This window comes from Anthonomus grandis, chromosome 4 (genome assembly GCF_022605725.1).
Source record: "Anthonomus grandis grandis chromosome 4, icAntGran1.3, whole genome shotgun sequence".
Lineage (NCBI taxonomy): Eukaryota > Metazoa > Arthropoda > Insecta > Coleoptera > Curculionidae > Anthonomus > Anthonomus grandis.
In genome coordinates this window covers 5,460,488-5,730,221 of record NC_065549.1, presented here as the reverse complement: position 1 = coordinate 5,730,221, position 269,734 = coordinate 5,460,488, and the positions used below count along the sequence as shown (strand labels likewise).

Here is a 269,734-nt window from a genome sequence, read left to right as displayed (position 1 = left end):
AGAGCTTTAGTCAGGTAGAGTTGGCTCTATAGGTGAGCATCGTTTAGATCTTTCTATAGCACTTAAAGGGGAATACCTTTTAAAGTTTTGCCTGAATCACTTTACACCTTATATGATTTTAAAAAAATATTTATTTGCCAATAAAATGCACTTTATTTCAACTTATTATCACTATTGGCTAAAAACATATAAGGGTTTTAGTCAGGTTAGGTTTCCTCTAAAGGTGAGCATTCCTGAGATGATAAATAATCCTTAAAGGCGAATAACTTGTAAAATTTTACTTAAAAAACTTTACGTCTTAAACAACTTTTAAAGAATATTTATTTTCTAATAAAACGCACTTTATTTAAAGTACTTATATTAAGCGGTTTTTGAGTTACATGGGTCGAAGAAAGTTAGCTTAGACGTGAATAACTTTAGAAATTGTGGTTGGATCGCAACTCACTCAAAACGACTTTTATAAGAAATTTAATTGTTAATCAAATGCACTTGGTTATGATAAAAATTTCAATTAACTACCTGCAACTTTTAACATTCTACTTGAATATTTCTTTTCTTCTTCACCTTATGATGAAGAACACAAGGTAGAATAAAATATGAATCAATCGGCTTCTAAATGGTCATAAAAGGCAAAAACTCGAAAAATTATTCCCGTACAAAATAATTGCGAAATGATCCTCATCTCGTACTTCCCCGGTCAACATTTTTATTTATATAGATGTCATTATTCCGGCCATTAATCTCCACGCGGTTGGAATTTATGTCGTTTTTCTCTTGACCTACACTCCGAACATCCCCACATCAACATCACCGTCATCATCATCATCATCATCATCATTGGAAAGCCGGTCTTCGTCTCTTAATGGTAATTTCGAAATGGTGTTTCTTTTTTCTCATTGGTGGCGGTGCACTTGTTATTGCTTTAAGCAAAAACTCCCGCGCAACGTAATAACTCTCGTCCGAAGCCGACATCTCTATACTACGCACGTCATATTTATGGCCGCCATTGAATCACCCAAGGATCATCCGCTCTACAAATTTAGCCGTTCGACCGTTTCTTTTTCAAGTATAAATCGCTCTATTTGTATACGTCTTTCAACAAATTAACAGTCGGATTTACGTTGTCGGTCCGTTATAATCACCGATACAATAAGATCGATCTTATGATGAAAAAAGGGATCGACCACCGGGTAGAATCGATTTATTACTTGATCGACCAAAGACCAAAGGCACAAACATGTATTGATCACTTTTTTTTATCAAATGTCCTAAAGAATAGCATTGACTCGTTTGTGTTCGAAGATCGGATTATCACCCAATAATATAATAACTAAATATTAGTCAAGAAATCATATTTCCTGGTTTCATTTTGTTCTTCTCTGTTTCTTTTTTTTTTTGCATATTTTGCCTTCTTTTTGGTACCTCTTTGATCTCAGTTTTCTTTTAAAGATTTTTAAATTGCTGCCAACATTAAGAAAAAAATTACATATTTTCTCTAGAAATAAGTGAACAAACTTATGGAAGTGCCCTTTTTTATTTTCCTCTAATTTTTCTTCTGTTTCTCCATAGTTCGATTTTATATTTTATTTTAAAATTGTAAAAAAAAATATTCTGGATTATAATTTATATAATTTAGAGATAGAATTTATATAATAGAATTTATATAATTTAGAGAGAACTAGCAACTTATTATAAGTTAATTTTTCGTTTTTTTTTTTAAATATTGATTAAGATTCTTCATATAGGTATTTTCCAAATTTTGGTTTTTTTTGAAAAAAAAATTCGAAAATTTCAAAATATTTGTTTTATATTTCTTTTCTCCTAATTTTTTATTCTTTGATTTTTATAATTGAGTTACAGAATTTTTTAAAACTTTCCTTTGGTTCTTTTTCTGCTTCTGTTTTTCTTTACTTTTTTCCCTTTTTGTTACTTTAAAAAAAATTGTTTAAAAAAATTTCGATTTTTTTGGCTTATTTTAATTAACAAATTAAGATAGAACCGGAAATTATAAATCCGGAAAATAATATGAAAAATAATAATGAAAAATAATAAATTCGGAACTTCTTTTTCTTCTTCTTTTATTTCCTTTTCACCCTCTTTTCATTTTCCGTTTCTTATATTATTTGATTTCGTTCTTGCATTTTTAGAAAAGTTATCGCTTACTCTTATTCATCATCTTCTTTTTCACCCTCTCTGTCAATAAATCAATAATTTCTAAATTTGGACTACTAGAACCCAAGATATTCACTTGTAAGTTACAGATAAAGTTTTTTACTTCTTACAGGCACTCCTGGACTAAGAACTTTAATATCTTGACTATTAGAGCATCGATTTTAATAATTTTTTTAGGAAGGACTAAAATGGTCTTTAGACTAGTCAATAAATCAATAATTTTTAAATTTGGACTACTAGAACCCAAGATATTCACTTGTCAATTGAAGACAAAATTTTTTTGGTTCTTACAGGCACTCCTGGACTAAGAATTCCAATATCTTGACCATTAGTGCATCGATTTTCGTCATTTTTTTTAAAGACTAAAATAGTCTTCAGACTAGTCAATAAATCAATAACTTCTAAATTTGGACTACTAGAACCCAAGATATTCACTTGTCAATTGAAGACAAAATTTTTTTGGTTCTTACAGGCACTCCTGGACTAAGAATTCCAATATCTTGACCATTAGTGCATCGATTTTCGTCATTTTTTTTAAAGACTAAAATAGTCTTCAGACTAGTCAATAAATCAATAACTTCTAAATTTGGACTACTAGAACCCAAGATATTCACTTGTCAATTGCAGACAAAATTTTTTTGGTTCTTACAGGCACTCCTGGACTAAGAATTCCAATATCTTGACTATTAGTGCATCGATTTTCGTCATTTTTTTAAAGACTGAAATAGTCTTCAGACTAGTCAATAAATCAATAATTTCTAAATTTGGATTACTAGAACCCAAGATATTCACTTGTCAATTGCAGACAAAATTTTTTTGGTTCTTACAGGCACTGGACTGGACTAAGAATTCCAATATCTTGACTATTAGTGCATCGATTTTCGTCATTTTTTTTAAATACTAAAATAGTCTTCAGACTAGTCAATAAATCAATAATTTCTAAATTTGGACTACTAGAACCCAAGATATTCACTTGTCAATTGCAGACAAAATTTTTTTGGTTCTTACAGGCACTCCTGGACTAAGAATTCCAATATCTTGACTATTAGTGCATCGATTTTCTTAATTTTTTTTAAAGACTAAAATAGTCTTCAGACTAGTCAATAAATTAATAATTTCTAAATTTGGACTACTAGAACCCAAGATATTCACTTGTAAGTTACAGACAAAATTTTTTTGGTTCTTACAGGCACTCCTGGACTAAGAATGACAATATCTTGACCATTAGTGCATCGATTTTCGTCATTTTTTTAAAGACTAAAATAGTCTTCAGACTAGTCAATAAATCAATAATTTCTAAATTTGAATTACTAGAACCCAAGATATTACTTGTCAATTGCAGACAAAATTTTTTTGGTTCTTACAGGCACTCCTGGACTAAGAATTCCAATATCTTGACTACTAGTGCATCGATTTTCGTCATTTTTTTTAAAGACTAAAATAGTCTTCAGACTAGTCAATAAATCAATAATTTCTAAATTTGGACTACTAGAACCCAATATATTCACTTGTCAACTACTTCGTTTTCAAATTCTCCTTTTTTTTCGTCGTCTTCTTCTTTTCGGTTTAGAAAATTCATAATTCTGTCCTTGTTGAATTTCTTCTTGGAGCTTCATCCTTTTTTTTCTTCTTCACTTTTTTCCATTTTCTCTTTATCATATTCTTTTTTTTCCACTTAATTTTTTTAATTTTTTTACTTATCTCTCGGAGCTTTGTCCTCTCCTCTGAATTTTTCTTTTTGTTATTTATCCTAAACGCATATTTTTGGATGTACTTCTTATATTTGTAGTCTCCTTGTCTTATTCATTATTCTCTTTTTCTTCTGTTTCAACCTTCCTTCTTCGTTTTTATATTTGTCCTCTGTTTCTTCTTCTTTTCTTTATTTTATTACTTTTAGTTTATTAATCGAACCAATATCGATATAAGGTAAAAGGGCAACGAAATAATTATTGTTTTTTATAATTACTAAGATTTGTTATAATCATCTGGTTCCTACATACTGAACCACTTTTCTAAAAGTTATTTACCAAGATGTAGGTGAAAACTTTGCTACAAGAGAAATGAATAAATAGAAATGAATAAATAGAGACACGTATTAGTTTGTTCTATGGATTTTTTGGTTTTATAAAGATTGGATTAATTGTCTTCTTTCTTCTTCTTCTTTGTTTGCTTTTTTCTCCTTGTCTTTTTCTATTATTTTTATTTTTTGTCTTGTATTGCTAGTAATATTTGAGTCAAAAAGTCACAGTTTCTTAAATTACCACTTTCAAGTATCTTAAGAAATTTTGTTCCGTTTATCCTCCTTTTTCTTTTCTAACATGCTTCCCAAATTGTCTTTTTCCATCTTCTTATTATTCATTGTTTTCCTTCATCTCCTTCTTATTACTTATTATTCCTATTATTTGTCTTCTTTCACAAATAAAATTTGAGTTAATCCAACAATCCCGAGTTTCTTGAATTCCCATTCCCGAAGATCTTTCAGTATTTTTTCTCTGTCTGTCCTTTTGTAAATTTGAATTGCACTTTCTTTTGGTAAATTTGCATAGGCAAGATTACTCGAATTTTCTACTAAAAGTCTTAATTTTTCTACTTTTTCTCCTTCTCTTTTCCTATTGTTCCTATTGCTTTGTCTTTTTTCTTCTATAAAATTTGAGTCAATTGAACAACCCACAATTTTTTAAATTCCCTTTTCGTTAAAATTTTTTATTGTTTTCTCTGTTTGTCCTCATTAAGATGTTCCTTCTTGTCCTTCTTCTTCTTCTTTTTTATTAGGTTTCACTTAGGTTTCCATTTTGCTATTTAACAATTTTTTATAGAAAACTGTAATCTTAAATGACACTCTACGACGAGCTTCGTCAACTCTCGGGCATCTTCACTCACCAAAACCAGGATTGCCCCATAATTGTACAAGACCTGCTTAACTTGCACCTCAGCAAAAACTGATAGAATCACCTTAAAGCCCCCCCTTGGGGTCTTTATCGACGGGGGCTAATGGGTCTCTCTCTTTCCCTCTCTATATTCCCTCCTCGTCGCACGCAACCAAATAACGTGTTGCAATTCATGACGACCGAAATAATACGTGTAGTGCATGAAGATGTACAAGATGGGATCACGTAATCTATTTGCGAGACTCCGCCGACTAGAGCGAAAAGTGACGTGCGTTGAAGTCCAATAATAAAATATTTTTATGTCGTACTCACAAAAACCAGATTAATAACTTATACGACATTTCAGGAACGTGACCACAGATGGAGAATTAGAGGCGCGGGTAATGCGAGACCGTGTTGTTACTCCGAGGGATTTAAAACGTTTCAATTATTTTTCAGCGGGGATAAACTCGCCGATCGGTTATGTGAGAACCTCTTTTTTTTTAATTTCATTATTGGTGTTCAAGGTACTAAATCTACATTATAAAGGAAGCAAACGTACGTTTGTGCTACAATAATTATATCTACTTACTTATTTTATTGGGTATTATGTAAAAGAAAGTTGACTATCAACCTCCTTTTCGACAGTAAAATTTATAGTAATTAAAATATGTTATGTATTTACATAGGAATAGGAAATTATAAGAAATGCTAAATTTTATTTCTGTATATATTTTTTTAAATTTTCTTTAGAATATTTGGCGCCCAACATAGTGCTAAGAAATGACGAATTTATTCACTCATGTTTCTTTTAATAGTAAGATCTTGGGATCAGTGGTGGTACAAAATAAATGATCGAGTTTTAAAAGTATTTCAGAAGTCTTCAATCAATGTAGACTGAAAATGACTTTTTAAATGCCAAAAGTGTATATTCTTGTTATAAAGTGACATTTCTTTAAGAAATTTGTCTTATTTTTAATTTCCAACGTAGGATTAATTTGTCGTAATCAACCCTAAAAGCCTTTTCATTATGTAAAAAAATTAATATTTTTAATATAATGTTGGTTTTTTTTTTGTTTTTCCAGAATTATGTGTACATTTATTTTTATAAATAGGATTTTTAACCGTTTCATTTGAGATTTTAGTTTATCTTCTAATCCGCTTTTAACTGTGTTCAAAGTATTTTGGAAAAAAAATAATTTGAAACTCTAAAGTTACTATTTTTTTTTAATTTATTAGAAAAATGTTACTAGACCTATTCTTACATACTTTTTGAATACTTGTAAAGCTGAAATATCAATCTGTCGCAAAAACTTCTAATAAAAAAATTGAATCAACTAAATTTGATTTTTAAAATATATGAATATCTGCTTTATGAGACGAAATGTGAAATTATACGTAATTCGATTATTTTAATTTTTTACGAATTTTTGGCGTCCAACCTCGTTAACTAACCCAGAAAAATTCACGTTTTTTAAATGCTTTTTACAATTTTTTGGCAAAAGAAAATTGGAAAAAAAATAATCATTTAACTAAATTAAAAAAAGGCGTTAGAATATTTTAATGGCGCCTCGAAATTTATCACAAATGTCGATTTTTTTTATTGTTTTTCCCAAAATTATGTGTAAATTTATTTTCAAAAATAGTATTTTTAACCCTTACAACTGAGGTTTTAGTTTTTCAATTGCCTGGAAAATATGAAAAATTATTTTAAATCTCTGGAAGCTCTTTAAATGCCTGGGAAAATTAAAATATTATTCCAGAAGTTTGAAACACTTGGAAAACCACTTTAGCTGCCTGGAAAAACTTGAAAACTGACTGTGGGTGCATGAGAAACAGAAAAATAACAGAAACTTTATCAAAAACTAGTCAAAGGAAAAACATGAAACATCTCTCTAAATGTTTGGAAAAATTTCCTTAATTGCCTGGAAATCCCTTCTACCTGGAAAATCAAAATATTTCATTCGAGAAATTTGAGACCCCAAAGAAGGAAAGACCTCAATTGTCTAGAATTAATTTCCTGAAAAAAATTAAAAAATTACCCTAATTGCTTGAAAGAATAGAAAAATTAGTCCAGGGGCTTGAATCACTTCAAATTGGTGAAAAAATGACCCCAATTGGATAAAAAAATTGAATAATTATATCAAAAAATTTAAAAATTTCAAAAAAATACAAAATGCCTGGAAAACATGAAAAATTATTCCAGATTTCTTGAAGCATAGATTAGGCATAGAAAATTAAAAAATATCTTTAAAAAGTGCCTGGAATAAAATATATCCAAAAAATTCCTTTAAGAACTGCCTGAAAGACATGAAAAATTATTCTAGATCTCTAGCATAGAAATTCATAATTAACCAGAAGTGAGAAATTACCTAAAATGCCTGAAAAACATAAAAAAATTATTCCAGATTTCTCGAAGAATAGATTAGTCATAAAAAAATAAAAAATATCTTTAAAAAATGCCTGGAATAAAATATATCCAAAAAATTGCCTAAAAGATATGAAAAACTATTCTAGATCTCTAGCATAGAAATTCATAATTAACCAGAAATGAGAAATTACCTAAAATGCCTGGAAAGCATAAAAAATTATTGATCTCTGGAAAAAATTTAAAAATGCTTCCAAAAAACCTGAAAAACATGGAAAGTTATTACAGGAAGATATGGAAACTCAAAAACTGTCTAAAATAAAATAAGAATAACCTCCGGTATGCCTGGTAGACATGAAACATTAAGTCAAATATTGCGTCAAGAGTGAACAATGCATGCAAAAGTGTGGAAAATTAAAAAAAAAATTCAAATCTCTGGAAGCTCTTCAAATACCTGAAAAGATGACCCCAAGTGCCTGGCAGAAATTAAAATATTATTCCAGAAGTTTGCAACACTTGGAAAACCACTTTAACTACCTGGAAAAACTTGAAAACTGACTGTAGGTGCATGAGAAACAGAAACTCCATCAAAAACTGGTCAGAGAAGAAATATGAAAAATCTCTCTAAATGTTTGGAAAAAATGACCTTAATTTCCTTAATTATCTTCTAATCCATTTTTAACTGGTTTTCAAAGTATTTTGGAAAAATATAATTCGAAACTCTAAGTTACTATTTTTTTTTTAACTTCTTAGAAAAATTTTACTAGACTTATTCTAACTAATTTTTCGCAGACACTTCTATTTAAAAAAATGGAATCAACTAAATTTGATTTTTAAAATATATGAATATCTGCTTTATGAGACGAAATGTAAAATTATATGTAATTCGAATTTTTTTATTTTTTACGAATTTTTGGCGCCCAACCTCGTTGCCGAACCCAGAAAAATGCACGTTTTTTAAATGCTTTTTACAATTTTTTGAACAAAGAAAATTAGAAAAAATACTCCTTTTACTAAGTTCAAAAAAGGCGTTAGAATATTAGTTTTTGGGGAAAAACGACTATTTTTTAAAGATATTCTTGAGGTCCATATAACGTCAAAAATAATTGTAAAATTATTTATGACGTTGACGTTTCCACTGCGGCGACGGTAAATTTAATTTAAAACCCAAAAGTTGTTTCTATATAATAACAAACGGACTCGACCAAATTTGAAGGAAGTTCTCATAAAAACGTTACGAACGTGGAATACTGATTCGTAGGCGCCACACCTTGGGAAACTTAACGAATTATTGATATAGACTAGCACGTGATATACATTCATGAAAACCCCGTTTTAGAAAGAGGGTTCTAGACGGATCACATTAAAACGAAAAAAGTAATTTCTCCCGACCTCTTATATATTTACAATAAATTCATATTGTGCCGTCTGCGGGCATAGCAGAAGAGGAATAACAGAGTAATATTAATCCGACGGGCGCACGAACCAAACGAAAACAAAGGGAAATTTTCGTTCTTCTTCGTGTTCCAGGCAACAGGGCCCGTTCGCTTCCAAAGGGCAATATTTCACAAAGTTGGAAAATGGAAAACCGTGTGGAAAACCGTGTGGGGGGGCTCCGCTGGGCCCATCCTTGCTTGCCTTGCTGCCATCGCATCGGGGACTGCCTATGACGTAGAGGGCCTATTGATTTTCCACGGTATGATGGTCTTTTTGCCAACTAACAAGGGACATCCGCCTCGAAAGCATTCTTTTTCGCTCGTTTATAGCATTTTTTTTTCGTCGGTTTTTAGAGGGTGGATGCTGAATTGCATTTTTATAACCCTCATGTTGAGCGCCCTAATTATTATATTATAAGTTTCGAGGACAAATTAATTTTTCAGCCTCACGTTGGGCGCCAAAAAGTGTTTAAAACAATGGAAAATTCCTGAATGAGTTACTGGTACAGTTTCGAATTGTACTGAAGTTCCAAAATATTTTGGAAAACAGTTAAAAATTGATTTTTTTTGATTTTCAGTAGCCTTTAAGGCCATGGATAAAAAATCAATTCTCTATCTTTATATAACAAATTTTTTTACAAGAAAAATACTCAATTCTCACTTTTTTAAAATTAAAATTAGCTATTCAATTTATCATTAAAATTATTTTTGACTTTCAAATTACCAAGACTTAAACATTTTTTTTTAATAAGTTGATAGGTCCACGTTGGGCACAAAATATATTAAAAAAAAAATAAGAATCTGGAATATCTTAAGAAAAAAATTCACCCTATAGTGAAAATATTCACGTTTCACGTTTTTAAATGAAATTTAGCTGCCAAGTACAAAAATTAAAATTAAGTTGAATTTTTTAAGTTGAATCAACATATTTTAAAAAATTGTTGAAAATCGATATTTTTGTTGAGATCTCGTAGTCATTGAGCTCACAGACTATAACCATAAAAGACGATAAGCTTAGTGGTTCTATCTTTATTATCTCTATGTTGGGCGCCAAGAATGTTCTGAAATTTATTATCATAAAAATACTCCCTTTTCATGTTTTTAAAATCAAATTCACTTTATTTTATGTGACACAAAAATACTTTTGTTGAATTTTAAAGATAGATATAATAACTACATAAATTAAAATAAGTTCCAAGTTGGGCGCCAAAAAACATTCAAAAAAATGCCTTAGAATTGCCTAAAAAAATCAATGAAATGAGTTTAGAACTAAAAAAACTTAAAATCAAATAGAAGTCAAAAAATATATTAATTATTAAAATTCTTAAGAAAAAACAGATAAAAATTGACAGAATTTTTAATTTCTATGGTCATTAAACTAAGAATTTATTCGGAAAGAAACAGTTTTATTTTTTCTTTAATTTTTATCCATTTTTAACAAACTGATGCCTTTTAATAAAAATATTCATTTTTTACATTTTGAAAAGGCTTTTAAAGCTGATTCATACAAATTAACCCCACGTTGGAAATCGAATACAAATTTCGCAATAAAATGTCGTTTAAAAAAAAATTTTCATAAATCATTTATTTTTAATGATAATTAATTATCTTTGTTTGGCCCATAAACAAAAATGCCTATATTTAAAAAAAAAACTTAAAATCTGGTTTCTGCGTTAATTAAATACTATTATAGACTTAATAACTTATTAAAGCACTAAAATTTTTAAATAGGCAGCCAGTTGAAATCCTTATTATGTAAGAGTGAATTTACACAATTAAAAATCAAAATTTTCCAGAAATTTTTAGGTGCAGTTGAAATATCCTCCATTTTAACTGACCCACAATGTTGGGCGCCAAGATACCTCTAACAAAAATTTTATTTTAAAAATATTCATCAAATTTTACAATTATTTAAATATTACAAAGAAATGTCACTTTATGACAAAAATATTCATATTCAGTTTTTTGTTTTTGATATTCAGATAAGTGTGATTCTTCAAAATATCTGAAAAAGGATTAATTTTTTTTTTTGACTATTAATGATCTTAAGACCCTGCCATTAGGAGAAACATGTTAATTTATCATTCCTTAATCGTATGTTGGGCGCCAAATATTGTAAAGAAATTTTATAACAAATATTGTATTAAATTATCTTAGTTTAGTCCCGAAAAAAAATCTTTTCTTGAATCTTCATAAGTCCTGCTTATAAGAAAAACTTTTAGTTGGATCAATTGAAACCAAATTTTTGAAAATAAATTTAACTGAAAAACAGTTAAAAATCAATATAGTTCATAAAATTCTATGGCTCATTAAGACATTTTCTATTTTAATTAGCCCACAATGTTGGGCACCGAAATACATCCCAGAAAAATGGTATCTTAAAAGTATTCACGGTTTATATTATGAAAAGGTTTATTTTTACGTACTGATTGAGACAAATGAAATCAAATTTATATGCACAATTTTACACCCTTAAAAACTCAATATGCATATTAGCAACATAGCATTAAATTCTTGGGTAAATTTATTACATTCATTTTTCTTTCTTTCTCTTAAATATTTTCCACTTAACAACTATCTCGCAGAACTAAAAAAAAATCTTAAATAAAGAGAAATTATGGATTCTTAATAATAAACGACCATAAGCGTTCTGCCTTTAATGGACTATAGAGAGTAATAACTTAACAAAAAAAAAAAGAGCGTCATGCAAAAGTAGGGCATAAACTGTGCCGCTTTGTTAAAATACATTCACGTCATTTAACGTTATTCAGGCCAATTATTATATCAATGAGTATATAAAGTTATTCCTCGTATGTATATCAATATCTGCAAATTGTTTTCGTAACAAGTTGGCGGGTCGCAATCACGGTCGTCAGTCCATCTTTAGAAGCGGATCGGATGTCAGGCGAGCCTTTGTGTTACCTTCGGCTAACTTTGATGTAATTAGCGGTCGTCGGCAAAAAACTGACAAACACTTTAAAAGTTGTCAGCCGGACAATCGGGAGACGCGAACTCGCCATGATGACCGAATAAAATATTGCCCAAGGGCCCCTTTTTAATTTAATTCAACCGTTTTTGTAGGTAAAGGTCAATTTAATTGAAAAAAATATCGATTTTAATCCTTAAGTTGCGGCGGTTTGAAGTTAAGATAGATTTCTGGGGCAACATTTTGGCGCCCAACACTGTGGGCTAATTAAAATGGAAAATGTTCCTAGAAATGCTCAACTGAACTGTGTTAAAAAATTAAAGTTCAGTTAATTTAGAATGTTTCGAAGTCGAAAAACTGTCAATGTCTAGTCAATTTTCAAATGTAGAAAGTGAATATTTTTAAGAGGGAATTTGTTAAAAAGTATTTTGGCGCCCAACACTGTGGGCTAATTAAAATAGAAAAAGTGCCAAGAAATTAAAAAAAAAAATCTGTGAAGAACTGTGACCATTATGTGAACAATTAATTTAAAACTCAAAAATTGTTGGATCTTCTCTTCACTCAACTGCTTTTTTGTGAGAATTTTTGTGCTTTTAATTTAAAACCCAAAATGTGATTCTAAGTAAATGGGCTAATGAAAATTAATTTTTTTTTTCAGTTTAAATTAAAAAATGATAATCTTGTTGGTTATATCTCTAGCCGACATTTGATTTTTTCAATGTAAAAAGTGAATATTTTTCGGTTGAGATTTGTACAGGTGATATTTTGGCGCCCAACATTGTGGGATAATTAAAATGGAAAATGTCGCAATGGCGCCTAGGAACTTATCGCAAAGATCGATTTTTAATTATTTGTAAATTTTATTTAAAACAAAAAGTGGTTCTATAACAAACAGGTGTCACTAGGTTTGAAGTTTTATTAAAATTTTAATTAAAATCACGAAAATTCTTTGATAAATCTTCCTGCAAAGAAGGCTACTTTTAACTAATTATTAAAAAAAATGCGTTTAATCCAAAAATCAGTGTTTCCTTCCAAACAAATCTCGAGCGTATAAAAATTTTGAAAATAGTTTTTTAGGGACCACACGAAAAATTGCAATAATTTTTTTTTAATATCAAGCTATTAAAATCTTAGAAAATAGACTGATTTAGCATTTATTAGAAATGTTAAGAGTGATTTTGTCTGTATCACTAAATTTTTAACTCAATGGCCATAGAAAGTCAACAGATTTTCAAAAACCCATATTCTTTTAAAACTCAAAAGTTTTATGACAACTAACGTCAATTAAATTTGATTTTAAACACGCAAAGAAGTGAATATTTTTTAAAATGGCATTTTTTCCAAGGTGTTTATTGGCGCCCAACATTGAGGGTTATGAAGCAAGGAATATGTGAATTAATATTTAACTTTAGCGAAACACGGAAAATCATATAATGTATTAAGTATTTGGAAGGCACAAAAATGTACTTCAAAAGCCTTGAAAATCTAAAATATTATTTAAAATTCCCGGAATATTTAAGCAATTAAGATAAATGTTATAAATAGATGCAAAATGACTGAAGGCCATCAAAGAATATTTTTTACGTCTGGAAGGTACCAAAAAGCGAACACCAAAAACCTGGAAAATATTAAATATAATTTCAAATTTCTGGAGTAAACTATGAAGAGACTACAAGACCTAAAAGATTATTTCCAATGTCTGGAAGATATATAACAAAAGGAGGTCAATATACCAATTGGCAATCTTCAAATTATTCCATGTAGTTCAGGTATAACCCTATTATTCAACGATCTATAATAACTAAGAAAATTACCGCAAATTAGATTTTTTCCAGTCAATTGGCATTTTTTAAATTATCTTGAGCAGTTGAGGTATGACTTGTTTTTCTTCAACTGTCTGTACGAATTATTTAGTAGCAAGAAAGTAGTTTTTCCTACAGAAAACCGAAATTCTTTAAATTATTCCAGGCAGTTGAGATAGGACCTTTTTCTTCAACTACCTAAAATACGCAAAAAAAAAACTTTAAATATCTGGAATATATGTAATTTTATATTAATTATTTTGACTACATAAAAAAAGGATGGTACGTGTTTGGAATATACAAAATAGAACTTCGGAAAAATGTGAAACATTCCTTCAAATTTCTAATATTTTCAACATATATGGCGATGAATGCCTGGAATGGAATCCAAGATATCTCAAAGACATAAAACAAGGAGTTCAATATATATAGGTTACAGAAAATGATTAAAAAAGCTTGAATAATCAATTATCTAGAAGAGACAAAAAAGTACTTAAAAATATAATTACTAATTCCTAAAATACAGAAAATCATGCCAAATAGTGCCTGGAAGACGTGAGAAAGAACACCATAAGCTGGGAATATGTGAAATATTATTTAAAACTCTTGGGTAAAACTTTTCATAATTTTTAATTTTCTTTAAGCCACAATGTTGGGCGCCAAAATACCATCTTAAAAATATTTACTTTTTACATTGAAAAAATCAAATGTCGGTTAGGGATAATGTCAAAAAAAGAAAGTGAGTATTTTTTAATTAAATTAACCTGACAATAAGCCATATTTTGCTGTAACGGTTTTTGAGCTCTAAAGAGTTAAAAGCCTTAATTTTTTTGAATTTTTAAGGTTATAGGGTCTAGAATGTAAAAGTGTGGTGAATCCAGTTTTGACTTTTTTATTTTGATCTAATCCAAGATCTGCATAAAAATACAAAAAAGAATAAAACTATACGTAGCAAAACTAAGGCAACTTAAAACACTCAAGAAAAGTATATCCCGGTGGGCTATTTAAAGCATAAAATTAATGTTTTAATATAACTTCAAATTTACAAATAATTTTCGAAAAACAGTATTTGTGATTAATTCCTAAGCGCCTATGAGTAAAATTTCAAACCATATTTATTATAAATCATTTTTAATTTAATTTAACCCACAATGTTGGGCGCCAAAATATCATTTATGTAAATTCCATTTTGAAAATATTTACATTGATAAAATCGAATGGCGCTTAGGGACAAAAACAAAAAATTAAAATTTCCTTTCTTTTTCATCAAATTTCACGTAGAACTCAAAAATAGGGTAATACACAAGGTATCCCATATAACATACACCAATTATTATAACTTTACATGAATCCATAGTATTGACCTCTAAAGCACCTCTTATTGAAAAAAAAACTATTACAATGGCATTCCTATATATTATTCTGATTACCCGTATATGACCGGCCCTTCCAAGTATCTTTTAATGTTCTTCTGTTCATACCAACCAACCGTTCGGCCAGAACGACCAGTAAATTACGTTCGTTGTACAACATGTGTACCAAATGGGTTTTCTTTCATTTTTTTTGGTATTTTACTGGTACGGCATGTGTCTAAGTGTGTTTTATTGATCCTACTTATCTGGTTCTACGTGAAAACTCACCCATGGCATCTGAAACAAAAAAAAAAACAAAATTAATAATTAAGAAAACGGGGCTAATCATTAGTTTTAAGTGCACGGCTTTTAATAACATTTCCGAACCAAAAAAAAACTGCGTGCCCAGCACACATACAAATAATAATTTAAGGTTGGAAAGACTTTATTACCCTGCCACACCCACTTTTGCCACAACTCATTTGTTTTTTTTACCCGCGGTCCATTTCGAAATCATTTCGGTTATCATTCTAAGGGTGGTTTCTTAATTACGTTTCGGAATGGCGTTTTGCTTTTTTTTTAATTAATTTAACGAACGGCGAAGACGAAACCGAGATGCGCCCTGTTTTTATCTTTATTAGCTTTGTCTCTGTCGCTCTCGTCTTGCACGCTGTTTACATTAAAATTTATCGTTTGTGGTTACGTTCACCGCAAGGAAGTACGAATGGAATTCGTTAATGGGGGGCGGTTTTAACCAAGAAACATCGATTTAACCTTTTAAAAGACACATAATGTCAAAGTGAGGTTTTTTTAGGGTGTTATCGTTGCCTTGCACTTTATAGCGAAATCCGGTGCAAATTTTTTTTTTTATAAAAAAATCGTTATTTGTGAAATGATTCTTTTTATTTTGTTTAAAATAATATTTTTTTCATAAAGATCAATTAAATTTTATAGCTAATGGCACTGATGATTTTGCATTGGCATTTTCTTTTTACATTGAAATCAATAAAAATGTAGGTACCTAATAAATCTTATTGACTAAATAAAGTTCGAATGTCATTTCCAACTAAATAGCCCCCTAACGATCGCATTAAGAAACTCTAAAACTGCAAGGCCGATTAAGCCGGAATAAACGAAAAGTCATTCCGACTTAAGGAAATGGGTTATTAAGGAATAAAAGACGTTTAGCTGCAGAGATCCGATATAAAATCAAAACAAGGCGTAGTTCTCAGCGCCCCGCCGGGTCCTTCACTCGATATATCTCAATCAAAACCGCACAAATCCGACAGTTTGTATATCTCCGTTGAGATTGAAGCGTAGATAGACAAAGGAAGAGCATCTTCTGCCCTTCCCCCGGTAAAGCACAAATGGAAACCGGCCATTTATTTATTGCCCTAAATCCATTCCGCAGGAGGAACGCCGGAGCGGCACTGAGCGGCTTTCGCAATAAATGATCCGAAAAATAAAAAAAAATAAAAATAATAAATCCTCCGGTTTTTCGTAATTTTCTATATATACGTCTTTCTCTTTTCAGGCCGGCTTATAAAACACACCACGTCACTTTCATTCTTATCAAAATAAGACATCTTCCAAAATGAAACCACCTTCTTTAGAAAAAGTGATTTTTATGAAATGGAAAATTTAGTTTAATAAAGTATATGAGTCAAGTTTCGAATTGTTTAATGGCACATTCCATATATTTGTTGGGCGCGATTGTTTCCATGTTGGGCGCCAAAGTTCCACCCACTTTAGTAAAATTAAAATTTTTGCCACGAAAGGAATATACTCATCACATATTCATTATTCCAGGATTAACCGGAAAAAATTGTTATCCCTCAAGGTATCAAGGAATATTCCTACAGAAATAAAAATACAGTTCACATGGAATTTTTGTTAAGCATGCAGCCACTGTATTTTTTAGGCTTATACTTTTTTTTTCTTATAGCCAATGGTTGTTGAGCATTCTCCAACTGCCTAAAGGAAATTTTAATAATTATATCCAAATACTTTATACTCCATCTAGTTAAAGTCAATTTTCTCTTTTCGAGGCAGTTAAATAGGAGGTGGGTAACTCTCATATACACTTTGAACAATTATCAATAATAAATAATTTAGGATATTACATTGTTAAAATTACTTATATCAGTGTCAAGGCCTATGACAGTATATTTTTGGTGTTTTGTGCAATATACGATGTTTAAATTAAATTATCTTTTTACTATATTTTTAGAATTATTAAAAATATTGTTATTTTTAGATAATTTAGATTAGTCCCATGCCTAGACAAACTGTAAAGAAAGGTGCCAAATAAAAAATCCAATAATTGTTAATGGCAAGTGACATACTCGTATTCAAAGATTCTTATTTAACCTAACCTAGATTGCGATCTTAAGTGAATTAAATAAAATTTACACAATATCTAAGCATAACTTAATGAGTGATGATGACCATTGTTATATTCCAATGTAAATAAACAGGAGTTTTAAATGTATAATAATTCTTTTTATGTTCATAATGTGAATGAACGCATTAAAGAGGCCAAATCTTTCAATCAATCAATTAAAAAAAATTGATTTTTCTTAATTTGGATTTCTTTATTGAAAAACGTCTATATCTAAAGGTTTGAAACCTAATTCAAAATTTCTAGATACATGCGTTAGGCAATAATTTAAAGGTAATACTTGGAATTTTTTGAAACACTAAATATATAAAACATTTTTTTATAATTAGTTTGGTCAGTCTCGATGTGTGTGTCTTAAGTAAGTATGTATTAAAAAGTGAGTCTTAAATATATATTATAAACATGAAAAATTACAGTAAGTCAGGTGTAAGTCAGTAAATATAAAACAAAAAATATCAAATCCCTTGAAGAAGAATTTTTAGCAGCAAAGTAAGAATTTTAAGTTCTACAATTTAAAGAAAAATAAAACATACCAAAATTTGCAAAATTTGCATTGCCCTAGTTTTTTTAGGGCTAAATAATTCAAAAAAGTAAATTTTGACATTGAGTATGACAGTTTTTTTGCTTTAATGTTATATTTTTAACGATTAACGCCAACGAACCTAAATTGCTATGGAATTGTGGAATAGTGAATCATTAAATGAAACAAAAAATTATAAAAAAATTATATTTTTTTATTTTGGTGTGATTTTCGATAGGATGTTAATAAGTAAAGATTCTTTAATAATTATTCGATCTTTTTACTTTCATCATCTAAATGCACATATTAAAAAAGGCAAATCTTTTCTAGTTTTATAAAGTTGAAATTTTTGAATTTAGTTGAAGTCAACGTCAAAAAAAATCAGGAAATCATTGTGAAGTAGAATTTTTATATTACTTTAAATATGTTAGTACTTATACCTTTTTTCAGTTTTTATTAGAAACAGGTCAAACCCCTTTCAGTTTCTAAAATATGGATTTTTTCAAACAAATTTTGATATAAAATTTAAGAAAGAAATAGTAGTTTAAATAACTGATGCCTTTACTATTATTTCAAATAAATCATTTATACTTCAGACGTCTTCAGGACATATTATTTTGCAACCATGGCAGTTTCCTTAAAATAATAAAACAACAGCAACGCAAGTTACGCAAATTCAGTAATTTCCACAGAATATTTTAATCTTTCAGTCTATCGCGAACCTCTAATATAATTGCCCCATTTAATCCTTATATAGTAAATTATTCCTCGAGTTATGCAAATAAAAGTTATTCGAAGAATTCCCTTGATAGACAGACGCTCCTTAATCGCACTAGCGGTAACAACATTTTCAAATAAGGCAAAAGACGGAAAGCGTCAAACCGCTTATATAGCGGCTTCTTTGACAATCCATGTTGGATCTTCTTCTTCTACTATTTCCTTGACGTGGTTGTTATCTGGTGCAAGACGTCCACCGTCACCTTCGCCTAATTAAACACCCTAAAGCCAACCGGAGTTATCAGATTTCTGACAAAAGACGTATAACCTGCGTCTCGAGGAGGATTTATAATATACCGAAACCGACGCGTCGCGACGCCAAGACGTTGTCAGGACGTCACACTACCGTTTTAATGATAAGGCGTCTTAAGCATAAGCAAGGGTTAGTGGATTGTGTGAGTTATTAGCTCGGAGGGTTTTATTACAAGGAGTTTGGTTTTCAGTTAACGATCTTTAAATTAAGGTTTGAAGAGGAGATGCATATGCGATAAGACAAGTGTCATCTTTGGTTTGTTATAATTGGAAAATCATTGTTTTCTTCCAGGCACATGGAAGAAAGGAGCACGAGGAGTAAAAATAATATATTAGACTTCACTGATTTCGTCTACACAGTGACATATATGTGCTAATGGGGGTGATTTTATCACATATTTGAGGTGTAGTGATCGAGTGTAAACTGTAAGTGTATGTAAGTCCCTTGTAAATTTTTTTAAATGCCGAAATTTTTACCTTTGTGTGAACAGAATCAAATATAATATTCGTATATTCTACAATTTAATAAATATACCTTAACCATATACGGTTGATAAATATACCAATAGTCTAAAAACTGAATTTTTTGAATCTTGATAATGAAAAGTTGTTTAGAACCACAAAAAATTGATTTTTTTCAAAACTTTTAAAAGACTTATTTTAAAAAAACTAAATTTCCATTTATTTGCGACAAAATGGTACAACTACTGAAATTTTCATAGCGAAACGCCTTGCTTTCGAACAATCAAATAGGGTTTTTTCATATTTTACTCGAAAACCTTAAGGTTATGTGAGAAAAGTATAGATACAAAAAATATAGATTTTTTTATCACTTCTACAAAAAAAAAACGATTTTCATTAACCCAAAGACATTGTTTTCAAAAATTATTGTTTTCCAAAATAATACGTATGAATAACAGCTGGTTTCATTCGTTAATATCTAATCTAAAAACACAGTTTGTTTATTTAAATTTGATATAATTATAAACATGTATATTCATAATTATTAAATACAGAAACAGTGCTATTAAATTGTATAATATAAACGAAAAACGGTGATTTTCAAAAGAATTTCTTATTGGGCCAATGTTTAGGGTGGGTGGGTGGCTAAGGATTATGTTGATGAAAAACAATGTTTTTGCAGAAAATATATATTCAATATTTAATTTAAAAATACTGTTTATTTAAATTTGATATAATTTTATATATAAATATTTAGTATAAAAACAGCGTTATTGGATTCGATAATATGGACGAAAAACAGTGATTTTTCAGAAGAATTGCATCAAATATTTGAGATGTAGTGATCGAGTTTAAAAACTAAATATGTAAATTCCTTGCAATTTTTTTCAAGTGCCGAAATTTTCTTTTTTTTGCAAACAGAATAGTATATGATATACGTATATTCTACAGTTTAATAAATATACCTTGAACATATACGGTTGATAAATATATCAAAACCAAAATTTACTTGGGTATGAACAATAGTTTGCACTGACTTGAATAAGTGCTTATGAACTTCCGCTTTATTGCCAAACAGAATTAGAATAAATAATATTACCGTTTCAATCCACTTTTCAATTTTACATTCTGCATTGGCACGTCATGTAAGTTAAATTAGCTTAGTGGACCCTGTGTACCACATATGCCTTACGGAAAAATTATGGTTTGTGTAAAAGAGCACTTTTTTTCAAAAATTTGTTGTGGTTATTAAAAAATTTGAGGAAATCGTTTCAAAAAAATTATTCAGAATACGCAAGTTAATTTTACTTAAAGATTTTATTTGATTATTAATTTTTTGTATTAATGTGAACGAAGATTAAAATTAAGTAGTTATATATTATTTCTTTTAAAAATTCGATAATTTAGATTCTTAATTTGAGAAAACCATTTTTCTGTGCAGTTCATTTTTAAGGCAGTTGGAAATGAGTCCGTCATTTCTGAGATACCTGTATTTAAAAAAAATTTTAAAGTGAATCATCTGAAAGAATAATCACATAATGTTCACTTTAATTATGCATTAAAAATACAGTAATTATTCATATTAAAATTAATCCTATTTAGAGTAAACTGCCCTCCCCCATAGTCAATCCATATGCAAATTAATTTAAGTACGTCATTATAGGATGACAAAAAAAAAGAGAGAAGGGAGTTCGGCCTCTAGAATCCGAAATTGTTATGTGTTGATCAAGGAAGAGACGATGGCCTATTACCTTGGTAATTGTGGGGATGGTATTGCTTTTTTAACCAAATACGCGGGGGTGATAATAGCCCCATGATTACATCGTTCTGAACTAGATTAATTCCGCGCCCCGTTTTTCCCGTCTCCCGCATTATCATAATGATCCCCAAACGACTTTAACGGCTCGCTTTTCACTAAAGTAAATTTTCCGTTACCGTAGGTGGGTTTCCTCGTTTTTCTTTTTTGGCACTCATACCGTTCTGAATTCAACTTTGGCACCGAAAACAATAAAATTAATTATGAATTAAATAGATGTTACAGATTCTTGGCTAAAACCGCCATAAAAAAATCACGATTTTCAACTTTTCACAACATGGAAACTGTCTCAATAAATTATAGTGCATGACTTATCAAATTATATGGAATCTAAAATAGTAAAAATATTTTTCTAGTTGGGTTTCTTGGCTCTATAACATACAGAAACCACAAAATAAAATACAATTTCCAACTGGTTATAGCTGATAAACTACTTCACTCAAATATATAATGCGACCTATCAAATTTCACGTAGCATTAATAAAATTTTAAAATTTGGTCCTGCTTCGTTAAATTTCTTAGGCATAATTATTTTTTTAGCTCCATAACCTATAAAGGTCAAAAAAATTGCAATTTTTAATTTTTTGTATCTCAAACATTACTTCACCAAAATATATCAAGCTTTAAGTTGAAAGGTCTTCATTAGTGAAAAGACTCTTTAAAGACTGATGTCTTAAAAACTCTCTTTTTATTCACTGTAAAGTTTTTATAGAAGTTGTACACGAATCTTTTCTTTGGGCAGAAAAATAAAGTGCGTTTTCTTTACAACTACCTAGAATAAGGGAAAATAATACCTTAGAATGGAGAAAAGCCGTCCAACTTGAAGAAAAAAGTTAAAATTGATGAAAAAAACAAAGACTGCCTAGAAAATCCTAACCAATTAGCTGGAGAAATTATAAAAGGACTTCAATTGCCTGGAACATGGGAATCACTTCCCATTTTTCCTGGAATAAAACAATTATTTCTTAAACATCAGTTTTTGATAAGAAAATATTAGAATTTTGGCTGTATCTTTATAACAATAATTGATAGTACACAAATGCAAAAATGTAAAGAAAAGTGATTTTGATGCAACAATTTTATATTTTCTTGACTTTATGGAACAAATTTCAGTTAAGTTATTTTATTTATGTTCCTTTACGTCCCCTAAAATAAAATCTTAAAAGCTTAAATATTCATCCATAAGCACCCTCATCTAAAAAATTCCATCTCAACCCTGATAATCCTCCCTCCCACTCACCCGCCGGCTGCATAATATTGATTCATAATGTTTATGAGGCAAGTCTTCTTCCCCAAAATATGCCGGTATTAGAACGCCCGCGTTCCCAAGCTTAAAATATGGGAAAACTTTTAAGTAAGTCTAATGCGGTCTGATAGATTGGTGAGCCGCGATCATTGAATCGGATGGAAAAGAAGAAAAGCCGAAGAAAACTTCGGGAAATCTACATATTCAGGTTGAATTTTTAGCAGAGTTATGGCCTACAGGCCGGATTTTTAGGTATGTAGTTTGGGTCAATTTTATTTTCAAATATAATCCAAAGAGACAATTGCATTTTAATTAAAAAAAAAATTAGTTCAGGGACATTTAACGGAATAAACTCGCCTAAAGTCTCTAATGAAATGTCCATTGGGATGTCACTAAGTTTATATTTTTCGGTGATTATTTCATAAATAGAAAGAGTTACAAAAAAAGTGTAAAAGACAGACATGTGGTAAATAATTTTCTCACAAAAATGGCATATGAGTCAAACTGCTAGGATACACATTTTTCGAGATATCGAGCTTTGACCTTTTTATAAATTGAATTTTTTACCTTGTCAAATTTTTAAAGATGTAGCCAGTTTATTTTTCTGATAAACATATATATGAAAAAATTATTTAGTCCGGTAAATCTCAGCGGTAATTTTAATTGTTTAGCAAAAATACAATTAACTGCGGGTAAGTTTTAAAGGGGCAAATTGGTTTCTTCTTTAATAGGTTTAGATTGATAACATATTTATTGCTACAGTAATTTTAGATTTTTTCAAAATTATGAAGGAAAAACTATAATCTTGCAAATAAAGTCCTTTTAAATATTGAATAAAAATGAGCATTTAACAGTATTTAGTGAATGTACTGCTGAGATTAAAATCAGTCAGTATCGTCATAATGAAAAAAAATCTTTTACTTCTCGTTTGATTACTGTAGGAATATTATTTTGTTTTATTAATTTTCACATGTTATAAAAGATAAACGAGTTAAAAAAATGTGGTAAATTTTTCATTGAAATTGTTTTATCATACAGTGTTTTGATAAGGCGCAATTCATTCTTTTTGTTTAAATATCTCATCGGACATTTTGATTACTTATGCATACCTCAGCGGTGATTTTTGGTGCTTGTTGACCTAAAGCCAGAAAAAAAATATTCACCTAATATAAAAATGTTTATCTTAAAATTTCGTTAACATTCTATTTTGATGTATTGTTTTGCATAATTTCCGTGAGCCATATACGTGTCACAGGTTAAATCTTGATTTTAAAGTAGTATATGCGACGCGAAGTGAAATGGCAACACGAGTACGATGTTTAAAAAATTATGCTGAAAAAACACCACATTTAACTTCAATGTGCTTTTTTAAGGCACTTTTCTTGCAGGTATATATTCTGGAAAAAAATAGAAAATATCTTCGACTGCCTGTAAGAGAAAAATGATTTCCCACTAAAACCTTTAGTATTTTCGTAATTTTTTTACGTCACAAATTCACAATAAAACTTAAATTTTTCTGCTTAATCAATTAATCAATTTTCAAGGAATACATCACGAACTAAGAAAAAATCAAAAATGTTCTCAATTGCCTGTAAGAGACAAATAATTCCCTAATAAAAACTTTACGATTGTGGTTTTCTTAACGTTACACATTCAAAAGAAAACTTCAATTTTTAAGAAAAATTTATGTAAATGTGCCTGGAGAAATTAACTTTTTTATTTTGGTTCAATATAATTGTCTGATTACATTTAATATATTCCAACTTTTTCAGCGACAAGCCTTAATAAGCGATAAGATAAGTTTTTCTCCGAAATAAATATGGCTTTATTATACGAATACTTTGACACGCAAAACGACATTCCACGGTGGTTATTCTATTAATAAATCCTTATTTATTAGCAGTTTTTTTTCTTATAGAAAACCCCTTCTGACACTCTATTTTTATGGCCTCCTGCTGCGGCATTTCTTTTTTTCTAATAGAACTAGATAATTAATAGTAGAATATTTAACCTAAAAAATGAATTTTATGGAATTTATTTGTCAAAGAAGTCCTCCTAGGTAAACCTAACAAGGGTTTTCTTTTTTTTATTTTTAAAACTTGGAAAAGATGGGAAATGTCTTCAACTACCTGGAAGAGAAAAATAATTTGCCAATTAAACGCTTATATATAGAGCTCACTCCTTAGGTTTTCTTGTCACAAAAAATTAAATTTTGCAGAAAAATTAAATAATTATGCTTAAATCAAGGAATTTAATGGTCAAGGAAGTCCTAGTGAAACCTAAAAAGGATTCTTTCTTCTGAATACCCTGGAAAACGTTTTTAACTGCCTGGAATAAGGAAATAATTTGTCAATTTAACCCTTATAGAGTCTGACTCATTTTCAAGGATGTGCCTGGCAGATACTTTCAAGATAATAATATACAATAATTATTGTTTCATAAAAATTAAACGGTGAAGTATGATATATTTTATACTAGTTAAAGACCTTTAATAGAATGAGATTTTTTTTTCAAATAAATTTACTACCAATGTAGATATAATTTTTTAATTTGCAGATGTGTTTTATGCATCAAGGGGCATTTTTCGACGTACAAAGAAAAAAATAAATTTTTACCAATAGCGTCTATATTATCACATATTTGAGATGTAGTGATCGAGTGTAAAGACTATATATGTAAATCCCTTGTCATTTTTTTCTCCCTTATGTAAATAGAATCGTATATGATATACATATATTCTACAGTTTAATAAATATACCTTGATCTAATAAAAAACTGTATAAAAACTATATAAAATTTTATCATCTATAATTTTCTTAAAAAAATTTATTTTTTTCTCAGGCAATTATTTTCTGCAATAAAAAACGTTTTTCATTAACTTTACCCTTACCCCCCCACCCACCCCACAAAACTTACCAGTAAGAAATTGTTTTAAAAAATCATTGTTTTTCAAAATAATACGCATGAATAATAGCTAGTTTCGTCGTTAATATCCAATCTAATAACACAGTTTGTTTATTTAAATTTGTGATAGTTATATATATGTGTATTATTAAATATTTAAACCAAAAACGTTAATTTTTTAAAAGAATTTCTTACTGGGCAAATGTTTGGGGTGGGTGGGGGGGTAAGGGTTGTGTTGATAAAAAATTATTGAAATAGATGTATTTAATAGTCAACAAATATGACTCAATATATTTCTATTATTGGAGAGGTTTATGATGTTTATATTTAGTTTAAGCCAATATCCACATCGTCATCTTTCTTTATGAAAACAGAAAGCAATGTAATATAAATGCGTTTGTATAATAACTGACGTAGTGTTTTTACTAATACAAAGACCGATTCATTAGGTCCGTATTAGTCTGTATTAAAAGGGATATATTTAATATTCATTTCTTTTTCGACTTTTGCTTCATTCGCTGCTTAAGTAATAAAAATAAAAGAATAGTTATTATAATTTGTGTTTTTGTTCTACCCATATTCTTAATAGGTTATGGGCCCAGAACGTTTGTTTGAATAAATTCGGTACGCGATAAAAAATTATAAACTTTCAAAGTGTAAATAAACTTCAGTGTTGTTAGTGCAAAAAAAAAAAAAAAAAAAAAAAAAAAAAAAAAAAAAAAAATATAGTGACAATGGAAAACAATAAAAAGGTGCGACGTAATATTACTTCGTTTAATGGAACTAATTATTCAATATGGAAGTTCCGCATAAAAGCTCTTATTGCCGAAGAGGGTGCATCACAAGTGTTACAAGAAAATCCACCTATTGACTTACCTGTCACCTGGCAACAATTGGAATTAATTGCTAAGGGTTGTATTATTGAATACTTAAGCGATGTAATGGTGGGCATGATTACTGAGGAGGACACTGCTCGTGCAATTTTACAAAAGCTGGACACCATTTATGAAAGAAAAAGTTTGGCCACCCAGCTTGCTGTTCAAAAGAAATTGCTAAGTTTTAAATTCAAGCAAGATACACTTTTAATCGAACATTTCATCAAGTTTGATGAAATGATTATTGAATTAACATCCGCAGGAGCTGTATTAAGCGAAATGAGTAGAGTAGCCCACTTACTCTTAACTCTGCCGCCTTCATATGATGGGATAGTGACTGCGATTGAAACTTTGTCGGAAGACACCATCAATTTAGGTTTTGTAAAAACACGTTTATTGGATCAGGAAACAAAATTGCAGCAGGAAAGTGGAGACACGACTAGCAAAGTTTTGCATGTCCAGGTAACAGATCCAAAAATAGCAAGGCCGTTTAAGAACCAAAAATTCCACTCTTTTAAAGGCAAAAATAAATTTGTCAATAAACGGAATTTTAAAACAAAATCAAAGTATAATAACAATAGTAACAGCTACCCGAAGAAGAGATATACTTTTACAAGGTGCGACTATTGTGGTAGGACAAATCACCTTAAATCAAACTGTTTCTACTACAAACGAGAACAGGAATCCAGGACATTACATACGATTCAAACCAATCAGGATGAATCAAGTTTTGCATTTATGATGTCTAGTAGCAATTTGCCAAAACCTGCTAACCATCAAAGCAATAATACTATTAAGTTTCTTCTGGATTCTGGAGCCACCGATCATATTATAAATCGGCACCAATATTTTACCCATTCTACGGAATTAACAAAACCAGTGGACATATCAGTTGCGAAAAACAATACTGCTGTAAAGGCTTATCAAAGAGGAGAAATCAATATTATTACCAACTTGGGTGTCCATGGAAAGTTGGAAAATGTGTTATTCACTCCCGAAGTTCCATACAACCTACTCTCGGTAAGACGCATGCAAGAGGCAGGTATGGATGTACTTTTTACATCAAATGGAGAAGTGACGATAAGCCATGAAAGTAAAACCATTATAACTGGTAAGGTGATTAATAATTTAATACCAATAATTTTTAAAATAAATAAAAGTCTGATTCAAAATATTGCAAATCAAATAAATGTGCATGAAACCAAAGCGCCATATGATAATTATATATTGTGGCATAAGCGCTTAGGTCATATAAGTAAGAATAAATTTTTAGAACTAAAAAGGCAGAAATATTATGAAAAATTAAATAATGTATATCCCAGTACTGGTTTATGTGAAGCTTGCATTTATGGAAAGCAAGCATGTTTGCCTTTTGCTAAAAGTAAAGATAAATCTCATATTCTAAGACCACTATATATTATTCACTCAGACATTTGTGGACCTATTTCTCCACCTACAATAGACAATAAAAATTATTTTATAACATTTATTGATGAATTTACTCACTATACGGTAACATATTTATTAGTCTATAAATCAGAAACATATAATGTTTTTCGAGATTTTGTACTAAAAAGTGAGGCCCATTTTTCTTTAAAAGTAGCATTTCTATATTGTGATAATGGGCGTGAGTATCTCTCTAACGAAATGAAATCATTTTGTAAAGATAAAGGTATTTCTTTTCATTTAACCGTTCCATATACTCCTCAACAAAATTCTGTTGCGGAGAGAATGAACAGAACTCTTACAGAAAAAGCTAGAACCATGATACATGGTGCAAATTTAAATACACGTTTTTGGGGTGAAGCTATTTTAAGTGCCACATATATTTTAAATTTAACCCCGACAAATGCACTACTTAAAAAGGAAACACCTTACGAATTATGGCATAATAAAAAGCCCAAAGTAGATCACTTAAAAGTTTTTGGCTCTACTGCTTTTGTACATAATAAATCTCGAAAAACAAAATTCGAGCAAAAATCTGTCAAGGGCATATTTGTTGGCTATGAACCGAATGGTTATAAAATTTTTAATTCCCAAAATAATAAATTCATTACAGCTCGGGACGTTATATTTGATGAAACCACTTTTAACACATCAAGACCTCAAATTGAACTTGATGAAAGGTTTCACACACAAAGCTCCGAAGGTATTAAAATATCTAAAACTGATAAAAACCCGGTACCGATTGTTTTCCCTTTACAATCGGAAATTAAAACAGTTAATAATAAAGCTGTCAATAAAACCGAGGATAAAAATCAGTTATGTAAACAAAATACCGACCAAAAATCTGGGACACCCGTTACGGAACCCAGACGGAGCGAAAGACTCATAAATCTTCCTAAAATTTCATATAACGAAAATGAAATTGGTACTTTTATGAGTGTACAAACACCCCACTTAAAAGTCCCTTCTTGTTTTCAAGATATAAATAAACGAGCTGATAAAAATGAATGGGAAAAGGCTATTAATGAGGAAATCGAGTCTTTGCTAATTAATAACACCTGGTCTTTAGTACCTAAACCAATAAATAAAAATATTGTAGACTGTAAATGGGTGTTTACTGTTAAAAACAATATACAGGGTAGTTTACCCAAGTATAAAGCTCGATTAGTAGCCAGAGGTTTTAGCCAACAATATCTCCTAGATTATAATGAAATTTTTGCCCCAGTTGCCCGAATATCGACTTTCAGAATATTTTTAGCAATTGCCAACCAATTTAATTTGCACATTCATCAAATGGATGTTAAAACGGCATATTTAAATAGTATATTAAAAGAGGAAATATATATGAAAATTCCCGAAGGTGTTAATGCAAAAGACGGCTATGTATGTAAATTAAATAAATCATTATATGGGTTAAAGCAATCAGCAAGATGCTGGTATGAGCATTTTGATAAAATTTTAAAACAGCACAATTTTCAAAATTCAAGCATTGACCACTGTTTATATTTCTTAAATAAAGGCCATATCACCGAAAATGTTTATGTAATTCTATATGTAGACGATTTAGCAATAGCTACTGGTAATATTAACACAATGTTGAGTTTTAAAACTTATTTAAAAAATAAATTTAAAATGGTTGATATGAATGATTTAAATTATTTTTTAGGAATCAGAATTGAAAGAAATCAAAATCAAATTTCTTTAGATCAAAGTAATTATTTAAAAAATGTGCTTAATAATTTTAATATGAGTGATTGCAAACCCGTAAAAACACCTCTGCCGTCTAAATTAAATTATTTAGCATTAAATGCCGATGAACGTTATGATGCCCCATGCCGAAATTTAATAGGTTCTTTAATGTATGCTGCTCTTTGTACTCGACCAGATTTGTGTACAGCCGTTAATCTATTAAGTCGTTATCAAAACAAAAATAATAAAGAGTTATGGCAATGCCTAAAAAGGGTTTTAAGGTATATAAAGGGTACTTATGATTTTAAACTAATTTATACCAGAAATAAATATACCGACATTTTAATTGGCTATGTAGATGCTGATTGGGGTAGTAATGAAATAGATCGAAAAAGTACGACAGGATTTTTGTTTAAATTATTTGAAACTTGTGTAATTTCATGGAACACAAGAAAACAAAATTCTGTCGCTACATCTTCGATGGAGGCAGAATATATGGCAATTTTTGAAGGGGTTCGAGAAGCTCTCTGGATTAAGTCCTTATTAACAAGTATTGAAATAAATATTTTTAAGCCAATAATTTTATTTGAAGATAATAATTGTTGTATTTCGGTTGCTAATAATCCTGTTGATTTTAAACGATCTAAGCATATAGATATTAAATATCATTTTAATAGAGAGCAGGTACAAAATAAAACCATATTAATAAAATATGTTCCCACAGGTCAACAGTTGGCTGACATTTTTACGAAGCAACTTCCAGCTCCAAAGTTCCACGAAGTCCTATTCAATTTGAGGCTACAAAAACTATCGAATAAATAAGATAGTATACTTTTAAGTGGAACTAAATGGTTTGATTTGGTTTTTCTTTTTGGGGTTTTTCCAAATCCTAGCAACGAATGTTGGACCATATAAATTATTTTCCCCAGATATGACTATTCTTTGAACGTTATTACTTAATTAGGTTATAACTTATACATTTTTATTTAAATATAATTGATTCATTTTTGAGAGGGTGTATTGAAATAGATGTATTTAATAGTCAACAAATATGACTCAATATATTTCTATTATTGGAGAGGTTTATGATGTTTATATTTAGTTTAAGCCAATATCCACATCGTCATCTTTCTTTATGAAAACAGAAAGCAATGTAATATAAATGCGTTTGTATAATAACTGACGTAGTGTTTTTACTAATACAAAGACCGATTCATTAGGTCCGTATTAGTCTGTATTAAAAGGGATATATTTAATATTCATTTCTTTTTCGACTTTTGCTTCATTCGCTGCTTAAGTAATAAAAATAAAAGAATAGTTATTATAATTTGTGTTTTTGTTCTACCCATATTCTTAATAAAAATAATGATTTTGCAGAAAATATATATTTAATTTAAAAACACTGTTTATTTAAATTTGAGATATAAATATTTAGTATAAAAACAGCATTATTAGTGTGGATAATATGGACGAAAAACAGTGATTTTTTAGAAGAATTTCCATCAAATATTCGAGGTGTAGTAATCGAGCTTAAAAACTAGATATGTAAATTCCGTATCAATTTTGTCAATATCGTCGAATAAATATATATTTAACGATAATAATATATCATGTGTTGCTTGAGAATTACAGTGTCTTTAACTGCCTATAAGAGACAAATATTTTTCCAAACATCAGTTTTTTTGTAAATGTCTGATCACAAAATAAATAAAAACCCTAAGGCTTCCTGTGATTTATTTTTTGATTTGCCAGTCATAAATTTACAAGAAAACTGAACTCAAGGATTAATAATTCTTTAGGATGTGCCTCAGTAATAATTTTTTTTTTAATACAAATAAATTCCATTTGACGCTCTATTTTTAGAGCCCATCCCGGTGCGGCATCTCTTTTTTTCTCTGATCGATCCAGATAATTAGTAAAAGTTTATCTAAAATGTTACAAAGGCCCATAAAGCCGGGGCAATCTCGGTTAAACGCAAAGAAAAGCAATTCTTTAAGGAGCAACCTGAAATAATACCGAACCGCCAATTAAATTTATCATAAAACTTAAACAAATATATACCGGGCCGTTTGATCTCTTTGTAGGCGCGACAATTTTATAGTTCGTAAAACGTGATGCTACACTATACACCAGGAAGGCAGCCTTGATGTTTATACGCAACCAGTAGGAGCGTTGTAAGTATATAGTACGAGAAGTTCTTTTAAAAAACAGACCAGGAAAAAAGTGTTTTTTCTGTGACGCGTTTCTGGTACACGCGATCAACTAAGAAAACTGAACAACAGGTATGGAAGTTAAAACTGGATAAGTACTCGATTGATAATGTGATAAGCTTCCTTATATTTTTCAGCAAAACTTCGCGTCTTTTACCACAAATTCGAAACATCAGACGCACAAAACCACTAAATCAAATTAACAAAAAAAAATCGTCGAAATGGCAACCGAGTCAGCAAATGTTGCGGAATAATTCCTCGTGCTTGTCTAGAAAGCATAATATTCTGCTCGGCGGCAAATTTAACAGAAAATTTTTATTATTTCCTCAGACGCGGAGGCATTTAAAATACATTAGGGCGAGATGCCTGCGCCACGTTACACTATACTTAAGGAATATTTATTATTTTAGGAAATTAAGTAGTTTGGCCGCCAAGCACTGAGGAAAACGACAACGCGATTACTTTATCTTAATTCTAAAGTAGAAATTAGTAAGAAAGTTTTCTTGAGAGGTATGCAATTCTTAAAATATCTTAGTGACAGCTGTCTTTATGACGTTACAACTATTGTAACTCATTGTCCAACTATGTCAGAAAACGTATGTCTTCTCCTTTGTCATAATTGTCAACTGTCTTTTAATATTGTCCGATATCAAGGTTGTCTAACGTCTAATTATTGTTGACATTTAATCTGTCACTGGTGTCGACTGTCTTTGATATTGTCACTTATCGACGCATCCTTGAGTTGCCTAACTTATTTTTACCATTTAATAACGACAGTTTAATAATCATTTGTCAGCTTGGCTTCGGTACTATTCAGAAATATTTTAAATTCCCTTGAAACTTAAATTTATCTCGATAGTGTGCCACATCCAGGTTGCCTAAATATTATTGATATTTAATCTGTCATTAGTGCCGACTGTCTTTGATATTGTCACTTGTCAACGCATCCTTGAGTTGCCTAACTTATTTCTATCATTCAATAACGACAGTTCAATAATCATTTGTCCGCTTGGCTTCAGTACTATTCAGAAATATTTTAAATACCTTAAAATCTAAATTTATCTCGATAGTGTGCCACAACCAGGTTGCCTAAATATTGTTGACATTTATTTTGTCATTAGTGTCGACTGTCTTTGACACTGTCACTTATCAACGCATCCATAGGTAGCCTATTTTATTTATACCATTTAATCATGACAGTCCAATAATCATTTGTCAGCTTGGCTTCGGTATTATTCAGAAATATTTTAATTTCCCATGAAACTTAAATTTATCTCGATAGTATGCCACAACCAGGTTGCCTAAATATTGTTGACTTTTAATCTGTCATTAGTGTCGACTGTCTTTGATATTGTCACTTGTCAATGCGGTAATATCAATGTTGCCTAACTTACAATGACCTTTTTGCCATGTCGAATAATAATTGTTGACATTTAATCTGTCATTAGTGTCAACTGTCTTTGATATTGTCACTTCTTGAAGTTTGATATTTTGATGATTTTCTTACCTAAAAATTGGCCCTGAGTTGCCTTGTTTTCCTAGACTTTTAAATTTTTGGATAGTAACATGCAAATTTTTAGGGAAAAATTAATTTTTCCTATGGATTTCAGAGCATAAATATCACTCTATAGAATAAAAAATTGCAGATTTGGATAAAATTTAACTCAAAAATCAATTGAACAAAAAGAAATTGCTTTTCTCTTACAGGCAGTTGAATATATTTTCTAAATATTTGAGGTTATAACGAAATTTGAAAACTTCTTGTAAGCACCTTTTGGAAATTTCTCAATTTCCCTTACTGGATATCGTTTTCAGGGAAAATCTTGACTCATATCCTAGAAATTCGTTAATTAAGAATAATTCCAGGTTTTGATTTAATTTGAGTAGATCATTAGGATTTAAGTACCTTTAAAAAAATTGTCCACTTCTAGACTTCAAATAAATTGAAATTTTCAAAATACCCTAAAAAAAAAAGGATTCAGAGGGTGCAGAAGGTCAAAATTATAAAAAAACCATTGGAATATTTAGGACTAAGACTTGAACTTTATTACTGGAATTATCACTTAATTTTTTTTTCGGGACTAAAAAGGTCCGAATTTTCCAAATCTAATTTAGTCAAAATAATCTTCTTTTAGGGACAAATTTGACTTTTTTGATGATTTTCACCTTGTTTTACTAGAGTAAATTTTCCTGATATTTTCATTCAAGTTTAAAAAAAAGTGTTATTTCTAAGGCTTTTAAACGGTTAACATCACTCTATATAATAAAAAATACCAGATAGAATATGACTCAAAAATCAAATCAGGAAAATCCTGAAGGTTTCATAAGGAAATCGTTTTTCTGTTACAGGCAGTTGAGGATATTTTTTATATATTTCGTAATGTAACGTAATTTGAAAATTCATCAATCATTCAATCACCTTCTGGAAATTTGTCACTTTTCCTTACTGGAAATCCTAAGAGGGGTGATCTCCATAAAGGTTTTCTGGCAAAATCTTGACTTTCTTGCGGGCAGTTCAGGTCTTTTTTAATATTTCCAGATTCTAAAGTATTTTGATTTTTTCCTAGGACTAATGGCCAGTACGGTTACTTAAATCCATTAAGACTTTTAAAATTTTATATCTTTATTTTTTTTACTCTTTATATCTTTTTATGGTTTCTCAGGACCCTAAATTTAATTTATATTTTCAAAATCTTCTAAAAATACGAATGTGGATTCTCATATAAAAAAATTATTGAAATCATCAGTATTGAGACTAACTAACTTTATTACTTAAAACTCGATTGCTGGAATTATAAAAAAAAATTTTTCGGGCCTAAAAGAAACCAAATTTTCAAAATTTCATTTTGTCAATATTACCCTTTTTCGGGGCCAATTTTTTTTATGTTTTTTAAACTCAAAATTGCCTCTAAATTACCTTGTTTTCCTATACTTTTGAATTTTTCCAATATTTCCTTGCAAAGTTTTTCAGAAAAAGAGATTTTTAATAATTATATTATTGTTTTAAAAAATAAATATAAAATTTAACAAAAAATTAGAAACACGACTCTGGCTTCCTTCTCCCTCTTTCTCTTCTCTTATTTTTAATAATTTTTTTCAAAGTAGGCTACGTCGGCATTTTTGAAAAGTGATGGATGACCCAAATGTCAACGGTCAAAAAATGACAGATGAGTTAAATCTTAACTGGCAACCGCTTTATTAACATATGTCACTTAAATCAGGATTATTTTACAGGAGATTGAATTTAGAGAAAACATAAATATGACATTAAAAAAATTTAGAAACACGGCTCCAATTACCTAATCTATCTTTATCTCTTCTTTTATATTTTTTTAAAATAATCGACCGTTTTGAAAAAGTGACAAATGGCATGCATGTCAATTATCAAAAATGACAGATAGTTAAAGGGCAACTGTCAATTGAGAATCATGATTATGTAGAAAAGAGTTTTAAGAAATAGATATGAAATTACAATAATTTGGAAACACGACCCTGGTTTCTGTTTTCTGTCTCTCTCACACCCTTCTTTAATTTCTTTGCATGTGGTCAACATCAGCCATTTTAAAAAAGTGACGCATGCCGTAAGTATCAGCTGTAAGAAAATGACAAATTTCAACTGTCAACTGTCAACTGTCAATTGTACTCTTACTATAAAAATCAGAGCCATACTATAAGTGATTAAAATTAAAAAATATTAAATTCAAATCAAAAATTCACTTAGACAGAGCAACTTTAAATAAGTTCACGTTTTACAGTCATTTCCATTTATTTCATCTTATAAAAGGTGTTTTTCCGGGACTAAAATAGTTCAATTTTAAGTAAATTTAGGATTGATCCAAAAACCCGTAAAAAAATTCTTTACTATATTGCAAAGGAATGGTAAAATATAATTCTGTTGCAGGGATTTATATTTCAATTTTTTTGGATTATTTCTGGAAGAAAATCAAGACGCGTGAAATTTTGCGAAGTACGCATTATACAAATCACAAAATCATTGAAATATCTATAGGAATTACATAAAACATTCATAATCGAACACGACATTTAATTAAGCACAAAACTAACCAAAAAAAAAACGTGAAATGACACATCGTAGATTTCTAATTAGTCTGAGTTGTCATGCAGCGAAAGGCCGACGATTATCGAAATTCCGATGTCAAACCGAAAATCGGATTTTCCGACCGCTCCTCTCCCTCTTTTCACCCTAATAAAATGTGATTAAAAGTGGAAATCGCGATATTATTATTTGTTAGTGGAGGTTTAATTCCGATTTAGCGAGTTTTCCGTGGGGGCGTCACCACCTAGTACGGATCATGATACCCCATACCTTTCGCCCCCTACCGCCCTCCCATCGCGTTTCGGAATCCATTTTTCGACGTAGTTTAACTGCATTCACTTTAAAAATCGACGAAACGTCTCGTGTAGACACAGTTAGTTTAAAGTCTGTTGAAAATGCAATCGTTTTCGAATATTAAGTGGCATTTCGTTTTCGATGTTCATGCATACCACCAAATCCATTTAAGTTATGCATTTTGAACTTACAATTTTATTCAAGCTTTGAGATCCTTAAAATTTAGGGGTTACCATATTGAACAATACCTTACAGGTAATAAAGTGAGTGGAGGAGTTATGGCATTAATAAGAAGCGATCCAAAAGTATGTTTTGTGTCTATCACTTGAAGTGTATTGTTTTGAATCTGCACCCTTGGTCTTTTATGCACAAAATAAATGCCAATCTTATTTTTGTTTCAGGGCTCTAGAATAGATAGATAAAAGTGATGTTTAACTTTTTTTTTTATTTTGTATAAATATTTGTTATAAAATAATAAGAATATAACTTAACATACAATGATAGCATGTAGGTCATAGAGTTTCAAGAAAAGGGAAAAAGAACTTTTAAAAACACTTATCGAAGAGAGGACTATGACTTCGGTAACTCGTAGTTAAACAAATATTTATAAAAAAAGGAAAAAATGGTAAACATCATTTCTTTCTATCTATTGTAGAGCCCTGAAGATGAATTAAATATAATTCAAAACGTTGGCTGGAAAAAAATAATTTTCAATACCAATTGTATTGGTCACCTATAAAATACCATTTTTAATACACAATCTTTAGTCAAAAATTCCCAAGAGTAATTGCCTAGAAAAATTTTTTCATTTTTACTTTCAATCACATTTCACAATTTTCAATCATATTTTTTCAAAATTTCGTTCATTACAACATTTTGAATATTTTTTAATCGTAAACAACTTGTTTTATTTATCTATGTTTTTGAGAAAATAAACTTTCCAGGACCAGGAATTGCTCTAGAAATCCCTATATATTTTGTGTAATTTTTCAACCAGGCAAGGCAGTAGGAAAACTCTGATAACTGAAAAACTCTCCTGGACAAATTTTTTTATTTCAAATAAAATTAATGGCTAAATATTTTCCTAATCTTCTACAGTTTGTTTCACTCATCTACGTTTATTCGTTTTCGAGAAAATGAGCTTTTTAGGATCACGAGTTGCTCCAGGAACCCCTATATATTTTATGTAACTTCTCAAGTAGACAAGGCACCAGGAAATCTCTTAAAACTAGGAAAATTTTCCAGACAAAAATTGTCACCTTAAATAAGATAAGTAGCTGAATAATTTCCTAATCATCTACAGTTTGTTTCATTCATCTACGTTTATTGGTTTTTGAGGAAATGAGCTTTTTAGAACCAGAAGTTGCGTTAGGAACCCCTATATATTCCATGTAATTTTTTAACTAGAGAAGGCCGCAGGAAAACTCTCAATATTGAAAAACCCTCTTGGGCACAAATTTTCTGTTTAAATAAAATAAGTAGCTGAATATTTTCTTAATCATCTACAGTTTGTTTCACTCATCTACGTTTATTGGTTTTTGAGAAAATGAGCTTTTTAGGACCAGAAGTTGCTTTAGGAACCCCTATATATTTTATTTCATTTTTCAACTAGACAAGGCACCAGGAAAACTCTTATAACTAGAAAACTTTCCTAAACAGAAATTTTTATCGTCAATAAAATTAGTAGCTGAATATTTTCTAAATCATTTTCAGTTTGTTTCACTCACCTACGTTTATTTGTTTTCCAGAAAATGAGCTTTTTAGAACCAGAAGTTGCGCTAGGAACCGCTATATATTCTATGTCATTTCTTAACTAGAGAAGGCAGCAGGAAAATACTCAATATTGGAAAACCCTCTTGGGCAGAAATTTTCTATTTAAATAAAATAAGTAGCTGAACATTTTCTTAATTATATACAGTTTGTTTCACTCATCTACGTTTATTGGTTTTTGAGAAAATGAGTTTTTTAGGACCAGAAGTTGCTCTAGGAACCCCTATATATTTTATTTAATTTTTTAACTAGACAGCAGTGAGAAAACTCTTATAACTGGAAAATCTTCTTGGGTAGAATTTTTTTTTAAATAGAATAAGTAGCTGAATAATTTCCTAATCATCTACAGTTTGTTTTACTCATCTACGTTTATTGGTTTTCGAGAAAATGAGCTTTTTAGTATCAGAAGTTACTCTAGGAACCCTACGAAATTTTCCTTTAAAAAAAACTTAGTAGCTAAATATTTTCAGCATGAAAAAGGCAAATATGTTATTACCAAATGAATTTAACCCTAATGGTCAAATGATTTCGAACGATTCAGACACAGTTGAATAAGTATTTTATAAAAAATATTAATAATATAAACAGTATTCCAAATTACTCTCTTTCCTATGACAGATTTGTAATTCCCTCTAGTACTCTATATTCTGCATTCGGAAGTTTTAAATAAATGTATTGGAAAGTGTCAACAATAACCCCTGTACCAAAAATACAAATTACTGTTACTGAGAATGCGTTTAGACCCATAAATACTGCTAAGGTTTATGAGAAGATGTTGGAACTTGTTATAAAAGAGCAACTGCGGAAACACTGTAATTTTCACGATATTTTCGTAATAAATCAATTAGGTTTACGTGAATGATGTACTTGTGTGAATTTGATGTAATTAATATAAGTGATACTTCATTAAAAAACTGGATAAGGACGACATTATTCTGGCTGTGTTTTTGGATTTTAAAAGAGTTAATTTGTGGGAAAAATTGGAAAAAATAGATATTAAGCATAAAGCCTAACAGTGGTTTAAATCTTATTTATAAAACAGCTTTGCAAAAAGTAACATTTAAAAACAGCGAGTACCACAGTAAATTGTCCTAGGTTCACTTCTATTTTGCTATATATTAATGACATTTTTAACAATATAAGTGATTGTAAAACAGGGCTTTTTGCTGACGACACTGATTTATTTAATCGGGAGGGATTTAAATGAAATGCAGCTTAAATAATTTATTTAAATATGTAAACACATCAAAATCTAAATTTTGTTTATTTTAGAACAAAAGCAAATTAATGGACATAAATGTAAAAATTGTGATTGTAACTTGAATTTTTATGGACATGCTGATAAGACTGGGCTAAAAAATCGTTTTTTTTTTTTTAAATATATCGAAAATATTGGTCAAGTGTCAAAAAAAATATCGTGTAAATTTGTACCTTTTTTAAAATTTTTCGCTAGATGAGGCATTTTCGAATAATCAAGCTTTAAACATTGATATATCTTTTTCAATAAAGAATAATACACATTCTTAAAGGGACTTTAATGCTCTATAAAAAAAGCCTCTAAATGTTTTTGCATAAAATCACGTTCGAAAGGTATTCACAATTTTAGTAATAGTAACTATTTAACTTCAACTTACTCAATTGTTATTCTTTGTATTGATTTTTCGGGAATTTATTAGTTTTTGCATGTAGCTATTAATGCTGAATAAAAATTATTATTATTATTAGACACCACTACCTAAATTTTTACATATCTTCAGAAACCTCCATCTTGTTTACTATAAGTAAAAAAAAAGAGAAAACTAACTCTGGTTTAGATGATCCTCGTATCAGATCGATATATACAAGGGAGAAGATATACTATACTGTCATCGCGATATATCTGAAGGAAGGACATCTCAACCGACGTGTCGTATACGGCCGATCGGGTGACAACATAAGGGGCCACTCGACACTGAGTGCACTTGACGGCGGAAGCACCTCGTTCCGAACCGATCCGTGTCGATCAAATTATCTTCTTACTGTTCGTCGACGTACTTTATTCCCGTGTTAACTAAAATATTGCCAAGAAAAACTGATTATTTCCTTGGCAAATCAAGTGTAAACGAAATTAACCACCCTCTACGTGAAAAGGTGTCGTGTCCCCCCCTAAAATACGTGAGGGGATGATGTGCTCTCTCTCTCTCTCCACTTTAATTAACGTTCAGCACCTTCGAGGTGTGAAACGTTTGTCTTGGTCAGCTGACGGTTCTCCCAGAGTGCATGTCTTACACCCATAATAATCACCACAACGGACCCTGTCCGGCCCTACGCTAAATGCAGGGCTGGCCGACGGACGTACGTTTACTTTACGGGATTTCGGGATAATTTATGCTCGCCGAGTGCATGTTTCAATTGTTCGGGACAAATGGCCGCTCTGTCTGTACCTGTCACACTGTACGGATGAATATTTTGGTTTTAAGGGAATTTCAAATATTTCTGTATGTATTGTACAAATCAGGATTACCTAAAACATCAGGTTCTTTAAGGGGATATCTGTTCTTCAAAAGAAATATTTAAATATTTTCAGATGAACCATTTTGTTGATAATGAAGGGCAAGTTGCAATTTCAGAGACTGTAGACACAAGTGAGTCCACTTCAACTATCTCATCAGTTAATAAATCTTGTTCTAATATTCCCCCATTTTTTTCTCTTAGAGAATAGAAAAGGCATACTTACGAGCAAGTTTTCTAATTTGAGAGGTTACCTCTGAATAATGAAAGCATATATTTCTTTATATACTTCTTTACATACTCGTATATACTTCTTTACAGACTATTTATAATAATGGAAGGTTTCAGTTTATAAAAGAGAATCTTAATGAAGCAGAAATCGTTCACCTTCGTCGCTGGTGGACAAAGCCTTTGCCCTCTCAATTCTTAAATCTTTTTTGATTTTGAATCTGTTTAATAGGATGATATGGGAAGAATCCTTGAGAAAAATTCCTTTTTTTCGAAAAACTTGCATAAAACATTTAAACCTCTGGAAAAACAAGGCAACTCATCAGACGTAATTTTGGGCTAGAAAAATCATAAGAAAGTGAGAATTACAAATACAAACTCAAAAAGATAGATCCACTTATAATACACTTTAAATGATCAAAAAATTCGTTTAGAAGAAGCATAAAAAGTAAAAAAAAAATCAAGTTTCTTAAATTTTAATCATTTAATTAAATTACATGAGAACCTGAAATTATTAGCAAATCCCTAGGACATGTCTGGAAAAAACCAAAATACTTTAGAACTCAGAAAAGATGGAAAATGGCCTCAACTATAAATTTCCAGTGAGACATTTATGGAGCTTTGTAAAAACTTTAGACTACAAAAATCATAAAAAAAGTGACAATTTAACAATTATACTCCAACTTTAATTACATAGAAACTCAACGAAAATCCATTTTTCCTGCAAAATTAGCCATAGATGAAATCCGAAAATAACTTTGCTAGTGGGGAAGTGTGTTTCGGATCAATATCCTCATTGACAACCATACTTTTGAGCATTCATCAATTCTGACTAGTAAGCCAGTTAAAGAAAACCTAAAAATAGCTGTAGTCAAATGGCTGTAGTTATGGGAGTTCCTCAGGGCAGTGTTCTTGATCCTCTTCTTTTTTTGATTTATACGTGCGTTTTGTTTAAATGTTTAAAGTATACTAAACATCATAGTTATGCTGATGATACTCAGTTGATGTTTGATTCGTCAAATCCGGGCAATGCTGGTGACCGTTTAAATGAAGACTTGTCAAGTCTATATAACTTATCTGTAAAACATGACTTACAGTTAAACCCTAAGAAATCTGTTGCTATGCTATTTACCAAACAAAATTTAAGGCAGCACCTATTGAAGAATTTAAAGATACAAATTAATAAAGGGCCTATCGTATTTCAAGATATCTGCAAAAATCTCGGTTTTTACATTGATGTAGGATTAAGATTCTCATATCATGTGAAATCAAAATTGCAGAGAGCCTATTCAATGTTGAAAACTTTATATCCGTAGCGCCATGAGTTAAACGTGGATACCAAGCGAATGTTGTGCAACTCTCTCATTCTTTCTTATTTTAACTTTTGTAATACTTTATATGGCCCTTGTTTAGACAGCAGAGATAAAAAGCATATACAAAAGTTGCAAAATGCATCTATAAGGTTTATTTTTGGTATTCGCAGGCCATGTGGGGTGTCGCTCAAGTTGAAAGATCTTGAGTGGCTTAATATGTCATCGAGGAGCGAGTTACATTATGTGGTATTTTGCTACAATACTCTTAAGATGAGGTGCCCACAATATCTTTTGGATCAAGTGGTATTCAGAGCTGATATTCATCATCAGGCTAATTTTAAAAATAGACAGCGTTTAGATATTCCACGACATCGAAAAGAAATTTCTAAACGATCATTTTCTTATAATATTGCATCTGTAGTAAATAAATATATTACTGATCTTTCGCTAACGACAAACGGCTTCCGAAAATGCATGAAATCTAAGCTCCAGAATATTATTTAAAAACATAGCAATGCATTTAAAAATATGAATTTTAGATTTGTTATAGGTTTTTATTTTTGTATATTCTCTTTTTCATTTTATTTTTTTTTTAACCGCATTTTGACTGTCATTTTTTGTGTTTTTTATGTCATTTCATGATGTTTTTCACTGCTATGTAAACATATGTATATGTGGATTAATAAACGTTATTATTATTATTATTATTATAAATATTTTAGGTATAGTCTTTGATCAGGAGCTCTTCTTACATGCCCGTTATCTCATGTCAGGACGTTTAGAAACGTCAATTTGCTTTACAGGTATTGGAATAATGTAATTATTTTCCGTTTAAAGTCAGCGTCGTAGTGGCAATAAACCAGAAGTTATTAGGGCCATGTAGTAACTAAAGTGAATTTTCTAGAGGAATATACAAAATGTGTCTATACCTTTTAAAAAATCTATAGGGTCATTGTCTGACAATCTGTAGCTCCATTGCTTGGAACAAAATAAAAAAAATCCATTTCCTTAATAAGGAAAATGGGAAAAAATCTATGGTTTAACTGCCTGGAATTCGGGAAGCAAGTAGAACTTTAATTAAATTCATGGCTTATTGCTTGATATGCGAATTAGATCTATTGAGCAACTGCCTGGAATTAAATAAGAAATTCCATAGCTTCATTGCCTGAAATGCAAAAAGTCTTAACTGTTTAAAAGCTCGAATTGTATAGCATTAAGTGTTTTGCAGGTATTTGTAATTGTGAACAAAAAAATAAGAAAGAATTGACATATTTTATGCTTTATAATTAAAAATACTGAGGTTTTATAAACCTACAAAAAGTACACTCTTGACCGCAGATAAGGTCTGTATATTTCTTATCATATTAGATTTTCAAAAATAATATGATTTAAGTGTATTAAAGGAAAAAGGTTAAAATGCAGAACTGCTTATACAAAAGAAATTATTTTTCAATGAAACCTTTATGGAGTACACCCCATGGCACTTTTATGATTTTCAAAGAGAGAAAATTAAAAAATTCTCTTTTAAAAAAATTTTTAAAACTGAAAAAATATAAATTTCCAGACAATTCTCCGTTTTTTCACATTTATGATTGTATTAAATTTACTCCAAATATTGTAAATCCAATGCAAATTTATTATATTTACCTTTAATAAAAAAGGAGAAAAAAAACTAACATCAAAACCCGTTTGTTCTATGCTAATACTTAGACTTTCTAGCTCTTTTCTTAATATTGAAGTAAACGAAATTTTCAGTTCATTTTTGTTTAGAAGTTTATCACAAAATTAAAAAATGCTTAAAAATCGGGTTTTTGTTCATTTTCAAGTCAAATCGGTCATAACATTTTCACGTACCCTTTAAAGTAGTAAAGGATGAAAAAATTGGAAATTTCCCATATTCAAAATTATATTAAATCTATTTCAAATATTCATAATAAATCCAATGCATAATTTAAATGGATTTGACACACGTTTTTCTAATATATTTGTAGTATATTAGGGCCTTATTAATTAGGTTCTATTGATAAGCAATCGTATAATAATAAGAATTTTTAAAAAGGGTATTTCAAAGCAGTTAATCTCCTACATTTACCTCGCATATATTTTATAATTAACGCACCTTAATGCATTAATTTTTGAGCCCCAACCGAGATCAACTTTCTTAAATTCAATTTACTTTTACCCCGAGTAATTTTAAGGTCCCTTAAAAGGGCTTTAGGTGGATGTCAACAATTGCCGTTACGGTAAAACAGCCTCGCTTATGTAAAACTAGCTGGATTCGGTTTAATTCGACGTCAAGTGGTCTGGAGGGACTGACGACGTCGTTTAGATCGTCGAAAGAGGTCATTTCGCCCCGTTATCTTATTGCCGGAGTGTCCTCCCCGTAAAATTCAAGATACCGTCAGCCTGGAGGGATTTGCGGTTTACGTCAACCGAACGATCAGATATAAACTTTATATTGCGACATTACACATTCGACACTACTTATTTTATTATCTTCTTATCCTTGTTTTTTTTATTACGATTGAGTGCAAATTATTGCATAAACGCAGCGTTATTTTGTTATAGCTTTTGATAGTAGGTGGTTCGTAAATGTTTGCTCTTGTAATGGAATTTCAACGATCGAAGACAGTTACAGAAAAGCACCACAAAAAAACGGATTTTTCCAGTTAAATTTCAGCAGAGTTTCCGGTTCATGACTTTTGATCTACGTTGATAATGTATCTAAGTCTAATAGAACTACATATATTACAAATTTAAGCCCCTTTAAAGATGTTGCGATATAAAAATTGCTTATAACTTCTTCACTAGTTGACCTACAGCCATAAATATAATAATATAATATTGAAAACTAAGGTAGCAAAATTTTCAACCAGAATCAATTAATTAAATTTGTTTTCACAATTAGTAATATTTTTACTTGATATATTAGGTAAAGTTTTAAGAACATCTGGCTTTACAGTTGATATGTGTATTTCATATTTTACATATAAAACCTACATTGTGAAGGTAAATTTTCCTGTAAAAACCATGTGAATAAATAATTCACACAACAAATAATGTATTAAAAATTATAGGCTATATTATGTACTTTTCTTTTCACATAATCTATAATGTAAATTCCACTGAAGAGGCTGTAAAATCAGAAAATATTATCACTAGAGTTCCCACAATTTTGAAATGACGTTTCTTCTTACCAGAAGGAAATTTTTATACGTGCATATATCCACATAAAAAATTGGTTAACAATTTATTGTCCTATATAGTATATATTGATTAAAAACATTAATAGCATTGAGGTCCCATGCAGGTAGAAAATATTTTACCTAAATAAAAAAATATTAAAATAATAAATAATAAATTGAAAAACAAAAACAACTTTATTCAGTTTGAAAATATTATTATACTATCTCAAGGTGCTTCAAGAAAGAACCTAAGGACTTAAGCTTAAAGTTATTATCCCATATGTATTTTTTATCAGTCTTATGAGAAAAATATCAATATTTTGATTTTTGATATATGGATTTCAATAAATTCTTAAAAAAATGCTAAATGAACTAGTATGGCAAAAACCAACAAATACAAAATTTTAGATACTAGAAATAAGATTACTAAGTTGCTAATGAGAGACAAAATTATTTTATTTCTTCCAGGCACTCCGATGAAAAAAATATTAATATCTTGATTTTTAGTGTATGGATTTTAGTAATTTTTTCAAAAATAGCTAAAAAGGTTCTTAGGGTATCCCAGAAATCAGTAATTGCAATATTCCAGCCACTAGAAATGAGGATATTAAGTTTCCAATAAGAGACAAATCATTTTATTTCTTCCAGGCACTCTTATGAGAAAAATATTAATATCTTGAATTTTAGTGTATAGATTTTAGTAATTTTTTTTTTAAAGTGCTAAAAGAGTTTTTAGATTTTTTCAATAAACCTATTCTTGCCGCCCCACCCACCCCACGCAACTTATCATTAAGACATTGTTTTAAAAATCATTGTTTTTCAAAATAATACGCATGCATAATAGCTGGTTACGTCGTTAACACCCAATCTAATAACACAGTTTGTTTATTTAATTTTGATATAATTATATATATGTTTATTATTAAATATTTAATACAAAAACAATGCTATTAGATTGGATAATATGAACGAAAAATAATGATTTTTCAAAAGAATTTCTTACTGGGTAAGTGTTTGGGGTGGGTGGGGGGGGTAAGGGTTTTGTTTATAAATAAAAATGTTTTTGCTTCAATTATTTATGCAATATTTAATTAAATAACACTAGTGATTTAAAATTGATATAATTTTACATATAAATATTTAGTATAAAAACAGCGTTATTAGATTGGATAATATGGACAAAAAACGGGAATTTTTCAGAAAAATTTTATCAAATATTTCAGATGTAGTAATCGAGCTTATAAACTAGATACGTAAATCCCGTATCAATGTTTTTAAATGCTGAAATTTTCTCCCTTTTGTAAGCACAATCGTATATAATAAACGTATATTATACAGTTCAATAATACCTTGACGATATACGGTTGATAAATATAGCAAAACTGAAAATGTACTAAAAATTCGTTGAATAAATATATGTTTAGCGATACTAATATTAAGGATTCTTCTTATTATTATTATTATCATTATTTTTACTCTAGTCAATCATAAGTAGAATCTAATTATTAACCCTTTAAATATACCAGAATAAAAAATTATCGAGAAAATGTGTGTATCAAGTCCATTTAAGTTATGCAATAAATCTACTGCAGCGTAACAAAAAATTATAATTTGCTAAAAATTTCTGTTTTCTAGAGATTTATGATTTCAGAAAATTGACATTGATAAGCCAAATGTCAACGTAATATTATGAAAATTTACAATGAGCTTCTTAACAGTTTAGCCAATAACTTTTGATCTACGTCAGCTAGAACCACGAAATGAACGTTCCTAAAATAACCACCTTAAGCCTTACCCTTAAAAAAATACCGTTGATCCCAAAATATAAATTCAAACAGAAGATATCTTAGAATTCCCTTGTACATAAATGTATTCTGTTTGCGGGTCGGTATATGTCATTCAAGCGAGCCCAATTCCCATCAAATGTGGTTTGGGTGAAAAGAATCGAAAAATAAAAGGCAATAATCTGGCTACTAGAAATTAAGATATGAAGTTGCCAATAAGAGACAAACTATTTTATTTCTTCCAGGCGCTCTTATAAGAAAAATATTAATATCTTAATTTTTAGTGTATGGATTTTAGTAATTTTTTCAAAAAATGCTAAAAAGGTCCTTAGAGTATCCCAGAAATTAATAATTACAACATTCAAGCCGCTAAAAATTGAGATATTAAGTTGTCAATAAGAGAAAAATTATTTTATTTTTACCAGGCAATCTTATGAGAAAAATATTAATATATTGAATTTTAGTATATGAATTTTAGTAATTTTTTTAAAAAGTGCTAAAAGAGCTATTAGAGTTTTTTAATAACTTTATTCTTACCCCCCACCCACCCCACGTAACTAACCATTAAGAAATTGTTTAAAAAATCATTGTTCTTCAAAATAATACGGATAAACAATAGCTGGTTTCGTCGTTAATATCCAATCTAATAACACAGTTTTTTTTATTTAATTTTGATATAATTATATATATGTTTATTATTAAATATTTAATACAAAAACAATGCTATTAGATTGGATATTATGAACGAAAAATAATGATTTTTCAAAAGAATTTCTTACTGGGTAAGTGTTTGGGGTGGGTGGGGGGGGTAAGGGTTTTGTTTATAAATAACAATGTTTTTGCTTAAATTATTTATGCAATATTTAATTAAATAACACTGGTGATTTAAAATTTATATAATTTTACACATAAATATTTCGTATAAAAACAGCGTTATTAGATTGGATAATATGGACGGAAAAGAGGAATTTTTCAAAAGCAAGAGACAAATCATTTTATTTCTTCCAGGCATTCTTATGAGAAAAATATTAATATCTTTTGTAGTGTATGGATTTTAACATTTTTTTTAAAAGTGCTAAAAGAGGTATTAGATTTTTCAATAAACCTATTCTTACCCCCCCACCCACCCCACGCAATTAACCGTTAGGAAATTGTTTAAAAATTCATTGTTTTTCAAAATAATACGCGTGAATAATAGCTGGTTTCATCGTTATTATCCAATCTAATAACACAGTTTGTTTATTTAATTTTGATATAATTATATATATGTATATTAATAAATATTTAATGCAAAAAAGTGCTATTAGATTGGATATTATTGACGAAAAATAATGATTTTTCAAAAGAATTTCTTACTGGGTAAGTGTTTGGGGTGGGTGGGGGGGGTAAGGGTTTTGTTTACAAATAAAAATGTTTTTGCTTCAATTATTTATGCAATATTTAATTAAATAACACTAGTGATTTAAAATTGATATAATTTTACATATAAATATTTAGTATAAAAACAGCGTTATTAGATTGGATAATATGGACAAAAAACGGGAATTTTTCAAAAAAATTTTATCAAATATTTCAGATGTAGTAATCGAGCCTATAAACTAGATACGTAAATCCCGTATCAATGTTTTTAAATGCTGAAATTTTCTCCCTTTTGTAAGCACAATCGTATATAATAAACGTATATTATACAGTTCAATAATACCTTGACGATATACGGTTGATAAATATAGCAAAACTGAAAATGTACTAAAAATTCATTGAATAAATATATGTTTAGCGATACTAATATTAAGGATTCTTCTTATTATTATTATAATTATTTTTACTCTAGTCAATCATAAGTAGAATCTAATTAATAACCCATTAAATAAACCAGAATAAAAAATTATCGAGAAAACGTGTGTATCAAGTCCATTTAAGTTATGCAATAAATCTAATGCAGCGTAACAAAAAATTCTAATTTGCTAAAAATTTCTGTTTTCTCTAAGATTTATGATTTCAGAAAATTGACATTGATAAGCCAAATGTCAACGTAATATTATGGAAATTTACAATGTGCTTCTTAACAGTTTAACCAATAACTTTTGATCTACGTCAGCTAGATCCACGAAATAAACGTTCCTAAAACAACCACCTTAAGCCTTACCCTTAAAAAAAAACCGTTGATCCCAAAATATAAATTCAAACATAAAATATCTTAGAATTCCCTTGTACATAAATGTATTCCGTTTGCGGGTCGGTATATATCATTCAAGCGAGCCCAATTCCCATCAAATGTGGTTTGGGTGAAAAGAATCGAAAAATGAAAGGCAATAATCTGGCTACTAGAAATTAAGTTGCCAACAAGAGACAAATCATTTTATTTCTTCCAGGCATTCCTATGAGAAAAATATTAATATCTTGATTTTTAGTGTATGGATTTTAATATTTTTTTCAAAAATAGCTAAGAAGATCCTTAGAGTATCCCAGAAATCAACAAATGCAATATTTTAGCTACTAAAAATTGAGATATTAAGTTGTCAATAAGAGAAAAATTATTTTATTTCTTCCAGGCACTCCTATGAGAAACATATTAATATCTTGAATTTTAGTGTATGGATTTTAACATTTTTTTTAAAAAGTGCTAAAAGAGCTATTAGATTTTTTCATTTAACCTATTCTTACCCCCCCACCCACCCCACGCAACATATCATTAAGACAATGTTTTAAAAATCATTGTTTTTCAAAATAATACGCATGCATTATAGCTGGTTACGTCGTTAATACCCAATCTAATAACACAGTTTGTTTATTTAATTTTGATATAATTATATATATGTTTATTAATAAATATTTAATACAAAAACAATGCTATTAGATTGGATATTATGAACGAAAAATAATGATTTTTCAAAAGAATTTCTTACTGGGTAGGTGTTTGGGGTGGGTGGGGGGGTAAGGGTTTTGTTTATAAATAACAATGTTTTTGCTTAAATTATTTATGCAATATTTAATTAAATAACACTGATGATTTAAAATTTATATAATTTTACACATAAATATTTCGTATAAAAACAGCGTTATTAGATTGGATAATATGGACGAAAAACGGGAATTTTTCAAAAAAATTTTATCAAATATTTCAGATGTAGTAATCGAGCTTATAAACTAGATACGTAAATCCCGTATCAATATTTTTAAATGCTAAAATTTTCTCCCTTTTGTAAGCACAATCGTATATAATAAACGTATATTATACAGTTCAATAATACCTTGACGATATACGGTTGATAGATATAGCAAAACTGAAAATGTACTAAAAATTCGTTGAATAAATATATGTTTAGCGATACTAATATTAAGGATTCTTCTTATTATTATTATTATCATTATTTTTACTCTAGTCAATCATAAGTAGAATCTAATTATTAACCCTGTAAATAAACCAGAATAAAAAATTAGTGGGAAAATGTGTGTATCAAGTCCATTTAAGTTATGCAATAAATCTACTATTATGCAGTGTAACAAAAAATTATAATTTGCTAAAAATTTCTGTTTTCTAGAGATTTATGATTTCAGAAAATTGACATTGATAAGCCAAATGTCAACGTAATACTATGGAAATTTACAATGTGCTTCTTAACAGTTTAACCAATAACTTTTGATCTACGTCACCTAGATCCACGAAATAAACGTTTCTAAAACAACCACCTTAAGCCTTACCCTTAAAAAAAAAAACCGTTGATCCCAAAATATAAATTCAAACATAAAATATCTTAGAATTCCCTTGTACATAAATGTATTCCGTTTGCGGGTCGGTATATATCATTCAAGCGAGCCCAATTCCCATCAAATGTGGTTTGGGTGAAAAGAAGCGAAAAATAAAAGGAACGAACGAACAAAAAAAAATAAGAAGAAGAACAGAGGCAGGGAAAATGTTTGGATCGTTTCGCCTCCGCCGGTAAAGTAGAGATTTGTTTCGATGTCCCTCGGGAGCGCTGATAAAAACAAATGACGCCGGTGACACCGTCATCCCGATGGAAATGACTTCGGTTCCGCCGGTATACTTACTTATTCATTTCACGAAACGAACTTTTAAATTGTGTAATTTAACGAACACGCTTTCTTTTATTTCCTTTTTTTGCTCTCTATCTTTGTCGGAGGAGGTCCGATAGTGAGGCAGACCATCCGAAGCAACCCAGTTTGGCCCTTATAACAATATAATATATAACTGAAGTTACATTTCATTTCGTCGCCGTTAGAAAAAGCGACTTCGCTCGGGGGAGGGAATAAATCGGCAAGTTTAATTAAGATATTGGGCAGCGAAGAGATATTCTTTTGTTTCGACGGAACTCCGGGGCTATTCATCATGGCCCTCCTTGAACAGCGATATCGTTAATGAACATTCTAAATTTGCTGTCCCAACTGATAACGTCGTACTTTTATCTGAATGCGACTCTTTTAAATTACCCCGGCGACTTTTATTTAAAAATAAATTTCCTCTCTTCTGCTTCTTTTGCTCCCTTTTCTTTTAATTTCCACTATGCGCTTACATACTTCGAGAGAAAGGGTTTCAAAGGGTTATTGTGGAAGTTTCGTTCTTTTAGGATTTTTTTCAAACATTTTCTTCTGCCAATAACATTCTAATCTATCCAAAATTATAGAAAAGTTTGACGCAATTTTCAAGCTTACTTCGGATTTATATCGGATGACACAGGGAAAAGGGAACACTTAATAACTTTTCTTCTTTTTCAGACAAACAATTGAAATTTGGTATAGTCAAAGTCAAAAAGTGCTTCATTGTTTAAAAAATATACATTTTTGTTAACCAAGCATGACATATGTACTGATACTCATAATATAGCTTAACAAGACGAATGAAAGTAATTGTACCTCATAAAGTAGTAAAATATAAAAAGTAGTAGTAAAACATGATTTAAGTTAAAAAGTTAATTATGAAATAGTAAAACTAAATAAAATATCAAAATCTGGCAAAACTTAAAGAACAAAAAAAAGGTATTAAAACTAATAGGTATATCATTAACTATAAAAGCAATTAAAAAACATATATAAATAAAACTTTAGCCTCATTCACAACAAGAAAGGAACCCATAAAACATTGCATTGAAAATTTTAATTTTTAATTCAAGTAATCACGGAAAAATATTATTCATTGTGTTTTATTATTTCAATCTTTTACACGCCTATTTAAAATTTGCAGTATTTTTTGCAGTGGCATTTACACTTCCAAAATGCAGTTTCTCAGGAATACATCGTTTCAGTAAACATTTCAAATTGTATTAGTAAACGCAAAATTTTTTTTAGAAATCTACGACAATTTATTTGAATGACAAATAATAATTGACATTGACAAGATGTCATGTATTATGGCAATTGAAAACTAATTCGAGAACGCGTCAAAACGCAGCCGCTTTTTCAAGAAAAGCCTTCTATACAATTCCCATTAATTAAATGCGCTTATTTATATGACTTAATTTTTTCTTCTTAAGGGCTTATTTATCAACCGATTTGAAATCTAATTATATTAAAATTATTGGGAAAAAAAAACCTTATTTCAAAAATAGTTCTTCTCAATAACGTGCTATTTAAAATTGTAAAACTACATCCCGAATTTAGACCTCATTGTTTTGTGTTTGTAATTTAGAACTTTTTATTGCCAAATGCCATTTTTAGTCAGTTTTATAAAAAAAAAAACATCACTAACAAGTTGCCAACGAGGACTTCTGTGATTTTTTTTTCGTTTATTTGTATAGGGTCTTTCCTCATATATTGACCCCTCCCCCTACAGGGGTAATGCGAAAAGTTAAAGAAAAAAAATTTAATACAAAACTTTTGGTTTTGAAAAAAAAAAGTGTTGTATTAAAAAAATTGAATACAACAATTTTTTTTTTCGTTTAGAAACGTCAAATTTTGACAGATGATCAGTTTTTTTTTATGGAACACCATGTATATGAATTCATAGTTAAAAAGAGCCGAATTTTCTGATTTCAAATATATATAGTTTAACTATGTTTTATTAAACCGTTTCGGAAATATCGGGCTCCAAACTTTAAAAAAATAATATATTGAAGATCTTGGTAAGCGCTGCATTGTTATTGTTTGGCGTTTTTTTTTTAAGATATATATAATTGAGTAGAAATAATAAAAATAGAAGATTTATTATTACTAAGGTGATATTTACCATCTTTTTGTTGACAAGGATACATAATTTTAACAATTGTTAAACTTTAATTTAGACGTAAATATAACTGCTCTATATGACCACCACCATTATCAATACAGTTTATATAATCCTGCTCAATTTTGTGTATTTTATTTCTTATAAATTGTCTATGATTTTGATTGATATCATCTATCGCGGTAATAATTTTTCTGCGGAGCTCCTCGACATTTTCAGTTCTCTGTTTGTAAACTTTATTTTGCAAGTAACCCCACAGAGTAACCCCTCTGAAATGAATCAAGAGGTGTCAGGTCTAGACATTTTGGTGGTCAACGAATTGGCCCAGTTCGTCCAATCCATAGGTTTTATCTTTCATTTAAAAATCTCAAAACAGGTAACACATTATGCGGTGGGGCACCATCTTGATGCCAAACTATTTGCTCGTATTGCCTTATGAGTAGATCTTCAAGTTTAGCTTCAATTTGATAAATAAGCATCTCTAGGTATCTCTCTCCCGTCAAGTTGCCGTTATAAAAAATAGGTCATACATGTAGAGATTGCCGCCCTTGAAACTTAATTTTCCTTGTTATTCGGGGGTTTGTTCTTGACCAAAAGCGAACATTGTTTCGATTGTAAATGCCCGCGGTTGTAAAGGTGCAGTCGTCGGTCCACAAATTTTTTTAAAAAAAAGTTATTATCTTCTTTTTTTAGCACTAGCATCTCTTGACAAAATTCCACCCGTTTACACTTAAAGTTTAAATAGGTAATATTCGATAAGTAAAATATTTATACTTTTTTAAAGTTGAATAAATTTTTTGACCGATCAATCAAAGTAAATTCTGGCATCTTCTATGGAATGATTTGGGTGTTCTAAAAAGAAATTCAACATTTTTGATGGGCAATTTGAGGGAGACAAAGGCCCGAACATGATAGCGTAGATCTAAATTTCTTCAAAAATTAGTAAAATCTTACCTACCTTCGAAATATAGCAAAATATGTAATTCTTCTTCTGGATCGACAAGAACTGTCCGACGTTTTCTTCGTAGAGTTTTCCTGATGCAAAATGCTCGTTCTATATTTTTAAACGTATTTTTTGCCGGAATGGCACGTTAAGGAAAGGTTAGACGATATTTCGCTATTCCTCTCTGGCGGCATTTGCGTTATTATTATATTTATAAAATATACAAACGATGTCACATTTTTCTTCATCACTGTACGGCATTTTTTAACATTTATGGGTCAACAAACAAAAAATGACAATATCATCTGAATGATTTATTTTTTAATAAATGTCATACAATAACAATGCAGCGCTTACCAAGATCTTCAATATATTATTTTTTTATTATATTTTTTTATATTAACTTTTCGCATTATGCCTGTAGGGGGGGGAGGTCAATATATAGGGAAAGACCCTGTACATAATTAATTGTGATGAATTGTATTATTATTTATTATTATTATTATTTTTAAATTTTAACTGTTTTTTTTTAAACTAAATTATATAATATTTTAAGTTCTTTTTGTTACCCAAAATTACCCAGTTTTAGTTATTTCTTAAAATATTTTCGTGTAAGTATTTCGAAAAAAAAACGTTTTTTTGGATATCATCCTATAATACGAAAAACACCAGATTCTGATGAATTTGATACAAAAATTTAAAACAAAATCAGGAGGGTCTTACTAGGAAATCATTTCGTCATATAATTCGTTGCATAAAAGATTCATAGGTGTTGTATTGTTCAATCAATTCTCTTACTCAATAATTAGATGGATGTTTTCGAACTTTTTTAGCTTGTAAACGTACACCGAACGTTTCTCTCGGGCATTTCTTGATAATTTTATCCCCAAAATTATCCCGAATTTGAGAAAATATGAGTGAATTTCATAAAGGTTTTATTGAATAATAATATCGTTCTTACAGGCAGTTGATACCTGTCCAGATCATAATGTATTTAACAGTTTCTTCCCCGCACGACTGAAAGTTTTAATAAGGAAAAAAAGTTAAAATTTTCTGGATATTTCTAAGATTTTCCAGATTGTTGCAAATTTAAAAAAAAAATGTTAAGGAACTTTCTGGTAATTTTTTTAATTTTTTCTGTGGAATATCTTATGAGTTGTACTTAAGAATTTCATTGGCAAATCATTTCCCTATTACAGGCAATTAATTTCTCCTAAAGATTTCTAAAGAATGGGTAGACTCATAAGGGTTTCATTAATAAATTATTTTAATTTTACAGGCATTTGAAAGTATTTTATATCTTTTCCAGGTTTTAAAATATCTTCAATTTTTTTGAGTTGTTGAGTGGAATATTGATTAAATGGACTTGTCGTACAGTTATTTATTTAATGGACTTATTTTCCAGTTCGTTAAACAATCCTCTGAGGCACTTCTTGTGATTTTTTCCATTTTTCTTTTTGAAAAATCCTGAAAAACTTTGTGTGGGTTTAATTGGGAAATCATTTTATTTTTACAGACAGTTAAGGATTTTTTCCATATTTTTTCCATTGGTTTACTTAAATTATATTATTTTAAAAATTAGCTGTAAGTAACTACAAAATTTATTATTTAGCAAGCAAATAAAACAATATGCCAAAATTTAAAAAAAAATGAAAATATATGTCAGATCCAGTTAAGTTATGCATTGCACTTACATAAATTTTTTTTGAATAATCCAAAATATTAAAAAATATGAGTGTTTGTACAGTTAATGAGATATTCAAATCTCCTTGGAACATAGGTTAGGGATTTTTATTATCTATTGTACATAACCTAATTAGATAAAGAAATAAGAAAATAAATTTCAAATCCATTCAATCCATCGAATTACAGAAATCAATTTTTAATTGCCAAGTAAGATTCAAAAAAATATGTGAAATAGAGAAATACATGTCACGTCTGTTTAAGTTATGCACTGGATTTGACTAAACCATGGTTTTAAAAATACATTGATTATCAAGTTTTCCAGGTTGTTGCAAATTTAAAACAAAAAAAAATTAAGGAACTTTCTGGAATTTTTTAAAATTTCTTCTCTGTAATATCTTATGAGGTGTACTTAAGAATTTCATTGGAAAATCATTTCTCTATTACAGGCAATTAATTTAATCTAAACATTTCTAAAGAATAGGTAGACTCATAAGGGTTTCATTGATGAATTATATCAATTTTACAGGCATTTGAGAGTATTTTATATCTTTTCCAGGTTTTCAAATTTTTTTTATTTTTTTGTGTTGTTAAGTTGAATATTCATTAAACCTATATTACATGAAACCTTTCTCTGAAGCACTTGTGATTTTTGCCATTTTTCTTATTGAAAAATCTCTAAAAAATTTGTGTGGGTTTAATTGGGAAATCATTTTATTTTTACAGACAGTTAAGGATATTTACCATATTTTTTCACTGGTTTACTTAAATTGTATTATTTGAAAATATCCAAATGTCACATATAAGAACAGAATTAAATTTTTTGTCTCAAAATATTTCTACAAGCATAAATAGATTTGAAACATCCTGTTAAAGAATTTCTAAAATTAATTATTTGGCAAGCAAATAAAACAATATACCAAAATTTTAAAAAAAATATATGTCACATCCAGTTAAGTTATGCATTGCACTTACATTATTTTTTTTGAATAATCCTAAATATTAAAAAATATAAAGAGTGTTTGTACAGTTAATGAGATATTTAAATCTCCTTGGAACATCTAGGTTAGAGATTTTATTATCTATTATACATAACCTAATGAGATAAAGAAATAAGAAAATTCAAATCAATTGAAATAGAGAAATCAATTTTCAATTGCCAAGTAGGATTCAAAAAACATATGAAATAGCGAAATATTTGTCACGTACGTTTAAGTTATGCACTGGATTTGACTAAACCATGGCTAAAGCCAAAATACATTGATTATCAAGTTTTAATCTTCAAATTGAATTAAGGAATCAATTTAGTTGCACAACGGCCCATATATCCACCAATACTTTATCAGAACACCATATCGAGATCAATTAATTTTTTCCCAATTTATACTGGACAAGTAATAAATAATTCAGAGCCATTCATTTAAATGTAGAAATCTTAATCGAGCATCTAACATTAAGCCAAACGTAGATAATTACGTTGAGAGTGCACTAAATCTCGACCTATTCAACATTATTATCATGGTAAGAAGCGGAGCCATTTCCTGTTAGATAACCGACGGCGGCACGGAATATTTACAGTTCTTCTTGCACTTTTGAGCAAAGAAGCGTATTAACATTCTAAACCAGGATGTTTAAATGTAATAGATACAATTATTATGGAAATACGGAATGCTGAATACTCAGGTGGTGATCTCTTCATTTTTTTATTTTCTTTAAACTTCCAAAGAATGTCAAAGTTGACAAATGTTTAACGAGGAACATAATGTGAGGTTATAACTGCAATTCTCAGTAAGATAACCGAGCTTGAGGTCCGTTAGGTTGATTTTTTTTAAAGATGATATCTGCATTGTACATGTGCAACGTCTTGTAAGAATGTTTTAATGTACCGTAAGTGGTTTCGTGATTTACGGAGAAATTAAAAAGTGCAAATCTTTAAAATTCGAATCACAGAGAGAATGGAAAAAAAAGAATAAGGTAAAAACCCCTAAGAGGGCAAGACCGAGGGCGTATAACTTAATTCGATCCCCGACGGAGTATACCTACATCAGTATTCCGACCAGCCAAAAACACTTGAGCCGTTTTAATATGGACCCCAACTGTTTCGAATGTCGTTAAGAACATATCTGGCTCCTACCAAAAAAATAATTGAATCTCTTTTAATATACCACTTCGGTTCGAAACTCTATCCGAAATTAGTTTTAACGGGGAGACGTGGGTGGTACACCGAAAACAAAGAAAAAAAAACCACCACGATTCTCTCTCATAATAAAAAATGCAAAACTCTCGAGTGGTTTAAACTCGAGCACGTCATATTTAAATGAGCATATAACTGTCTCGAGTGCATAATGATGCGTCATATACGACTTAGGAGCGTTAACTAACTGACAGTTGAACCGACCCCCGGGTAAACGTCAAATAAAACGACGTTGTTCATGTAACTGGACGGTCGTAAAGTTTCATTAGGCGACCGTGAATTTAACTAATGTCACCACAACGCGTAATTGCGTATAACACACATCTACTATATACGACCGGTATAATGTTTACCCCGACTTCAATATTCAAATATATATCGGGCTTCACAAATCTCAATTTATAACGTCCGCATTAGTTAGTGTCAGCGCGCCATCGTAACTAATGTTCTGTATTTTTTCTTTCTTTCTTTTTTTTGTTTGTTTTTAATCGATAAACCCATCTCGTTGTTCTCGGTCCTCGTCTATATCTTGATCAAAATTTAATTCTTTTTACCTGCTCTCTCTCTTTCTATCCCTAGCTAATTTTTTTCAATTGAAAAGGTTACAGTACAATTATTTTGGTAATATTTGATTAGTAAGATACCTACTTTTATGCTTTACTTTTCTACTTTGCAAAGCCTTGGCGCATGTAGGTCTTTTAGGCCTTAAACTATATTAATAATTAAAGAAAATTAAAAAAAAAAGTTCACAAGCTTCTAGGCTAAAACCACTGATTTTACTGAAAATCTCCTTAATTTCAAAGAAAATTCCTATAAAATAATTAAGTTTTAATGAAAATTGCTTTTCTAGAAGGTCGATCAAATAAGACATATAATAGCAAATAAATATACAATAAAATAAACAGTTATTCTGAGGTCAGACGAAGATGAGGCATTTAAAGTTGTTGCTTCAAAGTTTAAAGAGATGCTTACCAAATTCAAAAACTATGGCCCCACAGCTAAATTATGGACTCAGTATTTTAAGATGGTAACTTTAGTGAAGCACTTTATTGACGCTGAGCGAATGGGAAACTGGCAACTACATCTCGACACTATTTAAAGAATGTTGCCCTTCTTTCACGCAAGTGGGCCTTTTCATTATGCTAAATTTGCTCATTTATATTTCCAAGAAAAAATGGATCCTAGTGAATACCAAAAATTTACGACTGAAGGCTATTTTACGATTAGACTATTGAATAAGTTTTGGTCTGGAATTTGGTCTGACATGACCATTGAACAAATTTTGAAGAGGATGATGCATAGCAATGGGGGCCTTACTCGTAGTCGTGGTATTAGTGACAGCGTACTAGCTTTGTGGACTTTAGGAATGATTTCTTTGCACAATGTTTGTGACGGAATTGAAGAATATTGTGACGTTTATCTAGAGACATCTGAGCAACACGTCCATGCTAGGACTTCACGTGTTACTAGGGACAATGAAGACTTTAAAAAAACTATTGAATTGGTTTTCTCAGCATTACCCCTTTCCCGAAATGAATGCGCTTGTGTCCATAAGTACCAGCCTTGTTGGAGATGAAAACATAAACTGCTATTTATCTAGAGAAATAGGTACTGATCGAATGTGAAAATTTCGAGGCAACTAAATTCAAACGCAAGAATAAAATTACTCCATTAATAGCGGTTAATAGTAGCATAAAAGTCGGCGAGGAAACAGTTCCTATAAACCCACTAATATTATTCCAGAGAATGTGCATTACGAAGAAATCTGATGACGAGTTGAAGAATTACTTTAAATTTGAGCTTTCTCCATTTCCTCTGTCACTTTTCTCAGAAGACGGAATGCGTAAAGGTACGAAATCATCGTTATATTCTGCATGGGCTAACTCCTTCGAAATATGTATATCCCGAGGGAATTAAGTAAAACCCTTAAGTCATAGGTTTCACTGACTCAATATTCGAATTTAACCGGTAATCTAAACCTCTCACCTGCTGATTCGTAAACGTAGAGAGAGAGTAACTTAGTAAATAAAGTAACTTACCCTGGATATTTTGGGGATGGATTTAGTAGGTCACGTACCGAAAAATACGCGCGTAAAATAGTGTTGACACTTATCGATCAAATCGGTTTTCGGTCAATGCCAGAATTGCTGCTACTCAATTCACAGCTTAGCACAACCTTCTCCTTTTCTCCCACTCTTTTCGCATTCGTATTCAATATAAGGAAAGATATGTATAGTTCAGGAATATACAAAAGGTGGGAAAAGGAAAAGATGTAAGGCAAATTATGTAAAGGTAAATAAGTTATTAGCAAAACGCGTATTTTTGAATGCATAAATATTAAATACAAGTAAAGAATTAAATTAAAGTTAAAGTATCACTAAGTATTGATTAAGAGAAAATTAAAGTTAATAATTATAATTACTACAAGCATGTGATGGCGAAACACTGCATTTACGCAATGTACCGAAAGTGTTTAACTCGGACATAGCAAAATCAATGTTGTGGATGGAGGATATCTGTTACACAAAGTTCTATGGCATCGTAATGATTCTTTCAAGTCAATATGCGAAAAATATATTCAATATGTAAAAAATCACTATGGTTCCAATGCAGTCGTTGTTTTTGATGGATATCCGGAAGGTCGCCAAAAAAGTACAAAGGCAGCAGAACGACTACGCCGCCGCCGATCAAATAGGCAAACAACTGTCGATGTTATTTTTGACGAATCAATGTTGGTTCAAGTTTCGCAAGAATGATTTTTAGACAATGAAGGCAACAAACTACGCACGATTTCGATGTTGACAAAAAAATTTAAAGAAACTACTATTACAGTTAAGCAGGCTGAAGAAGATGCTGATGTTATGATTGTGAATACAGCGATTTCCTTAGGATCAACATTTGATGCAGTTTTCATCATCGGAGGAGACGTGGATCTTTTAGTTCTACTAACAGCGTTGATATCGCCACATCTAGACAACATTTAGTTTTGCAAACCTGGGAGAGGGAGCTGAGAACATTCTCTTCCTTCATGCGTTTAGTGGCTGTGACACAACATCGTCCCTTTTTAACCAAGGAAAACTAAAATTTTCATCAATTATTCAAAAATACCCCAAACTTTCTGGCATCATTCACGTCTTTAAACAACATGACGCCACACCAGCATGTATTGAGGAAAAAAGAGCACAGTTTCTTGTCGCTTTGTATGGCGATGACATAAAAAAGGAGACCCTAGAAGAACTTCGATACAATTTTTTTGTAAGATCATCCACAAAAAATAGATTTAACCTTGCCTCTCTCCCACCAACTAGGAACGCCGCACAGTATCATTCATTTAAAACATACCATCAAGTTCAACAATGGTATAGAATCCAAAAAAAGGCAGACGACTGGGGATGGAAACCTGGTGCAAATGGTTTTTCTCCCGTAACTATGACAGAGGAATCAGCTCCAGAAATATTATTAAAAATTATTTCATGTCATTGTAGAAAAGGGTGCGGAGGAGCATGTAGCTGCAAAAAAGCTGAACTGAATTGCTCTATTATGTGTAGATTCTGTAGTGGTCAGACATGCGACAATGCCATAGAGGTTCTCATCGACAGCGAGGACGAGGATGAGAAACTATTATCAATTGAGAACCCAATCAGGATGAAGACATAAATTAACCGTGACCATCTAAAAGAGAAACTGAAACGTAAATGAAATGTGAAATATGTGGAGTAGGCCTACAGGAGACACCACGGTAAAAAAAACGCGACGATTAGCTTTACCTCATGGTGGTGTGGAAATAAGCTTTCAGTTTGCATTGCAAACTGAGTATTGTTTCAATTTCGTGAGAAATATGTAATTAAATACGACATTTTACTATCAACGATAGCGAGAAAATATCACCTCTTTTAACAAGGGTAACAAAATTACTGAAATAGCTAAAAACATATTTTTTAAAACTAAAAAATGGTTGCTTGAAGTATTTTTTTATAGAACTTCATGTTTTTGTCCGTGTAAATCTTTGTATATTAGAGGTATAAAAAAAGTGTAAATACATAAAATGTGGAAAATTTTGTTTTCTTTAATTTTGTTTATGTCATACTTTGTCGTAAAATTAACCATTACGGACATAATGCCAAAAAACCTTTTTTTTTGTATGTGTAATCCAAGATGGCGACGCGCGCGGTCTTCCCCCAAGGTCGAAATTTTGTATTTTTGATCACAGTCCACCCGTAACTAACATATTCCAAAATAACTTTAACTTTATAATAACTAACCTTTTGCAAGGTAAAAAGCCCTACTGCCTGGACTAATAGCAAAAAAGACAGAAGAGAAGGTTTATAAGGAAGTAAATAGGTGTTTCTAAAGGAAATAATAAATTGCCTTTATAGCTTTATAAATAGAAGAGTTATAATAAATTTTATTAGATAGTATTCACAAACTCATTCGTCAGGTCTAACTTTAAAAAAATATTTCAAAAATTACAAGTTTCTCGAAAAATTTATGAAAACATAAAATGATCTCCTAACATTAGTTAAGTGAATATGTCTTAAATTACTTTTATAGCTATGTAAGCAAAAAAGTTACAGTAAATTTTATTAGACAGCAGTCGCAAACTCATTCGTCGGGTCTAACTTTTTAAAATATTTCAAAAACTACAAGTTTCTCAAAAAATGTATAAAAACACAAAATAATTCCTTGACTTTTCTTAAGCGAACACCTTTTAAATTATCTTTATAGGTTTATGAGCAAAAAAGTTATGCATTAAATAATGAAGCATATAAATATTGATAGAAGTTTCATTGCGTAATTCATGGTTAAACTTGTTAGGTAATTTCTAATTATTTATCGCTAAAAAAAAGGATTTCTATGAAGAAGACTGTATATGTAATACAGAACAGGAAAACAAACATTACAAATGTGCTTTTAGGGCATAATTCATAAAATGCCTTAATATCCATTTAAATTATGCATTAAATAACCAATTGACAAAAATTTCAATGCATAGTTTATGGTTGAATTTGTTTAATTATTTGTACCGAGTTTTTTGTTAAAAAAATTAATTAAATTTGAAAATATTAACTGTAGGTTAGAATTGACTTTAATGTATGCAAAGAATCAAGAATAAGGTCATCGTGTTTAAAGAAAATAATAAAATAAAAAATATATCATTCAGAAAATTGAAAATTGGCATAAAATGCCTGGAATAAAAATTGACAAAGAGATCAAATTTTAGTCAATGTTTTAATTATTTAATTTTTTAGAGCAATTTTCAATCTATTCACTTCAGTTATTTGAAGTAATTTTAATTGTTTTCCAATAATTTGAGATGAAGATGTTTTTATTTTATCCCACAATTTTTGCAGGCAATGAAAGCTATGGTAAAAATTGTTTTAGGATTTTTTTATTTAAAATATATTTCAGGAAGAATTTTTCCAGAAACTCCATTGAATCCAGAAACTCCATTTGAGGCTAATTTCCATTTTAATCCAAACATCTTACGTCCTTTTGTTTTTGGTCCCTAGCTATTTACGAAGAGTTCCTAGGATCATTTGAGGTAATTTCTTAATATTGTTAAATTATTAAAATGCTCAATAAATCCATCTTCATTACAGAAAAAAACACATTTACTTGTGCCTGCTTATTTCAAAATTGTTTTTTGACTGAGTCGAAAATTTTAAATTCCAAGTATTTATTTGTCTGTTTATTTTGTGCCTATTAGGATTATTGTAGAACAGACCGTAGATTAAAAGAAAAATTTTAATTTTTTTCAATACTTTCAAATTTCTATTTTTGGTGCATAACTTTACTGACTATGCGACGCATCTTTATATTTAGAATAAAACCCAATAATTGTGTCCTCAAAGGACTCTCCTCTACTCACTAAAATTATTTTTAACTTGAAAATCATGAAATTATTTGAATCTGATACCAAAATCATTCATAATTAATTACCCACTCTTTAATAGTCAAAGTTTTATAGATATTTATATTTAACGTAAGCTCTCTATAAAATTCAATTCAAAAATTCTTCTAAAAACTCTTTTATAAAATTCTAAAATCTTTTTCATTTTTAAAATCATTTTGGAGCTACCACTTTTTTTTCAATTTTTTTTTATTCGGCTTAGAATAAAGAGATTCAGAACCTAATTTTCCTAAAAAAAATTTAATTTTGGAATAAAAAAAGTTTTTTTTTTATAGAAAATTGTAAGAAATTTAAAGAATAAAATGATTATGCTCTATACTTAATTTATGTGTTTATAAAACCCCTTAAAATCGCACAATTTAACGCAATCCATAACATAAAGATATGATAATTTTATATGGATTTTCGAGACTAACCTCGAAATCCCAGGATTTAATCTCTAAATCCCTAACTAAAACCCACAAAGATTAAACTAAAAAGTTAATTTTTTTTTAAATATCTTTAAATATCGATAGTTCATGTATAACTTAAGCAGCTATGATGCGCATTTTCTTAATATTTAATAAACAATTTTGCAAAAAAAAAATCTACGCTTGCATTCTTTCCGAACATACCATGATTATTCGATAAAAAAAACACAAATATACAGAATGAAAAATATAACAGACCACTACCCTCTTATCAAGGTTAAATAATCAAGATTTTCCTCCAAATCCTGATTAATTACGACTGAAAAATAAAGCAAAAAGTGTAAAATTCCTAAAGCGCGAAACAAGAAAGCAAAAGGGAAGATTAGTTCTTAACATCTCGTGGCTTGACGAGCCGTTAAGAAATGAGAAGAGAGAGCCAGAAAGTCTTACCGGCACCATTGCGACGGACCCATTACCGAGTTAAGGAATTACGTCGTCTTTCCCACCCCTCACCCCCGTTTGCCTGTTCGACACCCTCCTTAAAACCCTCAACTTTACATTTAAAGACAAAAGGGCTCGAGTCGATTCTGTTTTAATCAATGTTATATAAAATAACGTGGTAATAAGCTGTCGTAATTTTTTTTGAATTATTTTTCGTGAACTCAGTTTGCTTGATATTTTTTGTGGGCTATAGATAAGAAGAAATTAGTTCAGACGCTTTATTTATGTATTTTGGGGACGTTTCAATTGGTTTCTAGGAGATCATCCTTAGGACTCAACAATTTTTGTTAATATATTTAAGACGGTATTTATTGCATAATTTAAAGGGATACTAAGGACACTTTCTTATTTTTATTAAGCTTCTAGGAAAAAATTCAATAAAAATCAACCAAATAACTTGCCTATAATATTTACAAGGCAATTTTTATTAATATTCGTTGCATTTAAATGGATACCAGAAACATTTTTTTTACTGACTTATGACTTATTCTTTTTTTCACTATCTCTCTAGACAGGGGTGTAGACAAGTCACGAAGGAATTAAACAGAAAAGGTAAAAGTCTTTTCAGACCACAACTCTTTTTTAAATATAAAAATGCGTTTCATAGTCATTAAAGTTATGCATCAAGAATCGAAATTTAAAAATATATAAAGAATTCATTTTTTTATGAAAACTTAAAACTTATGTAGGTTCTACTAACGATTATGTATTTATTTTTGGGTTTGTACTGAAGATACCAATAAAATATAAAATTTTTAAATGTAGATTGGAATCCATGAAGACAAGTCACAAAAGATAATTTTTGTTCGAAACAGGCTGAAGCCTTAACAGCATTTGTGAAGCGTACTTTTCTGAATATTATGCTTTTTGTTTCGTATAAATAATCCCAATAGCCTTAGAGATTTTGGACTTGTAATTCCTAAAAATGTTCTTTTAAAGAACATTCATCTTTCTCCTATAAAAAAATTACATATTTTCAAAAATTGAGCTAAAAAATAAAATGAATTTTTAGCAATTTTTATCGATCGTAGCTTTCTCTATATTATGCAATAATAGTTGGAGATATTGAACTTTAAAACGCTAAATATTCTCCAAATGAGTTTTCAACGAATGAGAATCTTCTCAGAAGAGTGCAACTGCCTGAAAGCACTACAAGAAAAATCCTATACCAGATTTTATGTATCTCATAATAATGCTTAACAAATACATATAATATTTTAAGGCATAAACACCAACTTCACCTACCGATTGGCCAACATAGGGCAAAGAAACACCATAATAGGTCGATTCAGCTGTGAGTCCTAACCTAGCAAAAACCAGAGAATATAAGATTTTTTAAATTATTTATAAATATGAAAGTACCATTTATAGTCATTATATACTGTAGATATGTTACATATAAATATTTTTTAACTTAGTCCCATATATTCGATATCATTTAGATCCAATAACTCATGACCAATTTACGTAAACCCAATTATATTATATCGATTTAATTATTAGTATGTTTTAGGTAAGCAAATCATGTGAGTGAGTAAGTAAATTAATAGACAGCGGACTCGGTTTTTTATCGTCGTAGGATCTCCTCGTTCCCCCGGTAATGTCCATTTAACGACTCGAATGTCCACCCAACTATTAATGCTGAGTTGTAATTTTGTGTAAAAGCAAATGAACAATTACTATCGATTTAGTCATTAGAAACATAGAAAAGTAATCGCTCGTTTACGTAATTATAGTAGGAGCATCAGGGGGAGAGGGCGTAAGTAGATGCTTATATTAATGAATTTTAAGGATATTAAGATTTCTAATAGTAATCTTTGAATAGTATTTTTATGTCATGTCTATATGAGTCAGACAAAAGTGTAAGTGAGTGAGAGCAAGAATAGTTCAAGGAGGTCAAGGCCCTCGACCGAACGCTAATGGAAGTTACTTAAATAGAAAAAAGCATCTTTCTTCATTTGACTGCGTTAATAGCTTTCGGGAACGGGAATGGAAAATAACTTTTATCGTTGGCCGATGACTGACTACGCGACCCTCGTTTTCGTCACAAGACAAGATAGGGCGAACCACCCCCATCGTTTGCCCTACCTTGTAGATTGCGTAAAGTTAATGGTTTTTATCGAAAAAAAATGTATTAGGAGTAGTATATGGGGTGTGACTGAAAAATTAACAACGTTCGTTCTACAGTTTTAAAGGGACATATATCTATTAACTTACTTTTATCAAAACTCTTTAGACTATTTAAAATTTAATGCATAACTTAAATGCCAATGAGACTTAAATGAATAAAAAATGACCTAAATTATCTTCCCTGTTTTTTCTTTTTTTTGTACTTCATCTACAATAAAAAAAAAACATTTTATACAAATTAGCTAATAAATTAATACACAAAGTATGAAATGAAGTTTTTATCAATGGTTTTAAATTTAAGTATTTAATGCCTAATATAAATGGATGTAAAAGATATTTTCTTAATTTGCATAAATTCTCGCTATTACCAATTATTAAGTATTGTCAATCTTTGAGAAAAAATGTAATAATAATTTACTAATGTACTCACCCAACATTGGTATATAGTATTTTGATGTTGTGTATTTTTATTTAATTAACATAGTTTTTTTTTTTATTGTTCTATTTCACTAAGGAAGGTGGAAATTTACTGAAATGTCGATTTTTACATCCTTTTAGATTTTAAGGTTATAGAATCGTTTTGCACCAATTTGCCTTCGTAATAATTTAGTGTATTATTCTATAATATCATTTTAACTATGTAATGTATTTTTTCTTCTTGGTCATATACAAACTTAAATGCACCAAAAGCATGTTTTTACATTTTTTATAAATTATACCCGAAAGGCATTTTTTTTTCCACTATTCTGTCTCTTCTCTACAGTAATCCCAATCTGTAGTTAAGAATTTTAAATCTTAATAAATATAAATTAACTGACAAGCTCACCCTTAAAGTATGTAATGAAATTTTCGTCAATGCTTTTAAATTTGATCATTTGATGCATAATTTAAATATATCTTAACAGTAATTCAAAAACCTCTCAGAATATCTTGTTTGGTAGTAGTCAAAATTGAAATTTTTGGTTTTTCGGGTTTTCTGAAGTTTTTTCGACTTCCTGAAGATATTTTTAAAATATCCTCTAAAAAAGTCAAAATTTTGAAATTTTTGGTTTTTTAAGATTTCTGGCGTTTTTTCAACTTTTCCTAAAGAAATTTTGAAAATGCACTTTTAAAAACACAAGATATTTAAATTTTAATATTACGGGTCCCTTTAAATAACCAACTAACTTTACTTTTAAAGAATAAATTCATAAATTTTTAGTCTTTCGAGTTTTCTGAAGTTTTTCCAACATTGTGTGAAAAAAAAAATGCCCCATTAAGAAAGTCAAAATATTTGAATTTTTAGTAAAGGTGCACCTTTAAGGAACAAACTAACTTCATTCTTAAAAAATATACATAGTAGTCAAAATTTAAAAATTAAAACAGTCAAAATATTCAAATTTTTATTCCAGGGGTACCTGTAAGGAATCAACTAATTTCACTCTTAAAGAATAGTGAATATTTTTGGTGCTAGTAGCAAAAATTTAAAAGTTTTCGGTTTTTCAAATTTTCTGGCATTTTCCTACTTTTTTCAAAAAAGATCCGATTATCCTTCAATAAATAATTAACATTCCTAATAAAGAAATGCCTTTAAGGAACCAACTAACTCCACTCTTAAAAAATAGCGTATATTTTTAGTCACAGTAGTAAAACTTTAAAATTTTTTTGGTTTCTCGAGTTTTTTGGAATTTTTCCGACTTTTTTTGAAAATAAAATAAAAATCCACTTTTAAAAAAGCCAAAATATTTGAAATCTTTATAAAGTGTGCCTTAAATAAACAAACTAAGTGCTCCCTTACGAAATAGCAAATATCTTGTTCAATGGTGGTCAAAATTTTAAGATTTTTGGTTTTTCGAATTTTCTGGCATTTCTCCAACTTTTTTTTAATAATAATAAAAAAATCCCTTAAAAAAGCCCAAATATTTGATTTTTTTATTCCAGGAGTACCTGTAATACCGGTAGTAATAAGTTAGTTGGTTTCTTGGTAAACCAACTAACATCACTCTTAAGAATATATTAAGTGTCAGTAGTCAACATTTGGAAAATTTTGGTTATTCGATTTTTTGAGTTTTCTCAATTTTTTTTTAAATACCAATAAAAATATTCCCCTTTAAAAAAGCCAATTTTGGGATAAAACGTGGACTTATAAGCCTTGACACATTGTGTTTTAAAGAATTGAATTTACTTAGTGGATAACAGGGACATTTTATTTATGCTCATTTATAAAAGCAGTTATTTAATAAATAGATTTTTACAAGCAAAAATTCCCAACAATATTGATTTTCAGTCATAAATACCTATCATTACCTTAGTTATCATGTTAGTTGCATATTTTGATGCATAATTTAAATGGGGACGGAGTACACTTTCCTATTTTCTTGCCAATAATTAGATAAAACGTAAAAGTGTTTTCAGATTACCCAACGTTTGCAGAAATTAAAAACAAGATTCTATACAGAAAAAACATTTTACAAATAAAAAACATTTAAATATTAACCCTATCCCCATCCTAATGATTCCTGCAAACATATTTTTTTCAAATTTCTATTGAACTATCACAATATATTTCAAAGTATCAGTAAACCATTTATTTAATGATGTAGAATGATAAGTGAGATTTAAAATTTCGATTGTCGATGTGCCTGATTTCGAGGTTAAAGTTTATCAAAACAAAATTAGGAATTCAGTGTTAAATAAACAATATAAGAAAGTAGACAACAAAAATTTATAAACACAAGGGTTTTTAAGCCAAGTAGCAAACGATATTGTATTTTCTAGTCTAAATAATCAAGGAACCCTCGATTATTATCCAATATTGAATTGAAAATAAAAGCTTCACTAAGTTTATTTCTTTAAAATATAGAATTGATTTATTACAAAAAGCATAAAAATACTGACATGATGTCTGAGCCTTCTAGAGTCATCCAGAGTTAAACCCCGCACTTTTACATTATCAAAAAAATGGAGTTAATATGTTCGTTATTCTAGTACTGCCAGATGAAACAATATTTTTATACAAATATTTATTGGAAGATAGTGTAATTTTGGTTTTCTTGAGGTTAGTGACTAAGTTATGTTCCTTTGAGAAGTTCGGGATTAAACTACGTTCATTATGCAAATAATTTTCAACCAGATCAAAGTAATGAATAATCTGTCTATTATCAGTATGCTGGTGAATTTCTGATAAATATAAAAAATTCTTGGTAGGTCTGACGTGTAAAGAACAAATAAAAGGGACGCAAGGACTGATCCTTGAAACTATACGTTTTTAATAAGAAAAGCTGTCATGTGTGTGTACGATTCCATTCCAGGTATACGATGTCGGTAATTTTGTCAATTAACATTAAAATAAGTGAAGAGACAACTTACCAGGATCCGAGGCGTCGAGGCTCTGCTGGGAGGCGGGGGGCTGCGATAAGGGCCCGGGGGTTCCCGGTGACCGCACGTCGTCGTTGACTGGTCCCCCGTAGCTCAGCGACGACGAGGGGGGCCGCTGCAATCAGAAACAATACTTCGGTATAAATGATGGGGCCTTATCAATTCACCGATTAGGCAGGAGGGTCATTTTAAATCAAAAGTTTATCAAATATTTAAGAACAAAAAAAAAGTGTCAATACTACGACAATTTTTGATCAAGAAACGACATATTTGATATTGAGTTGTTGCAAGATATAGAAATTAAGAAATGTCTAATTAATAAATTATATTTTTTAAAAATTTTGTTATTAGATCATGCTTATTTTTCTATTTTCACTCATACATATCGTAAATTTTTTATTAATTATAATGCATAACTTAAATGAATATGAAGGACGTTTTCTTGCTTTTTTACAAATATTGAGATAAAGTGTCATAAGAGTCCTTGTGTCTCGTTTTGTTTTTTTTTCATAAAACATTAATCAAGTATTTTCCTCATTTGAGTTAAGATAAAGTATAATTTTTTTAGGGCAATTAGGTCATGAATTCCAGCTGAGTATTTTTTAATTAAATTTCAAATATTTATTGTCTTTGCTAGGAAAGCAGTCTATCAATCATTTATTCCAGGTATCTTAGCCATTAAATATTTTTATCAATTTCTTGAAGTTTTATGTAATATTTAACTATTAGACAATTTTTTGTTAACATTGGCTTTGTAAACTGAGTGCTGAGTGATATGAGGGACATTTTCTTATTTTTTTTTACAAATATTTAAATTAAATAAAATATAATTTACATAATGGATAACAGGGAAATTTTGTTATTTATGGTCCTCTAAAAGAATTAAATCAGTTATTAATTAAATGAACATTAACAATCAAAATTTTATGAAAATCTTCATATTCAGCCATAAATACCCTGTATTATAAAATTAGTTAAACTTTTTCAAAATATATAAATTTTGATGCATAACTTAAAAGAAGACGATATTCTTATTTTTTTGTAAATATTAAAATAAAACAGAGAGGTGTTTGCAGATAAGACCTTAATAGACCTTTGCTTCTTTAAGAATCTCATTAACATAATAAATATCAGGGACATTTTATAATGTTAATTTCTTATAATATTAACTATCAGCACGATTTGCCTTGTTTCTACTATTAAATAAGAAAAACCTTTAATTGCAATAAAAGTATTATAATAAAAACTAGTTTAGCTCGATCATCGATTAAATACAATTTTTTTAAAATTCATTTTATGAAAATATTCACTGCTCATTAAGTATTAGGCCGATTTTACTCTAGTTTCGACTAGTGCATAGGAAAAACTTTAAAATGTAATAGAAATAATACAATAGGATATTAGCTGCAGTAACAGTATTTTTTAAATGTTACTAAATAGACACTAATTTTGTTAATGTTCTCAAAAACATTAAATCAACTTCCTTAATTCAGCTTCCTGGAAGAAATGAATAAATATTCCAGGAGTTTAAATGACTCAAAGCTACCTCAGCTTTCTGGAAAAAATTGGAAATAAAATTTCAATTTCTTGAAAGAAATAACGAATTATTCCAGGAATTTAAAACACTCAAAAAAATACTTCAGCTGCCTGGAATATTTAGAAATGAAACCTTAACTTACTGGAGAAATTAAAAATTAGTCCAGGAGTTTAAAATACTTAAACTCAGTAACTTGGAAAAAATTGTAAATAAAAGCTCAACTTCCTCCTCTAAAACCTCAAGTTTCCTTATACATCTATCACCATGTTACAGAAGTCTTAGGGATGTTCTTAGTCCATAAGTAATTATTCATAAAAATTAAGACAATGTGTTTGTTAGGCATTTAAGTTATGCATCAAAAGTCAATAATGACAATCTTGTTTAAATTAAGAAAAAATCTAAAATCACTATTTTTTTCCACTAATTCCAATAAGGTCAATCTGGACGTATTTATTTTGGTTCACTCTTATCATAAAGAAAATAATGCATTAATGTCCTTGGATCGTCTATACTAATTTATTGTGTCTAAGTTTTTTTTTTAAAGAATGGCCCTCTTTAATTGTCATAAATCTAGAAGTACTCTGACAGGCCTTTACAGACTTCAAAACACAAAATCCAAAATTCAAAAAGTGCCTTTCATAACCCCTTAAGTTATGCACGAAAAACTAAAAAAAAAACCTGGTTAATTGGTCCGCACATTATGCTGCCGCCCTCGCATTTTTCTAACGGACATGTTTGCATTCATCCGACGTCGCGTAAACAGACCTGTTATTATTGTGGCCGTCAATTAAAAGCGTATTACATAAATTCTCGTCTCTTACTGCTTCCACATGTGGGTCAGTCAGTAGAGCAGCAGCAGCAGAGAAAGTGCCCCCCTCGCTTGATTTATTATCGGACATGAGACATGACACCCTGCCACAGACCGGGTGTATCGTAAATCCTACTTTTCATGTTACCGTACACGGATGATTGTCAGGATCACTTCATTTTTAAAGGAATAAGGTTCTTTAGTTTTAATGGAAATGGAGCTTCTCATCTCATAGGAATATAACAGTTATGCATCAATATTGCTTGAATTTTATTGGAGATAATTGGAGCCTTAAGGCTGTAGATGAGATTGTCACCGGTAAAGATTAAGGCCATAGGCCAAGTGTTATTAAATGAATATTGAAGAAAACGTCTTCAATCTTAATTTAAATTATACACTAAGGGGACAAATAAGGACCGCTCTGGTTGTTTATTGAATTTTTTTGACTTCTATGCATAACTTTAATGGATACCAGCCGTATTCCGAAAAAAATTTGTCGAGTTATAAAATTTAATATCTAGAAAAGTCTATGGTTTTAAGGTACGTATCAAGTACATATCTTTGAGGTCAATAGAACTAATAAATCTTAAAATTAAAAAATCGCGCCAAAAAATTTAAAAAATTTTAAATTTAAGTAGTGATAAAACAAAAATATCGAATTACAGACAGTTTTGTCAGCTTGTTCAAAAATTTTTAAACAATTAATAAAAAAAAAAGAATCACAAATTTCTCAACTAAATTTAATGCATTGTGAGACTTGGTTTTAGGAAAGGAAGATCTACGCAGGATGCAATTAAACTTTTACCTTCACAAGTATCTGATGCACTGAAGTGAAGATCTTTCAAAAGCATTTGATCCTGTCTGTCATAACAGAAATTCTCTTTAAAGGCTTGATAACATTAAGGTTGAGGATTGTGAAATACCCGAAGTACCATCTTTTAAATATCTCGATTTTAAAATTGACAATATATTTAAATGGGACCTTTATGTTGATAAACTGCTGCAAAAGTTAAGGGGACTTCTCTCAACATTCAAGTACCTTCGAGACTTTTGACTACCTAACATCTTAAAATTGTACAAATGTACAAATTATACAATGGACAAAGCCATTTAGTTTATGGTATTTTGGGATAGAGTTTCTGTATTAAAATTATATGTATATTCAAAAATTAAAATCAATTCAAAAATAATTTTTAGCAGAGACAGAATATATCTCACTGACCTCTAAGTGCTTAGAAATTATTAAATATATAAATAAAAACAAAATAGAGTTAAATATTAACCGAAATTCATCTACTAAACAAAACAACTTGGCATATCCCAACCATGACTCGTGAAACTTATACTCAAAGGAGCTTAAAAAATTATGCTCCAAGATTTTATAACATACTCCCTAATGATGGTAAGCTTGGTAATAAATCTTAAATATATCCAATAAGTACTTTTTGTTTTAAACTGCTTTTGAAATATCAACTTACAAATATTATCGTTGTACTGATTAAATCCTGAAATGAACTTTCTAATCGGAATATAGTCTGTTTACGGAATAAGAACATGATTAAAAAAAATGACATTTATCCGATTATGTAACCACAAATTACGTACAAGTACTCATTTTGCTCCAATGATAAAACGTTAATTTTTTTATTTATTATATTGGTTAGTAAGTATTTATTATGTATATTGTTTTTTAATAAACATTGTTATTTTTATTATTATAAATTACTTTAGGTGAGAGTAAGTTAAAGTAAATGCATGTTTTCCATGCATAACTTTATTGGACACTAATAGCAAATTCTTTATTATACATAAGAAACCCAATGGGTCAGCTAAAATTTATAAGAAAAGAAAATCGGGCTTGGATTTGTAAAAAAGTTAGAGAGTAAGATGAACAAAAGTAATCTTAAGTCATTATTTAATTTTATTGATTTAATTTAAGATTCAAGCCTAATTTTATTTTTTTTTAAGTTTTTGCAGCATTTTAACTAGCGTTTCTGTACAATTAAACTAAGATATTTTAAAAACAGTGCCTTAAATCATAATTTTGCAGGAGTAATTTTTTTTCCGAATTAAATGGAGAATCCAACAGTTGACTTCTTATAAAAAAATATTTTATCGCCCTCTGTATGTTACGCCACTGGCAATTTTTAAAAAAATTATTTTTAACACCCTGTATTTTAGTTATTAAATATTTCTGAAATATGCGGCATGTATCCAATAAAGTTATGCATTAAACTTGACAAACGTGCACTTATTTAATAGTCATAAATCTAGAAGTCTCCCGAAAGACCTTCATAGACTTCAAAATTCAGAAAGTGCGCTTCATAATTTAAAAGCAAATTCTTTATTATACAAAGAAAACCCAATAAGTCAGCTAAAATAATCGTAAATTGACCCAAAATTAAGCACAATAAATAAAAAATTTTCTTCAACTGTGGGAAGTTTGTCAACATTTCCATTATTTCTTTAAGCCTAAGCAATAAATGTTTCGTCTATTACCCAATAACCAATAACGTGAGCATTCATAATTAATTATTTAAGCCAAATACTCCTTAACCCGCTTACCACCGTATCGATTACGTTGCTCATTCCAAACATATAAACGCGTCGATTATTCCGTTTGCGTATACGTGACCGAAATAAAATAAAATACGGTTTAAAAGTGAAAATGCCCTAAAGTTAATAAAATAATTGGTAAGAGCTCACAAGAGAGGAAAAAAGAGAAAAAGCTGTTTATAAAATATAAGTAGAAAAGTTAGCGCAGTCGGACAACACCGACCCACAGGCTCCATCTATCAATTCCAGTTCTTTGGCAGGATTGTTTCCTGCTGCATCAAACTAATGGTCCCAGCGGTCAGAGTAAACTTCGCAGGAGAAACAGTTTAATGGAATCCGGGACCGCGGGGGCCATTAAAATGAAATACTACAGCCCGGACCGGTTCTGATTCTCCTACGCTTTTCCTCTATATGTGTATGTGTTTTTTTTCTCTTTTTTTTCGGACTTTTGTCTCGCATCGAACCCCCCGGATCAATCTTTCCTAATATATTGTTATTGCTTTCCTTTTTCTTCATATTATTGTATTAGATATAGACGAGGCCGGAGGGAGGGTACTTGATGCATAACTTTAATGGATATCAGGAACGTTTTAAGGGAATCTTAAGGAATTCAAATAAATACAGATTTATGAAACGCACTTTTTTAACTTTTAGCTTTTTATTTGAAAGTCTATTAGAATTATAAATAGTATAATTAGAATTCTATTAGAATTACTAAGTAACCGTTTTGTCACATTTAATGCATAACTTTAATGGATACAAGTCGCATATTTTTATTATTCAAAAAAATGTTTATAATGACTCAGCTTAATGACATGAATTTAATTTTTTTAAGGCTTAAGGTAAGAGTGCACCAGAATAAATTTGTCTCGGTTGACTATCAGATTAAGCAATTTTTATCAAAATCAATGAAAAATAAGAAAACTCAACTTCGGCCTTCGATGCATAACTTAAATGGCTATGAAATATGTTTTCTTCATTTTTGTAAATTATTATTTATGATTTGGTGTATGGGAATTAACCTTGATTTAGGGAAAATATCTGTAAGATTTATGAAAGAGAGAACCCTTGAAAAAGCCATGCCGAGAGACCTCTGTAACCTGGGGATGGATATATATGGAAACTTGAGGGTTTAGAGAAAAAAATTGGGGATTTTTCTTCACAGTTTTCCAAGCAATTTGAATATTATTCAGTGTGTCAGTTCCTAGAGTAATTTTTAATTTCTTCCAGAAAGTCAAGAATATGAACTCGATAGTTAAGCAGAATTTTGTTACTTCTTGTAGTAGTTTGTGCTTTTTTATTCATTTGGAAATAGGTTTTTTGGGAAACCAATTTGTTACAGGTAGAACTGTAATTTTTTTAAATAATTTAAAAAACAACTTTTCAGACAGTTGTAATTATTCAGGGAGCTGAGAGTTTTTTAGTGTTTCAAGTTCCAGGAATATTTTTTTATTTCTTCCAGGAAAATGAGGTTTTATTTTCAGGTATCTGGAGGAGTTTTAGTGTTTTAAACTCCTGGAATATTTTTTTAGTTCTTTCCAAGAGTTGAGGCTTAAGTTATACAAGCAGCTTAGTTATTTTTTAATATTTTAAGTTTATGGAGTATTTTTTACTAACATTAAAATAAAAAATATATTTTAAATGTATAAATGTAGCATAAAACATAAAAAGTTTAGCAAGAGACTATATTTGAATAATAAAGAAAAATGCAATATATTATACACAATTATAATACATTATATACCTGCAATGCATAAGTATGTTTTTTCCATTAAATGTTTCTCGTACAAAAATCGTAGTCTAAAAGACATATGTTATAAAAAAAATCAGGAAATTAAACAACAAGAAAAAAAATTATTTTTAAGATACTCGCACTAAAATTACATAATTAAAGTATTATTACAAGCAAAAAGTCATAAGGACAAGAGAAAAGAAATAAAATATAAGTACTAATTTTTAATTTCTTCCAGGCAGTTGAATTAATAAAGGTTTTTAAAAGGATATCTAAAAACAATTAGTGACTTTTTAGTGACACTTAAAGTACTTTCACTGCAGTTAGTATTTAAGTGTATTTTTTTTATTATACTTTTAGGATTTCCCTATTCACTAGTCAAAACTGGAGTAAAATCGACTTGATAGTAAATGAACAGTAAATATTTCTATAAAATGTTCATACTGCGGCTGCATACTGTGCAAACCATTTACGGCTTTAAGTTTTAAGTGCATAACTTACAGGCTTATGAAACGTACTTCCTTAATTTTAAACTTTAAAGTCCTTTAGGGTATTTCTAGGCTTATCACAATTAAATAGAGATATTAGGTCCAAGTCTAATGCATAACTTTAATGGATACTAGCCGCATATTCTTTATTATTTAAAAGAAATAAACCTGCTTAATTAATGTGATAAGAGTGGGCCAGAGTAAATTTGTCCAGGTTGACCATCAGACGCCACAGCTTAATTAAAATCAGTGAAAAATCAGAAAATCTAATTTCGACGCTTGATGCATAACTTAAATGGATATGAAATACGTTTTCTTAATTTCTATAATTAATATAGTGTATTAGTAGTTAGGAAAATTTCCCTTATATCCATAAGAGAGAGAGAGAGGGAAAGAATCCTAGGAAAAGCCTTTTAAACATCCTAAAGACTTCTGTAATATGAGGATAGAAAAGGAAGAGGTAGCTTAGACAGTTCTTAGTGTTTCAAATTCCCGGAGTAAAAAATTCAATTCCTCCAGAATATTGAGGTTTTATTTTTAATTTTTTTCAGTTAACTGAGAAAGTTTTTAGTGTTTTCAGTCCTTGAAATTATTTTTAATTTTTTCCAGGAAGTTAAAGTTGTATTTCCAAATTTTTTTAGGTAGCTTAGGTTAGTTTTCAGTGTTTCAAGTTCCTGGAGTAATTCTTCACTTCTTCCAGGAAGTTGAGATTTTTTGCAAATTTTTCCAAGTAGTTGACGCAGGTTTTAGTGTTTGAAACTCCTGGAATAATTTTTTATTTCTTGCAGAAATCTGAGGCTTAATTTCCAAATTTTCACCAGTGCTTTTCTAGTAACACTTAAAACACACTTTTACTGTAGCTAGTCTTACTAATATAAAAAATAAATAATACACTAGATTATTTTCATTAAAACTTGAGGTTTTCCTTATTCATTAGTTAAAACTAAAGTAAAATCGGGCAACAGTTAATGTAAAATGAATATTTAAGAAAAAATAGGTTAAAAAAATTAGTGTTTCTTTGGTGACACTAAAAAAAACACTTTTGCGGAATCTAGTGTTTAAGTGTATTATTTTTATTATGCTTTTAAGATTTTCTCATTCACTAGTGGAAACTAGAGTGAAATGGGCGTAATAGTTAACAGTAAAACTTTTTATAAAATGAAAATGAAAAAAATTAAATATATGTTAAGGTTTTCCCTAATTACTCGTGCAAACTAGAATAAACTTTGGCATAGGTAATTATCAATGCGATCTCATCTAACCAGATGGTATCCATTAACATTCTTGAGTGACATTTGGTTTAGCTCTGGGTTATACCAATTATATAATAATCAAATTTTTAAATTAATTAAAAGAAAGAAAAACAAAAAAAATAAATAAATTATATTAAAAATTTTACAGAAAAACAGTAGCAGCTGCAATTAAAATAACCCAACATTCATAGAGATTATTTTTCAAAAATGAAAAAAAAAATAAAATTTACAAAAAGAAAACAAATCTTTAAGAGATATAAATCTACTTTACCAAAATACCTCTGTTAGTACTAAATTAACTCATAATCTTGTTATTTATTATAAAAATTAGTAAAAGGTACACACTTTTAATTCCTGAAAGTATATCAAGGACAATTTCCTATTTCTTGCAAATCATCTTCAGCCTCATCTATACAAAACATCTTGATCCCAGTTTACGTAGATTTAATTTTGCTGACCTGAAGCACAATCTATAAGAGCAAACTATTTCCCCAAAAACTAGCATGATAAACGTCTTTTAATAAACGTCCCACCTAATAACTCCCTCTCGGTTTTTCCAACTTTTCAAACAAGAAAAATTACCATAAACGTGCTCCCCATACATTATTTGAAGAGGATAGTGCAAGAGCAGCAGCAGCAGCAGCAGCAATAAAAACGAAGGCAGGTCTCAGTCGGGCTAGTGTTATCGCAGACAGCAGGATAATTTAATTTGTCGAGGTAATATATAGCCAGTAGCGCAAACGGTGGTATGATGGCAGTGCCGACGCCTTCGTGGCGCTCATATCCTGCTTTTCTCGGTGGCTCTATCCTATCCGATCCCAAATCTCTGAACGGACGAAGGTGGGGAAGAACGGGGGTGGGCCACGTGATGAATGGGGTCCCTCTTAAACAACCCCGTCGACCCACCACCGTATCCCCGACGTTCTCCCGTTTCCTTTACCGATAACGGCGCAACACCTGAACGGTTTTCCGAAAATGGGGTTCTACCTACCGGATCGATCGAACCTCTGGAAATTTACGCAGATCGAGCGGAAAATGCTGGATTTCGAAACGAACATTCTTCGGTTCAATTTATTTGTCAAAATTAGAATTACTCGAATCATCAATCGAACCGCGATTTTCGATTCGGTATCAGGAGTCTATGCATAAATTAGCCGACTGTGATACAACCCTATAAAGTTATATAAAAACTGAAACTAATAAAACCTATACTAATAGAAATGCAAGAGGAGTTGTACTTTAAAGTCGTTAAAAAATATAACATTTATGGTATTAATACAATATAACAAAAAGTCTCCGTTTAACTGGTAAAGGATGCTGGACTATATACAGAAATCATAGAGAAGAAGTTTGAGATAGAACACCGATGGTCAAAAATACGTCGTTTCCAAAATACAGGGTGTCAAAATTTTTCAAAAAAATCGAAATTTACCCTTAAAGTCTTAAAAACCGCTTTTAGCTATTTTAATGAAATTTGTATAATTGCAGGTGATTTGACTTCTCCAAGGATGGACTTGCAGTACATGTGTTTTTTTAGAATTTTTTTTCTAAACACTTTATTAATGCCTAACAAAAAGGAGCTCTTGTATTTTTGCTCTCCGACGCACTGTTTTTGTGTAAAAAAATTAAATCCATATAAGGGTCTTGTATTTGTTTAAAAGGATTAGATTAAAAAAGTCCAATTATTTTTAAACAATTTTAGATATAAACGTTTTTTGTATCTCAAAAACTTTTTCAGTTTAAGGTGAGTTTGTCATTCAAGGTTCAGAAGTCACCAAATTTGAAGATTTTAAGACAAAATTCTAATTTTATGAATTGTATTATCTGATGAATATTTTTGGTCATAATTTGAAAACCACTAAAAATATTTTCATAATTTTTTAATGACAAAATAGTAGGATTCCTGAGGATAAATTTGAGGGGAAAAACGTCACTTGGAACTAAAAATTTGTTTAGTTAAGGCATTTTTGGTTGGGCGACTATTTTTTGCTAATTTTTGTAAGTTTATTAAAACAATTTTTACGAAAAATTACACGTGAAAAGAGTCCAATTATTTTCTTACTTTGTACTCAAGATTTGAACAAAACAGGCCTTTTGGTTGGAATTTTTGAATTTTATTGTAAATATTTTTATAAAATAATTGAAATATTTTTAAAATAATTACATATAAAAAAGTCCAATTATTTTCAAACAATTTCATATATAAATATTTTTTATACCTTAAAAACTTATTGAGTTTAAGGCGATTTTGTCATTCAAGGTACAAAAACTACGAAATTTGAAAATTTTAAAATCAGATTGTAAATTAATAATTTAAGATGGCATAACTTAAGAACAACTAGAAATATTTTTTTAAATTCTTGCACCACAAAATAGTGGTAGTCCTGTGGATGAACTTGAGCATAAAAACGTCATTTTAAATTTAAGATTTGAGTAGAAAGGACATTTTTAGTTTAACCACTTTTTTTTGCTAATTTTTATACAAATTTCTCAATTTTATTGCAAATATTTCTATAAAATAATTGAAGTATTGTCAAAAAAATTATACATAATAAAGTCTAATTATTTTTAAACATTTTGATATATAAACATGTTTTGTACCTCAAAAGCTTGTTGATTTAAACGCAATTTTGTCATCCAAGGTACAGAAACTATAATTTATGATTTTTATCGGACATTTTTGATCATAACTTAGGAACCACTGCAAATATTTTCATAATGGTTACACCATAAAATAATGAAATTCATGTGGATAAACATGAGTGTAGACACGTTATTATGAATTCAAGATTTGAATAGAAGAGGCATTTTTGATTGGACCACTTTTTTTTGGCTCGTTTTTCTACCAATTTCTCAATTTCATATATTTTAATAAAATTGTTTGGAATATTTTTAAAAGAATTACACATAAAAAAGTCCAATTACTTTGGAACAATTTTATGTATAAACTTTTTTTTAGCTTAAAAACTTTTTAAGGTAAAGACGATTTTGTCATCCACGGTCCAAGAACCATCGAATTTAAAGAAATTAATACCAAAATGTAATTTTATAATTTTTATTTTTTAACGGGCATTTTTGGTCATAACTTAAGAACCACCGAGAATATTTCTGTTATTTTTCACAGCAAAATAGTGCGATTTTTGAGCATGAATATAAAAGTATAAAACAAGTTTGAGTTAATAAGTTTGGTATTCTGAGGTCTTTTATCTATGAGGTGCTTATCCATTAATTCGTAAAATATTAAATGATGAGAGCCCAATTAGACACCGAACGTGCACTTTTTCTTTACAAATATGTAATCTAAACTAAAGTACATCTTGTTTTGTCAAAAAATTATAAAAAAGGTCCCGTTTTTACTAAGTCTTACGTTTTTAAGTAATAATGAATAATGAACTAATGGTTTTGTAATTTAGGTCAAATATATTTCTTATTTTGGTTTAGCTAATTATATCTATTAGATATACCTAAAACTATTATTGTTGTTTAATAATCTGGTTCAGTTTAGTAGCTTTAAGCTAGACTTGCGCCAGACTTAAACTGTATTAAAACAAAAATTAATTATTGTATGGGAACATTTTCATTCATTATGTACATTTTCATTTTAAATAAAAGTTATTTATTTATTGTTAAACAACCGATCGCTAAAGGTGGTCTATAAAAATATCATATGGGATGCGTACCACAAGGAGCTATTTTATATCATCTCCTCTTTATCATTTATTCAATCAATATAATTCTTGCTCCTAAATAATGTAAAATACAAGCGTATACTGATGACATAGAAATCTATGTTTCTTTTAATTATAAAATAAACCGATGAAATAAACGCTAATCTTCAAATAATTTAAGAATTATCTACTAAACCTAAAACTAAATACTAACAAATCTAAACTATTACCATATTGGAAGTGAAATCAAAAGAAGCGCTAAATTTGTATCCAGTGCAAAAAATCTTGGTTTAACTCTAAGCGAAGATCTCAGGTTTAGTGTGCAAGTTCAGAATAAAGCAAGAAAAAGCTTTTCTGCACTAAAACTATTAAATATAAAGCTTAGCGTATTTTAAGCTATTCGTTAAAAAAACTCTATGTGCTTCATTAGTGATCTTACATTTTAATTAGGGTAACTTTATATACTCTGGATAAACACAAAATCCAAAGGCTACAGAACGCATGTTGTCAAAATGATCAGGTAAGGAAACATTAAGGAACTGCCTTAAAATAAAATTTCCCATGCATAACTTTATGAGGTATGACCCACATTTCCTTTTACCGACTCCCTACGCCCAAGCACAATATTATAATGATTTTCCAAGCATTGTAATGTGAAAATCCTTTCCATTACGTTACACAAAGATATACATACATACGTACCATCCAGGTATAAGAAGTGTCGTGTTTTCATATTTTTTGCATGTGTGCCCGTGCTTGGGACCCCCGAACAACACGGAAAAGTGGAGTGTCATGTCTCCCGAGGTCCCCCGGGGGAAGGGTGGTGAGCAAAAGGCGCATATGATACCACTCTCAAGTTTATTATTTATCTCCTGGCTGCACGGGAAACCGCTTTTCTCTCGTTTTTTTTTTCATTTTTTTTTATTGAATTTGATGCCATAAGTGCACCGTCGTCTCGTTCACGTACGTACCCCGTTGCGGCATATTATAAGAGTTTTTGGCCTTTTTTTTTACTTATGCTCTTTGTACGAGGGGGCGCTCACGCACGCCCTTGTTACCGCAAAACCTGAACCGAGCGAGATAAAATATTGAAATAATATACATTTAGTGTTATAGATTCGAACCAGATATGCTGACAGATTTATGATATTTTAGGTGATTTATGGACGGTTTAGTTTAGACGCGTGACGGACCCTTATGTGGAATGTGTCTTAATATATGAGGTGGCCACAGTATGGACGATTTATGACTTAAAAAGGAGACAAAGCTGAACCAGCTTAAATAAAAAAAAAAAAAACATTACAATGATTGAAAATATTACACTGAGAAATTTTTCTGAAAATTTAATTATAAGAGAATAAAGTGAAGGAACAATGAAGAAATGTAAAAAACGCACTTAGAAGCATAACAGCTGTATAAAAAACCCTAAACCAATGTGAAAATAATTCTCGTAAACAAACGCTTTTAATATTATGGATAATTTTAGCTGAAATCTTAATGTGGCTTGGTCAGCTATACAGAATTGGCATTTTTGTATCAACATATAATAACCGAAATGTCAAAATTTAAATCCGATTCTGCAAGGAAAATTGCTTTAAACGTAGATAAGTGGCAACCAAAAGAATTCTCTGTATGCTTGTTTAATTAACCGTTTTCCTAAATTTAATAATTTTTTTAAATTCTAGTACCCGTTATATGAATACAGATCCTGACAAATAATTAATACTTATTACTTAATTCTTTGTTAAATTTTGCAGTAAGAGCTAGAGAAAATAAATTAATAATATTTAAAAAAATACGTGCAAAATAATAAAGAAATTAAAAAAACGCATTTAGAAGACTAACAGCTTTACGGAAGACCCTGAATAAAGGTGCAAATAATTTTCGCAAAGGAACGCTTTTGCTGTTTTTAAATAATTTATGATGAAATCCTTATACGAATGGTAATGGAAAATCCTTATACGAATGGAAATGTATAGAATGAAGAAAAAGTTAAAATAATCGAAATCGCTTGAAAGAAAGAAAATTTTCAAATAACAAAAGTATCCTGTAATTATCTTTAAATTATCAACGAATTTTCTTTAACTTTGTTCAGTTAACCGTTTTCCTAAATTTAATAGTTTTTAAGATTCCAGTGCACGTATCACCTCCTATATGGTTACAGATATTGATAAATAATTAATAATTATAGCTCAAAATCTTCGACAAAGCTTACAGCAACAGGTAAAAAAAACATACAAAAAATAAAATAAAAAACAACAAAGAAATTAAAGAAACGCACTTAGAAGTCTAACAGCTTTGTGAAAAACTTTGAATAAAAATGAAATTAATCCTCGTAAAGCAACACTTTTGATGATTACAGATAATTCAGGGCAAAATACTGATATGACTAACTTAGATACACAGGGTGGCGCATTTTAGTGACAAGTCACAATAACCTAAATGTCGAAATGTAATTATTATTTTTTGCCTAAAAATTAAAAGCAGAGAAGTGACAAACTCAAAGAGTATCTTGTTTCTAAGTTTAAACTATCAACCACCTCTCTGCAACTTTATTCAATTAACCATTTTTTTGAATTTAACAATTTTTTAGATCCACGTACATTTAAGTTCCTGGATCAAAGGAAAATTACGTCAACTATCCGGAATTAATGAAAAACGATTTCAAATTCCTAGAAGAATTAAAAACTTTCTTTTACTGCCTTAAATAAAGAAGTATATTCATGCTTGAAATTCATAGGAAATCAGTGCAAATTCTAGAAAGAAATGAGAAATAGTTTCCACTGCCTAGAATTGATGACAAAGCGATTTTAAATTCCTGAAGGAGTGTAAATAGCCATCGACTCACGAAAAATCTTAAAGAATTTTTTTTATATGTAGAACAGATCCCAATACATAATTAATTCTTATAAGTTAAATCTTTAGAAAAAAAAACTGTAAATAAACAAAAATAAAGTGAAAAACAATAAAGAAATTAAAGAAACGCATTTAGAAGCCTAACAGCTTTAAAGAAACGCTTAAATAAATAAGTAAATAATTCTTGTAAGGTAACGCTTTTGATCTTTAGGGATAATTTAGTATAAAATGCTGATATAGCTAAGTCAATTGTAGTACAGGGTGGGCCATTTTGATGATGGTTTAAAATAATTGAATGATCTAAATTTAAATCCGACACAATCATTATTTTCACCTAGAAAATTGTTCCAAAAATAGCTTTTGCCAAGTTGTCTTATGTTAAACAGTTTGAAGCACACCTTTGACTTTTAAAGTTTTTGTTATGGAATTTTTAATTGAATTCTGCAACTGTGATAAAATTGGGGGATTGATACAGTCGATAGGAATTTTGGCGCCCAACTGTGTTAAACTTTAAATGTTTTTCACAGAATACGTCCCTGTAACTAGCATTTTATACTTTTAAAATTCATTAATTTAATATTTTTAAATTCATTATTCTTGTATCTCTTTTTTTAAACAGGTTCCTGTAAGTGTTATTTTATTTATATGGCCCTTTTTTATTCAGAAAGGCGATAAATGGACTAGAATTTGTGCAAAAAAAGCCTAAAGAAATTTTTATTTAATTAATTTAGAAAAAAAAAATAAATTGCTTGGATAAATTGTACTAAAAAAATTGTTTATGAGAATATAAAAGCCTTAAAGCCATTACTGCAATTGGCCATTTACTAATTATTTTCCAAAAGAAAAGTATATAAAACATCAGAAGCTTTTATTAAAATACATTCCTGTAAGTATAATTTTATTTATTTATAAGTCTTCATCTTTATGCAGGAAGTCTATAAATCGACTTAAAAGTGTGCAACATAAAATACGAAAATAGGGGTCCAATGATTTTACTAGAAGAATCTGAGGTCCAACTTTTAACCCTCTATCTCTCTTATTTCTAGAGATATGATCATTTTGTTCCTAGACAATTTCAATTTTTATAAAGCAAAAAGTATACTTTCCTGATTTTAAATGTAGTGGAACAAGTGCTGAAATAGGTCTATGTGAAAATTTAAAAACAAATTCCTGTGTTACTCAATTTATTTATATGGCCCCTTCTTTATCTAGCAAAGATATTTTTTTTGAGATTCCTGGACGTATATCATTCTGTATAAAGATACAGATTTGAGTAAATAACTGATAGCTTAAATACTTATCAGAGTTTGCAAAAATAGCAAGAAAAAAATAATTAAGAAACTTAACAGCTTTAAATAAACGGTTTAATAATTATGAAAATAATTCTCATAAGGCAACGCTTTTATTGTCTATGGATTCAGAATAAAATGCTGATATGGCTAAGTCAGAAATACAGAATGGATCACTATGGTAATAATTAAAATTAATTGAAATCCGATACTTCTGCATGCAACGCGATTTCCCAATAACCTTCGCCCCATTTCGAAATGCCCACTCATCTTTTTTCGTTAATTATCTCCTAAGAGAACGTGCAAAATTCGAAATTCACTGCTCAGTTACACAGTCGGGCCCCGTCAAAGTGGCAGCGATTCATAGAAACCATAAAAAAAGTTACGAGCCCACAATAACCGTAACTGTACACTACCCATACTCTGTAGTCGATTTCGCATCACTTTTACGACCTAATTTTGTTGTCAAATTGACCGAACATCGATGCTAATTCGCGCCTATTAGTTAAACTTATTGTTGTTGTTTTTAATGGTTTTTAAATTTATTAGCATTAAGGATGTCACAGTCAGTGAGATTTTCTGGGTGTCATCTGCTAAGCGAGCACAGCAGATAGGACTGGCGAGTTTAATTGTTCTAATTGAAAACTACTCCAATTTATGCAGTGTCAATAGTTGACAGATGTGGCGATGAAAAAAAAACACACACTTTTTCAGTCAAATTGAATAATTTAGCGTGGGCAACGCTGAATGTAGCGTTGGCGCACATGTCGATAACCGGAAGTAGGAAACGCTCGTTACACACCACTGGACAATAAAAGGTATTTACCGGCCGTGCGCTAACTGGTTCGCACTTTTTGCCCGGCTTTTTTAACGCACACCTAGTTATATTTAATGAAACATATACAAGGTGCTCTACCGGCAACTCTAATTGATATTCCAACTGTTCCGTCGATTAATGAACTGTGAAGTTGTAATGGTTCGGTTTTTTCAGCGAAATCCACAATTTGTTATGGACGTCGTTTGTTACTCCGTATGACTTTATTTTTGTGCCAGGCGAACCGATAATTGACCGGTAGTTTTTTCTTCTGTATTTCTTGTCAAGCCATCGAAGATAATGATTTTTTTTTAAAGTATGTAATGAAAGCATCCGCTAATTAATTTTAATAATTTAATTATGATTTATTTATGTTCCACTAATTAATTAACCCAATAAAAAACAAGCAAAATGTCACAGACCATAAACATTTTGGTGCCCAACATGTGGGTAATATTGCCTTTCAAATTACTTGCATCTAGAATAATCATTTTAGTCACATAATAATATGAATCAGAGTTTTCTGGGTTTGCCATCTTCAGGCCTTGCAAGTAATTAAAAAAAATCATTGATTAATTTTAACGGTTTGAAAATATTAAAATTTGATTTTGTCGCAACCAAGTTAATTAACTTATGTTCCAATAATTAATTAACCCATTAAAAAACAAGCAAAATGTCACAGACCATATACATTTTGGCGCCCAACATGTAGGTAATATTGCCGTTCAAATTACTTGCATCTAGAATAATAATTTTAGTCACATATTAATATGAATCAGAGTTTTCTGGGTTTGCCATGTCCAGGCCTTGCAAGTAATTAAAAAAATCATTGAATTATTTTAACGGTTTGAAAATATTAAAATTTGATTTTGCCGTAACCAATTAAATTAATTTTAATTAATTCATGTTCTAATCATTAATTAGGCCAATGAAAACTTAACAAAATTTCGCAGATTTCAGTCCATCGATATACATTTTGGCTCCCAACATGTGGATATTATACCTTGGCAAATTACGTTTTGCATCCAGAAAAATCATTTTAGGCACGTACTCATATCAATCAGGTGTTCTGAGTTTACCATCTTCAAACCCTGCAATTTATTTAAGAAAATCATCAATTAATTTTTTGAAAAATTGTTTGAAAACATAATAATTTGATTTTCTCGCATCCAATTGCACATAAAGTCCCAAATATGAAATGAGATCATTTACTAATTAAATGCTAAGTTTCCAGTTGTCTACTAAGGTGTAGTATAGAAATTTTAAATATTAAAAAAAAAATGTAGCACCAAGTTTTTTATGGTTTTTTTGATCAAAATATTAAAATTACCAAGAAAAAAATTATTTTTTTAAATAATCTCTATGTATCTTTAAATAATTTTTAAATTTTCCAGCTAAAATAAACAATTACTTTTATTTGTATTCTATAAAGTCCCCAAGAATTATGTTTTCTTCCATTGTGTTTAGTTACCTATTTAATTTTCTTTTCTTTTACTATTTAAATAAATAATAAAATTTAGAGAATTTTAAGCTAAAAAATATGTACATTAAAATATAACGCTTGTATTTTTTTCTCTGTAAAATTATTTTATTTATATACATTTTTATACATCACTTTTAGTATAAAGGACTCATACTGTACGATAACTATAACAGAAAATTAAGGAAATAATAAAATGTATGAACAAAAATTCAAAACTTGTTCATTTTCTAACTACAAATTTAACCAGAACAAAAATCGAAAATTTAGTTTCAAAGTGCCATAAATTTTATAAAAATATCACAAAACACTAGAATTGCGATTTCAGGAATTTGAAAATTAAATATATATTTTTTTCTACGTGTGTAATTCCGGATAGCTCAGAATTACTTAACTTTTCTGAGTTATTAAAATATATCCCAAGGCGTAAATTTCCGGTAATGAAAGGTTAATTAATTTGTTTCAATTTTTAAAATATAACCTTAGGTTTTAGTTCCAGGCACATGATAATTAATCGTGTTTTCTTATTCCAGGCAGTTGAGTAAAAACATGTAGCTTGTAATTCTTTAAGAATTAATTTTTGTTTGACTCCGGACAATTGTAAATTATATTTTAGGCAATAAGAAATAAATTATATTTTTTTAATATAGGCAGTTGAGCACAAAAATGTGAGGTAAGCTTGCAAATCCTAGCACTTAAAAATTAATTAATTTCTTAATTCCAGATAATTTAGCATAAAAATGTAATCCAAGATTGTCATTCCAGGCAGTTGAACACCAAAGTACGAGCTTATTTTGCAAATTTTAACATCAGTAACTTAATTATTTTTTTTAATTATTCAATTTTAAACTTAGCTTTTAATTTCAGGTAAATGTGAGCTCAGATGGTAATTCCAGACCGTGAGGACTTATTCCTAACTGTATTTTCTTAATTTCATGCAACTTGAGAATTATATGTATGTTCCAATGTCAGGCAATTAAGAGTTAAAAAGTTAGTAATTTTAGATGAATGCAATTATAAATGAACTAATTTGCCTAGGCAGTTGAATATAAGAATGTAAGCTAAGCTTGCAATTCTTATTTTAATTCCATACAATAATGAATAAATTATTTATTTTTATTCCACGCAAATAAAAAAAATTGAGTTAGGTTTGTGATTCTAGGCAGTTGAAAATTAAGATCTAAGCTTTTAATTCCAGGCAATAAAAAATTAATTAAAATTTGTTATTTTAGGCACTTGAAAATAAAATCTTATTATTTCGGGGATCTTGAAAATTAATTATAATATTTTAGTTCTAGCACTGAAAGCATGAAAGGCATAAAAACTATACAATTCTTATTCCCATTTTTGTCCTGGATTTAAAAAAATATGATCCACACTGGTTAAGGACTAACTACTTTTGTTAATTCCAGAGAGTGAAAGCATAACAATGCGAGATAAAGAATTTTAATTCTAGAAACTTACGAATTTTTTTTTTTTGATAATTCCAGGCATATAACCATAAAAATATGACCTAAGTTGATAATTCCTGGCATGAATTAATTATATTCCAGGTATGAGTTAAGCAAACAAAGTGAGCTAGGATTGTATTTCTGAGCAATGGGGAATTAATTAAATGTTTTAATTTAAGCAATTAAAAAATATATATTATGTAAGTTTATAGTTCTAGCAGTTTAGAAGCAGAGGATTATATTTCCTAAAATCCAGGCATTTGATAATTAATTACATTTCATAAATTCCAAGTAATTAAGCATAAAAAAAGTCAAATAGGTTTGTGAAAGGCCGCCAATTATTTATTTTTTATAGGCACACGAACGACTTGCAGACAGCACATCGAACATAGTTATAATTTGCAATACTGGCTCAGCATACTCTTTACAAAGCCATAAGTGTGACGTTACGTGCTCTTTTATGACGTTTTTTGAATTTTACTAAAAATTTTTTATTTGCTATAGTCTAAAGCATTTTGGAAGATATTACCAATTACATTTTGCTTTACGTCAGCCAAATTTGAGAAATGCGAGTGAAGCTGCGAGTTTTGGGCTAATAGCTTGTGATCTATGGTAGCTAGAATTAAAAACAAACTAAATTTTTTTTCGTCCATATCAATCAACACTAAAATGTTGGTAATAACCATTAAGGCTCTAAAGCTCTATTGAAGATATTTCAATTCTCTGAAATTTTGAGTCCAGGAGTGTCCGTAAGAAGCAAAAAACTTTGTCTGCAATTGACAAGTGAATATATTGGGTTCTAGTAGTCCAAATTTAGAAATTATTGCTTTATTGACTAGTCTAAAGACTTTTTTAGTCTTTTTTAAAAACAATATTAAAATCGATGCTCTAATAGTCAAGATATTGGAATTCTTATTCCAGCAGTGCCTGTAAGAAGCAAAATACTTTGTCTGTTATTGACTAATGAATATCTTGAGTTCTAGTAATCTAAATTTAGAAATTATTGATTTATTGACTAGTCTAAAGACCATTTTAGTCTTTAAAAAAAATGACGAAAATCGATGCACTAATAGTCAAGATATTGGAATTCTTAGTATAGGAGTGCCTGTAAGAACCAAAAAAATTTTGTCTGCAATTGACAAGTGAATATCTTGGGTTCTAGTCATCCAAATTTAGAAATTATTGATTTATTGACTAGTCTAAAGACCATTTTAGTCTTTAAAAAAAATGACGATAATCCAAAATCAGAAATTATTGATTTATTGACTAGTCTAAAGACTATTTTAGTCTTTCCTAAAAAAATTATTAAAATCGATGCTCAAATAGTCAAGATACTGAAATTCTTAGTCCAGGAGTGCCTGTAAGAAGTAAAAAACTTTATCTGTAACTTACAAGTAAATATCTTGGGTTCTAGTAATCCAAATTTAAAAATTATTAATTTATTGACTAGTCTGAAGACCTTTTTTGTCCTTTTAAAAAAAAAATTAAAATCTATGTTTTAATAGTCAAGATATTGGAATTCTTAATCCAGGAGTGCCTATAAGAAGCAAAATACTTTGTCTGTTATTGACTAGTGAATATCTTGGGTTCTAGTAATCTAAATTTAGAAATTATTGATTTATTGACTAGTCTAAGGACCATTTTAGTCTTTAAAAAAAATGACAAAAATCGATGCACTAATAGTCAAGATATTGGAATTCTTAGTCCAGGAGTGCCTGAAAGAACCAAAAAAATTTTGTCTGCAATTGACAAGTGAATATCTTGAGTCCTAGTAGTCCAAATTTAGAAATTATTGATTTATTGGCTAGTCTAAAAACTTTTTTAGTCTTTTTTTTTTAAATTATTAAAATCGATGCTCTAATAGTCAAGATATTGAAATTCTTAGTCCAGGAGTGCCTGTAAGAAGTAAAAAACTTTATCTGTAACTTACAAGTAAATATCTTGGGTTCTAGTAATCCAAATTTAGAAATTATTAATTTATTGACTAGTCTGAAGACCTTTTTAGTCCTTTTAAAAAAAAATTTAAATCTATGTTTTAATAGTCAAGATATTGGAATGCTTAGTCCAGGAGTGCCTATAAGAAGCAAAATACTTTGTCTGTTATTGACTAGTAAATATCTTGGGTTCTAGTAATCTAAATTTAGAAATTATTGATTTATTAACTAGTCTAAGGACCATTTTAGTCTTTAAAAAAAATGACAAAAATCGATGCACTAATAGTCAAGATATTGGAATTCTTAGTCCAGGAGTGCCTGTAAGAAACAAAATAATTTGTCTCTTATTGACAGGTGAATATCTTGGGTTCTAGTAGTCAAAATTTAAAAATTATTGATTTATGGACTAGCCTGAAGCCTTTTTTAGTCTTTTTTGAAAAAGTCACTAAAATCCGTTCACTAGAAGTCAAGATAATGGAATTCTTATTACAGGAGTGCCTGTAAGTAGCAAAAAACTCTGTCTGATATTGACAAGTGAATATCTTGAGTTCTAATAGTCCCAATTTCAAAATGATTGATTCCTAGACTAGCCTGAAGATTTTCACATTGTTTTTTGAAAAATTCTCTAAGATCCGCGTACTATAACCCAAGATATTAACATTTTTAATACACGAGTGCCTGTAAAAATGTAAAAAACAAAAAATTCACATAACACTTAAAAAATCAAAGAGTTTTCAAATAGAACACTATTGAAGAGATTTCACCTGTAACATAAAATGTCACAAGAATCGCTAGTGTGTGTGACAACCTTTACATCTGTAAGCCTCCTTTAAAGGCTTCTTCTATTTCTTCTGAAGACTCTCTTCTTCTTAGAGAGAGTTAACTCTTTTAAATTCGATTAAATTGCTGATAATTTGTAAATGCGTTAATGGCTTGGCAAAATGAAACAATCGGAAGTTGGTTTATTGGTGATGAGGTTCGAAAACCGAAATCGCCCAGTTGACAATTGCCGCCGCAGTGATTTGATTAAGCGAGAGGGCCCACATGGTGAAAGATCAAGCACGAAAAATGCGTTTAACACCCGCACGGCATCCCAATATCGTCTAGTTAAGACGGTTGTCGCCGATTACTGTCCGGAAATTAAATAAAATCCGGCCCTCTCCTCGGTTTGTCGAAAACGGATCAACTCCTAAACGAATAATGACGGACGGGTTTGAAAAGTGAGGGCGCAAAGAGGAGCGCGAGGGGGAAGAGGAGGAGGTACACATTACTTGAAAAGTGGCCAATTCGCTATTTGCATAAGGGCGTTTAAATCCCCCCGAGGTCGACTAATTCGAGATTTGACTGACGCTCAGATTAGATTTGTTGCTCCCCCTACGAACAGGACTTATCCATTTTCTAGCATTTAGTTAAAAGTCAATTATCCGATTCACGAGGGTGCCACTCTCCTATATATATATATATACACTGGTGCAATTGTGAATCAATTCTGTCTCGCTCGTTCCCATGCTCTTTTTGTCTTCTCCTCTTGTACAGTCAAACGAAATTATTCAAATGTAAAATCTTTACCCTTCCGGTTGGCGTTTGCTGGCTGATCCGGTTAGCGAACCTTTGTAAGAATTATACCAAATTAAACAAACCGAATGAATTTTCTGAGGCTTATTTTAGCACGGATTCCTTTTGTTCGGTGTGCTTCCTATACATTGTCTGATAATGTTTTGATTTTAATTAATGGGCTTGTGTTGCCTGAATAATGAACTAATTTGAATTTTAGGGAAATTTGTGTACCAACATAAAAACAATTTTCTTTGTCTTAAGAAAATATAGAAAGTTTGGCAACGTATCGGAGGCTACGGAACTCAAATAATTTGATTGTTTTGGCATTAAACGAAATATTTTTTTTCTATTGATCCCTAGTAATATAGCGAAAAATTTGTTTAAAAATTATATTACAAGCATGTTGAATAATCCGGAATAAAAAATTAAGAACTAAAAAACAGCCATAACTTAAATCAAATGAAGCCATTTTATAACTTTTGCAATGGTGCTCAAACACTTAAACATTTCCTAACAGAACGTCGTTACTTAGAGAAAAATAGACAAATATGTAACTTTCTTGGCAAATATAGCTAAAACATGAAACAATATTTAGAAAAAGCTACAAACGTCATTCGTTTAATATAACTTTCACTTTCAAATGTGTATGGTAAATTGTAAAAAAAAGCTACTAATTATGTAATTGAGGGATACGTAAGGGTGTAGGTGCATATTTATTTCCGCTGTTCAATATGCTGTCTGCAAGTAAGTCTTGCTTCTAAAATTTTTATTATTTAAAAGTGAATTTTTGCAAATGGTCTCCTAATCTTTTGGCAACGTCGTGGTTCAACATGCTGTCTTCAAGGCTCTCTTGCTTGAGTGCATGTAAAAGAAAATATTTTTTAAAAACTAAAGTCGGCCATAAAAAACTTTAGCATGTGACAAAGTCGCGGTTGTAAATGCTGTCTATAAGTCTCGCTTCCTGGATTTGTTGGAGAAGGTTTGTTTTAATTTTAAATAACACGGCTATATATGCTGACAACAATTATTAATATTATTATTATGTTATTAATTAAATAAAAATGCATCTAGTGGTAAATAAAATTAATTTTTAATTAAAATACACAAAAATCACAAAGAATCTTACGCTTTCTTGTACAAACGAAATTTTTAAAAGTGAATTTTGGAAAATAGTCTCCTAATCTTTTAGCAACGTCGCGGTTCGATATGCTGTCTGCAAGTCTCTCTCGCTTGAGTGTAGGTAACAAAAAAATCATTAATTAATTTTTTTTAAAGAAAAATCGGCATGTCAAAACGTCGCGGCTCTATATGCTGTCTACAAGTCTCAAGTTTACAAATCCTATAATTTGAATTTTTTTTTTTTAAATATTACCTTCTTAAATTTAAATTCCAGGATTAATATTTATTGTATTAATTAAATAAAAATGCATCTAGTGATATACAATTAATATTTAATTAAAATACACAAAAATCACAAGCAATCTTACACTTTTCGGTACAAACGTAATTTTTAAACGTGAATTTTGTAAAATCATTTCTTAGTCTTTTGGATACGTTGTGGTTTAATATGCTGTCTGCAAGGATCCGTTGCTTGAGTACAGGTAACTAAAAAAAATCTTTTTTGGTTATTAAAAACTATTTAACTTTTTAAAAGTTAAATTCGGCCATAAAGAAATTTTGGCATGTAGCCATATCGCGGTTCTATATGCTGTCTATAAGTCTTCCTTCTTGGGTCGGAGAAGGTTTAAGCACCGCATTTGGCAACGCGGCGATTGAATATGCTAACTACAACCAATACTAAAAAAATCACAAGGAATTTCACGCGTATTTTATAAAAGTGAATATTTGCAAATCGTTTCGGAATCTTTTGGCAATGTCGCAGTTCAATACGCTGTCTACAAGATACCTCTTGCTTGAATGCATGTAAAAAAAATCTTTGACATGTGGCAAAGTCGCGGCTCTATATGCTGTCTATAAGTCTGCTATCTCGAACGTCTCGTTGATTTTTATTTTAAATAAATAAAAAGAAAAAACTATTTAAAGCACGTCATTTGGCAATGCCACGGTTAAATATGCAAACTACAATGCTTCCTTTCCCGTATTTTTTTATAATTTTTATAGTAAAAAAATCACAAAGAATTTCACGCTTTTTTGACCAAACGCGGTTAAATATGCTGTCTGCAAGGCTCTCTTACTTAAGTGCATGTAAAAGAAAAATTATAATTTATTTTTTAAAAAGTTAAATTCGGCCATAAATAAACTGGCTAAAATGGCATGTGGCAAAGTTGCGATTCTAAATGCTGTCTACAAGTTTTCCTTCTTTGATTGCCTTAAAAGGGGTTTATGTTTATTTTAAATATATAAAAAGAAAAACGCGGTTCAATATGCTGTCTGCAAGGCTCTCTTGCTTGAGTGCAGTTAACAATAAAATCATTACTTATTTTTTTAAAGAGAACTTTGGTCACCATCTTTGGCATGTGAAAAAGTCGCGGCTCTATATGCTGTCTACAAGTTTCAACTTTATATATCTTATAATTGAAATAATTTTTTTTTTAATTTTTAAAATATTACCTCAGAGTTTATTGTATTAACTAAAACAAAAATGCATCTAGTGGTATAAAATTAATTTTTAATTAGAATACAAATAAATTTGAAAAATTGATGAAATGATCGATCTTTTATACTCTTTCCTAATTCTTTCTTCCAGGTAATTTCAGGTATTCAGGATTTTCTTGCAGGTAATTGCAGTTTCTATGTGCAGTAGACCAAAAACTCAGCAAACTAGCAATAGTGAAATATCCCAGACAAACAGTTGATTTTCAATTTTTAAAATAGTAATGATTACTGTTGATCAACTGTCAAAGGAGCTATTGGCAATTTAAGAGTCACGACCTTTTCAAAGTAAATTTTTCCTGTTACAATTAAAATTTCTTATCTTGAGTAGTGTTAGTTTTAAAAGATATTCTTCACATTTCTTGGTTTTGCTATGACACAATGACTTCATAGTATATAGGCCCGTATTTTCAAGGTGCAACAAAACATATATAATTAATTATAGGGGACGTAATAGAGCGTAATCGTTTATTTATCAATTACTTAATCTGCATCGATATAGAAGTAGAAAAAGAAAAAGCCGATCCGGGATAGCAGATGTTTCTTTGTCGGTGTGGTATCTCTCTAATAAAATTGAACAAATCCACCTGTTTGCAAGAAGGGAAACTCCGACGGCGATTACAAGCCATCACTGTCTCCTGAATTAGGCTCTTTCGTAGGGAATCGTTTCCCTCGCGACGTCATTCTCTCGCTCTCTTCACTCGAAACTCTCTGCGTTTTACAAGCTATTTGAAGTCAATAAAATGATAATGCCCCAATAAAGGCGCGTTGCTACGAGTAGGAAGGAGAGAGATACGTCGGGATACCGCCATGCAAAATACACCACGGAAATAAAACGGATCTTTCGTTTTTTTTTGGCAGTTTCTAAGATGTCGGATGTTTTTTTCTTGTCGGGTTTTTCCGGCGACGTCCCTTTTTCGATATTTACATTTTAACTGCCAATTCAGAGCCCTACGAGTAGTATTTTAGTGTTTCTTTAGGGTCATTATGATAATAAAGTATAAAGTAGGCATCAGATCTAGTTAAGTTATGCACAAGTTTTTTCCAATCACCCCAAGCAACAGACGATAGTTAAATAAACGTTAATATTTGGTTTACATCAGGTGTACGTTTTTGGTTAAACTTCAACTAAAAATATCGGATAAAATGTCCGCGTGATATACGTTGAGGAATTTAATATTATGCTTATGTTATTCACGGTTAACAAGAAGGCTTATTACTTACATATAAAAAATATAAAATTATTATGTCATGATAGTTAAACGTTTAAGTATGGTATGTTGTATACGATTTAAAGACGTTTACAAAATGTAATGAGCTTCTAAGCACATATACTTACCATCAACAAAATATTGAGTTTTTAGTTGTAGAAGACAATTATAAAACCTTTATCGAAATCGTTAAATAATAGTTCATAAAGAATTTTTGGTATTTTTATTGCGGTATATTTACTGGGTGTCCAGGAAGTCCAGTAAAGTTTAAATTTATCGTAAATATTTTTTAATAAAAAATAGTACACCATTGCATTGTTCTAAAATAAATTTTATTAAAATAATTTTTTTTAAATTTCTATATATTATTATTGTGTTTCATATACGTTAATGTATTTTCTACTATTTTCTAGATTTCTCTGTGTATGATATTCCTTATTACACTACAAATATATTGTATGCTACACAGTGGCGTATATGTAATATCGGGGACATTTTATCACATATTTGAAGTGTAGTGATCGAGTTTAAAGACTGGAGATGTAAATTTCTCTCAGGCAATTATTTTCTGGAAAAAAAAACAGTTTTTTATTAATCCCATCCTTAGCCCCCCACCCACCCACACAAGTTACCAGTAAGAAATGGTTTTCAAAAATCATTGTTTTCCAAAATATTATGCCTGAATAACAGCTGGCTTTATCGTTAATATCCAATCTAACAACATACATTTTTTATTTAAATTTGATATCATTATATATATGTATATTAATAAATATTTGATACAAAAACATTGGTACTAGATTGGATATTATGGACGAGAAACAGAGTGATTTTCCAAAGGAATTTCTTATTGGGCAAATATTTGGGGTGGGTGGGGGGGCAGTTAAGGGTTGTTATGAAAAAAAAAACATTATTTCTGCAAAAAATAAATATGAAATATTTCATTTAATAAGACTATTTATTTCAATTTATTATAATTTCATATATAAATATTAATTATAAAAACAGCGTTATTAAATTAGATATAATGGATGAAAAACAGTGATTTTTCAAAATCAGAAGTCCCTGTGAGATAAGTCTACATTTTCTTAATCAGTGTCACTTTTTCTAACCTTCCACTGTTTATATAACTGCCATTCCGTAAAATATTACAAATTGGGCATCATGCTTCATAAAATTATGCACATTTTTTAATCGGAAATTTTAAATTAAAATGTAATAAGAAACTTCAAAGAAGACTTATCCTCTAGTTATACCGATAGCTTAATCTATGATAACAAGACATATTTTGTTCTGTATTTCAAATATGGCGTCATCCAAATAAGCAACAACCCTAAATTTATATTTGTTTGAGCATAACTTAAATGAATATGATGCACATGAACCTTTAATTGCCTTAAATTATTCTCTGATAGCTTCGAAATAGCCTAAATAACCTAAGAATATTCCCAAAGCCTGTAACTTATCAAATAGTTTTTAAAATTCTTGGCAATGTGACCTAATGTATTCCTGGCTTAAGATAATAACGCACATTTACGATGCGCCCACGCTCTAGTGTCAAAACCCCCTTTTCATAAAAATAAATATTATTTGGCCGAGGAAAAAGCAATCAACGAGAATCTTTGGGTTTCAAAAAGTTTCGCCTGAATGACGCCTGTCACCGATTTAATAATAACGATGATGATAATAATAATAATAATATTAATAATAACAACAATGCTCCCGACGAATTTTATATAAATGATATATTACGTCTGTAAAAGCTCGAGGAACGTATAGACAACAGACAGACGATCATTACCCTTGCCCGTACTATAAATATCCACGTTAATTATACCACTTAGACGACACAAATGCGTACTACGTGAAACGTTATTGGCAACTGTTCCCATTTTGAGCGCCTATACCGAACCTCAACCTGGGCCTGAGAAGTCGCATTCTTCTAGTCTTGGCTATTTTTGTATATTTATACCTCCGAGAGTAAAATTAATTTCGTGTATTAACATTGTTGTCTAGTAATAGATCAAGATTATTCAGGCTCATTAGATCATATCCTTATAATTACCACTTTTCCAGGTTCTCCCGGGTGTACTCGTATTTGCACCTGCTATGAACAAGAGGAGACTTGTCTGGAAATGTCTTTTCCAGTCAATTGAACCACGAGTAATTTTATGTTTCTTATAGGCAGTTGCAGGCTTTTTACACTTTTTCAGTTTTTTAACAGCCTGACTTCTCTATATTCGCTTTCTCTTAATTTCAAACCGCATTTGCATATTTTTGATTGTCTAAGACTTTGGAATCAATTCAAAGGTCGGATGGAGAACTGAACAGTGCACACCTAGCCGCATTTGTCATAAAACTTGTGAATTTTAATCTAGCATACCATGATATTGTTAAAAGAGCCCAGTAGGCATGGAAAAAATCATTGCACACTCATTTGCTTTTTTAAAGCCTATTTACAGGCAGTTGAAATAATCCACAATTCTTTTTTTTATTCTTGTTTAATGACGTCAAATGCCTCGAAGTTATTAATTTCTTCTAAATCAAAGGCAATTGAGCATCATATGCATTAAAGTTATGCATAACTATTAAATAAATAGACTGTTCTCTAGGGTAAAGATAACCGATATTCTCCGTGTGTTTTTCTAAGAAATCAAGCAATATAAACAGGAGGAAGAATATGAGCATCATGTTCATTAAAATTATGCAAAGGCTATAATTGCAAAAACTTTAGCCAGTTTTCATACTTCATACTCAATAAAGTTATGCATACTTTGTGATCCTTAAAAACTTTGAAGATTAAAAATATTAAATTATAGGTAAATGTACATCACATCCATTAAAATTATGCAAAATTATTGAACAAATAGACTGATTTTTAGGGTAAAATTAACCGATAATGCTCGTATGCTATTTTTATAATAATTAAGCTCTATGGAAGAAAATATAATATTTAAATAAAGGGAGATAAAAGGAGGTGTAAATTAACCAGCAAGAGAAAAAATATGAGCTTCATACTCAATGAAATTATGCAGAAAGAAAAATTTTAAAAAAAATTATTATTCTTTAATAGAATAATTAATTAATTCTATTAAAATTTGGTTTAAGTAATTACACTTATGTCCCTAAATATGAGAATATAATCAAAATGGATAATTCATTTTACAAGACAAAATCAAAATTATACAATAATTCTTAACAAGAATCATACGCATTAAAGTAATGCATACTTTATGACCTTTAAATATTTTTAAAATCAGACGGTTACTTTACAAGCAACAAATATTTTATAAAAGGTAAATGTGCATTATATCCATTAAAGTTATGCATGCCTATAACAAAAAATAGACCGATTTCTAGGCCAAAGATACCGCGTGTACATATTTCTCCAATAATCAAGCCCTATTAAATAAAATATATTATTTAAATAAAGTGAGACAGAACGATGTGATGAACGAATGATCAGGAGAAGAACTTTGATCATCATATCCATTAAAATTATGCATAAGGAAAAATTACGATTTTTTTACTTTAATCGGAGATCTTTAGGCATCTCACAGCCATTATAGTAAGTATTTTAAAATGAACATCGTACTCAATAAAGTTATGCATACTTTGACAGTTCAAGATTAAAAGAATTGATTTGACTTCCAAGACCAGCATTCAAAGTATTTTTATGTTTGCTATTGAATTGGCACTGAAAATTCATTTGCCATTAAAGCCTTAAAAATTTATATGTTTAGACTGAAATTCATAGCCTAAAAATATTGATTAAGTCTTAAAAGAATAGCGAATTAAAATTCTATGTATTTAAAATCGATGATCTCAGTGGCGCCGCTTGAACGGGAGCGCTAAATTATAAAAAAGTGACTCAACTGCCTGGACTTTTATTTCCTTTTTCATTATAGGATTCTTCCAAAAATTTATTATGAAAGAAAAGAATACAGAAAAAGGCCAAAAACTAAGAATTGTTAACAGATATACACTGCAAGCCACATTTTTTTTGACCTAAGAGCTTAATTCTCTGACCTCTCTAACAATCTTTGCAACTTCACCTCAACGAGAGACCACGACCATAACTTCAACGATCCCAAGCAATTTATTCCCTAATGAAATACCTTCTTTCCTATCCGTGCTTTATCGGCCACAAAAAACAATCAAACAAACCGAACAATAGAAAATCATTAGCAATTAAAGTAAAGCAAACTGCTTTTGCTCCCTCCACGTTCCGGCGTTATCCCCGACTTATATATACGTTAGTTGGCCGAATACAAAAGGCCGTTGTGCAGCAGCCCTTTTATATAAACGTGTGTCTGGTATCGACGACATGTCTCTTGCAAACCTCGAGCGCGGCTCGTTTTGTTAACATGTCACCATCAGATATTCTTAAATTCGCATTTATTTGCCCCGGTCTGCTCTTACTCCTCCTGCTGGCCCGTTCACTTCAACTCGTTCTCTATCTCCCTTTATTTAAATAACATATTTTAATCAATAGGGCTTGATTATTGGAGAAATATCACACGGGGATTATCGGTGTTCTTTGCCCCAGAAATCATATTTAATTGTTGCGTAGAGGTGCATAATTTGATTGAATATGATATTTTTTATAATGGCTGTCAGATGCATAAAAATTATCAATGAAAGTGAAAAGCTCGATTATTAGAATTATTTTTGTTTTTCTTATGCATAACTTTGATGAATGCTCATATTCCTTCTCCTGCTGGCTTGATCTCTTTTTAATTATTGATCTCTTTTTAATAATAAATTTATTCATTATGTTGGAGAAATATCACACTGGAATTATCGATTATTTTACATGCCTATTTTTTATATGCATGCATAATTTTAATGGCTATGATGCATATTTGCTTAAAATATAATATTTTTTTTGTAAACTATTTACTGGATTTTTAATTTTTATCCCAATAGATTTGTAGTATTTGATTTTTTTGTAGTTATTCCTTATACATAATTATAATGAATATAATGCTCATATTCCTTCTCCTGCTGGTTTGATCACACCTCCTTTCATTTAAATATTATATTATAATTGATAGTGCTTGATTTTGGAGAAATCAATAACAGTAGTCTAGCAATCCCTTTATTATTAGAATAATCATTAATACTAGGCTAGAGATATAACTGTAAGTCATTAAGGCTCTAAAGGAAAATCACTAAAAGGGAATCACGAAATAAACTAATTTTTAAAATAATTAATAAAAAAATAATTAAAGCTTAAAAGTCAGTTCAGTCATACTGGAAATAACTTAAATATTAGAGGGTCTAATTAATGAAAAATTAATTTTTATTGCTCAGGCCAACGTTTAACATCAATATTATCACATTTTACCAAGTCTAAAAATGTCGTGTTTTTTGGACTGTTAAAAATCAATCAACAGAAATCAATAGTTAAAACAGTCAAGGATTACATATGTTTAATTCCAATGTAATTAATTGTTTGGCCTAGGGATTCCCTGAAATTTAGTGTCATGAAAAGAAAATCAATAATTACCCTAGCATTAGCATGAAAATAAAAATAAAATAAATTCTCTAAATTTTAGTTTAATCAATAATTTTAGCCTAAAAATATAAAGCATTTTCATTTGTTAATATTTAAAGGCCAAGTGAATTAAATTTTTAGGCTAAGAATTTTAGAAGTCTCAAAATTAAATTAATCTTAGAGGCTTTAAAAGCAAATATGCAAACAAAAAAATACCCTAAATATTAGTCTTAAAAGTTAGATCAATTCTGTCAGCCTTGATATGCCATAAACTTGTGCCGAATCAATAAAACAGGCCCACAAGTTTCTTTAATTCTAGAATAATCAATTTTTTAAATTTTATCTATCAATCTTTTTGGCATAGAAATTTCGGTATCTTTAAAATAAAATCAATTTTACCAGGAGTAAATTTCCAAAAATTGTATGTTAATAATCAATAATTTCTTAGAACTTAAAGAATTTAAGTCTTAGAACTTAAGTCTTGAAAATCAATTCTATTTTTCATAAAATTATCAAATTTAAAAGTAATCAAATCCAAAAATTTTTGAGGTTCTGAATAAAAAATCCATAAAACTACTTGCCTAGAATTTACTTATAATGAATAAAGTATAGTAAGACAAAATATAGAAGAAAAAGTATTATAGATTATCAAAGTTTTTGTATAATTAATAATACTAACCAAGAATACCCGACATTTGAGTCTAATTCAGAATTAGGCTAAAAATGCCTTAAATTTTAGCCTAACTAACATTACTGGCTTAAAAATAGAAATATCTTAAAATATTTAGGGCCAAAGCAATACCAAATTTAAATATACCTTTATTGTTAATGTTGGAAGTTAAATCAATTCTGTCGATCTTTAAATGCGATAGACTTGAGCCAAATCAATAAAGCTGGCCAAGAAATTCCTTTATATTTATTATAATCAATAGCACAGGTATCACTGTAAGATTTAAACGCTTTAATAAAAAATCTTTGTTAGAAATACATTGATTTTTTTTAGTGTAATAAATAATAGAGTTTTAAGAGCTTGAAAATTAAATCAATGACAAATCCCAAAAAACCTAAATTTTAATATAATCAATATCATTATATTTTATCAATAACAAGTCTAAAAATATCCAGATTTTCCAGAGAATAAATAATAAAATCAATATTGAGAAAGTTAGAATGGATGTACTCTGAATCAAGATTTTTATCCTAGGAATTCCATAAATTTCAGTGTCTTAAAAACAAATTATTAACGAGTCTGGAATTACCTGGAATATTGAAGCCAAATCAATTCTGTTAAGGTTGAAATTCTATAATTTTTAGTTAAAATGATAATTCTAGATGTACTCTGAATCAATATTTTTATCCTAGGAATTCCATAAATTTCAGTGTCTTGAAAACAAATTAATAACGAGTCTGGAATTACCTAAAATATTAAAGTCAAATTAATTCTGTTAGGGTTGAACTTCTATAATTTTTAGTTCAATTGATAATTCTAGATGTACTCTGAATCAATATTTTTATCCTAGGATTTCCATAAATTGCAGTGTCTTGAAAACAAATTAATAACGAGTCTGGAAATACCTGGAATATTCAAGTCAAATCAATTCTGTTAGGGTTGAACTTCTATAATTTTTAGTTCAATTGATAATTCTAGATGTACTCTGAATCAATATTTTTATCCTAGGAATTCCATAAATTGCAGTGTCTTGAAAACAAATTAATAACGAGTTTGGAAATACCTGGAATATTCAAGTCAAATCAATTCTATTAAGGTTGAAATTCTATAATTTTTAGTTTAAATGATAATTCTAGAATGATGTACTGTGAATCAATATTTTTATCTTAGGAATTCCATAAATTTTAGTGTCTTTAAGAGAAATTAATAAGGAGTCTGGAAATACCTGGAATATTAAAGTCAAATTAATTCTGTTAAGGTTGAAATTCTATAATTTTTAGTTTAAATGATAATTCTAGCCTAGAATTTTAGAGCCTTGAAAATGAATTAATTGAAAAGTTTAGTACAATCAATAATATTGTCTTTGAATCATTCTGAATTTTTTTAAGAAAGTGTGAACATGAAATCAATAGTCAACCTATAGATACCCTGACTTTCATTGGAATTAATATTTCAAATTTTTTTTTGAAACTACAATACCGATAATAAATTTGTAACCAATTTTTACAAAAGTTTTCTAATCAAATACATGTAAATAAATGTATACACTGCAATTTATTCTTATAGTAATTTAAATTTTTATATGAAGAGGTAAATTAGTAAATTTTTTAATTGCATTTGTAATAGGATTTTTATACCTATATTCGTTCTTGTAAAAACTTGGCAAACATTACATTTGCTTATTTTAATGTGTTTGGTTTTTTCAATGTTAATTTATATGAAAACAGGCATTTAAGATAATTATGAGAATCACTACACACACATAACTAAGTTTTATTTACTGTTTTCTAGCATATAAATATCTCTCAATCTGACTGGGTATAACATCCCTAAATTTATTCAAAACAATTTATTTGCTTACCATATCAAAATCTCCTTTTAAAACTACTATAATTATTTGTTGTTTTTTCAAAGTTACTGTTTCTAATAAAACCATATTGAAATTCATCAGTAAGGGGATGGGTCTTAATAACACTGAAATATGCCTGTAATGGTTCATGTTATTTTTATCACCTGACTTAAAAAGTGGAGTAATTTTGCTGTTTTTAATTCTTTTGGAAATATTCCTTTTTATATTATACTTTTATTGATTAATTATTCACAAGTAAAATTTAATCTCCAAGACTGTGTACATCCCTAACTGTAACCTTGTCATGTCCGGTTCCTTTACGATTTCCAGTATTTCTTTTTCATTAGTTAGTGTTAATAAAACAAAACTGTTATTGGGATTTTAAAATATCTATATTTGAGGTTACTTTAATATTGTGAAGTGCCCTAAAAACATCCCATTGTTATCATCGTTTCCAATAAAAGAATAAGCCGCGAGGACGGTATAGAAAAGCGGGTTGACCACAAGATACGCAATAAGGGTGTAACTCAATCCCCCCTCTCTCCCTAACATCATCATCATCATCATTCCCGTTTGCTGCCGATGCGTCAGTCTAAATTGACACCAATTACCAGTAAAACTCCCTGCTTTAAGCTCCCCCTGGCTTTTTGCAAACAGCATCACGAAAATGAGCTAATACACTCTGCGGCACGGTGGCGTTTTCCCTCTCGCACCCCCCTTCTGTGCAACCCCCCTTCACTCCTCTCATCCCCATGATGGCAATCCCCCCCCGCTGGCTCCCTTCGCTACGAAAATGTCGATCAAGCGTACGCCACCACCACCACCACCACCACCCATATTTCATCCCTATGGGGAATTAGACGTACGTCAGGTTGCAAATCAACTTTGGCCGGGCTTATGTTTCATATAATTTAATATTCCTCTTGAAGTTAAAAATCTTCGGGATTTACATTTTTTTTTTCTCGTTGATTATTTCGGGGGTGGAGGTTTTATTTGATTGGTTTTGTACGTTTGGGAAGTGGAGGTTTTTCGGTCGCCCCGGTTCGGTTTAATTTTGTTGGAATTTGGGAGTTTTTCCTCTTTTGTTAATCTTTGGTGACGTCCTTCTCTGCCTAAATGCAAAGTTGAAGAATTTTTTTTTTTAATAATTCGATATTTCCAGGGTCATATTGATTTTTTCCCTGAAATCTATGGTGTGTTAGCCAATAATATTAATTAGGCAAAAGTTCAAGGCATGACTAGCCTCACTTTTAACTTCGTTATTAGACTGAAATCAGGCAAAATCTAGACTTATTATTGATTTATTTTTAAACTCAAATAATCTGCACATTTCAAGAGCAGTAATATTGATTAGAATAAAATTTAAGTTATTCTAGGCTAGAAAAAAACTTTGGTAATCAATAATATTTTTTGTTCTATGTTTTTACTTATTATACTTTGTTTATTAATATAGATATTTCTAAGAAAGTATTTCTATTGATTTTTCACTAGAGAAATCAATCACTAACGTTTTAAATTTGGCGATTAACAGAATTGATCTTTGGGTTCGAAGACTCAGTATTGACGCCATTTTAAAAATTCGGCCAGTAAAATTGATTTCATTGATATTAAGAGTATTTTTATTCCTACTATCTACCTATTGATTTAGTTTTCAAAACTTCGAAAATCAGAATATTTTTAGGCTTGTTATTTATATAAAATGTTATGTTTTTGATTATGTTAAAATTACCGATATGCCTAGGCACAGGGTTGATGTTATATTTCTTCTATATAGGTATTTTGAGGCAAGTATTTTTATTGATTTTTCATAAGAACTTTCAAAATTTTGGATTGTATGACCTTCTGAATTTGATCACTATTAGAATTGATTGTCAAAGCTGTAAAATAGGTTAGGCTAAAATTATTGATTATTAAATTAAAATTCATAAAATTCAATTCCCAAGAAAATAGATTTTGTTTTCAAAATAATGAAGTTCCTAGGCTAAAAAAACTGATTAGACTAATTAGACACCATTAATTTTTAAGATTTTAACGTTCTATTGATTGAAGTACAAGACTTTTAAATTTAGATAAATGTTTAAATATACATTATAATTTAGACAGTAAAATAGATTAGATTAAAATTTATTGTCTATTCTAATTAATAATTTCATTAATAATAAACTTAAAATTGATTATTTTAAAATGTACGATACCTTTATGCAAATCAAACTAATTTACTATTAAAGCCTTTAAGAGTTAAGATATTTTTAGAGCGAGCAAAATTAATTATTAATAACTTTAAAATTCTAAAATTATTGATTATACTAAAATTCATAAAATTTTAAACGTAACAAAAATTGATTTGACTTTCAAGAATGAAAGGTTTACGTTATTACTAGGTTCAATATTGATTTATTTTCAGAACATCAACAATCAGGTTCGACGTAATATTGATAATACTAAAATTATTGAAGTCTAGGTAAATCGTGTAAAGTCAAAATACTGTAATCCTGGTAGAATTGATTTTACTTTAAAGGCATTTAAATTCATGGTATTTCTAGACAGGCTTAGTATTGATTTCGCTATATGTTTCCAGGCTTGTAATTGTCTAAATCTAATATTTTTGATTAAGTTAAAATTAAGAGTATACCTGGGTAGAAAAAATTTATTTGCCATTAAAACTCTTGAGATTTAATGTATTTTAGTACGTACAGAATTGATTTTTAAGGCTTTAAAATTCTAGGCTAGATATCATTGATTAAGTTGAAAGTTAGTAAGAAGTATTTCTTGGTTAATAAAATTAATATTTAGGCATTGTTATTGATTAGACTTGAGATCATGAAATTTTAATCCTTACAGATTTCACTTAGTTTTCAAGACATTTAAAATCCTATCATTTAAAGGTTTAGTATTGATTTCATTTTCAAAAGTCTAAAATCAGAATTTTTTTACACTTTTTATTAAAAAAATATAGTAATATTGATTAGTAGCATTGATTTTCCGTTAAAGACTTTAAAATTTTATATATTGTAAAACTCACAAAATTGATTTTAAAAACCTTCAAATTTTAGCTTGGGCATCAATAATTAAATTAAAAGTTTGGTTGTTTCTAAGCAAATATTATTGGTTTTTAGGCCATTGTTATTGATTAGATTCATAGTAATAAAATTTAATTCTTCACTGAATTGATTTCACTTTTAAGACATTTAGATTTATATCATTTTAATGCACAGTATTGATTTCATTTCAATAGTCCAAAAATCAAGATATTTTTATGCATTTTATTGATAAAATGTAGAGTAATATTAATTATAATAAAATTTAGGGTATTCTTGGGTAAGAAAAGCTGATTTTTTATTTAAGCCTTTATGATTAAGTTGGGTTTTATTGATTATATTAAAGTTTCTGAAGTTAAAAGACTATTTCGAGATAAGTAAAAGATCTAGGCACTGCTATTGATTAGATTTAAGCTTAGACAATTTTAATATACACCAGATATGATACACATTTAGATTCATGATATTTCTAATTCCAGTATTGATTTTGTTTCCAAAATACAATACAAATTATTGATTATTTTAAAGCCTGAGTAAGAAGAATTTATTTGCCATTTATCATATTTCTTAGACTAATTAATTGATAATCAAGGCTAAGATTCTAGACTGGGTATTAATATTGATTTATAAGCCACTGTTATTAATTAATTATTATTGAATTGATTTTATTTTGATTGTTTTTTATTAATTCCAGGCAATTCTTCCAAGCTTGTTCAATGTCTGAAATAATTTGGAATGGCGTCAACTGCCTGGAATTAATAAGGAATTACTTCAAATGCCTAGAATAAGTCAAAAGAGGCTCAACTATCTACAATTGACATAAAATCAAATTAGGAAAAGAATTCTTGAGAGAAATGAACCAGTAACCTCAACTGTCTGAAATGAATCAGAAATTTCATTTAAACCTATTTGTTTTTAGCTTTTAAAGTGGCTTTTCATGAATTCCAGGCAGTTGAAGACTTTTCTCATTTCTTCCAGGAAACACGTCAAATATCCTAAAGGAGAAATTAATTCAAATGTCTGTAATAAATGATAAAAGGTGTCAAATTCTAAGGGTTTTACTGCCTTCGCCTTTTTAGGGCTATTCTCCAAAAAAAATGAATTAATTTAAAATTGCACTGCATCTTATTCATAAAGTGGTGAAAATACGGTTCAAACCCCTTTAATACCCTTTTTTTGTTTTGTATTTAAAAATAAAGGCTTATTGTAAAATTAAAGTAGATATTTTAAATTCATATACAAGGTGTCTCAAAATAGATCAGAAAAAATGGGATACAGTCCCAAAATGTACAATTTACGCCTCATTTTAGGCATTTAAAGCCATTTCTCATTTCCAGATATTTACATTAGTATCTTATTATTTTCAGGCCAAACCTTTTATTTCAGCTGCCTGGTAGGCATTATCTCAAATTTCTAAAATAGGTAAAAACAAGCTTCAACTGTCCGAAATTAATAAGACATCAAATTTATAAAAGAAGTGAGAGAAAGGAGCAATTAAGCTCAACTGCCTTAAATAAATCAGAAATTTCATTTAAACTTTCGTTTTTCACGAATTCCAGGCAGTTGAAGACATTTCTCATTTCTTCCAGAAAACACGTCAAATACCCTGAAGGAGAAATGAATTCAATTATCTGTAATAAATGATGAAATGTTTCAAATGCCTGGAATAAGTGAAAAAAAAAACGTTTAACTATCATGGGACAGACATAGAATTTATGCCCTATTTTACTTCTCAGCATTTAAACCGAGAAATTGGTTAATATCCAAATATTAGAATGTATGGGGACTTGTTATTAATAAAATAAAAAAAAATAAAATAATGTTTAATATACCAAAATTGATGGTCTTCCTGGACAAGAAAAATTAATTTTCCAATAAAAGCTTTAAAATTTATAATATTTTTGATCGGATTTATTTCTAAGATTCTAGACTAAGTTAAAAGTTATAGTATTTCTACTCAAGTAATTTTGATATTTAGGCCCTGTGAATAATTAGACTTTCATGATTTCCTTTTTAAAATGCAAAATTATATTGATTATTATAGACATATAATCTGAGTAAGTAAAATTGATTTGTTATTAAGTCCTTAAAGGTTTAATATATTTGAAAGCTTATAAATGATTTTCAAGGCTAGGTATTATTGATTATATTAAAAATCACGGTATTTCTAGGTAAGTAATATTAATTTCTATGCAATTATTTGGACTAATGGGACCAACATTCATAAAATTTAAATCCTGACAGAATTGATTTTCTAGACTATATTTCTTTTCAGGGGTCCTAAATATGGTACCACTTTACCCTTAATCAAAAAACTCCCAGTATTGACACCTTACAGTAAGAAAAACAAACAATAATTAAATTTAATAGAAAAAAAACATTAAAAAACAATTAGAAAAGTACTTACGACATCGGGCGTACTCGCGCCGTCCGTATGCGAGGTGGAGTCCGCGTTACTTCTGGTGCCGCCGTCCCCGTTTGTAGACCCCGTCAATTCGGGGGGTTTACCACCATCTCTTTCATCTATCACAAGGTCTATCGGCATTTTACCTTTTAAACAACTAATATACCTGTGACAGAAATTGTCACAGAGCTCGTGAACCTGAAACCAAAAGAGAAAACACACTTATTGTTGTATTTATATTAAACGTTTCAGAAATGTATAGAGGATGATCTGATAATAATTTGTGCCATAGTTTGGTATTCTTAGATTCTTTGGTTTTATTAAATGTTGATGGGGCCACCCGGTTTTTGGTCATTTTATGCGGTTTAACTATTGTTGTTTGGTGATAAGGACTGTTAATGGTACGCCAAAGGCGTGCAAACGGAATGGGTGTTGAAAGAATATGAATTTTATTTAAAGTAATTAATGTTTCAGTAGCATTTTGTTTTTTTAAATAATTTTGAATTTTTGCGGTGGAGATGTGGAGAATATTCAAATTTAATAGTTTTATTTAAAAAATATCGAATATAAAGTGTTCTATTTCGGACAATTTGTGAGATATACTTTGTTTACGCTTTATGCTAAATATAAGTCTCAGATAGCAGGTTTTGGACCCTTTTTTTGTCCAGGATGTCCAAAAAAGACCGATATACGTGATCGACCAATTAAAAAATGATAAAACAAGTGTTTCGCCTTAGTTTCTTGCAATAGGTAATATCGATGTAAATAAAGTGGCTTCAACATCGAATATACTTTTTTCAAATAAAGAGTAATATGTTCCTTTAATTTTAATTTTTAATCTATCATTAAGGCTAGTTTTTTAACGGAGTCCCTAAAATCTATTATATTGTTGTCTAGTTTAGTCCTATACACTTCTGTAGCTGGTTTTTTATAAGCTTCATTGTAGAAAATAATGAACGTCTATTTGCAAGGGTTTATTTTTAATTAATCATCTTTCGAAGATTTCATCTTAAATCATTATCAATTTTTTCTGTTAATATTGCAGCTAAGCTAGGCATAAATTTCTTCATAAATATGATATTTGCAATATTTTAAGTAATTTACAATGTTAAAGCTATATATGCTATATAAAAGTATTCCAAGTATACTAACTTGATTTGATAGTCAAAAATTCAGATTTTTTTCCCTTAGGCAAACTTGCTGTTCTTCGTTATATATTTTAAAATACTAATCATGATAATATGATCAATAGTATTATGAAAATGTAAATACGTTAATTATTCTCCTAGTTTTTGTACAATTTTATTAGTATTATGTAGTTAAAGTTGATTCGCAGGGTTTCTTTAGGGTTCTACTTACGTTTGGTTTATTATTTTTATCTATAGTGTTTAGTTTTTGAGTAGTTCATCTTGTTCGAGAGCCTTATTTTGGCCCCAATTTAGGTTATTTAGGTTATATTATTGTAAATCCCTGTAGTTCTAATTTTCTAGAATTTGTATACTTGCTTGCTTTGACTGTCAGTATTCTCCTAAAGTTATTGGTCTCTTTGGGCAAAAACAATGAAGATAATTCTAAATATCTCGAAACTGTTTCATCGGGTTTTAAAAAGGACGCGCTTCGTGACAAATCATTCAGTTTTAATTGTTTAATCAGTTTTTACCTTGAAAACAATTAAACGACAGTCAAGGCGAGTTAGGTTAGTGTTTTTGACGTTGACAATAAAAGTGTGTTCCCGAATTTCGTCGAATAATATATTAAATGCTTTGGAATAATCTAATAGTATCAAGATAGTTTAATTTCCCGGATCTTAGAAAGTGACAATATTGTCTACTTAATATACTACATTAATATATCACTATTAACTTAATATATCACACAGTGCTGTCGAACAAAAGTCAAAATTCTGACCTTGCAATGGGTTTCAACTTGTTCCTTTTCTGCCAGAAGTATTTATGCTTTTTCTTGAAAGGGAGATTGCAAGATTTATTTTAAAAAATATTAGATGTTAGTATTGGTACGTTGATGATATATTTACAGTCTTTACTGGTTCCTGTGAGAACTTACTGGAATTTCAGGCATTTCTAAGCTCTATTATAATTCCTTCTATTAATTTTACTTTTAAAGAGGAACAATCAGGCAATCTACCTTTTCTAGACCCTTCAATTAAAAGAACAAACAACATGAAACTCGAGTTTGGAAATTATAGAAAACGGCCACAGATGGTCTGACTGTAATTTTGCTGATCTTGATGATTGGAGTATGGTAATAATAATAACTATGGCACTAAAATAATATTAAAAGCTTGTATATGAAATGTTAAAGAAAGGAGATGAATGTATAAATTTGCTGGAGAAAGCAGAACATGGAAATTAAAAAAAAGGATAACACAGACCAACGAAGAAAAGGAAAATTGATAGTATTAGGTCAAATTTTAATAGTGAACTGCATGAACCAAATATTTTTAATTTAGAGAAATTGTATATAAATGAGATATATAAGTATTTTAATGCAATTTATAGTATTCTTAACGATAGATTTAAATAATGTAGTTATACCACTATAAAATCTACAGCAGATTTTGAACTTAAATCACCCAATTCTAAAAAACAAGTAAAAATGTCCGAGAAATTCGATTTGAAAACTGCTGCAGGTTTAATTTCTGTTATGAATGGCATTAAACATATAACTAAACAAATAATAGACGCCATTGAAATGTATGATTCATTCTTAGATGCTGATGGAAAAAAATTGCTAACACGACTTTCTTAAAACGCAAAAATACAACAAACACATGCTTCTAACGCTCTTTTAATTCAAGATTTTAAAAAAATATTTTATTTAAAAAAAATCGGCTGCAATATTATCTTTTAAATTAAATAGCGAAAAGCAAATACCTATCGACGAATTTGGAAGGTCACTTGAGGAATTATCAGTTGATCTTACTTTAACATAAGCTGATGGTAACGAACAAAATATGTGAGTTTTAAGACCCGTTAATGAAAAAACTGCAATCAATTCTTTTGCAAATGGATTAAATAATCATGAATAAAAGCTCGAAACTATTTAACTTTAAATGATGCCATCAGCGGTGCTATAAATGAAGAAATATCTTTGACTGGTTCTAGAGAAATTTTTCATTTAAGACCAGCTAATAATTCGAGGCTCTTATAGAGGTAATAGCTATAATAGCAGCAACTCACAAATTTCTCAGGGCATAGTATCCCGAATGTTAATAGGTCAAATAATAACAATTATTTTAGATATGGGAGAAACAAGTTATTTTAATAAAATTTAATTAAACCTCCCGTTATCACATGTACCCTTACACCCTTCATTTCAAATCATCCAGTTAACTAAAAGTTTTCCGCATTCAATTCACTTGAAAAACTTTAATATCCCTCTATCCCAAAAATATTTTCAAAGGTTATTCTGATAAACTAATAAATTCTCTTTATTTTAAACATGTCAACAAATATTTAAATAAGCCACATATTTACAAAAACGATCCCGTTTACAGAAGCATATCTTATTATGGAAACCTATCCAATTAAGATAAAATGAAAATCTCCCTCCACTTATTTATTAAACATTCAGTTTTTAAAATTCCCGACATGTTTCGGACACAGTTGAGTCCATCATCAGGGGATAAAAGGTTTAATATTGGTATCAGATATACGCTCCAGGGAATTTTATATACGCTGCAGAATTTTTATTTTACCTTAATCTACGACTCCACTGCAAGTATGGACTATTTCTTCACTATCCAATTAAGTTGCCAAAATTATGTCGAGAGACTCACACAATGAGCGATTGTGTGTCTGTTTTAGAACCTCAAATAATTTGTCTAAATCTTTAATCAGCATCAAAGCCAAAATTCCCGTCACACACAGATCTGGTGTTTACAGATTAAAATGTTCTCACCCTGACTGCAATATGTGCTACATCGGACAAAGCGAAAAGAGAATCGAGACGAGAGTCAAAAAACATACTTAACTCATTAAAAAGAATATAAACCGATTTATAACCAATACCTCTTCTCTTTTTGCCAATCATATTATTGATATAGGATTGAGCCTGAAGCGGATACCAAAGTGCTCCACGTTTGTCAGAAGGGCTTTTGGAAATGATAGAAATAAATAAAGACATTAAATCACCGGATTACACTTGTATTAATGAGCAAACTAAACACGACAGCAATATCTTCTTTAATTCCTGGAGTCCTTACATTTTTGATAATCATGCTCCACTAAGAAATATTATTCAAGTTTCAAAAAAACTAGCCCCTGGCTGAATAATGAGGTAGTCCCAGCACAAAAACAACGCAACGCAGCGTTGCGCAAATTTAAACAAAGTCGCTCAATCGATGATCGTATAAGATATAAACAGTGCCGCAATTACTTAGTAAGCGTGGTCAGAGAATCAAAAAAACAGTATATTGAATATCTATGTTCGCAAAACAATCCAGCCAAAATGTGGAAGACTTTTTCTAATATGAATGCTAAGACCAATAAAAATTATAATTTACCACCACGTTTATCTAACCCTGATTCCATTAATAATTTTTTTGGATCGTCCTTAAAAAATATTTCTGCTAAAGGAAAAGTAAGAATCGACTTTTATAACAGTAATGAATTGAACGAAAATTTTATTTTAATTTTTCACTTTCTACTATTGAGGAAATCCATAATGCTATTTGTGCAATAAAAACCAATTCGCGAGAAACCGATGATAATTCTGGTTCTATGTTAAAACTATGCAACCCTTTAGTCGACTCTTATATATTACACATAATTAATTGCTGTATCGAAAGGCAACATTTACCTTTTTTTGAAAGACCGCTATTGGTAAACCTCTAGCTAGAATTGCAAATCCAACTTCCTTGTCAGATCTGCGTATAAATAGCATCCTTCCAGTACTATCTTAAATTTATAAAAAAATTTTATACAACCAATTATATAGTTTTGTAATCGAGAGTCACATAATACCTCAAAACCAATGTGACCTTTTTAAGAGGGTCAAATACAGCAACAGCGGTTGTGTCTGTAAATGATAATATTTGGGAGTCTAACGATGAAGGTCTGGCCGGTATATAACTTTGATGCCACCAACTTTGCTGATGCAACACAGCGTGTTAATCACGACTTACAAACTGTTAGGTCTCTGTCTAATGAACATAATCTACAACTTAACTTAATTGCCAAAAATAATGTGAACTTATATTAACCTAAAAGGGGTCATACTTCCTTTTGTAGCTGCCGCGAGAAATTTAGGTTTACATATTGACAAAGATCTTTGTTTTAGCCAACATGTAAAATTTTTGAACAATAAAGCCTTTTTGGTCCTAAAATTAATTTTTATTCACAGACACTTACTTCATTTTAAATTAAAAAAGCTATATATAGTACGCCTTGTTTGTGGTTATTAGAACAACAAAGAATTCAGAAAATGCAAAACTCTTGTTGTAAGTTAATATATGGCATTTAAAAGGGAGACCACATATCCCATAAAATATCAGAAACAAATTTGCTGAATATGTCAAACAGATGGAGTTTTCATCTTGCCAATTTTCATTACAGGCACTTCTAAGTAAACTTATTCCAAGAAACAAAATTCATCACTTAAATGTAAGAAGCAAAGAATCACTTACTATGTCCAAATTTTAAACTGCTCTATTTAAAACGTCATTTACATTTAGTGCTATTAAACTCTACAACCATATTCCTAACCACCTTAAAATTTTAAATATTATTAAATTTAAATTTCGTTTTTTCCTCTTTCAACCGCAAATATGACTAAATATATTCAATGTCAAAGTTGAAAAATCATATTTTATTGCACCAATGGTCTGTATATTTTTATTCTGAGTTTGCTGCACGCCCTCTTCCCTTTACCTGTGCGAGGAACTTGAGCATTTAATTCCTGCAATATACCCCTTTTTGTGTTTCTATTATTCTTTTATGCTATCTATTTTTAATGGTTAAGTAGGAGTAGCTCTAGGGCTAGACTTTGCCATTATTTTCTATGTATAATTAACTATGTATGTATGTATTTGTTTTTTTTTTGGATTGAAATAAAAAGACTTATTAATATTATATTTAAAACTTTTTTATTTACACCCTGTAACACTACAGTCCGATGATTCTTTTTCACTAGCACCCAGTACTGAGTAGAAATTTATTAATCTGAGATTGCTCAATTTGTTATAATTTTAATTGTTTACTAGATGCCATGCAATGTAGCATACGAGAATTATTTGTTATTGTTTATATTTTGTGAACCTGTAGCCGGCCGAAGTCCCTAAGAACGCCTGAGTTTAAGGAGGCAGTTTTACGTGCCGTGGAAGAAAATCCTGGAAGTACCAGGACAACACAGCACTGTGTGGCAGGTTCTCTCCAATCAACTTTTGTATCCGTATCATTTTCAACGTGTGCAGGCATTACTAGCAAGAGATTTTCTGCTCCGTTTGCAGTTTTGTCTATGGTATTACGAAAAAACTAATAATAACAGAAATTTTAATAAAACCAAAATTTTTCACGGACGAAGCTGGATTTCGGCGTTATGGTATTATTTATTTTCATAGTACTCATGTATGGAGTGACAAAAATCCCCATGCTTACGTACAATGTCGCCACTAAGAGCAATTTTCTTTAAATATGTGGATGGGTGTTGTTCGTGACAATTTACTTGGGCCTTTCTTTTTGCCCTTAAGAATAAACGGCGAATCTTCCTAAGAGTTTCTTCAACAAGAATTGCCTGTACTGCTGGAAGAAGTTCCTCTAAATGTACCTAATTAAATAACTTTTATGCACAATGGAGCTCCTTCTCATTTAAGTATAGCGGTTAGAACTCATCTCAACAACACCTTTATAGGAGGCAATTGGATTGGAAGAGGTGGACCAATTCAATGGCCACCTCGCTCCCCTGACTTATCCAATAGATTTTTATTTATGGGGACACCTTTAAAGTCTGGTGTATGCTAGTCATATACAAACAATAGAAGAGTTAAGAAATAAAATTGTAAATGCTTGCGAGGAAGTGAGAAGTCGAGATTTGTTGTAGTTATTGTTGTAATAAAAAGCTCCTAGAAATGTTTTTGATTTTTTGTTTTCCAAGGCACCTGTGATTTTTTTACCAAAAATTAATAAGCCAATTTAGTCCAGTGGCATGCAGTAAAACGGTATTTATTTTTTTTTGTCGAAAACGAAGTGAGATATGAAAAAAAATACAAAAGGTAAAAAAATATATATATTTTTAAATGCTTAATCAAACAACAATTTTTTTGGCGTTCACGTTTTAGAATAGGCTGAATACCAATTAGGCGGTTCACGTTTAGTTCACGTTATGGGACGTTCATGTTATCGAGACTCTACTGTATATTGAATATCTATGTTTGCAAAACAAGCCAGCGAAAATGTGGAAGACTCTTTCTAATATGAATGCTAAGACCAATAAAAATTATAATTTACCACTGTTTACCTACATTTATTTAAGTAATATTAAATTACATTTATCTAACCCTGATTCCATTAGTAATTTTTTTGGATCGTCCTTACAAAATATTTCTGCTAAAGGAAAAGTAAGAATCCACTTTTATAACAGTAATGAATTGAACGAAAATTTTCCGATACCGATGATCCGAAGAAAATTGCCTGTATTGCTGGAAGAAGGTTCCTTTAAATATACCTAATTAAATAACTTTTATGCACGATGGAGCTCCACCTCATTTTAGTATAGCGGTTAGAACTCATCTCAATAACACCTTTATAGGGGGAAATTGGGTTGGAAGAGGTGGACCAATTTAATGGCCACCTCGCTCCCCTGACTTATCCAATAGATTTTTATTTATGGGGACACCTTTAAAGTCTGGTGTATGCTAATCATATACAAACAATAAAAGAGTTAAGAAATAAAATTGTAAATGCTTGCGAGGAAGTGAGAAGTCGAGATTTGTTGCAGTTATTGTTGCAATAAAAAGCTCCTAGAAATGTTTTTGATTCTTTGTTTTCCAAGGCACCTGTGATTTTTTTACCAAAAATTAATAAGCCGATTTAGTCCAGTAGCATGCAATAAAATGGTATTTTTTTTTTGTCGAAAACGAAGTGAGATACGAAAAAAATACAAAAGGTAAAAAAATATATATATTTTTAAATGCTTAATCAAACAACAAATATTACAGTTAAAAAAAAAGCAGTGGCGTACATTTTTTTGCCAGTAATATTTGCTAAGATGTCCCCCGGGACGCCACTGAACCTTATAATTTTAATCTAATTAGGGCTAAATTAGCCTCTTAATACAACAAGTAATACTGCCAAATTTCAAATGAATCGGGTAAATATTTTGTTTAATATTAATAAAAAATTATTATTTTAAATCACCCTGTACCCATGTTTATAAAAAATTTTTTTCATATTTTTTTACAAGGAATCACCCATTGAAATATCTCTGTCTATTTTTTGAACACCCTGTATTTTAGAGTCTGATGATGGCAAGAACACTTGCCGAAATGCCTCGCTCCTGAAACTAGGATTAGCATTATTTTATTTGTGGAAAAGCGACTTCTCCTATTAACTTTTCTATATTATTAAAAATTGTAAATTATTGTCCATAAAGTTGCAATATACGAATCACTGTGGGGCGGCGCAAAGTCACCACCGTCATCCCTCCCGAAACGACGGTCGCACGGTCGGGTGAGGGGCGGCAGCAAGCGGATTTCGTAATGGTAATGCTGCAGCCTTTTCCTAATTAGGAGGGAAGGAGAAAGAGACCGGCAGGAGATCAATAACCAACACACAACTAGCAGCAGCAGCAGCAGCACAATGCAGTGGTGCTCGTGTTACAAACAGTCGTCCGGCCGGATTATTGTCCCTTCGTCTCAAATTCCTCGTATTAAACGCCGACATGTAAAAATATGGAAATTGGCGGCAGAGACGTCGGCGGCGGCAGCAAGCAGCAGCGGCAGAATCATCGGCAACAACAACAACAACAACAACAACAGCACCAACAACAACAGAAACGGCAGAATGCGGTTTCTTCGATCGCCCTAAGAGACCGGATGACCATCGCCGCCGCATCTTTCTCGGCCCGTTTTGCATTCGCAACCACATTTAAATTGCTAAAAGGGGACACTATCAAGCGGCTCATCTCTCTCTCTTATACGATATTATAATCTTCTTCTTCTTCTTCTTGTTGTTGCAAAGCAAATGCATATAACCGGTTAACCCAGACGCCGTTTTCTTCTTCTTCTTCTTCGTCTTCTGGTTCTTCTACGTCTTCGATGCTGCTTGACGGCCATCTTGAAGATTAGCTTTAACTCTGCCTCTGCTGTCCGATGACCTAACTTGTATGCAAAACAGACATGCTATTTTTCCTGAATCGTCATTGAAAATTTAAAACGCATAATGCATATCTTATTAATTCATTTCGGTATCTATTTTGAATGAATTAGTAAGATGTATGGCTTTTACATTAGAGAAAAAGGATTCGCCTTTATGTACGTATGCCAGTTTATCTCTCTTTTTTTCTCAATCAGTTATAATTTTTGCAAGAGATGACGTGCTCTCTGTTGAATGCTAATGTTAGTTAAATAAAGATATGCAACAGTCTCAATCTATTTCCTGTTTTTTTTTTGTTGATAATGAATAATGGTCAGCGTTTTAAACCACTTTAAAGTGATTTGAAGAACTTAAAATAAATTATTTATTTATTTATTGGTGATTATAAAGGGGATACAACTGTGTAACTAACTAACTCAAATAACCCAACTTAATAAGAAATTACCCTCGAAAAGATCCGCAGGAATGCCACTATTTTAGGATGGAAAAATTTTGAAAATAGTTTCAGTGGTTCTCAAGTTATGATCAAAAATGTCCGTTAAAAAATAATAGTCATTAGATTACAATTTAGTTTAAAAATCTTCAAACTTGGTGAGTTTTGAATCTTGGATGATCAATCTGCCTTTAATTCAAGTAGTTTTTGAAGTCCAAATAATGTTGAAACTCCTATAATTAATAATTAGACTTTTTTTATGTAAATTTTACTATTTTATAGAAATATTTACAATTAAAGTGAAAGTTAAAAAAAAGGAGCAAGAAATGTGCCCCAACCAAAAGTGCCCTAACTAACGAAATTTTCAATTCAGAGTGACATTTCTACCCTTAAATTAAGCCTAGGAATTCCACTAATTTGCCGTGAAAAAAATATGAAAATATTTCTAGTGGTTTCCAAGTTATGACCGCTAAAAAATACGAATCATAAAATTACAATTCGGTTTTAAAATCTCAAATTTAGTGACTCTTGGACTTTGAATGCTACAGTCGCCTTTAACTCAAAAAGTTTTTAAGGTACAAGGAACGCTTATGCACCAAATTAATCGAAAATAATTGGAATTTTTTATGTGTAATTCTTTTTAAATACTTCACTTATTTCATAAAAATATTTGCAATGAGAGTAAAAATTAGTAAAAAAATTAGCAAAAAATTGGGTCCAACCAAAAATGCCACAACTATTAAAATTTTTAATTCAGAGTGACGTTCTTACCCTTAAATTAATCCTCGTGAATCTCGCTATTCTGCAGTGAAAAAATTATGAAAATATTTTTAGTGGTTCCCAAGCTATGACCAAAAATATCCGTGAAAAAATAAAAGTCGTAAAATTACAATTTAGTTGTAAAATCTTCAAATTTGGTGGACCTCGGATGGTTTTGAGGTACAAGGAACGTCCCTACATGAAATAATTTAAAAATAAATATATTTTTTTTTTGTAAAACTTTTTCATAGAAATATTTGCAATGAAACTGAAAATTAGTGAAATGTACGCCAACCAAAAATGCCCTTAATATCCAAATATTTAATTCAGAGTGACGTTTCTATAAGCGAAGTCATGACCAAAAATTTCCGCTAAAAAACAAAAATCATAGAATTACAAATTTGGTTTTAAAATCTTCAAACTTGGTGGCTCTTGACCCTAAAATTTATCTCATTTAGTTCAACATTTTTGAGGTACAAGGAATGTTCGTATATAAAATTGTTTAAAAATAATTAAACTTCTTTGCATTGTAATCCTTTTTAAAATTGTAAAAAAAGTAACTTATTAATTTTGGAAGTGTTATATGATGCGCAATTGCTATAAATCTATTTTGCGTATTTTATACTAAAATTGACTTCATTTCACTTATGTTGATTGAATTATGAGCAAATTTTTAAATAAAAAATAATTTCTGTTGAAAGGGAATTTTCATTATAAATTCGAAGAAAAACCAATTTTTGCTAATTTCTAGGTGCAAAAAAATATTAATAAGAAATTTAAATTTTCAAAATATTTTATAAAATTAAAAAAGGACATTTTTAATTCAGTTTCACAAATTTCAATAATTTTGTAATTTAATTTCAGGGAATTTAAGTAAAGATTAAAAACAATTTTTTTATTCTTCAGGTTCATTCATACTTGAAACTTTGAATATCCTCAACAGTTTTCCAGAATAAGTGGGTTATCTTTAGACGAGTTTAACATTTAATGAATCAATTATTATTATACTTTTCACAAAGCTTAAATATTTTGAGAAAGTCTGACGTATTAGTCCAAATATCAACTTTCACGCCAATTATTTTTTTTTGTTATTGGATTCATGTAGATGAAATAAAATGACCCTTTTTTAATTAAGGCACAATGTAAGTTATGCTATAGTTAACGTTTTTATTATTAGGAAAATTAATTATTTTTTTACACTTCTAGAGCATACAAATTTTATAAAAAATCAACAGAATTTACCTTTTAATAATCCCATTGGAAAATGAATACAACTTTGAAAAAAGGCTCAGAATTCAGTTTAAAAATAAGTTCATTTCCAATTTTTATATTAAATTATATTAATATATAGTTTAAAAAAAATGTTGTCACAGTCGTATAAGTTAAGTCTTAATTAAAAGAATACATTCATATTTAATGAAGTTTCTATCATTTATTTGCTCATCTTCAGGACTCTTAGAACCTAATAATCTCAAAATAAAAACTTAATATTGTTATCCTTATTAATGTCATGAGGATAATAAAATAAATGGTCGATATATTCGCAGCAATTATTTTCTAATCAACTACCCGTATTATTTATTCAATATGCAAGAATTATAGCTGCACTTAACAAATATTGAAGAAAATAGTAAAAAAATGGGTGTCATAGCCATTTAATTTATGCCAGAAATGTGTAACCTTATTAGTATATTTTTTATTTTTTTAATATAAAAGTCGAGTTTTTCCAATCCAAGTTGGGTATCATGGCCATTTATGGTATACAATAGTTAATAGTAAAAATTCGTTTTAACACTAATTATTTGGTATAGGAGAAAGGACAAAAAAAATAAGCATAACGTCCATTTAAATTATGCCAAAATTAAGCAAGTTAATTTTTTTTCACATTAAAAAACAGGGGAAAAATGCTCCAAAAAGATATGTTTTAAGGATTTAAAATATCACATACTGATAATATTAAGGAAATTTTACCCGAACTCCCAAAAAGGCACCTCTACTTAACACCGTCCAAAATGCAGATGTTAACCCTCAAATATTAATAACTTTTGTTCAGGTTACGCTTAAAAGATAATTTCACTCCCTCTAAATTAATATAAGGGAAGGGGCATTTGCATTTTAATGTCGATAATTTTCGAGAGAGAGCAGAAAGGGTAGGTGCGATAAGCAGGAATTTCGGGTAGGACGGGGGGGAATGGATAACGAACGCGTTTAGATTTATTTTTACAAGGGACAATTTAAATTACGGTATCATACGGTAATGGGCTTTGTTGGAGGCCATTAGTACGCCCGACGCTTTCGTTACAGCGTGACGATATCGAAAAATTAATGGACAAAAGTAATGGCGAATGCGACAAACAATCAGAATTTGATGTGTTTAAGGCAGAATGACACAAGCACCATTTTGTAAATTTTAGGCACAAAAAATAGCTGCTTTTGAAAAAGTAAATTTATTTTTTTATAATCGTATGTTCTTCGGATATAATCGTTTGTTCCAAAACAAGTCTTTAACTAGATATGTGCATTGACGCTTATCTAAAGGTGTACCAGTTTTTTTTGTGCTAAAAAATAGACAGACAAACAGTATATTTAGAAGGTATCTAGTACTGGATTAATTTACTTAACCCTATTTTAGTTTATTTTAGTTTATTTAAATAGTATCAATCAATGCCCTAATTCAGTTTTTCGTTGTTTTTACATGTAAACCATTTTTTACTTTTTTTTCTTTTATTTTTGTGTAATAAAAGTAAGATAAAAATTATTCCTCTGATTGTGCTTAATATGACATTCAGAAAAAAAATTGCTGTATTTGCTTAATAGGCAAACTTAAAGGCATAACTTAAATGGCTATGACACCCATTTCATTAGAAATATTAATTTTTTTATTTACCTTTAGTATACGTACGATGCCTCATATGAGGATGGATTAAAAAGTGTTATATGTTTATTTTTAAATAAACTGTAAAGGAGCTGGTGGGAGAAAATTTGGCAAAAGTTCAAAACCGAAAAAGGCTATTTTTTCAAAATTAATGAGAAAAATTAATGTTTTAATTTTGTAATGGATGCTCAGTTTAAGTGCAAAACTAAAAGTATTTTACACACATTTTCGGAAAATTAATAAAAAAGAAGTTATAGGCATATTTGTGGTTTTTGACTAAAACTGATTACAAAATGTAAGAATTTTTAAAGTTTTTCGAATTAAAAAAAAATATTTTCACCATAAATTGATCATAAAGACTTAATTAAAAAAAACTTATGGAAAAGGTTGCCATAAGAAAGCGAGGCAAAAATAGAAAGTTAAAATTGCTATAAGATTCTATTGAATTTTATATTTTTTAATAAAAAATCTGTTTTTCAGTTAAAATTATTTTTTGGATTTGTCACTGGAAAAAATCTTCTTCTTTAAAAAACATTTTTTATCAAATATTTAATTTTTTTTAGATAACGCTGAAATAGGTGTCGAAGGAATTTAATTGAGGAACCTGTGTACAAATTTTTCAAACTGTATTTTGAGTGGTTTTTGAGTTAGAGCTATTTCTTGTAATTTTCATTAAAGAAATCATTTTTCTCGAAAAACATTTTTTCTCGAATATTTTAATTTTTTATTATGAAAAACGCTAAAATATGTCTAATAAAATTAATTGAAGAGTAAAACAAATCATAAAATTTCTTAACTATTGCATAACTTAAGTGGCTAAAATACGCGTTTCTATAAAATTGACTTTTTTTTTCAATTAAAATTTATTGCTTGAAAAAAAACTAAAAAAAAATTATTGCAAAAAGGAATTTGGAGACATTTTCAAATATTTAATTAAATCGGACCAATTAAATTTATACGCTTTACTGTAAAAAAAATATAATATTTAAAGAGTAAAAGTTTTTAGTTGAGTGACGTTTTAAACCTTTATTCGACCATCTTCAGTATCATATCACATTGTTTATGTATCATAAACGAAGTTGATGCATGTTCACTTTTGCAAATTTATACTTTTTTTAATTTTAACATTTCCATGTGGCCTATGTTCTATGCAGTTTTCAAAAAATTGATTGTAAATTTGGAAAACTATATTGTACTACTTACTTTACACTATTTTAGGTTAATATATTATATTTGGATAGTTCTAGCCATTTTTAAAAAATTCTATTTCCTATATTTTTATGTATAAAAAACAAGGTATCCGGAAGGAAAACATGTAACATAATAGCTTTGTATTTTAAACCTAAAACAGGTCTAATAAAGGATCAAGAAATCCTTCAATAAATCATAACGTCTTTTATTTACAAAAAATGTTTGCCCTTTAGTGTAAGGCAAGGACGATATGGTATCGATACAAAATGGAATTATAACATTTCTTAATTATCGCATAACTTATATGAGTATGATACCCATTCCATGAAGCTTCAATTAAAATACGACAGTTTAATTAATTAATTGAGAAGTATATTTTCATTCAACTGCCATGAATTTTGATGTTTCGACCCAATAAACGGTCAAATAGTCTTGAAGATGCTTACATAAATGATCGACACTTTCCAGTAGGAAAATCTCCCTAAAAGACTGCTTTTTGTGGTTTTTAGAAAAAAGAATGTACTGTGTTTGCTTCTATAATTTCACAATTGCATAACTTAAATGGCCATGATGCCAATTTGTTAAAAAAAATATTTTTTTATTTAGCTAAACTTCTACAAAGAAAATTGTTGTATTTTCCTTAATATGGCATAACTTAAATGGCTATGACACCGATTTCTTTAAAAATGTAGTTTTTTATTTCATTTGAATATTTGGGATTATTTGATTCAGGTAGTTCAAGATAAATAACTGTCATAGACAGTTATTTCTCAGTTTTCCTACCTGAAATTCTTGTTTTAAATATTTGTTCCAAAAAACAAATAAAAAATCAAGTCTTGATAATTTTTTTGAATTTACCCAAAACTCTCTAAATTTCCCAAAACATGGAAAAAAATTGTTTTTTTATTTTATAATTAAGCTGAAAAAAATAAAGTAAATAGTTGTTTAGGTGTAATTTTTTTTTTCAAAAATACGACATTCTTTTTTATTTATAAAAAGCGCATTTTTCACTTGTTCTAATGGAAATATTAAAATAACTTTTGTATAAGATGAAACTCGTAATTAAAATATAGTATAACTCTAAATTCCTTAATTGTAGCATAACTTAAATAGATGTGAAACCCATTTCTTTTACTTGAATGCCTAGACAAAACTTCTTAATAATTTCCGATAGGAATTTTTCTCTTTATCACAAGCAATAACGTACTCATAATAATTTTTCAAATAAAATATTTGGAACATTTCTTGGAACAATAAGACAACAAATGTTTTTCAAGCTTTCACTAGTGCAAAAATAACGTATTAGAAATTAATGTCAAAATATTACACGTAACGATAAACAAAAGCATTATCTTTTAAAAAAAAATTAACTATATAACCCATTTTCTATGTACAAAGGTGTTTTTTAGACGCCATTATCTAAGGCCATACTTTATTGACTGGAAGATTTTTTGCAGATAATTACCGCCAATTGTAATTATATTCGGTACGTTCGTATGTAGTTTAACGGAATAAAAAAATTGGAATATTTTCAGGTAACGCGTAATACGTTAATGTGTTGTTCTTGTTTGTTCGGTCGGGTGTATTAATAAAAAAAAACTAACACGATAGACTTGGACCATTTAGATTTTAAAAATTTCCAAATTTTCTGAAAGTGATATTAAAAATAAGGCTTTGCTCTATATTATCTCTAGATTTCCTTTGGAAAAGGGACACTTACATGCTAAATTAATAAAATCCAATGACGATAGCTCCTATACAAATGCAGTTCAAGCAAGCCTGTGCAAAAATTTAGGTATATAACAACAGCTCTACATATCCACCTAAAGTTCCCAGTTGTATATTGAAATGGTTCTTTTGCATGCCTCCGCATAAATTTATTTTAAAATTTCTTCAACTCTCGTCTGAATTTAATTAACAAGGCCAAAAAGGCCAACAAGAGAGAGAGAGCCAAATACAAAAAAAAAAGAATCAAGAAGAACTTGGCATTTATTTCCATATAGCTAACAAAACTCTCTGATATTTTGCCCCGGCGAGCTAGTAGCCCATGTCTGCCTCGAAAGGCATCTGGCTCCATTTGCATATTATACCGAGCCCGTCAAGCGTGGATGAAAACAGAAAAAAAAACGAAACTGACAAAAACGATTTAACTTGCAACTTTGCAGGATTTGAACGACCTCGATTTAGAATCTCGATATAAAAAGGAACGACCCACGCCCGGTCTCTCTTTAGTTCTCGCTCGCTCGATCTCTCTCTCTCTCGCTCTCACTCGCACTGCGTTTTGTCTGAAACATATTTTTGGTATTAGTCCAACAAAACCCCGACTGAGGATTGCAGGAAACTATTCTTGGACATTTTGATCCGAGATAATGACCTTCCAACTAAATAGTTGTCCGAATAATAAAATATCAGCTTGCGGGACATTAAAATATTCATAAAATGTCCGACCGCGCTGCTTTACACAGATCTTTATCATATTCACGGTTTTAATTCTCGGATTTCGTTGAAGAGCTGAAGCAAGAAAAAAATTAAATAAAATAAAAAACGAGCCATGGAACGTTGTTATGAAGATTAAGGAGAAATTCGGTGTTATTGCCTCAAAAAAGGACGGATTTTTAATTATACGAAGGGCAATTACAATTTTAACGACTAACTATGAAAGCACCAGCTGATTTATTCAAAAGTCGTAGCATTGATCCAAAATTTTCTGCTGATTCATTCATATAAGGGGCTTAAAAGCATACTGGCAGTTGTAAAACATTACGTTTACAAGAATTGTAACTTAAGGGGGGTGCATTAGAGTAGAAGCTTTATAGAAAAAATGAATTTTAATTAAATGGGTGTCATGGCCACTTAAGTTATGCCATAAATAAGAAAAAACATCTATTTTTTCCTTAAGGCACATACAGTAATTTTTTTCTTTTAGGCAGATTTACCGTATAAAGTTTTGACTATTTATTTGAACATCAAAGTTCAATTCCAATTATTAACTCATATATTAATGTTTTAGCTTTCAAGTCAGCTTAACAATATTTATAGTCAGTTTTTCATTCAACTGCCTGAAATACATAAAAAAATGTTCTTCCAGGCTGTTGAAGCATAGGATAATGTTTTTTAACTACCTGGTCATTAAAAGAAATTACTTCTGAAACTGCTTGGAAGAAATAAATCAGTTTTTTTTTTAATATAAATCATATAAGAACATGGTGTTTTATGGAAAATGTTGAAAAACTAAACCCTGAAATTGACTCTTAATTCATCTTTTGAACCAAATATTTATAGCAAGAATTCCAGGTGGATAAATTCAGATTTTTTGTTTATTTTCCAGAAAAATACGTTTTCAACTTCCAAGACTTATATTTCAGTTTTTAATCTAATTTTGGAAAATTGTTGAAATGCTCTTTCAATCATTTTATTGGAGGAATCCGTTTTCTTACTTTCAAATCTCTAACTTTTTTTATTTGAGAAATATCAACATTTTGTGACTTGGAACTTTGATTTTTTTAAGAAGCAATTTTTATTCAACTACCAAGGCATATTTGCATGTTTATTTTATTTTTTTATAAAATTGATGAAATATGCCTTCAAATAATAAATTGAAAAAATCTGTATTGGAATTTTCAAATTCCTAACTTCCTTTTTTACAGAAATATCAACATAATTCAAAATTCCAAAATTACTTATAAATTGACCAAGAAGAAACCACAGTTGTATCCAGTTATGCATTTTTTTGTAAAAAAATTAAATTTTTATGGGCAAATTTAATTGAGGATAATTTGCTTTCTAGGGCTTTTTTTGGTGTGTACATATATTGGAGTAAAGGTTTTTAGATTCTTAATGGTTCAAAGTCAAACATCTTCAGCTGCAATATTTTTGTAGGACAAAAAGTATGATATTTAAGAGAATATTCCCTAGAGGTTTAGGGGCGATATTATGAGGTTTTCATTTATCTGAAGAGGATCAAGGCGATCATTCCATTAAAAGCTGAATATCTGAAAAACTAGGTAAAAATATTTTCCTGAAATTAAAAGTAAATTATTCAAGGGAATATTCTTTAAAAATGCTACCAAGGCTTCAAGGCTTTCCAAGTAATATTTTAGAAAATATCCAGGTCTAAAGGTAAAAGAATTATTAAAGTTCAAAGCCTAATAACTTCGAAAAAAGGAATATTCCTATAATACAAGAAGCGTATTAATTACAAAAGAATGCTGTAAAAACGAAATTCTGAAAAAAAAATTATATTGCATAAGCAGCTTACAAGAATACGCATATTTAGTTAATTTCCCCTACATACTAATAAATGCTGGTGAAAATTGCTAAAAATTTACCATTTTTTAAGAGTCACCCATTTTTTTCCAAAAACGAATAAAGAAGGAATATTTTTGAATTTTAAATATTAATTTATTTCAAAAACTGCATGAAAAATATCAGAAAGCTATAGAACAGTATAGAAAAATAAAGTCACCCACAAATAATTAATTTCTACTTTCAAATACAATTATAGATTGACCATAAAGAAATAGTAGCCGTATGTATTTAAGTTATGCATTTAAAAAAAAAATTTTAATTTAAAAGCGAAATTAATTGAAGGTGAAAATTGATGATGAAAATTGCTAAAGATTCCCATTTTTTATGAATTTTTAGAATTTTACACAATTTTTTTTTAAATAGATTATTTTTTTATTTTTAAATGATAATTTTTCCAAGAAAACTGCATGAAAAATGTCAGAAGGCAATTAGACATTGATAATTCACTTACAAATAACTAAGTTTAAATTTGAAAATTAGTTACAGATTGATCATAAAGAAATAACGGTCGTATCCATTTAAGTTATGCTTTATTTTGTGAAATATTTATATTTTAAAGGAAAAATTATTTGAAAGCCATATGCTTGAGAAAATTGCTAAAAATTCATAATTTTATAAAAATTATTAGATTCTTATACGTTTTTTGCAAAAACGAAGATGGAAGGAATATTTTTTAGCGACGTTTCGAGCTTTCAATAAAACTTCAGGCCACCAAACATACCCAAATTTATCTGGTCTTAAAAACAATATCGTTGCTTTTTAGTAGTTGACGAAATTAAAGAAAAATTAAAGAAAAGGGTCTCATATCCATTTAAGTTATGCTATAAGTATGGAATTCTGGAATTATGGAAGTATGGAATCATTAATGATTTTTATTATTTTTGATATGACATTCTTAAAATATACTTCAAAGTTATTTTTTTTTAAATATATTTTGGTGTTTCAATGTGCCAATTTAAATATCCAAAAAATGTCTTTTTACGCCTCAAATAACTCAAAAATCCCTTTTTTTTCTTTAAAAACTCGTGATTTTTTAAATTTTTGGTAAGTTGGGTAAGTTTATCATGAAAAATCCATTACTTCTTATATTGAAAAAAATGCAACTGCCTGTAATAAATAAACAACCACTTCAACTTAACCCAAATAAATTAAAACCTATATATAATAAAGCAAATAAATAAGCAACGTTTTCATCACTCAATACATTTTCAGACGTATCCAAAATCTTGTTATGTTTTGACGACACTACGACTGCTATTCGATACTGGTGTATGTTTAATTTAAAAACCCCATAAGGCATTATCTCGAAACGGCCTCATTAAAAAAAAGCCATAAAACCGAACCAAAAAAAAAATGTAATTAAAGAAACAACCAAAGGCCCAATTCATTTAAAAATCGGTGATATCGTCCGAGGACCATTATATAAGACGTTTCGGAAGATAAAAATGAGCCCAATTCTCAAAAAAGATGTTGAACGAGCGCGGGCCAAATGGAAGAAACGCGACCGTAAATTAGAATTTCCTGTTTTCAGATTAGATTCGAGTTAAAAAGGTGGGCCCAGAACCTCGTGGGATAATGTTACAAACCGTATATGTATGTATAAATAATATCGAGAACCGATTTGCATTTTGTCTCGCATGCACAACAATATAAATTATCGATATTCGGTCAATTGAAGCGGTCCTATGCAAATGAATTTCAAAATAAAAAAAAAGCAGATGTCTCGTGTGGGATAATAATTATTGCGTTTTCTTACCGGTACAAATTTATTTAAATCGGCCTCATTAGTAAGTTTTGCTCGCGTTAATTAGTCGAGATAAGATAAACAATGATCAATAACCAAGGACTTACCTTTTCTAATTCTAAAAGATGAAACCGAAGTACTTGAATTGCTTGCACCATCTGAAATTAAAAAAATAAAATTATTGCACTGTTTTTGTGACAAAAAAAAACAATTTGACATCGTAAATTAGAAAATTGCCTATATTTATCTATTCGCGACAATAAACGTCTATATTCGTATTCGAAATATGCATAATAAATTAATTAGGCAGGCGCGAGGGCGTGATTGGTATAAATTAAAGTTTATTGCTTTTATATTATTTATTTAGTCTAATATGTCGTTTGGTAAAACAGGTATTGATTAGGTTTTATGAAATTTTATAGGTTTTTTATTGCCCGTGTTTGTGTGTGGATTTTTAAAGGAATTTAAAACGGGCGTGTTTTTTTTATTTAATATTCTTAGAATATGCTTGAACAGAGTTTTCTTGACCAGATTGGAATATGAGGTGTGAAGTTTGCTTTCTTAGGTAAAATAAAATTAAGTGAATTTGTTAAAGATACTTCATTCAATATGATTTTAGGATATTAAGAAATTAATAATTTTTTAGAGCCGTATAAGAATTTATAAATTTATTAAAGATGTCCAAATGAAAAAAAGTCTGAAATATCATTGAAATTTCTGAAATTAAAAAAAATTTATTAGTATAAGATAAAGTCAAAAGTGCCTAAAATTTAAGAAAATTTTTAAAAGTTAAATAAAAAAATATTCCAGGCACTTAGTCGCCCCAGTAATCTTAAATATATGAAAATTTCTTTTTTATTTATTTTTATTCCTAATTTCTATTTATTCCTTCATCGTAGGTTAATTTTTTTTGAATGCCTTACATATAAAAGATTTTTTTTAAAACATATGCAAAATAACAATAAGTATTTTTATATTTTCTTTTTTTTTAACTGCCTAGAAAAAAATAGACATTTTTGGATTTTTGGTCAAAAGTGGCTGGAATTTTTGGAAATTTTAAATGTTAAAAAATTGATGGCAAAATGAAAAAATCATCTTATTATATATAGAAAAAGTCTCATAGGATAACGATGAAAATAAATACAGAAAAAACACTTGATGTGAAAAAAGTCAACGTATTTTTGTAAATATAGAAATATGAATTTGTTGTATTTTTTTTCAAAATTTGCCTTTTTTTTTGAAAAAAATTATTTCATTACAAAATATTTCAAGAACTTTTTAAATCACTTGAAAAGCAATGAAAAAGTATCCATTTTTATAAAAAAACAATTATGCAAAGCAGATCATTTCAAAAATGTATAATTTCTTGTACTTAAAGCCAAGGAAATCATTTGAAGATAAATTAATGATTAAAAATAAAAAGTTGCTAAAAATTTAAAATTACTAATATCTTATACATATTTTTTAAAAACAATTATTGAAGGGATATTTTTAAAATAAAAAGTCTTTCAAAAAAGCTGCAAGAAAAATGACAAATTTACAATACACAAACAAATATTTAATTTAAAATTTGTAATAAAATTACAGATAAACCATAAAGAAATAGCAGTTATATCCATTTAAGTTATGCATTTGTTTGCAAAATATTTATATTTTAGGAGTGAAATTAATTGAGGCTCAACTGCTATTGTAAAAATTTTTAAGAATTCGCCATTTTTTATGAATTACTTGAGTTTTACATACTTTTTCCAAACACGAATTTGAATTTTGAAATAAAAGTGTATTTAAAAAAAACAGCAAGGAAAAATATCAAAAAGGCGCAGAACAGCTGAAAAAAATTTATAATTCACCAAAAAACTCTTAATATAAAATTTCACAAACAATAACAGACCATAAAGAAATATCACTTATATTCCTTTAAGTTATGCATTATTTAATAAAATATTTATATTTTAAAGACGCAATAAATTGATAAAAATTTACCACTTTTTATGAATTACTAAAATTTTACACATTTTTTTTCAGAGACGAATATAGAAGAACACATATTCTGGAATTCTGAAAAAAGAACATAATTTTGTTTTTCCAGGGAGATAAGTACCAAAATATGCTTAACTGCCTAATATTTTTACTATATACCTACCTACAAATTGCCTAAAATAAGGAATTTTTGATATTTCAACTGTCTGGAATAAATAAAATTAGGCGTTTTTTCTAGGCAGTTGGAAAAAGAAAAAATACTTCAACTGCCTGCCTGGAAGAAGTAAACCAAGATTTTAATTATCAAGAATAATTATTGAGCAAATACTTCTGAAGGTAATAAATCTGAATGAAAGAAATTAATAAGAAAAAGCTTCTATTACTCAGAAATTGAAGGAGAAAAAATGAATCTGAAAAGATAATAAGTCAGGGCTTCGACTACTCTTTAAAGAATTTAGCTCAACTGCATATAGGAATAATTTTAATTGTTTGTAACCCTGATCATTTTTCTAATAGATTTTTGCGATTTTCTTGTTCCACCTGTTGGGTGCCAAACTATCAACTAATATTTTTAATCCAATTATCTGAAGAACGATTGCTTGTAGCAACCTTAACCAAGATTAAGTAAAAAATGATATTTATGCCAAAATTATGAACTCCAGTTAAGTTTCGGCAAATTAACCATCAGGACGGGAGAAGTTAATAAAAGAAGTATAATTCTTAAAACGAAAATGAGGGCATTACTATGGCACGGCGGATTACGGTGTCATTACTACCAGTTGTTACAATGAGCAGCGGGCATTATTAGATAAATCACTGCTTTCCGGGGCAAATTAGTGTCTGGGCCCGGGCAGTATATTTTATAGGAGAGGCGTAGGTGTGCTCGCTCTCTCCTTCTCTCTCCGATTGGAGCAGGCAGACAGCGAAACTCACGAAACAGAAAATTAACCGGCGTATTATGGTTCCCAACAATGGATCGTTTTATCTTTCGCGTGCATTTGCCCGGGCTGTATTACTGATAATTTAGCCGTTGTGTGGAATTTTTGCGGCGAGCCTATACGGAGCTCTAGGTAATTGTTTTTCGAATTTTAAATTAGTTGATTTTGGAAAGGGAAAACATGTATATTGATAATCTTAGTCTGTTCTGTGGCAGTTAGGTAGTTCCTGTAATATACCTATACTCAGGTATTTGCAAATATTTTTGGAATTTATGAGGTTCGACACGGTCTATAATATTTTTTAAAATAAGTCCTAATTCATAAGGGTATGACTATTTCCATTATTTTACCATTTTTTTAGCAAAAATTAAAAACAAAAAACAAAACATTCTTCCATACAACAATCCATACTATAATTTTATAAAATAATGCATAACTTAAATGGACACTGCTGCTATTTGTCTATGGTCAACTTGTAATTGATTCATGATTGACACATTCTCAATGGAATATTTTTAAGTGCATTATGAGTTTTTATCATCTTTTTTGTAGCTTTCCAAAAATTTTTATGCAGTGTGATTTTAATAATTTATTTAAAATGGCGAATTCTTAGCTATTGACCCTCAATTCATTTCAAGACTTTAAAATATAGATATTTTACATAATAATGCATAACTTAAATGGATACCACTGCTATTTCTGTTTAGTTAAATCGTAATTTTAATTGGAATTTAAAATTAATTGTTTGGGTATACGGAGAAATAAAAGAACACGATTTTTTCTTATTAAAGGACAGTGATTAGAATAGTGATATTTCTAGAATGTCTCTGAGTTGCACTAAAGAAAGCATATTCGAGTTACAGAGACCTATTTGCAAATATTCTTAAAATTCGAGAAATTAAAGCAAAAAAACAATGTTTAAATGCAAAAAAATAATTTTTAAATATTTTCAGCCAGTTTTAGTTAGAATTTCAAAAATCGCTCTCAATAAGCTCTTTTAAATTTAGATTTAAAAAAGGCATGACAACCTTTGTTTTGGATTAAAGGCAGTTGGAAGTAGTAAAGGCAGTATCAGTTTGTCTCAGGTTCTTTGGGCACTTAATTTTATCTTAATCCTCAACTGCCTGAAATAAAATAAAATTTTGTTCTTCTTCCAGGCATTTAGAGCAAAATTTTACTCTTGCTGTCTAAAAACTATAAATTATTGCTTCTCTTTCTCTTAGGTAGTTGAATATATATTTGATCCTGAACTGCCAAAAACTTAATTTAAGTAGTTGAATTTTTTCAAATAGCAGGAAAATTAACATCATTTAAGCCTCAGCTGCCTGGAATTTTGAGTTACAGAGTTACAGAGATTTGTTTGCAAATATACTTGGAATTTTTGAAATTAAAACGTCCATCCAAGAATCCATCTCAATCATATTGTATATTTGAAAAACTCTTATTTTCAGTAAAGTAATGATCAATTTGTCTCAGGTTCTTCAGGCAGTTAATTATATTTAGATCCTCAACTGCCTGGAAGAAAAATATTAATTCTTTAATTCCAGGCAATTTAGGGTCAAATTAATATTTAACTGTCTGTGGATGAAAACAATTATTTCATCAATACTAGAGAGACTCAAATAATGCTAATTTTCAGGTTCTTTCTTAGAGAGTCTTTCTAGGTAAAAACCGAGCCCAGGAGTATCTAGAATTTTGAGTCTTTCTATGCTAAAACCTCTCTTGTCTAGTGGAAATACCTAAAAATTGAGTTTTTTTGAGTTAAGGTAACCTATACACATTTATTTAATGTAAAAACATCAAATAATTGACTCAAAGTAGTTAAAGGTCAAATTTATGTTTAACTGCCTGGAACAAAAATATTATTTTATTAATTCCAGGCAGTTCTTCAGAAGAAATTTAGAAATTTAAAAAAAAAATTAAAATCAAGACAAAAGTCAGTTATAATATTTATTAACTACTATAATTTTCTTGCTAAAAACAGTATTACTTTTACAGGGAGATCTAGTTATAGTTCACCTTAAGAAGATTAATAATTTTTTAGTAAAAAAAGGGTTTTGTATATTAAACTGTGTAAAAAAAAATATATTTAACTTCACCTCAATCCAGGACCTAACTTCGTCAATAAACACTATTTTTCAATAAATGCTTTAATTTCTGTTGGGCGCCAAAAAGATGTTTTTGATATATTTCAGTTCTTTAACGCCTAATATATTTCTGAAATAAGCTATTTTTTTTATATTTACAATAATACGTTCCTCTTCTTCTACAACTGCCTGGAAGAAAGATACTATTTAATTAATTGCAGGCAGTTAAGATTTAACTAATACTAAGTTCCTGCTATCCGAAAGAACTTAGCTACCTGAAAATAATTCCTGGCAGTTCAGTGACAAATTTATATTCAACTGCCTGGGAGTAAGAAGAGCATTAATTTATTAATTTTAAGTAGTTACGAGTCAAATGTATGTTCATTTATGCCCTATTTTATGATGTCGTTGAAAAATGAACATATATTTGTATTAGAACTACATGGAATTATTAAAATATTTTTTTCCTTCCAGACAGTTGAATATATCTGTAATATAGTTGAATATACCTAATATTTGACCCTAAACTGCCTGGAATTAATGTATTCTGTTTAGGCAATTATACATAAATTTGATCCTTAAGACATCCTAGCTAGGCTTTAAATGATCTCGATTAAAAAAGAAACGGATCAATTTTTGCATAAGGCCCTAGAATTCTTAATAAACTTGAATAATTCATAAATAAATATTAAACCCTGTATTTTTTTAAGCATTGTTTATTCGAAGAAAGTTAGAATTCCTTGAAGATTCTGAATCTAGCATACATGCAGTATAAATAGCGTATCAAAACTACACAAACTTGCCAAATTTGATTCAAAGAAAAGGGAATCCAAGAGATGAGTTAATATTTCTCATTTCTTTAATTATATTGTGCATTGTGTGCTTTAAACAAAGCTTCTCGTTCATCAGTAAACTAAAAGTATTTAATATAAAAGTTTCCTGTCTGTTTACAATCATACTCATATAAGAATTATACATTAGTACAGTGGCGGCACAAGAAGGTAATACTAAATAATTTACATTACAAGTGACAAGAATTTTTCACAGAATTTTTACAGCGTATGTAATTGACCGATTTGAACAAGTTTTTTTTATTAAAATCATAAAAACTCTGCCTTTTATTTTTTATTTATATAAGTAGTTGAGATTCTGCAGACAGCAATTAAATCAAGTCTCAACTGCCTAGAATTATTAAAATAATATTTTTCTTCCAGGCAGTTGATTGTAAATTTGACCCTGAACTGCCTGGAATAAATAAATTTATGTTTTTCTTCCAGTTAATTGAAAAGATAGAAGACGTCATATTTTAGATAGTTAATGTTGCTACAAGTGGCCGTTCTTCAGATAATTGGATTTCAAAATCTTAGTTTATAGTTTGGCGCCCAACAGGTGGGGCCTATTGAAGTAAGACAATTGAAAAAATACATCAGAAAAATGATCAGAATTCCAAACAATTAAAGTCATTCTTTTATGCAGTTGGGGTTAATTTTTCTAAGAGTAGTTAAAGTCATGATTCAGCATTTTTTCAGACTTATTTCTCTTTTATGCACTTCGAGTCTTTTCTCATTTATTCCATTTGTTCAGATTTATTGCCAATAATTTCCTTATTAATTATTTTTCATGACTACAATTTTGATTTAATTCCTCCAGGCAGTTAGATATAAAAGATATGCCCTGTTTTAGGAACTTTATACAGATTCATTATTGCCATTTCAATAGAAACAAAAAGTGCACTTTATTTTATTAAAAAACATAATCTACCAATCTTTATCTAACTAGAACCTCATAAACTATAATAAAATTCAATCCCAAATATTTAATCTGAAAACTAACTTCCAATACATCACGCAATTACACCCTGTTTAAAATAAGGTAAATCTAACTAATAACTATGTTTAAATTAGTGTCATGATGTCTACGTTTCCACCTCGTGCGTAAATAAACAATATTCCTGAAAATATTTCTCTCAAACTGATATGTTTGCCGTTTAAAACAACAAGTACCTAGTTAAATAAACTTTTATTCATAATAAATAAATATAGTCTTAATTCAAACTGGGGAAGCCTAAAATGTAAACGCGCAGCCCGGGCCCCTCTCTAGCCTACAAATAAACCGAGAACATATAAATTGATTATTTTAATTAAACAGGGCGAATTTCTCGGTAAATAGCCGCTATTTACTTAAAATAAACCATTTAAACAATACAATGAATATAAGAGAGAATCATGGGGGCGCCAGATATACATCATAAGAGATCGTATCTTGACGGGTTGTCATGAGGTCGTGTAAAATGGGTGTATAAAGTGACATGCGACATATGTCACTTTATTAAATGTAATTTTTTTAAGAATTAGGGCCTAATCGGTGAAAGAGGAAATAGTACTCGAGACTATTTCGTTCTTTTTTTGTTGCCTTGGAATAACAGGAGACCACACGTGAGTCGACCGATCGCGGGTCACAGGTACAAGTCGTTACACTCAGAGTTCAAGCTGCATAACACACCTTTTATTTCCGTTGATACCGGGCAAGATAAAGTACCACTAGTAGTGTATTTTTATTTATTAAGAGTGAACGAATATATGATATAATCATGTGCGTTTAAGTTATGCATCAAATTTTTTGTTTAATTTTCTAACCTGTGTATTTTCGTAGCTTTCTAAAATAAACCAACAATATTGTTCTTTGAACTGCCTGGAATTATAAAATAATTTGATTTTAAATCTCATTAGTATATCAATGTTTTATTCCAGGCAGTTGAGACATTATTCTGAATACAATCCTTCTACTGACCTGCCTAAAATAATAAATTAATTTTAATTTGAATGTGATTTAATGAATAATTCCAAGCAGTTGAGATCTTTTTTTATTATAATGAATTTATGGAACGGTTTTACTTTTTTTAGTCTCTATATTTTTTCCTCCTTTACATTGCTTGGAACTAATAAAATGGCGTTTTCCTAAGCAGTAATTAGGCAATAAAATGTTTTTGCCCGTTGAATATCTCTATAAATAGTTTGACTTTGTTGAGTAAATAGAATAATTAAATGTTCTTCTAAGCAGTTGAGGATAGCACCATTTAGATAAATATCTCAACTGCCTGGAATTAAAAAAAGATTGACCCTGGCAGTTATTTTAGACCATCTTGTAAATTATTATGGCGGTTAAGGAAATTTTTAAATTTTAGGCATTTATTCCCTTAAATACCTAAATCGATGATTTTTTAAGCAGTTGATGAACAGATCGTTTCCTTTTATTGTTTTCCCAGTTTTAAATCCCTTAAATGATTGAAATGATATTTTTCTAGGCAAATAAAGAAATATATATATGAATAAATAATATAAATAATTATACATTTTATTGGCTTTTAAGTAGGTAAACTTTTATTAGTCCTTAAGTGCCTAGAATAAAAAAATTGTTTTTCTTTCAGGCTATTATACTAATAGGAAAAACTTATTTTAGGTAGCTAAAATTCGTTTCAGGCAACCTTAATTTTTAAAGCTTTTGACCCTGAACCTGGGATAATTTTTTTATAGGGTAATTTAGAAAATCTTTGGATATCAGGTATCTTTATCCTCAAATATCTGGAATGATGGTTTTTCAAGCAGTTATTAAAAAGCAATATATTTTCTCAAAAAGATCGGTTCCTTTTATTGCTTACCAAATTTTAACACCCTTGAATGATTGAAATTAAGTTTTTCTTCCAGGCAGTTGAGGATATTTAAGAAAAATTAATTTTAAGTAGTTTAACCAACCTTAGTTTTTAAATATCAGGTAATTTATGACCCTAAAGTATCTGAAATTGTAGTTTTTTAAACACTTTCTTTTGATATTATTTAGATATCAAACATATTTTGATTCTTAACTGCTAAAAATGGTGATTTTCCAATAAGTTCATGAAAAAAAAATTATTAGAGGTATTTCAACCATTTATAAATAATATAAATTATTTGTACATTTTAGAGGATTTCAAGTAGATAAACTTTTGTTAGTTTTCAAGTGCCTAGAATAAATAAAATATTTTTTTTCAAGCTATTGAACAAATAAAAAAAAGCTTATTTTATGTAGTTAAAACTCATTTTAGGCAACTTTCAATTTAAAATAAAACACCATTTTTTACCCTACTGCCTATAATTATATTTTTTTAATAATTTGTTTTAGGCTTTTAGGCTTTTATATATCGAAAACAAATTCAGGCAACTAAATAACAATTTACCTATCAAGTAATTAAACTTTTATTAAGCCTTAACTGCCTGGAATCCACTTATTTATTCCAGGCAATTAAAGATATATTTAAAAAAACCTTATTTTAGTTAAAGATCCATTCATAAAACCTTAATTTTTACATCTCAGGCACTTTTTGATCCTAAACTGCCTGAAATTATATTTTTCATGTAGTTTTTTTTTACACTGTCAGGCATCAATAAATCAAAAATAAATTCAGGCAAGACGCTATAAGTTATTTTTGCCCTTTAAGTAGTTCGACTCTTGTTCAACCTTAACTACTTGAAATATTTTTTTTAATAATAAAATAAATAATTTGGTTTTTTCAAGTTCCTTTTAGGCAGAATTATATTTAAATATTACCTTTTAAGTAGTTTAGTATTATTTAAACCCTAAGCGCCTAGATTAAAATACATTGATTTTGTTTCAGGCAATGTTGTTAACCTCAACTGCCTAAAATATAATTTTTCCGGCAGTTAAAGAAATTAAAAAAAGTCTTATTTTAGGGACTTTAAATCCTTTTCAGAGAGCACAATACTAAGTAGTAAAACTTTTGCTAGTCTTCAACTGCTTGGAATAAATAAAATTATGTTTATCTTCCAGGCAGTTGAAAAATTTTGAAAAAAAAATATTTTATTTAGTTAAATATTAATGTTTAAATTCCAGGCAATTTGTGACCCTTAGTTGCCTGAAATTTTAGGTTTTCAAGCAGTTGCTTTTAAGGCTTTGAGGCAGGCATATTATTTAAATATCAGATATATTTTGATCCTTAACTGCAATAAATGATGTTTTCCAAGCCACTAATTATTTGTCTCTTATTTGCCTTGAAATAATTTAGCTTTTGGTAATCCTCAAGTGCCTAAAATAAATTAAAAAAGCGTGTTATTTAGTTTCTATTATTCTTAAATATTGGGCAATTTTTGAACCTAAACTGCCTGAAATATCTTTTTAGTGTTTTAGGCATTAACAATTTTTACTTCCTTTAAAACAGTTCAATTTTTATTAAGTCTTAGCTACCTGGAATATTTTTTTCAGGCAGTTTCAGAATATTTTTTTAATTTTAGGTAATTAGTATTTCTTTCAACCTTTAAATATAAGTAGCTTAGTTAGGCCTCAAGTGCCTGCAATAAATGAATTTATTTTTTTTCCAGAGGATTCATAGAATAAAAAAAAACATATTTTAGGCAGTTTATTTTACGTCCTTTTAGGCAACTTTAATCAATAAATATCAGGCATTTTAGACTTAATATAATATTTCAAGTATTTTATTTTAGACTTTTGGACAGCCATATTACTGGAATATTATCCATATGTTGATCCCTAACTGCAAGAAATAATGTTTTTTTAAGCAGTTAACCAAAAAAGGTACTTAATGGCTTTCAAGTAGTTGAACTTTTGTTGGCCCTTAACTGCCTGGAATTACTAAAATTATGTAAAAAAAATATCATATTTTAAGTAGCTGATACTAATTTTTTTGATGGTCCACTTGTGTTGTTTCTTTAATTATAAAATTCAGCAAATTATGGCTCTCAACTGCCTGGAATAAATAAGAACAAATCCCATGAACTTGCAAGAAAAAACAAATAATATTGACCATATTTTCTTAAAATACCTCAACTGCCTTGACTCATAAATCACATCTTTTGTCCCTTGATCTTCTAAGGAACTACCTCCACTGTCTGCGATAATTAAATAATGTAGAGCCTCTTAAAAACAAACGTAAAAAATTAGGTTTTCAATCTTATATAACTGTAAAAGGCCATTAAACCAAAAATCCAAAAACTTGTCAGGTAAACGGTTAATTTTGAGTCCCAATAACACTTTTCTGTCGAGATTTTAAGATAACTAGGCAGGTAGACCATAAATTTTATAAAATACCTTGGCAAAGATAAGTAAAAGCCCCTTTTAAGACCCCATAATCAATTTGTCAACAGGGTGAGTTTCGAAAAAGTCTTCTATATTTAATACCGGGTGTGATATATCCTCAACATATTCTCCAAAGATCAAATTATTTTAAATGGGCGAACGGGAAAGGGGTTTTATTTAATTTTCTAATTAAATTTAGTCGGTAATGGTATTATTATCGTTGTATATCGAGGGTGATGAGTAACGCAACACTCCCCATGCCCAATTTATAGTTACGCTTCACGCGTTTTTGATTACCGTCCTAGTAGAAGTGAGGTTATTTAATTTTGCTTTCGGAATATTAAACCGGTCGACGATGCATTAAGAATATAATGCGTGCATTATCGTGCGTTCGGGTTTTCATTTTTAAGAATGGAATATTAATAGAACATCTCTTAAAGTGATCTTTCTCTAACATTTTGAATCATTGAATTAATTGACCAATTTAAGAGTCAAATTTATATTTAATTGCCTGGAAGAAAAATATTGATTTATTTATTCCAGGCCAGTGGGAGTCAAATTTAATGTTTACCTCAGGATTTCAAAATATCAATAAAATTTTGTAGGCATACAAAACAAATAACTTGGACTGTCATAGGCCTTTAGAGACCCAAATATTGTCCACAAATCAATTTTTCACTTTACGGTCAATTAAAATAACAATTAAACCTAATTAACTGACCCACAGAAAAAAATACACACTTGCCTTACAATTAATTAGAGAGAGAAAAAATAATAATTCTTTCTAAGTGTATATACTTACTAATGAGTCTACTTCGGGGTCCGCTATATAATAAGGTTTTTCTTGGCGTATCTGAAAAATAAAGAAAAAAATTATTAAATTAACGTGCCAGAGAACATCAAAGCAGTAAAAGTAGCGGCGGTGTTGACTTTATTATAATAGAAAACTACTTGGGGTAACCCTGTTATTTTACGGCAGTTTTATAAAGTGAGGGAGCTTGATCGGATAGAGTTGATAATGTCCACTGTTCGTCAACCTTATTATTACGCTCGGAGGTTCGGGTCCACCTCCCATATACCCACGTGCAACTCTTTGGGTAATTATAGGGATTTCCGTCGTATAGGTTGGATGGTTATTAAGTTACTTTTGGCACGACCATGGGAGGAGGTTTTACCTCTTTTATCTTAAATTGATACTTTGTCGTACTTGGGTCGGGAGGGAATTTTTTAATCACAATCAAGGGAGTGCTACTTTATGAGGATTTAACTGTATTAATTATTTTTGTACATTTTTATAGGCCACGATGTTGGGCGCCAAAAGTGTTTATTGCATTTTTTGATATTTAATCATATTTACCCCCTAAATATTGCCTATAATTATTTATTAGTGCTAGTCAATTTACGATAATAATTATTATTCTAAATTGACAAATTATTAAACTTGGACCAGGAAGTATTTTGTTAATATTAATCTTTTTAAATATAATCTCATAAAATTTTTACAGGCCACAATGTTGGGCGCCAAAAGTGTTTATTTCATTTTTTAAATTAAATCGTATTTACACCCTAAATAATAAATATTTATTAGAGTATCACTAAATTATTAAATAAATTATGCCAATAAACATAAAAAATGCGATAAACTGAAATTTTTCAAAGGAGTTACTGGATTTTAAAGATTTTGAAAATTATAATAAATCATCTCAATCAAGGACTATAACAGCAAAATGAATTACTAAAAAATATTAAATGAAAAAAAAGTGCCTAAAGTAGCATTTTAGAATTAATTTAGTTTTAAATGAAATGTTTAAATTAAACGAAAGATTTTTATGTAAATTGTTTTTCCCTCTTGCGTTTCGGAAAATAATATCAGATTTTTTGGATCGTAAAAACAAGAAACGTAAAAACAGATCGGCTTAATTAAAGACCTTCATGGCAATATTTAATACTCATAAAGAAATTCAAATTATTAAATAAAAATCATTTTTGGCACTTTATTTTTAAATCAAAGATTTAAATTAATTAAAAGAGTGAAATTTCAGGTGTTATTTTCTCTTCTGTTCCCAGTGAAAAAAATTTTTTTTTTGTATTTAAAAAATATCAAAAAATTAGTTCAATTATTGACAAAATTTTATATTACTTAAAATTAAAAAAAAATACATTTATTTTAGGTACTTCAATTAATTTAATTCTTAATCAATTTTTTTTAACTAACTTAACCGAGTTTTTTATTTTATATATTTTTTTTCTCTTCTGTTCCCAGTGAGAAAACTATTAATTTTGTATTTAAAAAATATCAACAAATTAGTTTAATTATTGACAAAATTAATTATTATTCAAAATTAAAAAAAAATTAGGAATTTAAATTTATTTTAGGTACTTAAATTAATTTATTTTTTTATCAATTTTTTTAACTAACTTAACCGAGTTTTTTAATTTATATATTTATAATAAAATTTAATTAAATCGATTGAAGTTTTAAATATAGTATAATTTGCAACAAACTAATTTTGAGTTAATTTTCTTTTAAATGTATAGATTTTTTGACTTTATTATTGAAGTCGTTGGATTAACAAACATAATGCCATCTTTAAAATTTTTTTTTTAATCTTAATATTTAAATTTATTAATTTTTAAATTATAAATATTGGTTTAATACGACGCATGTATTACTTGAATATGCAATTTTCTTATTAACATAGGTGTGTTATAGAAATAAGTAATGGAACGTAATTTTTGTACAAACTATTATATTTTTTTATTTTATTAGATTCATTTGTTAAATTTTAGGTTTATTTAAATACGTAAAATTTTTATTATTATTATTATTATTATTATTATTACTACTACTATTATTAATATTTAAAAAAATTTAAATATAAGTTCTTAAACAAATTAATTATTAAATTAATTAAAAAACTGACTTCACTACTAAATTTTCTATTTTGGAAAAAAATTCTGTTCCTAAGAATAATGTGAAAAATAGCAGTGCTTTAGTGCTTCAATTAATTTAATTAAAAAAAATTAATTAATTTAGCAAGTCGATTTTAAATTTATTTACTTCTAAAACCATTATCTTACTTAAAATTTTTTTATTTTTTTGAGATGTTTGATTTTTACTTATTATTATTTTTTTTCCATTCCTAATAATAGATTTTAAAAATAATAACAAAGAAGCTTAATAAAGGACAAAACAAAAATATTAATTTAAGAGCAGTAAACTAAAAAAGGTAACAAATAATTTGAATTTGAAATCCTTAATTTTCGTGGTTATATTTTTTTTAATATATGATTCTTTTTATTGGTAGTTGTTTTTATAATTTTTTTTTATTCCTTAAGAAGAAAACAGTATATAAAAATAATAACCACAAAGCGCAATAAATTACTCCAAAATTAATTTAAGAAGATTAAACTAATAAAAGAAAGATTTCTCTGAGCACTCAAATTAATTTAATTTTAAATTAAATGAAAAGTTGATTTAACTTTAAAATTTTCTATTTTAAAAGTCTAGTTTGACATAATTCACTTTTAAAACCACAAATATATAACTGCTTGAAAATGTTTGATTTTAAGACCTTTAAGTTAGCAAATTTAATACCATACTGTCAACTTTATTAATATTTGAAACATTTTCTTTTATTTACTATTAAATATCATATTTTTATAATTTTCTTATTTACTCCTAAAGAAAATGTAAAATCAAATCAGCATAATAAAAGATCTTAATACCACTAGAGCAATACTAATATAAAAAAAATGAAAAAATGGAGGATTTTCTTTATCAATCTAATTAAGTTAATTTTAAAATTTATGTTAATTGAAGATATTTAAATTTGAAGGTAAGCAAACTTATCGCTATATTATTTTATTGTTATTTATAGAAAAATATCAGATTTCTTGGATTTTAAAATTATTAACAATATCAGCCTAATACAAAATTTTAATAGTAACTTTAATATTTAAAAAAATTAATAAATTTAAAAATATTAAATAGTTGGTTTTCAGGTAATTTATTCGGTTTTAAATCGTTAGATTAACCAATTTAACACCACACTTTTTTTTAAGTATTTGATTTTATGCAACTACAGTACAGTATAATAATAATAATTAAGTTTTTTTAAAAATAAAAACTCTTAAGTGTTCTAATTACTTGGTATATTGGACTACTTAAAATTAAATACATAATTAATTTAGCAAATTCACGAATACTAAACTCTTTTGATTCCTTGATATTCGTTTTCGAGTTTAAATTTCTTTTTCGTTTCTAGTTTTTTTATTAAGTGATTTTCTTATGTTTTTCTTATGTTTTTTTGCTGTCTATATTAATGCCCAAAAATTTGCATGATTGTGATGGTAACATGTTTGATATTCCAAAATATTTAAGTAGTAGTGTTCTTTCAAGACGGTTTCTAAATTTTTTAATTTTTTCCTAGGGTTTTGAAGAAATGATAATTTTTTCCAGGCAGTTGAATAAAGTTCCTATTGTTTACCGGAATTTCCCTTTTCCAGGAATATAAATAATATTAGTGCTCTGCTCCTGATTGTCGATTGTAGTGAAATTTTTAACATTCTCCAGAATTCCAGTAGCACTGAACATTAAAAAATTAACACTGAATTTAATCATAATTAATTAAGAAGATTTAAATGCCACACATTTTTTCTAGTGTTTTTTTTTAACTTAAATCATAAATACAAAAAAATATGATAAGTTGAATTGAAAAATGGCTTGAACTTTATTGTCCTAATATTTTATATGTCCCTAATTTGGGTTTCATGAATATCAAACTAGAGTAACAAAAAATAAGAAGTAACGAGTGTATGTTATTAAATAAGAGGAAAAAAATAGTGATTTAATAAAATGGAAGGACGTAGTCATGTAATGTTTTAACACCATGTTTGAGAAAGTTTTATTAAAATTTCATTATCCCTTAATTCAGTCTACAACCTAGTCACAGTTTGCCCTATTCAGTCTAGCCACCACGAAAAAGGCAACAATTAATCCATTCAACGAGCATTCATCCCAAATGCCCGTTCAATGATACCAAAATCTAATTAAAAAGCCATAATTTAACGCTAAATTAGGTAATTGGTTCTCGTTCCACCCAAACAACACACCCCGTTTAATTTCAAAACTAAAAAAAAATGTAGAACATTTAATTATCTCACTTAACGTAAATGGCGTACAAGAACCGAATAAAACGACCCAAAAAAAAATGCGAAAACTCGAATTCCACGAGTCGCTGGCCCGCTAAATTAATGAACACATCACAAATGACAAGATAAACTCTAATTGACATGAAACTAATTTAAATTCATAATGCTGACTGGTCGCGTATGTGCCGAACACATGTCTTTGCTTGAAAAGTTCCTCCATGTATTTATTGTATTAATATTTCGTCTCATTAAATATTGGTTAAATCTTAAATTAATTTGTAAGTTAAAAAATGCGATATTTCTATAGTCTCAATTTATGCCTAACAAGTCACATTAAACCCGATTGTGGTTTGGCAGTAATTACGGGTTGGGTAACATCTGTTCACCCAAAATAGCTGCCTTCCGAACCGAACGTTTAATTATTTCATAAAACGCTTTTTTCCCACTTTTAGGTCTGATTTTTTTTTGCAAAATGTGTCAACTAAAGGATTTATCGCCTTTAATGAAGATATATGAACATATGAACAAATTAAGGGTGTAACTTTGTAATATTTTCTTAAACTTAAATATAAAAAGAATTTCATTTATATTTAGTATTCCTATAATTCCTAATTCCATAAGCATAGGAGATCTGGTTGATGTTATCAAGAGAGACTTGACAAAGGCTTTTGATGATGTTTAAGTCATACAATAATGAATTAAAATGAATTTCTGGAAATGATGGAAGAATTATGTTCAAAGTATAAAGTTATTTAAATTTAAAAGAGACTGTCAATGCCATTTAATTAAATTTTGAAATTGTTGAGTAGTTGGGAGTTTTTAGTAAAAAAATTCTGATGAAGTTGACTATTAAGGTTATTTATAAAGAGAGGTTATATCAGGTACTTTATATATTATAATTAAATTGCTATTTATTCAATGCATGGAAGGAATAAGACATTTCCTTAAGTGCCTGAAAAAAACTTTCAAGTGTCTGGAAGAAATGTATAATGAGGAAATTAAAATGCCTGGAAAATATTTGAAAATTCTTTAAATGTCTTGAAAAATAAGAAATTTATTCAACTGCCTGGAAGAAATTAATGATTTTTTCACATGCCTGAAAAAAAAAAGAAACTTCCTTAACTGTTTTGAACAAAATATAAAAATTCTTTAACTAAGTTCTTCAATGAGACAAGAAAATTCTTCATAAAAACATATTATTGAATGTTATTCTAATTTTTTCTTTTAGTGCATCAATGTCGTCTGGTTGATTTTGGCAAACCCTTTCTCTGACAAATCCCCAAAGAAAATAATCCAGCGGTGTTAAATCGGGAGATCTAGATGACCATTCAATAGTACCTTGTCCAACGATTAAGAAAAATAAAATCAAGATACCTGCAAACATTAACACGAAAATGTGGAGGAGCACTATTCTGAAAAATAGGAAATTTATTCAACTGCCTGGAAGAAATTTATCATCAAAAATAAGAAAATTGAGGAACTGCCTTAAAAAACTAATTTTTTTTAATGCGTTAAATAAATAAGGAACTTTGTTAAAGTTTGTCTTATTTGTTTTAGATACTTAAGGAAATTTATTATTTCTTAAGGTAGTTCATTAAAAGCAAATTTTCTGATATTTCATCAACTGCCTAAATTTATTCAATTGCCTGGAAGAAGCTAAATATTTTTTCAAATGCCTGGAAGAAATATGGATATTCTTTTAATGGCCTAAAAAACATCAAATTTCCAGGTGTTTTTTCCCTTTTTTTTCGAAAAATTGAGAACATTTTTTTATTTCTTTTAGACAGTTCAACAAAGTTAAGTTTCTTAATTATAATTTTTTTCTCTATATTTCAAAAAAAATTTGTTTGAAAAAAAATTACTTAATGGGTCTGAAAAAGAGTGGACAAAAAACACAACTTTAGTGAACTGCTTGAAAAAAAAACAATAAATTTAAATTGGTGTGGGTATAAATAAGTATTATGATTTTCCTAATTGGATATTAGTTCCATGACAAATAAACGAAATGCATAATTTAAGTGGCTATGAGGGATTTTTTTGTATAAACCACAAGAAGCCTTTAATTCTAAACTTGCTATTTTCCAAGGCATTTTTAAAGAGTTTTCATATTTCTTTTAAATAATTCGGAAAATCTTTTACTTTTTACAGGCAGCTGAGAATTTTTTTGATAAATTTGTAAAGCAATTGCTGAATTTTCATAAAACTTTACTTTGGTGGAATGCCTGTGAGAAATAAAGAGTCAATTTAAGTACCTGGCAGATCAGGCAAAAAATACCAGGAAATTTGCTGTTTTTAAAAACAATAAATTTAAATTGATGCGAAAACATTAGAAAATATGCTGTTTTTAAGCGACATGAAAAACTGCCTGGAATAAATAAAAAATTTTCCTATGTTTTCTCAAATAAAAGAAAAACATGGAATTTATTAAGCTGCCTTGAAAAACATCCAATTTCCTAGTTGAACATAGCACGTTTTTTGATAATTTATCAAAGGTTTAAAAAAAAGTGCCAAAAAAATTCATTTATTCGATGTTCCTCCAAATACATGAACAAAACATAAAGGTTTCTTAAATGCCTTAAAAAACAGCAATTTTCCTAAAAAAATTAAAAATTAAATTTCTTCCAAGCAATTAAACGATTTTTCTGTTCTTGTTCAGAACAGTTAAAAAATGTCATATTTCCTTTAGGAAATTTACTATTAAAAATTTATATTCGTATGCATTTTTATATCTAAGTCTTAGGAATTCTGTAATTTTCCTCCTTTTGTCATAAGTCATCTCTTTCTTGATTTAATTAGATACCTTTTGTGAGGTTAATTTTGACCAAAACAACTACCCAACTTACGAGTTTATACAGAAAAATCATCGTCTTATAAGTAAATTTGTTGAAATTTTACTATTGAAATTGCAATGAAAGTTGACCCTAAAAACCACCTTTGTGGATTATATTGGGACTTTATTTAGACAAATTTGGACCAAAATAGAAATAAAAATCTTTATATAAATAAACCACATTCATACGTACATTCATTAGCCCTTAAAATACTCCGTTGACTTCTTCTGATAACATATGGTTTAAAAATTCTTAACAATCAAGGCTTTAACATTAACATGCTTGAAACCAATTTATCATTCATTACCGGGAGTGTCACGTCAAACGAGGGCAATACAAACCATTCATTTATGAAAAAAAAAAGTAATTTCTTCAAAATCTATATAACCACTGTTAAAGGATATAGAACACTTTAGTCGTTTTCCAATAAAGCTGTCGTTGGTCCATAAACCGAGGCATTTTGAGCCACTTTTATGAAATATTATTTATTTATTTGGGATAATAAATTAGCCGGGGCCTATCCCTAATTGAAGTTAGTGTAAACATGTGGTTTTTCTAGAGGTCTCTCGATAAGTGGTACGGACGTATTTTCGGGTATACACGGTAAGGATTGGGTTACATGTGCGGCGCAGATGCCCGAACAACCGAGGGCTCAACGCGATTATTCAGACAGTTCGGGTTCGTTGTTTTAGAATTTTAAAGTTCTCGAGTTACATGAACGTTTTTTTTTGAGAAAATACCAACACCAACGTGTCGAATCTATACCGGAGATTTGTGTCTGGAATGTATTTTTAATCCTTATTTATTCTTTGAGTTTGTTTTGAGAAAAAATGCATAACTTAAATGGGTATTATGCCCTTCTTAATTGGATATTAGTTCTATGACAAATAAACGAAATGCATAATTTAGGTGGCTATAAGGGGCTTTTTTGTATAAACCTTAAGAAGCCTTTAATTCTGAATTTGCTATTTTTCAAGGCATTTTTAAAGAATTTTCTTTTTTTTTCCCAATATTTCGGAAAATCCTTTACTTTTCCCAGGTAGCTGGGTATTTTTTTGGTAATTTTGTAAAGGAATCGCTGAATTTTCATAAACATGACTTTGGTGATATGCCTGTAAGAAATAAAGAGTTACTTAAAGTACCTGGCAGATTAGGCAAAAAATACCAGGAAATTTGCTGTTTTTAAAACTCTGTTGTATGATTTTCTTTTATGTACCTTTTTTGTCCACCGAATTTTTGTCCAGGTTTTTAACGATATTTTGTATTAATTCCCTGTTTTTTGTTTAAACAGTTAAAGAATTTGCTTATTTTTTCCAGGCAGTTAAAGGTATGGTAAATTTCGTCTAGGCTCTCATTTTTTCCAGGTATTTTCAGATAATGCAATTTTATAATTTTTTTAACGCAATTGTGGAAAATCTTTATTTTTTCCCAGCAAACATTTTTTTTCTATATATTCAAGTTTTAATTATTTGATGCTAGATTTTAATTATTTTATGTTTTTTAGGCCTGTGTTAATTTTTTTACAAACAATTAAAGACAAATTTTCTATTTTATTAAGATACTTAAAGATTTTTAAAATTTCTTCCAGGCATTTTTGGAAATTGTTTATTTCTTCCAGGCACGTAAATAAATTTTTCATTTTCATATTTGAAGATTTCTTTGTTTTCCACATAATTAAATGATTCTTTTATGTCTTTTCATTGCATTCAAATTTTTTTTTAATAATTTTTACTTATATTTTTTGAATTGTTTTTTAAGGCAACCAAAAGCAAATTTTATATTTTTTCTAGGCAGGTAAATAATTTTTTTCCTATTTTTTAATTTTCCCACTTATTTAAGGATTTATTTCTTCCAAATAATTACATTATTTCTTTTTCTTTTTATTTCATTAACACAATTTATTTTTATAGATATTTTGTGAATCTTTTTTCAATTTAAAGGCAAATTTTATATTTCTCCAAGGCAGTTGAAGAATTTCTGAACAATTTGAATAATTTTTTCAAAGCAGTTGACATTTATATTTCTTTATTTCGTATTTCTTTAGATAAATGATTTTTGTCTCTTTTCCTATTAATTTTCCTATTTTTTCCACATATTTGAAGACTTACCAGATAGTTAAAGTTTTTGTTTGTCTTTTCAGTGCTTTTGTACTTTTTCAAGGCAATTGAAGAATTTTCTTATTTTTTCCAGACACTTTTGGAAATTGCCTATTTCATTTTAGAAGCCTATAGTTTCTTTTCATAATTTGGAACCCAACTATAATTCAAATTTCCCGCGACATTACCTTACCTTTGAACATTTGCTAATAATTTGCAATAATGCCTTTCGTAGAGTTTGAAATTTAAGTGCGTAAGTAGGAGTGAGATGAACAGTAACATTATTTGAGTCGAGAAAATTATTAACGTCAAAATTAGCCATCTATTAATGAAACTTGGCATTATTAGTAATGTCAAGTTTCATAAGCTTGTAATTATTTTGAATCATAGTTTGTGCCCCAAAAAAAATTTGAATTTCCCGCTAAATTACATCATTTTAAAAAAATTGCTACTAAAAACTGACTGTTTTTAACTGTCTCAAATGAGTTGAACTTAAATACATGGGTGGGAGTGAGACAGACAATGCCACTATTTAATTCAAAAAACTTTTATAAATAATAATAATTTTATAAATTAGTAACTTATTTTAATTTAATCTTTATAATTCAAATCTCTCGATAACTTTCGCTATTTTTGAAAATAATTTATTATCTGTTTTTAAATATCTCAAATTAATTCATTATATAAATACCTGCGTGCGAGTGAGACAGAAAATCCTTTCATTTATTTCTAGAAAATTTTTAATAAAAACTCTATTTAAATCATTATTTGTATACGCCGCTACATAGATTTGCTTAATAATTGTCAACCCTAGTCCCCTCCCTTAACCCATCTCACTCTTATACACATATAAAGCCTTTGCACTTGGCCATCAAAAGATTTGTATGTTTAAAAATGCGTGGAACAAAGATGACTATATGTTCAAGACCAATGAAGTATTTGAAAAATGGTGATTGGTCAAAGGATATTTTACTGGTACTTCAGTAATGCATAACTTAAATGGATTTAATTCACTTTTTCTTTTAAAAACGAAATACGTTCTTTCTAAATTTTTCTCGTATAAAAAAAAACGCAAATATACGGTCCTGTACACCCTTAACATAGTTTCGTCTAAAGCCCCCTCCCCACTCTAACAAAAGACCTTTGCCTGCATTCTATTCAACTCCACATCACCTGTGTATACCTGCATTACATCCTGTGTTAAGCCAAATAAGGCAAGACATATAATATATACCCAGGGAGTTCAGTTTTCTCTCTTTAAATTAAGCCATTTCTATTTTTAAAAAATCATTATTTACCTAACGATTTTTCCGAGGAATAATCTCCATACAAAAGGGACAAACGGAAGTTGACACGATCCCGATTAAATTGATACAATATCGCGATAGTCGTGTTTATATGTAAGAGATTATTGCTGTTATGTTTGTTTAAATGTGTATTTATATACGCTCTTAAGAGATAAGTCGAGCAAAGAGTAAATAGTATATGTATTGTTAAAAAAAAATTGGGTTCCCAATGTATACTTCTGTCTATTTAGGGTGATATCATTTAATATTTCACATCCATTTTAAATAATATCCAGGCTTCAAAGTTGTTGGGCGCCAAAGTTTCTTAAGAAAAAAAGTGCTTTACCATTTCTTCCTGCTAACTCCCAAGTAATAATTGTCGTTTTATGGCCGTTCAGGTGTATCGTAAACCGCCGTCCATAATAACCATAAGAAATCGCAAGTCGTACCGCGACCACATAAAACCCAAAGAGGCGGTAACGGGTCGCGAAACGTACTAATTACTTTAAATGACATAAAACAATTTGCGTGGAAAAACCAGATGGGAGAAGAAGAGTTTTCCTTTTTCTTTTTTATTGTTGTTGTTGCTATTCAATGCATACATCTCCGCTCTTTTTTGTGCCATTGTTGTTCATTTTGCCGGTGTGTGAGTGCGACCGAGGGGTGCATCATCCCCCGATCGCTCGTCTCCTCGGGGGTTTAAAATAACAATTAAAAAGAAACCCGCCGCACGGTATGGGTAGGTAGAATTTGTACTAAGCTCGCATATTTTTTTTCCTCTTCTCTTCTCTTCTCGACAATTGAGCTTTTTGTTCGTGCGAACAAACGTATTTTCGTCATAAACCGCACTGAAAGAGGAATATTTGATTTTTTTGTCACAATGGCATTTGGGGTGTATTGTTTTGGGGTGGTTGTTGCTTTTCTGCGTAGATTAAGAAGGGATGTTTTTTTTTACATTGAAATTATTGGTTGGAATTAGTGGAAAATGTATCAAAGCCTTTTAGATTATGCCGTTTATTGGAAATCAATGGCACTAAAGGATTATATAAAATAGGTGTTTTTTTAAGTGAAATAGGAAAACGGCCTTGGGAAATTAGTAAGATTCTTCCATTGCCTGTAGAAAAATAGAAAGTTGTTTAGCTACTTGGAAAAAGGAATAAATTTTCTATATCTGAAAAACATCAAGTGCACTAAAAAACCAGGAATTTTATTAAACTGCGTAAAAGAAATAAGATAACTGCCTTGGAAATATAGGAAATTTAGTCAAATGCCTGGAAAAATTAAATTTCCGATCATTTTCCCTTATTTCTATCCCTCCATTACTCCTATGGTTATTTGATCAAAGGCATTTATTAATTTACCAAAAACAAATCTGCAAATTGTTTATATACTCCTTTTAAACAAATAGACTATTACAAAGTTTTCAAAAAACAAATCCTAAGTTTTTGCGTAGAAAATTTATGATTTAAGAAAATCCTAGTAACAATATATAATTGTTTAAACTTTTTCTTATTTTTCTATTATTTAGTTTATTACTGATTTTTTTTATTCATATTGGACATAAATTTCATATTAGTTACAAGTTCATGCAACTCGACATTACATTGACTATTAAGGTCAGGTTTCATAACCAAATAGAGCTTGAAATTACCCTTTTTTGACTTTAATAATTTTCCTAAATTAAATGGTTTTTATTGTTTATCACACTCCCACCCTCACAGATAAATGTCACAATAATTTGACGCGACTACAGGCAAGTTTTTCAGTTATTAGGAAAACCTTAAAAATTGCGTAATTTGGCGGGAAATTTGAATTAACTTGAAAATAAAAACAATAAGTTACAAACATGTAACTCGACAATATTTTGACTATTGAGATCACGTTTCATACCCAAATAGAGTTTAAAAATGCCCTTTCTTGACTTTAATAATTTTTTTATATTAAATGGGGTTACTGTCCATCTCACTCCCACCCTCAAACATAAATGCCAATCTCATTTGACGCGATTAAAGGTAAGTTTTTTAATTACTAGGAAACCCTTAAAAATGGCGTAATTTAGCGAGAAATTTAAATTAATATGGAAATTTAAAAAAAAAGTTACAAACTTATGAAACTCGACATAATTTTGACTATTGAGGTCAGGTTTCATAACCAAATAGAGTTTGAAAATGCTCTTTTTTGACTTTAGTAATTTTTTTATATTAAATGGGGTTATTGTCCATCTCACTCCCACCCTCACAGATAAATGTCAAAATCATTTGACGCGACTACAGGCAAGTTTTCCAACTATTAGGAGAATTTTAAAAATGCCGTAATTTGCCGGGAATTATTATTGAAATGAAAACAATTAGTTACAAACATTTAAACAAAGTCAGGTTTCATGACTAAATTGAGTTTGAAAATGCCCTTTTCTGACAATAATAATTTTCTTATATTAAACGGGGGTTATTGTCCATCTCACTCCCACCCTAAAACTTAAATGTCAAACTCATTTGACGCGACTACAGGCAAGTTTTCCAACTATTAGGAAAACCTTAAAAATGGCCTTATTTGGCGGGAAATTAAAATTATTATTGGAATACAAACACTCGGTTACAAACTCGACAATCTTTTGACTATTGATGTCAGGTTTCAGGAGCAAATAGTATCTACAGTGCAAATTTATTAAACTTGACATTTTAGGAAAAAATGGCGTAATTTGGCGGGAAATTTGAATTATTATTGAAATAAAAACAACTAGTTACAAACATGAAACTCGATATTATTTTGACTATTGAGGTTAGGTTTCATAACCAAATAGAGTTTAAAAATGCCCTTTTTAGACATTAATAATTTTCTTAAATTAAATAGAGTTATTGTCCATCTCACTTCTACTCACTTAAATTCAATTGTCCAAGCCAAATGTCAATTATTTGTAAATTTTTTACAGGTAGCTTAATCTCACGTTAGAGACTTGTGAAACTTGACATATTTTTGACTATTGATGTCAGGTTTCATAGTTAAATACAGTTTAACAATGACTGATGTTGAGGCTTGTTGACGTCATCATTTCCTCGAAACAAATATTGTAATTATCTATCTCACTTCCACCTATGCATTTAAATGTGAAACATGACTTATAGGGATTTATAAGGATACAAGTTATAAATTAAAATAAATTATAATATTTTAAATCAGGTTTCATAATTAAATAAGGTTTAACAATAACTGATTTTGAGGTTTGTTGATCTCATAATTTCCTCCAATTAAATAGGGTTATTATCTATCTCACTCCCATCTATGCATTTAAAAATAAAATTTATAGGAAATTTGACTTTTTTTGCATCCGAAGATTCACTTAGATATTCAACTCATATGACTTGCTTCTAGACAGACTTGTCAGTTAAAAACCAATTTTTAACCATTGCGAATATTAGCGGGAACTTTGAATTATTATAGGGATGTAAGTTATAAATTAAACTAAGATACTAGCCTATAAAACCTCATGTAATTTTGACTATTGATGTCAGGTTTCATTGAAAATGGCTTATTATCACGACAATAATCTTCTTGAATTAAACGGGAGCATCGTCTGTCTCATTCCCACCCATGCATTTATTGTGCAACTTATGAAACTTGATGCTAAGTTTCAGTAATAAATAGCTGACGAATCAAATAGGGTTACTATCCATCTCACTCCTACTTACGCACTCAAATATCTAATTCGTTTGATGCAGCTAAAGGCATTGTTGCCAATTATCTACAAACATTCAAAGGCAGCGTAATATCGCGGGAAATTTGAATTATAATTGGGATACAAATTACAAACTTATGAAATCTAACATTACTTTAACTATTCATGTTAGGTTTCATATTTAAATTGGTCATTGTCTATCTCACTCCCGCTCTCACAATTAAATGTCAAAGTCAGTTGACGTGACTAAAGGAAAGGTTACTGACTATTAGCAGGTGTTTAAAGCTGGCGTAATCTGGCGGGAAATTTGAATTATTGCAACGTCTCTTAACTACGATTAGTTAAACAGGCATCAAGGAATCTCAGTTATCAAGAATCTCAGCCTATTAAAGATTTGGAGTGAATGTGAACATATTGCATATTAGTTACAAACTTATGAAACTCGACACTATTTTGACTATTGCTGTCAGGTTTCATAATAAACTAGCGTTTGAAAATGCCCTTTTTTAAGCTAATTAATTTCCTCAAATTACATGAAGATTATTGTTCATCTCACTCCAACTCTCAGACTTATATGTATACCTCATCTGAGTAGTTGTAATCTCGCGAAAAATTTAAATTAATATGGAAATAAAAACAATAAGTTAAAAACTTATGAAACTTGACATTATTTTGATGATCGATGTCAGGTTTCATAAGCAAATTGTGCTTAAAAATGCCCCTTTTTGACTTAAATAATTTTTTGAAAGAAACGGGGTTATTGCTTATCTCACTCCCGCTCATTTAAATGTCAAAATCATTTGACGTGACCAAATGCTACATATTCGTAAATTTTCAAAAGTGATTTAATCTCACTTATAAAACTTGACATCGTTTTAACTATTTATGTGAAATTTCATAATTAAATTACTGATTTTGATAATTGTCGTCATAATTTTCTTGGGTCATCAAATTATCAGTTAATAACGAATTTAAAAAACGGAGGTATTCAGCGGGAAATTTGTCGGACTCAGTAATTCATGAAACTTATGAAGATTTGATTAAATAACTTCTTTGCTATACTAGATGGATTCAAGTGAAAATTCATATTTGGATTTTACTTTAAAGACGTTAAATAAAAACAAAAATTCCCCTAAAGTAAAACTGGGTACTTATCTCGTTACCACATCTACAGACACCTGTATATGGGTACCTTAACCCAAGAACCCCGCATGGCTTCGAGTTTGTTCTTATTGCAAACATCCTTATCTTATCTTGTTCGAAGTTGTTAATGGCGAACCATTGTGAGATAACACCGGTTTATACATTCTCATCAAAAACTATTTCAAAGTAAACATAACTACGTGAGTTTAATTTCTGGGAACCCGCCAATAATATCTGCAGTACCACCTAAGGTACTTACATTAAAGACAGAGAGAGGAATAATTAAATATTTCGGCCTAAATGAATTGTTATTAGTCGTGCAATTAAGTGTAACATTAAAAACCTATTAGTGTATATACTTGGGCGATCGCGTGTGTTAATAAATACAATTCGATGACGTAATTACTCTAATGCAAAAAAAAATTTTAATCGATTTTCTTGCATAAAATATAAATTTCCATATAATGATATTTAAATTAAAATTTTATTAATGAATTCCTTCCATTTATAGGCGTACACGAGCTACGCTACAATCTTAATCTTAAATATCCAGATAACACGCGAACTGGTAAATACTAAGTGGATTAATTTAAAGTGTTGTTCCCTCGGCCGCAAGACTAAATACCATTCCGATTAATCATATCTAAAGTATTTTTTCTTTCTTGAGAAACGGTTCTTGGGCATTAAAATTCTTTTAATTAAAATAATAAATAGACCGATTTTAAATTTGTCAATTTGTCTGGGTTACAAGTTTTTTCACTCACGCAATCATCCTACACCGGACACCGATATGCATCTTTTACTGCTTGAACCAACACGAAGTCCAACCGGGTCTGTTCTGTTGAATTTTCTTTTGAAAATCGTTACTTAAACTCCCCTAGAGGTTATAGCACCTTTTTATTTTTTAATAGAACAGAATATTATGAATAGACTTTTTCATCTTTCTGCTTAGTACGACTCTCCTCCTTTAAATAATGTTTGTCCTATTTATTATTTCTTATCAATTTATTAGTGTACTATACAAAATATAGTGTACAACTTATCATACAATTAATATCTACTTTACTATATGGTTTATGTGCTCTTGTATTTGAACGCATTTATTTATATTTTCTAATGTTTAGGTGTGGTTTACGTCGAGAAAAACCTTTCTAGTATTATTTGATGATTCAGGAATATTCAGATATTTTAAAAACATTAAAAAAATTATTTGAAAGTTAACAGTTTTCCCAGGTTAATAACGTAGTTCCTAAATTTTAAGGGTTTAACATTCCTAGTTATGTAGATGGAGTTCGCAGACCAAGAAATCAAAAACTTTTTTTTTTAAAAGGGTGCCGACGTTTCGATGTTTATTTACGTCTTTTTCAAGGCTGTAATTAAGGAACAATTTTTTTTAAGCACGTAACTGAATATTCATTTTAAAACATCAACATTATAGACATAGGTAAAATGTTTTTTTTGATATTATAAAAAATTAAAATTTCTTTTTTACCTAATTTATAGGCAATAAAAATGGACATAAAAAAAATTAATAAGCAATAAAAACAATAATTAAAAAAAAATTGTTTTTTAATTACAGCCTTAAAAAAAACGTAAATAAACGTCGGCAACCTTTCAAAAAAAAAAGTTTTTATTTGTTGGTCCTAAACCTGCGAATTCTATCTACGCTACTTACTAAGAACGCAATTTTTAATCAATATTTCCTAGTAATACTGATTTTTTTTATCAATTTTAAAGGGCAATATCTCAAAAGATATTAATTATATGACCTTCCTAGTAGTATCAAACGATTAAGGAGATTCCAGATATTCTAGAAACGCTGGAAAAGTGTTTCCAGAGTCAATAGTTTTTACTGGAAAAAATTCCAAAAATAGCAATTTGTTATAGGAATTAATTTTTTCTCAAATTAAAAAAAAAAAACCTTTCTGAGAAGCATTTAACTTTTCTAGTAGTACAAAACGATTAGGGAGATTTCAAATATCCTAGAAACGTTAGAAAAATAAATTGCGTGTTAATACTTTTCTCAGAAAAAAATTTCAAAATCAGCCATTTTTGATGCAAATTGGTTTTTTATCAGTTTTGAAGGAGCGTATCTCGGAAAATATCAGTTGCATAACTTTCCCAGTGATACCAAACGATTTAGGGGACTTTAACTTTTCTAGAAACGTTTAGTAAATAATTTGAGAGTTAACAGTTATTACTAAAAAAAAATCCAAATTTGGCCATTTTTGATGAAAATTGATTTTTTTCTCAATTCTAAAGAGCCATGTTTTGGAAAATATTTATTGTATTACTTTTTGAGTAGTTCTAAACGATTAAGGAGATTCCAAATATTTTACAAATTTTAGAAAAATGATTTGAAAGTCAACAGTTTTTTCAGAAAAAAATTTTGAAATTGGCCATTTTCGATAGAAATTGATTTTTTCTTAACTTTAAAGGACTATATCTCGGAAATTATGAGTCATATAACTTTCTCAATAAAACTAAACGATTAAGGAGGTTTCTATTATTCTAAAAACGTTATAAAAACATGTTAAATGTTAACAGTTTTCCCAGAAAAAAATCCAAAATCGGCCAAATTCGATGAAAATTTATTTTTTTCTCGTGAAGTAAGATTTTCATAGTTATACCAAATGATTCAGGACATTTCAAATATCCTAGAAGCATTTAAAAAATCCAGAATATTTATGGCTTATCCTATTCCAATAAATAATTCCAATAAATTAATTATCTATATTATTCAAAAAATATACAAAACAGCTTAAGAATAAGTAAAAAAAATCATATTAGGCATATTCGCCAAATAGCACAGCATATTTCGACAGTATTTGAATAAATAGACTATAATATTTAATGATATCCTAGATTAGTTTCTTCTTCTATTTTTGGATATTTTGAATATCTAATTTAATAAACCAGCCAGAAAGTAATTCATTATCAACCTAAATACAAGAATATTTTAAGAAATTCATGACAGAACATTTTAAATATTTGATCTTAGAATATTCTTGTAAATATTTTGTGTTTTTATTCTTAGAATGATTCATGCCTTCCAATTAATAATAAATTATTACTAATATTTTCTAACTAAAATGATGAGGATCACAAATTAGAAAATATTCCAGGAACAATTTTCTTCAAAAGACATTAATTTCATATTTTATTCTGAAAGAATATTCTGCCAATTTCCAAATAAATATGTAATACTCAATACATTTCCTAAATAAAATTACCTTTAATATATAATTTTATTTTAATAATATGAAACAAAGAGGAAAAAACTATTTAATATGAAGATATCCGATATTCCAATAATTTTTGAAAATTCAAAGATTTTATGTACACACAAATGTTTCATAAATATGATATTCCTTGTGTTTTAGAAAATGAAACTATTCGCAATGTCATTAATTGGAAATATATTACTGAAACAATATCCTAAACAATTATTCAATAAAAATTCAAAATATGTGAAGAATAAAAGATAAAATATTTTAAGGAATATTTCTTTAAACCTATTCCATCGAATATGTATTTTGTGGTAACATTTCAGATATTTTGTACATATTTGTATATGAAAATATTTAAAACGTTTCTTAAAATAATGTGAGCACCCTTTCGTTTTTTTGGGTTATTTAAACTTCTAATTATTTTTTGAGTAAAAGCAAATCAGCAGGAAAATAGTCTAATTTAAAACTAAATATAAGAATATTCTAAAAAATTGGCAAAATAATTCAAATATTTGATCTAAAAATATTATTCTTAATATTATGTTTGTATTCTTAAAATGTTTGATGATAAATATTTAAAACTTATCATGTTTCAATAAATATAAATAATTAATTATTTCTAATATTCTCTAACGACAAGATGACAAGATTTTTAGGATATCAATCAAACTTTCTTTAAATATTTTGAAGAAAAATCCTGGAACTTTTATTGGTAAGATTTGGCCTTTTATGTTCTTTTCAAATTTATTTCTTCCATAGAAAAATTATATAGAATCGAATATTCCCTCATAAATTTCACTATAAAATTTGATAAAAGATGAAAAACAAGAATAAGTTTAATTGATTGCTCTTATTCCTAGAATGTCCTTAATATTTATATTATTTAAAAATATATAATAGAATAATTTGTTTAATTATTCTAGGAATATAATTAATTTTTTGTATATGTGAAAGATATTTTCCACATAAGTAACATTCTGATAAAAACAAAACTTTTAAAGGCAAGAGGAAATATTTATATATTTTTTCTTTAATTAAAAACATTCATATACATATTCAGATTCAATTATTAGTGTATAATGGTAAGGAATATTCCTAAAACGTTGCAGCAAAATTTCTCTATTCTAGTAAATACAAGATTATTTTATAAACAAGATGATAATGAAGAATATTCCTGTAATTATTAGTAATATAATATAAATATTAGGAATATTATTTATTACCTAGACAAAGAATATTCTGCCAGTCACGCAATAAAGACTTAAGAAAATATCACAGTTTTCCCAGGAAAAATTCAAATTTGGCAATTTTCAAAGAAAATTGATAAAAATCGATTTTTTTCTTAATTTTAAACAGTTCTGGTTCCATAGATGTAAGAAAGAAGTATAATAGTTTGTTCTATTAAGTTTGGTATTTTTTAAAGCGACTTAACAACAAACTCATAAAATTCTTATTCCTAAGATTTTCACCCCAACCACATTGACGCATCATCGCCAAGTAAGTAAAAAATGTTTGAGAAAATAATTTATATTTAACTCAATGAATTTTGTTTAAATAGTCAATTGCTATCAACAACACAGTAAGGGTTTTATACAAATCACATTACCAATACCAGTACAGCTCTTATTCAAGTTTGTGACGATATTTTTAAATGTTTAAATCGAAGAAAGACAACTGCTTGACTTTATCTTATAATATTTATCTTAAAGCTAAGTAAAGACTTCACACTTAATAGAAGTTGGTATTTAATATAGACTAGAACTCATTAGGCATAACTTAAATGGATATGACTGCCGAATCTTTATTATATTACCAAATCATAAAAATGACTGCCTGAAAATCAAATATTTTAACAAGGTGCTTAAATTATTATTATTATTATTATTATTAAGGGTTAAATAATAAGGGAGCATAAAACAATGAGGCTACCCCAAAATATACACCCTCGCGCTCCCATTATCTGCCTGTGCCTTGTAAAACGTTACGGCCCGAGTTTTAATAGCCAAATATGAATGCCTAATTCTAAAATAATACTTAATTGTGCCGGTGAGGATATTGTTGGGTCCGGACTAAACTTTACCACAATACCCTCACCGCTCGTATACCGTGGTGGTAATTTAATATGCTTTTGTTTGAAAAAAAAATGAAAGAACAATAAACCTTTCTGGGTGTAATAGTTGGAAATCTTCAATTTTTTCCACAGACACAATGTAATTTCCAAATATGTTATCGAGCAAACGCACACGAGAACTTGTTTAAGGTTTAATCGGCCATAACGTTTTATGTTTATGACGTCACGGTTGCAACAGAAATTTAAGGCCATGTTATACGCGTTTGGTGGTGTCGAGACTTTGAAGGATCACTTTCGACCCGGCCAGTTTTCGTTTTTATTTGGTTTTTTTTATTTGTTTATTTGTTGCTCAGTCGTTTGGTTCAATAAGTCGTAATGTTACCTTTATGGGAGCATTATGTGGATATTTTTTCTTGTTTGAAGTGGTGAAAAACTGGACAGGTTATAAGGCTTTCAAACTAAATTGTTGCCAGGGTTTTGGTAAGAAATATTGGGTTAGTTATATAATAGAGTTGTACTGAAGTCGGCTTTTCCTTAGGGTACTTAATATGGTATCTGTCCTATGTGGGCTTTAATTTGACCATAATCTTGTTAATAAACAGCACTTATTTAAAATGAAATAATATCAATTTCAAAAGTTTTACACTCTATTAGGAAGGAAATTATTTATTTTTATTAAGATCATGGTTTAAAAGGATGCCAAGTTTAAAATATCTGTGTTATGAATTCTGATGGTCCACGGTTTTAGTACTTTTTAGGCATAACTTAAATGCATACGAAACATACATTATTATTTTTTAAATAAAACATGATGCACTCAACGAGTTTAAGTTTATATGGAATTTTTAAGGTTTTCTTGATAAGTGAAATAATTTACAGCAACATGTGGTAAAACATGTAAAATGCTCAAAAATCATGTCATAATGATAATACATTTTATTGTAAAGAAAATTAGTTCTTTCTATCTTATATTACATTTATGATTAGAACTTCATGATTATTGGGGGCAGTTCATCGTATCTATGGTGATATGGTGTCTTAGGTAATAAAAATGAATAATAGTAGAATTATCTGAGTATCATCGGAATATTCCTCTTAAGCCTACAAAATGTTAAGGAAAAATGTAAGATTTGTTCCAATGAATATTGTAAATAATTGATCCTTTTAAAACTCATATTTAATGAGAGTCCTGTAAATAGGCTAAATCCTTGGTAATTTCTGCAAAAATTGCAAAAACAACACTCAAAGGAAAAACGTAGTAAAAAGGAGTATAGTAAGCAACAATACCTATTGAAAATAGAAAAATGGATTTAAAGAAATTTGTGCATCTTAGAGAGTTGCTAATCAACCAACAATTTTATTTCCTATTGGAATAGCAATTAGTATAGTTGCTGATGTAAACTGTGCCAATATATTAACATTTATACAAGTAGTAAATATATCATGGGCTCATATAATAAACCCAAGAAGTCATATATCAGATATAGCATAAATTATTGCTAGAACTGCACTTTCTTCCTTTTTGATTAATAATGATTCCAAATCCGGATAGAATTAAAATATATACTTTTGGGTGTCCAAAAAATCAAAACAAGCATTAATATTACGATCTGTTATTAATATAGCGATTGCTCTTGATAAAATTGCTTGGGAAATCAATAGTAAAATTGCTATAATGTTTAAAGCTCATACAAATAAAGGTATTTGTTCTATTTTTATTTATAAAGGTTTTATATTGAAAACTGTTTAAATACAATTTATAGCTCCAAGGATTTAAGCTATTTCAGCTGTATAATGGCTAAAAATTGCTAAACCCACTGAAAAAATGAACTAAATTTTTCCATTGTCAAAATGTAGCAAAACTTAATTGAATACAATATCTAAATGTTAATTTTTTTATTAAAACAAATTGCACTCAACGAATTTAAGTGTGTATGCAATTTATAAGTTTTTCTTCATAATTGAATTATTTTAGAGCAACATTTAGTTTATTTCAATATACATGACGACTTTAAAATATGTAGAACGCCCAATAAAATTCTTATATTCATAAAATATAACAAAAGTCTTTGGTAAGCAATGAAATAAAATTTTAGAGTTTTAATAAGCATAACTTAAATGGATACGATACCTGTATTTTTTTTTTTTTTTATAAAGTAAGTTGTACTCAAGGAGTCTAAGTTTATATGGAATTTTGAAGGTTTTTTTGATAATTCAAATATTTTTTAAAGCAACACTTAAAATACATAAACTACCAAAAACACATGAAAAAATCACGAAAATACCTTAAAAATACTACCAAACAAAGATAATAGATCCTGGCAATTATGGGTTAATTTAATATTAAATTAATTTTTAAAACAGGTTAAATGACTTATAAATTTGGCATATTTTTAACAAATTTGAAAAAAGAAAAAAATCCCCTACTTCAAAAATTTGGAAATTATTTATTAAATTTAATCTTTACCAAAATCACAAAACAAATGCTTTAAAATCACTAACAAAACGTCAGAAAATCACCAAATTACTCCTCAGATCAATGAGAGATCAAAAAAAGGCTTAAATAGCTTAAGAATTTCAAGATATTGCTCAAATCTGACTTCACATAAAAAAATGACCAGAAAATACAATTTAACTTAATGGCTCTATAAAAGGCTTAAAATACTAAACTTATGTAAAAAGTCATTAATGATAGATATAGCTTATATGGCCAATAAATTTTAAGATATTTCAAGTCAAAAAAATCACCAAAATACGTCAAAAAAAGTGACATTATTCACTGATTTTTTTAATTTACAAAAGATGCAAATGGTTTAAAAATTTCACGCTTTTTCTCAATTCTGACCTCACTCATAAAAATAAAAAAATATACTTTAAATTTCTTGCTTACCAAAATTATTGAGACAAATCTATAAATTACATTTTAAAAAATTGTTCTTATACAATTTCTAATAAAAAATTTAATATTTATTTGACTTTGGTTATTTTTAAAGGCTTCTTATGCAAATGTTTCTAACCCCAAAGACTCCAATTAAGAAATTTTTCTATTTACAATTGCGACAATAAGTTTTATAACAACTTCAACCCCTTATAAAACAATTAAATTGCCCTATTGTTGCCATGGCGACTTTTTGACGTGCGCACGTCAAATGTGCGTGATCCGTGTCACTGGTACAACAATAGGAATTAATTGGGCCCGTTGTATCAATTCTATTTGTCCATATTTGCGACACCAACTATAAAAAAAAATAATTTAAATGGGCGTTTTGTTCGATGATATGGTCCAGTGGTTTGGACTTTTGTTCCAGTTGAAAGGTTTTGGTTGGTCCGAGAAGGGTGAGATACAAGTTGCGATTTTTAAGGGACAAAAGGCGAATGAACCTCCTTAATGGTAAAACGTCCTAAAAACGAACCGAAATGACTGCGAAGCCATTAGAATTCTATACAAAACGTTTGCAAGCAACGACGGAGAAAAAAAAAACGCGAAATTACGTGCAATTTCTGCGGTTCGCGAGTAAAACATTGAAATTTTATTGCCGCCTGGTACGTCGCCACTACTAATAATTTTATTTTATTTTTCTATCACTTTTTTTTTGGTCACGGCGGTCCCTTTTGATGCCAAATGGAATAACGACGGTCCGTTAGTTACGGACGTGTTTAGAGTTAACCGTACCAGTACGGCACTGCAACAAGTTTTTTTCCTTTTTTTTTGTCATTTGCATCACTAATGGGATCGATCGTACTGGTACTTTATATTGGAAGGCGACGGTTAATCTATTTAGTATTGGAAATTTATGAGAAGAAAATTAAATTATTATTAAAATAGTTGATCTTGTGGGATTGGGGATTTGAAACGTAATGGGCATAATTTAAATGGATAGTAAATAATCAGAAGATATATAATTATTTAAGTAAAACGGTTAAAAAGTCCTGGCGGTCATTATAGATCAAAATTTTAGGGTTCATTGTGCATAATTTAAGTTGACACGATGCCCACATTTTTTCTCAAAAACACTTATTTATTTTAACGTATAATTTTTCTATAGCAAAATTACTCATAATATTATTTAAAAACTATACTATATGTTAATGGCTAAAATAACCAGAGGTTCCAATTGCCTGGAATAAAAGAAAAATTTCTCCAAATAATTAAAACGGATATTAAGGGACTTCAATTAAATGAACAATTAATTTAACTGCCTAAAATAATTATCCAAAGGCTTGTAAAAATAAAAAATTACTTGAAATAAAACTGATTTTACTTTAGAGGAAACGTCGACGTTTCGGCGTTTATTTAGATCATCTTTAAGGCTGGATATGACATGTTACAGTTTACAATCAAATAAACAAATAAGTGAATAAATAAATAAATTAAAACATTAACTAAAAAATACTATGAAGCAGTCTTATTTTTTTTATTAAATCTTAACATTATCCTTTGATGTTGATTTAATTTTTTTTTTTAAATTGTTGATTCAGAATTGAAATACATCCTTTCTCCTCCTCTTTATTAAATTATAATCTATACAAATATGATGTAAACTTTAAAAAATAAGATCGCTTGTTTTATAGTGTTTTTTATTTAATGTTTTAATTTATTAATTTATTCGCTTAGTGCAGTTAAGTGCAAACTATTGTAACTTGTAACGTGTCATTTCCAGTCTCAAAGATGATCTAAATAAAAGGGCCGAAACGTCGGCGTTTGTTCTGGAAAAAAAGAAGATTCATTTGAAGTCCTAAACGTGCGACTTTATTTCTTTTTCATATTAAGGGCGCTAAATTTTATTAATTATTTTTTTCTTTAATTAATAAAGGCTTTAACTGCTGAAAATAAATAGCTAGAAGCTTCAATTGCTTGAAATAAACGAGAAATTACTTCAACTACTTAAAATACATAATTGGAGGCTTCAGTTGCCTGGAATAAATGAGAAATTAATTTACCCAATTAAATTGAGTATTCAGAGGCTTCAGTTGCTTGGAAAAAATTAAAATTAACTCAACTGCCTAAAATAAATAATTAAAGGCCTCAGTTGTTTGGAAAAAATAAAAAATACTTTATTTACTTGAAATAAATATCTAGAGGCTTCTTTTACCTAGAATAAATAAAAAAATACTTCAACTAATTAAAATTCATATTTAGAGACTTCAATTAAATAAAAATATAAATTTATTTGCCCAAAATAAGTAATCAGAGGCTTCAATTGCTTGAAAAAAATTAAAAACTACTTTAACTACCAGGCTCCAATTGCCTGGAATAAACGAAAAGTTACTCCAACTAATTAAAATTGATATTCCGAAGCTGAAATTAAATAAAAAATTAATTTAACTGCTTCAGATAAATAGCTAGAGGCTATTGCCTAGAATAAATGGGAAGTTACTTAAAATAATTAAAGTAAACATTCAGAGGCTTTAGTTTATTAAAAAATGTATTTAACTGCCTAAAATAAATAACCAAAGGCTTCAGTTGCTTGAAAAAAAAATTAAAAATACTTTAACTACTTGAAATAAATCGCTAGAGGTTTCATTTGCCTGAAATAGATGAGAAGTTTTTGTAGTTAATTAAAATGAATATTCAAAGGTTTCAGTTGCTTGAAAATAAATTAAAATTTTCTTTAATTGCTTAAAATAAATAGCTAGAAGCTCCAATTGCCTGGAATAAATGAGAAATTATTTTATTTAATCGAAACGAACATTCAAAGGCTTCAATTAAATGAAAAATTAATTAACCTACTAAAATAAATAGCAAGAGGCTTCAGTAGCTTGTAAAAAATTAAAAATACTTTAACTACTTGAAATAAATTGCTAGAGGGTTAATTTGCCTGAAATAGATGAGAAGTTACTGTAATTAATTAAAATGAATATTCAGAGGTTTAAGTTGCTTGAAACAAAATTGATATTTCTTTAACTGCTTAAAATAAATAGCTAGAAACTCCAATTGCTTGGAATAAATGAGAAATTACTTCAAATAATTGAAATGAATAGTCAGAGGCTTCAGTTGCTTGGAAGAAATATAATATACTTTAACTGCTAAAAATAAATAGCTAGAGACTCCAATTGCCTTTAATAAATGAGAAATTACTTTACATAATTGAAATTAATATTCAGAGACTTCAGTTAAATAAAAAATTAATTTAACTGCCTAAAATAAATAACTAGAGGCTTCAGTTGTTTGGAAAAAATTAAAAATTTCTTTAACTGCTTAAAATAAATAGCTAGAAGCTCCAATTGCCTGGAATAAATGAGAAATTACTTTCATTAATTGAAACGAACATTTAAAGGCTTCAGTTAAATGAAAAATTAATTTACATACCTAAAATAAATAGCCAGAGGCTTCAGTTGCTTGGAAAACAGTAAAAATTCCTTTAGCTGCCTAAGAAAACTACGAAATGGCTTTCTCGATCTAAAAGTGAATAACCAGAGAATGTACCCAATTATTCTAATCTAAAAAAACAAATTGCCGTTGAGTTTTCTTGACAAGTGATTTTCCTATAAGTTTTGTTACTCAAAGACATAGATCTCTTGGATTGCCCATAGGATACTCCAGTTTCCATTTGAATTATATGGTTTAGAGAAAATTGCTAATTCGAGACTTAAATAGTCAGTACAATGCGTCGTCAGTACAATCTACAAATATAATAAATATTAAATACAAAAATGATCCTGGAACTAAAAATGATTCTATATAAGCCTTATGAGATGTTAAAACTTTCTGATTTAACAAAGAAGAACTTTCAAAAGAATTTTTGCAGATTTTACATAAGAAATGAAGATTCCCAAGAGCACCATTTAATTTATTACTGCAACCCTCTTTTAACATATTATGGTATCAGAAATTAAAACCAAACTTATGCATAACTTAAATGGACACGGTTTCTAGGTTCTTAATTTTTACTAGAGAATAAATTTAATTTTAATGAAACAAATCGCCAATAAAACCTACTCTATCAAGACAAATATGCATAACCTAAAAGGATACCATGCCGTCTTTTTTTTTCCAGGTTAAACTGACATTTCCGCGTTTTTTTTCCACCAGACAAATAATTTAATTTCTAATAATTAACATTCGAACGTAAATAAAACACGTACGATCATCGGCAATTTAATTAAAATAAAACTGTCACCGGACAGTATCATAACAGATTGCCCCGAGTACTGCATACGACTTAATAAAAACCGACCTGCATATTAATGTAAATTAGATTTAAATCTTGCGATCGTCCTTCCGGTCGCAGAAAGTAATTATTTAGGACAACTAATAATCTGCAACACCGATCGACGCCTTATGAATTTTAAGTGGGTAATATCGGATTTTTTCTTCTCTTATATGTGGATTTTTTTTCCAATGCTAATTGATTATTAATTACTTTTTAATACTTAACGGGTTTATTGCACCGCGTTTTATTGAAACCGTTCAAGGATTAACTTGACATATAGTGGCATTTTCAAGTGCTAGCGTATGTATTTTAGGTTTAAAAAAATAAATTAATTAATAGGTCCAATTTTTTTATTTTATTTAGTATTTTATTTTTACTTACAAAAGGTACAAATTAATTTATACTCACTCATAAAAAATTGGTAAAAACCAGCACAATATGTCAAAAAAAATCATCAAATTACGCATTAAATCAGCCAAAAATACGTGAAAATTACAATAGACCTAAATAGTTTCATAAGAGGCTTAAACTACTCAACTTATTTAAAATATTAATAAAACATGTTGTCGCGTTCGCCAATTAATTCACGTCACTAAAATCTAATTAAACAATTCAATAAAAACACTTTATATGATACGCATGTATAATGCGGCCGCGTGTTATGTATAATAAATTTAAGAATAAGGCTCGGGGCGGCGTAATAATTTATTTTAATATTTGATTAAACATGTTATACCTCTAATAATAATAATAATAAAATTTCGTTAAACCTGCCTCACTCCTCCCCCCTCTTTTCCCCGCCCGTTTTAAACGTGAATTATGAGATTAATTAGTAAAACATTAAACTTTGCGCTAATTATTTTTAATAATAAATGTTTCGCCGTCGAACGGAAAAAAAAATAACACGAAACAATGAAAGGGGGTTATTATGTATGCGGTAATTTGTAACGTAAATGGATCCTTACAAAAATTCAAAAATGTTAATATAGTTTTGTTTAAAAGCGCAATTATTGTTTTATAATTACGGCGGGGCAAATGCGAAAATTAAATAATAACCATTATATTCGGGTACAATTGGAACGTTTTGAATATTCATGAGTGCGATGCGTTCATTTATTAATATTATTCTAAAGGAGCCGCTGTTTTTAAATATTATTGAATAATAAACATTAATATTAATTAGCTTATTCCTGATAATTATTTATTAGTATTCGGGGATATCTAAATGGGGGCGTAGAAGTTATATAAATGTTACTACTGCACAATGCATAACTATTCGTTAATTGAATTTAATGTTTGCACCTTTTTTTAAATTGAAGGCCTTAAAGATATGAGAATAGTAGTCATTTAAGTTATGCACGAATGTAACATGTATGATTTTATTTAGAGCAGTATGAGGATGATATTTTATGAAATATAATAAAACTATGAGAATCATAGTCGTTGAAGTTATACACTAGTTTTAAAAATATGACTTATAAGAATAATAATTTTGGATTATTAAGAACCATATTCTACAGTCCACCAAAATAAAATTTAAGAAAATCGTCTTAAATAAATGTATCAGTTATTTAATTTGTAAATTTGACTAAATTATGTTTTTTTAACTGGATTTTTGCATTAGACACATATAGATTAATTCCCTATAATTTATTTATTAATATTTATAAGTTTTATAAAAATTAATAAAGATATGGCAATCGCAACTATTTAAGTTACGCACTAATTTTAAAATTTAGCTTATTTCAGTGGGTTGTTCAAAATGTTTGTGGTAAATTTATGGCAATTTTAAAGGCAAAAATTGTGCTAATTTTGTACCTTCCAAGTGCAATTTGCGTAAAAAGATTCAATTTTGTCCATATTATTGGAATTTCAGTTCAATTTCAAGCTCGTTCAGTTTTCCCTCTTTATAAATATAAATTACTCGTGCTGACTTTAGGCAATCTAGTTGCACACTATTGGACTAAAGGTTTAAGGTATGTCAACCAAATCTTTCAATGGGAGTAACAATATTACCAAGTTTAAAAATATATTTTTTTTTTATATTTTTAACTTGTTGAAAAGACGCAAGGAAAGAAAGTTTTTGATATATCCAATCAATTAAATTATGATTTTTGTTTAAAGCTTTGAAAAGTCCACTAATTCATTGTTATAATGAGGACCTGATTATTCTTTACAAATGATAATAAAAAAACGGCAGTCGTAATCATTTAAATTATGCTAAATTATGCAAGAAATATAATCAATTTTAAAAGTACGGTTTGGACATATTCCAGTATTGAAAATTAGGAATCTCCTCCATGTATGTTATGCATAATTTTAAAAAAAATCGTGTCAAAATTTTGCTGTAATTTTTTACTTTTTTCAAATTTTTGATCCTCAAGAAAATTAAGAAAACAAGTTTTCATTTAGAAATAAATTTTTTGTTTTTTAATTTTTTTTTCAAATTTTTTCCTAATTTTCTATAAAATTACTTTAGTTTTTTAAATATTTCTCGTTGAATTTTTCTTTAAACTTTAAGATCTTCTTAAAACTAATTTTTCTAAATTAAAAAAAATATAAATTTCCCAAGACATTCTTGAGCTTTGTGATATTTTCTTGGGTTTTTAGGTTTGAGCATTTCCAGTTCTAATTTTTCTTAAGGTTTCCCTACTTTCCTTCGAAGATCATTCTAATTCTTTTTTTTAAAGTTTTCCTTATTTCTCAACAGATTGTCTTATATCTCTTTAGATTCATTAGATCTGGCTGTTCCAAGATTCAAATTTTGGGTAATTTTCATAATTTTTTCCTTTAGTTTCCTCGAAGTTTGTAAAATCTCCTTGGGAACCTTAAATTCTATTGAGCTTTTCAATTTCAATTTTTTTTTTTTTTTTTAAATTTTTGTCAAGTTCTTAAATTTTTTTTTTGCTTGACTTAGTTCTTCTGTAAATTAAACATTTTTTAATTAATATTTACAATTTTATCCAGCGTAGTCTTTTCCTTGGAGCTTTTTCTCGAATCTATTTTGATTTTAGAAATTATTAACTCAATCACGAACTTTTCAAATCACGGTTCCTAATTTGGTTACTGATAATGGAAAGAAAGTTACTGGCAACCTCAATATTGCTAATACATTTAATAATTTTTTTGTACAGTCAGTGCGAAAGATTACAGATAATTTTCAGGCACCCATGGGAATGAATGTGCCTTTCAACAGTTTATCCCAATCTCTTTTTCTATTCCCTCTAACTGAAGGAGAAACACTTGAGAATATAAAATCTTCCTCAAGGAAAAAGTCATCCGGTGTAGACGAGGTATCTTGTTACTTATTGCTAGCATGTGCTGAGCATATTATCTCTCCACTTACCTATCTTCTAAATTTATCATTTCAGTTTGGCTATTTTCCTAAAGAGCTAAAATCAGCTGTCAGCATAAAAAGGGGGAGACAGCAGAAGTGAGTAACTATAGGCCTATTGCTCTCCTCTCTGTATTCTCAAAGATCCTTGAAAAATCTTATAAAAGAAGACTTATTGCATTTTTAGATTCTTTTGCTATACTGTTATGTCATCAGTTTGTATTCAGGTCTGGACTCTCTACATCAGATGCTATAATGTCTTTTTATACAAATATATTGAATAATTTTGACTTGCAATTAAAATCTGTTGGTATCTTTTTTGATCTTACTAAAGCATTTGATACTATTACTATTAAATAAGATCTTTCATTATGGTATAAGAGGCCCGGCTTATAAATGGCTTGAATCATATTTGACAGGTAGAATCCAGGCTGTTAGATTGAGAGTTAGTGGTCAAGTGACCATATCTGATTGGGCAACTGTCGTCACTGGGGTTCCACAGGGTAGTGTTCTTGGGCCTATTTTATTTTTACTTTTTATTAATGACTTGCCTCTCCTGGTTAATGACAGCTACATAACACTTTTTGCCAGAAAAATGGTCTTTGTTTGAATAGTTTGAAAACCAATTTCATTATTTTCACTCCGATTCGAGCTATTCAGGACCGGAGCTTACTCCTTATAGAGTAGTCATCAAGTAGCCTCATCCAACAACACTCCACCAAGTTCTTGGGAATTGTAATTGATAGACATCTATCCTCAGGTGGAATCTGTGTGCAATAGATTGTCCCGCAGCAGTTATGCCATCTTGCAACTTCGAGACTATGTGGATGCATATACACTTGAAAGCTTTTATTATGCCTCAGTGCATTCCACTCTATCCTATGCCTTATTAGCTTGGGGTAATTCCTCCAGTATTGGGAGAGTGCTAATAAATCAAAAGGGCATTGTACGTACGATGTTTAGAATTTCCTTCAGAGAAACTTGCCGTGGTACTTTTAAAAAAGAAAAAATCCTAACTATAATTAACATCTATATCTCGGAGTGCGCATGTCAAGTACATAAAAATCTTTCAAACTACATGAGATCTGGAGATCTTAATTTTTATGAAACTCGAAATGCAGATAAATTATACATCCCTTTTACCCGGTTGTCGCAGGTACAGAATATCTAGAATAAAGAGAGCTAAGACTTTTCCAACTTATAAGAGGGCTCTTAGGACGATGTTAGCTGACTGTCCTTTTTATTCGTTGACAGAGTTCTTTAACTGTAGATTTATTGCCTAAATTAAGTTAAATTTGTTTCCTTTCATATCTTTGTAATTTTATACTATTTTTATTAGCATTGTAGTTTTTTATTGACAATTCCTATACATTGTTATGATGTCGATGGAAATAAATGATTTTTTTGAATTTTTTAGGAAAACCTTGGAATTACTGTAGTTTTTTTATATTTTCATGGATTTTTTAAATTTTCAAATGTTTAGTTTCAATTTCTTTTTGTTGTCTTTAGTTTCTCTAAATTTCTTCAAAGTTTGCCCGCTTTTAAGGTTTTCAAATAGTTCCTGTGAGTTTTTAATGATTTTACTGAATTTAAAAAAAATTTGACATTTTCTTGGACAGTCTTGACCAGAACAGTTTTCATGGAAATTAAATTCACTAAATGTTTCTCACTAAAACTCCAGAAAATTGTGAATTTTAATTTATTAGATGATAAAACTCTAACAATATTAAAACTCTTTTGAAAAGTCAATTTAATAGCTGAATAGATAAAATATTGAAGTTTCAATCGGTGAAACACAGTCTACACTAATATTATTAAACGATATTTATTTTTTGCCTTATAAAATGAACTGACTTAAGTTTTAAAAATTGTAGTTGTCCTATTAAAGTATATAGTCAATATGACACAAATTTACCTAATTATTGTATTACTTTCTTCAATATAAATTAAATTCCGGAATATAGGCCTTATCCAAAACAATTCTAAAAAAATTAGCCATTAGTGAGTTGTTTTCAAAGAAAATTAATTGATTTATATATATTTATAAATCTATAGCATTAAAAGCAATACAAAAATCTAGATAACGTGGATATTTAGGTGCCCAACAGTGCTACAAAATTTTCACTACAATTATAACCACTTCAGTTTTTTAAATATTTCACGTTGAATTTTTCCTTAAAACGACAAAACACAAGTTATCCTGACCGCAATAAAACTGGGCATCAGCCCCATTAAAATTATGCATCACTTAATATATAAAACAGTGGTAATTGTGATCCTTAACTTATAAGTAATTAAAACGGCCGCTTGTTAAATGGTTTATTAAGAGTCGCGGTCTTATATTATAGAACACCCGAGATTCCATTAACTGGCACTAATAAGACAAAGGATGTTTCGAGTTGGTCGTAAAAGTAACAACTCGTGCTGTTTTCTGCATATACACACACACAGGGACAGACAGACACACGAGAGAGGAATATGCAACATAAATTTCTTGTTTGGATATTTACAGTCGGACATAAATTATTTTACGGGGTCCGCTATAAATTACCGGCGCGGCGCGTCAACGGCAGGTGATTTCGAATACGAAGGTTCAGGCAAGTTAAACAGACCAGCCAGAGAGCAGGCGGGTTATAAAGAAACCCAGCGGGTATGCCCCGACCAAAAAGATACTTTTAAGTTTTTGTGAGCCTTCAAATCGCCTCTCGGCTTCTTATTTTAGGTGTTCGAATTTATTTTGAACTCGTGCTGTTTACATTGTTTACTGACCCTTCTTCTTCTTCTCCTCCTCCTCATACTCCTTTATCTTTAACTATCATGGATGGGTGCGTGGGAGAAAGATACAACCAACAAATAAAACAAATCGATATTTTCAATCGATTTAAGATCGTGCATGGCAATATCGATCCAGAAGTAAATCGGCAACAAAAGATAGATCTTAATAAAAATAAAAATTCGATTCTAAGTTTTTGTTTCTGTCGTGTTACTAATTGAGGAAACATTAGAACTTCAAAATTATTACAGAATTTAATTTTTTTTAAGTTTTCCTCATTTCTCAACAGGTTGTCTTATATCTCTTTAGACTTATTAAATCTGGCTGTTCCTAGGTTTAAATTTTGCTTAATTTTCATAATTTTTTCCTTGAGTTTCCTCGAAGTTTGTAAAATCTCCTTGGGAACCTCGAATTCTATTGAGTTTCTTAATTTCCCAGACTTTTTAATTTTTTTTTAAATTTTTGTCAGGTTCCTTGAATTTTTTTTTGCTCGACTTCTTCTGTAAATTAAACATTTTTAATCAATATTTACAATTTTATCCAATCTAAAGCTGGATATTTGCATGACCACTTCCTTTTTCCTGGGTCTATTTTGATTTCTATACAAATGTTGCAAAATACAAGATTTACTTTTTTTTGAGATTCCTAAAGAAATTCCATTCTAATTTTTGTGTCTGTCATATTACTAATTGAGGAAACATTAGAAATTATAAAAAATAAACAAAACCGATCGTTTGTATAAGTAGGGCAAATATCTAATGAATGCAAAAACAAAAAATACGATTGATGTGTTCTGCTTAACCTATTCCTTCTCTGAGTTACAATAATTCTTGCTTGAGAAAAAAATCGTTTTTGATTAGACCGAAGACCCAACAATGGATATGTATTTTTTTTCCAAGAATGGCTAACTCGCTTGAACGAAAATTCAACTAAAAGGTAACTGGATTATTTTCCAGTGGACCTGACATTTCGTTTTAATGAGAAACAGCTAAAATTTTGTCTTGGGAAATGACCAATTTTTTGTGATCTAACCATATACAATTAGAATATGAAACAAATTCAATAAAAAATTATCAATTTCATGTAACCGTGATCAATACCAAATTTCTTATTTTAAATAAAACATCCTGTACAAGTGATTACATTTTTTGATTACATAATTATAAGCATTTCGATTAATCACATTCCATACTACTATTTTCACCTTCATTAAGTGTTACGTGCAATAAAAAAAATTGCCTTTCGTGACTTTCCAGTGTCTAGTTTTTTTATTTGACTTAAAAAAATAATACGGTTACTACAAGGCGAAAACGTCCATATCTCTGAAACTAAGAAAGCTAGAGATTTGAAAATTGAAACGCAGGATCCTCTAATAAAATCATTAAATACTGTTTTTTTTTCATAGATGTTTTAAAATTAAGATATTAACCTTGGAAGTTGAAATAAGATATCTTAAAAAAAAAAAAATTTACTCTGAGGAACAAAACTCTTATTTTTTCGTCCAGGCATTTGGTGCCTCTGATGTGTTCCAAAGATAAAAATGTTTAATTTGTTTTTCAAGCTTCTAGAGCTATTTTTATCTCTTCTATGTATTCAAAAAGATATTTTTTTTAACTAAGTTTCATAATGTCTATTTTATCTTTGATTACTTTTAATCACTTTCAAACTCTTCTGTTCATTAATGAGTTTAGGCCATCTTGGAAAATAACCCTCTCTAGATTTTTACTTAAATTTTCTTTAAAATTCATTAACCACTTGCGTTTCCAGACAATTTGGTATTCCCGATTCCCTGGAAAGGTCCCTTACATTCTTCTGGTTTATTTCGTTTCTTTAGGAAATGTTTTTTCATTCATTTTGCTTTTAACCTGAATAGTTTTTATACAAAATTTCTGGAAAATATGGAAATATTCATCGAGATAAATATAGAAAATATCCCTCAAATATTTTTCACTTTTTTTTCTGATCTTTCAGGGGTCGTAAATAGGTTTTGACATTTCCAAGAATTCTTTTATATAAGGAATTTTAAATAATTTTTCATGTTTCCAAACATTTAAAAAACTTACCCCAGACAATAAAATAATATGCCTGGAAGACCAGGAAGAGAAGTAAAAATTATTCCTGAAAGACTATTTTTCAATTTTCACGAATATCTTTTCTAGGAATGACTTAGCTATTTCGCAGGTCTTCATGCACCTACTCTTTAATCTCTTTCAAGCATGTGAACCATCTTGGTATCCAGACCTCGCTGCTAACTATATTTCCATGTTTTCCAAAAATTTTAAATAAATATTCAAGGTTCAAGCTTTAAGAGCTTTACTAATGCCTAAGATCTTTTTTTTGCCTTTTTTTACTTTTGTATATGGAAAAGGTAAAAATACCCCAAAAACTTGAAAGTTTGTTTGTTGTAAAGACACCAAATGCCTGGACGGACGACTTACTTACTTGTACATGCATACATATATGACTAAAAAAAGTATATATGTTAACGCTTTGTTGAATGACAGATTTAAAAGCCAATACAAAAACTCATATACGCTTTATAATTAGATTTATTTCGGTAAGTTACCTGCAAATTATACAGAGGTTGCTTATTAGACAAATGCTCCGATAGAGATCTAATTATCATAATAATAAAATAACAGAGATAAATCTATTGGTGGTTTCAAGGACTTCGAAGTGGCCCATATAGAGTAGTTCTTAAAATTTTCCTTAGATTCTTCTGCTATTCATTTACAATTTTTATGCACAAATTTCAAAAAGCCTCTGACTTTTCCAAACTTAATGTGCTTTTTTTTTAAATGGTTTTCTTGAATTTTTAGTGTTATTTTGACAATATTATTCTTGACAAAGAATTTCCACACTTCACTCTTAACCCCATAAATTAGCAGACATACGTATGCTTAAGAAAGATCAAAGATTAACAAATATTCAACAAAATTAAATTAATTAAGATATCTATGTAATAAGATTAAAACTCAATCGCTTTTTTCCTTTTATTTTGTCTGTATTTTAAAAAATAGACTTGGAAGATCATTTAGACAATTAATCTTTGATTTGGAAAAAACTAGATCGATTACTGAAAAAATCGAACGATTTTAATCGATTTTTTTGAGAGAATGGATCGATCGTTCAATAAAATTGATTTGAATCGTAGATGCTTACGAGGGCCATGAAAGCTTACCCGATTTACGGAATACTGAAAAAGCTTGTACTCCTTGATATACAATTAATAATATTAATATTAAGACATTTAATAACTACAAAAAAAAAATACAAATCAAAGAAAGTAAATACAGTCAGACAACTGTATCGAGGCTTTTTAATCAAATTCCCAGGAATATTCGACAAACGAGAACTTCCTGAGTTCTGTTAAGGCCTACCAATATTAATATATATATATATTCTACAGTAAATATAGGTAAATTAAAAAAATACGAAGTGAACGAAATAGAGAGGCAAGAATGTGGCATATTTATAGTAATACACTGACATAGGAAAGCCTGATTTAATAAAATATTTTTTCAAATTTTTTTTATGGAATTTGGACGAATTTTTATATTTCGTTTATAGTTTTACCAAACTTGTATAGATGTTAATTTTTATTTAATAACTTGTAAATGTTTGGCTATACTCCCTTTTCGCAATATAGTAAAACATTTTCTAAATATATTTTTTTTGATTTCTGGAACTCTGACCTATATATCTAGAACATGTATTAGTCTTTCATAAATTATAGTCCCCAAATAAAAAAAGTGATTAATGGATAACTTTGTTTAATATGGAGACAAAAGAAGTCCCAATTTAACACTTTTTCTATTCGCGTAGTACCGCATATTTCCCACTTATTTTAGGCGCACAGCATAATAGAGCAAAATTCAAATTTAACACCATAATCTAGTTTTAAATTTCACAAACATTAATTTTCCGGTTAGTACTACTCCTCGATATTCAGATGGCACAACATTCAATTAGATGCTTCAATGTTCTTTTGGCTCTTATGAGAGTTTCCTATCTAAGAATTATTAATCTATGGGTACAACCTTCTTTTATTACTTGATTCTTACAAAATGACATTTGCTGATCGAATCGGAAAATCGAGGCTCACGTTACGCTCCCTTATCAAAACATTTCAATTCCAAAGATAAAACTCTTGAGAAATCTTATCCTAGGATTACCCAGTCACTAATAATAATTGACGGGTGCCATTTTCGATTGCACTGATTTTTTTCGATTTCTTTTTAAAATGACGTTAATTTATTTACATTACCACTGATATCACCCGAGTATTATTAGATATAACATCATCATCGACCGTTTAACTGATTCGTTCGTTAATTAAGCCACGACCGAAATTCAAGCAAAAAAAAAACGAACTTTTAAGAGAAGAATCTCTCGCAAATTAGTGTAGAAATAAATAGCGTCATCGTGGTCCCGGAGTGATTGGCCTGAAATGTTGGCACGTTAAATAGAAATATATTAATGCACAGAAAGGAAAATATGCAGACTCGCTGGCACTCCGCACATGTGGTTTTAATTTGCTAAAGAAAGCCCACACCGTGAATACGAGAAGCCAGAGTGTGTGTTGGGTTTCAATAAATGGATTAAATTTAAAAAAAATTAGAAAATAAAACCTAACGTGTATTTTGGAGTTTACAAATAAATTTGAATAAAGCCAGAAAGTTTAATTTTAACATGCATAACTTAAGAGGATGTGATCACGTTTAAATGTGTTTTTGGACTATTTAATTGTCTAACTGATTTACGTTCTTAACTGGCTTACAATGTACAGTCTACGATTCCTGGTTCTCAAATGGAGACTTATGTAAAAATACTGGGTAAAAAGTCAATTTTTTGACGTATTTTACTTCTCAATTAAGTCCTTAATTGCCTTGAAATAATTTTTTTCTAATATATTTATGATTATTACTTACAAAAAACTGTCATTTTATTGTGATCATCTAGGATTCATGGCTCTCACATTTATGCCAAAAAAAATAGAAAAAACTAAATTATTTTTGTTTCAGCTGCATTTTACTCCTGACTTACTTACTTAATTAGCTTAAATTATTGTTTTTGTAATGCTTATATGTTCTTCAAAAATAACAATCATCGTTTTATTAGAGCACATAAAATAGAAATTTTTTAAATTGATTTTTACTGTAATAGCGACGTAATATACCTAAAATAAAATAAGTAAATAATAAATTATGAATATAGATTTTACTTTTATTATTTTATTTATTTATTTATACTAACTAACTTATTTAATAGTATCTCTTATAAACAATAAAGAAGCATATATACATATGAATAATGACAATAGGGAAAAAAAGGACAATATTTATCGTTCTTTACGAAATTAGGTAGAATTTTTTAAGTATCGCCTAAATGAAGCCATACTGGAGAAAAATATATCTTTATTCAAATTAGTTTCTTGAAAATTATTAAAACTACGGGCGCATCTGAACAATGGAGAGTTAGATAAATACTTTGAAGAATATCTTGAGATGCTAAAGGTCGATCTATTACGCAAAATATAAGGATTAACGTTGATATGTAAATTTTCCAGACAGAAAGGGCAGTCTATTAAATTATTGATAATTTTATAAATCAATAATAAATCAAAATGGTTTCTACGACTCTCTAAGGGCTTCATACCATAAAATTTTAAGTTATCATAGTAAGTAAAAAAATGTCTCTGTCGATTAAAGCGAAAATTTACTATATTTACAAACTTTCGTTGAACTCTTTCAATTTGGTCAATATATTTGTGATACATCGGATTCCAAGCCACTGTCGCATATTCTATAGTAGGTTTAATGAACGCATTATATAATAATATTAATGATGATTGATTACTAAAACCCTTTGTAATTCGAGTTATAAAACCTAGATTTTTTAGAGCTTTCTGAACAATGTTTTCTATATGAACGTCGAAGAGCAGTCTGGAATCCAACGTCACACCTAAATCCTTAATAAACATTACATACTTCAGGATAGTGCCCCCGAGATAGACATCACATTTGTTTTGTGTCTGAGATAGTTTTCTGCTAAAAAGTATAGAATGACATTTTTCTGGATTAATAAATAATTTATTTAAGGTACAGTACCTTTCAAAATTTGCAAGATCAGATTGCAGGGCACGAAATTCTGATACCTTCTTAATTGTTGTAAAGATTTTTGGGTCATCTGCATATGCAAGATATCTACAGGTAGGGAAACATTGACCAATGTCATTTAAAAAAATTGAGAACAAAATCGGTCCCAAATGAAAACCTTGCGGTACTCCTGAAGTTACGGTTGTACAAGAAGACTTTACTCCATTTACGACAACGTACTGAGAGCGATTTGTTAGATAACTTTTAATGAGTTTGAGCAGGGCCCCGTGCACACCGAAATTCTCCAACTTCACGAAAAGTGTAGGATGATGTACCTTATCAAAAGCCTTGGAAAAGTCGGTGTACACGGCACAAGTTTCCAGACCAGAGAGACAGACAGGTATTAAGTTGATTATTACCGATCTTTTTAGAATAATTGTTTTAACAGCAAAGATTCAAAAAGTTTACCAAAGTGACTAAGTAGGGAAATAGGCCTGTAATTCCGTACATAAGTTTTTTCTCCAGATTTAAATACTGGCACAATTTGAGCTGTTTTCCAAATATTAGGAAAAATGCTGCTGGATAAACATTGTGATCATCTTCGGTTCATGCTGTCATGGTAAAGTATCCTTAAACTTTACTTAAAAATATTTTATTTTAAATATAATCCAAATACCACACTTGAAACAAATCGGAATAATAAGAAAAAAGTGGGATAGTAACGTTACATTTCTTATTGCAAATAGAACACTAAGTGCCTGGAAGTAAGGCTTCAATTGCATGAAAAATTTTTCTTTTTTTTTATAGGTAGTATACTTCTGAAGACTATAAAGTAGTTTAAATAAAACTTTAACTATCTAGAGGTAGGCTTTAATTTCCACAGTAAAATAATTTCTTATTTCGTCTAGGCAGTTCAAGATTCACTTCCTTTATTTGCTTCAACTGAAATTCGTTTCTTTAGGTATTAAATCGCTTTACTCCGTAGTTCAAATAATATTTTCACTCCCTGGAAGTAGTTTTTTATTTTCACAGCAAAATTATATTTTATTCCATCTAGGCAGTTAAACAATAATTAAGCACTAAAGTAAAATATATAAACTATCGAATTTTACTAAGTTAAGGTTACGCTAGTATAGATAGCTAATTAATTTAAAATAGCTTCTTCAATTTGAACTGAACCTCTTGATGACAATGTGTTAATATAATGCAATTTAATTGAGTATTTATTAAAATTTATTGCTGTTGTTACATACGTTTTGCTGTTTGTCGGTGAGTGTCTCAAAACATTAGTCAAGGAAACAAATGTGTGTCTAGCTAGATATCACAAATGGTTATTAAGAAATAATTTAAAAATAAATGTAAACAAAACTGTATATATGGTGTTTAGGAATAAACATAAAAAAATAAGTGAAACAGACATTAAAATAAACAATATTCTAATTAAAAAAGTTGACTGCTACAAATACCTTGGACTGTATATTGATGAAGAATTAAATTGCAAAAATCACGTCTGTCATGTACAGAAGAAACTGTCCAGTGCATGTGGTGCTATCAAAAGATGTATTTGTCTGATGAAATGAAAAGAGCGGTGTATAATGCGTTGTTTAAATCAAATCTGCAATACCTGGGTACTATTTGGGGATCAACAACGAAAACTCTGGTAAAGAAGCTTCAAAGACTACAAAATCGGGCTATAAAATACCTTTATAATTTACCTAGGTTGTTTCCTACTGCTCAAGTTGAACAGATAATAAGTTTGGAGCGATGTAAGTTATTAAAAAAATTATAAATAATGAACTTAAAACTAAGGTAACTTTAAATAAGAGTAGTGACCTTCACAATTATTTAACGAGGGCAAGACAATGTGTTTATTTAACAAGATCAAGGACTGACAAGCGGAGAAACGGTGTAGTTAGCCAGTCAATAAGGTGCTATAAAGAACTTCCACAATTTATTGTAAATATAAAAAAAACTAGTGTGTTCATAAAAAAACTAACAAAACATTTGGCGGAATTAAATGCTGTGTCTGAATGGCCTATTTTCTTGAAACTAAAGTTTTATATTGGAGAAAATTTATATAGTTTTGGTATTTTTTTTGTTTTGGGGTTGATTTGTGGGTTAAAGGGATAAATATTGAAAGTGTTAATTTTTTTTATAGTTTATCTAAGTCTATATTATCATGTATACTTAACTGACTATTTAATTTAAATGTTAAAATATTCCTAATAAAGGACTTGTTTACAGTTTTGTAAACTGTTTTAAGTTTAGTAATAAAGTTTATGAAAAAAAAAACATGATGTCAGTTAAAAAATATAAAAGATAAACATTTCCGAAAGAATCTTTTTTTCCCGTGTTTTTGTGTGATTTATTACTGAGAACAGACAGAAATAACAAAAATGCATAATATGCAGCTACAAAAATGATTAAAATTCAAAACATCACTACTATTTAATGCTTCAAGTTTTATATTTTTTATTTAGAATTTTTTACATAGGTAGTGAGCTCCCTGTTTTATTTTTTACTTGTATTGTTCTTTTAATTTCTTACTAAAGTTTTTATAAATCTTATTACCTAGGCATTTTTGTATTTTGTTCTGTAAATAATAATACATAAGATACAGGAAATATTTTACCTTATTATGTAATATGATCCTTAAGTCTCCTATTTTAATTTTTGTTCACGTATTGTTCTTTTAATTTAATGGTAAAGCAATGTAGGTTTATAAAATAAATAAATTATTTTTTTTCTTTACTTATAAAATGATCATGTATAAAATATTTTAATTTTTTTCCCGCGGTAATGGCATATCAAACGAAAAAAACTCAAGAACTTAAATTTGCTCTAAAATGAATGCAAATTGTAAAAATAATTTTTATTTTATAAAAAAGCAGTGGCGTACATAATATTTTCAAAAATAAATCAAGCTAGTAGCAAGGTAACTTTAGGAAATTACATATTCTTACGTTGTTGATAATATTTATAATTGAATGCCTTATAACAGTTGAATAGTTTTCTTTGCTATTTCCCAAATAATTGACATAAAACGAGACCAGGCATTGTGATCTACCCTAAACAAAGGCGATCTCTCACAGAAGGTAGTCCCTCCTACCTATACATGCATAAAATTTTATAATAGCCTGCCCGAGCAATTAAACAGTCAAATAAAAACATAAAAATAAAAAAAAAATATTTCAACATTATTTATTATTAAGTGAACCATATACTGTGGATGAGTGCCTAAATAGCTCTGCGCAAGTCTATAGGTGCCCGAGAAATATTTCTGTTTGAAAATTGTGTCAGCTTATCTTTGTCAATTTATTATTTGTGTTAATATTAAATTTTTGACAAAAAATATACACATTATGTAAAAAATATCAACTTTCTTAAAAACACTCATTTACTCACGCATTTTTTTTTGTTAAATTTTGTATGTTTTTTTTTTTTAAATAAAGATTATCTGTATCTGTGTCTGAGCTCCTTATTTTAATTCTTGTTTTTCAGATTTTTTTGCTTGTGTCGTTGTTTTAATTTGCCTAATTTTATACATTTTGTTATCTAGACATCTTATACCACCTTACCTTATTATCTAATATGATTTGTAGAATTTTATGTAAGAATTATTCCAAACAGGTCTTTGGACTTCGGTCAGTATATTCCCTTTTTTAATAGTAAAATGGTTGTAAATTTTTACCATTATTAATATAAATTTGGAAATAAATGTTTTGTATTAGTATTTTCATAGCATTTTACTCTTTACTTACGTCCTCAATTACCTTGAAATGTTACTATTTTTTTATTAGTTATGATCCTCACAGACAAAAATCATTATATATGATGCGTTCGTCTATGTGTCAGTCTGGTCTGTCAGAAGATTTATGACGTAAAAAAATAGGACGAAACTCAATATTTTCGTTTCCATTTCATCGAAATTTAGAATTTTTTTCAGCATTTTGTCATGCGTTTACCTCAAATGCAACTTTTTTAACGCATTATTCAAACGGAGAGCCTGAACTATGCTAATCAAGAAATATGTATTCTTAACAAGGTAATAAATGATTGTGGAGAAATCCTTTGCTGCTTTTGCACTAATATTACTAGATCAAACGAACTTACCTGAAGTGAAGTTCGATCTTAATTATATGAGTCCTCGTCGAAGTAAATAAGAACACTATGTAGTCTCCCTGACTCTACCGAATACCACGAATTTAAAAGCAACGCAAAAAATTCGCCCCAATACAAGGGCACCCCGACACCCGCCCGCTCGGTCTATGCAACTCATTCTTTAAAGATCTCGCTGAGAATTATAGTAGTTAAGAAAAGAAGGGGGTTAATTTTAATTACAAAGGGAAGGGTGGGTCTTATTTACTTCGACGAGGACTCATATAATTAAGATCGAACTTCACTTCAGGTAAGTTCGTTTGATCTAGTAATTATATTTCGTCCTCGTCTCGTAAATAAGAACACTATGTAGATGTTTAAAGAAGAAAACTTAACTTCATAATTTTCAGTACTGAATTGTAAGTCGCTGTTTTTTAAATGCATTTATTTGTCAATGAGGAAACACACAAAAAACAAAAAATAAATTCTAAATTAACGAACAAAAAATTTCATAAGTACTTACATATCTTATATACTTAATTAGTAATAAATTTTTTGATACACAAATATCGGGATCAGTCGTATAAAAAGGTAAACAAATGACGGGTTGAAGCCTATTCGGGCCGGAAGTTTTTAATCTTCCATCAATCTGAATTTTTACTCCGTGATCAGAAAACTGTATATTTTTTAAATCAATTAAAGATAAGGTCTGCACCCTCTGTCCTGAGCTGAGTGCTAGTAGCATAGCCAATTTTGATGTAAGAAGTTCCAAGGAAATGTTTTTAATTTTTAATGTTTTTAAATAACTCAAAACCATAGCTGGATCCCAAGTATTTGTGTATACATTGATTTATTTGGCCTTAACTGAAAAATACCTTTAAAAAACCTTTTAACCCTAAAATCCTGTGCCAATTCCGGACCTAAAACTAAAGCTAAGGCTGATCTGTGAAAATTAAGGGTTCCATAAGATGCACCCTTCTCAAATTCAAGTTGAAGAAATTCTATAACTATTGGTACCGATGCAGAAAAAAAAAAACAAATCTACTTTTCTTGTACCACAGAAATGCCGCCATAACTTTAAGCCCTTATTGTACTGCTTTAAGGTAGATTCTGTTAATGATGCTATGCATACCTCTAAAGCAGAACCTGGGACTCCTCGTGACTCTAATGCTTGCCGGATAAAATACCACCAGGGTAAGTTGTGCCCATATGGGATGTGATGTTGACCTATTAACGGGTAAAAGTCAATTTATATTAGGATGAAGAAAAAACTGGAGGATGTCTTTGAAAAGAAGTGAAAATAGGATACCATGGTTGTGTAGGCCAATATGGGGCAATTACGATACCCTCTGCCTTATCTTGAATAATTTTCTGTAACACCCGAAGAATAAGGGAAAAAGACTGCCTTTAATTCCAGATAATTTATATGCTCCTTCTCTTCCTCTAAAGACCAGAAACCATTACTTTTCATATCCCTACAACAGGCACCCCAACCAGTTAAGGAGGCGTCTGAAAAAATTTCCAAATAAAATGAATCTCTTATAGAATTTGAGCCATGTGGGATATTACACAACCACCACCTAAGGTCATTATGAAGGATAGTAGTAATATTCATATATTTATCATAATTTCCACCAGATCGCCTTAAGGACAAAAACTTCTCTCTTTCAAACAATTTTGTATGTGCCCAACCATAACAAATACCTGGGCATACAGAAAATATCTTGCCAACAATTTGTGCAAAAAAGCGAATAAAGCATTTCTTGCTAGTTGCCCAAATTTTGTTTAATTAAATTTAAAAGAACTGGTTTCTTATCTTGAGGAAGAGAAACGGTCATATCTACAGAATTATAGGTAAAAATCCAGATAACGACATAGCTGTGAGGGCACTAATACACTTTTTTCGTAATTTATAATGAATCCAAATTGCTCAAGAACTGAAATTGTAGTTTTAACATTTTTGGAACATTTTTCAAATGATTCCCCAAATAACCAAAAATGATCTAAATATATAACTGAAAGGAAACCTCTAGCTCTAAAAATAGAAATTCTTGGTTTCATAAGCTTGGTAAATATGTATGGTGCGCAGTTAAGGCCAAAGGGCATACAATTATATTCAAAAGGTTTTCCTGAGAACTTAAACCTTAATTATTTTTAAAATTTTTTATCAATAGGTAATAGAAAATATGCATTCTCTAAATCAAGGGTACACATGTATCCATTTTGTTGCACAATATTGCATACTGTCCGCCTATCTTCTAATTTAAAATGTTTTGTTCTAATAAAAACATCCAAAGATTTTAAATTTAAAATAAGACGGCTAGATCCATCAGGCTTAGGTACTAAAAAGGTACTGGAAATAAATTCGCCCACAGTGTGATTAACCTCATTAATAGTTCCTAATTTTAAAAGGTCATTAATGGAATTTTCAAGACATTTTTTCTCAGAAAGCGACCAAATCGGTTCTGAACGTTTAAATTTTTGAACTGGAGCTCTAATAAAGGGTAATTTAAGTCCAGTAATCCAAGATAAAATTATTTTTATCCTGGGTAATACCCTGCCATTCGGTTAAAAAATATTTTAACCGACCCACCTTATCTAATATCTTCGGCGACTGTCTTTGATTCGAACATTCGATCTCGACTGACGTTCCTGCGCTTGTGCATTCGAGCCGCGCTGAAACAATCTTTGTCTCTGTTGGGATGATGATGGGGCTATGGCTGCACCCTGACGACGTCCACCCCGAGTGGTATCCCTGCGTGTTGGTACGCGAGGTGGACGGTACAAGTTTAAAGATGCGCTTGATAATGGTTTTCTCGTAAAATTAGAACTGAAGGGCTTTAGATCCAAGGCAGTTCTTTTCACCTCCTTGCTAGCCTTGATACGTTTTCCCAGATTGCTGCCAAATAACCGGCCATCTACGGAGACATTGGTCAAGGTATCCTTTAGGTCTTTTCGTAAATTCAAGAGGAGTAGATCACGTCGAATGACTGAATATTTATTATGGAATTCCGCAAGCAATTTCCTGGTACCACTAACTTGCTCTATCCGTTTGAGGCTTACTTCCCCCCCCCCTTTCTGAAAGTAGTTCAGAAGTAAGTTGACCTAGGGCTGAGAGAGTAGAACCCATTTGATCCTGCAAACTTGCAAGATTGGTGTCGCGACGCAGAACCTGCTCATTAATAGCCGACGCCACTTCGGAATTAAGGCGTGGACTCTTTAAAAGTGGATAATTTTCCAAGGGTGGATATTTCCCTATTAATTTTTTATGGTTTTCTTCGCTTCAGCCCTTCTCCAATAATGTTGTCCATCTGCTTGCCAAATCGCAGTAGAACCAAACAACTCCTGAATTGGCTCCTCATCTCCCAACAATGCCAAAACTTCCTTATCTAGAGACGGGGCTGGAGGAAGATTTTAAGATTTTCATCATTCGTAGCAATAATTTCTAAAAGAAAACATTTTGTATCAGAATATTTTGCCACAAATAGTTGCCGGAAATGTATAATATGCCATAATATTTCACAAGCCTTATATTCCAAGAACTAGAAAAGTAAAATATACCATAATATTATACTTTATAACCAAATCATGTGTGAACAACTGTTATTGTTTGAACTTAGGAAATGTAAAATATGCCATAATATTTCAAAAGCCTTGTACTCCAAGAACCAGAAAATTAAAATATACGATAATATTATACTTTATAACCAAATCCTGTGTGAACAACTGTTATTGTTTGAACTTAGGAACTGTAAAATATGCCATAATATTTCACAAGCCTTGTATTCCAAGAACCAGAAAAGTAAAATATACCATAATATTATACTTTATAACCAAATCCTGTGTGAACAACTGTTATTGTTTGAACTTAGGAACTGTAAAATATGCCATAATATTTCACAAGCCTTGTATTCCAAGAACCAGAAAAGTAAAATATACCATAATATTATACTTTATAACCAAATCCTGTGTGAACAACTGTTATTGTTTGAACTTAGGAACTGTAAAATATGCCATAATATTTCACAAGCCTTGTACTCCAAGAACCAGAAAATTAAAATATACCATAATATTATACTTTATAACCAAATCCTGTGTGAACAACTGTTATTGTTTGAACTTAGGAAATGTAAAATATGCCATAATATTTCACAAGCCTTGTATTCTAAGAACCAGAAAAGTAAAATATACCATAATATTATACTTTATAACCAAATCCTGTGTGAACAACTGTTATTGTTTGAACTTAGGAACTGGAAAATATGCCATAATATTTCACAAGCCTTGTATTTCAAGAACCAGAAAAGTAAAATATATCATAATATTATACTTTATAACCAAATCCTGTGTGAACAACTTTTATTGTTTGAACTTAGGAAATGTAAAATATGCCATAATATTTCACAATTCACAGGAAGTTTTGTACACAGCTTTCAGGAAAATTAGGAATGTAAATACGTCATAATATTTTACAACTACCTAATTCTTTGAGCCAGTTACCATAATAATTCAGGAATACCATAAAGAGAAGTAGTAAGAAAAAATTGTCCTATCAATTCTTTCCCCAAAAATATAAAACAACAATAAAGTATCCTTTTATTTACCTGCTAAACCGTCATCAAGGTCAGGGTCGACCCTTTTGGCCAACTCTGATAACGGTACATTATCAGAACTGTCGTCACTGTACTCACCCTTACCCCGCTCATCCAAACCTCTAGCGTGGCTAAAATTTGAAACTGAAGGCGTGGAATGGCGATGATTCCGAGACACACTCCTTTGTCGAGCCCGACTATATTTCGATTTTAAACATTTTTTAAGTTTAGAAATTTTCCACTGTACATAATTATATTGCTATTGCTATATACATATATATACATATTGCTATCACTATCCGCCGAAAAACTATAACGTCTTTTATTGCGATTTACCGACATATTAAATTTATCTAATGAAATAACAAAAATTTTGCCACTACGAAAGAAATACACGCGACGTAACTATTCGGCACGAGAACAAGGAATGAGTTGCATAGACCGAGCGGGCGGGTGTCGGGGTGCCCTTGTATTGGGGCGAATTTTTTGCGTTGCTTTTAAATTCGTGGTATTCGGTAGAGTCAGGGAGACTACATAGTGTTCTTATTTACGAGACGAGGACGAAATATAATTCCCAATTTTATTCAATAAAATTCGTTCCTACTAAGTTATGCTTACTTCTTTCATTTTAGGCAGCATGAGTTGATGATTTCCTGGTTGCAAATTTGCATCGTCTAAAAGGTTTCCCAAGAAGTGAAGTGAATACAAGAAGTACTAATGGTCTTAAAAACACGAATCCGCCTATATCATAAAGCGAACGGATAAAAATGCTATTGATGCGAGTCGGCTTTTAAATTCGATCGGAACAAAGCATCCTTTAAATCGGAAATTAATTTTATAACCTGCTCGGTTGGAAGAAAAAAAGGCATCGGGTTGTCTTCTCGGTTCGTTCGTATCTCTATCTGGTTTGGCCACGTCGTATATAGTAATACCATGTATGGTGGGCCCAGGCCGTACGATGATGCCATGCCGCATTGTTTGTCTGCTCTCTCGGTCCCGAGGTCGAATAGCTCACACTTCTGAACTGGCATGCCGATCGGTTCTTTCGGCCGTTAATTGTCACCTTTTAATTACTCGGCTCAGTAAATTTGCTTCGGAAGACACTTGCAGTGCTCTATTGATACGTGCTTCGCAATCTCAACTCGACATTAACGCGACCGAACGTGATCGATCCTAATTTTTCTTTTCGGCTGCGACCGACACTCGCGGGACGAGAATTTTAAGTTTTTTCTTTTCCTTTTTTCATTATTGTACTTTGATCGCGAGAGCAGGAAAATTTCACATTTGTTGACGCTTGAGATGCTAATGGGTCCTAAGTCATCTAATTAATGTAATCTATTACTCTTAACTTGGAATATAAAAAGAGGCATCGTAGCCTATTGAGTTATGCTTAGGTATTGTGTAATTTACACATGTTTTAATTATGAGAAAATATGCTAAAATTCGTAACAAACTAAAAGAAATGAAAAGGGAGTTGTATGCTATTAAGTTATAGGCCTCGCGAAATTTTTATTTTAAAAAAAGTGGACTTAACCAGAACTTAAATGCAAAACTTTGGAATGCAAAAATCTGAGAATTGTTGAGAAAGGCCAACAATATTTTATAGCGCACATATTCGATTAGCGGTCGAATAAGCAGCAATAAGCCAACGCCTTTCTGGGCGACATAAATCAATCAATCCGTAGAAAAATTTAAAAAAATTTAAAATATCTTCAATATAAGTAAATACGGCTTATAATAAAAAAATGATTTAACTTCCTGGACAATTTTTTTTAATTAATGGCAGTTACTAAATTAAACACTTGACACAATGGTTTTAAATGCCTGGAAAATATAGGAACAACTTCTAGAAAACTGTATGAAAAATAAATTAAACTAACTGAAAAGAATCTTTTGTGTCTCAGGATGACATAAAATACAGCATATAGCGGTCGAATAATCAACATCATTGTCTGTAAATGTTTGCTTTGTTTTCCAGTATTTTATTTATTTACCTAAAAATATTAAAATTCTGTTTAAAAACAAACCTTAAAAAAGGTTTTTAATTTTTTATTTCATAGCATAGATAACAGCTGATTGGTCGCAAAATTATACTACGTTTCTAAAAAAAAAAAGAAATCGTAGTATGAAATCTAAACATTACTAAATTTTACTTTTTAGGGGTGTGCTTTTGCAACAATAATTATTTGAAAAAATGCACATTTTAGGAACTGAAAAAGGCTTGACCTTCCTCATATGTGCACTATAAGGAAAAGAAAATCGAGTAATAATTGGAAATATTAAGAAGAAAGTGGTTACCTTTAAACATAATTTACAGCTTAATACTGCTCAATATTTTGGTAACTATCGTCACTAAAATAGAAAAATGTTGTATTTTTATGAAATAACTGCTTGCAACTCAAAAAATTATAATTATTACCTGGAAACAATAAATATTATGATCAAATGCCTGGAAGTAATAAAAAATTATCATCTATAGATTTCCAAAAATTCAAAAATTACTTTAACTGTCTGGAAAATATTAATTTTTCCAGGCACTTCAAGTCGTATATAAAATAAGACAAAGCACACATAAAAAATATATAAAAAACTGTAGGATGTAAAATTCTTACTTTTTTTCAAAGGATTTATCATTTTTCATGTTTATATTTATTGTAATCAAATAACCATCTTTAAAGTATTACTTTCACATGATTTTCTAACACCAGGCTACACAAATTTTGAATTTTTTCGATAAGAAAAAATAAAATTAAGAAATTCTAAATTTTTGAAACTAAGAAACAATTTGGCCTCGTCAACACGTTCATTTATATAACGAAAATAAAAGGGTTGAATAAACATTAATTATATTAATTATTTACATTGGAATATAAATATGGGCATCGTCACTCATTAAGTTATGCTTAGGTATTGCATAATAATTTGTTTAATTGACTTAAAAATGCAAATTAGGTAATAAATGCTTATTTTAAATATATATGAGTAAGTAAGTCAAAACGGGTATAAACTTAATAAAAATAAATAAATGAAAAGGAAGTTATATTAAATATAGTTATATTAAAATTAAATTGAAAAAATCTTAAATATTTGCGGAGGCACTTCATGCTTTAAGACATAATTTAAGTAAGAAAGAAAAAATAGTCATTTTGCTAGTTTTTAAATATAAGAAAATTTTTGTTTAATATGTAACCTATTTAATTATACAATATGTGACGTAGCGCTGCATTTATAGTGTCATCTCTTCTTTACGCCTTCTTTTCTTTCGATCTCTCTTAGTGTTCTCTCTCTCTTTCTCCTTCTTTATTTTGTAAATATATTCTTATATATATTTATAAAAAAGTAAATAAATAAATAAACAGTTTACTTCCTGGCTTCAACAGCCCCTACGTAATTGTTAGGATGCTGAAAATTAGGCCATTTAATCCCGCACAATTATATTATTATTATTTCTTTTACAGCAATGTAATTATTGAACTGTTAATTGTATTTGAAATTAATAAACGTTATTAATATTATATATTATTATATATATTATTATATATTATTATATATTATTATATATTAATATTATTATATATGTAATTCCGGAAGAACGTAAACATGGAAAAAAATTAAAGAATATTTTCCGTAAAAACAAAAAACTTCCTAAATAATTTATTGTAACTCAAAAACGAAATGGAACATATTAGAAGATAGGATTTCAAAAACAAAAACATAAAAATTATCTTCATAGCAACTACCTTATTCCCAAACAATTAACCGACATACTCGGCCTATATTGGGCCCATATAACCAAAAACTTTACAGCTATTTGTTCCGTAAAAATAAAAAAAAATTCCTTCTGCACCTGTGTACTAAACATACAGCGGGTGGTGGTGATATCTCATGTCGGGAAGGAAACGAGCAGCGCCACCCACCCCCTCCCCCTCACAAATTAAACCACTTTTATTTATTAAAATAATAATTATTATCATGCCCTAGCGTGAAAAAATATTTCATTATTTACATTTCGGTATCCCATCGTCCCGGCTTATCGTTTCTGATTAAACCTTATCTGCGACGATAAACACAGAAACACATGTAAAACATATTTATAATTTATATTGTACTCGAAATACGATAAGAGCAAACAAGAAGCATCGATGTCTTTCGAGGAGACTCTCTCTCTCTCTCTTTGTAGCTTTTTATTTATTTTATTGAGAGTAGAAAAATCTATAACGGGTCTGTCGTCAAGGTCGAAAAGTTACCCCTCTATAGGGGTTGGTTTCTTTCACAGGCCCTTATACCATGAAATTCTCGGAAATACATCTGGTTCAGCTTAAGATGATGGTCGTTGTCGAAACGAAAGTAGAAAGCCAAATAGGTTTTTCTTAGTAAAAACGCCCACCCTCGGTTAAGATTTTTGTCTTTCGAATAAAGAGCATGCAAATTCCTAAGTATATGACGCATTAACCGTAATAATTGTTACTGGCAGACGCTTTAAATCCACTCGGGCAAAATAAATATCACGGAAAGTGTCCACTTTACGCTCGGCACTCTAATCCAAAATATTTATATACACCTGCAGATTAACAGACGAGGAGACATAAATAGCGAAAGGATTATAATGTGTTTCTGCGTTGGCATTTTCGCGGTTCAACATCAACAACGGACCGAGCATTAAAAGATTCTTTTAGTATTTTTAATCATATCCTATTGAGTTATGCATCGTTGAAATATATTTTTATGTGTTTATGCATTTGCTGACAAAATAACTTATTTTTCAGACGTTAAATGAAAAGTTTCAATCGTATATTCGATTATAATAATAGATGGTCTAAATAGCAAACACGCTTTTTTTCAAAAATTCCTATTTTTCTTAAAATATAGTACATTTTTCGAAAAGTGCTGAAATAGGTTTTCAATGATTTTAAATGAAGATCTTGTGTATAAATTTTCAACTGTCAAATACATTTTCTTGCCTGAATTTAATATAAAACCCCAACTGCCTGGCATAAGTTATATCAGTTGAAATCCTCTTTTCTGGATATATATCGTAATTCTTAAGCTTTCCAGTACAAATATGGAATTTTTTGATTGTCCAGGCAGTTTCTTACCATTTTTTCTAATCAACTGAGGACATTTTCTAAGCATAATAGTAAATTAGAACACCTCAACTACCTAGACTAATTTTTTTTCTAATTTCGGCAGTTAGATGTTAAAATATTTTTTTTAGGTAATTATTGCACTTTTTGGACTTTTTACAACAAATATGGAATTTTTTTTTATTTTCCAGGCAAATTAATTTAATTTTTTAGGCCTGAAAGCGAATTTTGTATAAGACCTCAACTGCCTGGAATAATTTATTTTTTTAATTTAAGGCACTTAAAATTGTTCTTCTTAGGCAATCATTTTAATTCTTAGCCTTTCTTTTTCATCTGATTCATGTGTTACGGACATTTTGTGATTTTCAAGCCAATTTTTTTTTTAGAACTTTAATTTTTTTGAAAATTCAGTATATCTTTTAAAAAATGCTGAAGTAGGTGTCCAATGAATTTAAATGAAGATCCTGTATACAAATTTTCAATTGTTGATTTTTTTGGGTTCGTAAGTTATAGACATTTTGCGATTTAGTTTTTCTATGGTTGGAACCTTTGGTGTGATACTCAAATCACAATCACGTTCTAATGCAATTTTATTTTCAACATCAGATTCATGTTAATATTAAATAATTTGACCTTTTTTTTACCTTATGTTAATCTTATCTACCCTAATAATCAAACTTAAAAAAACTTAGCTTCTTTTTATTTAACAGCATGTAAAAACCAGCTTAGATTTTAAGCTATCTAGAAGTCCAACTTTTGTAATGGTGCTTTGCGAACCATCTAAGGCTTTTGATTGTATAGATTATAGAATTTGAGCATTTTATTAACTAGTTTTACTTATTATTTTTGAAACTTTAAAAAAACTAATAATAAAATATGTTCCAATTGCCTAAAATTAAAAAAACCTCCTTAAAACTCCCTAGCATTATCAATTTACTCAACTGCCTGGAATAGTGAAAATATGACCTGAAATAATTCAAAAATCATGAATTTACTTTTCCAGGCAGTTGAGGACTTGAAATAGAGATAATTCATTATTTTGCTGCCTGAATTCAGAAAATAATTGCCTGGAATAAATAAAAATAATTAATTTATTCTTCCAGGCAGTTGAGGTCTAAAATTAAAGTGAAAAGTACCTAAAATCGCCTAAAATTTAAAGTTATTATATCGTTGAGCTGCCTAGACTTATTAATTTATTAAACTGCCTGAAACTAAAAATATATGAAATAACTTGCTTAAAATTGATAAAAATTAGGATTCAACTACCTGGATCTATTACCTCAAATAATATAAAAATCATTAATTTACTTTTCCAGGCAGTTGAGACCTAGAAGTAGAGATAATTCATTATTCTACTGCTGAAAATCTGAAAATAACTACCTGCAATAAGCAAAAATAATGTTTTTTATTATGATATGATTAATATTAATTAATAAAATAAATTATAAATTATTTTACTTAAAATATTGGACGATTTCCTTATCGATTCTAATTTAAAATATTATATTATCTTATGGGGATCAAATGTCGTACATGATTGTAATTTGTGTCATATGTTAAAAATTATAACTGTCATGTCATGCTCACTTAAATTAATAGAGAGACTTATAGACAGTTTAATATGCTACCATTTGTACATCTATAAACAAACTTAAAGGCAGCACATCGAACTTCAACGTAAAAAAATGAATCATATGATCTAAATTTATAGTGAGGAAAAAAAATCTGTTATTCCAGGACATCTAGACAATTCTTCACTTGCTGTCTGTAAGTTCAGGCAGTTCTTTAAGCTTACTTATATATACAGCACATTAAACTGTAGGTTTTTAACAATTGCAGCCATTCCCTCATATAACACCACTACAGTTTAGGAAGTTCGATATGCTGCCTATAACCTTCTGTCATTCGTTAAGCTACATCTACGAATAGAATTATTGACAGCATATTAAACTAACACCTTAAAAAAATTAACCAACTTGGGCTTAACCTTTCATTATCCTAAGATTAAATTACCCAAGTAGTTGAACTTACCTACCCAGGTCTTGTAATTGAGAGAAACATTTAGATTTTCTATACATTTGAAAATACTGCGGTGCAATTTGCTATCTATAAGTTCCTGTAATGAGTGTCAGCTGTTTATCAATTTACATTAACAAGAAGGCTATTTATTTACAGCACATTAAGCACTGTAAGTTCTTGAAAATATGTCTCCTCATTTAAGGTGTCATCCGCCAAAAAGGATAACTGTCATTTATCAGCCTAGTGTCAAAAATTTTAACTGTCATGTTTTGGCAACTTAAATTGATAAAGAGATTTAGACAGTGCAATGTGCTGTTATTTGATAAATACACCTATAAATAAACTTATAGGCAGTACATCGATCTGCAACGTAAAAAAAATTGTCAATTTGAAGTAATCTAATCTTATATTGAAAACAAAATTTTTTATTATTCCAGGCTATCTAGGAATTTCCTTAGTGTTATTTATCAGGCTGTAACAGCCATTTTTATGTCAATAATTTTCATTGCTAATGTAAGCTTGAATATTGGAGGTCAATTAGGCTTCAATATTCAGGTTCTGAGGTGTAAAAATACATCTAGTTTAAGGCATAATGATTTTTGAAAAAATGTACTGAAGCTTAGATATAAGGCCAATATTAGAAGTGCTGAGTGAGTACTTTTGGTGCACCACTATAAGCTGGATACGGGATAAGAACCGTGGGAAAACAGTGGGTTTGTGAGATATTTAAGTATAAATAAACTGGTGCGGTTAATTGTTATTTTTGCCCTTATGGCAGAATTTTTTTAGAACTACCTGGAAAAAGACAAAAATTATTTTAAAATGGGAAAATAACCGTCCAATTGAAAAAAGTCAAACTTTATGAGAATCTCAGAAAAGCCTAATCAACCAGCTGGAGAAATCACAAAACGATTTTAACTGCCTGGAAGAAAAATGTGACTTCAGTTGCTTGGAATAAGAGCAACAAATACTCTGGATGCCTAAAAAAGGGCAAAAAATTACAGATATTTTTTTAAATTGTTAATAATATGGAAACTGAAAAAATCTAAATGGATAGAATAAAAAGTAGAAAAAAAATAAAACAATAAAATAAAAAATGAATAGTAATTGTAGGCAAAAAACTCGTGTTACTCATAACATTTTAAGAAAGCCTGGACTAAAATATTCCAGAAATAAATGAACAATCCTAAGAATAAAAAAGCTTTGACACCTAAGAATAACTTTGAAAGAAAAAAATTTGATATTATCTTAAAAAAGTCACCAGTTATTAAACTAACATACATCTTTCTTATACTGAGGCATCACAATTAAAACCCGTTAAAAAGAGCGTAAAATCAAACTGGGGGAAATAAAAAAAATCAAAAAATTCATATTGCTACAGATGCAACGAAATAGTGACAGATGCAAAAAATTATCGGTTTTGACAGAGGGTGCTGGGAACTCAGGTGACTCTCGGGGAGCCACCATTATCATGCAGATGCAGCCCAGAATTGTCAGTTCGTTTAATCGTTTCGGCTCAAGTGATGCGTGAAGACCCGGGGTTACGACCAACATTTATTGTGTTGCACTAGATCTGTTATACTAGTTATTGGTACGAAGGTATTGTACGGGTTTATACGGGACAAGGGGGAACTTTCTCACTCACTCTCTCTCTCTTTCTATCTCTCTTTATCCGATGCAAAACTCGATAAACTACATGCTGTTATTGTTGGTAATTTTTTGGTCGCTCGAGTGGCGTTCAATCGGTAGAACTCCCGTGGAGCACCGTCCAAATGAACATCTCTTGGTCTCCTTCGTTAATCCCCCTCGCACCTCCTAGGAGGTGGCCTTTATTGTCCTGATTGTGCATTTACTTTAATCCTTTAACGTTAAATGACTGTAATGCGACCTAGCGGTATGAATGAAATTATATTTTTGACAGGCGTTTTGAATGAATCATTTGTGAGTCAGTGGCTTGACGTTGGTGCATTTTAAGAATGTATTAAGCAAACTAAATATGAAGTAATAATTCCTTATATTAAGCAGCAAGAGTTATAATATTCACGCATAACTTAAATGGATACAATTTTAAATACTTAGTAACATATAACAAAAAAAATTAATTAATTTGTAATAAATCCTAGTAAAATAAAAAATAAAGAAGAAGAATCGGCCTAAGCTAAGACATATTAAATGCAGCTTGTGCGCAAGTTATCTTCTGAAGTACATACTATTTATTATCATTATCATAATAATGGCATACTAAAGATTTTAGCCTTTAAGGTTTTTTAATTTAAAAAACGTTTTTTTTTAAATTTGCACTCAGTTTATTAAAAAAAAACTGGTTCACGGTAGATCAATGTCTGGGTAACTTTTGTAGATTTAAATGGAACAATAATATTTTTTGTTTTAGTGCCTTAGTACTACGAATAATTAATTAGGCACGTAATTTTATTGACCCAAACTATTAAGTAAATATAAAGGCTTCTCAGTCAATATATTGGGACTAGTATATAAATCCTATATCGAGAATCATGATAGCATTTTAAATATAATTTTTAGAACAGTGTCTTGAGTAATTTATGTTTTGTCATAGTTGCAGTATATATGCACGCGTCTATTGAAGTAAGCTGACAAATGACAGTTATGTTTTTTGACGGATAACACATGGTATAGAAATATGTAAACAGCATATTGGACTACGATATTGTCAAATTATTTTAAAAAAATTCCGTGAATACCAGCTCTGCATTTTTTAATTTCCTTAAATGAGGAGACATATTTTCAAAAACCTACAGTTCAATATGCTGTAAATAAATAGGCTTCTTGTCAATGTAAATTGATAAACAGATGGCACCTGTTACAGGTAGCAAATTGCACCGCAGTACTGCCAAAGAATTAATGAATTTTCTCGGAATGATTTTTATTTCACTGTCACTAGAAATATATAAATTTTTCTCTCATAAACTATACCGGGGTCAATTTAACTTTATAACTTTGGTAATTTAACCTTAGGATATTGATTGATAGGTTAATCCCAGGTTGATAATTTTTTTTTAAGATAGCAGTTCAATTTGCTGTCTATATTGCTATTAGTAGATATAGCTTGACAAATGACAGTTATGATTTTTGACAGATGACTTGTCATCTTAGGAGCTTATAGGCAGCATATCGAACTATTGCCAAACAGTTAACAAAAAACTTCCTGGGCTGCAGTAGTGCCAAGCCAAAATATGTATTTATGAAGTTGAGGACTTGGAAATGACTTCTGAAATTTTTCATTACCTGCAGTTCAATATTCTGTATATAATTAGCTTTCTTCTTCATGTAAATTGGCATATCTAATATTGGAGACATCTGAACTCTAATATTAAAGCCTACATAAGCAATTAAATACGTTTGCAAAGGGCTATTACAACCGGAAAAACTTTTGAAAAATTTTCTTTTTTTTGTGCTTTAGGTGAATATTTACAGAAACAAAACACATTTCCTAATTATTCTTATGCTTTTGTTTTACAGAGATTTTCATTTAGCTTTTAGTTATTTTCAGTTTTTTTGAACCAAAAATCCTTTAAATCCCTTTAATTTAAATAAATAATTTGCATATTAGTGCCAAAAAAATTCTAAATGCGTACTCCTGGATCCTTCTTATCCTGGATCGTTCTTACTCCTTCTTATCCTACAAAGGATTTTCTAGCTTTTTTTTAATAACAACTTAATATTCTTGAGTGACTAAAAAATTGGGTTTTCATTTATTTCTTCTTCTAAAGTATGTTACTCATTTTGACATATTTCCTCATTTATTTAAAATAAGCACTAAATAAACAAACTTTATACAAAAGCGAAGCATAACTTAATAGGTTACAATGCCCATTTTTATATCTCAACCTAAAAGTGCAAAATTAGATCTCTTATAAAAATAATAATAATTTCAATAAATGCCACGAAATTGTATCTATACCTCAAGACTTTACTTATGGCAATAACGCAAGCGTGCCAATAATTTGAATTAAATTGAAGGTTTTAATCCAGGTGTACCTGTACTAAAAAAATTCTTTAACGAGAAAGCATTATACACAGACTCTCATCTTATAGTCCAGGCGTCCCAACTAAAAAATTAATTATTTAATAATTCAATTTCCATTAATTGGACAAAACTATACACTTAGATTATCCAAGGAGACTAATTAGACTATATCTTTATTTATAGTCCAGACGTGTCAAAAACGAAAAAAAAATCAATTCACGGAACAGAATTATGCTTTGCATCGTCATCTATATTCTAGGTGTGCTTAAACTACTAAAAACTTAATAATGCCTTTAACTTAAATTTCACTAACTAACAAACAGTTATACTCTTGGACTACATCTTTAGGTATAGGTCAGGGGTACCAGTTGATAAAATCACAGTAATTAGATGATTTTCATAATCATCTTAAGTCAAAAAATGTCAGTCAAATAATGGTATTTTAAATAATTATCAATTAAGCAAATATTACGCAATTGCTAAGCATAACTTAATAGGTTGCGATGCTTATTTTTATATTTCAAGCTAAAAGTGCTAAATTACAGTAATAAGGTAACTAACTTTCCTTTAGTACCATATTTTAGATATTTAAGAGGATGTCATATCCTATTAAATTAAGTTTTTTGGCATATCTGCCTAAGAATATTGGAATAGATTATATTCCAAAATAGATTGTATTCCAAACAAAAAAGGTCTGTATGAGTTTTAGTAATTTATAATAAAAAAAAAGTTTTGTCTAATTACGTTATGCTTATTTTTAATTTTTTGTTTGTTTTTTATACAGAATTTGTTAAAGATGCTAGTTTTTATCTCTATTTATTTGCTGCTAATTTTCCTGTAATGAATTTAAGCTATTTTTTTTGTATTTTACTAAATGACACCCAAATCAAATAATATCATAAAAGTCTCTGTACAATTCTTGCAGGTTTAATAAAAGAGAGCCATAATCCATTAGGTTATGCATTTTTTTATTGAAGAATTGTTCTTTTTTACATACTCTATGAATATTTAAAAATTTTCTTCAGTATAAAATAAAAAGAGAATCGCATTCCACTAAGTGATGCTTATATTTATTTCTTTAATTATTTTTTATTACCTTAGCAAATATTTTATGTCTTTGCTATATAAAAAGATAACCTTATTTTTTGGAATTATGTATTTTTTGCATCCTTCTATCAAAATTATTGGTATTGCATTTTAATAAAGAAAAAACACTATAATTGAAATTACTCATGTTAAAAAAAAATGAAAGAGGGAAATAAACATAATTACTAAAAAACTTACTTACATACTTTTTTTACTTAAATGCAGATAATTGCGAAAAATAGAATCCAATTGAGTTGTGCTTAAGTTTCATGCATTTTTATGTTTTATATAAAATTAGTTGAATAAACTTTTACATATTTTATATTTACCTGTAATAAACTTAAATTAGGTTTTTCGTAGTTTTTTAAATGGCACATAAATCAAATCAAAACAGGGGTTTCTGCATGATTTTTTAAATATATTATAAATGGACAAGCATATCCTATTACAATATGCATATAAATGATTGATTTTTTTTGCTTTATATTATATTTTATTAAATTACGTTTTTTTCCTGAAATACCTCTACAATTATCTATTATATATTAAAAATAGTATTACGTCCTATTAAATTATGCCATTCTTTGGTATACTATACCACCTTAAAATATTGATAATAATTCTACTCTAAAAACACTGCAATTTAATTATTTATTGAAAAATAATAAAAATAGAGACAATTCAGATAAAAATTAAAAGAAAAGCTAATTTTTTTCTAATTACATGTGACAATTTCAATATGTAAATGCCAATAAATGAGGAATTTTTAATATTCATTAATATTTTTTTTATTGCTAACAGTTATGATTTATGCATAATTAAATTGAATATGAGATACTCATTTATTAGCTTTAAGTTAAATCGAAGCAAACGTTACTTAAATCTATTTAAATAATGCATTTGAAAAAAATTATCTTAGGCACTCTATATATTAAGTTTGTTAACATTAGTGTGTTATATACCAATGGTATATCCCTATAATGTTTTTATGTTATTAAACAACCGATAAAGGAAAATGCCAAAATAAGTCAAATGAAAACAAACAACAATTATTCAGACCCATATCAGTTATGCATTTAAAATTGAGTTTCATTTAATTAAAAAAAAAATACAAGTAATTAAAATAAAAACTAGGGTGTAAAAGTACCTCTTCCGAACTGTTATTATTATCCCATATTACATGGGCATCAATCAAATCATGGTTCGACTCTGCCTTTTGACTTCGAACAAAAATAACAGAGGGGATAGAGGAGGGGTGTTCGGGTGTTTACTGGCGCGAATCATGGGGCATAAATTTGAATACGTTGTTCCTTCGTCGTCGTCGATTTAAATAAGCTACAATAGAGGAATAAATAAACATGGCCAAATTTACACGTTCAGCTGTTAAGAGATCAACGAGGGAAAGTTTCCGGTTGCACTGGAAAGAGACGGATGGATCGCAGTTTAGAGAAGGAGAAACGAGCAGGGCACACGGGGTTGGGTTTTAAAATAGTTTATTTCGGGTCGGATGAGAAAGGACGCCTTTTTGTGACCGTTTGTCTGTGCCCGGACGTCATGGGGTTTTTAATCTTTTCGACTCCCCTAGCTTGGGCTAATCCAAATATAGAATTTCTTGGGTTAGGAATTTTTTTTTTTTTTGGGAAATATTCGAACGGGGAACGGGCACCCTGATAGATTAGACAGAGCTTTTGGGTGATTTCTTTAAGGGTCGGGAATTAAATATAGAAATTTATTTTTGGGGTGAATTTTCCACCAGCACCCTTAACAAGATCAGCCTTGATACTTATAATAACAGTGTAGTCTAAAAGTCAAAAATAATAATTTTGGTGCATAACTTTAATACACATGATTGCTATTTTGATAATTTTATTGCACAGCAAGAGGATTCATAAATTTATTTTAAAAAAATCTTAATTGTGATCATTTATATCACTTGTAGGTTTTATGCACAAGGGATTGTGTGTTAATAATTTCACCAAGGTCTATTTAAATATAAAAGTTGTAACAAATAAAAAAACAATCAATTCTAAATGCATAACTTACAGGGATCTGAATTACGTTTGCTTAAATTAAATTCAAAGCTAAATAAAGAGTACCTAATATTCATTTAAATTATGCATAAAATAATCGGTGCACATAAACGGCGTAAAAAATAAAAAAAAATATTTTGATAAATTAATGATTAAAACTGAATTTTGAATCCAATTTTTTTAAAATTTAAAACATTTGAGCACAGTAGCCAAAATATGCAAATAAAAACAAAATGATATTGAAAAATTACAATTATTCCAATAGCCTTATTCCGGAGTAAATGATTATTTATTGTTAAAAAACTTAATTATTAATGTATAATTCATATAAGAAATATCATGAATAATTATTATTAAGAATCTTACTCTGTAGAGTGCTTCAGATAAATTTTTAAATTTTTAACTTAAGTTGATATGAATAACGTTTGCTTTCGTTTAATATAGTGCTAATGAAAAGATCTAATATTCAATTAAATTATGCACAAAGTCTTCGCTAAGAGGAAGCAGATTAAAAAAGATAATTTAATTAAATTTGATTAATGACCATTTAAAAACATGAAATCTTATTAAGAAGTGTCTAAATATCCATAACAATTAGGCATAAAATTTTAAAAAGATGTGCTTCATTTAAGTTTTCGTCGTCATTAATTAATGTAATCAAATAAAAATAAAAAGCATAAAAATTCAGAAAAACTATCGGTAGGGGTTTGAAATTATAATAATAGTAAGGGATTGAAATTATGCATAAAAAATTGAATTTTCTTTGCGTAATCTGATTGATTCAATTTGTGCATATTAGTTATTTAAAAAAATAATTAGGTTTTGTGCAAAAAACTATAAAAATGGCCTATTAAATTAAAGTGTGCCATATCCATTTAAATTATGCACAAAAACATGCAAAAGAGACAATATATTCCAGAAATATATTCTCGGCATATCCGAATATGTCAAGAATTTTTGATAAAAATAATTCAAATAAGGTTTTATAGTTAGTTACTGTTTGCTCTTATAGATAATTTCTAAGGGTTTTTGTGCATAACTTAATTGGGTATAAAGCACCTTATTACTTAACAATTTTAAATTTTATTATTTTTATTTGCGTACTTTTGGCTCACATAATACTTTTGTTAATAAATTCTTTAATTTCACCATATGCATATATTTCAAATATTCATTAATTAAATTAACTTTTATTTGATTGCTCTTTGCCGATGATATTATGTATAATTTAATTAAATATTAGATAATTTTTTATTAGTTAATATTTAATCGTTATGCTAAATTTGCTCCAATATAGCTAAGTCAACCAATACTTTTCATATATTTAATGCATAACTCTATTGGATACTTAACACTTTTTTTAATACCAATTGATACTTATGAATGAATATCAAAAGGAGAATTATTCCGTGCTTTAATTATTTAAATTTGCAGTCATTAGAATTCTGCATGAATTGCTTGAGAAAAAATACAAAATATGAATTGTATGCATCTAGTATCTAAACAGGGCACTTTCTGATGTAAATGATGTGGATATTTTCACGCTAGAATTTTTTTTTTGGGTTGAATTTGTATCTATTTAAGTTGTGCATGTAAATAAAAAAAATTTAGTAAAATAGGCCAGTAATTATAATCGTGTTTAATTTATCATTTGTAAGTTTTTGTCTATAACTTATTTTAGTATTTACCACTTTCACATTTAATAGTAATCTTAGTCATTGTGCTTAGTTGAAGCAAATTTTTTTCCTAATTTTATGCATACGAGATATATTTTTCAATATTCATTAATTAAATTAATTTTTTCATTTCTTTACTTTTAGCCGGTAATTATTTGCATTATTTAATTGAATAATATATATTTATTTATTTGATCTGAACCTTAATAATTAATATATATAAAACAAGATTTTATATAATGTATGCATAATTTTAATGGAACTAAGATATTTTCCAATAAATATTTATTAATTTAAAGGGAGAGTTATGAGAAAAAAATTGCTCCGTTTAAACAATATAGTTAGATAAACTGTGACTTTTTATATCTTTTTTGCATAATTTTATCGAATATTTAACACCTTTTTCAATAAATTCATGAATAATTATCAAAAGGAGAATTATGCTATAAGCCCATATTTTATGGCATAACTTATTTAATTGACTTTTAGTTATTTGAAGTTTGATTCATGTTCTTTGACATTATGCATCAAAGCTACAAAAAAACCAATTAATAAATGTGTATGTATTTAGTAAATAACGGATTTTCGAGCAAATAATAAACAACGTATTGGCTATTAAAAGACTTGAAACCATATCCATTAAAGTTATGCCTGAAAATTAAAGAAAAATTTTACAAATTAATGTAGATTTTTTCACGTTATGAAACCAACCCAAGTTGATAAAAATATATGACTAGAATGTTTTTTTAATAATTTCTGTTATGTGCGACCTTACCCTTTACCCATTCTTGCCATTATCATAGTATAACAGATACTAAAACATAACTTGTTTCGCTTTGTTTACAAGTAAATAAGACTAAAAATATTATTGAAGGGGCTTTAAATAATTATTTGATTCTCCCAGAAAGCTCATCGTATCCATTAAAGTTATGCACGCAAATATGTATTTATTACAAAGAAATAGGTGAGCCCTTGACTCGATATTTAATCGTGCATCCACTAACTAAATAACGATTTTCCCAGGCGTTAAATTATCATCAAAAAAAAAATCCCACTGAGCAGACTGAAGTTTTATATCATTGTTATACAGACACGAGGTCACTACAGTTTATTTTTACGTACATTTCCCGCACAAGTATCTTTCAAGATGAATTATTCACGGCATACGAGTGTACAGTTTTGAATTCGTGACGTCGGGAATGTATATGCATGTAAACACATGATGTAATGCTTGTTCTCCCCGTCGAAGGGACTTTCGGAATAAATAACTATTATACCGGTCGTACTATATACATATAAAAGCCACCTGCGATATTTTCGAAATAAGGCAAAAAAAAAAGTGAAATAAAATAAAAATAAATCAAAAACCCTCGAACCCAAAGGCCCCGTTTGTCAAACATTTCTACCTGTAATTATAAAGAGATCCGTCCGCCCATCTAACGACCGTCCCGGCCTCATCTTGAAAACTAATAATTCTTCTAAGAAATTCCGAAGAAGTAATTAAAGCGTTTAAAACCTTATTCTTAAAATTACCATTTGTTTAAATAAAAACCGGAGAGCTTAATCTCGCGGTATGTCATTACCATTTTTTCCCATTCGGTATATAAATGTATATATCTTCTCTCTCTCTCGCTCATTTATGCATAATCTGTATTGGCATACCGAGCCGATAAAGAAAGTAAAATTGCTTGTTTCGTTAAAACTAAAATGTAATTAAATGTATCTTGTTTTAAGCGAATATTTCGCCGGGGATATTTATGGGTTGTCCCGTTTGTCACAGATTTATCAAAAAGTATTTTTTTTTTGTGTCGGTTTATTTATTACTAATTAATTATTTCATATGGAAATCCTAGGAAGAAGAATGGAATTATTGCCTGAAATTTTTTATCATTTTTGAGGCCTATAAGGGTCTTAGCATATGATTGGAAAAACGTAATTTTTTTTTGTATTTGGGATAAGTCAAAAATGTTGTTGTCATCTCAGCAAAAGGGCAAATAAATCATATCTTAGAGTATTTTATAAATTTTTATCAAGTTGCACTAGTTTTCCAACATGGAAATATCAACATTAATTTGTAATATTTTTTTTCAATTCTCATGCATAACTTGAATATATTATTTAGTAAAGGATTAAATTGAAACCAGATCATTGAACATATGGATACCAGGGCACCATGGAGTAATCAAAGGCAGAGACTAGTGAGAGTATGGATGCTAAAAAGGGCCTTATAGGTCCAGAAGCACTTTTAGAATTTTCTTACCAATTTTTTACATTAAAAAGACTTAAACACGCATAAATTGACCTGGCAGATAATTTTGAGTGCAGATTTTACAAAGAAAATTATGAAACTGATAAGTAAGAGTAAAAGTGAACTTTAATTGGTTTTATCATTACTTAAAAAACTAATAGAGGCTGCAAGAGCAATTATCAGAATTAGCTAAATTAAGTGTATAAATTATAAGTAAGAAGATCTAATTTCTCATAGAATAATACTTCTTTTGGTTTTTACTCATAAATCTTAATTTGTAAGTCTTAAATAATCAATAAAATTCTGCATAAAATACATTCAGAGTCGTGGTTCATGTAACTATAATGTAACCTTCTTTTAAATTAATAAATATTTAAGGCAAGGGGGTAAAGCATTTTAAAGTATTCCCTACATTTTTATGAAAATAAATTATATGTTAATGTGAAAATATCCACATTAACATGTAATAATTTTTTTACCTGAAATACCTCTACAATTATCTATTAAATATTAAAAATAGTGTCACGTCCTAATAAATTATGCAATCTTTTTCACTTTTCAAGCACAACTATAAATGACCTGTTTCTAATTTTAAATAATTAAATATTAGTTAATTAAGTTATGCACTAAAATAAAACCTTATAGCATAATCCTTCTTTTGATAATAATTCATGAATATTAAAATATAGTGAAAAAAAGCGTAAAATATCCAAAAAAATTATGCATAAAACATATACAAAATCATGTTCAATTAACCCTATTGGCTAAAAAAACGCAAACTTATTGCTCTTTTTTAATGAATAAATATTTATTAAAAAGTGTCTAATTTCTACTAAAATTGGGAATAAATTGTATAAATAATTGTTATATATAATATTAATTAAGGTCTAATGGAAAAAATATATAATATTTAATTAAATATTGCACACAATGATTGGCTAAGGGTAAGCAAATAAAAAAAATTATTTTAATAATGAATATTTAGAAATAAAATGAATTAGAGTGTTTGAGATATGGAGGCTTTGAAATTAATGTTTACCTGAAAGACGACTTTTAGAGACTACTGCATTAAAACTCCAATATTTCTAAAACCAGTACTAAATATAATTTTAACCTAAAATAACATTTAAATAGAATTGTTTTTTCAATATTGTGCTTTACGCCTTATTAGAATCTGTTTAGCAGTTTTTGAGATATACGGCTTTGAACATAAAGTTCACCTAAAAGAAGACTTTTAGTAGATAAAAACTTCAATATTTTAAAAACTACTGCTTTAAATGGTTTGGATCTGAAATAATACTTGTACAGAAAAGTTTTCTTAGTATAAGACTTTAAGTTTTATTAAAATTCGTTTAGTGCTTTTTGAGATATGCAGCTTTGAAGTTCACGTTCATCTGAAAGATGACTTTTGGAGATAACTGCATTTAAGCTCCGATATTTCCAAAACTTCTACTTCAACTGGTTTGAACTTAAAACAATATTTTTTAAAAATCTTTTTTTTCAATATCATGGTATAAGTTTCATTAAGATCCGTTTAGTAGTTTTTGAGATATCTGGCTTTGAAGACAATATTTAACTGAAAAATATCTTTTGAAGGCCACTCTATTAAAACTGCGATATTTCCCAAATTACTCCTTGAAAACCTAAAACAACATTTAAAAAAAATTATTTTCTCAATATAACGCTTTAAATTTTATTAAAATTTGGTGAGTAGTTTTTGAGATATGAGGCTTTGAAAATATGTATCGTTAACCTGAAATATGACTTTTGGAGACCACTGGATTAAAACTCCACTATTTTCATAACTACTACTTGAACTGCTTTGGCCCTAAAACAAGATTTGTGCAAAATTCTTTTCTTAATATCATACTGTTAGTTTCATTGAAATGAATAAATTACTCTACGAGATAATCGAGTTTAAGAAACAATGCATAATACTGCCTTAAATATTTATAAAAAAATGTCTGCCATATCGATTAAAATTATGCACAAAAATACACAATATTTTTGATAAATTGTTTTCTTAATATTACGCTTTAAGTTTGATTAAAATCCGTTCAGAAAATTTTGATTTATGCGGCTTTGAAAATAATGTTCACCTGAAAGATGGCCAATATTTCTAAAACTACTGCTTGAACTGCTTTGGCCCTAAAAAAAAACATTTGTACAAAATTCATTTCTTAATATCATACTGTTAGTTTCATTGGAATTAATAAATCACTCTACGAGATAATCGAGCTTAAGAAACAATGCATAATACTGCCTTAAATATTTATAAAAAAATGTCTGCCATATCGATTAAAATTATGCACAAAACACGCGAAAAAAATCATGTTTCTAACCAAAATCATCCCTCCAAGAAAAGAAAAAACCACTCGTTCCGCTAAACAAATCTATATTCGTCGTGATAAATAATAATGACACCATTATCCCGAATCACTTTTCCACCCCTTCTGGCAGGGTTTAAGATGGCCACATAACCATTAAATAACAGTTTTCCCCGCGGTTTACGGAAACCAAGCACCTTTTGATGTTATTTTTACGTTTCCTTGAGCTTCCTTATATATTCCCTGCGCTCCTCTTCGTCGTTCTTCTTTAATTTCGGATGTTGAGGGACTGCCGGCATCGTGCTCAAAAGTGCCTCGTAAAACCCGTAAAAGAAACTGTTTCGTAGTGGCAATAAACGCGGGATTAAAATTAGGTAACGGCGCTTTTCAAGGTAAGGGGGGGATATTTTAAATGAACACTTTTTTGGCGTTTGTTTTCTCTTGAAATGGACTTACCTGTTTGGAAAAAACCGCTATGTCTTCGTTAAATGATTCTGAGGAACACACGTCACCGCCCGCTACTCCCGGTTCTCGAGGTGTACAGGTCGCCAATTCGCACTTTTCGAATATTAGCGCCAGTAAAGGGAACAAAGGGTGCCTGAAATTAATATGACAATGATTATAAATTTGAAAAATGTACCTATCTTGCTTAAAAATATTTTATTTGGGGTTATATGAGAAGTACTTAAGTGTAATGCTTCACTCACTCCACCCTCATTTCTCCCTTTTTCATCACCACCACATGCTCTTTGGAATTTAAAATTAATTTTACTAACTAATATTATTTGATATCGAAGACTTTTTTCTAGAAAACTAGGGTATCGTAGCTCATTTAGTTTGAAAGTTTTTTAAAACTAAAGTATGAATGAATCCTATACTGCCCAAATTTTTAAACAAGTCAAAATGAACTCAAGAAAACGTAAAAAGCTCTAATAAAAGTTTAAGCCTTTAAAGTGGAGCTAAATGTGCTAATAAACATTTTTAAACTGGAAATTTGGAAAAAAAAATTTTAAATTTGCACGACTTGGTCAAGTAAAGTGAATCCAAGGAAATTCGACTGTATAATAAAAAAATGGAAGGAACTCAATTAGATTTAAGAATCTTTAAGGAAAATCAACCAACAATTACACTTCGGAATGGTTAAACTTAAAAAATTTAAACAAATACGATTTACAGATAAATCAAGGGATTTAAAGAAAAACTCTTGGAACAAATTACGACAACTTTAATTTTTGAAATTATCCTAAAAAGTTTTTCAATGTAATTTAAATAATCTTCAAGAAAACTTAAAATTAGAGACGTCCAAATATAATGGTATTTATAAATGGAAAATTCATGAATATCCAAGGAATTTTTTTTTCAAATTCAGAAAAATCATTTAAAAACTTACAGGAATTATTTTCAAATTTTAAAAAAGGGAAAACTTCAAGTAAGTTTAAAAAAGCTTAAACCAATTTTAGAATTTCCAAGAAAACTTGTAATTCCTTCGAAATTCAGAAAAAATATTAAGCAAAAATTCAAAAATTAGTAAATATTTTTAGAAAATGGACAATTGAAAAAAATAAGGCAAACTTTAATAAAAAATATAAAAACCTTAATATTTGCCTTATTTTTTTGAAAAATTGAATGCATAATTTCTATGTATTTCATGTACCTAAACTATTCAATGTATGAACCAAACTGAGACCAATAAGGTTGATTTTAATATAATTTTAACACTGAATCTTCGTGTATTTATAATAAAAGCTGATGACAATATTTGGACTATTTAAACTGTAGTAATATAGCATGTAATATTTTAGTATCATTTTATTATTCCAAAATTTGCCGACATTGTCAATTAAAAATACCCAATGGTTGGCGTTTTTTTATACAATTATAAAAAATACTCTTTGACTAGTAAAAACTACAGGTCGCCAATTTGCACTTTTCGAATATTAGTGCCATTTCGAATACCAGTAAAGGGAACAAAGGGTGCCTTAAATTAATATGACAATAATTATACATTTGAAAAATGCACCTAACTTGCTTAAAAAAAATTTTATTTGGAATCAAATGACACCTATTTAAGTGTAATGCTTCACTCACCCAACCATCATTTCTCCCTTTTTCACCACCACCTGTGCCGAACATTCTTTGGAATTTAAAATTAATTTTAACATTAATATTAGTTGAAACCGAAGACTTTTTTTCTTAAAAACTAGGGTATCGTAACTTCTTTGGTTTGAAAATTTTTAAAAACTAAAGTACATCTAAGGTTTCCCTAGGACAGTAAAAACAATGAATCCTAGACTGGCTAAATTATGAAATAAATCAAAATGAAGCCAAGAAAATGTAAAAAGCTCCAAAAAAACTTTAAACCTTTAGAGTGGAACTTGATGTGCTTATATACATTTTTAGACTGGAAACTTGGAAAAAATGTATTAAATTTGCACGACTTAGTCAAGTAAACTGAATCCAAGGAAATTCGACTGTATAATAAAAAATATAAAAGAACTCAATTAGATTTAAGAATCTTTAAGGAAAATCAACCAACAATTATACTTCGGAATGGTTAAACTTAAAAAATTTAAACAAATACGATTTACAGAAAAATCAAGGGATTTAAAAAAAAACGCTTTGGAAAAATGAGGAAAACTTTAATTTGTGAAATTATCCTAAAAAGTTTATTAATGTAATTGAAATAATCTTTAAGGAAACTCAAAATTAGAGGCGTCCAAATCTAATGGTATTTATGATTGGAAAATTGAAGAATATCCAAGGATTTTTTTTTCAAATTCAGAAAAATCATTTAAAAACTTACAGGAATTATTTTCAAATTTGAAAAACGGGGAAACCTCAAGTAAATCTAAAGAAGCTTTAACTAATTTAAGAATTTCCATAAAAACTTGTAATTCCTTCGAAATTCAAAAATGAGTAAATATTTTGAAAAAATGGAAAATTGAGAAAAATAAGACAAACTTTAATAAAAAATATAAAAACCTGAATATTTGCATTATTTTTTTGAAAAATTGAATGCATAATTTCTATGTATTTCATGTACCTAAACTATTCAATGTATGAACCAAACTGAGACGAATAAGGTTGATTTTAATATAATTTTAACACTGAATCTTCGTGTATTTATAATAAAAGCTGATGACAATATTTGGACTATTTAAACTGTAGTAATATAGCATGTAATATTTTAGTATCATTTTATTATTCCAAAATTTGCCGACATTGTCAATTAAAAATACCCAATGGTTGGCGTTTTTTTTATACAATTTTAAAAAATACTCTTTGACTAGTAAAGACTACAATTCGCCAATGCGCACTTTTCGAATATTAGCGCCAGTAAAGGGAACAAAGGGTGCCTCAAATTAATATGACAATGATTATAAATTTGAAAAATGTACCTATCTTGCTTAAAAAAATTTTTATTTGGAATCAAATGACACGTATTTAAGTGTAATGCTTCACTCACTCAACCATCATTTCTCCCTTTTTCACCACCACCTGTGCCGAACATTCTTTGGAATTTAAAATTAATTTTAACATTAATATTAGTTGAAACCGAAGACTTTTTTCTTAAAAACTAGGGTATCGTAGCTTCTTTGGTTTGAAAATTTTTAAAAACTAAAGTACATCTAAGGTTTCCCTAGGACAGTAAAAACAATGAATCCTAGACTGGCTAAATTATGAAATAAATCAAAATGAAGCCAAGAAAATGTAAAAAGCTCCAAGAAAACTTTAAACCTTTAGAGTGGAACTTGATGTGCTTATATACATTTTTAGACTGGAAACTTGGAAAAAGATGTATTAAATTTGCGCGACTTAGTTAAGTAAAGTAAATCCAAAAAAATTCGACTGTATAATGAAAAATATGAAGGAACTCAATTAGATTTAAGAATCTCTAAGGAAAATCAACTAAAAATTAAACTTCGGAATGGTCAAACTTAAAAAGTTTAAAGAAATACAATTTATAGATAAACCAGGGGATTTAAAAAAAAATCTTTAGAAAAATGAGGAAAACTTTAATTTGTGAAATTATCCTAAAAAATATTTTAATGTAATTTAAATAATCTTCAAGAAAACTCAAAATTAGAGACGTCCAAATCTGATGGTATTTACAAATGGAAAATTTAAGAATATCCAAGGAATTTTTTTTTTAAATTCAGAAAAGTAATTTAAAAACTTATAGGAATTATTTTCGAATTTTGAAAACGAAGAAACGTCAAGTAAGTCTTAAGAAGCTTGAACCGATTTAAGAATTTCCATAAAAACTTGTAATTCCTTCGAAATTCAGAAAAATTATAAGGCGAAAATTTAAAAGTGAGTAAATATTTTTTTAAAATGGACAATTGAAAAAAATAAGGCAAACTTTAATAAAAAATATAAAAACCCAAATTTTTGCCTTATTTTTTTGAAAAATTGAATGCATAATTTCTATGTATTTCATGTACCTAAACTATTCAATGTATGAACCAAACTGAGACCAATAAGGTTGATTTTAATATAATTTTAACACTGAATCTTCGTGTATTTATAATAAAAGCTGATGACAATATTTGGACTATTTAAACTGTAGTAATATAGCATGTAATATTTTAGTATCATTTTATTATTCCAAAATTTGCCGACATTGTCAATTAAAAATACCCAATGGTTGGCGTTTTTTTATACAATTATAAAAAATACTCTTTGACTAGTAAAGACTACAATTCGCCAATTCGCACTTTTCGAATATTAGCGCCAGTATAGGGAACAAAGGGTGCCTCAAATTAATATGACAATGATTATAAATTTGAAAAATGTACCTATCTTGCTTAAAAAAATTTTTATTTGGAATCAAATGACACGTATTTAAGTGTAATGCTTCACTCACTCAACCATCATTTCTCCCTTTTTCACCACCACCTGTGCCGAACATTCTTTGGAATTTAAAATTAATTTTAACATTAATATTAGTTGAAACCGAAGACTTTTTTCTTAAAAACTAGGGTATCGTAGCTTCTTTGGTTTGAAAATTTTTAAAAACTAAAGTACATCTAAGGTTTCCCTAGGACAGTAAAAACAATGAATCCTAGACTGGCTAAATTATGAAATAAATCAAAATGAAGCCAAGAAAATGTAAAAAGCTCCAAGAAAACTTTAAACCTTTAGAGTGGAACTTGATGTGCTTATATACATTTTTAGACTGGAAACTTAGAAAAAGATGTATTAAATTTGCGCGACTTAGTTAAGTAAAGTAAATCCAAAAAAATTCGACTGTATAATGAAAAATATGAAGGAACTCAATTAGATTTAAGAATCTCTAAGGAAAATCAACTAAAAATTAAACTTCGGAATGGTCAAACTTAAAAAGTTTAAAGAAATACAATTTATAGATAAACCAGGGGATTTAAAAAAAAACTCTTTAGAAAAATGAGGAAAACTTTAATTTGTGAAATTATCCTAAAAAATATTTTAATGTAATTTAAATAATCTTCAAGAAAACTCAAAATTAGAGACGTCCAAATCTGATGGTATTTATAAATGGAAAATTCAAGAATATCCAAGGAATTTTTTTTTAAATTCAGAAAAGTAATTTAAAAACTTATAGGAATTATTTTCGAATTTTAAAAACGAAGAAACGTCAAGTAAGTCTAAAGAAGCTTGAACCGATTTAAGAATTTCCATAAAAACTTGTAATTCCTTCGAAATTCAGAAAAATTATAAGGCGAAAATTTAAAAGTGAGTAAATATTTTTTTAAAATGGACAATTGAAAAAAATAAGGCAAACTTTAATAAAAAATATAAAAACCTAAATATTTGCCTTATTTTTTTAAAAAATTGAATGCATAATTTCTATGTATTTCATGTACCTAAACTATTCAATGTATGAACCAAACTGAGACCAATAAGGTTGATTTTAATATAATTTTAACACTGAATCTTCGTGTATTTATAATAAAAGCTGATGACAATATTTGGACTATTTAAACTGTAGTAATATAGCATGTAATATTTTAGTATCATTTTATTATTCCAAATTTTGCCAACATTGTCAATTAAAAATACCCAATGGTTGGCGTTTTTTTATACAATTATAAAAAATACTCTTTGACAAGTAAAGACTACAATTCGCCAATTCGCACTTTTCGAATATTAGCGCCAGTAAAGGGGTCAAAGGGTGCCTTAAATTAATATGACAATGATTAAAAATTTGAAAAATGTACCTATCTTGCTTAAAAAATTTTTTAATTAAGATCAAATGACAAGTATTTAAGTGTAATGCTTCACTCGCTTTATCCTCATTTCTCCCTTTTTCATCACCACCAGTGCCCAACATTCTTTGAAATTTAAAATTAATTTTAACTTTAAAATTAGTTGATACCGAAGACTTTTTTTCTTGAAAACTAGGGTATCGTAGCTTCTTTGGTTTGAAAATTTTTAAAAATTAAAGTGCATCTGAGGTTTCCCTAGAAGAGTAAAAAAATGAATCCTAGACTGCCTAAATTATGAAATAAATCAAAATGAAGCCAAGAAAATGTAAAAAGCTCCAAGAAAACTTTAAACCATTAGAGTGGAACTAAATGTACTAATAAACATTTTTAGACTGGAAATTTGAAAAAAAAATTATTAAATTTGCACAACGACTTAGTCAAGTAAACTGAATCCAAGGAAATTCGACTGTATAATAAAAAATATAAAGGAACTCAATTAGATTTAAGAACCTTCAAGGAAAATCAACCAAAAGTTAAACTTCGGAATGGTCAAATAAAAAAAAATTAACGAAATACGATTTACAGGTAAATAAAGGATTTAAAAAAAAACTCTTTGAAAAAATGAGAAAAACTTTAATTTGTGAAATTATCCTAAAAAGTTTTTTAATATAATTTAAATAATCTTCAAGAAAACTCAAAGTTAGAGACGTTCAAACTTAAGAAAATATAAGCAAACTAGAGAAAATGTATGAATATCCAAGGAAATTTTTCTTTTATATTCAGAAAAATCATTTAAAAACTTACAGGAATTATTTTCAAATTTTAAAAACGGGGGAACTTCAAGTAAGTCTAAAGAGGCTTGAGCCAATTTGAGAATTTTTAAGAAAACTTGAAATTTCTTCTAAATTCATTCATTTATGAAAAAATTGAATGCATAATTTCTATGTATTTCATGTATCGAAACTAAAAAAAATGTATAAATCAAACTGAGACGGATAAAGTTGAATTTAATATAATTTTATCACTCAATCCTCGTGTATTTATAATAAAAGCTGATGACAATATTTGGACTATTTAAACTGTAGTAATATAGCATGTAATATTTTAGTATCATTTTATTATTCCAAAATTTGCCGACATTGTCAATTAAAAATACTCAACGATTGAGGTTTTTTTATACAGTCATAAAAAATACTTTTTGGCTAGTAAAGACTAGGCCATTTAAGATTTTTATTTTTGGATGGTGTACCTTTAAGGATAAAATCTGATGTTTTCACCAATATCGCCTTTAACTGGGAAATAAGTCTTAAGGAGGACCTAAACATAAGACCGAAACATCCCTATTTAGAAAATGTTTATATGTGTCTATAACTAATGTCTGTAACTATTTCAAATGTTTTATTTAAAATTAAAAAACAAATACAAATCTTCCTCTTCTTCCTTTACCCTGCATTAAACTGGATAAACCCATCTCTTTTCAATATAACCTTTTATTTAAAAATATTTTTTGCATCTACAGGCTTCTTTAATAAGCCCCTTTAGCACAGTCTAACATTAGCACAGTTTAACATTTACTAGTTGAAATCTATATACTTTGCCTTTAGCTTCTAGGTAGAGCTCAAAGATTAATACTTCTCAAAAAAAAAAGAACAAATTCGAAATAAATAATACGCCGGATATGAACAAATAAGTATATTGACGAGCGAATCAGAATAATTGGGTTTGAAAGATACACGAGCAGTCCCGCAAAATAAAAGTACAGTATGTATGAATGGTGTCTGTCAACGCTTATCTGCATTCATAAATGTATAGCTATTTATTTATGACGTGCTATCCTCGGATAATTTACGGGTCAAAGGATCGAGATAGATGTTGTGGCCACACTCGTTCACTTGTTTTCACAACACTTTTCCATATTCCTTTTGTTCGGCTCTTTGTTGTTGCACCGACCGACTCTTTCGCTGCAGATGTTATTACGTCTTATCTATGTAAAAAATCGGGTCAAAGGCTGCCTTCGTTGATTTCATATGGAATTTATGAATAAGCTGGCTCTTTCTCGTGAAATTATTTACTTTAAATGTCCGAAAATTAAAGGTGCTAAAAATAATTGCCCTAAAACACACGCTTTTCGTGTTACTACTACTTCTTTCGGGAAGCAGTTTACTTGCTTTCTTAAAGACTTTTTAAACGGCCCCATAAAACCGGACATCTGCCGCTAAAATCGTTCACATTGTACGAAGTGAGTTGTACGTTTTTTTTTTTACTAAAATTATCGACAATTAAGGGAAAACCCTTTGGTAATTATAACGCATTAGGCATTAAGACGATGAAACGTTATTTGTTTGGCGCATTATGTCGATTTAATATAACAGATTTACCTTTTGTTGAAGCTCACGAGGACGTGACCGGAGTTGATGATTTTTAGTGCCGACCCGGCTTGTTGAATTAAAGATGGATTCATTTAAATTTGAGCCAATGCAGGCAGATAATATCCAAATAATTTCATTAAGGTTGTATATAAAATTGACTAATAGAACTAGAAGAAAAACAAGAGTAGTAGGAAATAGTCAATTTTTTCCTAAACAAACTGGCCTAAGTTAAACATTAATAAATTAAACTTTAGGTCATGATAATACCTAGTACGGGCGAAATACGTGTAATCCTTTGACTATATATTGACAATATATTTGAGACTTGTGATCTAATCTTGAAAATCAGTTAAAAGTTGATTTTCGCCTGCAAATAATGTTTTGATTCCAGGCAGTTTATATTTAATTTTCTCCTTGATTCCAGACATGAAAATCATAAATTTAGCATAAAAAAGTAATTTTTTTAATTCTTGGTAGTTGATACTTGATTTTTTCCCTAATTCCGGGCACTAAAGCCCCAATTAAGTTGATATTTGATTTTTTCTTTAATTCCAGACAGTTAAGCAATAAATTTAGGAAGTTAAGTAATTTTTTTATTCCAGGCAATTGATACTACACACTGGATTGAAGCCATAAATTTTATAAGGGAAGTAATTTTGTTATTCCAAGCAGTTGACTTATTTTTTCCATATTTCTAGACAGTTAAGCTATTAGTTTGATAGGTGAAATATTTTTTTTTATGCCCAGCAGTTAAAACTTGATTTTTTCTCTAATTTAGGAATCAGTCCATGAATTTAGTAAGTCAAATAATTTTTTTATTCCAGGCAGTCGATACTTGATTTTTTCTTGATTCTAGACAATAAAGCCAATAATTTTGTAAGTGAAATAATTTTTTAAGTCCAGGATAGTCTTGATACTTATTTTACCTTATTTCTAGGTAAGAAAGCGATTAATTTAGCAGGTCAAATAGTTTTGTTATGCCAGGCAATTTTTTTTCTTATTTCAGGCAATAAAACCATTATTTTTGTAGTTCAAATAATTTTTTTATTCCAGGCAGTTAATATACGATATTTTCCTAATTTCCAGATAGTAAAGCCATGAATTTAGTAACTTAAATAATTTTCTTATTCCAGGGAGTTGATACTTGATTTTTTGCCTAATTCCAGGGTGTAAAGCAATTAAATAATGCTCACGTTTCGACTTTATATTCAGGTCTTTCTCAAGATTAATTCCTTATTAAGGACATTTTTTATTGATAACTTATAAAAATATTTTTGACCCACCTTGGGCACCAAAAAACAAATTTTGAAAAAATAATAATGATTAAATAATTTAAAAGAAATATTATCTTATAATGAAAAAACACACATTTCAAAAATCAAAATTGAAAAGTAAAAAAAAGCCAAGAAAAAATAATTATTAAATAAGGTCAATTGATTGATTGAATTTTTTTTCAGCAAAGAAATAGCTCAAAAATTGTCATTTTTTTGCTTATATTTCATGCCTCAAAAAGGGTAATTTTTAGTGTTTGTTTTTTTATTTTTTTGCCCTAAAACCTTAAAATATGATCAGTAAATTCTTTTCAAGTCAAGTGATTTTTTTTATTCTAGGTAGTTGATACTTGACTTTTTCCTTAATTTTGGGCAGTAAAGCCACGATTTTGGTAAGTTAAGTTGATATTTGATTTTTTTCTTTAATTCCAGACAGTTAAGCAATAAATTTAGGAAGTTAAGTGATTTCTTTATTCCAGGCAATTGATACTACACACTGGACTGAAGCCATAAATTTGATAAGGGAAGTCATTTTGTTATTCCAAACAGTTGATACTTAATTTTTCCGTATTTTTAGGCAGTAAATCTATGAGTTTACTAGGTGAAATATTTTTTTTTATTCCCAGCAGTTAAAACTTATTTTTTTTCTAATTTCAGGCACTCAGTTCATGAATTTAGTAAGTCAAATAATTTTTTTATTCCAGGCAGTTGATACTTGATTTTTCCTTGATTCTAGACAATAAAGCCAATAATTTTGTAAGTGAAATAATTTTTTAAGTCCAGGCACTTTGATTTTACCTTATTTCTAGGTACGAAAGCGATTAATTTAGTAGTTTAAATAACTTTGTTATGCCAGGGAGTTGATACTCATTTTTTTTTGCTTATTTTAGGCAATAAAACCATTAATTTGCTAGTTTAAATAATTTTCTTATTCCAGGGAGTTGATACTTGATTTTTTCCCTAATTCCAGGGAGTAAAGCAATTAAATAATGCTCACGTTTCGACTTTATATTCAGGTCTTTCTCAAGATTTATTCCTAATTTAGGGCAATTTTTATTGATAACTTATAAAAATATTTTTGACCCACGTTGGGCACCAAAAAGGTTGATTTTATGATATGACGTTTCGATCTTCTATTTAGGCATTCCTCAAGGCTTGTATGTTAATTGAGGCAGTTTCTAACGAAAAAAATGCAATTTTATGTTTAAAGATTCACCATCCAGAAAAATTGGTCATAAAAACGTTTTTGGTACAATTTTATATCTTGTGATTTCTTAGTAGATAATTTTGACTAATATAATAATTTTTTGAGCACAAGCTAAAGTGTCTTTATTTAAATATAAAAGCTAAAATAATTTTTAAAAAATGTAGTACAATTAGAAAGTCCAAAATCTCCCAACATTTTTTATTTTATTTAGGCAAGAGCTGAGTTTTAAAATTGTACTACAACCGTATATCGGACAAATATTTAATTACTTAAAAGAATCAGAGAATCGTGCTCTATGTAATTATGCATTAATTTGTAAGTATTTCCAAAGTATCCCGTAAAAATTAAATGTTTTTCTTAAATATATTTAAGGTGGCATAATTTTTCCTAATTATAATCTTCAGGTAAATATTTTACATTTAATACCTTATCAATAATTTTGAATAATATCTTGAATATACCAGATAAAAAAAACTGAATTATGCTTTAACTGCATAACACTGTTAATGCTTAAGTTTACTCTTAAGCATTACCACGAGAAAACACATCCAAAAAGTTGCACTTCTCCACTCTACAAGAGGATCAAAGAGTCAAGACAGCTTTACAGTATTAACTATTTTTTTCCCATAGTTGGAAATTATAGGATACATTTAACTGACATTAATAATCCAAAACAAAACATAAACTTCTTATCCGCGATCCGTCTCAATCGACAATAGGTAAAATTTTTAATACTTAAAATTCATTCACAGCCATAAAAAGGCCATAAAATGGCTGATAGTGTTGACGTAGCCAGAGTGAATGGGGAACAAAATGTATTATGGATCAACATAATTTAACAACGTACGCCCGACCGAGAAACTGTAAATTTAAATAACGTCGATCTTTACTGGCCTATAAAACTGATATTGCGCATATTAAGTGACCGAATTAAATTTAATTGTTTACGTTATTTAGGATGTGAAAAAAATAACCTCTTACTTGACTGAAAAAAAATAGTAATACAGATAACAATAAAATAGCAAAAGTCCATGTCAATGCGGGCACTTTTTCTTTATTTCCAGCGAACACCGAACGTGTGTTCAAAGATAATTGCCGTCAAATTATCTTAAAGCTCTTATAGAGGCGAACGGTTTCCTGTTTTAGTGCACCCGATGGATTTTTTTGCTGCTTTAACGTTAACTTTATTAATGGCTGGTAGCAATGAAAGCACCGGTTGATTTGCATTTACTGGGCGTAACTGACAATTATTTATCAATATAAACTTCGATAAAACATCTTCGATGTTACCCATAAATTTCCCCGATAACTATAAGACTGATGAGTGTTATAAAATTGTTTAAATTTAAGTGGTTATATTATGGTTAGATGTAATGTAAGTTTGTAGTACTTGAAAAACTAATAAATTGTTAATGGATGTCCTCGAATATTCATCTGAAGAATTATTTATACACTTTTTAATAAAAATATAAATCCATAATTTTTTTTTTAAATATTATTAAAAAAATTGAATTTTATAGGATTTTTTTGGAACTATTGTGAGAAGTTTAGGTGAGAAACTAGGCAAGAAAGAAACTGCAACTTATCATTAAAAATCATGCTGACAAAATATATAAAATCCTTCTTATTGTGCATGTAAATGGCATTTTTTTTAAAATTTTAAGTCCCTTCATAAGTAGATTTTCTCCTATCTAACAACAATTAAATTAAATTAAAATTTCCGATCTTAAAGGTAGCTCTTATTATGTTCAACAACTTGTATAAAAATTACGTTTTTAATAGAAATTAAATCGTGAAAGAGTTATATATTCTTTTAAACATCAGTTAAAATTTTTGAACACTTTTTGGCGCCCAACGTAGCTCTAATAAAAATATAAAAAATTAAAACTTATGGTTATACTCTTTTTAATAACTACTGAAAGTTGAAAAAACTATGGATTGTTAACGATTAATTTGTTTTAAAAACTAATGCATAATTCAATAAGATACCATTTCCTTTTTTTTTTTTTAATTTTGTTAAAGTTTTTTTAGAAAATTCTTTAAAATTATTTCAGAATATGTAAAATATACAAGGTGTGAGCTACTTTTTTGGATATATTCTCATTATATTTAAATATACAAAATACATTAATATTCTAAGGATCGAAGAAAATTCCTTGATTCTCTTGAATTTTGAAATTATGATTTTTTTTCATGAAATTATTAAAAAATTACACGTTTAAATTACTGTTAATCTTATAGAAATATTCCGATAATATTTAGATTTTAATTGGATATTCTTTGGATCAAAAAGTATTAAAAGCGATTTTTTTAAATTTCTGAATATTTCAAAATTAATTGGACTTCATGCATAACTAAATAGGCTAACATTCCCCGCTTCTCTTAAAAATAGAAAATATTAATTTTTTAAGTAAATTTGTTTAAATTTTTGTAGAATATGAATAAACATAATATTTTCTCTTTAATACAAATAACATTCCTGGATATTTTCCTTAACAATTAAATTCGAATATTTTGAAATGTTAACAAAAAATATTACAAATAATAACTATTTATTGAAATATTTCATGTAAAATATTGTAATTCTATCAGGAAATATTCAGACTATTTTCAGAATTAAAAAGGAATATTCTCAGGATCAAAGAATATTAATAACAGGTTTGGAATTTAATTTCTCAAATATATCATAAAATATTCAAAAATTATTTAGATTTAATGCATAACTAAAATGGGCACGATTCCCTAATTCTCTTAAAACTTTCAAAATATATATTTCTTTCTAGAAAATTTGTCAATATTTTTCTGGAGTATGTAGGAAATTGGGAAATGCCATAATTTTTCCACAAATATTCTCATGATTTCTAGAAGAAAATAAGGATGTTATGAATAATTAATTAATAGGTAAAATAGAAATGTTAGGCTGTTAAACCATTTGTGCATAACTAAGAGAACTACGATTCCTTGATTCATTTATAATTTGCAAAACTTATTTTTTTTAGGGTTTTTGCCAAAATGTTTGTGGAATAAACAGAAAATACCACGTGATTCTTCCAGGAATATTCGCTCAATATTCAAGATTGAATATGAATATTCTTAGGGTGTCTTTAAGAATATTTAATTTTTGTAAGATAAAATAAATGAAATGCTAAAAAATGATCAAAATATTTTTTTTTGTATTTTTAGTCGTTTCACACCCAGGCACACTCGAGTATCGTAAGAACATATTTATTTTAATCTTTTTTAATATCAATTATTATAAATCAACTAGTAATTTAATAATCTAAATTGAATTCCTTCATTTTATGTTGGGATATCCGTAGAATATTTGGTACCTTACTCTCAGTCTTACCTTACTTTCGTCGTGGGGTGGGGTAGTGAATAGATGCTAAGAACCTAAATCGAAACAAGCATAATGCTGGAATCTTAGAATATTGGATACACCAAAATAAGCATTGGCTGTTTGGGGTTGAGCGCACTATTTACATAGGGAGCAGGACAAATGCCTTGGATAAATAAAGCCTAAATCAAGCACCTGGAAAACTATAAAGAAATGTCTTCAATTATATAAAAAAACAGAAAAAGTCAACTGCCTGGAAAAAATAAAACAATTTCTACAGAATCTAGAAAATATAAAGGACCCATCCACTGCCTGGAAAAGGTAAAAAAAGACTTCAGCTGCCTTAAAAAAGACCAGAAATGATTTCAGTTGCCTAATAGAAATAACAAAACTGCCTGGAAGAAATTAAAGACTAATTCAACTGCCTGGAAAAGACAAAAAAATTACTTCAATTGTATGAAAAACTCGAAGAAGTCAATTACCGGAAAATGTTAAATTAAATGAGCTCAATTGCCTGGAAAAATGGAAAAATTAACTGCCTGGAAAAGCCTCAAAAATTTACATTAATTGTCAGGAAAAAATTTAAAAATTAAAGAATGTCCACAACTTTTAGAAAAAAATATGAGACCTATTTAAAGAAAAGCTTGCACGAAACTAATTTTTACTACCTGAAAGTTAAGTTTTAGGTTTATTTATTTAACTACGGTATATAAAGTATTGGTAGCAAGTCAAAAGTAAAAAAAAAATATACGATAAAAAATAAATTTATTGACACGCTCTTAGAACATTGAATATACTAGAATAAACATTGGCTGTTTTGGGTTAAACGTACATTTTTACCAGTGATTATTCAACTTTAACAGAAGAAAGAGAAATATTTTTAATTATTGAATTTAGCATAAACTGAAGCATTATTTATCATAAGACAAGAGAAACAGTAAAATTCGTTTAATTGTATTCGTTTTTTTTTGTACTATGCTTTTAATAATAACTAATAATTAGTATTTATAATTTGGCTTCCTTAATTCGTAAAAATTTTACAGAGTCTCATGACAAAGGCATTTGGCACCTACTATTAGTATTAAAAATGTATTTTAAGTGATTTCAGTAAATGTTTTTAGTCATAATAAAATTGTTAACTTTCTTTACGCTGAAAAATTGTAAAATATGTCACATATGTTGGTAAAAGGAAAATTCAAATCGTTCCTTTCACTTGTAAGGTAACTGTCATTTTTATAGGTAATATTGTTATAAAGGACAATCGAAATATTTATGAAAGATCTGTTGGCCATTGGGTTTCAAAATTAACTTTTTTTTATTAATGGAATTATGTAATTATTATAATCTGCCGAATTTTTCGCTAATTTAAACCAGTAAACGAGGCAAAAATTTCAAGAAAAATAACACAAAAAGGCAACAATGGATACTTGCGTTGTAAACATATCAGGTATTCTACGTTGCCAAGTGGCTCTTTTTTCCTTAACTTTTTTTGTTAAGCCTATTTTTTTATTCTCAAAAGTTTGTTTATTTGCCACTTAGATAGCAAATCAATTTTCTTCTAAGAAATACATTTTTTAGCTGTTGTATTAAACATATTGCATGAAAAATTGCTAAATCGATTTGACGTCATTGTCTAAGAGAAGGTGAACACCTTGTCTATGATTTGCAGCTAGGCAATATTTCAAGGCTAGAATTCTCGGCCATTTCGACTGGACCATTTACAGAGTATATTATTATGAATTTTTTATGATTTTTTGGTTTTAATTAAAAAACAATAAAACCCCATTGGATATCACCAACACAATACCCTACCCCCTTAACAAGCTAATCACCCAACCCAGTAAGAGAGAAAAAAAAAGTGCACAATCAGGGGGTTGGAAGTTAAAATCGACACCCCATTCGATCACCAACCGCGACCTGTCAAAAACCTGTCAATCAAACGAGATAATTTCTTATTGAGTGAGATCTTACCCGTAGATGGCGTCCTTGTCCCTTTTGCCGACGTCAGGTACTGCGCCGCCCATCACGTGATTCGCCGCGGGGTTCACGTGGTTCGTGTGGTAAGGGTGCATCGCGTGGTTGAGATGGGGGGAGTGGTGGAGGCCGGGGATGCTGGGCCGATGGGCGGCCACGTGGGCCTCGTACATCCCCCCAGCCGTACTACCGTCCATGTACCCGGAATGGATGCCATCGTCGTACTGAAAAAAAAAAACATTAAACTCTCAAATTACATGTATTTTATGCATGACTATGACTTTTTACAATAATTTAAGATTTTCAGGTATTTAAAGTCGTTTTGAAATTCTTCAAGGCGTTTAGGTACTTTTTTATATTTTCCATGCATGAGTGACAACTGTCTGGAAAATATGAAAATTAGCTTAAATGCCTGGAAGGAGAAAAAGGATCTTCAACTAACTGGAAGAAAGTAAAATATGACTACGACTCCTCCCCAAAAGGAAATTTTATGTTTTTCAGATCTTTAAAGCAACTTATTATGATTTAGAGGCATAGATGTGAACTGCCTAAACAAATATTACAATAAGTTTAAATGTCTGACAGGTATAAGGTATAAGCTGTTTAACTAATTAACCCACAATGTTAGGCGCCAAAATATCACCTACACAAATGTCATTTTTTTTAGATCACCAATTTCCGTGAAAGAATTTACTTTTAACATTGAAAAAATCAAATGGCGGTAAGAGATAAAATCAATGAGAAATTATATTTTTTTAAATAAATCGGCCCGAACATATGCCATATTTTGTTGTAACGATTTTGGGCTATAAAGAATTGAAAACCTTAAGGTAACTGATAGCCTGGTGGTGTCACTTATAGCATATAATTTTGGTTGTAAAAGTAAAATTTTGAAACTTTAAATAGAACACTCCATGTCATTTCATTTTCAGATTCTGTGTGAAATTCCATTAAATTTAAGAGATGCCATTTTTTTGATATAACAGTTTTTAAGCTATAGCCACTTGAAACTTGCAGCTTTTTTGACTTCGAGGAGAAAGATTATGTAATAGAGAAGAAAACAGTAAAAAAACTTCACTTTTCTGCTCTAATTAAAGGAAGAAAAAAGATAAATAAATGTGACAGTTACTAACTGTCATAGTCTAGAGGACCAAGGACATTTTTGGCGCCCAACGTAAGACAGACAAAAGATAACAACGATCTCTTTCTGTGTTTATAACTACTGAAATTAAAAAAAAAATATTTTTTTTAAAGATTTGAATGCAACGTTGACAATGTGCCAATAATTTTCGAAATATCAACTACCTTTTCTCTTTAGAGAAATCCACTTTCTTTTTCATTTAAAATATAATTTATCTGTTGTTTCAAATTTAAAAAATATATTAAAAAATTAAGACAAATGTTTGAAATAAAGTGTAAAATGGTCAAGAACACCAAAAGCCTGGAAAATATTAAACACCATTTCAAATTTCTGGATTATAAAGAGACTAAAAGACCTAAAAGATTACTTCCAATGTCTAGAAGATATATAACAAAAGGACGTTGTTGTAATATATATGCCAATTGGCATTATAATTATTCCAGGCAGTTGAGATATGTGCTTTTTCGTACACTATCTATAATAAAAAAATTACAGCAAAGTAGATTTTTTCCAGTCAATTTCCTAGATGTTTCAAGAAATTAATGCCTGAAGTAGTGTGATGGAAAAATTGCCTAAATCTGTGAAATTAGTTTTAACAAACCTTTGAAAGTGCCCAAAATTCGAAGGAATAACTGCCTAAAAAATATTTAATTAAATGCCTGGAATTTTCAAATGCCTATTATTAGGAATTAAAAGAAAATTTTACTGAAAAAAAAGTAAAATTTTTCACTGAACTGCTTGGAAAATAATATAATAATCTACTCAAAGTAAGATATCTGAAGATGGAAATAACATTAGTGGTTTAACCAGGAGAAGAGAGAGAACTGCAGGAAAAAATTTAAGAATTGTAAATTATGCCTGGAATATTCCATTGTTCAATTGCCTGAAATTACAAGACTCGGCTGTTTGAAATTTAGTAAGAAAATTTGACTTAAATATGTGGAAAAACATAAACTAAAACCATCTTAAATTTTAAAAACTCTTCCAGTTTAGAAAAATACACTGAACTCCTATTACTGATATATAGTACTTTTATGTCAAAATAAACCACCCTTAATAGCTTCTTAAAAAAAAAAAAATAACGTCAGTTTAGGTATCTAGTATGACCTTTAATTGCATTTCAATGGCTGATATATCTGAATGACTGAATGCCTAAAATTCAAGAAAATTGATGGTTTAATAATCAATTGCCAGGAAGAGAAGAATTGTTCGAAATTATAAGAAATAACTTATAAAAAATTATGAAAAATACAATCCAAGACTGAATTACGTAAAATTGAATAAAAGAAAATTCAATTTTGCTTGGGAAATTCCTTTTGCTTGAATGCCTACAATTACATGATTCAACTAATTAATAAGACTATATGGCTTGACTGCCTGGAAAACCATAAGTTAATGTCTAAACCATCTAAAATTTTTAGGAACTGTTCAAAAATACAATGAACTGTTTAGAGTTTAAAGAAATGTATGCTTCAGGTACTGGTGTTACAATATTTAAAAAAAATTCAAGAAATTGAAAATTATAACAAAATTGGTTGCAAATTTAAACGCCTGAATAAAGCCAGTTGCCTAAAAAATATAGAGTTTTTCCATGGGTCATAAATTGCTTGAAATTTAAAAAAAAAATATTATCTAACTCAACTGCCTGGAAATAATAAAATTGACTTGATAAAAAATAATTTATGGTTTAGCTCGCATGTGCTCAAATGTCTAAATAAAATTGAATTAAAATAAAACTCAGATGCCAGGAATTTTAAAAAAAATTATACTTTATATACTGAAGTCTTGATTAAGGCTAAAATTAAATCTAAATATAATTGTGTATGAATATTAAACTCGTATGCCTAAAATAAAAATACCAAGGAATTTTAAAAGAATTAATTGCAAATTTGAATACAAATTCAAGGAAAAAATTTTTGGCTTGGCTATATATTCAAACTACTTAACTGCCTAAAAATACGAAAAATTAAATTAAATTAAATATTAAAACATTAGTTTACCTAAAATTTCGACAAATGTTTAAAAGACTCAATCATGTAAAATTAAGAAAGGAAACTTGATAACTGAATGCCTGAAATTTAGGAACAAAATTTATGGTTTTTTAAACCATGTTTATTTTTAAATTTATTAAACCGTGAAATAGAAGAAAGCTCACGATAAAATTAGGGAAAATTGAATTATGCCGGGGAAATCCTATTGCTCAAATACCTGGAAATATAAGACTTATCTACCTAAAATTTGATAAGATTATAGTTTGAGTACCTGAAAAAAAATTAGTCAATGTCTTAAATACCTAAAATTATCGGAAACTATTCGAAAATTTATAGAAAAACCACACCCATCTGCCTGAAATTAAAAAACAATTAAATTAATAACTATGCTGCGCAAAAATTGGAATATCAAGAAATTAGATTCCTCAAAACTTTCAACTAAGAAATTATTTTTAGAGAAATGGTTAATAATTAAATGTTTGAAATTTAAGAAATTGAGTGGCTAAGTTCTACACTTAAGCCACGAGAAAATTTTGTTAACGGTCAATTAACCGGAAAGAAAATTTACGATAAACTGCCTGGAATTAAAAAAAACCTTAACTGGATAAAAAATATTCATAGTTTAGCTACTTATAGTTGCAAGAATCTATGTTACTTGACTGCCTGGAATAAAATAAAACAATATCTAAACTGCCTGAAATTTTAAGTAGAAAAGACTAAACTGCTCGTAATTTATAAGAGATGATTGGAATTATAAGATTTAAAAGAAAATTATGGTCGTTGAATATTGTAACTGTCTGAAATTAAATAAAAAAAATTAAACGTCTTGGAATAGGGTTAAAGAATTTGCTTCACAAAAGAAGCGATTACTCAACTGCCACGAATAATGAATTATAAGAATCGTTTAACTAACTAAAAAAAATTAAATTGGCCTCCAAATTGTCTGAAATAAAGTAAAAAACTTCGAGTACTCGCTAGTTAAAACAATTTCTTTTTTATTAAATGCGCCTTAATTACAATTATGGTATAATTTTCAAAACTCTTATATAAAATAATATACGTTAAATTTTTGACTACAAAACCCTTCTCAATGGCTTCCTAATATATATATATATAAATTTTGAGCTTTGAAAATTAACTTGGTGAAACCACTCGTCGTCTCTCCTTTCAAATAAAGTATTCAGTAATCCCAATATAACCGTAACCATAATCCGCCTTGATGGCCCGTACAGGCCGTAAAAGAAATGACCTTTAGGCAGATTTACTTTTATGACGTCATAAAAAATATTTGTTGTTAAAGACATTCGCCGCGCAGTATACGCGAGCATTCTCGTTCTTTTTTTTTATTTAATTCTTTCCATCTCTCTTTCTATTTGCATAAAACGTACATTAGCAGCTTCGATAGTTCCCAGTTATTTATCTTTTTTTACTAATAATTTGAAACGTCGGGATTATCTTTAAATCTTAATTATTTTTTTTTTTTACGTGGAACAAGAATTAGAAACATTTTTTTTAATGCGCTTGTTCGGTTTGCCTGCTCGCGGTTTATCTTGTAATTAATTTTATTGCTAGATTTCGTAGTTTTTAAGCGGTTTTTGGGTTTTGAAACGTGATGACATCATTTCGGTGACATTTTGATGGATTTTCTTTGAAAAAAAATTATTAAGAAATATCCTGCATGAAAATGTTCTTTATTGAAAAGCAGCAGAAAAATTCTACTTAAAGAAACATCAATTTAATTTCAGCTCAATCTATTGCTTTTCGATACAGTAAATTTGTTAATATTTTCAGGTAGGTGAGCATTAAGTTAATTTTTTTTAGACAGTCAAATTATAAAATCTTGTTATTCAGACTGTCAAGGCCTATAAGTCAATTTTAGACAGTTTTTATATATATTAGTCAACATTTCAACAAGTTATGTAATATATAGATAGATTTCAGATTGTTTAAATTAAATTGTGGCTTGATTTAGTTTTTACTATGCAGGTGAGCAACAAATTTATTTTAAATTACAAGCGGCTTATCAAAGAATATTTTTTTAACATATGTTTATTAAAATTAGTTTTTTGTTAATTTATAGACTTGAGAAATTGATTAAAATTTTATGATATTATTCAAAATGATTTTTTTTAAATTCCAGACAATCAAGAAACCAGGTCTATTGTAATTATTCAGGCAGTTGAGCCATAAATTATTATTAATCAATATATTTTTTTTTTATTCCAGGCAGTTGAGCAACAGACTCTTTTTATTTAAGAAAGTTGAGCTTTGATTTTTTCCTAATTTAATTTCTATTTAATTTCAGGCAGTTAAGCCATTAATTATTTTAATTAACTAATTTTTTTTCCTAATTCCAGGCACTTGAGCCATAAATTATTTTTAATCAATATATTTTCTTCCTGATTCTAGGCAGTCAAGAATCAATTTTTTTTTTATTCAAGATAATTGAGCCTTGAATCATTAATTCAATTATTCATCAATTCAAGTTTTCCCAATTTAATTTCTATTTAATTCAAGGTAGGTGAGCAATTAATTTAAACATTAAAAATTTAAAAATTAATAATAAAACAAGCGAATAATTTTTGATCAATTTATAATTTTTTAAATTCTAGGCAGTTAAGCGATAAATAATTTTTAATCAATTTATTTTTTTTTAATTCCAGGCAGTTGAATCTTAAATTATTTTAAATCAATATCATGTCTTCTTGATTTTAAGCTGTTGAGCAGCAGCATTTTCCTTAATTCTAATCAATTTAATTTTTTCTAGATTCCAGGCAGATTTAATTTTATTTTTAAATTTAATTAAATCCTTTTTTAAATATTAGGCAAGCTTTTATAATTGATTTCGGAAGCTTTTGATATTTTTGAAGGAGTCAACCTACTCAATTTCAAATAAATATTTTTTAAAACATGTCCGTTCAAGACACAAATCAGTTGTTAAAAGTTTGTCAAAGTTTCCTAAAATTTTTGACAGTTAAGGAATTTTTTTTTCAATTCTAGGCAGTCAATTAATACTATTTCTTCTGTAATTTTAGGCAATATAGCTGCAAATCAATTAGGATTTCTTTAATTTTAGGCAATTTATCCTTAAAAGTCTAGTCTATTATCAATTTAATATTTTTTTAATTCGATGCAGCTGATTTCTTTTAAATCGAGACAGTTAACTCCTAAATGCTCTTTTATACATTTAATTTTAGATAATTTAAGCCACGAATTATTTTCAATTTCCTTTAATTTTATTTATTTTAATTTTTTCTTGATTCCAAACAATATTATTATTTTTTAATTCATAATAGTTACGCTATAAATGTTTATTAAACAATATTTATTCCAGATATTTACGTAACAAAATCTCCCTTACTTTTAATTAAATTAATTATTTCTTGAATTCAGGTTGTCGATCAACAGATTTTTTTGTTAAATTAAGCCATAAATAATTTCTAATCAATATCATGTTTTCTAGCAGTTGAGCAATAGAATTTTATTCAAATATAATCAATTTACCTAGATTATCTTAATCAATGTTTTCTTAATTTCAGGAAGTTAAGTAATAGAATTGATTTGTTGTAATTCCAGCCAATTGGACCTTAAATAATTTTTAATTAATATCATGTTTTTTTTAATTTTAAGCAGTTTAGCAGAAGAGTTTCTTTTATTTTAATCAATTTATTTATTTCTTGGTTTCAGGCAATCAAGCTGCAGCGTTTCTTTTACTTTTAATCAATTTAATAATTTTTTGATTCCAGGCAGTCGGATTTCTTAATATCTGGCACCTAAACCATAAATTACTTTTAATCAATATCATGTTTTTTTAATTTCAAGCAGTTGGTCAAAAATTTTTTTTAAATTTTATTCAATTAAATTGTTTCTTTATTCCAGGCAGTTGAGCAGCAGAATTTCCCTTCATTTTAATCAGTTTAATTTTTATTTGACTTTAGGCAATCAAGTCATAAAATTGCCTTCAACTCTAATCAATTTAATGGTTTCTTGATTTAAGGGAGTCGAATATATTTTTTTTTATTCCTGGCAGTTGAGTAACTGAATTTCCTTTAATTTTTTCTTAATTTTAGGTAACATTTCTTCTTTTATTTTTCAGACGTCTGCAATTTTCCAGGCATTCAGACAATTTCTCTATTAATTCCAGGTATTTAAAGTCACTTTTTAAGACCAGTTTTAACATTTTCCAGGTATAAAACCAGAAATTCCCTCTCAATTACTTAAAGAAAATAAAAAATTTCACTATCTGGAAAAGTGAGAAATTTAGCCTCAATTCTTTTCCGACATAAACCCAATCAACATTTTTGATTTTTGACAGTCGTAATTTCGAGCAACAAAATATTCTTTAATTTTAATCAGTTTATTGTTTTTTTTCTGGCAGTTACACCTTTTAATCAACATCATGTTTTTATTGAGTGATTCCAAGCAGTTGATAAATAATTTTTTTTTTGATTCCAAGCACTCAAACAAAAGAGTATAATTAATTCATGGAAAATTTTTTTTCTTAGGGCTTTTTTAACCTCTAGGAGTTATTGGAGCAAAATCGGACCACCAGGACTGAAGTATTAAATTTTTCAATAAAAACTGTTCTTGCTAACTTTGAAAGCCTATAATAAATTTGCTATTTAAACTATTGGGACGAAATATGGTTTTCTGTATAGAGTAGGGTTTTATAAATATTTAGCGGAAATTAGAGCAAATTCAGCCTATCAGGAACAGAGTAGTATTTTTTTTACTAAATTTTGAAAAAAAAATCTTCTGTTTAATTTGACGAGCTGTAAACGCTTTGTACTAAAACTATTGAGATGAAAAAATTAATTTGTATAGACTTTGACGTCTAGTGGAAACTAAAGGCAAATCGAACAACTAGGAACAGAATAATAAATTATTGTGAACCATGAATCAATATTAATCAATATCATGTTTTCTTGATGCCAATTCCGCAAAATTCCCGATGATTCATCAATATTTTTTTATCAGGCTATTAAGTAGCTTTAATAAATTCTAGGTAAGCTCAACTGCTCTAACCAAATCTTAAGGAAAATCTGACGTTTCTTCTTCACACAAAGAAACGAGCATTGATGCATATTCAAATCCCATACTCATTTAAAATATTCACTAATCCCTTTTTAATAAAATTCCAATTATAAAAACGCTAATTATCTTTCACATTTGGCAACAAAATTTAATCTAGCGTTAAGCTAATCTTATCTCGACTTATCAGTGGATACGCTACGTATCGAAATTAGGTCCCGACTTTTATTAGGTCGCGTATTATATGAAAATAGAGGTTTTGTAATTTATAAGTTAATTTTCTGACAAAAAATAAAAATTTATATATAAACTTATCATTTCATGTCGTAACGTAATCTACGTCAAAAACAATTTCCATTTTAGGTTGTCCGTCTGTTAAGAGAAACTTGTAAATATTCGACGGCCCTTATTACGGAAAAACACGCGAAATTTTATTTATTTGAGCCATTTTGGACATTCGAGTATTCAAATTTTTGGGTTGGTAAAAGATTATTATGTCGATATTAATATATAGTAACAAATTGTACTTTCGTACACGATAACATATAGAAGTACAATTTCTTGTACAACAAAACATGCTTTATTACTCCTAAAATGTTGAGGCTTCTCTCACAGGTAAAAGAAACCATGTTTTTGCATGCATTCTGCTATAAAAAGTCTACTGAAAAAAATTAATATATATATAAAATTATAATTACGTTTTTTTGTAGAACGTCCATCGTGATACAATACTACTTTCGTTTGCCCTTATTTCTATTAGTTACACCTAAAAATGATTTTGTTGATGAATTGGTCCAACTTGGTTATATCCAACGATGAAGGCGACACGTCAAACGTTTCTTCTTTTGCTAAAAAAATCGTTCTTTTGATGCCAACTTTAACATAGAATCACATTTTATTGCTTTACTATAATATTGAGAGTCATATCCGTTAAAATTATGCAAGACACTTGTTTTTCTGGATTGTACAGATAGTATCGGTGGTGCAAAATAATTTTTTTTTTCACGTGGGTAAAAAGTGCTTTTAACATATAAAATCTGTGGGGTAATTATATAAGGGGGATGCAATAACTTTAACTGCTTTTAAATATGTGTACACCTTTCCATCTTTCCTGGTAGTCAAATTAAATGCAAATGAAAAATTATTAGTGAAACTATAAAATATGTTGTTCCAGGTAGTTGAGGCAGTTTTCCTAAGGGTATTTTAAAATTTCACTAAAAGCAGTATGAAAAAGTTCTTCCAGACAGTTGAAAAAGTCACCTAACCAAATTTGCTGGTAAAAAATGCTTGCAACTGCATAGAAAAGCCCTTAATTATTTAGGAATTATTTAAGAAACTACAGCTGCTTTAAAAAATAACATTTTATCAATTTTTGAAAAAATTTAGAAAAATTAAAAAATTCGTAAATTTTGAAGACAGAATTTTCGAGAATTTTTAGCTTCTGTCAAAAATTTGAAAAAAAAATAGAATTTTTCGTGATTTCAAGCGATTAAGCCACAGAATTTCCTTTAATTCTAATTAATTTAGTTTCTTCTTGATTTCAGGCAGTCGAGCAATAAAATTATTTTTTTTAAGTCCTGGCAGTTCAATCATGAATTATTTTTAATTATTATTTTCTTAATTCCAGACAATCAAACGAAAATGAAAAATTTCCAATAAACAGATTTTTGAGAAATATGTTATTCGCAAAAGATGGCTTCAACTGGTTTCAAGAAGTAAAAGGAAATTTATTACTTTAACTGCCTGAAAAAAGACTTTAATTAATTCAAAAATTCTTGAGAAATTTTAGACAAATTTAAAAATAACTTCAATTAGTTTAAAAAATTTCTTCAATTACTGATTTTTGAGAAATTTCAAGAAAAGCTCGTTGCTTGAAAACATTTGGAAAAAAATGCTACGACTGCCTTGAAGAGTTTAAAGGTCGACTGCCTGGAAAATTATTTTCAATTATATGAGAAAATTTGAGAATTTTTGGAAAAAGTACTTTTAAAAGATTTTTTTTTAATACCTAGCAAAATCTTGTTCATTCCAAATGCCTGGAAAAAGGTGTCAGTTATTCTGGACTTTTTTAAAAAATAATTAGAACTGCCTGGAAATAAATTTGAATAAAATAGAATTTTGTGTAAGCTATGGATCTGAAGAAAGAGAAAAATAAATTATTTCAATTGTCTGGAAAATAAGTTTAAATGCAACTGCTTTAAAAAAGTATAAGGAGACGTTAATCAATTGAACTGCCTTTTTTAGAGACTATTTTGTAAAACTGGTTTTAGGAGAAACGTGTTCTTATAAGGTTCTTGAAGAAGTACAAAGTCCTATCGTTTTAAATGCGTGGAAAATGGATTCAGCTACTTAAAAAATTCTTAAAAAACTTTAGAAAATCGTAAAAATAAATGCAACTGCCTTCAAAAAGTATAAAGAGACATTAATTACTTGAACTGCCTTATTTGGAGAATATTTTGGAAAAACTGCTTTTAAGTGATTTTTTTTAAATATCCGGAAAAGTGTTTTTATAAGGTTGTTGAAAAAGTAAAAAGTCCCTTCATTTTAAATGCTTGGAAAATAGATTTAATTATTCACAGAATTTTTGAGAAACTTGAGAAAATCATAAAAATAACTACTTTGATAAAGTACAAAGACAGGTTAATTAATCACTTCAACTGCCTGGAATATTTCTTTAATTATTGGTTTTCGAGAAATTTTTGAAAAATTGATTGCCTTATAAGGTCATTTCAACTTCTATTTAAGCCAAAATTATGTCAAAAATTCACTACGACTTTCTTGAAGAGTTCAAGGTCCAAAATCTTATCAACTTTTTAAAATTTTACGAATAAATTTTTGGAACCTATTTAAAAAGACGTCCATCACTACAACTGATTATTTCTTTAATTATAGATTTTTGAGGAATTTCCGAAAAATTAGAATTATTAATTAGAAAGAATTATTGAAATTTTGCGACAAAAATTTAAAAAAAAAACTACGACTGGCTTGAAGGATATAATTCTAAAATCATTTCAATCGCCTGGAATTTTTCTTTAATTATACCAGAAATCTTATGACAATTTTGGAACATATATTTTGAAAAAACTACTTTCAAACAAAAATTCAACTGCCTCGAAAATTTTCCTAGTAAGGTTGGTTAACCTTCAATCATACAGTTCACCGCCTAAAAAACCTGAGTATCACTTCTTTAAAAAACTACATCAAGAAATACATTTAACACCAGTTTGAAAAACTAGAAGACTTCGATTGCTTGGAAGAAATCTTTAATTAATTAACAAAAAAATATTTAATTATAATAGAATTCTTGATAGACTTCATTTACTCTTAAAGAAGTCACAGCCCTAGCATATAAGAGAATATACACATTTAGGATTTTTCTTGAACAAAAAACTGCAAAACCAATTTTCATAAAACAATTTTTTTAAGAAACAGCCGTCATAGCCATTTAAGTTATGCACACACTTTAAGACTTCATTCCAAAAAATTCCTGTCAATGAGGCTATAAAGTTTCAAACTTGCCGATCCAATAAATCATGTGAGGTGTTTGTAATAACATCGTAAAAAAGAATTTTTATTAATGATCAAAATCCACGCCAAGCTTTAATAATCATTAAATTTTTTTGTATGGAAATAATGTATTTCTAAGGCATTTAGTAGATTTAGAAAAAAAAAATATACTTTGATAGCAGATTGGAAGCACTGCAAAAGGGCAGTACAGTCAACAACATGGTTTTAATATCAACGTAAAGAAACCGTAACAAATAATCCTCAGCAAAGAAGATATAAATGGAGATCACTTATATGTCGACGAAACTTTCGACGACGAATTTTATTGTATAGCATAGAATCCTGGAAACTCAAAGAAGCCACCACTAAAAATCTGGAAGTATTTAATAAGTAGTTATGTAGAAGAATGCTCAGAAACAGAAAACTATACGTTTGACCCTCAGAAAGTCCATTTCTTCTTCGGCTTCTGATAGAACCGTTTGCCGTCGGACCGCATCAGAACCAACAAATACCCGTTTTTTAAATACCAAGAAATTTATTTATCGTGCAAAGTTAAATAAATTAATAATTGTTTATAAAACAATGTTGTAAATTATGTTTATGAACTTTTTAGCTTGGGCGAAAGACATAAATTTTACGCTTTCGACAACGTTGTTTAAATATGCGAATTTAGTTTGTTTTATGGATTTATAAGGAAATGGGTAGCAAAGCCACTTAAGTTATGCATGTAATTAGGGTTTTTTTTGTGAAAAAAGTCTTTTGAAATGAAAAGAAAATTCACGAATAAAATTATTTCGTTGAATGTCTAGTATATGACCGTAGAATTTCCATAATATGGGGAAATTGTTATTTTTTTCAAGGGTAAGTTTAAACTAAGATTTTTTTGGGTTTTGTTACTTTTTTATGAAATTTTAGTTGAAGAAGGATTGGTGCTAGAAAAATAGGAAAACTTGTTAAAATTTCTTTAATTTTTTATTCGTTCCTGCATACAACCCTGTAATAATTTTGTGCTTAGCCTTTTTATGAATAATATTCGATACATTTCAAGTAAATAAATAAGTAAAATAAATTAGGCGTAACACAGAAATTTTACGCCTTCGACAATGTGTGTTATTTGAATGTATGCATTTGGCGTTTTTATGGCTTTATAAGAAAATGGGTGGCACAGCCGCTTAAGTTATGTACGAAATTGTGTTTTTTTGTCGCTTTTGGTTATTTCGATCTAAAATTTATCTGGATTTTTACTCTCTAATATTTTATTAATATATTAGTTGGACAAGGGTTAGTACTAGAAAAACAAACAAAAAATACAAAATTTCCCCCACATTTCTTTTCTGCTATTGCATACCCTTTAATAAATAAATGCTTTGCTTTTTAATAAATGATTTTTAATCTATCTGAATTAAATAAATTATTGCTTACTAGGTATGCATAACTTAAATGGATCTAACTGCCATATATTTATAAATGAAAATTCCTTTGAAATAAAATATCAAAAGATATAAATTATCAATTCGGGTTTCTTGGTGAAAATTCATGATTAAAGCCTTTAAAAGAATCTCATTATTTTATTGATATTTGAATTATAGACGATTTTTTTTCTACTAAATACTACCCTATAATAAATAATTAATTTAGGTCTTAATAGGCAATTTTCGATACATTTAGGTACACACATAAAAGTCTCGAAAATTGGCGTTCTTGGTTTAAAATTTGCCCCTTTTTTACTATTAAATGTATGATTAAAGAATTTTTAAAATGTAAGGAAACTTGTGTTTTTTCCATAGTAATTTTATACTGAAATTTTCTGGGCTTTAACCCTTTTTTTTTACCAGAATCCTAGCATTTAATTGATATTTTAGTTGCACAAGAGCTATTTAAATTTTTCCACTTTTTCTACTGCATACAATTCTGTAATTAATATGTGCTTAGTATTTTAATAAATAATACATTTCAAATAAATAAATTATAAAAAATAAATAAATTAGATGAAAGACATAAATTTTACACTTTCTACAACGTTTGTTGTTTAAACTTATGAATTCGGTTTTTTATGGGTTTATAAGGAAATGTGTATCAGAGCCACTTAAGTTATGTACGTAATTTTAATTTTTTGTTTAAAAAGTCTTAAAAATTGGCGTTTTCGGTTCTTTTTAAATTGGTAATTTTTAACTAATTTTTTTTTGGATCTTCACTTATATTTTGACCAAAATCCCATTATTTTATTGAGATTTTAGTTAGAGAAGGGTGCGTACTAGTAAAAAAAAACTGATTAAAATTTTTTCTTCGGTACCCCATAGAACCCTGTAGTAAATTAATGCATAATATTTTAATAAATAATATTTAATAAATTTGCAATAAATAAATTAGTGCATAACTTAAATGGGTTTCACTGCCACGTATTCATGGTAAAAAAAAATTTTAGGTTGAAATACACATGAAATAAATTACCCAAATGTAAAAAAATTGATATTTTTTTCATCAGCTTTAAAGTGGTACTTTCCAGTTTCTGAATCAAGTTTCTGAATTCCAAAATTTTTTTTCATTAAAATCTAGTAATTTATTAATATTTAACTTAGAAAAGATGCCAGGCCTGAAATAGGAAAAGCATGAAGAAATATTAATATATTTTCACGTAACGCAACTTTGGATCTATTTAAGGTAAATATATAAGAGTGTACTGCGTATGCATAACTTAAATGCATCTGACTGCCACATATTTATAAAAAAAATAATGAAGAAAAGTACAATTTCTATAAAACATTACTCTGATTTTTTTATATACAGTCGACCAACTTTAGTAGCTGCGTAAAGCCACTATAAATTTTCCCAGTCTAGAGTTGGCCGACAACGTTTATCCATTCATTAAAATTAGGCTTTCCGCACTTATAGGTATGAGAAGAACATGTTTTTTTATACGTAAAAACTGAACGATTCTGACAACTTACTAAATCCAACTAAGACCAACTAAACTAAATTTTAAATCAACTTCTTGACATTTCAACGACAAACCCTTTAGGGGCAAACTTTCTTGTTAAAAAGGTTAATCGTTTTATGGTACCACTACTTAGAATTATGACTTTAGTGGAGTACGCAGGTAGTGCTGTCAGACAACCCACTAAGCAAATAAAAATATTTAATTTAAACGTAATAAAGTACAGAGAAATTTTGACATAAAGATTTAAAAGGATTTAAGTTATATTACCCGACCGGGGTAATAAAATAATAAACCCGACCGAGAAAATACAGTAGTGCCCGGTTGTAAATAAAAATTCTTTATTGCCCCCGTCGATTTTCGATCAAAAAAAAAAAGAAAAAAGAAAAGTTGCCTTAAAATAATAATTTTTTCGTGTAAACTCAAGCGCGCTCCTGTTTGTTTTAATACGTTGATAAGATAAAATATTGCATTTAGTAGCTGCCGGGCGTATTAAAGTTATAAAAAGGGATAAGAATGAGATTTACCGTCAATAATTTTTAAAGTGTAATAATTTTATTGCCCTGTTTACTTTTGGCTAATATACGATATCTCTGAGACTAACCGGGTGGATTATCTGGAACGATCGGAACGAATACGCGACATAAATTTTTTATAAGGTCGTAAAGTCCAGATGTATTTCCCGATTTTTCTTCTTGTTGCCCCTGGATGAATCAATTTCTTTCTCATTTTTTTCCAAGGGGTGAGAAGACGTTATTGTTTTGTAGGCCTGGGGGTTACCCGATAATATTTTATTAAGGGGAAAACTTTTTATTATCGTCATCAGAAAGTCTTAAAAGTACAATAATTTTTATCATATTTTGAATAAATACATTATTTTTTATTGGCAGATATGTCGTTTAAGGTTATGGTACCGGAAAAAATAAATGTTTTTCTCTATTAAGTAAAGATATGTTAACGAGCTTGAGAATTATGTATACCAGTGGTCGTGAAACGTACAATAAGCCCCATTATATTAAAAAAAAAAACAATAAATCAACAACATGTACAAAAGTGTTTCCATTTCATACATATACGTGACAGAAAGCCTAATGTTCCAATGGGTAAAACAAAGATGGGTAAATGCTGTACACTCATTAGGGATTAAGGAAACTCACTTTAGGGCAGTTGCATATTAAAAAAATTAGAGTAATATTTAATGAAACTAGTACTTTCTTGGTTCTGAGATATAATAATAAAATTTAATAAACCATTTGAGTTTTATTGCATCTATAATATGCATAAAAAAAATAATTTTAGGATAAAAATATGGTCATCAGATGCATTTAAGTTATGCATACCCAACAAACGCTAATTTGTATATCTTGTCAATTTTTTTTTTATTAAAACGTTAATTAATAACTAATTACAATTAGAAAAATGTTTAAATTCTAATATGCGTCGCTTTATTTAGCCCTTAATCAAGTATCAATAAATAATGAGATTTTGTTTAAAAAATTATTCAAATTCAAAGGAAATGTTACTTTAAAATCACCACGGTAAAACTGATTAAAAAATTAACAAAATTTCTCCTTGTTTTAATAAATTTTCTCCCATACACTTAACACTTGATGAAAATAATCTCAAAAAGGTTAACTAAATGGTCACAATGAATTACTGGAACCAAAAAATAAAAATACAATTTACTTCACTCTTTCGTTTGTACGTATTTTAACCCATAAATAAATTTTTATCATAAGTACGTGGTAATCAGATCCATTTAAGTTATGCATATCCAAGAAACACAAATTTTTTACCTTGTTCCATTGATATATTAAAAATTACTTATTGAAACATTAATTATTAAATTATTACAGCTTAGTATAGGTATAGAAAAATTCAGGTTTTTTGGCAAAATTTTTCTCTTAAAAACTCAAATTCTAAACCAAAATTACTAATACATTTAACAATTTACATCACACATTTTTTTATGTGTATTTTAACCCATAATTTCATTTCTACCATAAGTTCGTGGTAATCCGATCCATTTAGGTTATGCATATTCAATAAACACTAATTTATTTACCTCAAATGTGTCAAAAATTACTTATTGAAACATTAATAATTAAATTACTACAGGCTATTATTTTGTAGAAAAATGGACAATTTCAATATTTTTAGCTCTCTTAATGCCTAACTCAAATATCAATAATAAATTTAATAAGAATTAAATTTAATACAATATTTAATAAAAAAAGGTCTTAAGAAATTTCAGTAAGTAGTCACAAATAATTCAGGGGTTTTCAGTAAGGATTTCAAATTTTTTCAACTGAAGTTTTAAACCAATAAGTTCGAAAATTTAATTCACACTTTCTTCATTTAATTTTTACCTTAAGTACGTAGTACTTAGATCCATTTAGGTTATGCATATCCAATAAACAATAATTTATTAACCTTGAATGTGTTGAAAATTAATTATTGAAACCTCAATTATGAAATTAGTACAGGATAGTTTTTGGTAGGAAAGTGGAAAAATTTGAATATATTTAGTTTCTTCAATCTCTCAGATATCAATAAATTAATGGGATTTTGGTTACAAAAGCGTTAAAATTTTTAGAACATATTATATTAAAATTTTAAAACTAATTAAACAATCGAAAAAAAATTCCCCATAATGTAGTAATTTTCTTCCCATATACTCAACACTTGACGAAAATTAATAATTTTTACAATAAGTATAAGTCAGTCGGATCCATTAAAGTTATGCATATCCAATAAACAATAATTTATTAACCTTGAATGTGTTGAAAATTAATTATTGAAATTTCAATTATGAAATTAGTACAGGATAGTTTTTGGTAGGAAAGTGGAAAAATTTGAATATATTTAGTTTCTTCGATCCCTTACTCAGATATTAAGAAATTAATGGGATTTTGGTTAGAAAAACGTTAAAATATTCAGAAAATATTGCATTAAAATAACCACTTTAAAACTGATTGAACAATCGAGAAAAAATTCCCCATAATGTAGTAATTTTCCTTCCATATACTCAACACTTGACGAAAATTAATAATTTTAATCCTAAATATAAATCAGTGGGATCCAATAAAGTTATGCATATATAATTCTCGCTCGTCTTTGGATTCTTATGTTTTTTTTTGTTTTTCTTTTTGCCCAGCTTCATAGCCACTCGCTAGTTCATTGTAAAATGCACATATTGTCCCTTTTGATTTTGGTATGGACCTTATTGTAAATACATAATATTACGTTTTTTAGAAAATAGTTTATTTAGGAACACGAGTTGTACAGCACATGTACAAGTAATCTATGTACTTGCATGTGTATTGGTTTTTTTTATAAAAATCGCGTTGCACTCCGATTACCAAACAAATTGTTGTAATTTTGAATTATTTGTATATTCATGAAATTTTGATTTATATATTCTGTAATAATGTTTAATCATTTTGAATGGTAATAAAAGTATTTTTTTTTATAATAAACATTCATATATTTAACCTAAATAAATTGAAAATATTAGCGACCCGTGTAAGACTGGTCAATTGTATTTTCAAAAATAAAAGTAAATATTTATAATTTTTCTTACAAAATCTTTGTATAAACAAAAAAGCGAATTTTTGTCTTATTTTCTTTAAGGCATGAGAAATTTATGAAAATCTTTAAAATCGAACAAGACATTTCCGAAATGTATGGGAAATTTAAGAAAATTTGTCGCACGTTTTATCACTAATTTTTTCAAGTCTAAAAGTCTAAAATAAAGAGAAACGAAGACAGAAATATTTTCGTAAAATCGAATTATTGGGTTAGCCATTAAATAGAAAAAAAATTATTTCATAAGAAATCCAAGAATAGTTATATAATTTCCTTAAGGATCTGCCATAAAAATTGGAAAAAACCTACTGTTACCTACAATAAGACAAAATTAGTCCGCTCAAAAAATCCTAATTTGTGTCTCTCTAATTCAAACATGTGTGGACTATGATCTCTACTTTAAAGCATAATATTCCAAGAATGTTTTTTTCTATTAAACAAGTAATTCTCTGAGTTAACTTCATCAGTGACCAGATTGGTTTTAACTATAAAAATGTGAGAGTCAGATCCACTAAAGTTATGCATACTGAACAAACAAGGACTTAATACCATGCTAATTAATAATTGAACATTTCTTAGAGTGATTGGTAAACTGCAAAATTGGTACCTTTATGACAAAAAATAATTTTTTAATGACTTTAGATACACTTTAAGCATGTTTTCCTCTTATCAATTTTTTGCAGGGGGAGATGGATGATTTAAAAGCAGGGCGCGAAAACTTGTTTTTTTTATTACAATAATCGAAGGGAATTTCCTCGTTTATTCGGCACCATATCCGGCGATCGCGGTGAAATTTAAAAGATGTTTAAGATGATTTAATAGAGCGAAATATAGCGACACAGCGACGGTGGAGTAAATGCTTCCCGAGTTTTTACTGCCGCCTTAAAATAGGAACTTGTTGGAACGAACGCTCGTCATTGTCGTAAAATTTCATGAAGCACTAAACAAGCCTCGTATACTTTATGATTCTCTCTTTACGTTTTTTTTTACCCTCTGTTTTTTTTTATTTTAATTTACTGTGCGTGTGTGTGTTAAATATGATTTGAAAATGCCGGTTTAAGGTTTATTGTTTTGATCGTAAAACTTTTAGGTTTTAAATTGTGTTAAAGTGGTCTAATCTGAACAAAACCAAGGGAAAATAACATCTTTTATTTTATAAATTTAGTCCACATAGTTGAATGATTTTTAAAAATATTATAATTAGGGTTTTCTAGGATGAAATGCCTTAAACTATATTAAAGGTTGCTGAGAAATTTATATAATTTTTTTTTGTTTTTTGACTAAAAGCGTCTTTAAATATCACAAATTCTTAAAGTAGGTTCTTCTTGGTTATGGTATGAAAATTATATATTCTTTATTGGTCTTTGAATATTTCTCAATTAATATTTAAACTAAAAACATGCGTTTTACTAAATTTCGTTTTTTTCTCAAATTTTTTATCATATTTCTTATTTATATCGTAATTTTAGCAAGTTATTAAGAACTCTTATACTATATGATAAAAAATCAACATTTCTTTTTCTAATGTTAGTTCTTATTAAGAAGCCATAGATTTTTATACCATTCTTTTATTTTTAATAAACCTATATAGTGTTTATTTTTTGGTTTTTTTCTGCTTTAATTACCTTCAAATTTTGGCTAATTTAACCGTTTAGTAGAAAAATTGCTATAGTTCCTTTATTTGCAGTTTTGCCCGGAAATTTGAAAAAAAAAATTATTTGTTGTTAAACCCTTTCAATATGTGGTTTATAAGCTTTCTACTTTCTCGCACTTTTTGGACACATACGTCCGGCATTTTCGGTTAATTGACTTAATAAGGACTCAATTAATTTAATTGATGCATAACTTAAATGGCTATGACACCGTTTCTTTTCATATTATTTGCGTCTTTGTTATTGCCAAAGAAGTTCAGACTTAAAATTTAATTTATCGAAAAAAAAATAGTAATTTTAATCAAAAAGGGTCAAAATTGAAGAGAATGGAGAACTTTTTAAAAAATAATGTATATTTATTTAGCAAAAAATGTGCTACAAAAAGAAATAAAATATTATATTGTCTAAAAAAAATACATTGTATAATTGAGTTTTTAAATTGTTATTCGTTGCGTTACACTTTATTTTCGAAATATCAAAAATTTAGTTTTGAGATAATTGAGAAAATAAAATAAAAACGAATAAAAATTATATAAATTAATGTAAATCACTCAAAAAAGTCACAAATATAAAGAGATTTAGGCAGATAATTACACTTGAATATCAATTTTAAATGTGAGAAATTTTATATTTTAGTTTTTTATGCGTTTTTTCCCTTAAACGATTTTGTTTATTTTTAACTATGGTCTTTGAATTTTCTCAAATTTTTATGTTAAGTTCTTATGAAAATTACATATTTTTTTTAGCTTTTATAGGAAAAAAAATATTTTTTTTTTAAATAATCCTTTTACCAAAAAAATATATCTTATTCGATAAATATTTCAATTTTTCCCCTAATTTAATTCAAAAATCAAAAAAAAAATTTAATAAAATGTGCGATTAGGAAAACAATAATTTCTCTCAAATTTCTCATATGTTTAGAGAAAATATTTATTAGTATATTAAAAAAAAAATCCTTTCCTAGAAAGTGTTAATTAATAAACTTTAAGATTTTTATGATCATAATTTTAAATTATTTTCAAAAAAAATATCTTTAAGCTCATTGAATTTTAACCCAATTTCTTTGAACATTAAATCAAATTTTTGTAAAATTGTTTAAATTCTTGATGTATGATTTAATCGGATTATTAATTATTTCAGCCAATTTTGTCTAGAAAATTTTTCATTTTGGACTTTCAAAAAACTTGAAAAAAAAATAATTTTTTTTGGTTAAAAAGGTTTTCTGTAAATTAACTTAATAAAAGCTTAATTTGATTCATTGGTGCATAATTTAAATGGCTACGGCACCCCTTTTATATAATTTTTATTAAAATATTCACGTTTAAATGTTAGTAAATATTTTTTGCTTATTTGTAGTTGCCAAGCCAAGGCACTTTAGGCTCAAGACAATTTCTAATTTTTTTGACAAAAAGTGTGTAATTTTGATTAAAAAGAGTCAAAATTAAAGAATCTTAAATTTGCAAAAATATATAAAATAATGCAAATTATTACGTAAATAAAATCACAATTGTAAAGAGATTTAGGTAAGTAATTATGCTTGAATATCCCAGTTATAAATTTGAGAAATGTTGAAATTGTCTTTCTTTTTAAAATCTTTGTTGTAAGTTCTTATTAGCGTTATATATTATTTTATGGCTTTTATAGACATTTGTAATTGATTTTTTAACTTAAAAAAATTATTTTATTCGACGGGTGTTTCGATATTCCAACTTGTTTTGAAATTTTTTATGCTGTGTAGCACTAAATTAAAAAATCTTCTCCTAAGAGTAGAAATTCTATTAAGTAATTTTCAAAAAAACATATCGTTAAACTCCTTGAATTTTAAATCAAATAAAATTTAATTTTTTCTGCTTTAAATTGTATTTTTTGAAGTATTTCATTCTTTAATGACAAAATGGGTAAACTATTAAAAATTTAGTTAATAACCTGGATTCTAGCTAAAAAAGAAAAAAATGCACATTCAACATGTGTGATTTCGGACCTTAGTTTTATAAGTTTTTTAAGCAAGCATTGGTAAATTAATTTAACTAGGGCTCAATTTGTTCATTTGATGCATAACTTAAATAGGTATTACAACCTTTTTTATATAATTTTTAATAATATGTCTAGCTTTCACTTTTAATGCATATTTTTTACCTTTCTGTAATTAACAGGTCAAGGCACTTCAGACTCATAATAAGACATCCTTAAACCAGCATTTAATGAACAATGAATTTATTGAAATTTGGAGTAAAAAAATCGATTTCAGATTTTTTAAAAAGACAATTTTATTTTAATTCAAAGGTCAAATCTAAAAAAATATTTTCAAGTTAATTCAGAGACTAATTAACAAATAAAATGCACTGAGAGCGAAATGTTTTACACCCTTGTATTTCCCAGTTTTTGCACGTTACATTTTTCTAAAGCAAATAAGACTTTACATGGCCAAAGTGGTTAAAATTAGCCTAAACTAAGAACTTTTCCAACCCGAATTCCACTTCAATCGAGTCAAAAAAAAAATCTTTTATTTAGTTCCATTACGCAGATCGACAACACAATTTGAATTTACCAGACACTCAGATGTTTTAACCATTTATTTATTAAACCAATGAACCGAGACCACATGCGATGAACGAGCATTTAAATGATCGATGTGACAACGTTGTTTTTTCCCTTTTTCTCTCTCTCTCTCTCTCTCTCTCTATAGGAATTCGTCATAAACACGTGGTGTTTTACTTAAAAGAAAAAAAGAGAAAAAATTAAGTCACTCCGTCACCGTAACGACCCGAACGCCCCCCGTTTTACAATAAAAACCGTTTTTATTCAATTTTAAACACATTTCCTTAAATCCAACGCTTTTGGGACTATCATTATTGTACAATATTACAGGGTATAGCGTTATAACGCGTGTTATTATATGGTTAGGTTATCTTAGGACATCTTTTTTGGTAGGTAGACCCTTCCTTACTACTGCTTATGATCTAGAAACTGGTTTTTTGTTAACATTTTTTCTCGATTAACCATGGTCATGTTTTTCGTTGAAAAATGTGACTATAACGACGTAATTAGCGGTTCGGGCCCCGCGTAAAGGGTATTAAGTCAGTTTTAATTAATTTATTATCGATATTAATTAATATTTATAAGAGTAAAAGTATGCATGTATCGAGCGTAGTGAGTTATTATTGTTTTTGCTTTGTTTTTCTTAATAGGGTCCGCGAGTGAATAATTGGCAAATGCACGAAATTTGAGTTCGGTGAACTACTTGGGGACACATGATGGCAGATGTTTAGTCTACATAAATTGAATGGTATATGAAAAATACTTTAATTTAAATGGTAAAAAAAGTGTTTTTTTTATTGTTTGATGCATAACTTAAATGGATATGGTTTATTTTTTTTGAGTTGAATTAACGTTGACGAGACGGCACAATGTCATAATTAAGGCGACGTTGTTTCTATTTGGTGAATCCGTTGATCTCAATACGCAATTCAACGTTGAATGGTTGTGTTATTATTGTCAAATGCTATACAACATTTTTTCTTGATAAATATGGGATATAGTAAGATTGGAAAATTGAAGCAAAGTTACACCTGCATTACAGTGAGTCCCAGTTTGACTATAGAAAATTGTCTACCATAGAAAGTTAAGTTACTCTACTCTAATTAAACCATTCTTAAGTTATATAGTGGTATTTTCTCAACTCAACTATCCCCTGCTGCTTGGAAAAGTTTTTTATCACTGAAGTGAGGTTTTTTAATAATATTTAATGTATGAATATTTACTTCAATTATAATGTTAATCGTATAATTTTTTTCAATATTATTGGTAAATTTAACAACGTTTGTTTATTTTTCCGGATATATTTTATTTATACTCTTTTCCCTAAAACGAATTTTTTTGATTTTTATATAGAAGTACCTAATTTTTTTTAGTTAGTAGAATAAATTGTGTGTTAAATATGCATAACTTAAGTAGACAAAGCTCTCACGTATCTATGTTAATCAAATCACTTTACTTTGTTGCTTATTTAATATATTTATTTAGTGCATGACTTAAATAGGCATGAAACCCTTTTTTCTATGGCTTACGAATTTAGGAATATTAGGCACTAAATCAGGCACCATAATCTCATAATAAAGCTTCTTTAAACCAGCAAATCATGGTTTTTATCCATATTTTATTAATTTTTAATTATTTAGACCTCAGTTGATTTATCTGATGCATAACTTATATAGCTATTGCAGTCAGTCTTTTATGGTTTCCAATAGTATACTGCAATTAAAATTTTTATTCATATTTTCCGATTTTATTATATTTACCAAGCCAAGGCACTTTAACGTCATAATACTGTAACTTTTCACTAATTCTGTATGGATTTTGGGTTAACCAACTTAATTTGCTGATCATTAGATTCTTAATTTATATATTTGATGCATAACTTAAATGGCTAGGACACACTTTTTTTTGTCAGTTTAGTTATTACGTGCAGATTATTTTTGTTTGTATTAAACGCCTCACACCCGTACTAAACTTGCCTTAAATTAGGGAATAATTATAAAAAAATCAACGTTTTCAAAAAATATTTTTATCTCAAAATCTTGGAATTTGGAAAAATACTGAAATAGGTGTATAATCAAATTATTCATGGAATATGAGTACAAATTTTCAAAATTGCATCTGTTTTTTGAGTTATGGGTATTGTGTCGTAAAATTGGAAATTTTTTTTTTTTTTAAATCTAGTACGAATTTGGAGAAACGATAAAACAAATGTATATTCAAATTATCCAGGGAATATGTGACCGAATTTTCAAAAGTGCGTCTGTTCAATTTTTTGAGTTTTAGACAATGGGCCCTATAATTAGAAAAAAACAGAAATTCTGAAAATCTTGTACTAATTTTGAAAAACACTGAAATAGGTGTCCAACCAAATTGTCTCGAAAATATGTGCAGAAATTTTCAAAATTGCAACTGTTTAATTTTTTAAGTTATGGACATCGTGACGAATATTTAAAAAAAAGTCAATATTTTCAAAAAAAAAAAAAAAATTCTCAAAATTCTGTACGAATTTGAAAAAACGCTGAAATAGGGGTCCAATCAAATTATCCAGGAAATATGTTTAAAACTACATTTGTTCAATTTTTTGAGTTATGGACATTGTGTCGAATATTTAAAAGAAAAAAATCAATATTTTCCAAAACTATTTATTTTCTCAAAATCTTGTACGAATTTTGAAAAACGCTAAGATTGCCCAGGAAATATTTTAAAAAAAATTCTCAAAATCTTGCTAAAATAGGTGTTTAATGACGGATAAATTAATTACCTATAAACCTTCCTTACATAATATTTTATATTAATACTAAAAAATTAAGGTTCACATTTTTATAAATATATTTTTCTTATCAACTTTTTTTAAACGGCAGTTCGATATTTATAACAGAATTAAGACTCTTTACTGATTTTTGAGGGATTTTGGGTAAATTCCCTTAATTTGTTGATCATTTAAAGCTCAATTTGTATATTTCATGCATAACTTAATTGGGCATCGCTCTTTTTCTCTATAATTTGTATTATTATGTCTAGATTACTTTTTTTATATTTAACGCCTCAGATATGTAGTAAACTTGTCTTAAATTAGGGATCTATGATTGGATAAGCAAAACAAGACATTTTACCAACTCCTAACTATTTTTCCGCATATTTTCTTTAATTATTGATCATTTAGATCCTAATAAATTGGTTTGATGCATAACTTAAATGCCTATGATTCTATTTTTTCCATAATTTTTACTATTAATATTAAAAAATCAATTTTTTAAATTTTTATGATTTTTTTCATTTATCATAGTATAGCTATTATCATAGTAAGGCTAAATATATTTGGCTAAATTATAAAAGTTTAAATCTGAATTTGTATATATGATACATAACTTAAATGGCCACGACAACCTTTTTCAAAATATATTTTTCATTAATTGCCTTAAACTCATAATAAACTTCCCTTAAAATAGAAATTCGGATAATCAAGAATTCTTTAGTATCCAAGAGATTTTCTGCATATTCACTTGATTAATTCCTCATTTAGGCCTCAACTAATTAATTATTTAAAAAATTAATGCATAACTTTAATGACTATGGCAGCCTTGTTCATAATCAAAGATGAAGAGTAAGTGACTACATATAAGAATCCTTTTGTTCCTTTTATTGGTTTATGAGATACGTTTCAGGCTTGCTTCACGTTAATAGACTTGATGAGTTTAGCTTAAAGTTTTTAGTTAATAGCTTTTGATCTACGTAAGCAAGAGAAGTGAAATAAACTTTAGCTATTTAATAATAGTTAATACTAAGATAAAATTAGTCCAATATAATTAAAAAAATGTTCAAAATATTCTGGAGAGTTCGTTGCTGTCATAACTTATTATCAATGTTCTGTATACTGGACCTGAACGATGGCCACTTAGAGGCCGGATAGAAGCAATAATTTATTTCCTTCAAATAATAAAAACTGCAGACTTGGAAAAAAAACTAGATCAACAACTAAACAATGTTCGAAACCGAATTATTCATCACTCCCACAATAAAACAACCGGTCTTAAGACCCACATAATCGTTTGAGGGGGGCTTTGTAAACCTTAGGAACTTCGTCCGAATTTAAAGGAGCTTTACGTAACGCTTACTGGAGCTTTTTCAGTATAACTAAAATAATATTTCCCCTTTCGTATATCGAATGTTGTTTTGTTGTTGTTTTTTTTTTTGTTTTTTTGGTTGGTTTGTGACCAGAACGTCGGTGATAGAGGTAACATTCCGCGCCGCATTCCACGATGATATTTCAAAAGACGGTGACGGTGACTCGGACCTTTTCGGTCGCATTTTACGCTCGAATCAGGTAAGGCGGGTATATATCTCGTTCCGAAATGCTTATTCATTGGCTTTAAGAGAAATTAAGACCCCTTAGTTAAAAGCTTCAATGTATGGATTGTCGGTTTATCGAACCACGAATCACGGTTTTAAGGAGGTCGAGTATTGTGAGATCTCATATCTTGATTTGGTCATTATCGAAGCCGGCCGAAAAAATATTAAGAAATTTACATTTGTAATTGGGTTACGTTTAAAAAGGGGGTCTCAAAGCCTTTAAAGTTATGCATTAATTAGTTTCACTTTAAGGTAATAATTGGATTTAGTAGTTATGACCATAATAATAGTCAAGACTACGTTCATTCATTAAAATAATGCACAAAAAATTATAATTTTCTTATTCAGCCTACAATTCATGCCCTATTTTAGGTGATTCCCGTAGCAGCCCCCCTGGAACTCAAAATTTCAGAAACAGGTTTAAAAATTATTTAAAAAAAAAAGTCTATAAGAACCTTTTAAATTATGCATGAACAAACATTTTGCCTAAGAGTTCTTATAATTTAAAAACCAAAGGATGTCTTCACAGGATGTACATTGAAGCAATTTTCCATTTATATCCAAAGTGATAATAAAACCCTACAATCATCCGTTTTTTTTTAAACAATTATAGAATAAACCACATGTTGGGCGCCAAAATTGCAATAGCAGACATCTTCAATTTCTTCCAATTTTCTTTGAAATTTATCTTTAATTAAAATAAAACCGCTAGCAGTCAACTTGATTAAGCATAAGTGTGATGCTTCCGATCTAAAACCAAATGGAGCATCAAACCCATTAAAGTTATGCAGCAAATAATGAGAGAAGATGTCATCCGAACTGGTCCACCTCGTCTCGTAATATAATTACAAGTAAACTATTTATTGGCCTATTAAAAGAACATCAACCGAAAGAGAATGAAAGTGTGATAGTTAAGTGTTTAATTAGTGACATTTATGGCTACCACCGCTTTTATTGTTCCATTCCTCCCAAAAATTATTGCCAGTTCGGGTTCTGATTGTGTGTTTGCTTATGGTGTTAGTACGTGAGCGAGAATGGCTTGAAGTGTCAAGGAGTATAGACGAATGTCATTAGTTAGGTGCTACTGTTAATAATATTGGCATTGTTTGGTCGGCTGTAGAGAAGGAAGTATTTATTTTTCTGCGAAATATTTTAGGCCAAAATCTTTAGAAAAACGTGATTTTTTAGAATGTATTTTTTTTTGTAAATTCATGCTTTTTTAATGAAATTTTGTATAAAAACTGTAATTTTACTTCACTTTCTTATAAATATTTAAAAACAATTATAAATATGTGATCAAAATTCTTGTTACCGACGGCAAGTGAAAGATTTTTGGAAAAAAAATATTTATAGACCCAAAATACACTGTGGCGCCCAACATGTGGGTAAATTCATAATTTTTTAACTGCCAAAATATTTGTACAATAGTGACATAAATACCCAAATAAGTTACAAGTAAAGGATATAAGAAAAATTAGGAATGACATTTAAGAACTTACAAGGTATGAAAGGGTTTACCTAGTAATTTTGGCACTGGGCGTCAGATACTAAATAATTGTACTATTATAATTTTAGGTTACTCATCATAAGAACATCCCTGTAATAGCTTAAAAATTTCCAAATTTTAAAACGTTCTTTTGGAAATAAAAAATGAAAAATAAAAATTCTTAAGTCGAAAAACCATTGAGTCCAAATGACTAGGAATCCGATATTTGCAACAATAGCTAAATAAATTAAAATATCATTTATGCGCAGGTAATCTTGGCGCCCAACGTGTAATTTCTGTATAGATTTTTTTAAGATACAGAATTCAGGAAAACGTAAAAGAAACTCGGAAGCGTGAAACTTATGGGTAATCAATAAAATATGTTTAATGCTGATTAAGCGAACTCAAATAAAAAGACAAGAATTCAAGGAAAATTCAAAAGAAAGTGGGAAAAAATTAAAAATGTTTGCCTTAACAATTTTGGTGCCCAACATGTGAAAAACTTTATAATTTTCTTTAAAGGTCAATATAGTTGGTCAAAATAGGCATAAATATCCAAATAGTCTTTAGTCTAAAAACACGTTAGGATCATTTAAGAACTTAAAGAGTTTAAATGGTAATTTTGGCACTGGACGTCGGATACAAAATAATTGTACTAAACATTTAGTAAATTTTAAATTATTCGGTGAAAATGACTAAATCATAAAAAATCATAGCACTTAGAATATTATCTAAAGAAATTAAAATATACAATTTTGGCGCCCAACGCGGGACGATTTTTTTTTAATTTTTTGATGAAATTGCACTCGTCGCCGAGTAAAAATAATTGGACTTAGTACTATTTTGTTTTTTACTAAAACCTTTTATTCATAAAAAAATGTCCATGTTCTTGTAAACTAAAAATTCTCTCTTAAAACAATTTCTCAAAGATAAACCCCCTAAAATGCAAAAAAATGTTAATTTAATCAAATTTCTTTGAATTCTTTTAAGCCGACGGATTAGTACAAAGTTAAAAATTACTGAAATTTATGGAAAATTTAAAAGAGAATTAGAAAAAATCAAAAATGTAAAAAATTTGTACTATTTTATTTTTGGGTTACTTGATGCCTTATAAGATTCCCGTAATTAATAAAGAATTAGACTTGATAGACTGAGATTGGAATTAAGAATATTAGCTAAGGAAATTAAATAATTTTTTTATATGTAGATAAATTTTGGCGCCCAACGTATAACGCATTTTAATTTTTTCCTTAAATTTCACTCCTCCCTAAACAAAAATAATTTTACTAAAAATTATAAAATATTCTGTATTTGGGATATTAGGACTTTTTAACTGATAAAAGAATACTGCCGACGGATAAGTAAAATATTAAAATGGGCCTAAAAATGCATGAAATTTAATGAAAATTTAGAAAAAATCTGGAGGTACTAAATGTCTGATTTGGCAATTTTGGCGCCCAACGGTTGATAAAACACACTCAGAACCATGAAACTTTAAGGCAAATAACAGGAATTCAAGGAAATTTAAGAGAAAATTGGAACAAAATAAGGAATATCTGACCTGGTAATCTTGGCGCGTCCAACGTATGATTAATCACTTTTATAATAAAACACTTTTCCAATTTACGCATGGAACAAAATAATTTTTGGAAAAAATCGCTTTAATTTAAACAAAGTAAGTTAACGGATTGGTAGAATGTTAAAATTCGTCTAAGACTTAGTGGAATTTAGGGGTATGTTAATAAAAAAAGCGGGAAAAATAAAAAATGCGTGCCTTGACAATTTTGGCGCCCAACGTATCACGCATTTTAATTTTTTCCTTAAATTTCACTCCTCCCTAAACAAAAATAATTTTACTAAAAATATTAAAATATTCTGTATTTGGGATATTAGGACTTTTTAATTGATAAAAGAATACTGCCGACGGATAAGTAAAATATTAAAATGGGCCTAAAAATGGTTGAAATTTAAGGAAAATTTAGAAGAAGTCTAGAGGAACTAAATGTCTGATTGGGCAATTTTGGCGCCCAACGGTTGATAAAACACACTCAGAACCATGAAACTTCAAGGCAAATAACAGGAATTCAAGGAAATTTAAGAGAAAATTGATACAAAATAAGGAATATCTGATCTGGCAATTTTGGCATGCAATGTATGATTAATTCTGTTATTTTTTTAAAAAACGGAATTAAGGAAAGCATAAAAGACGCTGAAACCCATAAAATTTCAAAGAAAGATTCATAGCAAATGATAGGAATTCAAGGAAAATTTAAAAGAAAATTGTAAAAATAAACATGAATTTTGGCACCTTTGAACTAGTATAACTTGCAAGTCACTTTGCCGAATAACGATTGGAACTAAAGGATTTGTGATAAAAATGTTAAAACTGGTCTAAGAATTAGTGGATTTTACGGCGATATTTATACAAAAATTAGAAAAAATTAAAAATGTCTGCTTTGGCAATTTTGGCGCCCGACGTGTGAATAATTATATATTTTTTATAAGGAAACAGAATTTAGGAAAGCGTAAAATATACTCAGAAGTATGAAACTACAAATAAATATTTAAAGAAAACGACAGGAATCCAAGGAAAATTTAACAGAATATTGTAAAAATAAACATGAATTTTTGTACTTACGAACTGGTATAACTTGCAAGTCATTTTTCCAATTTACGCATGGAACTAAACAGTTTTTGAAAAAATCGCTTTAATTTAAATAAAGTAAGTTAACGGATTGGTAGAATGGTAAAATTGGTCTAAGACTTAGTGGAATTTAGGGATATGTTAATAAATAAAAAGGGGGAAAAATAAAAAATGCGTGCCTTGACAATTTTGGCGCCCAACGTATCACGCATTTTAATTTTTTCCTTAAATTTCACTCCTCCCTAAACAAAAATAATTTTACTAAAAATTATAAAATATTCTGTATTTGGGATATTAGGACTTTTTAATTGATAAAAGAATACTGCCGACGGATAAGTAAAATATTAAAATGGGCCTAAAAATGCATGAAATTTAAGAAAAATTTAGAAGAAGTCTGGAGGAACTAAATGTCTGATTTGGCAATTTTGGCGCCTAACGGTTGATAAAACACACTCAGAACCATGAAACTTCAAGGCAAATAATAGGAATTCAAGGAAATTTAAGAGAAAGTTGGAACAAAATAAGAAATATTTGACCTGGTAATCTTGGCGCGTCCAACGTATGATTAATTCTGATATTTTTTTAAAAGACGGAATTTAGGAAAGCATAAAAGACGCTCAAACCCATAAAATTTCTAAGAAAGATTCATAGCAAATGATAGGAATTCAAGGAAAATTGAAAAGAAAATTGTAAAAATAAACATGAATTTTGGCACCTTCGAACTAGTATAACTTGCAAGTCAATTTGCGAATAACGATTGGAACTAAAGGATTTGTGATAAAAATGTTAAAACTGGTCTAAGAATTAGTGGATTTTACGGCGATTTTTATAAAATATTGGAAAAAATTAAAAGTCTGCTCTGGCAATTTTGGCCCCCAACGTGTCAATAATTTTATTATTATTTTTTTAAAAACGGAGTTTAGGAAAGCATAAATGGAACTCCATGAAACTACAAATAAATATTCAAGGAAAATAACAGGAATATAAAGAAAATTTAACAGAATATTGTAAAAATAAACATGAATTTTTGTACTTACGAACTGGTATAACTTGCAAGTCATTTTTCCAATTTATGCATCGAACTAAACAATTTTTGAAAAAATCGCTTTAATTTAAATAAAGTAAGTTAACGGATTGGTAGAATGTTAAAATTGGTCTAAGACTTAGTGGAATTTAGGGATATGTTAATAAAAAAAATGGGGAAAAATAAAAAATGCGTGCCTTGACAATTTTGGCGCCCAACGTATCACGCATTTTAAATTTTTCCTTAAATTTCACTCGTCGCTAAACAAAAATAATTTTACTAAAAATTATAAAATATTCTGTATTTGGGATATTAGGACTTTTTAATTGATAAAAGAATACTGCCGACGGATAAGAAAAATATTAAAATGGGCCTAAAAATGCATGAAATTTAAGGAAAATTTAGAAAAAATCTGGAGGTACTAAATGTCTGATTTGGCAATTTTGGCGCGCAACGGTTGATAAAACACACTCAGAACCATGAAACCTCAAGGCAAATAACAGGAATTCAAGGAAATTTAAGAGAAAATTGATACAAAATAAGGAATATCTGATCTGGCAATTTTGGCATCCAACGTATGATTAATTCTGTTATTTTTTTAAAAAACGGAATTAAGGAAAGCATAAAAGACGCTCAAACCCATAAAATTTCAAAGAAAGATTCATAGCAAATGATAGGAATTCAAGGAAAATTTAAAAGAAAATTCTAAAATAAACATGAATTTTGGCACCTTCGAACTGGTATAACTTGCAAGTCACTTTGCCGAATAACGATTGGAACTAAAGGATTTGTGACAAAAATGTTAAAACTGGTCTAAGAATTAGTGGACTTTGAGGCGATTTTTATAAAATTTAGAAAAAATTAAAATGTCTGCTTTGGCAATTTTGGCGCCCAACGTGTGAATAATTATATATATTTTTTTAAGGAAACGGAATTTAGGAAACCATAAATGGAACTCCATGAAACTACAAATAAATATTTAAGGAAAATGACAGGAATCCAAAGAAAATTTAACAGAATATTGTAAAAATAAACATGAATTTTTGTACTTACGAACTGGTATAACTTGCAAGTCACTTTTCCAATTTACGCATCGAACTAAACAACTAAACAATTTTTGAAAAAATCGCTTTAATTTAAACAAAGTAAGTTAACGGATTGGTAGAATGTTAAAATTGGTCTAAGACTTAGTGGAATTTAGGGATATGTTAATAAAAAAAATGGGGAAAAATAAAAAATGCGTGCCTTGACAATTTTGGCGCCCAACGTATCACGCATTTTAATTTTTTCCTTAAATTTCACTCCTCCCTAAACAAAAATAATTTTACTAAAAATATTAAAATATTCTGTATTTGGGATATTAGGACTTTTTAATTGATAAAAGAATACTGCCGACGGATAAGTAAAATATTAAAATGGGCCTAAAAATGCATAAAATTTAAGGAAAATTTAGAAGAAGTCTAGAGGAACTAAATGTCTGATTGGGCAATTTTGGCGCCCAACGGTTAATAAAACACACTCAGAACCATGAAACTTCAAGGCAAATAACAGAAATTCAAGGAAATTTAAGAGAAAATTGGAACAAAATAAGGAATATCTGATCTGGCAATTTTTTTAAAAAACGGAATATAGAAAAGCATAAAAGACGCTCAAACCCATAAAATTTCAAAGAAAGATTCATAGCAAATGATAGGAATTCAAGGAAATTTAAAAGAAAATTGTAAAAATAAACAAGAATTTTGGCACCTTCAAACTAGTATAACTTGCAAGTCACTTTGCCGGTTAACGATTGGAACTAAAGGATCTGTGACAAAAATGTTAAAACTGGTCTAAGAATTAGTGGATTTTACGGCGATTTTTGGAAAAAATTAAAAATGTCTGCTTTGGCAATTTTGGCGCCCAACGTGTGAATAATTATATATTTTATTTAAGGAAACAGAATTTAGGAAAGCGTAAAATATACTCAGAAGTATGAAACTACAAATAAATATTTAAAGAAAACGACAGGAATCCAAGGAAAATTTAACAGAAAATTATGAAAATAAACATAAATTTTTGGAAAGAACTCAAAACCATGAAACTTCAAAGATTTTAGGAAAATGACAGAAATTCAAAGAAAATTTAACAAAATATTGTAAAAATAAACATGAATTTTTGTACTTACGAAATGATATAACTTGCAGGTCACTTTTCCAATTTAGGCATTAAAATTGGTCTAAGACTTAGTGGAATTTAAGAATATGTTAATAAAAAATCGGAAAAAATAAAAAATGCGTGCCTTGACAATTTTGGCGCCCAACGTGTAAATTTTCTTTTATTTTTTAAAACAAACTGAATTTAGGAAAGCATAAAATACACTTAGAAGCATGAAACTTATATTTAGTTATCCTGACTGCCGATGAGTAAGTAAAATATTCAATTTGACCCGAAAATCACAAGAATTCAAGATACATTTCAAAGATGGAAAAATTAAACAATGTTTGTCTTGACAAATTTGGCGCCCAACGTAAGATAAATTCTTTTTTTTAAACAGAATTTAGGAGGTCAGAGTTGCATGAAACTTATGCTTAACCATGCTTATTGCCGACGGCTTAGTAAAATGTTCAATTTGGCCCTAAAATGACAAGAAATCAAGTAAAATTTTAAAAATTAACATGAATTTTGGTACTTACGAACTGGTATAATTTGTAACTCACTTTTCCAATTTACGATTGGAACTAAATATTTTGTTGCAAAAATAGCTTTTATTTAGGCAAAGCAAAATAAGATTTAAAAACGTATTTTGGAACGTATGACCAATTAGAGTCTTAGTCCAAAGATATTTAAAATTTTAATAAATTGAACATTGTAGACTATAAAACTCTGTTCTGAGCCAAAATCTCAATCTCATAAAATTAATTCTTGATGTAGATATTGATTAACAAGAGGTCAGTGAAAAACCCGTTAATTAGGCGGTCATTCAAAAGCAAAACTTACACTCGTCTGAATATATTTTTTTTAATAATTTTAGCGACCGTCGGTCCAAAAGAGTCCATTTATACTGGCTTTATGAGGCTCTATCCTTTATTTAGTACAAGAAAGTCAGAAAGAAGGTATTTCTAAAAGAACTTAGCAGATGTTTGTTGGTTATAAAGAAGCAAAAGGGAGAGCAAAATATGAGCAGCTAAGTCTAAAGCCTAAAATGTACTTACTCAGAATATTTTAAAAATTATCACTTCTTTGTAGTAGGGTAATTTTGGCGCCCAACATAAGGCAAACGTTGATCTTATAAGGAAAATTTCACTAACGTACCGGAAAGTAAAGACAAGTCAAATTTATTTTAATTTTATGAGAATCTTTATCTTATACCAGATAAAGATGAAGAAAGCAATTCCGAAACAAATTTGGTTATAACCAAGTATGCAGAAATTGCCTACAAAGGGCAACTTTACTCTCATCAAAAGTCTAAAATGTACTTACTGAGAATCTCGAGCCTTTGAAAAATTATGACTTCTTTTGGGTAATTTTGGCGCCCACCGTGAGGCAAACGATCAAAAACAAATATAAATCCCATACAAATTAAAAACTTTTTTTTTATATAACGTTAACCTTTTAAGGAATTTTGACTACCGTCGGCCTAAGACGACAGCGGAAAGATATCCAATTTATTTTCGTTCTAGAAGGTTCTATCCTTTATATTATACAATAAAAAGAGGAAGAAGCCAGTTTAAAAAAAAGTTGAAAGATAACGTTTGTCTTGTCTAAAGTCTAAAATGTACTTACTCAGAAGTTCGAATATTTAAAAAATTATCACTATTTTGAGGGAATTTTGGCGCCCAACGTAAAGCAAAAGACATTTTTTCAAATAGCGTTAATCCTATAAGGGATTTCAACTACCGTCGGCCTAAGAAACCAGAGAGAAATCAAATTTATTAATGTTCTAGGAGGTTTTTTCCCTTTATCTAATACAAGAGAAAGATGAAGAAATGTTCATTGCTTGTAAAAAAATTGCAAGAAAAACATTATTTAGAAGTGTATTTACTTACTCAGAACCTTATATAAACTAAGTTTCATTACTTAAGTCTCTTTATTCAAGACAAGTTTTGCCGTCGGAACATAGTACCACTCCCCAAAAGAACCACGAAAGTCCCGAAGCACATAATTGGGCACTTTTATGGTAAAAAAGCTTTAAACAAGCAAAAGCTCACTTGAGAACGCATTATTTAAATTTAAAATAATATTACACTTACGTGTACTCCTGATCAGGCATCGCACGATTAAAGGATTAAACTCGATTAATGTTAAAATATTCTTTAACAAATCAAGGGCGTTCATGTTACAAAGTATTAAAGATTGAGGCTCATGTGAACGTTTTCTTTTAAATAATCATAATCTCAGATTGATCCCGTATGGTGGTGAATTAATAATAAGAAAGAAGAAGTGAATTCATGTTTGAAGTGTCCGTCGCTTGATACTTTGGCGCCCAAGAAGTATGAAATTTAAGATTGTTTTATATGTTAGTATGGTAGAATGGGATTTATTAAGGGATTTATGGAAAGCTGTAGTTTGAATTTGTTAAAATAAAAAAAAGTGATTTTTTGAAGAAGTTTGGCGCCCAACACTCTTTTTTTTAAATATATTTTTTTATGTTTATTTTGCTGTAACAAGAAGAAATCTGATTTTGCGTAGAAATTGGATATCGTTCTTTAAAGAATAGGGTTTTTTAGTTAAGAAACCTCTATTTTCGCTCAAAAATATATTTTTTTTAATTAAGATTCTTTAACACAAAAGATTTTAAAATTACTGAGGCAATACCATACTATTTAGCAGAAAAGTATAACATCATTAAAATAATTTTTTTTGAACAATTTTGGCGCCCAACAACCAATACAACTTTATGCTTATTCTGCTACCGTCGGTTCTTGCTGATATTATAAATGCGATTATTGGAGTAAGGAATTTGTTGTTTTTATTAAAAATTGTTAGAAAAACCAGGCTAATATAACATTGAGAATAAATAATAATAATAAAATCCTGACACAAAAAAACTACAGAAGAGTTCAAGTTGGATAAATAGATGAAATTTTTAATAAAAAAATTTAAAATATTAAAAATGAAGAAAGGCAAATGGTCACAGCATAAAGAGACAACACAATGAATTTATAGGAATAATGCAATACACACTACCGTTTTAAATGCACTTATTTGGTATGATGAAATGGACAAAAACACACAGAAGAACTAAACCAGATAAATACAGAAAACACCAGAACCACATCCAAGGGAGTAAATCCTCCATTTTGGCTCAAAAATGTCAATTTTTATTAAGGCTTCTATAACACAAATGATTACATTAAAGCAACAGCATACTATTTACCAGAGAAAAATGAGACTAATAAAAAATATTTCCTTGAACAATTTTGGCGCCCAACATGTTTTTAAGAAAAATACAAATTTATGCTAAGGTTGCTACCGTCGGCTTTTGATTAATACATGGAGCAAGGAAATTGTGGGACAAAAGAGTTTTTTGAAGAAATCGATTCAAGGCACCACTTCTAGCCTCTATATCGATTCAAAAGTTTGCTCATTAAAGCAATATACCTTTATACTAAGTTTTGTTGGAATCATTGGCTCACCATTTTTTTTTTATTAGAGCTTCTTCAATATAAAAATCTTAAAGCCATTAAGGTAGCAGCGTAATATCTAGCAGAGAAAGAAAGTAATGTTAAAACTTTGGCGCCCAACGTGTGGTTAAAACAAATACAAATTTATCCTGATTCCGCTATCGTCGGCTATTATTGCGATCAATAAAGCAATAAAATCGGGTTACAAAGAGTATTTTGGAAAAATCAGCTTATGAAGCCTCCTATTTGGTTCAAAAACTTGCTCATTATTTCTTTCACCCTATAAGAGTTTTATTGGTAATATTGTGTCACTAATTGAATAGATCCTCTATTGCGATTCAAAAATGTATTCTTTCGTTAGGACTTCTTTAACACAATGGAGCAACGAACGAGTGGCTCAAAGCGTTTTTGGAAAAATCGGCTCAATACGCAAGCAGAGCCTTAATTTGATTCAAAAATTTGCTTGTTGAGTCAATAGAGCCCCCATTTTATCTAAAAAATATTTTTTTTATTTTAGGACTTCCTCAACACAAGAACACTTCAATGAGGTAAATGAATACTACTAGTATTTTGCCGAAGAAAATGAATACAATTTTTGAAGAATTTTGGCGCCCAACATGTTTTTGAAACAAATAACACTTTGTGTTGATTCTGGTACCGTCGGCTCTTGCTGACACTATAAACGCTATCAGTGGACTGCCTCAATTTTGGTTCAAAAATTCGCTTTCATTCAAGCATTATACTTTTATTCGCCATATAAATAGGTTTGTTGGAAATTGCCTCAATTCAAAAATGGATTTTTTTTTAAGCAGGCAAGCCTAGCCTCTATTTCATCATAAAAACAGTTTTATTGGAAATATTGGCCCACTGTGTAAACAGAGCCTCTATTTTGACTTAAAAGTTTAATTTTTGTTAAGGCTTATTCGATACAAAAGATTTTAAAGTCATTGAGGCAGCAGCTTTCTATTATAAAAAAAAATTTGAACAATTTTGGCGCCCAACATCTTGTTAAAATAAACACATTTTCTATTTAGCAATGAAAGATAAGATTATTGAAACTATTTTTGAACAGTTTTGGCGCCCAACATATTTTTTGAAAATTATACTGGTTTTGCTACCGACGGCTTTTTCTCAAGGAAGAAATATAATGAAAAGGATTTTTTTTGATAAGTCGGCTTAATAGACAAGCCTAGCCTCTATTTTAGTTCAAAAACCTGTTCTTTAGGGCACTATACATTTAATCACCATAAAAATAGTTTTCTTGGAAATATTGGCTTACTAGGATAGAACCTCTAATTTGACTCAAAATTTGATTTTCTTATTGAAGCTTTTTCAATACAAAATATATTAAAAACATTGAGGCAATAGTATTTCATTTAGGAGAGAAAGAAAAATGAACAATTTTGGCGCCTAACATATTTTTTGGACCAAATAAAATTTATATTGATTGATCAAAGACTTTAACATTATCAGTGGAGCAAGAAAATGGTGTTTTCTAAATAGGTCTTTTAGAAAAATTGGATTGATTAATGGGTAGGTACAGCCTCTGAATCTTAAAGCAATTGAAGCAATACCATTGTATTAAGCAGAGAAGGATGAAACTCATGAAGAAAATTTTGAACGAATTTGGCGCCCAACGTTTTTTGAAACAAATTTAAGCTTATGGTGAGTTTGACCGTCGGCTCTTGCTGACACTAGATACCCGATTAATGGAGTAAGAAATTAGTGCTCTAAAGGGTTGTTTCGGAGAAATCGGCTTAATGCGCAAGCGGAGCTTCTATTTTGACTCAAAAATATTTTTTTTTTAATGAGTCTTCTTTAATACAAGAAATATTAAAGCCATTAAGGCAATTGCATACTATTTAGCAGGGGAGAATCAGACTAATGAAAATAATATTTTTTGAACAATTTTGGCGCCCAACATGTTTTTAAAACCAATTCAAGTTTATGCTGAGGTTGCTACCGTTGACTCTTGTTGATGCTATCAACGCGAAAAGAGTAAGGAAATAGTGGTGCTAGGTTTTTTTGGAAAAATCGGGTCAATAGGCAATTTTAGTACCTATTTTGGCTCAAAAATTATTTCTTTTAAATAAACTTGAACGCTGAAAGCCGTTGAGGTAATAGTATATTATTTAACAGAGAAGAATTAGGTTAATGAAAAAAAAATTTTTTTGAAAAACTTTGGCGCCCAACGTTTGGGTGGAACACATACAAACTTATGCTAATTTTGCTACCGTCGGCTTTTGCTGATACAGAAAATGCTTTTTTTGGAACAAACAGATTAATGAACAAGCAGAGCCTATATTTTGACTCAAAAATAAGCTCTTCCTATAATATTTCCTTGAAGGCAGTATGCTTCTATTTACCATCCAAAGTTTCCAAGAATTCTAAATAACTTTTTAATGTAATTTTGGCACCCAACGCGATCCCAAGTCAACCAAACACAAAAGGTTTAAGAAGCTTAATTTTATGGTATGTTCCATTGGGCATCTGAAGGCAGTACCGTCGGAACAAGGCGTAATTAAATAAAATGGGTGATTTTTACTAAGAACTTTGTGATTGTAAGTGGGTTTTTTTGCAAAGAGGTTTAAATTCAATGTGGTTGATAAAAGACGGTTCTTTTTTGAGTTGTTAAGTTGAACAGTTACCGTCGGCATCAGAAGAGAATAGCGAATAAAAATGTCGCGTAAGAGTGAGTGCACCGGGCGTGAATGATAGATATCCTCGTTCGTTAACAGCTGATTGATGTTGACAGGTCAGCACGTCCATCAATCAGCCGGGATAGAATTTTTTTTATGACGTGTCGCCTTCCATCAAAAGATTCTCTAGCGTACCCGTGGCTGAGCCATGAACTGCACTGCCCGGCACTAAAATGGCCAATTTTCCTCCTTTCTCTCTCTCTCGCTCTCTCTTTATCTCGCTGTAGTACCAATTCACCGTCCCGCACTATAATCACTTAATCCACAACAAAAATAATACGATCCCGGTCACTATATCCAAACACTGTGTCACCAATAACAAAAAGAAAATGAAAAAAAAAAGGAGCGAGAACTATAAATAAGGCACGTGCCCAAATAAACTGATCTTGTTGCTATTCGTTGGTTAAGATGATGATTGCTGAGCCCGACGGCGCATACATATACGGGAATTGTTGTTGTTGTTTTTAAATAATGAAAATTTTACGTTTTTTTCAAAAGAAGGCGCCGACTTTGCCCGAAGATGTATAGAAGAAGCGCGTTGTTCGCGGAGTTCTTGCGCGTTCCGCAGTCGTCTGCCAACTGTCAATCACGTCTGCTCAAGGGGGTAGAGTGGGGTGGTGTAGATGAATGATCTGTCACGAACGGGGCCACGCCTCTCCGCCAATGGCGGACTGACGGCGGTACGTGCGCTCGCTCTAACGTAGAAATGGGGAACTAGAGGCCGGCGAACGCCGACGTTCACTTGTTTTCTCCCCTTTTGAGGGGGGTCAGGGGGGGCAGGGCGAGCGCGAGGGGGGAG

General features: G+C 29.0%; 1 protein-coding gene across 1 annotated transcript; it reads right to left on the bottom strand.

The window, feature by feature from the left end:
* Positions 1 to 69,940: 69,940 nt before the first annotated feature.
* Positions 69,941 to 269,534, bottom strand: LOC126735273 (homeobox protein homothorax-like). Its single transcript, XM_050439221.1, has 8 exons — positions 269,071 to 269,534; positions 237,608 to 237,675; positions 228,744 to 228,970; positions 212,857 to 212,998; positions 143,194 to 143,244; positions 131,407 to 131,457; positions 110,661 to 110,855; positions 69,941 to 70,082 (listed from the first exon to the last, which is right to left on the bottom strand). Exons 2-8 carry the CDS (start codon positions 237,626 to 237,628, stop codon positions 70,071 to 70,073), a joined length of 699 nt encoding a protein of 232 aa, XP_050295178.1. The 5' UTR covers positions 237,629 to 237,675; positions 269,071 to 269,534; the 3' UTR covers positions 69,941 to 70,070.
* Between the last annotated feature and the right edge of the window lie 200 nt (positions 269,535 to 269,734).

Excerpts from the sequence above, each read along its gene's own strand:
- LOC126735273 (XM_050439221.1), bottom strand. The coding sequence starts at position 237,628 with ATGGACGTTCTACAAAAAAAC. Across the intron at positions 212,999-228,743 it reads GACAAGGACGCCATCTACGG|GCACCCTTTGTTCCCTTTAC; the intron begins GTAAGATCTCAC and ends TATTAATTTCAG. Across the intron at positions 143,245-212,856 it reads TAGCGGTTTTTTCCAAACAG|ATACGCCAAGAAAAACCTTA; the intron begins GTAAGTCCATTT and ends TTTATTTTTCAG.